This window comes from Coloeus monedula (assembly GCF_965178545.1).
Source record: "Coloeus monedula genome assembly, chromosome: 19".
Taxonomy (NCBI): domain Eukaryota; kingdom Metazoa; phylum Chordata; class Aves; order Passeriformes; family Corvidae; genus Coloeus; species Coloeus monedula.
In genome coordinates, this window is record NC_138799.1 from 2,148,516 (window position 1) to 2,398,436 (window position 249,921).

The 249,921-nt window shown below is 44.8% G+C and overlaps 6 protein-coding genes across 9 annotated transcripts; all 6 read left to right on the forward strand.

The window, feature by feature from the left end:
* Positions 1 to 3,065: 3,065 nt before the first annotated feature.
* LOC309580258 (myosin heavy chain, skeletal muscle, adult-like) lies at positions 3,066 to 18,988 on the forward strand. Of its 2 annotated transcripts, XM_082294100.1 has the most exons (38): positions 3,066 to 3,284; positions 3,369 to 3,512; positions 3,604 to 3,760; positions 4,073 to 4,100; positions 4,199 to 4,313; positions 4,406 to 4,498; positions 5,512 to 5,575; positions 5,761 to 5,859; positions 5,962 to 6,065; positions 6,141 to 6,279; positions 6,914 to 7,032; positions 7,132 to 7,281; positions 7,992 to 8,162; positions 8,866 to 9,175; positions 9,285 to 9,361; positions 9,866 to 9,953; positions 10,047 to 10,164; positions 10,322 to 10,445; positions 10,525 to 10,661; positions 10,764 to 11,019; positions 11,961 to 12,203; positions 12,390 to 12,566; positions 12,652 to 12,797; positions 12,885 to 12,975; positions 13,067 to 13,456; positions 13,699 to 13,825; positions 13,924 to 14,042; positions 14,313 to 14,509; positions 14,868 to 15,051; positions 15,138 to 15,303; positions 15,477 to 15,601; positions 15,791 to 16,099; positions 16,838 to 17,041; positions 17,393 to 17,518; positions 17,613 to 17,783; positions 17,871 to 17,975; positions 18,118 to 18,213; positions 18,813 to 18,987. In XM_082294100.1, the coding sequence occupies exons 1-38, from the start codon at positions 3,081 to 3,083 to the stop codon at positions 18,966 to 18,968; spliced, it is 5,829 nt and encodes a 1,942-aa protein (XP_082150226.1). In that variant the 5' UTR covers positions 3,066 to 3,080; the 3' UTR covers positions 18,969 to 18,987. The 2 variants fall into 2 exon arrangements, with proteins under 2 accessions (XP_082150226.1, XP_082150225.1); XM_082294099.1 differs by having other exon boundaries at positions 9,866 to 10,164; positions 18,813 to 18,988.
* A 12,970-nt stretch (positions 18,989 to 31,958) lies between these two features.
* On the forward strand, positions 31,959 to 46,847 carry LOC309580260 (myosin heavy chain, skeletal muscle, adult-like; the record flags this gene model as incomplete). Its single annotated transcript, XM_082294102.1, has 38 exons — positions 31,959 to 32,162; positions 32,251 to 32,394; positions 32,486 to 32,642; positions 33,224 to 33,251; positions 33,350 to 33,464; positions 33,550 to 33,642; positions 34,743 to 34,806; positions 34,899 to 34,997; positions 35,091 to 35,194; positions 35,275 to 35,413; positions 35,662 to 35,780; positions 35,868 to 36,017; positions 36,972 to 37,142; positions 38,078 to 38,384; positions 38,469 to 38,548; positions 39,017 to 39,104; positions 39,198 to 39,315; positions 39,527 to 39,650; positions 39,730 to 39,866; positions 39,969 to 40,224; positions 40,708 to 40,950; positions 41,057 to 41,233; positions 41,319 to 41,464; positions 41,552 to 41,642; positions 41,731 to 42,120; positions 42,237 to 42,363; positions 42,600 to 42,718; positions 42,996 to 43,192; positions 43,611 to 43,794; positions 43,881 to 44,046; positions 44,220 to 44,344; positions 44,534 to 44,842; positions 44,994 to 45,197; positions 45,447 to 45,572; positions 45,667 to 45,837; positions 45,925 to 46,029; positions 46,170 to 46,265; positions 46,672 to 46,847. 38 exons carry the CDS (start codon positions 31,959 to 31,961, stop codon positions 46,825 to 46,827), a joined length of 5,829 nt encoding a protein of 1,942 aa, XP_082150228.1. The 3' UTR covers positions 46,828 to 46,847.
* A 19,569-nt stretch (positions 46,848 to 66,416) lies between these two features.
* LOC309580259 (myosin-1B-like) lies at positions 66,417 to 81,277 on the forward strand (the record flags this gene model as incomplete). The annotated part of the gene is made up of 38 exons (XM_082294101.1): positions 66,417 to 66,620; positions 66,708 to 66,851; positions 66,943 to 67,099; positions 68,022 to 68,049; positions 68,148 to 68,262; positions 68,342 to 68,434; positions 68,533 to 68,596; positions 68,681 to 68,779; positions 68,885 to 68,988; positions 69,075 to 69,213; positions 69,563 to 69,681; positions 69,772 to 69,921; positions 70,482 to 70,652; positions 70,890 to 71,200; positions 71,386 to 71,455; positions 72,044 to 72,131; positions 72,226 to 72,343; positions 73,036 to 73,159; positions 73,239 to 73,375; positions 73,478 to 73,733; positions 74,674 to 74,916; positions 75,023 to 75,199; positions 75,285 to 75,430; positions 75,518 to 75,608; positions 75,697 to 76,086; positions 76,239 to 76,365; positions 76,602 to 76,720; positions 76,999 to 77,195; positions 77,571 to 77,754; positions 77,841 to 78,006; positions 78,180 to 78,304; positions 78,494 to 78,802; positions 78,949 to 79,152; positions 79,802 to 79,927; positions 80,022 to 80,192; positions 80,280 to 80,384; positions 80,527 to 80,622; positions 81,125 to 81,277. 38 exons carry the CDS (start codon positions 66,417 to 66,419, stop codon positions 81,275 to 81,277), a joined length of 5,820 nt encoding a protein of 1,939 aa, XP_082150227.1.
* Positions 81,278 to 89,159: 7,882 nt separating this feature from the next.
* On the forward strand, positions 89,160 to 107,146 carry LOC309580256 (myosin-1B-like; the record flags this gene model as incomplete). The annotated part of the gene is given in 39 exon segments (XM_082294097.1): positions 89,160 to 89,363; positions 89,451 to 89,594; positions 89,686 to 89,842; positions 90,764 to 90,791; positions 90,890 to 91,004; positions 91,084 to 91,176; positions 91,275 to 91,338; positions 91,423 to 91,521; positions 91,627 to 91,730; positions 91,817 to 91,955; positions 93,149 to 93,267; positions 93,366 to 93,515; positions 94,134 to 94,304; positions 94,990 to 95,299; positions 95,940 to 96,016; positions 96,314 to 96,438; positions 96,440 to 96,463; positions 96,465 to 96,605; positions 97,401 to 97,524; positions 97,604 to 97,740; positions 98,484 to 98,739; positions 99,337 to 99,579; positions 99,686 to 99,862; positions 99,948 to 100,093; positions 100,181 to 100,271; positions 100,363 to 100,752; positions 101,466 to 101,592; positions 102,145 to 102,263; positions 102,589 to 102,785; positions 103,167 to 103,350; positions 103,437 to 103,602; positions 103,773 to 103,897; positions 104,087 to 104,395; positions 104,497 to 104,700; positions 105,562 to 105,687; positions 105,782 to 105,952; positions 106,040 to 106,144; positions 106,411 to 106,506; positions 106,994 to 107,146. Coding segments are annotated over 39 exon segments (5,910 nt in total).
* Positions 107,147 to 120,865: 13,719 nt separating this feature from the next.
* Positions 120,866 to 147,550, forward strand: LOC309580257 (myosin-4-like; the record flags this gene model as incomplete). The annotated part of the gene is made up of 39 exons (XM_082294098.1): positions 120,866 to 121,069; positions 121,164 to 121,307; positions 121,399 to 121,555; positions 122,116 to 122,143; positions 122,233 to 122,344; positions 125,246 to 125,338; positions 125,435 to 125,498; positions 125,587 to 125,685; positions 125,782 to 125,885; positions 126,100 to 126,238; positions 126,653 to 126,771; positions 126,872 to 127,021; positions 127,101 to 127,271; positions 127,613 to 127,922; positions 129,196 to 129,275; positions 129,825 to 129,912; positions 130,523 to 130,640; positions 131,985 to 132,108; positions 132,943 to 133,079; positions 134,407 to 134,662; positions 135,274 to 135,516; positions 136,187 to 136,363; positions 136,976 to 137,121; positions 137,208 to 137,298; positions 138,049 to 138,438; positions 138,531 to 138,657; positions 139,065 to 139,183; positions 139,766 to 139,962; positions 140,451 to 140,634; positions 141,501 to 141,666; positions 142,449 to 142,573; positions 142,982 to 143,290; positions 143,376 to 143,579; positions 143,674 to 143,799; positions 144,929 to 145,099; positions 146,256 to 146,360; positions 146,440 to 146,535; positions 146,954 to 147,088; positions 147,460 to 147,550. The coding sequence occupies 39 exons, from the start codon at positions 120,866 to 120,868 to the stop codon at positions 147,472 to 147,474; spliced, it is 5,823 nt and encodes a 1,940-aa protein (XP_082150224.1). The 3' UTR covers positions 147,475 to 147,550.
* A 12,380-nt stretch (positions 147,551 to 159,930) lies between these two features.
* GAS7 (growth arrest specific 7) lies at positions 159,931 to 237,620 on the forward strand (the record flags this gene model as incomplete). 3 transcript variants are annotated; one of them, XM_082293968.1, is made up of 14 exons in its annotated part: positions 159,931 to 160,113; positions 192,297 to 192,420; positions 204,980 to 205,051; positions 206,591 to 206,676; positions 210,009 to 210,062; positions 217,535 to 217,624; positions 220,162 to 220,277; positions 224,988 to 225,062; positions 227,558 to 227,636; positions 230,359 to 230,487; positions 232,307 to 232,430; positions 234,151 to 234,230; positions 236,673 to 236,771; positions 237,501 to 237,620. In XM_082293968.1, 14 exons carry the CDS (start codon positions 159,931 to 159,933, stop codon positions 237,612 to 237,614), a joined length of 1,425 nt encoding a protein of 474 aa, XP_082150094.1. In that variant the 3' UTR covers positions 237,615 to 237,620. The 3 variants fall into 3 exon arrangements, with proteins under 3 accessions (XP_082150094.1, XP_082150096.1, XP_082150095.1); XM_082293970.1 differs by having other exon boundaries at positions 206,591 to 206,643; XM_082293969.1 differs by having other exon boundaries at positions 192,300 to 192,420; positions 204,980 to 205,066.
* Positions 237,621 to 249,921: the final 12,301 nt, after the last annotated feature.

Genomic DNA, 249,921 nt, shown 5'->3' on the forward strand with positions numbered 1-249,921 from the left:
TTCATGTTAGCAGAAATGGAAACAAGGATAGACTGAAGGCTGCAAGTCTCTGTACCGATGCTGTCATTTGGATGTGTGAGCTCTGTGTTGGTGAAGGGCTTTTAAATTCTGCAGGAGCAGAAATTTCTGCAGGAATTTAAGGAAACTCTGTAGACTCTGTAATGACCCATAACCATTCCTTGTTGAAAGGGGTATGAATATTCAAATGGCATCGATTTCTACAGGCCCAAATCTTTACCTCAAGGATTTCTTTTATTTATGGTACAGATTCACAGGTCAGACTTGGAAAAAAAGACATAAGAAACAACTGAGGTCCTGCCCTGAACTGCCAATATGGGTACTTTCTGATGAATTAAAAAATCATCAAGAAATGAAAGGAACATCTGTTATTAAGCTGCACTGATCTACAAAGCAGAAATCACAGCACATCTTATGACACTCCCCTTAGCACAGGTCCATACACAGGCTTATAATAACCCTTCTTGGAGAATCTCCCACTTCTTTTGCAATTTCAAGTGTAAAGATGGGTGCATCTGCACGAGTGTATGTATACTGTTCTTCATGTACCTGAACTGACCTCACATCTCTCTCTGAGACCCAGCCCAGTAGTTCAGCTACACCCCAGCCTCTTATTTCTGTGACCAAATCTTTGTCCCTTATACTATCTTGGCCTGTCTGTGACTCTCAGGCACCAGCACTATCACACCAGATTATTCCTCTGCTTTCAGAATCTTACCAGCACATCCGCCAAATGCTTTTAGTAATACTTACTTCCCTCTTAGTGGCTTGTCTAATGTATTCCTCTTAGGCATTTCTTACAAGTTTCACACCATCACAAGGGAAAGATAAAAGCTGACATTCCCATTGCACAGCTGGGATAGCTGCAGCACAGACATACCAAGCAATCCGTCCCAGGTCGTGCAGTGAGTCGGTGGGAAATCCAGCAATAGAATCCATAAGTCCTGAATCCAAGTTCTTTAAGTGCTTTGACTAGTCCAGATTCTCTCCTTAACACCCTTGTCACATTATTTATAGGAGATGTATTCATATAGCCACTAAGACATCAAAATTTTCTAATTATATCTAGTCATGTCAAATGACAATTATGCCCTTAGTTCAGTTTGCCAGACAATGCTTAGCCAAAGAGGGTTTGCCAAAATATTTTTGACCGAAGAAAGAGTAGGCATCTGTAGCATCTGCAGACGAGATCGTATAAAACGTCCCTGCAACACGTCTGCCCTGGCTCCACAGAAAGCTCCAAGGTAAGAGCATGGGGTCTGCAGGCTGGCAGGAAGGGGATGGCAGCCTAATGTGCCACAACAGTCCTGCTGCCTCTGGTGCTCCTGTCCAGGAGAGGACTCCATTATAAATCAGTTTGCAAGGCACCTGCATGTTTTCACTCTTGATTTCTGTGCAGCAGCAATTTGGGAACTGCCATTTCTGTTTTACAGTACTGACCAGCTGCCAGCCCACGAGCCACACATCTGGTGTCACGAGAGGTAAGAACCTGATTTACTGATTCTTAGGGACAGAGACAGATCCTTTTGGGTGGGGTGTCTGTAGGGCTGAGTGAATGGTCACTGTTTGACTGTATATTCTCAAGCCCACTGTAGTCACAGTATAAGGTGGTAGGGTGCTGAAGGTTGGTAAGGTTTTTAAGTGAATCACTGAATCATAGAACAGTCCAGGTTGTAAGGGATCTCATAAGGTCATCTGGTCCATTCTTTAAGGAGCTGTGTTTGAAATCTCTGACTACTCATGGCAGGCCAGAAAATCCCCATGGGGACATTCTTCACTTCTGCTTAACTCACCTAACAGGGAGTGAGGTGTACTGCCTTCCCAGCATTGCTGTTGCAGCTATATAACTGAACCAGGAACACAGTAGGAAAACTGCAAAATTCAGCATCTTGTCTCAGAATATGTGGATTAATGTGATATTTTGTCCAAAATTTGCCATGGAATCACTAAAGAGAAGGAAGAGCTGTAATTTAAGCAACAAAGCTCTGATTGTCACTTCTGTAAAAGGCAGTGCTCCCCTTTGCTCCCTGCTCTGCTTGTTCTCTACCTCACAAGAAATGGAAGATTCAGCCCTCTTCCTCTGGAAGACATATACCTGTTCCTCCAGAGACAAAAAAAAAGGAATATATGTTATATTTTCTCATGTTAGTACAAATGAACACAAGATTAAATGCTGTGTTAATAGCAGGTACCTAAATGTTGTGTAAATATCAGGTACCTAACTCTATACAGAAAGAGATATTTAAATGTTTTCCTAAGCTGCCCACTGTTTGAGGTTTTTTTCCTCAGGGCAGGGGGAAGAAAAAAATATTTCAGAGAAATTAATACAGACTTTAAAATTCTTTATTTTTAAATAGTTCATTTGAGCTTTGAATCTTTGAATCTTTGAACTTGTTTTTTTCTAAAATTCTACTAACTTTTAAAAAGCAAAAGAAAGTACTAGAAAAGGAGCTATCTCAGTGTGGTTTGAAACAGCATTAATCTTCTTTTGACAGTCATGTTGCAATTTATGCCTGGATTCAGGCACTTAATAACATTGGAGAAAAATGTATTATTAATACAATTATACAGAAGTTTTAAACACTGAAACTGAGTCATTAAGAAATTTGAGTTTTCAGTATGCAATTCAGCCAGTGGAGTATGAGCATTCTGAGCTTTGTGAATTAGTACCAATTGTGAGGAATGTGCATTATCATAATTTCAAATTAATTTTAAGAGTGCCTAAGCAGTTGAAAGGATTTTTGAGGTTCTTAATTCCACAGTACAGTGCCTGAATAGTTGAATCCTAAGTTTCTATAGATTATTTAAATGTGATTTCAGTATAAGCCAAATAATCTCCCAAAATACAATTTTCCATATATATACATTTGCCATAAATATTGAATTGCACTAATGCAAAAATTCACCATTCCTTCCAAAAGGCTACAAGTAGTATTAACATAGTTTCTTTTTTCTGCTATACCTTTTCTTCTACTAACAAGTGCTTACTTTTTGGCATTGGAGCAACATATCTGCTCTTCCATAGTGTTCTCTGCTGACAAGCTCCTCCATAAAGAGCAGCCATGTCTTCGGATTCTGAGATGGCCGTCTTTGGGGAGGCGGCTCCTTACCTCCGAAAGTCAGAGAAGGAGAGAATTGAGGCCCAGAACAAACCTTTTGATGCCAAGACATCTGTCTTTGTGGCTCATCCCAAAGAATCCTTTGTGAAAGGGACAATCACAAGCAGGGAATCGGGCAAAGTCACTGTCAAAACTGAAGCGGGAGAGGTGAGTCAAAAACAAGACTGAAGGACAACATTTGATCCCTGCTCTGGATCTTAGCTGACACGTATATCCTTCTCCCTCTGACAGACCCTGACCGTGAAGGATGATCAAATCTTCTCCATGAACCCTCCCAAGTACGATAAAATCGAGGACATGGCCATGATGACCCACCTCCACGAACCCACTGTGCTGTACAACCTCAAAGAGCGTTACGCAGCCTGGATGATCTACGTAAGTGGCAGCAGCAGCTTCCTTTGGGCAGCGGCAGGAAGTGCTGGGCCAGGCTCAGGGGAAGCCAACGTGCTGTGTCCCTTCCTTGCAGACCTACTCGGGTCTCTTCTGCGTCACCGTCAACCCCTACAAGTGGCTGCCGGTGTACAACCCGGAGGTGGTGTTGGCCTACCGAGGCAAGAAGCGCCAGGAGGCCCCTCCACACATCTTCTCCATCTCTGACAACGCCTATCAGTTCATGCTGACTGGTGAGTGGCTCAGTCTGTCTCAGAGGCATTGGACCATTACATTCTCTGAAGGGATGCTCTGTCTCAGCAATGTGATGAGACTTTTTCAAAGCTTTCTCGGTTCTGACACACACATCTATTGTGGTTTTACTACCTTCATAGCATTGTTTCTACTGTTTTAAATGAAAGACACCTCTGCACTCAGTGATGTGCTTTGGAGGTTTGTTTGGTTAAGTAAAGCTGACATCAGGCAAAACATTAAACTTACCTGACTATGCTTCATTCTTTGTTGTTCATTGAGTTTTAAGTGCTGTATTTCTGCCTCGTTCACAGATCGGGAGAACCAGTCCATCCTGATCACGTACGTACAGCCCCTGCGCGGGTCCCTGCGGGGCTGCCCGGTGCCAGGGGACCTCCTGCCTGACCACGCACCCTCTGCTTCTCTCTTGGCTCTGACAGCGGAGAATCCGGTGCCGGGAAGACTGTGAACACAAAGCGTGTCATCCAGTACTTTGCAACAATTGCAGCCAGTGGGGACAAGAAGAAGGAGGAGCAGACATCAGGCAAAATGCAGGTAAATTAGTAGACACATGTTGGGATCAATGCTTTCATCATTCCTGTCAGGATTTTTGGAAAGGATAACTAGCAGTAATTCTCTCCCTGCAGGGAACGCTTGAGGATCAAATCATCAGCGCCAACCCACTGCTGGAGGCCTTTGGAAATGCCAAGACCGTGAGGAACGACAACTCCTCACGCTTTGTGAGTTGCTTAACAAAATAATTCTTGAAACATAGTAAACAGGAGTTTATGCCAGCCATTCTTTTCCTTGTTCAGCCATCTTGTTTTCAAGAGTAAAACTGAATTTTCTTACCACTTATCCTAAAGATAAATCTCCAGATTTCAAAACACAAAAAGTTAATTCTGTTTTACATTAAAATGCAAATTAAAATAACAGATCTCATGGTCTTTCTCCTATAATATATTGCTGTGAAAAAAATTAGCTCTCTTTATGTTTACTTACATTTCTATTCATTTTCTAAGAGACAGACAGAGTGCCAGGAAGAAAGGGAATGAGGCTAGGATAGATGGGAAAGAAAGAAAGAAAGAAAGAAAGAAAGAAAGAAAGAAAGAAAGAAAGAAAGAAAGAAAGAAAGAAAGAAAGAAAGAAAGAAAGAAAGAAAGAAAGAAAGAAAGAAAGAAAGAAAGAAAGAAAGAAAGAAAGAAAGAAAGAAAGAAAGAAAGAAAGAAAGAAAGAAAGAAAGAAAGAAAGAAAGAAAGAAAGAAAGAAAGAAAGAAAGAAAGAAAGAAAGAAAGAAAGAAAGAAAGAAAGAGAAAGAGAAAGAAAGGAAGAAAGGAAGGAAGGGGTGGGAAGAGATATTTTTTAATTGCATAATATATTTGCTATATTTCAGATTTAATTAACCAGAAATTGTTTATTAGGTTGCAATGCAGATTTAAACAGGTGAACTACTTAAATTGCTATTTCTGTATCATTAGGTAACTGCTCTCTGTGTGCAGGATATAGTTAGAATAATTTGTCTAATGAATTCCACACATTCCTTTACATTTGTACGTTCAGCATACATAAAATACAGTTGTGCCACTGGTCAAAAATGAAAAAGACAACTTTATGTCAGTGGTGGAAATGCAGCTGATTTTAAGAAAATGTCTCTAGGTAGAAATCTTGTGCCCAGTGGAATAAATGGCAAAATTCTTCATTTCAAATATACTTTTTATGATGTAAATCTTAAGACACTTTTATTCCTTTAAAGGGCAAATTCATCAGAATTCATTTTGGTGCCACAGGAAAACTGGCTTCTGCGGATATTGAAACATGTAAGACACTTTCCTGAGCAGTTCACAATCTCTCCATTCCCCTGTCTATCCATACAACATATTTTCACCCCACCATCTATCCTGCCATCCCTGTTTTTCTTTCCATCTTCTCTACGTTTTGTTTTTGGTTTGGGTTTTTTTTTTTTTTCTGTTTCTTCTTGTTTCTAACTAAATTTTCCCTCCAGATTTGCTGGAGAAGTCCAGAGTCACTTTCCAGCTCAAGGCGGAAAGGAGCTACCACATCTTTTATCAGATCACATCCAACAAGAAGCCGGAGCTAATTGGTAGGAAGAATTACTAACTTGGAGGAAGATTGTTGAGTATCAGCTCACACTATTACTTGCTTGACTAAACTAAGCCTACACAACCCATCTTCTTATTTTCAGACATGCTCCTCATCACCACCAACCCATATGACTACCACTTCGTGAGTCAAGGCGAGATCACTGTCCCCAGCATTAACGACCAGGAGGAGCTGATGGCTACAGATGTGAGTAGCAATTCAGAGTATTGTAGCTATTGTGATCTCCCAGGCAAATCTTTTATTTTACTACTCCTATTTCAGAGTGCCATTGACATCCTGGGCTTCACTCCAGATGAGAAAACAGCCATCTACAAGCTGACAGGGGCTGTCATGCACTACGGGAATCTGAAGTTCAAGCAAAAGCAGCGTGAGGAGCAGGCAGAGCCTGATGGCACCGAAGGTACCAGCAAAATCTTTGACTCACCTGTTAGAAATAGAAATAGCAATAATAATTCAGTGTGTGGAAGATGGAGTAGAAATGTGTTTAGGTGAGATAGTGCATAGGTATGAAACTGCCATCCAAAATGCACTCTTGTTTCAATTACTGCCTAATCATTGTCTGCACTACCAATTGCATATACGCCCATAAATCTCTCCTGAGTTACCATTCTGAATTAGCATAGCTTGCTCAGTGTTTAGACCCACTGAGAAAGAAAAGATTTTTTTTAAAAAAAGTCTCTGCTTGATATTTAAAGAAATAAAGGCATTATATTCAGTTACAGAACTTCCACTTCATAAGTCACTTTTTAGGGCAATGAATTCCAGGATTAATTTTCAGTAAATACATTGTTTCTAGATATTTCTGTGAAAATTTGTAAAGACACAAATAGCCTTTAAATGTATGGCTCTGTGAAACATTCAACACAAAGATGATTTTGTTTGAATAACTATGTTATGGTTCCTCTGACATCCAGTTAGCAAAATTTGATAATGAGGACATTCAATATTGCCGCTGTTTTGGAAAGGCTTCATCACTCAAAGTGCTGCATGTCTTACTAGTCTTAATTTTTCTATCTCCTTTTCCTTGTAATTAGTTGCTGACAAGGCTGCCTACCTGATGGGTCTGAACTCAGCAGACCTGCTCAAGGCCCTCTGCTACCCCCGAGTCAAGGTGGGGAATGAATACGTGACCAAGGGTCAGACTGTGCAGCAGGTAACAACAACCAGTTGGTGACTGGGAGGCTCTGACTTGAATAACTTCCTATTTGCTCTGGATATTGTATTTCTTTTGCTCCACTCTTCTTTGGTTTAGGTATACAATGCAGTGGGTGCCCTGGCAAAGGCAGTCTATGAGAAGATGTTCCTGTGGATGGTTGTTCGCATCAATGAACAGCTGGATACGAAGCAGCCCAGGCAGTACTTCATTGGTGTCCTGGACATTGCTGGCTTTGAGATCTTTGATGTAAGGACTTCAGGCTTGAGGATTGCTCTTGCAGGGAAGGATTGTTATATCAGAGGACTTGCAAGTAATATTCCTCTGAAGGTTTAACACGCTAGTCATTTGTGAGTTTATGCAGAAAAAAACCCCTGTCATTTTCTTTTATAGCAGAGAGCAAAATCCTCAAAAGCTCCATCAGTACAAGCACGGAGTCATGTTGTTTGTGTAGAAGCAGCAAATAGAATTTTATATGTTGTAATATTACAACTGTTTACTCTTAATGGTAAGGATAAAATAACCCAAAATAATTACAATAAATTTATAAAAGAGCTTCTGGAGCAGAACTAGGAGATGCATTGGCAAATATATAATGAGATAAAGATGTTCAAATTGTTTAAGGAACAAAGGAATTAATAGTTATGTGTTTAATCAGAGATATCAAGTGTTTTCAATTTGGAGACAAGAGCATGCACTCATCTTTTTTGTTGAATAAAAGAATGCCAAAGTATTTTATTAATTTTAGGAGATTCACTAGGAAAATCTGCTCCAAAAAACCCCCTCATTTTCCTTATGTAGTTATTTCTTTCAGGAGCTGCATATAGGCTCTGTTATGGTGTGGTCCTGATAATACAGTTGTGTTTTAACTGGGGAGATTTATAAAGGGTGGAGGAGAATGATGAAGAACTGGGCATATTGATGAGGCTTGGTTGTTGTGGTTCTTTTCCACTGAGCAGTTCAACAGCCTGGAGCAGCTGTGCATCAACTTCACCAATGAGAAACTGCAACAGTTCTTCAACCACCACATGTTCGTGCTGGAGCAGGAGGAGTACAAGAAGGAGGGAATTGAATGGACATTCATTGACTTTGGCATGGACCTGGCTGCCTGCATTGAGCTCATTGAGAAGGTATGTTTTTAATTCAAGATGTCTTCCATTTTCAAGAATCCATTGTTTTAAATTTCCCATGGTTAGTTTCTTGTATTCTGTTTTAGTTGTAGAAATAAGTCTTGAGCTGTACTATTGCTAATTATGCATTATAGATATTACAAAGTCCACAGAAAACTATAGAAGTAATTCTCACACATTCTCTGCATGAAAGGTATCTCCATTTACTTGGTTAAAGGATATTATCTTCAAAAACATAAGGCAGTTCCCAAATTAAAATGAAAACATTTTCTTAGGGCTCTGGAATAAAGTTATCTGGAAAATACATTTTTTCTTTAAGATTCACAGCAAAGTAAGTACAGTGCCTGACCTCTGAGAGAAAGAAATTGAGATTTCTTGTAGTTCCATATAATTTAGGGTACTGATTGAAAAATCAAAACCAGAAGTAAATATGTAATGGACGCAATTGTGAAAAATACTTTTAAATATATTCTTTCTCCTCCTGAACTTTAACATGTCTTCGGCATAAAAAACATTCATGAATCACTATGCCAATGTGTGAATCAAGCAGGAGAATCTTTTAAACTCACTTTTTAGAAATAAATTTTCTACATGGCAAAGTTTGTTTTTCAGCTTCCTGTCTTTTACTACATTCCCTTTGAGACCAAGCCATAATCACGTTATTCTATAGGCATTCTCTCTTGTTTATTGAATTATCTTCCAGCCCATGGGCATCTTCTCCATCCTGGAAGAGGAGTGCATGTTCCCCAAGGCAACTGACACCTCTTTCAAGAACAAGCTCTATGACCAGCACCTGGGCAAGTCCAGCAACTTCCAGAAGCCCAAGCCTGCCAAAGGCAAGGCTGAGGCCCACTTCTCCCTGGTGCACTATGCTGGCACAGTGGACTACAACATCACTGGCTGGCTGGAGAAGAACAAGGACCCTCTGAATGAAACTGTCATTGGGCTGTACCAGAAATCATCTGTGAAGACACTGGCTTTACTTTTTGCTTCTTATGGTGGAGCAGAAGCAGGTTATTTTCCTATATTTTCTTTTTCAACGTTTGTGATATATACAGATGCAGCAAAAAAAAGGTCATATTGAAAAACTCCTTTTTTTTTTTTCTTTTTTTTTTTTTTAAGAGGCTAGTGGTGGTGGCGGCAAGAAGGGAGGCAAGAAGAAGGGTTCTTCTTTCCAGACTGTCTCAGCTCTTTTCCGGGTAAAGTATGGATTCATTGTCTGTAAAGTGACATGAACATAGTGTCAAAACTGAGCTAAATACATTCAGGTTCGTCCTTTGGCATTGGTTTCTAAAGAAGCAATAGTAAGTATAAAGGGCCTTTCATTGTGATTTTCCATTCAAATTTAGGATTCAGTGTTCATTTGGCTCTCTGAATTTCTTATAAAAGTTCACTCACTGTTTTTGTGAAAAATATTTTTCAGAATCTGTCATGTAATATAGATATTTGTCCCAAAAAGGCTTGTGTTAAAATATTTATGGAGTAGTGTTTCACTTCCTCCAAAATAAGGGGAAGAATTTTAAACATTTTTTTAATGAGAATACTTTTCAATAAAAAGTACATAGAAGGTTTGATTAAATCTAAACTTTGAATTTGAAAGTTTCTATCTCCTAAGATTTATTATATTAGTTCCTTGGCATCTAGGTACAAAGTATGCAGAAGTAAATTTCTTTCATCTAAGCTTCTATGTCACAATCCCACAGGAGAATCTCAACAAGCTGATGACCAATCTGCGGAGCACTCACCCCCATTTTGTGCGCTGTATCATCCCCAATGAGACTAAAACACCTGGTAAGATGCTCAAGCAGAAAGATCCTTGCTCTGATACATCCATTCCCCTCTGCACTGCAACCTGTGCCATTCATTTGTGCTCTGCATTGCCAGGTGCCATGGAGCACGAGCTGGTGCTGCATCAGCTGCGCTGTAACGGCGTGCTGGAAGGGATCAGGATTTGCAGGAAAGGGTTCCCCAGCAGAGTCCTCTATGCTGACTTCAAACAGAGGTGAGAGCACTGTGCTTGTCAGCATCACTAAAAACAATGTTGGTTCATTCATGGGTCCATTAAGGCTGTGCTGTAATTTTAAAAAGAGCTGGTGGAGTTTAATGGCTACTGTGTGTTGCCTGGAAAAAAGTAGCCCTATCCTCCTCTAATTCCACAGATACAAGGTGCTTAATGCCAGCGCCATCCCCGAGGGACAGTTCATCGATAGCAAGAAGGCTTCTGAGAAGCTCCTTGGCTCAATCGATGTGGACCACACCCAGTACAAATTTGGGCACACCAAGGTACAAACTTCTCCATTCACTGAGTCCCTGGGCTTTGCTCTACCTGACAGTGATGTGCTGCAACATTCCCTCTCTCAAGGTGTTCTTCAAAGCTGGGCTGCTGGGACTCTTGGAGGAGATGAGGGATGAGAAGCTGGCACAGCTCATCACCCGCACCCAGGCCAGGTGCAGGGGCTTCCTCATGAGAGTGGAGTACCAGAGAATGGTGGAGCGGAGGTACAAATTCCTCTTCTTCAGTTGAAGTCACTCTGCTCATGGGAAAGTGTTGACAACTTGTCAGATTGTGAATATTCATTGTATGTTTTAATTATGCCTCAGGGAATCCATCTTCTGCATCCAGTACAACATCCGTGCATTCATGAATGTCAAACACTGGCCATGGATGAAGCTGTTCTTCAAGATCAAGCCCTTGCTGAAGAGTGCAGAGTCTGAGAAGGAGATGGCCAACATGAAACAAGAGTTTGAGAAAACCAAGGAAGAGCTTGCAAAGTCTGAGGCAAAGCGGAAGGAGCTGGAGGAGAAAATGGCATCTCTAATGAAGGAGAAAAATGACCTGCAGCTCCAAGTGCAGGCTGTAAGTAACACTTTTCTATACTTTTATGAGGAAATAAGATCTAACTCTTCTTTCCTAATAGAGGACTCTCAAATGACATACTAAGCTTTCTAAAATATTTTAAGCTGAATACCATGTAACTAAAGGTGAAATTAAGGCCATGTTCTTTCCCCACTCATTTTCACTACTGCAAGCTGGAGTTTACATTAAGGAATGAGTTTTTAGTCTTAATACCTACATGTTTCCACATGGGCTCATGACATAAAGTGTTATTATAGTCACTGTAGTGTATCTAGTGGAGCAGATACAGTAGTTTGATTGACCTATTACTCTGCCTTAACTTAGTTTTCAAAATGAAGAGCTGATTACCATTTCTTATAGCACATCTCACATCAGCTCCTGTACCTACTGCTCCCAGAAGACACAGATGCCCATTAAAACTTAGAACACAAGCACCATCTCCGTATGTTTGTCTCCAATGCCATTTGGCCTCCCAGAACCATAAAAAAACATTCTGTCAATACCCTTGAGTTGAAATGTCTATTTCCAGGAAAGATTAATCTTATTCTATTGTCCACTGCCAGCACTGGCTGAGTATAAAGCTACTAATGGGAGTTTCAAATATTTCCTTGGTGGTAAGGTTATTCACATTTCTCAACACTTCCACATAAATTGAATAATATGCAATCACTTTCTACAGGAGAAAAGAAAACATCAATTAAATCTAAGAGACTTTCTAATATGCCCAGAATAAATAAGGTGATATGAAATGTAGCTAAACAGAGCTGTATTAATGATGCAAGGGTCAGACAAGAAGAAAACTAACTAAAAACTTATCCTAGATTTGTAGTTTATAATGTAATTGCATGGCATCTTTCTTCTCCAAAAGTAATCATGGAAGTCTTACCAATTTACATTGGTTCCTTCAGCATGAGATAATCTTTCCTGTATTTTCCCACCAGGAAGCTGATGCTTTGGCTGATGCTGAGGAAAGGTGTGACCAGCTCATCAAAACCAAAATCCAGCTGGAAGCCAAAGTCAAGGAGGTGACTGAAAGGGCTGAGGATGAAGAAGAAATAAATGCTGAGCTGACAGCCAAGAAGAGGAAACTGGAGGATGAATGTTCAGAGCTGAAGAAAGATATTGATGACCTTGAGCTAACACTGGCCAAGGTGGAGAAGGAAAAACACGCCACCGAAAACAAGGTACACACATTGGCAGTCATGTAAAGGGTCAGGACATTACAGACTGGCAGAGTAAGAGGCCATTACAATATGACATTTTGGCTTTGCAAAATCTTGAGCTGGGCTTCTCTGAGCATCCAAGGGAAAAATGAAACACAGAACCAGTGAAAATATTTTCTACCAAATTTTGAAACATCTTATTTGTAGGTGAAAAACCTGACTGAGGAAATGGCAGCCCTGGACGAGACTATTGTGAAGCTGACAAAAGAGAAGAAAGCCCTCCAAGAGGCCCATCAGCAAACCCTGGATGACCTGCAGGCAGAAGAAGACAAAGTCAATACGCTGACCAAGGCCAAGACCAAGCTGGAGCAGCAAGTGGACGATGTAAGCACACAGATGTAGAGCAGGAACAGCACAGGTATGGAGTCCGACCTGGCTGGGAGAGCACTGATGGTCTTGTTGTGTTTAGCTGGAAGGGTCCCTGGAGCAAGAGAAGAAGCTGCGCATGGACCTGGAGAGAGCTAAGAGGAAACTGGAAGGAGACCTGAAGCTGGCCCAGGACAGCATCATGGATTTGGAGAATGATAAGCAGCAGCTGGAGGAGAAACTGAAGAAGTAAGTGTGGCTGTGGGACACCTGAGTGCTGGGCTGGAGCACTTGTGTTTTTTCTTTGAGCTCTAACACGGTTCACTTTGCCCAAAGGAAAGACTTTGAAATCAGCCAGATCCAGAGCAAAACTGAGGATGAACAAGCCCTGGGCATGCAACTTCAGAAGAAGATCAAGGAGCTGCAGGCAAGTCTCTGTTCCTCCTTCCCCTCCCTTGCTCAGGCTCAGCTCAGGCAGGAGGAGGGCACGGGTGTGAAGGGTCCCTGCTGTTCTCCAGGCCCGTATTGAGGAGCTGGAGGAGGAGATTGAGGCAGAGCGAACCTCTCGCGCTAAAGCAGAGAAGCATCGGGCTGACCTGTCGAGGGAGCTGGAGGAGATCAGCGAGCGCCTGGAAGAAGCAGGAGGGGCGACAGCAGCTCAGATTGAGATGAACAAGAAGCGCGAGGCAGAATTCCAGAAGATGCGCCGTGACCTGGAAGAGGCCACGCTGCAGCACGAAGCCACGGCTGCCGCCCTGCGCAAGAAGCACGCGGACAGCACCGCTGAGCTGGGGGAGCAGATCGACAACCTGCAACGTGTGAAGCAGAAGCTGGAGAAGGAGAAGAGTGAGATGAAGATGGAGATTGATGACTTGGCCAGCAACATGGAGTCTGTCTCCAAAGCCAAGGTATGGAAAAATATACTGAAAACAACATGAAAATAAATAATGTTGAAGTATATCCTTTAGAATTATGGCCAGGTTACTATCTAACTCCTCGTCTCTGTACGGAACTTGTTTCTAACCTTCTAGCTCCAAGGAACAGTCTATAGCTTTCAAGTCTGTTCACCTTTTTCTGGTTAGAATCCTGCTGTTCAGAATAAGAAAGCATCTAGATACTAATCTTCTTTCATTCTCTGTGGTCTCCACAGGCAAATCTGGAGAAGATGTGCCGCACACTGGAAGATCAGCTGAGTGAGATTAAGACCAAGGAAGAAGAGCATCAGCGCATGATCAATGATCTCAATGCTCAAAGAGCTCGTCTGCAGACAGAAGCAGGTGAGAGAGACTCCTATATGTTTTGGCATGACTCCGAAAACAGCTTGTTTGGGTCATAAATGTCAATTAGAATGTCTTCTATTTGTGTACTTCCCCAGGTGAATATTCACGCCAGGTAGATGAGAAAGATGCCCTGATTTCTCAGCTCTCAAGAGGCAAACAGGCTTTCACCCAGCAGATTGAGGAACTCAAGAGGCACCTAGAGGAAGAAATTAAGGTTATTCCTAATTTCTTTCCACTGGCCACTCAAAACACTGGTAGCTTCACACTGCCTAGGGGGGACAGGCTCTGTTTAGCACAAGCCATCCTGGGGGGAAACTTTTGTTTCTGCAGCAAGTGTGATTAATGGATTTTGTCCTCCAGGCTTATATTGGTCCTTCATTGCAAACACTCTTCAAGCAGTCATATTTGTAGTGTTAAATTAATTCAATGGAAGAGATTTCCTGGGATATTTTAATTTCTTGACCCAATCCCACTCTCTATGTAGGCCAAGAACGCCCTGGCCCACGCCCTGCAGTCCGCTCGCCACGACTGTGACTTGCTCCGGGAACAATATGAGGAGGAGCAGGAGGCCAAGGGGGAGCTGCAGCGCGCCCTGTCCAAGGCCAACAGCGAAGTGGCCCAGTGGAGAACCAAATACGAGACGGACGCGATTCAGCGCACGGAGGAGCTCGAGGAGGCCAAGTACGTGGGAAGCAGGATGGCAAATGATGGGAGAAGATGGAGACTGGTCAACAGAAATTGGAATCTCTGAAAATGGGTTAGGACAAAAGTGGGATGAAGGCAGGGATGTACTGTCTTTGTAAAAAAGGGAGAGAGGGAGGGAGAGAAAAAGTGTCAGTTGGAAGGGAAAATATAGGCTTTAGGGCTAGAAGAGCTAAGACAGGCCTAAAAGTTGATAGGACCCAGCAAAGGATAGATCCTTTTGTATCTGTGAAACGTGCTCCGTTCAAAACCCTGGAAGTCACCAGCTGCCCTTATGACAGTATAGAACTGACGCCCTTCCAAGCCCTAATGTGGCACTGTGCTTCTCTCCTCCCAGGAAGAAGCTGGCACAGCGCCTGCAGGATGCAGAAGAACATGTTGAGGCTGTCAATGCCAAATGTGCCTCCCTGGAAAAGACAAAGCAGAGGCTGCAGAATGAAGTGGAGGACCTGATGATTGATGTGGAGAGATCCAATGCTGCCTGCGCTGCTCTGGATAAGAAGCAGAAGAACTTTGACAAGGTCTTTTGGCCTCCAGCACCAGGTCTCCTGGCCAGAGCATTCCCCCATGACTGCCATATCCCTACTCACACCCCGTTTCTCTTCAGATCCTGGCAGAATGGAAGCAGAAGTATGAGGAAACGCAGGCTGAGCTGGAGGCCTCGCAGAAGGAGTCGCGCTCTCTGAGCACGGAGCTGTTCAAGATGAAGAATGCCTATGAGGAGTCCTTGGATCACCTGGAAACAATGAAGCGTGAGAACAAGAACCTGCAGCGTAAGTCCCTGGCCCTCTGCTCCTCACTGGGCTTTCTCACAAGCTTGTCTATCTGCCACACTTAATGGGTCTGGGCCTGCAGGGATAAGAACGTGCCTGGCACCTTCATGCACCAGAGCCTTTCGCCATTCAGCTCTGTGTCTGACCATGCCGCTTTTCACCCTTCCTTGCAGAGGAGATTTCTGACCTCACAGAGCAGATTGCTGAGCAAGGAAAGGCAATTCATGAGCTGGAGAAAGTCAAGAAGCAGATAGAGCAGGAGAAATCTGAAATCCAGGCTGCTCTGGAAGAGGCTGAGGTATGTGGCCATAATCAGTGGTGTCTGCGGTAAATAAATGAGGAAATAGGCCTCAAAAGGCCCTGTGTGTTCCCCAGTGTTCAGGCTGGGGAGTGCAGACAGCTGAGATCTCTGGAAATATTTTGTCATTCCCTAGACTGCAAGGAGAGGGTTTATCAATGTTATCAATGTTTGTGTCCACTTGCCCAGGCCTCCCTGGAACATGAGGAGGGGAAGATCCTGCGCCTGCAGCTTGAGCTCAACCAAGTGAAGTCTGAGATTGACAGGAAGATAGCAGAGAAAGATGAGGAGATTGACCAGATGAAGAGAAACCACCTCCGAATTGTGGAGTCCATGCAGAGCACGCTGGATGCTGAGATCAGGAGCAGGAATGAAGCCCTGAGGCTGAAGAAGAAGATGGAGGGAGACCTGAATGAAATGGAGATCCAGCTGAGCCATGCCAACCGTGTGGCTGCAGAGGCACAGAAGAACCTGAGAAACACCCAGGCAGTGCTCAAGGTATGTTAAGATAAGGATGTGCACTTAGGGATTTAGTTTGTCCAATACTGGCTTTGCTGCCGTCCTCTAGATGCTTTCCAGTCCCTTAGTAACCATCCTTAATTGACAAGCCCAGAACTGCACGCAATAGTCAATGTGAGGCCATGTAAAAACTTAATAAAACAGGAATTCAGCTCCAACTCTGCCTTGGCTTTCATAATCCGATCCCCACACATCCAGGCAGCATGTCTCTATTCTTCCCAGGATATCTGGCCCTTGTTCTAACACCTATGCATTTCCTTCTTACACATCTGTTTGACCTGAAGGTCCTTTCTCAGCCATGCTGATCTCCTGCCTCTCTTGCCTGATTGCTTACACATGTGAATTGAGCGCTCTTGCACTCTAAAAAAAATTGTTCTTAACTCTTTTTTTGCTTCTTTATTCTTGAGGACAGTTTCCTAAGGGGGTTCCACTCGGTAATTCCTTGAACAGCTGAAAGTCCACTCTCCTAAAATTCATGGACTTGACCTTACTCTTCAGCTGTCCCAGATCCCCATGAATAAATCTCCTGCTGACTTTCTGAGACCCAGTGCATAGACTGGCAATAAGTCTACATACAAATATGAAGCTATAATTACACATATTATATTGCCATAATAATTACTGGACTGGTGGCAATTGCCATTGTGCAACAGTGCTGTGTCGTCTTATAATTTCTCTTTATTCTTCGCCTTATAATTTCTCTTTATTCTCTTAAAGGACACCCAGATACACTTGGATGATGCTCTCAGGACACAGGAGGACCTGAAGGAGCAGGTGGCCATGGTGGAGCGCAGGGCAAACCTGCTGCAGGCTGAAATTGAGGAGCTGCGGGCAGCCCTGGAGCAGACGGAGCGGTCGAGGAAATTGGCTGAGCAGGAGCTTCTGGATGCCACTGAACGTGTGCAGCTCCTTCACACTCAGGTTAGATTCATGAGATTTAAAATCTCATGGGCCTTTTTCTTCCTTTACAGATTTTCTTCTGTGTAAATTCTTAAGTTAACTCTTGTAATAAGATACTTTATCTGAACCAGAATTATTACACTTGTACAAAGAAACGGATTACAGCAAAATGAGTAAGATTGCATAAGCAGTGAGAAGAGCTTCTTCAAATTTCAATAATTCTCTGCTATCTGACTGTGTTTGACCTGACAAGATAAGTCAGGAAGATGCTGATATTAGATATTTAGAGGATAACTTTACATTGAAGTAGTAAATTTCTTAAATAATTTTTCCCTTTTGGAAATAACGGCACAAAATTTTATTGTTCAACAGAACACCAGCTTGATCAACACCAAGAAGAAGCTGGAAACAGACATTGCCCAGATCCAGAGTGAAATGGAGGATACCATCCAGGAAGCCCGCAATGCTGAGGAGAAGGCCAAGAAGGCCATCACAGATGTGAGTTGGACATTCCTGGCATTGCTGATGGTGAATGTCCTGTCCCCCAAAAATCTGCAGCCCCAAAATGGCTTTGCCCCTTTGCTCTGAACAGGCGGCCATGATGGCAGAAGAGCTGAAGAAGGAGCAGGACACCAGTGCCCACCTGGAGAGGATGAAGAAGAACCTGGACCAGACGGTGAAGGACCTGCAGCACCGTCTGGATGAGGCCGAGCAGCTGGCACTGAAAGGAGGGAAGAAGCAGATCCAGAAGCTGGAGGCCAGGGTGTGTAGGGCTGGGCTTGTGGGTGAGTGAGGCTGTCCTTGGAGAGACATTGCCAGGGAAGCTGCAGGGATGGGCTTGTCCTTGCAGGTGCGGGAGCTGGAAGGGGAGGTTGATGCTGAGCAGAAGCGCAGCGCTGAAGCCGTGAAGGGTGTGCGCAAGTACGAGCGGAGGGTGAAGGAACTGACCTACCAGGTAAGGCAGGAGGTCTCCTGCTCTGACAGCGTTTGCTCACAGCAAGCCACATTTTGCACACACCATCGCCAAGGGCAATTGTTAATCCTGTGTGATGTAGCACCACGAATTGACTCTCTTTCCTGTTTGCCAACCACTTTAGTCTGAGGAAGACAGGAAGAATATTCTCAGGCTGCAGGATCTGGTGGACAAGCTGCAAATGAAAGTGAAATCCTACAAGAGACAAGCTGAGGAGGCTGTAAGTATTGCTTGGAGAATGGGCAAAGGCCAAATTCCATTGGGGCAGGACACACATTGAATGAGGCTGAATACCAGGAGAGGGTATGAAAGAAACTCCCAAGACACAACACCCTTGGCCACAGTGTTTTGGTATCGTGTCATGAGGCCTTGGTGAGCTCTGGGCACCCTTCATTCAGGGCCATTCATTAAGGGAAGTTCTGCAGCCTGTTTCACACAGGAGGCCAGAGTAAACAAAGGTGGGGCCACACCCACTGACTGGCAAGTTCCTGAATCTGTGCTAATAATCAGCAGCAGAAGGCTTCAGGGTCTTCCCAACCCTGTAACTCACACTGGCAATTGTGCAGGAAGTAGTGGGAGAATAAGTAAAGAAATGACAAATCCAAGGGGTGAGAAATTGCTCCTCATGTGTGACACAGTCCTGGTGAAGCTTGTCCCAGTAGGGTCCTGAAAAGGGGAGGATGAGGAGCTCTGTGTGAGGCTGATGTGTGAGCAGTGGTGGGAGGGGGATGGAGATTTGCAGCCCCATAAGGCTGAGGTGCAGCAGGAGCAAAACCTCTGCCCTGGGCTCCTCACCCCTGACTCCCTCTCCCCACACAGGAGGAGCTGTCCAATGTCAACCTGTCCAAGTTCCGCAAGATCCAGCACGAGCTGGAGGAAGCCGAGGAGCGGGCTGACATTGCAGAGTCACAGGTCAACAAGCTCCGAGCAAAGAGCCGGGAGTTCCACAGCAAGAAGATAGGAGAGGAAGAGTGAGGATGTCATTAGGCAGCAAAGTGACCTGAGGGCAGCACAAAATGTGAACCCTCTGTCACTTCCTTCTGCAAAAGTGTTTATAACCGTGTCAATATGTAGAGAATAAAGAAAATAGATTTCTTCGCTTACACAGCAGAATCAGTGATTTTGGTTGTTGGAATTCAATTCTGCAGTTATACAAATTTGGGGCACTTTCAAATGAAATATTTAGTTTCATTTTAACCCTTGGGTAGCAGTAGACCTTTACTTATCCCACCTCCAGTGTTTCTCCACTGTGTCTTACTCCATTACCAAGGAGAGAATAAGTCTAATTTAATTTCCAGACTGAGAGAGGATCAGGACAAAGGCAGGACAAGTACCTTTTCTGTCCTGGCACAGCAAAAATGTTTTTGCCTTTGTGAGTCCTCTTTCTACATCAGTACAGTACTCAGAGGTTCTCTTTGATGGTCCCATTATCACTTGGGAAGTGGTATTTAGAGGCAAGTTGCCCCAAAGAAAAACATCTGTAGCCTCAAAAGAATCTGGATGTCTCTGAGTCCTTATGGAGGAACTTACGCAAGGATTGATGTGCTGCCTTTGAACAAGGCAAGTGAAGGCCAGAAACTCTAGAGTGTTGCTTGTTACTGAGCAAATTTAAAGATCATACAGCCTTGTTAATAACTTCATGAATAAGGTGTTAACAATCAGTTCTAAAGAAAAACAAATAATATATCATTTGGATAAGAGGATATTGCAGTGACTTACTTCCTCTGTGAGACAGAATAGCCAATATTAATACAATATACTCTGGCTGTTAATGAAATTGAACTTAATGAACAGCTTAGTAGAAGTCAAACAAGAGGACAAGCCCCAAGCAGTGTAACATGTAGAGCCACCAGAACAAGCTGGGAAGAGCTGCAGTACTGTATAGTGCTTTCCAGTACTGGAATATATGAGCTTTTGTGCTAAGGAATAATTAAGGGTTATGTACAAATACAAAAAGCTAAAGGAGCTGGTTTTCATCATGCAAGATAAGTCTTCAAGTGGGAATAATACTGAGAACATTACAACTTGAAAGAAACCATAAAATCCAACACTTTACAGAGCTAAAAATCCATAGGTAATAATAACAAACTCTGTCCTACCTCTCTGACTCTTGCAGCACTGGAGAAGTGGAATGTAGATACCAATTGTATTTGGGCTGGACAGAGAAGAAACATCTACACAAGGTGTACAAGTCTGAATTCTTAAACAGATGGCAGGCTGTTTCTTGCAAGGCAAGAAGTAGTTTTTAACATAGGGAGCCACCTTCGTGGCAGTACTGGACCCAGGCACATTGCATAGCTGCCAAGGGCAGATTCCACATGCAGACAGCGTTTTTCATTTTACCATTGTAAAGGAGACTTGGCTCTATCATGCTACAGGAACATTTGTGGGTCCCTCAAGGTTCCAGGCTAGGTCTACACACCTTTATTTATGGGGAGTGCTTTAAGGAGATGTGAAACTGCTGGGGAAGGGAACTGGAGTTTTTGGAAAGGAGATAGTAAGAAGAGAGCAGGAAGGAAGCCTTTTGCACTGACCACAGCAGGCAGTGTGTTTGCAGCAACAGCATTCAGGATTGGGAGGTCCTCCTCTTCCCAAACACACTGAGGTTTACCTCCATGGAATCCTCCCATGTTATAACTAAATATGGAAGTAGTTTGCTGGGCAGCAGCTAAATGCATTTAAAGAAAAGATGACGCCCCATATTGACTCCTATTTCATTGTAAGTGATGCTCCTCAGAGACATCATCTCTATGTGAGGATCTGTGAAAATTTCATCAGTGCCAGTGATATCAGGGTAAGAAAGAAGGGAAATGACTCCTCTCCTTTTCCCTTCCCACAATATGCTCCCAAGAGATAGGTGGGGTTCTTTCTTTCTAGACAAATTCTTACCTGACACACCTTGAAAGGTAGCAAGAGAATTTTGTTTGTTCTAAACCACATATTTCTTTAAACAAACAAATCAACAAACAATCCCAAAAACTTAATTCATAAGTTAGTGTATTGCAGCTGTGGCTTAGTAGAAACACAGAGAAGTATTTCCAGCTCCAACTGTACCTTTTTAAACCTGATGATGGACTAGTAATTATCACAACTTTGGGGACCATATTTCAATGCCAAAAATCCTTCTTCCCTTTGGACAATATTGCAATCACTCTCCAAAATGAACAAGCTTGTCTGACTGGGGAAGAATTGTGATGCACTTGAAGCACATGAAGCTGTTGGGGCTCCTCTCCCACCTGTAAGAAATCATGGCCTGAGCATTTGTTCCTAAACCCATGCTCAACTGATGAAAGGTAACATTGCAGGTTCCTTAAAAGACATCACCTTGGGCCAGAATTCAAACTGCACAGGTGGGAAAGGGAGAGCAATCACAGCCATTGCACTGTGCTGACCTGGCCTTGCCACCAGCCATCCTGGAAAGCATGGCTGGAGGCTTTTTGGAATCAGAGCAGAATATGAAAGGGACAAGTAAGGAAAACCAATTTCTCCTGACTTTTGATTTGCTGCCTTAGCTGGAGGACAGGAGTCATTTTGCATTGGCACACTATTTCTGGAGTCAGACTGCTTGTGATCTGAAATGTGCTGATGCAAATGCCCATAACTGGCCTAAGGGAACATCTCTAAGAGAAGGTTTAAAATAGATGCAGCTGATGAGCTCCACTAGAGCTGCTGCCCCATGTGGACTATGGAGTTCTCTGACCTTCAACAGCTTGGGCATGGAAGACTGTGTCTCCTAAGCACAAAAGCATCAGCACTTTGAGAGGCACTAAGACATGGAGAAAGTACTTCTGACCTGAAGACACAAGTTCCTCACAGAGGCTTCTTGCCAACAATTCAGCTTTCCAGTTCTCCAAGTACTCATTGTCTCTGCCCTCAGCCCACAGCTACGTTGCCTCGACCAGAAGGCACTTCCTTCCCCAGTGGCAGAGCAGAAGGGGGCAAGGGAGTGAAAGAGAGAAAGGAAGAGAGAGGCAAAGGAGGTAGAGGCAGGTGGAGCAGGAGAGGCAGAGGGAGAGGGAGAGAGAGAGGAACAGCAGAGGACATGTGGGTTGAGTAGATACTAAGAGAAAGAAATGGAGAAAGACAGTGAAACACAGAAAACACCAGAGAGAGGAAGGGAAAAAAAGAGACTGAGAAAGATTAGAAAGAAAGAAAAATGGAGAAAGAAATACTGAGATGGGGAGCAAGAATATTCATGAAGAGGAGGGGAGAAAGAGACAGAAGCCAGAGGCGGAAGGAAGGAATTCGGAAGGAAGGAATTCGGAAGGAAGGAAGGAATTCGGAAGGAAGGAATTCGGAAGGAAGGAAGGAAGGAAGGAAGGAAGGAAGGAAGGAAGGAAGGAAGGAAGGAAGGAAGGAAGGAAGGAAGGAAGGAAGGAAGGAAGGAAGGAAGGAAGGAAGGAAGGAAGAAAAAGAGAAGGGAAGAGAGCAAACAGTTTAACATCATTTGGCTGTTGGTACATGATCCTGGTCTTAACTCTGCTGCTTTTGATCATCTGAGAGAGTGTTTGGAAGTTACATCAGCCCTCTCCAAGTACCAAGGTCATGGTGCGAGTAGTTGCTGTTCCCAGTGGCAGAATAGCGGCTGCATTGGGCAGAGGTGTGGTAAGAACGAAAGGATGCAGGAAACTCACTTGGGAGGGACTGTGGCATCTGTACCTCCTCTCTGGAGGATAATCTCTGCTAGGTAATCTCACTTAGACTCCCTTTCCCATGAAAGTCTGAGCTAGATGATCTATTGAGGTCCCTTCCAACCTGGGTTGTTCTGCAATTCTATGATTTTTTGAGATTTTTTATTTAAGGTTGTAGCAAAAGTGATGCAATGTCTGTCTAATTTCCCTTCATAGCCTCAAAAGATTCTGGCTTGAAAATGAAGCTGACATACTTCCATACCAAGGTGTTTGAGTTTCTATTATATGTGAGCCATACCTCATCATCCTTACTTTTCTGCTCTCAGGACAAGCTGTTCTTTTTTTCCTTCTAATACTGAACTTTGAACACCAATTTCTGTCATTTCTACTTCACTTTCCAACATCTCAGACATTTCCAGACACTAACCTTCTTCCCATTGGCTTCTCAGTTTTTCCACCCTACTCTTCTATATAACTGAAGCTCCAGAAGATGGTGAAAAAAGTATCCTCTTTATCACCCTCATATTATTTAGAACACTGCTCAGATGTCATCCTCTCATGTTGGCTGTACTGGTAGAAGGAGAATGATTAGGAGAACTCTGATGCACTTTCAAGAACTGTTTATCCTGACATTCCAGGTCACAGTTTTTACCTTCCTCTGCTCAGTGAAATGACACCTTCCCCTTAACTGCAGATAATCTGTCACTGCAGCTTTTCAGGAAGCCACTTGGAATCCACACTGAAAAAGGATGACATCACCTTTACAGAAACGTAACTCACAACAGTCCATATCGGGAAAAGAAACTACTTTGATTTCCATTAACTGAAGCAAGATCACAAGCATAGCAACCACTAAGAATAGAGGGACAGAACTTGAAGAGAGAAAAGCCACCAATTCATACGAATTAACAAATAAAAAAACCCAGCCTCTGCCCTGAAAAAAACCCACCCAAATAACTGTCCCCCCAAATCTCACCAGCAGCATTATCCTGGAGCTTATGCTCTACTTCCATGGATTTTAGCTCTCATCTTTCTGCCTGTGCAGTGTACATCCTGAACTGCTTTTCATCCCAGAGGATGCATTCAAGGCTGTCATTACTTATGAAAATTAGCAACTTTCTTCGAGGTCAGTTCATGCTTCTCACTATTTTTTTTTTTTGTTCCCTGCACCAGCATGGATTAGGGATACCTAATAGATCTCCAAACCATGTTTCTTTGCTGGGCCATCATGTCAGCCACAGTATGGCACACAAACAGCCTACAAGAAATACACTTTACTTTTGTCTGATCTGATTCTTACTGGTTTTTATATACAAAGTATGTCCTTACCATTGCAATGGTCCAGTACTCAGCTACGTCTTAGCAGAAGGGTAGGGATGAGAAGTTTTGCTCTTGCAGATCAGAGCATCAGAATTTCTTTTCAGCATGTGCTAACATTCCTGGGAGCTCTCGTTTTACACAGAGGCAGCAGAAATGCTGCTGCAGCAGAGTGTGAATATTCCCTGCCAGACAGTTAATCAGGGTCCACAGGGTGCACTGATGCCTCCAGCATGCCCTGTTCATATGACAGCATGGCTGACAACAGCACCAGCAAGCTGCAGGTCCCATGGGGAAGGTTTTTGAATAAATTATCTGGTGTATCAGGTAATTTGAGATAGTATAAAACTGAAATGAAAGCAGTGGTAGGTTTGTCTGTGTTATCTGTGAGCTTTTGGAAAGCTCAGGAAAAAAAGGAGAAACCATCTCCGCAGTGAATTCCTGGAAGAAAAGTCCACCAAGTGCCATGAGGCTCCTGCAGCTCCTCCTCACAAAGCAGGGACTGTGGGGAAAATGGGGGGGGAACTTTCTTCATCTTCCTTCAGGACACCTTCACACTAAACACCATAATCCCTCCACCACACAAGACATCAGCCTCTAACTTATACACACATGCATGGTCCTCCCTCTGGCACAACAAAGCATCTGCTTACCATCAAAACAGAGCATTACTGTTCACTGATCCCTGACAACTTTTAAGATTAATCACATTCTCCTTTGTGGAGTTTTCTTGGGACTGGGAATTATATTTAGGAAGTCAAAGGCTCAGGCACATGTAGTGAAAGCCCTCTATCAAAAATGTAAGTAAATTTCCATGGTAACCAAGGCAGGTCCTTTCATCTGCCTGCCTGTATTCAAATTTCTCTGCCTGCCTGCAGTCAAAAAAGCTGAAGTTTACCTATATCCCCTGTTCTATCTGAACACTATTCTGGTTGAAATTAATAACAGACTGACTAAATGATCCAAAATGGCAAGGAATTCTCAGTGAGTCTAGAGAAGATTCTCCCCCCAGTCATGCCAGCCCTGAATGCCTCTGTGAATCCTGGGATTCTAGTGTTCCACCCACTGAAAGCTCGTTCTGGAGTGCCTGCCATGCAGTGCTCATGTGGCCATTACAGAGACCAGACCAGAGTTCAACATTCGGTGGGAGCAGATGACAAGCTGGGGAGAACTTCTGTTCTACTGGGACCATACCTGCTCAGTTCCCCTTCAGGAGGGATTTCCAGACCTGGAAATACACCATGCACACACCATGTGTGGACTAGAGTAAGGACTGGGAATGACAAAGTCTGGGGAAGGAATGACTGTCCAGAGGGCTGTGACCTTCAGCAAGACCTGCAACAGAGTCCACACTACAAGGAAAAGTGGATGAAAGGCAGTTTGTCAAAGGCAAGCCAAGACAGACTAACCTGTCACCTTCTTCAGATAGGACTGTCCAGGCAAAGGAGCTGTGGCATTCCTGATGTAGCTGGATCAGAACAGCCAGGATCTGGAACAAACCCAGCAGAAAAACTGCTGTTAAGGTGGAAAACAGTCAGGCACTGAGCACTGGGAGATAGGGAAAGGAGTGCTTCCCACCAGACAGCCTGTCTGCCAGCTGATGCCCTTCAGCTAGCAGGGCTGCAGGGACCTTTGCTGCTCAAAATATTCTGGCAGTGTCTGAGACAAGTGATGACAAACATATTTAGCAAGTTCCGCTGGCTGACCTGGCTGGGAAGGCACCAACCTCCCTATTTCTTTTCTGTATTAGCCACACGTGTTATTTGGTCAGTGCTGACAGGGAGGAAGCTTGAGGGAAAGCAAATAGATCAAAATAAAAGGGAAAGGAACCACCAGAATGGTGGCTTGTGATCAAAGTGTCCAGCCCAGTATGACACTGGATATAACCCTATGTCTACATCTCAGTCAAATCTCTCTGTTCTTTACCATGCTGAAAGTGTAGAACTGTGCTTTTCATTTTTTCTTATTCTTTGTTTAACCAGGTCACAAAACTATGGAATACATTAGGTTTTGCACCAAAGTGATGTGCATGTCCCTCTGGTGTACACCTATGTGATGCTAGGAAATGGACAAATTCATAGTATAAAAATTAGGTTTAGAAGTAAAATACGAAGACATTGCCACTGACTCAGAAAATCTCTAAGCAACGCATTAGAGAGGCTGTGGGAGCATTCTCAGCAAGATCACTCCATGCATGTTGTGTTTACATATTCTAACTGGGAACCCCCTCTTGGCAAGTGTCAGAGACAAGATCCTGAACTAGGAAGATCTTGAGACAGATAGTCTTATGTTCATTTATTAAAGCATTTATTAAAGAAACTCCCATGTCCAACCATCCAGGAGCCACTCTAACAGTTACTGTCCCACCACCTGAGCTGGGACCAAGGCCCCTTCACAGCTGCACCCGCACCCTCTCACAGTCACACCAGGTTTTCTCACCAGCACCACCCCGGGTTTCCCAACACTGAGTCTCAGATGTCCAGATCCTTAAAATAATGTAATCATGGTGCAGTAACTAGGCTTGAGCTAGTGCCTCCGAGGAGGGACCCCAAACAAAGGAGACCTTTTATCCCCTCACAGTCTAAGGGTGGAAAAATCTGGAGTCATCACCTCCTGCCATGTCTCTGAGTGTCCCTCATCTGGCTGGGCCACAGGTCCTCCAGCCCTTGGTTGTGCAAAGGGTCTGCAGTTCACAGCCTCTTGCCTTGGGCTCGAGCTCCTGCTCCTCCAGAGCTCAACCCGCAGCTCCACTCTAGCTGCACCCCAAGAAACACACACCAAGTGTATCCCCAACACATCCCTATAATATGGACAACCATGAGGACTCAAAAGTGCCAGGGGGAGTTTCACAAGATCAGAGACAAGCATTCTTGAGACATTTCCACAATTCAGTAGGACATCTCACTTTTCTCCAACACCTCCCTTCCAGGACTCAATAAAAATGAAGAGCAGCGGGAAGAACAGGAACAAGATCTCCTTTTTCCACTCAGTATACTGTCACAGTTATTTTGGAAATACCTAAGTTTATCCAATGGAGAGTGTGCTGGTTTTGGTTAAGGTTGAGTTAATTTTCTTCAGAGTGGCTGGTATGAGGCTATGTTTTGGGTTTGTGCTGAACCCAGGGTTGACAATATAGAGTTGCTGTGCAGGGCTCACACAGGGCCAAGGCCTCTTCTGCTTTTTGTCCAAGGCTTTCCCAAAGTCAAGGTTACCAATGTCCACTCTCATCTACCAAGCCAGTCACTTCATCATAGAAGGTGATGAGGCTGATCAAGCATGACTTTCCCTTGGTGAAGCCATGATGAATACCCATGATGATTTCTTGTCCTCCAGGTGCTGGGAAATGTTTTCTAGGATCAGTTGCTCCAACACCTTCCCAATGATTGAGGTGAGGCTGACTCGTGTGTGGTTCTCTGAACCCTCTTTCTTGCCCTCCTTGAAGGCAGGAGAGTGTCATTTGCTTTCCTGCAGCCTTCAGGCACTTCTGCTAATCACCATGATAGGCTAAAAATTATCAAGAGTGACCTCATAGTGACACCAGCCAAACCCCTCAGAACTTGTGAGTGTATCCCTTCAAGGCCTATGGACTTTTGTGTGTCCAGTTTGCTGAAGTACTCCTTGACCTGTTCCTCTACCATCAAGGCTATGTCTGCCTTGTTCCAGACTTTCTTCCTGCTCTCAGTGCCCTACGTTTCCTGAAGGTCTTACTACCACTATTAAGTATCTCAGACCTTTCCATGTCATGTGCTGCCAGGGCTCCAACCCAATTCAGCATTGCCCCCACATTTTCCTTCTCCTTGAGCATGGAGAAAGCCCGAGGGAGACCTCATTGCAGACTTCTAGTACTTAAAGGGAGCTTATAGAAAAGAGGGAGAGTGACTTTTTTACACAGCCAGATAATGATTGGGCAAGGGAGAACAGTTTTTAACTAAAATACAGTTTTAGATTAGATATTAGGAAGAAATTCTTTACTCAGAGTGTGGTGAGGCACTGACACAAGTTGCCCACAGAAGTTGAACGCTCCATACATGAAAGTGTTCAAGCCCAGGTTAGACAGGGCCCTGAGCAATCTCATCTAATGGGGTGGAATCCCTTCCCATGGCAGGGGGGTTGGAACAAGACGACCTTTAAGGTTCCTTCCAACCCAAATCATTCTATGACTCCAAGATTCAATCCCATTTAGGCTTTTACTTCTCTAACCTCATCCCTGGTTGCTAAGACAGTGTCTCCTAGGTTCCTCCCCAATTACTTGTCCTTGCTTCCACTCTCTGTATGCTGCCTTTTTGTGTCTTGAGTTTTGCTAGAACCTCCTTTATCATCCCTTCAGTCCTCCTAAAATATTTACCTGAATTATTACTTCATCCTGACCATGTGCCTTAATAAAGGCAAACAGTAAAAGTACCTGCCATTTCGTATAGGGTTTCACATGTCTGAGTCTTACATGTTAGAGCTCTGTCAGCTAAGGACTAAATACTTCTGGCCTTGAAAAAAGCATGTCTAGGTATCTCAAGAATGTCCTTGATGACAAAAAAATTATTCTTGGTGAGGAAAAGTAAACTGAGAATAGCTGTGAGAGAAATTTGTGATAGTTACACTGGAAAAATAATATTGATGAGTACAAAGTAATATATGAAGGAAAAGCAACACTGCCTATCAAATACAGTGATGGGCACTGTTCTGCACTCCGTACTGCACTCTGTTGGTGCAGTATTAACACTTCATGGCATCAGATCTTGGGAGAAGGAAGCTTGCACTAGAAATTATGGAGGATGATGTCAAAGCTGATTAGAACTAAATAATGATTTCATACATGAGTTAAGATGGGTTACTGCTACCTGCCATGTTATTTGGAAATGTATTGTTGATTTTTTTCTATTTTGGGAAGAAATAAGGATTGACAAGGAACTAAATATCACCAAAGTAGAGAATTTTTCAATTAATTCATTTGAGCTATAATTATAATTGTCAGAGAACTCTTTGGATGCCTAAAACTAAAACTGGTCTTTAGTTGATTACATCAAAGAACAACAATCTAGACTCTTGAACCCACTCATGGATCCTTCTATAAATCTCTAAACTCAGGACTTCCAGAATATTGGAAGATATACAAATGTATGTTATTTTATATTTATATCCAGAGACAGAATACAACTGAAAGAGCGCTTAGAAAAGTTCAAGGTGGCTGTTCTCCCTGAGATAGTGTGCTATATTTTGTTACAACTGTAAAAAGTGAAACAGAGTAATATATAATCATCTGAGTAAGGTAAGCAATGCAGACAACAGTGAAATCCACGTATCACATCCAAGATCTGTAAGTAGAGAGCTCTGTGAAAGGACAACTGTCATCAGACGTATGATGTCCTCAGAAAAAGTTGAACTATGCATCCAAATGTCACTGTGCTTGCCCAGTGAATGGTTGTCCCTTCCTCCCTTAGCTCAGATTCATGGAGCATCCATGGCCTTACAGTTGTTGGTGGTTACCCTCATTCCTCTGGTCATCATTAGCTGTATTTCCCTCCTTAGGAATCTTCTCATATTATTTATAGGCGATTTATTCACATAGCTAGGAAGAGACCAAAATTTTCTAATTATATCTAGTAACATCACTTTCCAGCTTTCAGTACATTCAGTTTGCCAGACAATGCTTTGCCAAAAACAAGGTTTGCCAAAAATGCTTTGCCCAAAGACAGAGGAGGCATCTGCAGCATGCACTGACCAGAACCTATAAAAGAGACCTTGAATCTGGGCTGTTCTGTCTGCAGAGGAAACTTCATGGTAAGTGCATGTCTGTGTTGGCAGAAAGGGACTGTGTCCCTGCAGTCCCACTTCAGCCCTGCTGTACTGATGTACATACATGTACCTGCAAGGATTTGAAATCTGTACGATAAAGCATGATGGTATTTTCACTTTGCAACCTGCCTGTGGAATTCTATGCAGCAATAACAAGAGATCTGCCATTTCTGCTTTACAGCACCGATCACCTTCCAGCCTGCAAGGCATCTTCTCATAGCATAAGAGGTAAGAGCCTCATTTACTCACATTTAAGGGACAGAAAAAGGTGGGAGATTTCTGTAGAACAGATTTCTTCATGGTGACAAATTACTGTAAAATTCTGTAGGCAATTGCTGTATGCCCATATGTTCCTGGCCGCTGCTCTGCTATGACAAATAAAGCATGCTGATGGCTGGGCAGGCTGCTCACAGCTAGCTAGATTTCCTAAGTGGCTGTGCTCGAAGACACTAGCCACTATGTAATGCCAGGAAATGTTTCTTGGGGATTCCTTATGTTTAATTATGGAACAGTGAGGTAAATGATCTGTTCTGGCATGAAGTCCAGACAGACAGAGCTAGCCGACAGAACAGACTGTTGCAAAATCTCACAGACTTGTAATAAATTATAAGTATTACTGCATATGAAACTGGCCAATAAATGTATATGAAAATACTTTCCAAACGATACCCCAAGGTTATAATTTGCACGTAGGCCTCCTACTAGTAAACTTGGTAAAAATGCAAAAATAGCAATCCAACTAACCAAACAACAAAAAGGGGGAGGTACTGCTTCTATTCCTATGAAAGAGAATTGAGTAAAATGGAGGATCTGCACGCTACTAGGAGTAGCTGCAAATGTTTGTTAACATTTTTGTTATTTAGCTAACTAAAAGTTATGACATGGCATCTTATCAAGCTGCCTGTTTGTCAAACTTCCTAGGAATTCAGATACTTTCTATTATGTGGTATTTCTTTGGAAATCCAGTACTGCATTTAGATATCTGGCTTTGATTTATAAATTCTTGAACTAAGGTTTCTAGCATTGCCTATAGTTATTTCCACAAACAATTAACATAAGAAGAAATAGCTGGTTGTGCAGTATTTTAACCTGATGAATTATGTGTCCTTTATGCCAGTTGCTTACATACTACTTAAATCATTTGGGATGAGAAGCAAACAACTCTAGTGAATGATTCAGAGCATCAGCAAAAGATATTATGCCCTAGAGAGGCTTCAGAACACCTTCTGGACCATTAGCAACCCAAATGATGCATGGAATGCATCCTCAGGAACTGTAGGTGACAATAAACAGACTTACAATTATGCTACAGAGCAAAGTTACCCTGGAGAAGATCCTCAAAAGTCTTCATCCTGAAACTGACAAGAAACTCATAAATTTTAGTAAAGGCAATTTAAAATCCTGCATGTAAGAAAGAACGGCCCCATGCAACAGGATATGTTGTATTTCATTTTGTCTGGAAAACAACTTTGCAGAAAAGGGTCATGCATTCTTGTGCAAGTGTCACAGTGTGCCTTTGGGAGAAGAAAGGTCAACAGCACGTTGTCAGAAACTCGTAACGGCATAGCCAGCAGGTGAAGACAAGTGATTCTTTCCCTGCAGTCAGCTGCCATAACTGGAGCACTATGTTCAGTTTGGTGCTTTCTGGTGACAAGACAGTGGCATTTGGGAATGAATCCAGTGGAGATCTTTCAAGATAAGTAGGAGAAAATTATGTATGAGAAGAGGCTGCAATGGTGAGGTTTATCTACACTGGGGATGAAATTAAAAAATGGTTATCTTATTGTTATCTTCAACAAAAAGGAGGTGAGTATATCATAGAAAGAGTCAAACTCTTCTCAGATGGGCAGAGTGAAAGGCTGAGGGATAAAAACCACAGGTTTCAGCCACAGGAATTTTGGTTAGGTAATAAACAGGGGGAAAACTCACCATCAGGGTCATCAGACATTAAACTGGGATGCAAAGGGACTGAGAAACATCCATTCTTGACCATAATAAAAACTTCACTGGAAGAATCTGTGGGAACCTGCATCCAACATTTGCCCTGGTTGCACAGGAAGGTGAACCAAAGAATTACTCAAGATTCTTCCCAAATCACACATTCTATTACACAGTTAAGGTCTATCAATAAACTGTGTGACAACAGAAAATATTGACTTATTTGGGTAACATATCTGCTCTTCAACAGTATTCTCTGCTCTGGCAAGCATCACCATAGAGCGTAGCCATGTCGTCAGACGCCGAGATGGCCATCTTTGGGGAGGCGGCTCCTTACCTCCGAAAGTCAGAGAAGGAGAGAATTGAAGCCCAGAACAAACCTTTTGATGCCAAGTCATCTGTCTTTGTGGTACATGCAAAGGAATCCTTTGTGAAAGGGACAGTCACAAGCAGGGAATCGGGCAAAGTCACTGTCAAAACTGAAGCAGGCGAGGTGAGTCAAAAACAAGACTGAAGGACAACATTTGATCTCCACTCTGAGTTTTTCAATGACATATGTGGATCTTTTGTTTTCTTGGCAGACCCTGACCGTGAAGGAAGATCAAATCTTCTCCATGAACCCTCCCAAGTACGATAAAATCGAGGACATGGCCATGATGACCCACCTCCACGAACCCGCTGTGCTGTACAACCTCAAAGAGCGTTACGCAGCCTGGATGATCTACGTAAGTGGCAGCAGCAGCTTCCTTTGGGCAGCGGCAGGAAGTGCTGGGCCAGGCTCAGGGGAAGCCAACGTGCTGTGTCCCTTCCTTGCAGACCTACTCGGGTCTCTTCTGCGTCACCGTCAACCCCTACAAGTGGCTGCCGGTGTACAACCCGGAGGTGGTGTTGGCCTACCGAGGCAAGAAGCGCCAGGAGGCCCCTCCACACATCTTCTCCATCTCTGACAATGCCTATCAGTTCATGCTGACTGGTGAGTGGCTCAGTCTGTCTCAGAGGCATTGGACCATTACATTCTCTGAAGGGATGCTCTGTCTCAGCAATGTGATGAGACTTTTTCAAAGCTTTCTCGGTTCTGACACACACATCTATTGTGGTTTTACTACCTTCATAGCATTGTTTCTACTGTTTTAAATGAAAGACATCTCTGCACTCAGTGATTTATTTTGACATTTGTTTGTTTCTTTCTTTTAAATGCATGCTATTTAAGTAATGTTGTCAGGGTGATCCCTTCAGAAAGACATTTTAAAAGTGTTCACAGAGTTTTCCTGATAAATATGGTGATATTTTCTTAGCACATCGTTAGGGTTTTATTTCAGCCATAGCATTAATTACTGCTAACTTAAACAGGATTTTTTCACGTTAATAGTTCTAAAAAGGAAGTATAGTTACCACAGAGAGTTAGTGTGTCAGGAAGAATGATAAGCCAAATGGACTGGCTGTAACAAGGTATATAAATATATCTGTAATGTTATAACGTACATTTACTGAATTCATTTTCAGTCTTCTTGCATTTTTATTTACAATGTCTATTTGTTTCTGCCTCGTTCACAGATCGGGAGAACCAGTCCATCCTGATCACGTACGTACAGCCCCTGCACGGGTCCCTGCGGGGCTGCCCGGTGCCAGGGGACCTCCTGCCTGACCACGCACCCTCTGCTTCTCTCTTGGCTCTGACAGCGGAGAATCCGGTGCCGGGAAGACTGTGAACACAAAGCGTGTCATCCAGTACTTTGCAACAATTGCAGCCAGTGGAGAGAAGAAGAAGGAAGAGAAGACATCAGGCAAAATGCAGGTGAGTTGGGAAGAACGGACTGAACATGTGGCCTGTCATTGCCCTGTCAACTAAACACAGTCACTGAATAATTCTCTCCCTGCAGGGAACGCTTGAGGATCAAATCATCAGCGCCAACCCACTGCTGGAGGCCTTTGGAAACGCCAAGACCGTGAGGAATGACAACTCCTCACGCTTTGTAAGTTTTTGCTTAGAGAAGTTGTCATTTATATGGGAACAAGGATGTCAGAACATGCTGTCACTTCTGAAGTGTCAAAGTCAGATGACTGTATTCATTAAACTAATATTTTCCCCATATTTTTGCCAATTAAAATTTAACTAGACTATCTAATTAAAAGTACATCTTTAGAAGTACAGTACAGCATACAAAGGGGGATAATTAAAATATGTTTTAATATCTATATAATTACATATCTGTAAGTATATATACACATATTCTTAGTGTCTGTCATACAGACTGAAGACACAATTTTGTGGAAATTGATGTGATATAGAAGAAAGGAAAGATGGGGCATAGAGGATAGAAATTGCGGGATGGAAATTTGGCTGGCACTCATCAGACCAGCAAAAATATGATTCTCTGGGTTTTAGGCACAAAACTGTGCAGGTCTATTAATCTGACTGTTCAGACATTGATACAAGTTGTTTAGAAAGGGGTAGGGACATGGGTGCCTTCAGTACATCCTACCAGAAAACAAACTACTCTATGGCATGTTCTTTTGATCATTTTAATGCAAAAAGCCATTCATAAGATCTGTTAGATTAACTGTGCCTGGCTTTGAAAAATCAGAATACCAATCCACAGTCTCAGGCTAAAGCTCCTTGTTTTGGGTGCGTTGCCTCTATCTCTACAACTCAGACAGTAACAGCTGACTTCTGTTTTACACAAGACCAAAAATCCTCATTTCACTTTTACACCACCAAAATCTGCCTTCACAGCATGCTTTCTGATTAGAAAACAGCTTTCACTATATCCATGTGTTTGAATTGCAACATAAGTGACCCAATAAAATGCTTTATTAGTGGTCTTCTCATTCATGTGCATTCATGGTTATCCATTAAATAGTAGTGGATAATACAGCTCAGATTTATCCACTAGTATTGGCAGTATAGAGAACTTCCAGAATTTGTTTTTTGACCTTTTGTGCTTTGTTAAAGAAAAAATAAAAGTGAAAAAACTTCTAAGTTTGAAGACTGTCCTCTGTGGAGCATGTAAGGTCACATGCTTACAGTCATGGTAAAATTTCAAAATGCCTTTTTTTCTTTCCCCTCTAAAAGGGCAAATTCATCAGAATCCACTTTGGGGCCACAGGCAAACTGGCTTCTGCTGACATTGAAACATGTAAGAGACCACCTGACCTGATCCCATTCCTTCCTCCCTTTCCACCTCAGTGTTCTTTCTCAGGCTTGACTCTATCCTACCATCCTTGCCAGATTTGCTGGAGAAGTCCAGAGTCACTTTCCAGCTCAAGGCGGAAAGAAGCTACCACATCTTTTATCAGATCACATCCAACAAGAAGCCAGAGCTAATTGGTACGAAGTATTATGAATTGTTTGATAAAATCTGAATGTATTTAACATTTATCTTCATTCTCACACCCAGATATGCCCTATTCCTCTTTACAGACATGCTTCTCATCACCACCAACCCATATGACTACCAATTTGTGAGCCAAGGAGAGATCACAGTTCCCAGCATTAACGACCAGGAGGAGCTGTTGGCTACAGATGTAAGGGTGACAGAGCATATTGGTGTGGTGAAACTTCCTGGTAATGGTCCAGAGGTTTATTTGGCTGGTTCTGTTGCCAGAGTGCCATTGACATCCTGGGCTTCACTCCAGATGAGAAAACAGCCATCTACAAGCTGACAGGGGCTGTCATGCACTACGGGAACCTAAAATTCAAGCAAAAGCAGCGTGAAGAGCAGGCAGAGCCTGACGGCACCGAAGGTATTAAAACTGTATAGAACTCCTAATAACAGAAACAGGTATATAGCTGGCAGCTGGCAATCATGTATTTGCTTCTATTTACTTTCACAAAAACATAAATCTCAGCCTCCAGACTATTCATGCTTCTGAATTTCCCTTCAAGATGTCAAAAAATTTCAGTGCTGAGACCAACAGCCACATTTTAGAGGATTTCCACTTTCAATTATCACTTCTCCTCTGTCACTTTCTCCCTCTCTCTTTGTGTTCAGTTGCCGACAAGGCTGCCTACCTGATGGGTCTGAACTCAGCAGACCTGCTCAAGGCCCTCTGCTACCCCCGAGTCAAGGTGGGGAATGAATACGTGACCAAGGGCCAGACTGTGCAGCAGGTAACAACTTGACTGGGAAGCTCTGTCTTGATTTATGCTCTTCCTCTGCGTACTACTTTCCTTCTGCTCCACTCTTCTTTGGTTTAGGTATACAATGCAGTGGGTGCCCTGGCAAAGGCAGTCTATGAGAAGATGTTCCTGTGGATGGTTGTTCGCATCAATGAACAGCTGGATACGAAGCAGCCCAGGCAGTACTTCATTGGTGTCCTGGACATTGCTGGCTTTGAGATCTTTGATGTAAGGAGCACAGAAATCATAGTCAAATCTTGTCAAGGCAATGAGGTGTCAAGAGAAAATGGAGATTTATGGTGTTTTTTTGTTGTTTTTTTTTAACATGACACGCACTTGTAATTTCAAATTAGTAATGTATTTTTTGAAAAATATTTATTTATTATTTTCTGGAAATATTTTCCTTCCTTGTATATGTCAGTGCTTTTTCGTCAGGCCAATCCATGAGCTTCAATGGATCTTTATATAATATCTTTATATGATGCACAAGGAAGAAGCATCTGCCTTTTACATAATTAGCACAAATGTTGTGTTTTTTCAATAATTTGAACTTAATATTAAAAAAAATCCACAGCCAAATAGCACGTAAATACCCAAGGTACAATATTACCCAGTGTAGGAAGAGAAAGGTAGACTTAAGTCTACACAAAAGTTAATCAAGGCTTTGGAAAAGGAGACCAATATATATATATATAATTTTCTTCTTAAGAGACAAAGGGTGATTCCAACAGGAAGAGTACATTGGCTGATCTAATTCAGACTGGGAAGTTCTATAGATATTTACAGAGGGTATCTGAGTCCAATCCAGGGCTAACAAACACTGAGAATGTTTAATGTTTTTATAAGAGCAGTAGAAAAATTTACATAAATTAAGAGAAAGAAGTGATCTAATGAGCCTTGATAAGACTAACAAAAAAATAGGAAATTTGATTTAAAAATAAATCATATATTTAAACATCATTAAAGTAGCAAAAGGTAAAAAAAAGCCAAAAAAAATCCCCCATAATCAAATAAAAACCCTCTAAAAATAGTTAATTGAATGTTTTAACATTAAAAACATAGTTGTCTTAATTGGGCATCCCTGCGTAGGATTCTGAGATGGGATTCTGAGTGTGAAGGAGAAAGCTATACAGGCAGTTCTTCATCTTGAAAATGAGTAAATCTTGTCTTTGCACTGAGCAGTTCAACAGCCTGGAGCAGCTGTGCATCAACTTCACCAATGAGAAACTGCAACAGTTCTTCAACCACCACATGTTCGTGCTGGAGCAGGAGGAGTACAAGAAGGAGGGAATTGAATGGACATTCATTGACTTTGGCATGGACCTGGCTGCCTGCATTGAGCTCATTGAAAAGGTATGTTGATTATATTTAAGATTTTATTATCAGTTTCATGACAGAATTTAAGAATTTTTCTTTAGGCTTACTTTTTCTTGCACTAATGTTTCACAAACCTACCTGTTATTATCTGTTTATGTTCCTGGCTATTCAAAAATTACCATCTCAGTATTGTATGTATTATGAAAGTAAGTTCTGAGAACCTTTGTGATTAGGCTACAAATGAAGTGCTTTTAGGTTATCCATTAACTACACTGGTATGCATTTTTTAAAAATAAACTGCAATTTTTCTTTTGGCAATAAAAGCACTGATGTAATCACACCTAATTGCGTGAAAAGGATTCTCTGGAGGTGAGTTTTTTAGTCCACCAAGATGAAAGATCTCTTTTCAGAAATCCAGACACAATTTCAATATTAGTATTTCAATATTAATGCTGGGATTTCTGAAACATAATTTCTAATAAAAATAATAGGTGCATAAAGACAAAAAGTACTGGATGAACTGCGATCAACAAGAACACTATGGGAAGACACTATTTTGTGTATAGGAATGGAAAGACAGAGATATATCTTCAAAAAATAAGATTTCAGGAAGTAGCTGAAAGACCTGTTGATCTGTTGCACTAAGGTCAATTTTAGTAAGACGTCTTCAACTGTACAAATTACTTTGTGAAAACAATAATGTAAAAAACAGATCACCTTTCAACTCCTCAGTTTCAAAATCATTTAGAAAATTTTGTGTGATTAATGTGACAATATTAGTCATTAAATGCATTAGTGTCAGAGACAAATTTGTATTTTGTCTAGAAGTGCAAATGCAAAAGTTAACAATGATTTAATCCATTTTTGCTCCAAAAATTCAACCAATTTTTCAGTTTCCTGTACCTTACTGCAGTCCCCTTCTGATAGCAGATCTGTATTTTATCACTGCTATTTTTTGCTGCTTCTCCCAGCCCATGGGCATCTTCTCCATCCTGGAAGAGGAGTGCATGTTCCCCAAGGCAACTGACACCTCTTTCAAGAACAAGCTCTATGACCAGCACCTGGGCAAGTCCAACAACTTCCAGAAGCCCAAGCCTGGAAAAGGCAAGGCTGAGGCCCACTTCTCCCTGGTGCACTATGCTGGCACAGTGGACTACAACATCACTGGCTGGCTGGAGAAGAACAAGGACCCTCTGAATGAAACTGTCATTGGGCTGTACCAGAAATCATCTGTGAAGACCCTGGCTTTACTCTTTGCCTCTGCTGGAGGAGAGGCAGGTCAGTTCTCTGAAATGTCATCTCTTTGATGCACAGTGATTGGTCCCCAAAGTAACACATGTTTCATTATCTTTACTTCATCAGAGGCTGGTGGTGGTGGTGGTGGCAAGAAGGGAGGCAAGAAGAAGGGTTCTTCTTTCCAGACCGTCTCAGCTCTTTTCCGGGTATGTAAACACCTAATCTTTTCATATATGCAGAGAATTATTCTGCATTTTTAGCTGGCTCAGACACAGAAAAAAAGCAAAAAAACGCCAACCAACCAACCAACCAACCAATCAAAAAATATTCTAAATACAAATAACTTCTATTTAGACCACCATTGAAAACAAAAATCTTATGGAATGAAAAATAGCACTGCAAGAACCTAAACTTACAATTAATATAAACATAACTTTTCTCATTAAAAGTGCCCACTTTGTATCCTTCATTGGGTTGATGGTAAGTTTTTTCTTATCCTACAAGGTGATGTTTAATGTTTAGAATCCCAGGGGATTGAGCAATTGATAGAGGTATTCTCAGATGACAATTTTCAGCTATCTCCATTGATGGGTCTTTCATGTTAAATTGAAAGAATGCAAAGGGTTATTTTTTCCAAGTTTCTTATAAACACGCACTATGTCATGATCCCACAGGAGAATCTCAACAAGCTGATGACCAATCTGCGGAGCACTCACCCCCATTTTGTGCGCTGTATCATCCCCAATGAGACTAAAACACCTGGTAAGATGCTCAAGCAGAAAGATCCTTGCTCTGATACATCCATTCCCCTCTGCACTGCAACCTGTGCCATTCATTTGTGCTCTGCATTGCCAGGTGCCATGGAGCACGAGCTGGTGCTGCATCAGCTGCGCTGTAACGGCGTGCTGGAAGGGATCAGGATTTGCAGGAAAGGGTTCCCCAGCAGAGTCCTCTATGCAGACTTCAAACAGAGGTGAGAGCTATCAAATGAAGACGTAAGTCAGGTGTCCTCACCAACTGCTGTCCATCACACAACTGAGCTTTGCCAGGGTCTTTGAGTACGGAGGAATGAAATACCAACTTCCTCTGCCTGATTCTGCTGCAAACGTTGCTCTTGGTTTCAGTAAACAGAATAATCTCATGACTTGACATTGTCTTCATTCCTATTTCCTTTAATTCCACAGATACAAGGTGCTTAATGCCAGCGCCATCCCCGAGGGACAGTTCATCGATAGCAAGAAGGCTTCTGAGAAGCTCCTTGGCTCAATCGATGTGGACCACACCCAGTACAAATTTGGGCACACCAAGGTACAAACTTCTCCATTCACTGAGTCCCTGGGCTTTGCTCTACCTGACAATGATGTGCTGCAACATTCCCTCTCTCAAGGTGTTCTTCAAAGCTGGGCTAATAGGGCTCCTGGAGGAGATGAGGGATGAGAAGCTGGCACAGCTCATCACCCGCACCCAGGCCATGTGCAGGGGCTTCCTGATGAGGGTGGAGTACCGGAGAATGGTGGAGCGGAGGTACAAATTCCTCTTCTTCAGTTGAAGTCACTCTGCTCATGGGAAAGTGTTGACAACTTGTCAGATTGTGAATATTCATTGTATGTTTTAATTATGCCTCAGGGAATCCATCTTCTGCATCCAGTACAACATCCGTGCATTCATGAATGTCAAACACTGGCCATGGATGAAGCTGTTCTTCAAGATCAAGCCCTTGCTGAAGAGTGCAGAGTCTGAGAAGGAAATGGCCAACATGAAGGAGGAGTTTGAGAAAACCAAGGAAGAGCTTGCAAAGTCTGAGGCAAAGCGGAAGGAGCTGGAGGAGAAAATGGCATCTCTAATGAAGGAGAAAAATGACCTGCAGCTCCAAGTGCAGGCTGTGAGTATCACCATTTATTTCCCACTCAGAAAAAGCACATATACATACAGGCAGAAGGTCAGACAGACCTTCTATGAACAGATGTCCATTATATTGGACATGAGCCTGAGAAAGTAGTGTCTTACAGTAGCATGACGAGCTCTCTGACAGCTAATAAAAGAAGCAAGGAACTTCAAGTGGGTGTCAGGGCTCCTGTGTTCTAAGACGGCATCTATAGATAGCCAGGACAGGATTGTACCTGAGCAGCCTACTTCATTTAATATTCTCACAACTACAAATTCTGACAGATATTTTTGAAAGAGTAAAAAACAAAAGAAAGCAAACAAAAAATTTGAGACCTATTCAAAACTGAGAACTTGCAGATTTATTTCCCAGGCAGAAAACCTGACAGCATTGTAAAGTTATTTGAGTGGATAGACCAATAGATAAAGAAGACAAACTTTAAAACAGTATTAAGAAACAGAATCTTTGTCTCCCCACCAGGAAGCAGATGCCTTGGCTGATGCTGAGGAAAGGTGTGACCAGCTCATCAAAACCAAAATCCAGCTGGAAGCCAAAGTCAAGGAGGTGACTGAAAGGGCTGAGGATGAAGAGGAAATTAATGCTGAGCTGACAGCCAAGAAGAGGAAACTGGAGGATGAATGTTCAGAGCTGAAGAAAGATATTGATGACCTTGAGCTAACACTGGCCAAGGTGGAGAAGGAAAAACACGCCACCGAAAACAAGGTATGAGGCAGAACCTGTCACTCGCACTCCAGAAAAGAGCCCAGTGCTATTACAGGACTTCTATATCTACTTCCTTTATTTACACTTCCTTCCTTTCTTCTCAAAGGTGAAAAACCTGACTGAGGAGATGGCAGCCCTGGACGAGACCATCGCCAAGCTGACAAAAGAGAAGAAAGCCCTCCAAGAGGCCCATCAGCAAACACTGGATGACCTGCAGGCAGAAGAAGACAAAGTCAATACACTGACCAAGGCCAAGACCAAGCTGGAGCAGCAAGTGGACGATGTAAGCACACAGATGTAGAGCAGGAACAGCACAGGTATGGAGTCTGACCTGGCTGGGAGAGCACTGATGGTCTTGTTGTGTTTAGCTGGAAGGGTCCCTGGAGCAAGAGAAGAAGCTGCGCATGGACCTGGAGAGAGCTAAGAGGAAACTGGAAGGAGACCTGAAGCTGGCCCAGGACAGCATCATGGATTTGGAGAATGATAAGCAGCAGCTGGAGGAGAAACTGAAGAAGTAAGTGTGGCTGTGGGACACCTGAGTGCTGGGCTGGAGCACTTGTGTTTTTTCTTTGAGCTCTAACACGGTTCACTTTGCCCAAAGGAAAGACTTTGAAATCAGCCAGATCCAGAGCAAAACTGAGGATGAACAAGCCCTGGGCATGCAATTTCAGAAGAAGATCAAGGAGCTGCAGGCAAGTCTCTGTTCCTTCCCCTCCCTTGCTCAGGCTCAGCTCAGGCAGGAGGAGGGCACGGGTGTGAAGGGTCCCTGCTGTTCTCCAGGCCCGTATTGAGGAGCTGGAGGAGGAGATTGAGGCAGAGCGAACCTCTCGCGCTAAAGCAGAGAAGCATCGGGCTGACCTGTCGAGGGAGCTGGAGGAGATCAGCGAGCGCCTGGAAGAAGCAGGAGGGGCGACAGCAGCTCAGATCGATATGAACAAGAAGCGCGAGGCAGAATTCCAGAAGATGCGCCGTGACCTGGAAGAGGCCACGCTGCAGCACGAAGCCACGGCTGCCGCCCTGCGCAAGAAGCACGCGGACAGCACCGCTGAGCTGGGGGAGCAGATCGACAACCTGCAACGCGTGAAGCAGAAGCTGGAGAAGGAGAAGAGTGAGCTGAAGATGGAGATTGATGACTTGGCCAGCAACATGGAGTCTGTCTCCAAAGCCAAGGTACACAAATTTCTTATAGGCTCATTGACCCAGAGGAATACAACACAACTTCTTGCACCTGGCCTCCTCTAGAGAGTGAACGGTTCACTCATCACTTTCCATATGCTGAAACACAGGCAAATCTGGAGAAGATGTGCCGCACACTGGAAGATCAGCTGAGTGAGATTAAGACCAAGGAAGAAGAGCATCAGCGCATGATCAATGACCTTAATGCTCAAAGAGCTCGTCTGCAGACAGAGTCAGGTGAGACACACACATCTACCTGTGCAGATCAAAAATGTCTCAGAGTTAATGCAAAAATCATTCTTCTGGGTACATGGTCTGTCCAACACACTTTGTGTCACATCTACTGTGAAGTCCTTGAAATGGGTTCATAAATTTCAGCATGGACTGTGAACTATCTGGTTTTACATCTCCAAATGTTTGCAGTATCACCATCAATGGCATTAAAACTGTTGTGTATCTGCAAATTTTCTCAGGTGAATATTCACGCCAGGTGGAGGAGAAGGATGCTTTGATTTCTCAGCTGTCAAGGGGCAAACAGGCTTTCACCCAACAGATTGAGGAACTCAAGAGGCATCTGGAGGAAGAGATAAAGGTGATTCCTCCTATCAGAGGTGCTTCAGACACTTATGTGACTACTGAACCACCATGATGAGACAGGGAAAAAAAATCACTCCTGAAATTCCGTGCAAGTCTTACCATGCTAACTTTGACCTAGAGTTTATCCACCATTCCTTTTGCCAGTCCCACTTTTTCCTCATTGAATGTATGGTTGTCTATTTGCATAGAAGCATAATCCAGTGTCCAATTAATATTCCGTCAGATTTCCTGCAATATCTCTTTTCCATGACCCAATACTCTTGTTGCTGCAGGCCAAGAACGCCCTGGCCCACGCCCTGCAGTCCGCTCGCCACGACTGTGACTTGCTCCGGGAACAATATGAGGAGGAGCAGGAGGCCAAGGGGGAGCTGCAGCGCGCCCTGTCCAAGGCCAACAGCGAAGTGGCCCAGTGGAGAACCAAATACGAGACGGACGCGATTCAGCGCACGGAGGAGCTCGAGGAGGCCAAGTACGTGGGGGAAGTGGAGAAGGCTGGCAGACATTATGACCAGAAATTCTTGGAGACCACTGTAACATTGTCAGGAGGAAGTCAGTGTTCTGGTTGGGGGTGGGGTGAAATGAGAATAGCAAATAAATTCTGTAATGCATGTGGTGTGGGAAAAAAATCACAGGCAAGCATGTAGAAGACAGGGAATGGCAGAGAAAAAAAATATAGTATGTAGAAAAAAGGAAGAGGAATGCAAGAGGATCACAGACTCTGAAATGGCTTACCATGCTCTTGAGAAAAACACCACAGAATTGAATTGCTTTCTGACTGTGAGCTGCACTTACAACTGAACTTGTAAAACATCCTGTTGTGAAAAGCCCATCAACCACATGCCACAACTTCCCCTTTTCTTTTAAAACATGAGATATGTTTAACACAGGAAGAAGCTGGCACAGCGCCTGCAGGATGCAGAGGAACATGTTGAGGCTGTCAATGCCAAATGTGCCTCCCTGGAAAAGACAAAGCAGAGGCTGCAGAATGAAGTGGAGGACCTGATGATTGATGTGGAGAGATCCAATGCTGCCTGTGCTGCTCTGGATAAGAAGCAGAGGAACTTTGACAAGGTCTTTTGGCCTCCAGCACCAGGACTCCTGGCCAGAGCATTCCCCCATGACTGCCACATCCCTACTCACACCCCGTTTCTCTTCAGATCCTGGCAGAATGGAAGCAGAAGTATGAGGAAACGCAGGCTGAGCTGGAGGCCTCGCAGAAGGAGTCGCGCTCTCTGAGCACGGAGCTGTTCAAGATGAAGAATGCCTATGAGGAGTCCTTGGACCACCTGGAAACAATGAAGCGTGAGAACAAGAACCTGCAGCGTAAGTCCCTGGCCCTCTGCTCCTCACTGGGCTTTCTCACAAGCTTGTCTATCTGCCACACTTAACGGGTCTGGGCCTGCAGGGATAAGAACGTGCCTGGCACCTTCATGCACCAGAGCCTTTTGCCATTCAGCTCTGTGTCTGACCATGCCGCTTTTCACCCTTCCTTGCAGAGGAGATTTCCGACCTCACGGAGCAGATTGCTGAGCAAGGAAAGGCAATTCATGAGCTGGAGAAAGTCAAGAAGCAGATTGAGCAGGAGAAATCTGAAATCCAGGCTGCTCTGGAAGAGGCTGAGGTATGTGGCCATAATCAGTGGTGTCTGCAGTAAATAAATGAGGAAATAGGCCTCAAAAGGCCCTGTGTGTTCCCCAGTGTTCAGGCTGGGGAGTGCAGACAGCTGAGATCTCTGGAAATATTTTGTCATTCCCTAGACTGCAAGGAGAGGGTTTATCAATGTTATCAATGTTTGTGTCCACTTGCCCAGGCCTCCCTGGAACATGAGGAGGGGAAGATCCTGCGCCTGCAGCTTGAGCTCAACCAAGTGAAGTCTGAGATCGACAGGAAGATAGCAGAGAAAGATGAGGAGATTGACCAGATGAAGAGAAACCACCTCCGAATTGTGGACTCCATGCAGAGCACGCTGGATGCTGAGATCAGGAGCAGGAATGAAGCCCTGAGGCTGAAGAAGAAGATGGAGGGAGACCTGAATGAAATGGAGATCCAGCTCAGCCATGCCAACCGCATGGCTGCAGAGGCACAGAAGAACCTGAGAAACACCCAGGCAGTGCTCAAGGTATGGCAATACATACCAGGTGCTCACTGGTTTCTGACACAGCTACAAATATTCCTCTTCAACAGTTCTATCTTTTCTATATTAATATGAAAATGGAAAATAAGAAAATAGGAAAAATATGCCTCCCAATTTGTCTTATCTCTCTTTCCAGGACACTCAGATCCATCTGGATGATGCTCTCAGGACACAGGAGGACCTGAAGGAGCAGGTGGCCATGGTGGAGCGCAGGGCAAACCTGCTGCAGGCTGAAGTTGAGGAGCTGCGGGCAGCCCTGGAGCAGACGGAGCGGTCGAGGAAATTGGCTGAGCAGGAGCTTCTGGATGCCACTGAACGTGTGCAGCTCCTCCACACTCAGGTAGGTTCTAGAACTGAAGACATATAACACCTACAGTATTTAGAGAATTGAAATTACCAGTAGGTCTCTTTTCCATTTTTAATTGTAACATAACAATTAGTCTTCAGCAGTCTACCATTGCCATTTATCAGTTATTTGTATTCTTCATATAAAACTGTAACAAAACCATAAATAAAAATAGGTAATTTGATTTTTCTAAATGTGGTATGAAGCAACTGGAGAAAAAAATACGCTTTTTTCCTTCAACAGAACACCAGCTTGATCAACACCAAGAAGAAGCTGGAAACAGACATTGCCCAAATCCAGGGTGAAATGGAGGATACCATCCAGGAAGCCCGCAATGCTGAGGAGAAGGCCAAGAAGGCCATCACAGATGTGAGTTGGACATTCCTGGCATTGCTGATGGTGAATGTCCTGTCCCCCAAATATCTGCAGCCCCAAAATGGCTTTGCCCCTTTGCTCTGATCAGGCGGCCATGATGGCAGAAGAGCTGAAGAAGGAGCAGGACACCAGTGCCCACCTGGAGAGGATGAAGAAGAACCTGGACCAGACGGTGAAGGACCTGCAGCACCGTCTGGATGAGGCCGAGCAGCTGGCACTGAAGGGAGGGAAGAAGCAGATCCAGAAGCTGGAGGCCAGGGTGTGTAGGGCTGGGCTTGTGGGTGAGTGAGGCTGTCCTTGGAGAGACATTGCCAGGGAAGCTGCAGGGATGGGCTTGTCCTTGCAGGTGCGGGAGCTGGAAGGGGAGGTTGATGCTGAGCAGAAGCGCAGCGCTGAAGCCGTGAAGGGTGTGCGCAAGTACGAGCGGAGGGTGAAGGAACTGACCTACCAGGTAAGGCAGGAGGTGTCCTTTGGCTAATACACCCTCACTCCAACAAACAAAAGACGTTCTCATGGACTCCAAGGACAAATGCTATATTGTGGTGTGCAGAAAGCAATATTTCACTCTTTTTTGTTTGCCAACCACTTTAGTCTGAGGAAGACAGGAAGAATATTCTCAGGCTGCAGGATCTGGTGGACAAGTTGCAAATGAAAGTGAAATCCTACAAGAGGCAAGCTGAGGAAGCTGTAAGTATTTCTCTGGGAAATAAAAGCATCTCTTTCTGTGGGTGTCACACAGGTGTCCAGGAGAGGAGTATCAGAAATTTGGAAATGTCAAAAATCACCAGTTGAGGAGGGGGACTTTGTCATCCAGATATACTCCCTCGGTACTTGAGCAGCAAACAAGTGGGAGAATAAGTACAGAAATGACAAATCCAAGGGGTGAGAAATTGCTCCTCATGTGTGACACAGTCCTGGTGAAGCTTGTCCCAGTAGGGTCCTGAAAAGGGGAGGATGAGGAGCTCTGTGTGAGACTGATGTGTGAGCAGTGGTGGGAGGGGGATGGAGATTTGCAGCCCCATAAGGCTGAGGTGCAGCAGGAGCAAAACCTCTGCCCTGGGCTCCTCACCCCTGACTCCCTCTCCCCACACAGGAGGACCTGTCCAATGTCAACCTGTCCAAGTTCCGCAAGATCCAGCACGAGCTGGAGGAAGCCGAGGAGCGGGCTGACATTGCAGAGTCACAGGTCAACAAGCTCCGAGTGAAGAGCCGGGAGTTCCACAGCAAGAAGATAGGAGAGGAAGAGTGAGGATGTCATTAGGCAGCAAAGTGACCTGAGGGCAGCACAAAATGTGAACCCTCTGTCACTTCCTTCTGCAAAAGTCTTTATAAATTTGTCAACACTAAAGACCGTAGATGCCTTTGCATACAAAGCAGTAGTTACATTTTAGTTCTGCAGTTATTGAAGTGTTGATTGTGTTCAAACAATTAATATTCAGGAGTAAACTTCTGAATTTTCTGGAGTAAGATTCAGAAACTCCAGTACTCCAACTACAGTAAGAGTAATAGATATGAGGGTAAACAAAATTTTTTATGCTGCACTACAGTGTTTCCCACCAATGGAGTTGTGTTTTAAAGTTAGAATAAATAAATATTAAATAAATAATGTTCTATGAGAAGAGAAATTGTAAACCTATGTTTTACAAGCTTATAAGCATATATATCAAAAGGAACCATTTTTATTTTCTAACACTGGAATTGAGAGCAACTCTGTTAACATGGCACCATAAAGAAATCTCCTAGTCTGACACCGTGAGAATATAGAGAAGCACCAAACGTGGTGTTTCCACACTGCCAAACAGTGCTGCCTGTCTTCCTTTTGCAGCAATGCATGAGCTCTTTTCTATAAGGGAACTGATCACTGGGTGGAAAAAAGGAGCTGACAGGCCCTGGCTTTTTTTTCATCCCAAGTGGGGTAACACTGCAGAATATAATGCATGAGCAGGACAAAAATGAGGAAAAGCTGACCATGAGGAAAGGCAAGGCAGCAAGGATGTTTCCCAACCCCAGCCATTCTTGACCGTGCCCCAGTGGGGACCGTGCAGCCTGAGCAGGTGATGAGTCTGGAGAACGCAGGTACCTCCACCCTGAAGCAAAGAGATCGTGCCCACTGGGAGATCACAGTGACACTCACATTAGAGCTTCCTTTGTCTGGAATGGGTGTCTGGAGGCAACCTCCACAGGAAGCAGCAGTGCAGCTTAACATACAGAGCAGCCATTCACTAGACCCTGGTACGTCAGGTAGCTGCTGAGGGAAGATTCTACAGGCAGGTGTCGGGAATGGTAAATGACACTTGGCTTTGACTACAGGGACTCTTACAGGTCCCTCAAGGTTCCTGGCTATCTCTACACCTCTGCATTTACAGCAAGTACTTCAAAAAGCTGTGAAACTGCTGGGAAAGCGAGCTGGAGATATTGCACAGCCTTTTGCACTGACCACAGCAGGCAGTGTGTTTGCAGCAACAGCATTCAGGATTGGGAGGTCCTCCTCTTCCCAAACACACTGAGGTTTACATCCATGGAATCCTCCCATGTTATAACTAAATATGGAAGTAGTTTGCTGGGCAGCAGCTAAATATATTTAAGGAAAAGATGACGCCCCATATTGACTCCTGTTTCATTGTAAGTGATGCTCCTCAGAGACATCATCTCTATGTGTGAAGCTGTGAAAATTTCATCAGTGCCAGTGATATCAGGGCAACAAGGAAAAGAAACCTTGGGTACCTTTTTAAACCTGCTGACAGACTAGTAATTATCACAACAACATTGAGGACCATATTTCAATGCCAAAAATCATTCTTCCCTTTGGACAATATTGCAATCACTCTCCAAAATGAACAAGCTTGTCTGACTGGGGAAGAATTGTGATGCACTTGAAGCACATGAAGCTGTTGGGGCTCCTCTCCCACCTGTAAGAAATCATGGCCTGAGCATTTGTTCCTAAACCCATGCTCAACTGGTGAAAGGTAACATTGCAGGTTCCTTAAAAGACATCACCTTGGGCCAGAATTCAAACTGCACAGGTGGGAAAGGGAGAGCAATCACAGCCATTGCACTGTGCTGACCTGGCCTTGCCACCAGCCATCCTGGAAAGCATGGCTGGAGGCTTTTTGGAATCAGAGCAGAATATGAAAGGGACAAGTAAGGAAAACCAATTTCTCCTGACTTTTGATTTGCTGCCTTAGCTGGAGGACAGGAGTCATTTTGCATTGGCACACTATTTCTGGAGTCAGACTGCTTGTGATCTGAAATGTGCTGATGCAAATGCCCATAACTGGCCTAAGGGAACATCTTTAAGAGAAGGTTTAAAATAGATGCAGCTGATGAGCTCCACTAGAGCTGCTGCCCCATGTGGACTATGGAGTTCTCTGACCTTCAACAGCTTGGGCATGGAAGACTGTGTCTCCTAAGCACAAAAGCATCAGCACTTTGAGAGGCACTAAGACATGGAGAAAGTACTTCTGACCTGAAGACACCGGTTCCTCACAGAGGCTTCTTGCCAACAATTCAGCTTTCCAGTTCTCCAAGTACTCATTGTCTCTGCCCTCAGCCCACAGCTACGTTGCCTCGACCAGAAGGCAGTTCCTTCCCCAGTGGCAGAGCAGAAGGGGGCAAGGGAGTGAAAAAGAGAAAGGAAGAGAGAGGCAAAGGAGGTAGAGGCAGGTGGAGCAGGAGAGGCAGAGGGAGAGGGACAGACAGCAGAGGACATGTGGGTTGAGTAGATACTGAAATAAAGAAACGGAGAAAGACAGTGAAATGCAGAAAACATCAGAGAAAAGAGAGGAAGGGAAGAGACTGAGAAAGATTAGAAAGAAAGAAAAAACGAGAAAGAAATACTGAGATGGGGAGCAAGAATATTCATGAAGAGGCGGGGAGAAAGAGACAGAAGCTAGAGGTGGAAAGAAGGATGATAAAGAGAAAGGAAGAGTGCAAACAGTGTAACATCATTTGGCTGTTGGTACCTGATCCTAGATTTAATTCTGCTGCTTTTGATAACTGCTCTTGTGCACCCATTGTCCACCCACCCATATCAAGCCCAATACCCTACAATGGGTGCCTTGCTAAGAAGAGTAAGAGAGTGCCTTGAGAAACAGATCTGTTCTCTGAATCTCTGCTTTGTCCTGGCCCTGTAAGAGGGGCAGGCAGGTTGTGTCTGGTGCCTCCTCACATCCCAAGCCTTGTGAGCAGTGATGTTAAAAGAAAAGGCTGAAAACACTGAAGGGGGGCAGCTTGGGAAAGCAGAAGTGCTTGCGGGAACTGGGAAGGATGAGTAGAATGTGGGACACTTGTTGGAGAGTGGAGAGGATGGGTTCACACTTCGGGCTTTGCATGACATGTGACTACTTTGCAAGCTGGTAATACTTCTAGACACAGAATCTAGATGTCATGGTCTTCATGGCAGACACACAAGTCAGTGCACAGGGTATTAGAATTTAAGCTAGGCAGGAAGTTTTCCCATCCCTAAATGCTCTTGGAAATTTTCATAATTTCTTCCTCTTTTGGTATTCCAAAACACTTTTTAATGTTTGTCCCATCCTGAAGGACACCTGCCTGGGGTAACCAAAAATGTGGCTTTAATGAAGAATGGACTATGCCTATGCCTCCACATTGCAATACAGACTATTGAAATCAAACAAGGAGATGCTTAGAATTAACACAGAGAAAAATCTGTTTTTCCTAGGAGTGATTTGAGATTGTGAATGAGCCCTTGTGGAATTGAGGGGGAAACGGGCATGAAAAATGTAATACAACATAACACACTATAGCTCTGTATGTAACTGCCTGAATCTTACTCTGTTGCAGGAGGTGTTAAAACTGGTTTTTAGATCATAAGTAACACGTGACAATTCTTCAGACGAGTACAGCCACATCTCAGACAAGGATGATATGTGTGTTTCTTCAAATCTTGGCATTCAAAAGCAAGGTTATCAAAAACAAGCGCCCTTATGATACCTGTTATCTGTCAGTGATTTCAACTGCTCAACAAGTTCTCAGACATGTTTTCTAGGAGGAGCAGTCACTTTTTCAAAATTGCACTGTTTTAGTAACCCTGATTTCCTTTTGATCCAAATCCTTCTCCACCTTCAATTCCTTCTACCACCTGTTGTCTTTCCTCTTGACTGTTCTACCCAGACACCACCCAGCCCTCTCACCCCACACACCTGTTCTGTAACAGGAGCTCCTCAGCTGCTTTGGTGAGTGATGGAAAGAGCATCCTGAAGGTCATGTCCTCATCCAGGACCCACTCTCCAGATCTCTTCCACGGATGCTTCCTGAAAACACAGGAGGAGCCTAAGTAACTGTGCAACTTTGATATTCACTCAGCACCTGCCCAGGTATTATATTTTTACCTTCTGCTCCACTTCACAGTCAAGTGATGCTGGGATATCTTTGGAGTTGCAGTTTCTCTCTTCCTTCTTTCTCTTCTGAAATACAGAAGTGTGAAGCATTGTACATACTTTTGTGGCATATTATGCTATACCATTAAGCTATACCATAAATGCATTGAAAAAATTAACCTTGAAGCAGTCTCAAGAGAGTACAATTAGGAGACAGAAGGATCTTCAAAGCCCCTCCATGCTTTGGTGCATGGGACAGGGCAGTCTTCACAAGTTGGTTCTAGCCCCAGAAATACTAGCTTACCTTTGCCATGGCCGAAATTTCCCTGTACCTATTCTGTATCTCTCCCCCTGAATATTTTTAAGATTCTGGTAGTTCTGTTCGTCAACCTGTTTTACTCAAAAACCAGTTAACCCTTCCACACTTGCCTCATATGGAATTTTTGAACTACATAGCACTACGACACCACTTTGGACTAGACACTTCCTGCAGGGAAGCATGCATTTCACCAAATCCATGCACTTCATTAGTCAACAGGAGAAAGGGATGTTAGGTTAAGGAAAGTGTGTCCTACCATCTCCAGAGTCCAGTGCCCAGCTGCATCTTAATACTGGGAAGTGTTGGGATGAGAAGCCTTGCTCTGTATGATCAGTGTTTCAGCAATTCTGTTTCTTTGGTGCTAACATTCCTGGCAGCTCTCGTTTTACACAGAGGGCAGCAGAAATGCTGCTGCAGCAGGAGCTGAGCATTCCCTGTCAGAGAGCTCATCAGGGGTCCATAGAGTACATTGATGCCTCCAGCATGCCCTGTCATACTGAGAGCATGGCTGACAACAGCACAGGCAAGCTGCAAATCTCACAGAGAATGTTTCTTGAATAAAGTGTTAGACTGAATAATCCATAGATTTGTGAGATATGACCCCCTTTTCTTCATTTTTTTTCTTTTTTTCTTTTTTTTTTTCTGGAGATCTTGATACTTTTCATTACTTCTGAATCACAGTTTAGTCTTTTATCTGACAAGATTCACATCTGGTACAGCTGAGTATAAAGAAGAAAAAATACTGTTCATAGCAGAGGAATAAAATTGCTTCCGTGATAAGATTAGCAATGGCAGTCTGAAGGCATATTGGTTCTATTGTTGATCATTCAGAGACATGCTGTAACAGCAACAGTGCTGCACCAAGAATAATTTTCATCAATGTGATTAAGAGAAAAACTATTTTTAAATTAAAGCTGTTTGAGGAGCTAGCTCTAGATTACCAAAAATCCCATGGGAGTTACTTGTGAGTTTTTTGGTTGCAATGAAGATTTCAAGAGCATCCAAAAAGCCAACAGATGATCAGACTATAAAAAGAGCACAGACCTGTGCAGAAAAGCTGATTTTTCACTAGAGAGCAATTAGGAATATTCCCACTTTTTTTTTTAACATTAGGTTTTGGAATAAATAGAAGAATAGCAATGCACCAAGAATAGAGGGTACTCATCCAATTCTGCTAAAGGAATTAAAATCTGATGAAGCCGTATTACTTTCTGGTGCATATAAACAGTGCTCAAATCAATGCCAGGGAAATGAAAATTGCAAATAAAATATCAGGCTTTAAGAGGGAGTGAATCTGAGAATATATCGCAGCACTTGTGATTTATGTATCAATAAACACTGCTAAATAAGGAAGAAAACATGCTGCAAATACTAACACAGCTTTTGTAGACTAAAACCAAAGTGTGCACAAAAAGGCATCATCATCAATGCTGGGTACTTCAGTGCTCAGGCTGGAGCAGAGAAATTCAGTAGCAGCAACATTAGCTTACTGCCAGCTCTCTGGTTGAGGCCAGAACCACTCCAGTGCAGAGCTGTGCTCAATTAAATCTGAGAAGATATATAAATGTTATCAAGGAAAACAGGATTTTCTGTCAATGGTAGCTCATTTCTCTATTTAGATGAGAAAGGTCTGTCCACAACATTTACTTTCATCCCAGGCCTGAGATCTTTCCTAGGACAGTAGGATTCAATGTAGGCAGATCATTTGTGAAGAAAATCCAAAGAGGAAGAGACATGAGAGACTATTAGACGCCCTCTTTTTGGCATAGTTACTTTTAACTTTGTCTGTTCCTTTATTCAGTTCAGGTACAGTATCAGAAATATCTGTCTTTCTCTACACAGGAGGGAAGAAGTTTGAGATAAGAATTTGCTTAACCAATATTGTTATTAAACCCCCTTGAAGACATTATCAGAAATAATCAAAATGTTGGGTGTGGACCAGCTTCAAATATCTTCAAATCAATGGTGCTAATATTATCAGGGATTCTATCCTGATTAGCCCATGGGAATGATTGGCAGGAATGGGTTCCCAGCAGAAAAACCTCAGAAAAGATGTAGGTGTAAGTAGCCCAGAAAGAAAGAAATTAAAAACCAAAAAGACAGAGACCCAAACTGTGGAGTACAGTAAGAAAGAATTTCAGAAAGAAAACGTATAAATAAAACAAGAATAGTGAGTAAGACTCTCTATGAAATGAAATGTAACAGAAAATAATGGTAGTAGTACAGTCTCTGGGTTGCAGAGCAGCATAGACATGCAGTGCCTTTCTGACTTTCTGACACCAAGACTGGGCACAATGCAGCCACAGCACAGATTTGCTATACAATTTCTGCAACCAGACAACATCACAAAAGATTTGGGAGAGAAAATCCATTGCGATTCCCATACGTGGCTCTAATTTCTATCTCACAGATGTGGGAACGGAACAGGGTCAAAGTGGCCCAATTGCTTTTCTGAACTGGGGAAATGAGCAATGTCATAGTATTTTTGGGATCAGGCACAAGTCAGATGTCCATACACAGCAAGAACGAACCCTGTCTCCAAAAGGCAGGAAGGGGTCCTCCATCAGGAATCTGTGCACTGAAGTCAAGTTCAATGCAAGGGAAGTAATATGTAACCCCAGTTCATTCTCTCCTTTTCATTATCCAGCCATTTAGCCCTTGCTGAACAATGCCAGTGGAAGAGTTTTACCCATATGAGTGACAGCAACAGATCCATCATGCAGTACAGTTAAGCAGCAGCACACTTGTCTTCTGCTCTAGAAAGGCAAGACCAGAACAATGGCAAATCTGGTGACAACTGCAAAAGACTTACTGTCATCAGAGAACTGGAGCTGTTGGAGCCCAGACATACAAACAGTTCTGGAAAAATCACGGGCTGCAGGTTTCTGCATGTTTCAACAAGACATAATTCAGGAGCTTGGGAAGCCAGGATTTTGCAGCACGAAAAAACAATGTGTTTTTGTTAACAGAACATTAAAAGAAAACATTGAACCACACCCTAAAAATTATATAAATTATATCCATAAACAATGCAGGCAAACCTTGCTTTGTACAATGGCAGTAGGTAATCAAACACAGGTTATTTGAAGAAGTGGGAAAGTCCCCTGCTTCCTTCAGATATCTAACACCTCTCAGAGCTGCCTTTGTACAAGTCATGAGAAACACACCATGTGGCCTGAGGAGACTGCGATCCAGGGACAGGTCTTGGGCACACAGAGTGTGCCCAGGTACCAGAAGGTTCCCTTTGTAGCTAGGAGCATCTACACTGACTCTGCTGGAACCTCATCCTGAACTCCCTGAGGGGAACGAGGTGAGGTCTCTTGTGCCCTTGGTATTTGTGCGAGTGCTCAGTGTGCTCACCTGTGCGGGTATGTGGCCAGCTGTGTATATATGTACATATGTGTTGCATATGTGTTCTCCATGTGCCTCTGCCTTCTAGGAATTCTTGCTCAGCCTCACTGCTTGGTTGGACCTGGACTTGGGTCTGTGGTAGTTTTGTCTCTGTCACAGTGCCAGACTCAGCCTTGTTATCTGACAAGAAAACCTCAGGAACAAATCCTGCATGGAAACCGGTGTTAAGGTGGAAAACAGTCAGGCATTGAGCACTGGGAGATAGGGAAAGGAGTGCTTCCCACCAGACAGCCTGTCTGCCAGCTGATGCCCTTCAGCTAGCAGGGCTGCAGGGGCCTTTGCTGCTCAAAATATTCTGGCAGTGTCTGATACAACAAGTGAATGACAAACATATTTAGCAAGTTCCTCTGGCTGACCTGGCTGGGAAGGCATCAACCTCCCTATTTCTTTTCTGTATTAGCCACACGTGTTATTTGCTCAGTGCTGACAGGGAGGAAGCTTGATGGAAAGCAAATAGATCAAAATAAAAGGAGAGGAACCACCAGAATGGTGGCTTGTGATCAAAGTGTCCAGCCCAATATGCCCTCAGAGGACTATCAGTAAAAGCCTTTTGCCACAGGCAAATCAGGCTTGTCTATTTGGGACATTTCCTGCCAGAAGACATGGCAGAGCATTTGGTTCAAGGCAATAGAAAATGCAGGTCTCTGTGAGAACCCCTGTTCATTTCCACAGAGACACAAACTCTCACACAAACACACACTCTCCTGCACAGTTATATAGCTTAAAAATGGTTCTCTCATCATCTGCAATTTGACCATCACAGTTCAAGAAACACATTTCCATCATTTTCTTCTTTCAGTCTTAATGGCCAAACCATTAATTTCCCTTTTCCTTTCTGAGAGGACAAAGCTGTGCTAGTGTCAGCACCCAGCCTGTGCTGTGCCCTTGCTCTGAACTCCTTGCATACCTCCCTGCTAACACACTGCCTGTGCTGGAAGCATCCTGAATGCTTTGCATGATGTGGAAGCCAAACTTCCTTGTTATGCAGATTAATAGATGCCATGCCACAACCTGTTCCCAAACAATCCAAGCAGCCATTGCATAAGTGGATTGGCTCCTGGGCATGTTAACTGCCCTTTGCCACTGCATGGACATCTCAGGTGAGGACAGGAGGGAGCTGCTGCTCTGTTCAGAGCCAACTCTGTGAAGCCCAGAACCTCCCCTGGAGCTAAATGCAAGTCATTGACAACCACAGCCCAGTGTTGTCCAGTCTCTGTGGGACATTGTCAAGTTCCCAATAACACGACTCCCTTTTCTGCAATACTTCTGTGACCAGGGAGCACGAGCTGTTTTCTCTGGCACTGATGTATCATTCCTGGCTGAACAGAAGGAGGATAGAACTCATTTGAGCATGAAATAGGTTGCTAAGTGAAATCTTCCATGACATTCAGATATGCAGTCTACAACTTTCCTCCAATTTTTTTCTGACTTAGTGCCTGTGGAGACTCCTGATATTGAAGACTCAGAGAACAGAGATGATGCTGCAAACACTTCTCATGAGCCAAACACATGATGATCCTGGTTCCCTGTGGAAAAGTGATGCCACGGAGGATACCTCCCTCCTGTTGTGTTACACAGGTAGGGGTTAGTCCAACAGGATACAAGGACCCATCTTCTGCAGTTCCACAGCCACGTTTCTACTACCAAAGGAGGAAATAACTTCACCTCCCAATGCGAAAGCAGAAATGAAGAAATCACTCTCTCTGGAGCAATTTTATCACCGAAGAAGAGGAAAATATTTACTCTGTGACACACAGGAACCACTTTTCTTCTCAGAGAGAGCTATGAATGCTGTTTCAAATACTTATGTGAGAATTGTGAAGACGAAACAGAAAAAAAGGGAGTGAATCTGGCCACAGTTAACAGTGTCTATAGTTCTCTGAGGAAAAACTAGTCCACTTACACATTCACACAGAGATTCACTCCCTGGAGGGCTTCAGACTCTGCACAGCAACAGCAAGGCAAATACAGATCAGAAACATTAGAATACCATAAATGGTGTGGGACAGACATATGTGGGCATGGTTGTGAGGAGAACTATCACTTTAAATGAAATTCTAACGTCTAAACAAATGTATAAATCCCTGAGTTCTTATATTTGGCCCAGATCATATTCCCTTTGCAGCTGGTGGAGTCAAATGCTTCAGAGACCTCTAACCTCCCCCTCAAATTTTACAATGTCAGCGAAAAATTAGATTCTTTCTTCTGAAACTTGACTCCTGAGAGCACTGATATCAATAGTCTTAAAAATAGGCCCATCAGCTGGGGTCATCAGAGATGTGTTTGCATTGGAATTGCTAAGCCAAGAGATTTTCATACCAAATCAGGCTCCAGTGCATACCTCCAGCATAGGTGAGTTCATTTTTGAGAACCTCATGGACTTTATGTACACTGGAGAGACAGACAACTCTTTTCAACTCTTCAACACAAACATGAATCAGAATGATGGATATTTTCAAGCACCCTGTACCATCCCTCCCACTGAAAACAGCATTGAGTGTCATCTGACACAGGCATCTGAAATGTCAGCTCTTGAAAATGCTCTGTCAGCCTTGGGCTCTTCAAGCTGGAGAGGAGGCAGCCAGCAGACGTAAGATAAGGTCTGTAAAATCTAGATAGGACAATGAGTTGGAGTGGATGGATGGCTGAACTTCCCTGTACCAGAAGTAGGGGTATCAGGTGAAGTTAGCTGGTGGCCAAACACAGAGGGACAGGATCCTTCAAACCAGCCATTGTTATCTACTCAGATCATCATCACCAATGAGTGGCTACTGAAGATTTCCATTCATTCAAAAATCTGCCAGACAAATGCACAGGGGCAGAACCAGGCAGAGACTCCTGATCCTGCATACAACAAAGACATCAAGATCAGGATGAGCCTGAGCCAGGGGCACCTGAGGAATGGGGTAGTGTCCAGGGAAAGCCTCAGCCCATCTGCCTGTCTCATCATTCCTGCGCTTTTCAGCCTCAGACCCCGTCGAGGCTGAGCCACTGCCAGGACAGTGCTCTGGGCTGGCCACTGGGTCCTGACATGTCTGTCACAACAAGCCAACAGGCAGCAGACAGGCAGGGATGTCCTCCTCGCCAAGAGGCCATGGAGAGCCTGGAGCCCAGGTGCTGCTGCTCTGGAGCCAGGACAGCCCTCTGTTTGCACAGGCAGCAGAAACTATCACTGGGTAGGGCTGCCCACACAAGTATCTCCAGCACAGGGGAGGACTTACAGAGTATATGTTTGTCCTTTAATGTCAGAAACAAAGCAAAACTAACCTTGTTGGTCTCTGGGTCAAAGAAGACCTCATTTTTAGTTTAATAAATATAGACAAAGCCTGGGCTTGTATCAAGGATCTACACTCTTATGGAGCCTTATATCACCTATTCTAATAGGATGCTTCCAAAGAAGGAAGTCTGCTGCTCCTGTAGGTTCCCAAACAGTGCATTTCCGTAAGATCCTTATGTGTCTGCAATAGACCTGCAGGAAATGTACTGCTGTGAGTAGGGAATAATGAAAAATCTGAGTTACAGCTCATAATACATCATCTAACTAACCCCACTTCCAGAAAGCTTGGGAGGAAAGATCAGAGCTGAGTAGACTGCTCACTGTTTACCACTATCAGAGACTGGTTCAAATCCAATTACATATTATTGGACTTGGAGTTGTTCTAACTCCAAAGCTGCTTCCTCATGGAAGAGCCAGAAAGCTTTAGGAAAATACCCACATGTGCAAACCTAAAGCCTGGCAAAGTCTGACAGTAAAGCTGTGTGAGTGAGGGATGCTGAGGAGTGCCTGAAGCAGAACAGTGTTCCAGGAAACGGCAGAGGAAACAGAGAATCTCACAGAATCCCCACCTTGGCCACATTCACCAGCCCATGAGTGCAGCTGCCCAGCCAGGCTCTTAACCTATTGGTGTCATGCCCTCATGGCCACTATAGAGTGGGAAGACAACTCTGTCAGCATCATGGGAAGATCATTCCTTCCTGGTGCCTGGGCCCCCTCAGTGATGGTGAGTGTGTGGAGCTGGGTAACAGGAATCACGTGTGATTTGTGATCCTGCTCGATACTGCGATCGCTCTGTCGTGTTTGCATTGTGACTCCAGCACACTGCTGTATCACCATGCTGAATCAAAGTCACATGCAACATCAAACATCTTCAAATAAGTAAATTTAATAATAAACATTAAAAACCTTTCACATATGGAATATCCAAAAGGACCAAACCTGGTCCCTGTCATAATTTCCTAGGAGGTGCTCACCTATGAAGTTGTTGTGGGATGTAGGTGAGAGTGTGCTGCTTCTCACAGCAGATAGAAAGGAATTAGGCTCTGGTATGACTTACTCTTACAGAAGAGCTAATGACATTGCTGAATCTGTATGGGAGGCCAATCCCTCTGGAAACTTAAGTCAGCAGAGAAGAGTGAAAAAGAACTAATAAGAACTTGATGAAAGCCAAGAATTCCAAAGTGCTGTACTCCAAAGGATGCCATGACAAATGCTGGTCACATCGTTCATTTTATTTGAGTTTATCTTCAAGAGACCTTAAAGCAGCTGAGAAAGGTCACAGCCCCGTTTTAAACTACACTTGGATTGGCAAATCTTAATAATTTCATCCTGCTCCCACTTCCTAATATACTACCTTGCTTGTACAAGAGGTAGGGAAGGCAGTTAAGTAAACTGTCCAATTGTCCTAGCACACCTAGTTAGATAGTTATTTTTGTCTTTGAAAAAGAACATGCTCTTTCCAATTAGCCTGCAAAGAAGGATTTTCACAGTAACTCAAGATGAAATCATGGCCTCAAGTGAGAAGGTGTGAACAAGTTGCAGATTTGCAGGAGGATGGGGGCGGGCAGGGAGGGCGAGATAGACAATGCAGGTTTTTTTTTTTTGCGGATCTCAATGAGAAAGGTCCAGCAAAACCTGGCTTAAACACAGATCCAACTGGTGGAGAGGTTTCCTCTTTTCAAGTCATTCGTGCTACTACAATTATCTTTAAAAACATGATTCTATTCATAAAGGATGTGCACATCAGAGCTTCTTTTTGCTTCTTTTTTTATCTAAAAAGATAAAGGCAAGACTATGCAGGTGATGCATAACTATTACAGAGAGGGAGATGCCTGCAGGGATGATGTGGCTGAGTGTGCCCTGCAGCTCAGAGATTTGTGATGCACAGCACAGCCCTAAGGTGATGCTGGATGGGCAGCACAGCTCAGCGTGGGCCTGGGCAGATTCAGGTTAACTGTGATGCAGATCACTGACTTCTCCACATACAGTGGTCTCCTGGTCAGGATTGAGACATTCTACCCCTTGATACAGACAGAATTTACCTTTCTCATAGATATTTTAAGGTAGAACTTGTGTTAATAACATAAGGAATTCTTAAGTCCACAGTGGAAGGACCAACCGAGTAGGTACCTCCAACTCCTTGAATACATTTGTCTTACACAAGGCTCCAAAGACAAATAGTGTCTAATAAGAGTCATATTTCAACCCATGACCCCAAATGAAATCTCTGGCACAGATCTAAGGTGAAAGTCTCACTGAAAATTAATTGTAACTGACGGCTATGAAAATCAACAAATTCACACATCTTTGCAGCAGTTTGGCATAAATCAGTTTTGTAATGTGATAAAACCAACACTATTATAGAGCTATTATACCCCTAAACCTAATATTAATGTGAAGTGTGTAAGAACACAAAAAAATCCAGAAACAGCAAATCCAGCGCTGGGAAGCAGCCAGTGAGCCAGGAGATCCAAAAAAAGGCATGGGAAAGATATATCCCAAGTGTCCCTAGTAAAATACATCAGTACATGGGATGTATGGTCATGTCTCCACAAGCTACAGAAGGCCCCATCCAGCCTACAACATCCATTATCCCAGTTTCTAATCCCATTTCTAATTCCAGATCTAGTTCTTAGATCTCTCCAGAAGAGTAAAATGCCCACCAACATTTCCCACCTCTTGCTGTACCCTCATTATTTGGTTTTGTGGTATATTACTCAAATTTCTGAATTTACTTGCCAGACTATTATTCAGTGGATGCAAAATCTTAATGGAAACTTATTTCATATACACTGAACGACAAGAAGGTCACTGGGAGTCCTCAGCAGAAGAAACAATACCTGATGAAGCTTTATGTGATGAAATTATCATTTTAGTGACTAGGACAAGAGCAGTGTCTGTTGTTGAGTTTGACCTTAGTGAATCTCTTGGTTCTTTTGATCCTGTGTTCCATCTTGTCAAATAAGAAGGAGCGGGAGAAGGTGCTCCAGGCACTGGGACAGAGACTTCCTTGCAGCCTGTGGAGAGGACCACTGTAGAGAAGACACCCACATGCAGCTCAAGCATGCAACACTGGAGGAGGTAGAAATTTCCTGGAGGAATTACAGCCCGTGAAGAGCCCATGTTGGAGTAAGGGAAAAGTAAGAAGAGGAAGAAGCAACAGGGAGAAACTGTTATGGAATCACTTCTACTTCCCATTCCCTGCCTGACTGGACTGCTCGGAGATGGAGACAGAGGAGTCAGGAATGAAGAAGTGAAGTTGAGTCTGGGAAGTCTTGGGGAAAAGGTGTTGTTTTAATTTTTGTTTTACAAACTGTGTTTATTTTAATTAGCAAAAATTAAATAAATTTTCCTCGAATGGAGTCTGTTTTGCACATGACAGGAACTGGTAGGCAGCCTCCCTGTCTTCATCTTGAGCCATGAGCATTTTCATCCTACTGTCTCCCTATCCCCTGTCAAGGAGGGGACCCCAAGGTCAACACCCCATCATAATGACCTTTCTCTGTGGTATGCTGTGACGAGGGGCAAGAGGCACAAACTGAAACATTGGAAATCTCATTTAAATATTAGAAAAAATAATTTAGCAGTGAGGGTATTCAAGCACTGGAACAGATTGCTGAGATAGCAAAACCTGGTACAAAGTCCATATTCCTACTTACTTCACCATAACCTGTAGTTGCAACTGTGAGAAAATTTAAGTTAGGAACTTCTTGCCCAATAATTGCCATAAATTCAGTTATGGCTTGCCTGTTTAATGATTTTATTATTACAAGAGGAAAAGCACTTAAATAAGATTTTAATAAAACAGAACATGATAAACCAAAAAGCTAACCATAAAATATGATAAACCATGTAATTTTTCCAATCTGTGAGTTTCACTCCTCTAGATCCAAGGTGAATTAAACATTAGAAACAATGCAAAGTGCTGACTAGATTAAAAGTATTTTATTAATAACTTATATATCCTTTGCACTTTGAAATTGAATGAATTTTCATTTGTTGTTTTATTTTCTCCTCCACCATGGGGTTATTTTCTTTAATTATTGCAACATAAGGAGAAAAAATAGAGAAGACAATTTTTTATTTTTTTAATTAATTTCTTTTTTCTCTCTGTAGCTTTTAAAAAAAATTAGGAAACACTCGGAATTTATAGAACACCTAGTGAAGTGAAGGAAAATTTCTGCTGGAAGAGATTGCTTCTATGATTAAATAGATAAGGGGATGAGGGGGAAAAAGGAGTGAAGTGCAGTAAGGATTTTGATGTTGCATACTCCAGAAATCTTTTTGAGAAGAATTTATTGGATAGATGGACTATTAGGTTTGTTAAAGACTGAGTTCAAGGGATAGTGATGAATGTCTTGGCATTCAGTTAGCTGTCAGTACCCAGTGCAGCAGTTCAACACTCTGCCCCACATTGTTCAAACATTTTCATCAGCACCTTGGATAATGATGATTCCTTGATTCAAAGAGTGTCTTCTTGGTAAATCAGAAAGACAGAAGTGAGCACAAGCCAGCAGCGCAGTCTTATCATGAAGGAAACAAAGCATATATTAGGCTGCACAAGGAAGAGTGTGACCATCAGTTTGAAGGAAGTTACTATTTTCCCTTTATTCAAAGGGAAAGTAGTGTGGCAGTGGTAGGCTACCAAATTGGTCAGCACACATGGCCTACAAAGATTTTAGTGGGGCAAAGAGCCTGGGGAGTGGTTCAAGCCTGTAACTTCCTGACAGGCCATCAAGAAAGTGAGGAAGACAAACTCTTGGTAGTGTTACATGATAAAGCACAAGGAGCAGCTTGGAAGCTTTGAGCTTCATGTTGTTATTCAGTAAGTTGAGAGTGTACCATGAAAACAAATATTTGAGGGATGTGAAATGATTTCATTACTTGAAAACATGACTAGGGACCCGTAGCGATCCCATATCACCAACTCTTCTATGGTCTTATGAGGTTATTGTTCTTTTTCTACTGTAGACAGATAAATAAAACCTGCAAAGGAGAAAGATGAGTTGAAGACTGAGGTCAATAACTTGTCCAGTAGTGTGAAGTCCACCTCTACAGTCACAGGAGAAGTAGAACCCTCACTTCTCTGTATTTATGAATCTTTTTTGCATCCATGAATGAAAAACTTTTATGCAATCCTTTCCAAAATTTGAGAACGACAGAAAGTAGCTTAGGCACAAGTTGTCACTATCCCATCCCAGTTAAAAACATTCTCTATAAAGTCTGAAGTTTAATGGGATCATAAGATGTCACAAAGATGGAAAAATATTCAGGAAATTCACAGAACATGAAGAGGCAAGGCAATGTATGAGAACTCAGAGCCCTAGAATGGATTTTGGACCTGATGTTGCACTCACTGCAGGAAAATATATATATATATATATATATATATATATATATATATGAGGTGCTATTTCCTGAGCAAGGCAGGTAAAAACCAGGCACTGTAGAAAGTGGTCCTCTATTGTCAGGCTTCTAGGTTGGGAAGAAACAGAAAAACAAGTCATCTGTCATTCCTTCTTGAATCCGTTGCCTTCCCAGATGATTCTTGTTGCTCTAGAAGGTGAAACAAAATGCAAGATATCAAACTGACAGAGAGGATGATATACTACAAGTGTGGTCTTTGAACCAGAGTACTGGAATCCGTGTCATCTTCTTTAATTGACATGCTCAGAGAACCCAGGAGGGAAACTGAATTATAAAGAATCATTTTGCAGCTGCAACTAGGCACTTAAACACAGTAACAACCGTAAAAAAGGATATTGTATGGGAGGTTTCTTGTGGCTATATCACTTCTAGCAGGAAAGCTTTACGTTTCCACACAACTCAGAAGTCATTATGTCAACAGTAAGAGACAAGTTTACCAAAAAACTGCAGATTCATCTTGGAGTTAATTTCATGTGACACATAAAGAACAGTCAAATCTATTCTTTGTTAAGGTATTACATAATGCCTTAGAAGAGGAGGGGAAAACTCTCTCCTTTCTTTCTCTCCCTTTACCCTGTTTTGTATGCCAGAGGATGATGTTTTCTTCAGTGACAGTTCTACAAATACACAATATTATTTTTCAAACAGAAATTATAAGATCTCTACATTTATTTTTCAGAAAGACATTGGCACTCTCTTAAAAGAATAATTGATATCAGATGTTTCAGTCAAACATGCAGTGTTATAAGCATACAAATGTTCTTTATAGCAATGAGTTGAGAAGACTGGTCATCCTCTCTGACCGTTCTTACAGTGCTCCAACTTCCTGAAGTTTGAGGGAAAATATGAGTCTTCAGAATATGGCAGAGAATCACACCTCGTCCCAGCTCCATAGAAGGACTCTGAATAGCAGATCCTACCTAATTCTTTGCAAAGGAAATGAAAAGCCTCCCAGGAGTTCTCTATAATTCTGTGGCATTTATGTTTGTGCTTGGGAAGGCTGGAGGAGGAGAGCTTAGGATCTAAATCCCATCCTTGTATTTGATAACTGCAGCCACTGTCCAAGGTTTCTAAAATAGCAGGAGGTTGGCAGGTTAAAACTGCCAATAAACCTAAAAGATGAAGAATGCAAAATGCATCCTTAGGAATTCCTGTTTGCGTGACCTCACTGAAATTTCTGCTGGACATACATCTGAGCAAATCAGCACAATCAAACATGGAGAATGGCAAAATAATACCTTTCAAATTGAATTTTAAATCACAGCCAATCAGCAATACTTCAGAAGGGGGTAAAATATGTAATTTAACATGAATCAAGGGGGATAATGTGTCTTGTCTGATCTTTTGAAAGTACCCAGCAAAAAGCTAAGGAGTTGTAAATAGGTGCAGTAACACAAGCATGATATGGTCATCCAGTCGTGGAATTAGACTATACTAGATTGTTCCTATTCTTTATTCCCAGAATATTTCAGAAGAGGTTCCCTCCAAAGCTCTCATAATAGTAATCCTCACTACTGCTGAGTTCTGAGACACACAAATCTTATATGTCAAAGAGCAATTAACAGGAGAAGATAAGCCAACGATTCCAAGATCCAGTGTCGTGCTCTATTTGCTGAACAGCACTTCCTCCTTCCTAGATTCCTAGTCATAATATTTATAGGAGATTTATTCACATAGCTAGGAAGACCTCAAATATTTCTAAATATATCCTCAAGCACAAATGGCAATCATGCACTCAGTCAAGTTTGCCAAACAATGCTTTGCCAAAAATTTTTTGACCTAAGAAAGAGGAGGAGGGAATTGAATGTGCAAACCAGAACCTATAAAAGTGCTGGTAGGACAAGCCTGTTCTGTCTCTTTGGAAGGATTAAAGGTAAGAATAGGGACAGCTGGGTGCTGGCAGAATCCCACAGCATTCCTGCTGCCTGTGGAACTGCTGTCCTCAAAGAACTGTCTGCCTCAATAGACATGTTCCTTCTCTGTTTAAGTCACTAGCATGTTTTTGCTCTGTGACTTGTTCTTGGGAGTCTGTGCAATGATAAGAAAGAAGTTGTCACTTCTATTTTTCAGTAGTGACCAGCTTCCAGGCTGAGAGTCAACTGGTGACACAAGAGGTAAGACTGATTTACTTACTCCATAGGAACAGACTCCAGGTTTGCTTTTTTTATGCATTTCTAAGGCCAATTCCCATACCCCTTTTCATCTGTGCACAGTAAAGCAGTGCAATTCTACCTGAGCTGTGCTGTCTAAAAGAGCAAATTTCCTTTCATAACCATGTTGGACGCATTTGTTTGGTACCTGCTGGGAAATAATTGACCTCTTACACACAGACTCTTAAAAGAAGATTGTCTGTAAACAGAAGACCAGGAAAGAAAAAGTGAATAAACTGCACATGTATAGTTAAGATTGTGTCAAATCCCTCCAAATGTTTTTTTATTGAGAAGTTTTCCTCTTTCAATACAAGTTCATATTAAAGGGTGAGCTTGAACTGGAAAAGGCAGAACAATTCCAGAGGACAAAACTGATTTCTCTACAGAGGAAAAAGGTTTGCATAGAAAACTCAGACCTCTGCTTCTGCTAACTCCACATCTTTTTCCTCATGATACTTCACCTCTATAGTTGGCACAAATTTCATGGGCTAAAATGGGCAAGAGAGAAAGAATATAAGAGGGCTTTTATAGTTTTGATAAGATGACTTCTCTTGCTATCTCTTCTGCTCCTTCTTGGTATTTCTGCTACATCTTTGGTTAGCACTGAATCTGCCAATCAATCCAATTTTCTGTATAGCCTACTAAAACACTATGAGATCTAACGAACTGAACATGTAAACTGGAATAAGGGAAAAAAACTTAACCTCAGTTAAAGACACCTACCTTCTCTAAGATTAAAGTAAATTAAAAGACATCTAGGGTAAAAAGCAGGTAAAGCAGAAAGGAAGACCACAATAATAGGCAGAGAAGAACACTACAAAGCCTAAGGTCATTGCTAAAAACAAATTTCTCCCTTCACTCAGCACTTCTCTCCACTTCAGCGACGTGGCTTGCTGCACGCAGTAAACCACAGCCATGTCTTCGGATTCTGAGATGGCCATCTTTGGGGAGGCAGCTCCTTACCTCCGAAAGTCAGAGAAGGAGAGAATTGCCGCCCAGAACAAACCTTTTGATGCCAAGACATCTGTCTTTGTGGTACATGCAAAGGAGTCCTATGTGAAGAGCACAGTCACAGGCAGGGAATCAGGCAAAGTCACTGTCAAGACTGAAGCGGGAGAGGTGGGTAAAATGCAAGATTTACAAACAGCAGTTCATTCCCACTCTGGCTCTTAGCTGACATGCATGTACCTTCGTGCCTTCTGACAGACTCTGACCGTGAAGGAAGATCAAATCTTCGCCATGAACCCTCCCAAGTACGATAAAATCGAGGACATGGCCATGATGACCCACCTCCACGAACCCGCTGTGCTGTACAACCTCAAAGAGCGTTACGCAGCCTGGATGATCTACGTAAGTGGCAGCAGCAGCTTCCTTTGGGCAGCGGCAGGAAGTGCTGGGCCAGGCTCAGGGGAAGCCAACGTGCTGTGTCCCTTCCTTGCAGACCTACTCGGGTCTCTTCTGCGTCACCGTCAACCCCTACAAGTGGCTGCCGGTGTACAACCCGGAGGTGGTGTTGGCCTACCGAGGCAAGAAGCGCCAGGAGGCCCCTCCACACATCTTCTCCATCTCTGACAATGCCTATCAGTTCATGCTGACTGGTGAGTGGCTCTCATCGTAAGCATCATATCAAAACGCTTCTGGTTTGTCTTGATAAAACTCTGTCATCAAAAATGAAATAGGATTATATGTTGCTGCTAGTTTTGATTCCACCTTTTCCATTCCTTTCTTTCTCTGTGCTATTGAGGTCCAAAGTGTTACCCATGATCAGGATTCCTTTGTCATGGGTCTTTACTCTCCCTTTCTCTAAAAGAATGCTCTAAAAGCGGTCTGTGTAGCAGAAAATTAAAACAATTTACTGTACGCAGGAGAAGGAAAAGACCATAGAGTGGAACAGAGAAGCAGCACATGGCTCTTCAGGGGTTTTCAATGGCAAAGCATTATAGAATCACAGAATGTTTTGTGCTGGAAGGGATCTTTGAAAATGTCATGGGCCTTCCCTATGACATTTGGAGGGACATTTTCCAGTAGATTGGGTTGCTCAAAGCTCTGTCCAAGCTGACCTTGAACACTTTTAGTCGTGGCATATTGGCTACATCTTTGGGCAACCTGTGGCTATGGCTCACTGCCATCATCATAAAATCTACGTTTTTGAGCCCAAAACTGTTGCCCCTGACTTGGTAAAAAGTCCTTCTCTGTCTTTCCACCACTCATTAACCATTTGGACATGGAGCCTTTGACTGTAACTCCTCCTTGCATGCTGCCTTCCAGCTAATTCCTTATCCATCTAGCAGTCCCCCCATCAAATCCATACCTCTCTAAGTTTGGGTCATAAGTGGTGTGAATATGTTTCAAGGTAAGAGTGCAAGTGCAAATTGCTTTGCAAGGAATTGAAGTGGAAAAAAAGACTTAGGAGTAAACAAAGAAGAAAATGCAGGTTTTTTCTTACCATAACTTACATTCATTTTCAGTACTTTTGTGTTCTTCATTTACAATGTCTATTTGTTTCTGCCTCGTTCACAGATCGGGAGAACCAGTCCATCCTGATCACGTACGTACAGCCCCTGCGCGGGTCCCTGCGGGGCTGCCCGGTGCCAGGGGACCTCCTGCCTGACCACGCACCCTCTGCTTCTCTCTTGGCTCTGACAGCGGAGAATCCGGTGCCGGGAAGACTGTGAACACAAAGCGTGTCATCCAGTACTTTGCAACAATTGCAGCCAGTGGGGACAAGAAGAAGGAGGAGCAGACATCAGGCAAAATGCAGGTGAGGTCCCAGGGTTAGAAACCTGCAACTATCCAGGTTCCTGATGAGCTAGGTCATGACAAGAAGACTTCTGTTTTAGGGGACACTAGAGGATCAAATCATCAGTGCCAACCCACTGCTGGAGGCCTTTGGAAACGCCAAGACCGTGAGGAACGACAACTCCTCACGCTTTGTAAGTCATTACTTGGGACAACTGTCAACACCAATTTGAATATCCCTGCTGTCTGGATTGGTAAAAGAGGTCTTGATTTACTTTCCTGCTGCTTTCAGGGCAAATTCATCAGAATCCACTTTGGTGCCACAGGCAAGCTGGCTTCTGCTGACATTGAAACTTGTAAGACACCCTTCTGGCCTGATCCCCCTTCCCTCCAGCCTTCCCCACTTCTTGTGCTTGACTCTGTCCTACCATCCTTGCCAGATCTGCTGGAGAAGTCCAGAGTCACTTTCCAGCTCAAGGCGGAAAGAAGCTACCACATCTTTTATCAGATCATGTCCAACAAGAAGCCGGAGCTAATTGGTAGGAAGGAGCACTAACTCCTCCAGGCAAAGGTCATGGGACAACACTGAATTCCTTCCTGTGCCAATTGCATTTGACCTGTCTCGGTTTTGTCCTTCTTCTCAGAGATGTTACTGATCACCACCAACCCCTATGACTATCAGTACGTGAGTCAAGGTGAGATCACAGTTCCCAGCATTAACGACCAGGAAGAGCTGATGGCCACGGACGTAAGTAGCAGAACTTTTCTTAGGTGAAGTTTCATTTCTCTGACCTTTAACAGCTGGGGTACTTACCTTAATGACTCATTTGTTAGAGCGCCATTGACATCCTGGGCTTCACTCCAGACGAGAAAACAGCCATCTACAAGCTGACAGGGGCTGTCATGCACTATGGGAACCTGAAGTTCAAGCAAAAGCAGCGTGAGGAGCAGGCAGAGCCGGATGGCACCGAAGGTACCAGCACAACCCATCCCAGAGCACAGAGGATACCAAACACTCACTAAGTTAAAAGCAGCGTGTCAGGGTCAGAATCATTGACAGCCTGTGCATTTCCCCAGTGCCAGTAATGCAGAATAGCAGTGGGTCCTAGCCAGAGGACTTCTCTGGAGGAACACAACTCAGAATATTTTGAATAATTCAAATTGTAAGGTCCAGTGTTTCCCAAAGAATGCTGCTGTTAACATGTGTCCCTTTTTTATCTTTATTAATGCTTTAATTTTTACTGGAATTGCCCTTTAATATATTTTTTAAAGGAACAGCATTGTCTACTGGTACCTTAACCACTGATTGTTTTCGTGTTTAGTTGCTGACAAGGCTGCCTACCTGATGGGTCTGAACTCAGCAGACCTGCTCAAAGCCCTCTGCTACCCCCGAGTCAAGGTGGGGAATGAATATGTGACCAAGGGCCAGACTGTGCAGCAGGTAACAAAACCCCCTGTTTTGTGGATAGGTTCTCTGCACTTTCTCTTTTGTCCGGCATGATAACTACACACTTTCTGTTTTACATTTCAGGTATATAATGCAGTGGGTGCCCTGGCAAAGGCTGTCTTTGAGAAGATGTTCCTGTGGATGGTTATTCGCATCAACCAGCAGCTGGATACGAAGCAGCCCAGGCAGTACTTCATTGGTGTCCTGGACATTGCTGGCTTTGAGATCTTTGATGTAAGGAACCGGCGTTTATTAGCATGCTTGTTAAAGTCACACTGTTATGTGAAAAAATACTTCAGAAGGAATGCTGCTGGGTGTTTTTTTCTTTCTTTTTTGTTTTTTTTTTTTATAAATGGTTTGATCCTTTATAGTGTATCTAATTCTGGTTCCCAGGGTTTAAACCGGAAATACGTTTTTGTTTTGCACACATGCCAATGGAAATCCCTAAGTGCAGATTTTTTGCTGAAGGCTTGGCACATGCTTTGAAATCAACATTTGTTAATGTTGGATATAGTTTCGTGCTGTGGAGTCTCCTGTAACTGAAATAGCGCAGTCTAGTAGATATCAAAGCTGACAAATTTGAGTTATTAAAATTATCTAAGCTAGAGTCATAAATATGGAAAAGTTCAGGTTGGCAAAAGAGACACAATGACAGAAGTTCCAAACTCCTGGTTGAATAAAGAAGGAGTTGTTACAGATCCTCCTGTGTTTGGTACAAATAGCCAGCACTGGTCTTTATCCCTAACTTACTTAATTTACATTAATAATAATAATCTTGATTTGTAATTGTGCAGTTCAACAGCTTTGAGCAGCTGTGCATCAACTTCACCAATGAGAAACTGCAACAGTTCTTCAACCACCACATGTTCGTGCTGGAGCAGGAGGAGTACAAGAAGGAGGGAATTGAATGGGAGTTCATTGACTTTGGCATGGACCTGGCTGCCTGCATTGAGCTCATTGAGAAGGTATTTCTATAATTCACAATGTCAGGTATTTTCAGAAATGCATTAATTTTGTATATATTTATAAATGCAACTTGAAATGGTAAATATGATACTGCAAATACATTGGTTTGTATTATTTTACAATTTGCTGAGCAGAACAATCCCTGAGAGCAGTAATATTGTCTCAGGAAGTTATTTCATCTCTGAGTCTTTCTGCCTTTTCACCTTGTCCTTCCTCCTTCCTTGTGCTTCTCCCAGCCCATGGGCATCTTCTCCATCCTGGAAGAGGAGTGCATGTTCCCCAAGGCAACTGACACCTCTTTCAAGAACAAGCTCTATGACCAGCACCTGGGCAAGTCCAACAACTTCCAGAAGCCCAAGCCTGGAAAAGGCAAGGCTGAGGCCCACTTCTCCCTGGTGCACTATGCTGGCACAGTGGACTACAACATCTCTGGCTGGCTTGACAAGAACAAGGACCCTCTGAATGAAACTGTTGTGGGGCTGTATCAGAAGTCATCCTTGAAGACCCTGGCTTTACTCTTTGCCTCTGCTGGAGGAGAGGCAGGTCAGTTCTCTGAAACTCATATTTCCATGTTTACTTAAAGACTCTACTAGAGCCATGAATATCAGCTATTGTTCTTTTCTATGTTGCATTCTTATAATGACTGGTATATATGAAAAAACTTCATCTTTACAAGCTGTAAAATCATCTTTTTTTTTCTTTTTTTTTTTTTTGGTGTTCTTCAGAGGCTAGTGGTGGTGGTGGCAAGAAGGGAGGCAAGAAGAAGGGTTCTTCTTTCCAGACTGTCTCAGCTCTTTTCAGGGTGAGTACAGAAGTCATTCTCTCTACTTCTTTCCTGGGTTGTTGAGGTTTTTTTGTTTGTTTTGAGTTCAAGATTGTAAAATCTCACTCTAGCTGCAACAAAGCCATTTAACTGCAGCTGTTAACGTTTTTCTGTATCAAGAATAATTCCTTGGTTATTCATAAAAGAGCTGACAACAAGTCAGCTGAGGCCAGCTGAGGAAGATATATCTTGATGTCACCTTTCTTCAAATGCTGGAAAAAGCACTTAGGTCAGGCTACACCCCAAGGTAAAAACTGTAAGAATATGGTTATTACAAAGAAACATATTTTACTCAAAATTATGCTTTTTTTGACATGAACAACTGGTCACCATACTCCGTAGGTGTTCCGGCTGAGTGGATATATCCCCCAGTCTCGTAAAAACACTCAAAGTTTTCGTGATTTTCTCTCCTGCTCAAGAGCGAAAGACAGAAGAAAACTCACATTGAGATGGCTATAGTTGGGAATCACAAATCTATTAATGTTTTCCAAGATTTTTCTCAAATCTGGAAGTGTAACTGAGGAGGTACTATTTGTTTATTAAAAATCTTTACTTATGAACCCATAGGAGAATCTGAACAAGCTGATGACCAACCTGCGGAGCACTCACCCCCATTTTGTGCGCTGTATCATCCCCAATGAGACTAAAACACCTGGTAAGAATGGCAAGGAGAGATAAAAAGTAGTGTGATGCAGCCGTTATTCTCTCTGTTTTATCATGAATTATCAAATAATTGTCTTATTGCTTAGGTGCCATGGAGCATGAACTGGTGCTACACCAGCTGCGCTGTAACGGTGTGCTGGAAGGGATCAGGATTTGCAGGAAGGGATTCCCCAGCAGAATCCTCTATGCTGATTTCAAACAGAGGTCAGTTTCCCTTCTGATTTCCATTCTGTCTTTCATGCAGACATTTTACATCTTAACTATTTTAACACTTGGGGACTTTTTTAACGCCAGCTCTTTCTGATTATAACTGGAAGAAAAGGGAATGTTGGGGTGCATAACAAAAGACAACATATACGGCAAGCAAAAGAAAAACTGTTGAGAAATGAAGAGTGTCAGGTGTCCTCACTGACTGCTGGAGCATCTGAGTATGGAGGCACAGTAGACCTGCAGAAGCCAGTGATTACAATACTAATAAATGCAGTTTGGGATTGGTGCAGCAGGTTCTCAGGTAAAAATTACAAGCTAAGAGTTCCTTGGCCATTGCATGAGCTTCAAGTTTCAGGGGAAGAGGCTTTTCTCCGATACAGAGTCTATAGGAGAGTGGAGATGTTCCTCTCAAGCAATTTTTTACAGCATAGTTTAAGTAAAAGGATTTGGGTTGAACTGACTGGACATCAGGGTCCTCTTCATCGTGACTGGTCCCCTAGAGACCGGAAGAGTTTCCTTAAATTTGTTAGCAGGTTAAGACTTCATCAGAAGGCTATCTCTAAGCAGGGGATGAAATTCCAACTTCCTCCACCTGATTCTGCTGCAAACGTTGCTCTTGGTTTCAGTAAACAGAATAATCTCATGACTTGACATTGTCTTCATTCCTATTTCCTTTAATTCCACAGATACAAGGTGCTTAATGCCAGCGCCATCCCCGAGGGACAGTTCATCGATAGCAAGAAGGCTTCTGAGAAGCTCCTTGGCTCAATCGATGTGGACCACACCCAGTACAAATTTGGGCACACCAAGGTACAAACTTCTCCATTCACTGAGTCCCTGGGCTTTGCTCTACCTGACAATGATGTGCTGCAACATTCCCTCTCCCAAGGTGTTCTTCAAAGCTGGGCTGCTGGGACTCTTGGAGGAGATGAGGGATGAGAAGCTGGCACAGCTCATCACCCGCACCCAGGCCAGGTGCAGGGGCTTCCTCATGAGAGTGGAGTACCGGAGAATGGTGGAGAGGAGGTACAAATTCCTCTTCTTCAGTTGAAGTCACTCTGTTCATGGGAAAGTGTTGACAACTTGTCAGATTGTGAATATTCATTGTATGTTTTAATTATGCCTCAGGGAATCCATCTTCTGCATCCAGTACAACGTTCGTGCATTCATGAATGTCAAACACTGGCCATGGATGAAGCTGTTCTTCAAGATCAAGCCCTTGCTGAAGAGTGCAGAGTCTGAGAAGGAAATGGCCAACATGAAGGGGGAGTTTGAGAAAACCAAGGAAGAGCTTGCAAAGTCTGAGGCAAAGCGGAAGGAGCTGGAGGAGAAAATGGCATCTCTAATGCAGGAAAAAAATGACCTGCAGCTCCAAGTGCAGGCTGTAAGTATCATTAGTGTATTTCTTCCAGGTGCTCTTACAGCACGTAACTCTCATGTTACACAATAAATTGTCTGAGAAAATATTTTAATATGAATAATGGAAGGTATAATTCAGACCACTCAGTGTCAACATCATGAGGTTCGAGCTTGGGAATGAGTTTTGAAGCATGTATGCCCATAGCTCTGTTTCTCCATGCTCACAATATAACATCCAGTGTAGTCACTGGAGATTTAATATTTACAGTTAACTGAGTCTGTAGAACAATTCATTCAACAACTTACTCTGGTTTCAATCAGTTGCCCAAATAAAAATCGTCTATGCCATTTTATATGACACGTGTTATGTCACCTGTCTTTCTGTAACCACTATTCTGGGAAAACACAAACCCTCTGCATTCTGTCACAGCCCTATATGTGCCTCCTAAATACATTGGGAGATCAAAGGACTGGTTAATATTTTAACATTACCTTGTATATTTAGATATTTGCTTCAGAAATTCAGAATAAAGTCCGGTTCAAATTGAAACCTCTAATGGCACCTAGATTATATACAATTTATCTGGCCCAAAGAAATTTAATTCAAAGTCAGTCTTGCCAAGAAAATCTTATACAAACATAAAGAAAAAAAAATATCTACCCAATTATATACAGAACTTAACTTTCAGAGAAAGTAATCAAAACTCTTGAGAATAAAAGTACTACTGGATATTATCATCTTATCTATAAGAAAAACAAGAGGGAATACTTGATGAGAGTAAAAAATATTACATAGAATAAAAACCTACTCTGATTTAAAAGAGACTGTGAAAAAAAAATCACTTCCTAAAAGAAAACAAAATAGAATAATTGCATGTTTCTTTTCCTCAGTGGGAAATAAAATTTCTCTATTCAGCTTTTGCGAGCAGTTGTGATTAGCAAACAAAACTACGTTTCTCTAATAGGAAGCCGATGCCTTGGCTGATGCTGAGGAAAGGTGTGACCAGCTCATCAAAACCAAAATCCAGCTGGAAGCCAAAGTCAAGGAGGTGACTGAAAGGGCTGAGGATGAAGAGGAAATTAATGCTGAGCTGACAGCCAAGAAGAGGAAACTGGAGGATGAATGTTCAGAGCTGAAGAAAGATATTGATGACCTTGAGCTAACTCTGGCCAAGGTGGAGAAGGAAAAACACGCCACCGAAAACAAGGTATGAGGCAGAACCTGTCACTCGCACTCCAGAAAAGAGCCCAGTGCTATTACAGGACTTCTATATCTACTTCCTTTATTTACACTTCCTCCCTTTCTTCTCAAAGGTGAAAAACCTGACTGAGGAGATGGCAGCCCTGGACGAGACCATTGCCAAGCTGACAAAAGAGAAGAAAGCCCTCCAAGAGGCCCATCAGCAAACCCTGGATGACCTGCAGGCAGAAGAAGACAAAGTCAATACACTGACCAAGGCCAAGACCAAGCTGGAGCAGCAAGTGGACGATGTAAGCACACAGATGTAGAGCAGGAACAGCACAGGTATGGAGTCTGACCTGGCTGGGAGAGCACTGATGGTCTTGTTGTGTTTAGCTGGAAGGGTCCCTGGAGCAAGAGAAGAAGCTGCGCATGGACCTGGAGAGAGCTAAGAGGAAACTGGAAGGAGACCTGAAGCTGGCCCAGGACAGCATCATGGATTTGGAGAATGATAAGCAGCAGCTGGAGGAGAAACTGAAGAAGTAAGTGTGGCTGTGGGACACCTGAGTGCTGGGCTGGAGCACTTGTGTTTTTTCTTTGAGCTCTAACACGGTTCACTTTGCCCAAAGGAAAGACTTTGAAATCAGCCAGATCCAGAGCAAAACTGAGGATGAACAAGCCCTGGGCATGCAATTTCAGAAGAAGATCAAGGAGCTGCAGGCAAGTCTCTGTTCCTTCCCCTCCCTTGCTCAGGCTCAGCTCAGGCAGGAGGAGGGCACGGGTGTGAAGGGTCCCTGCTGTTCTCCAGGCCCGTATTGAGGAGCTGGAGGAGGAGATTGAGGCAGAGCGAACCTCTCGCGCTAAAGCAGAGAAGCATCGGGCTGACCTGTCAAGGGAGCTGGAGGAGATCAGCGAGCGCCTGGAAGAAGCAGGAGGGGCGACAGCAGCTCAGATCGATATGAACAAGAAGCGCGAGGCAGAATTCCAGAAGATGCGCCGTGACCTGGAAGAGGCCACGCTGCAGCACGAAGCCACGGCTGCCGCCCTGCGCAAGAAGCACGCGGACAGCACCGCTGAGCTGGGGGAGCAGATCGACAACCTGCAACGCGTGAAGCAGAAGCTGGAGAAGGAGAAGAGTGAGCTGAAGATGGAGATTGATGACTTGGCCAGCAACATGGAGTCTGTCTCCAAGGCCAAGGTATGCCGTTGCAGGAGAACATGCTCACAGGGCCAAGGTGTGGCACAAAAGCTGCCTCTTCCAGACACATTCCCACAAACAAAATCCCCACTGTGACAATCAGGCAGAGTGCACTCCATCATCTCTTCCCCCTTCCTGTGTCTGTTCTCTAGGCCAACCTGGAGAAGATGTGCCGCACTCTGGAAGATCAGCTGAGTGAGATTAAAACAAAGGAGGAGCAGAATCAGCGCATGATCAACGACCTCAATACGCAAAGAGCTCGTCTGCAGACAGAGTCAGGTGAGACACACACATCTACCTGTGCAGATCAAAAATGTCTCAGAGTTAATGCAAAAATCATTCTTCTGGGTACATGGTCTGTCCAACACACTTTGTGTCACATCTACTGTGAAGTCCTTGAAATGGGTTCATAAATTTCAGCGTGGACTGTGAACTATCTGGTTTTACATCTCCAAATGTTTGCAGTATCACCATCAATGGCATTAAAACTGTTGTGTATCTGCAAATTTTCTCAGGTGAATATTCACGCCAGGTGGAGGAGAAGGATGCTTTGATTTCTCAGCTGTCAAGGGGCAAACAGGCTTTCACCCAACAGATTGAGGAACTCAAGAGGCATCTGGAGGAAGAGATAAAGGTGATTCCTCCTATCAGAGGTGCTTCAGACACTTTTGTGACTACTGAACCACCATGATGAGACAGGGAAAAAAAATCACTCCTGAAATTCCGTGCAAGTCTTACCATGCTAACTTTGACCTAGAGTTTATCCACCATTCCTTTTGTCAGTCCCAGCTTTTTCCTCATTAAATGTATGGTTGTCTATTTGCATAGAAGCATAATCCAGTGTCCAATTAATATTCCGTCAGATTTCCTGCAATATCTCTTTTCCATGACCCAATACTCTTGTTGCTGCAGGCCAAGAACGCCCTGGCCCACGCCCTGCAGTCCGCTCGCCACGACTGTGACTTGCTCCGGGAACAATATGAGGAGGAGCAGGAGGCCAAGGGGGAGCTGCAGCGCGCCCTGTCCAAGGCCAACAGCGAAGTGGCCCAGTGGAGAACCAAATACGAGACGGACGCGATTCAGCGCACGGAGGAGCTCGAGGAGGCCAAGTATGTAGAGAACAACAGGAAGGGTGGCAGAGACTAAGAATGGAAATTTGAGGAGAACCCTGTGACATTGTCAGGAAGAAGTCAGTGTCGTCCTTTGGGTGGGGTCATAAAGAGACAAAATATGACAGAAAGCAGGTACGCATTGGGGAAAAGCGGAAAGGTCCAGAAGAGCAGAGAGATGCGAGCAGAGAGGGAACTGCAGCTGGAATGCTCTGGAATTCAGACATGGAAATAGACTGGCTTTCTGGGAGAAGTCTTGCACTTCTCTGTGAATGGGGGTGACACACTACCAAAAGGCTAAGTTTGCTCTTCTGAAAAACATGCTGCTTCACACCACAGGCTCCCATTTGCTTACTTGTGCTTACCACTTTACAGGAAGAAGCTGGCACAGCGCCTGCAGGATGCAGAAGAACATGTTGAGGCTGTCAATGCCAAATGTGCCTCCCTGGAAAAGACAAAGCAGAGGCTGCAGAATGAAGTGGAGGACCTGATGATTGATGTGGAGAGATCCAATGCTGCCTGCGCTGCTCTGGATAAGAAGCAGAAGAACTTTGACAAGGTCTTTTGACCTCCAGCACCAGGTCTCCTGGCCAGAGCATTCCCCCACGACTGCCATATCCCTACTCACACCCCGTTTCTCTTCAGATCCTGGCAGAATGGAAGCAGAAGTATGAGGAAACGCAGGCTGAGCTGGAGGCCTCGCAGAAGGAGTCGCGCTCTCTGAGCACGGAGCTGTTCAAGATGAAGAATGCCTATGAGGAGTCCTTGGACCACCTGGAAACAATGAAGCGCGAGAACAAGAACCTGCAGCGTAAGTCCCTGGCCCTCTGCTCCTCACTGGGCTTTCTCACAAGCTTGTCTATCTGCCACACTTAACGGGTCTGGGCCTGCAGGGATAAGAACGTGCCTGGCACCTTCATGCACCAGAGCCTTTCGCCATTCAGCTCTGTGTCTGACCATGCCGCTTTTCACCCTTCCTTGCAGAGGAGATTTCCGACCTCACGGAGCAAATTGCTGAGGGAGGAAAGGCAATTCATGAGCTGGAGAAAGTCAAGAAGCAGATTGAGCAGGAGAAATCTGAAATCCAGGCTGCTCTGGAGGAGGCTGAGGTATGTGGCCATAATCAGGGATGTCTGCAGTAAATAAATGAGGAAATAGGCCTCAAAAGGCCCTGTGTGTTCCCCAGTGTTCAGGCTGGGGAGTGCAGACAGCTGAGATCTCTGGAAATATTTTGTCATTCCCTAGACTGCAAGGAGAGGGTTTATCAATGTTATCAATGTTTGTGTCCACTTGCCCAGGCCTCCCTGGAACATGAGGAGGGGAAGATCCTGCGCCTGCAGCTTGAGCTCAACCAAGTGAAGTCTGAGATTGACAGGAAGATAGCAGAGAAAGATGAGGAGATTGACCAGATGAAGAGAAACCACCTCCGAATTGTGGACTCCATGCAGAGCACGCTGGATGCTGAGATCAGGAGCAGGAATGAAGCCCTGAGACTGAAGAAGAAGATGGAGGGAGACCTGAATGAAATGGAGATCCAGCTCAGCCATGCCAACCGCATGGCTGCAGAGGCCCAAAGGAACCTGAGAAATACACAGGGAGTGCTCAAGGTATGGCACAATAAAGATGTGCTGATTTCTGATGCAGCTAAAATTTTTCCTGTATTTTAATTCTTTCAGTTCTATATTGATTGGGAAATAGGAAGTAGAAAAATAGAAAATGCACTCCTCCCAGTCTGTCTTATCTCTCTTTCCAGGACACTCAGATCCATCTGGATGATGCTCTCAGGACACAGGAGGACCTGAAGGAGCAGGTGGCCATGGTGGAGCGCAGGGCAAACCTGCTGCAGGCTGAAGTTGAGGAGCTGCGGGCAGCCCTGGAGCAGACGGAGCGGTCGAGGAAATTGGCTGAGCAGGAGCTTCTGGATGCCACTGAACGTGCACAGCTCCTGCATACCCAGGTAAGTCTATAATCATAGTTAGTATTTATACTATTGCGCCATTCATGTAAATGAACTGAAGACTGGCTGAACTGTAACAGTATTCTGTTAAATGTAGTGGCTTTCACAGTAAATAAGAAGTAATAGGTGACAGATAATATTAAGACTGTCTTTTCAGATGTAGATAAAATATGAATTTCACTAGACTACAGATACCTCAATATTAATAAATTCCAAGAAGTGCGTGAGGTTCTTAATCTTCTACTTGAGTTCAACACCTTTCACATTTCCATTTGAGACTTAAAGGCAAATGTAGGCTGACCATTGACAAAACAAGACCACACTAACTGTCACGAATGTAATTTAACAACGTGATTATAAGTATTCTACAGAACCATCTCAATGTTTTATGCTCACAAGATGGTAAGGAAAGTATTTTTTTTCATTTTTCAGTCTAAATTCCTTCTTTGTTTGCTGAAAAACTGAGAAAAGACTTCATGGATTATGCTTGTGAAATACCAAAACACATCATACCTGAGAAATTAACAGCTACCATACTAGTTCTCTTAAAATCTGATGGCACAATCGATATTAAAAAAAACACTTATGCTGTACTTGATATGATACTGCAAGCTAACAAAAACACAATCATGTTTATGCATTTAATCAGAACACCAGCTTGATCAACACCAAGAAGAAGCTGGAAACAGACATTTCCCAGATCCAGAGTGAAATGGAGGATACCATCCAGGAAGCCCGCAATGCTGAGGAGAAGGCCAAGAAGGCCATCACAGATGTGAGTTGGACATTCCTGGCATTGCTGATGGTGAATGTCCTGTGCCCCAAATATCTGCAGCCCCAAAATGGCTTTGCCCCTTTGCTCTGATCAGGCGGCCATGATGGCAGAAGAGCTGAAGAAGGAGCAGGACACCAGTGCCCACCTGGAGAGGATGAAGAAGAACCTGGACCAGACGGTGAAGGACCTGCAGCACCGTCTGGAAGAGGCCGAGCAGCTGGCACTGAAGGGAGGGAAGAAGCAGATCCAGAAGCTGGAGGCCAGGGTGTGTAGGGCTGGGCTTGTGGGTGAGTGAGGCTGTCCTTGGAGAGACATTGCCAGGGAAGCTGCAGGGATGGGCTTGTCCTTGCAGGTGCGGGAGCTGGAAGGGGAGGTTGATGCTGAGCAGAAGCGCAGCGCTGAAGCCGTGAAGGGTGTGCGCAAGTACGAGCGGAGGGTGAAGGAACTGACCTACCAGGTAAGGCAGGAGGTCTCCTGCTCTGACAGCGTTTGCTCACAGCAAGCCACATTTTGCACACACCATCGCCAAGGGCAATTGTTAATCCTGTGTGATGTAGCACCACGAATTGACTCTCTTTCCTGTTTGCCAACCACTTTAGTCTGAGGAAGACAGGAAGAATGTCCTCAGGCTGCAGGATCTGGTGGACAAGCTGCAAATGAAAGTGAAATCCTACAAGAGACAAGCTGAGGAGGCTGTAAGTACCAGTTTGTTCAAACCAGACTTTCTTCTGGTGGAGGTAGAATTCTGTATTGATGTTTTCCTTTGTACAGCTTTTTGAAACCTTAACTGTTTTGATGCAACATGATGATATTTTGATACAGTGGGGAATGTGAGAGTAAGACTTGCTGGGCTCTGGAGGAACTATACTTCCTGAACCCTATTTGTTTTGCTGTAGCTCATTTCTCACTCTATCTCTTCCTTTATACCTTGCCCTGGATGTCAGAAGCCACTGTCAGTCTGTGTATTCAGGACTATGACATGAACTCTGCCTATACCATGCTGTGTATAATGTCTTTTTGACATTCCAATATTCTTTTCTCTTCTGACACACATAACATCCCGAACACCTTCTCATCTTGGTTTTGAATCTGTTTTGCTAGCCTAGTTGTGGCATTTGAATTTTTGTTTGCCCAGTTTTCAGGCAATAAATGCCCGCACACTGCCTGTTGTGTTCACAACTCCCTCTCCCCACATAGGAGGAGCTGTCCAACGTTAACCTGTCCAAGTTCCGCAAGATCCAGCACGAGCTGGAGGAAGCCGAGGAGCGGGCTGACATTGCAGAGTCACAGGTCAACAAGCTCCGAGTGAAGAGCCGGGAGATTCATAAGAAGATAGGAGAGGAAGAATGAAGTTCCCAAGGCTAAAAAGTGACATGAGGCATGCATAAAATGTAAACCTCTGTGTTGCTTTCTTCAGTAATTATCATTTATGTCTAGCTAATAAAGAGAGTAGAGATCTTCGCATATGAACAGTGACTAGCATGCTTTATTTATATATTTATTTATTCTAGCATTCATTACTTCTGAAGTACATGTACAGAGTTCATCTTCACATTTAAAAGTATATCAAACAGCAAAGCAGTTTTACATTTGCATTTTAAAAAATCCATGAAGAACGGTAACAATTATATGGATTTATTGTTCCTCTTGCAATGAGAAGTATGCATTCCTTTGATGGCCTAAGACTTAATTCTTTCAATTTTTTTTGGTCAGTTCTTAGGAAAAAAAAAGGAATAAAATAATAGGAATAAAGATTCCTGAAGCATTTAGTGTATACACACACACACACACATACACATATATAATTTTTATTAATTGAAAAATGTTGCTTATTTGGTTAAGATTAAAAGTATGGGAAACTCAAATTTCATTTCAAGCATTGACAAGCAGTCAAACCAACATGGTGAGGAAGTGGCATGAAGAGATATCCTCACTCCCTTTCTCTGAGGTAATTTTGTTTCATGCACAGCCCAAAATTATATCCATTCACATGTAGGATGAGTGAGAAGAATCCACACTTAAAAGACTATGGAAGAAAGAATAGCTAAGACTGAGGTCTCTATCATTTCAGTCAAACCTTCCACTGCCTTTCTAGGTTCAACCCTTCTGCTCTGTGCACAACCTGACCCTCCTGTCTGTTTATTGTCATTCTCAACATACTGGGCCTGTTCATTTTCCTAAGAACAGATTATTAGCCCACAATATTGTATTTTGCATTAAGCTGAACTAGACATTCAACATTTACATGTTGATTGGAAATGTGATGGTAAAGTACAACACTAGCTGGATACGGTCATCTAATTACACATCACACTTTACAGATGGGTGAGCAAATTAGATGGTTTGGGAATACATTCAATGTGTCTAAGGGCCTGGTAAATTAGCAGCAAAGATGGATAGGTTCTCTTGTTACTGATAAACTTGTTTTTGCCAAGACACAGAGTGGAATACTGACTTGATTGGTATTTTGTGTAAAGCTTTAGCAGCTCTCTCGAACATTTAAAGCAAGTCCTAAACATCTTTGGCCATCCCACTAGAACTGTCAGTCCCTAGCTGACCTTCCTATGTCCCTTTTGAATATCTTTTCTAATCCTTCAGCCAGTCTACAAGTGCTGTAAAACCACCGCTTTAAAATAATAGACATTCTTAATAAAATATAAAAATAGCATTGGAGCAGCAGAAGACAGCTGGATCTGGGAAGGGACACTACTCCATCCATTTTAGAAACAATAGCTCAGGATCCATCATAGCTGAGCATCTCTGGAATTTTGGTGCTCCCTTGAACTCTGTATGAGCAGGACCTCTCTTCCCTGTGGCTGGTGATGTTAAACACAGCCCAGCTGCATGGCCCATCACAGAGTGCTTCTAAATGCCCTGCTTTTCTAAGGGCTCATCAGAGACCTCCATTAACACATCGCTGGTTTTGTACCAGAATCATTTCAGAAAGGGTGGCAGGGTGAAAGAGGGAACTGCACTTGAGCTGAGCACGAAAAAGCTCTTTTCTGCTCTTCTAGCACATTGCATTTCTCCTCCATCCATAGGTTTTTTGCTGTGCCAGAACCCTTGTGTGGACAGATCCTGGCTGGAGATGGGGCACCATGACACTCCTGCCCACCACAAAGGCCACAATACAGGTGGAAATGCTCCTGGAGCCATCTTCAGGAGCTGCAGTAACCGAAGGGCCCCTCTGCCAACGAGGCAGAAGAAGGAGAACTTTGTTCTGCTAATGCTAACACATTTTTATTTCCCCATTTAGTTGCTTACCTACATCCAGCTCATCTACTGCAAAAGCAGGGCGTGGGAGGGGAGCTGTGGGAGGAGAAAGCTGGTCAGTCACAGCAGGAGAGATGGGAGGCCTCCGCCAGGGCCTTGAACCACCCTCTCCCGTGCCATTGGGCCCTGCCAGAGGCAGTACAGGAAGACACGCCTGTAAATGCCAGCCATGAGCTGGTTTATCCATCTTTCTGGGAATTTCAACAGCTCCCTTTCTCTTCTCACTACTTTTTCAGCCTCAGTCACCCCATGCTTTGCCCTGACGTCTCCCAGCCAGCACCTTGCTGAGCTCTGGCTGGGCGTCCTCGCCCGTGGCACATCTGCCACAGGCCCAGGCAGGCTGAGGGCCCCGCCAGCGTCAGGGCTGCAGGGGCAGCAGGGCTGCTGGCCACACTGCTGGACACCCACACACTGTCCACACTGCAGCCCCTCCTCTAGGGTATTCTGCTTGGATGTGGTGCCCATCCAGAGTGGCTGCAACCTCTTTGTCCGGGCCCAAGGATGAGGGAGGGGAGAAGGGGGAGAGCCTGTCAGGCAATGAAGAAAAATATTGTGGCACGATGCTTATTTAGTCCTTTCCTCTACTGGTGAAGCACGGATGATGGCAGATCGTAAAGTATCAGGGAATCAATAGAGACCCAGACAATTTCTAGAATATAGCTAAGATGGGAAATAATTTCTTTTGTTCTCTGTATGCTTTTTTTTTCCAGGAATGTATCCTAAGTTAGTCTTTGTGCCCTTTCAGGTTGCAGTATTTGTTTAGTGAACATCCACAATCAGTTGCAATTGCTTTCCAGCTGGTATTTATCAGGGGTTACAGTTAATCATTGTTGGCTTCTTGGAAAGCTGCCTTGTTAGCCCAAACTGAACACACTGTAAAGGTAAAATATGAAGAGGTTATAAGAAAAAGGAGAAATTTTTATTGGCATAGTTTTTGCCATTATGTTCAAAAAGCAAAATTTGCCCTTAAATATTTTCCTTTTGAAGAAGCCACTGCCTTTTAACAGGCCTGAGAGCTGGCTGAAGAGGCTGCTCAAGGTTCCCTCTTCACTGCAGCCTTGCTGGAAGGATTTATAGATTCCTCTGCTCAGACAACTGCTGTCTCCCCTTTCTCAAGCAGCAATACAGCAATTTTAACTTCAGTAACTGTTGCCAGTGTGAGCACGCTCAGAACGAATGAAGAGGCAAAATCAGCAGGAACTGGACACAAGGAAAGACAAATTTCAGTGAAGGATAGAGGCTCAGTACTGGGTTTGGGTTTGTTACATGTGTGTGGGAGTTTCAGTTCCAAACTCAAATATCTGCTTTTAGTCATCTTCATGCCCAAATGAATCTGTAGTGAGTGAGCTGAATGTCTGAGCTGCCATTGTAGACAACACTACTAGAGCCAAGCATATGTTTCAGCTCAGTCTAAGGCAGACAACTACATTGGGACAACTGAGTCATTTTCTAGCTCCTATGAGCTCAAGCTCCCACACTGGTAGGATATCGACTGGGAATACAAAGGTAAATAAAGGAAAGGAAAAATAGAAGTGAAATCAGATCAAGCAGTATGTTACAGGTTGTGGAAGTTTTCAATTTCATGTAATTTTGAAAAATCCCTTGAAAAACTACTTCCTTTTGAGTCTTCAAACCTTTTTGGATTATTCTTTATCTATTTGAAAAAATCTTGCAAATCAAGGCTTTTAGGTGGCTATGAGCTTTATGCCAGTATTATGTATGACTTTGGGAAAACCATGAGTTTTTCTTTCCTTTTTTTCTTGGCAGCCAGTTTTAATCCAGGTCAAAAACTGCATGCACCAGCAAAATAAGACCACATATAGAGTCCTTGAAATACCTGAAACTAACCCTGAGTTCTCATACAATATAATTGCATTAAAGACATGAAAGAAATGCTGCTTTATATTCTGATGAGGGTTTAGCTGTTACGGCTTAAGCATAGGCCTCAGTTTTATCTTCAGTGGGAATTTACTCCAAACATGAAATTGATGTCTGTCAATCTCCTTCCCACACCCAGGATTACAGTGCCATCACAGAGACGCAGTCAGCTGAGAGAAGAGGAGGAAGGAATTACCTCACTTTCTTATCCAGACCTCTGAGTAGGAGATGCTAAGAGAGAGAGGAGCACAACTGGTGCTGTAATTTGGAAAGCAGTACACTGTGGGACCAGGTGAAGCTGCTGAGATGTGACACTTCAGATTTCCTTGTTTGTGTTAGGAACTGTAGTTTGGAAAGTGAAGACCAATGCATGAAAAAAACCCAAAAAAACAAAAAACCCAAAAGCACAAACAAAAAATACCCCAACAAACCAACCAACCAAAAACACCACACTGAAAAAAACACCAACCCAAAACCAACCAACCAAAACCCTCAACAAATCCAGGTCTGTTGCATGGGGAGAAAATTGCTTCTCAGTAAAGCAAATGGTTCCACTGCTCTCTTTACCGCTCTGATCCTTGTGAATACAGAACATGTGTCCCCTTCTTAATCTGGGTGGGGAATATCCCAGAGATCAGAACAGTAGATTGGCTTTTTACACAAACTATCATGAGGTTCAGATCCCTCTAAAAATAGTTGCCTATCTTCCAGAGCAGCATAGGGTATGACTGATTCTATTTCAGAGGATGTAAATTTATTAAATCTTTCCTTACACACTTATCCTGCAAAAGTAATGCTGAATGACTACTGTATGTTGGGATGGCACCTATCTCTCCTGACTCCAAAGGGATATATGTCTTAAGTTCAGTACAACTCTTCCACAGCCTTGTTCATATGATCTTTGAAACCGTTCAGTTCCAAAACCAAGAATTTAATTCCTGTGCTTTTCGTCTGGGACTTAATTCAATGACCTCAGGTTCTGAAGCTTTTATCTTCAGGCTAAACTTGTTCTGCTCTTTTATTGCTCCTTGTGTGCATGGTGACTTGCTGTTATCCCGCTGGAATCACATCCCTATTTACTTCACAGAATCACAGAATCAACTAGCTTGGAAAAGACCTTTGAGATCATCGAGTCCACCCTGATCTAACACTGCCTTGTCAACCAGACCATGGCACTGAGTGCCACATCCAGTCTTTTCTTAAACACCTCCAGGGACTCCTCTTCTTTATTCACATATCCTTCCTTATCACTACATTCAGACTCGTTCTTTCCTCCCTTCAGTTGCTTTGGCTTTGGTCCGTTCTAGAACTTGATCATTCTTATCATCCCCTGATTCTCACTTCTGCAACTTCTGTTCATTTTCAGATGCTTCCTCCTGCATTGGGATTTTCTTCCTCTAGCAATAACCCTGCTTCTCAGTAGGACCCCTCCTGCTTTTCCACACTGAGGACTCTGAGTGCTTGCAGCAGGCAGGAGCATTTGCCTTCTCTCCATCCCTACATGTTTCCTATGAGACACACTGGCTGTTACTCTTCACTTTTTCTGTGCGAGTCAGCATCTGATGGATTATAGAACCAGTGTAGCCCCTTTCATCTCCTTTAGCACACCCTCCCACTTCCCCCCCTTCTCATGCTTTCTTGTCAAATTATTTATAGGACATTGATTCACAGACCTGTTATGTCTAATTATATCTATTCACTTCTAATATGAATCGCAATTCTGCTAGGAGTTAAGATTGCCAAAAATGTTTTGACCTAAGAAAGAGGAGGTGGTGGCTACATATGCAGATCAGATCCTATAAAAGTACCCTGGGATCTGTGTGTCTTGTCCTTTCTCAGAAATCTCTAAGGTAAGAGTTTCAGGGCTTGGGACTAGGGAGGTGGGGAATGAAGGGAAACTGGCCCTGCATTCCACAAGTTCCAGTGCATTCCTATGGATGCTCATATTCATTCAATGGGGGTCTGCCAGTGTCAGCTGGGATTTTCAGTCTGCTTTCAAACCAACCATATGTTTTCAGTGTATAAATGTTGTCTGGGGTGCAGCAGTAAGAAGTAAGTTACTAATTCTGTTTCTTTTAATACTGTCTGTCTTCCAATCTGCAACTCTTTGTCTCACAGAAGGTAAGATCTTGATTTATTCACTTTTTAGGGAAAGGTAGAGCTGCTCTAAGGCAGGACTTCTATGCAGGTATGCTGGAAATCCTGGTATTCATTATGTTTATCTCCATTGTATAAATACAGTACTAGAATTGGGCTGGATTGCCAATATTTTTGTCACAAGATTCTTTAAGAATGTGATCTTAAAAGTACTGATCACTGCAGCATTGCCCAGGAATCTCCAGCAGAGACCAGTTCCTGGAGAAACAAGGAAAAAAAGCCAAAATGTCAGAAAGTACTTTCCAATGATTTGGGGTGGTTTTTTGCATTTATCTCAAACATCCAGGGTCACTGGCACTGACTGTGAAGCAACAGGAAAAGAAATATATATTTAAATAATGTTAATATGTTATTTTTTTCACATGGAAGCTTGAGGAATGTGGTTAGAATTTTGTGTATCAAAATATCAAACTGCTAAAAGCAAGCAATCTGAGTTTTCTTACAGGCTTGTTTCTGCCTCTGAAAATATTGCATAATTGTGAGAAAATTATATAAGCAAATACTTGTAATCTGAATAAAGATTTTTGGTGCTTTTGGGAACTGAATAAAGGATGATACCTACTTGGATAACTGGAAAAAGAGAGATGGAACTGCAACTAAATTCAGTTTTAAATATTTACACCCAGGAAAGTAAACTCTTCACATTTACTTTCTACATTAATTTATATTAATTTTGTCAGATATTATCACTAGGATATATCCCTCAAAATTATAAAATGTCAACAAGCAATCATGTAAGGAATGTAACCAGCATGCTTTGAATCAGTGAAGGAGAGTTAGCATAGCATTGATTTCAGGAAACGTCAAACCAAACAATCAAAAGAAAATAGTTTAGTACTTTAAAAAGTTAATCTACTGACACATTACATACATATATTAATGTCTACTAACCTACTATATATATTATACTTTTTAATAGCATCATAAAGATATATTGTGATAACAGCATCCAGTGTCTATAAAATAGCACAATATACAATATAGGTGTAATGTACATAACATAAGCTAATATATTATAATACATAATAACATAATATATGCTGGCATAGTATATACTAAGAGATATAATATGGCAATGTTATTCCTCCTAGGAATAGTTAGTATTATTCCTGTTAGGAATCTTGTAAGAAACTGTGAGATAATATAAGCAATGTTAATATTGTGTGAAAAACTGGGACCATTTTTCAACTTCATGTGTTTATTTTGTGGAATTGTTCTTATTTGAGTTATAACATATTAATCAAGTGGAAAACCATGTCATTAGAGACAAAACCAGTCAGGAAATTGCACCCATTCATTTGAATTGATAGCACCAATTTAAGTCGTGAAGTCTGTCTTTGCCTAAGAAGGCAAAGAAATTTTTTTGTAGTAAAAAATATTCTTCCTAATATCTAATCTAAACTATTTCAATCGTGAGCCATTCCCCTTTGTTCTGTTGCTCCAGGCCCTTGTCTAAAGTTCCCCTTCGCGTCTCTTGGAACTCCTTTAGGTAATGAAAGGTTGCTAGAAGGTCTCGTTGGAGTCTTCTCTTCTCCAGGCTGAACTACCCCAGCTCTCCCAGCCTATTTCCAGAGCAGAGGGGCTCCATCCCCTGGAGCATCTCCATGGCCTCCTCTGGACTCACACCAACAGCTCCATGTCCTTCCTGTGCTGGAGCCCCAAATACAAAAAGACAGAAAGCATTCTTCTGTGAATGCCATCATCCAGTAGGACTAAAGATCTGACCACCAAAAAAACCCAAAAAAAAACTGAAAAAAAAAGCAGAACAGAACTCTGAATTAGAAGGGGACAAAAGGCAATTCAGTTGATACGTAAGCAAGAGCTATCTAATGTGCTATAGGAGTGTTTCTTCCATTATGCAGTATTTTAATATCTTCTCCACCCTCACAGGTACTTGCTACATTACGTGTAGTAAGCAGCAGCCATGTCTACAGACGCTGAGATGGCCGTCTTTGGGGAGGCAGCTCCTTACCTCCGAAAGTCAGAGAAGGAGAGAATTGAGGCCCAGAACAAACCTTTTGATGCCAAGACCTCTGTCTTTGTGGTACATGCAAAGGAGTCCTATGTGAAGAGCACAATCCAGAGCAGGGAATCGGGCAAAGTCACTGTCAAGACTGAAGCGGGAGAGGTGGGTAAAATGCAAGATTTGCAAACAGCAGTTCATTCCCACTCTGGCTCTTAGCTGACATGCATGTACCTTCGTGCCTTCTGACAGACTCTGACTGTGAAGGAAGATCAAATCTTCTCCATGAACCCTCCCAAGTACGATAAAATCGAGGACATGGCCATGATGACCCACCTCCACGAACCCGCTGTGCTGTACAACCTCAAAGAGCGTTACGCAGCCTGGATGATCTACGTAAGTGGCAGCAGCAGCTTCCTTTGGGCAGCGGCAGGAAGTGCTGGGCCAGGCTCAGGGGAAGCCAACGTGCTGTGTCCCTTCCTTGCAGACCTACTCGGGTCTCTTCTGCGTCACCGTCAACCCCTACAAGTGGCTGCCGGTGTACAACCCGGAGGTGGTGTTGGCCTACCGAGGCAAGAAGCGCCAGGAGGCCCCTCCACACATCTTCTCCATCTCTGACAATGCCTATCAGTTCATGCTGACTGGTGAGTGGCTCTCATCGTAAGCATCATATCAAAACGCTTCTGGTTTGTCTTGATAAAACTCTGTCATCAAAAATGAAATAGGATTATATGTTGCTGCTAGTTTTGATTCCACCTTTTCCATTCCTTTCTTTCTCTGTGCTATTGAGGTCCAAAGTGTTACCCATGATCAGGATTCCTTTGTCATGGGTCTTTACTCTCCCTTTCTCTAAAAGAATGCTCTAAAAGCGGTCTGTGTAGCAGAAAATTAAAACAATTTACTGTACGCAGGAGAAGGAAAAGACCATAGAGTGGAACAGAGAAGCGGCACATGGCTCTTCAGGGGTTTTCAATGGCAAAGCATTATAGAATCACAGAATGTTTTGTGCTGGAAGGGATCTTTGAAAATGTCATGGGCCTTCCCTATGACATTTGGAGGGACATTTTCCAGTAGATTGGGTTGCTCAAAGCTCTGTCCAAGCTGACCTTGAACACTTTTAGTCGTGGCATATTGGCTACATCTTTGGGCAACCTGTGGCTATGGCTCACTGCCATCATCATAAAATCTACGTTTTTGAGCCCAAAACTGTTGCCCCTGACTTGGTAAAAAGTCCTTCTCTGTCTTTCCACCACTCATTAACCATTTGGACATGGAGCCTTTGACTGTAACTCCCCCTTGCATGCAACCTTCCAGCTAATTCCTTATCCATCTAGCAGTCCCCCCATCAAATCCATACCTCTCTAAGTTTGGGTCATAAGTGGTGTGAATATGTTTTGAGGTAAGAGTGCAAGTGCAAATTGCTTTGCAAGGAATTGAAGTGGAAAAAAAGACTTAGGAGTAAACAAAGCGGAAATGCAGGTTTTTTCTTACCATAACTTACATTCATTTTCAGTACTTTTGTGTTCTTCATTTACAATGTCTATTTGTTTCTGCCTCGTTCACAGATCGGGAGAACCAGTCCATCCTGATCACGTACGTACAGCCCCTGCGCGGGTCCCTGCGGGGCTGCCCGGTGCCAGGGGACCTCCTGCCTGACCACGCACCCTCTGCTTCTCTCTTGGCTCTGACAGCGGAGAATCCGGTGCCGGGAAGACTGTGAACACAAAGCGTGTCATCCAGTACTTTGCAACAATTGCAGCCAGTGGGGACAAGAAGAAGGAGGAGCAGACATCAGGCAAAATGCAGGTGAGGTCCCAGGGTTAGAAACCTGCAACTATCCAGGTTCCTGATGAGCTAGGTCATGACAAGAAGACTTCTGTTTTAGGGGACACTAGAGGATCAAATCATCAGTGCCAACCCACTGCTGGAGGCCTTTGGAAACGCCAAGACCGTGAGGAACGACAACTCCTCACGCTTTGTAAGTCATTACTTGGGACAACTGTCAACACCAATTTGAATATCCCTGCTGTCTGGATTGGTAAAAGAGGTCTTGATTTACTTTCCTGCTGCTTTCAGGGCAAATTCATCAGAATCCACTTTGGTGCCACAGGCAAGCTGGCTTCTGCTGACATTGAAACTTGTAAGACACCCTTCTGGCCTGATCCCCCTTCCCTCCAGCCTTCCCCACTTCTTGTGCTTGACTCTGTCCTACCATCCTTGCCAGATCTGCTGGAGAAGTCCAGAGTCACTTTCCAGCTCAAGGCGGAAAGAAGCTACCACATCTTTTATCAGATCATGTCCAACAAGAAGCCGGAGCTAATTGGTAGGAAGGAGCACTAACTCCTCCAGGCAAAGGTCATGGGACAACACTGAATTCCTTCCTGTGCCAATTGCATTTGACCTGTCTCGGTTTTGTCCTTCTTCTCAGAGATGTTACTGATCACCACCAACCCCTATGACTATCAGTACGTGAGTCAAGGTGAGATCACAGTTCCCAGCATTAACGACCAGGAAGAGCTGATGGCCACGGACGTAAGTAGCAGAACTTTTCTTAGGTGAAGTTTCATTTCTCTGACCTTTAACAGCTGGGGTACTTACCTTAATGACTCATTTGTTAGAGCGCCATTGACATCCTGGGCTTCACTCCAGACGAGAAAACAGCCATCTACAAGCTGACAGGGGCTGTCATGCACTATGGGAACCTGAAGTTCAAGCAAAAGCAGCGTGAGGAGCAGGCAGAGCCGGATGGCACCGAAGGTACCAGCACAACCCATCCCAGAGCACAGAGGATACCAAACACTCACTAAGTTAAAGGCAGCGTGTCAGGGTCAGAATCATTGACTCAGCCTGTGCATTTCCCCAGTGCCAGTAATGCAGAATAGCAGTGGGTGTTAGCCAGAGGATTTCTCTGGAGGAACACAACTCAGTGGAACCTGCGGATTATTTTGAACAATGCAAAAAATTAGGTCCAGTGTCTCCTATAGCATGCTTCTGTTGACTGTCAGAGTAGGAGGCAGGCAGAAGTAAAGCAAGCTTTGCTGCTGTCTTGAATGGAAGCATCTTAGACCTGACACAGAACCAGGAGCAACTCTCAAGTACTAATGAATAATGATATAGTTATAGTGGAGTGGCCTCATACAACCACAGTGTGTGTGTATATATATATATATATATATATATGTATATACATATCTACAAAACTGAAATTTTCTTCTTGTTTTATCTTTCTAGTTATAAATGTGCCTTAAATGCCTAGTTGGAAATAACACATCAAATAAAAGCAGTTCAAAATTAGCATCTCTGTATATATCTTATATAATGAGGTTTGGCCGCCTCACATTGAAGAACTCTGTAAATAGTACTGGTGCTTGCTATCAGCTTCATTATGAGACGGGACAGGCAGCAAATTGGAAGGTGATGACAGAGTACATGCAGTGCTGTGGTGCTTGTGTTTGTTAACCCAGCTGCAGATAAAATGAGAGCTGGGAAAGACTTAATGTGTTTGATATTTATCCTTAGGGACAATATATGAAAGTTGTACAAGATATCCTATTCATACTTTTGGCATTTTACCTCACTAATCTACCCCTCTCTCTCTCCAATTACAGTAGAGTTTCACTGACTACAATTTTCAGTACAGTGTATTTCACCAACCACTTTCCTATTCTGTTTATTCAGAAATTGTGACTCTTTGATCGGCCATTTTCATGGCCCTTGCTCCTTTTGTCTGTCTAGTCTCTTGCATGTTCACTGTAAAGGTATTGCAGTAATATTTACCTTTATTAATCATATAGATTAAATCAGAAAAAATTAGCACATCAAGAAAAACTACAATATTTTAAAGAATGTGGTATGATATATGTGGCTTCTGCAGAAATAATTCTGAATTACTGCAGGATCGTTTCACTGGAGAGCTAATATCTGATCCTTCTCTATGCTTGTTTCCTTAGTTGCTGACAAGGCTGCCTACCTGATGGGTCTGAACTCAGCAGACCTGCTCAAGGCCCTCTGCTACCCCCGAGTCAAGGTGGGGAATGAATACGTGACCAAGGGTCAGACTGTGCAGCAGGTAAGAGACAAGTGATAATAGAAAAAAATGACTTGAATTAAAACTTTTGAACTTCCTCTTTTGCTGCAGATGGTAGATTTCCTTTAACCTTTTCTTAGGTATACAATTCAGTGGGTGCCCTGGCTAAGTCTGTGTTTGAGAAGATGTTCCTGTGGATGGTTGTTCGCATCAACCAACAGCTGGATACGAAGCAGCCCAGGCAGTACTTCATTGGTGTCCTGGACATTGCTGGCTTTGAGATCTTTGATGTAAGAGGAGGAACTCCATAAATGTTTCCTGGAAGAGGCATTAAGAAATTGGAAAAATTTGGGGGTTGGGGTTTGCTCTATTTCAATTATGGGTTATTTTCATTTATTGCATAATCCTGCCTTTTACTCTAAGAATGGTACCCTTCTGGTTCTCATAGCATGTAGTATGCCACAGGGCTGCAGATATTTGTAGATGGTTGTTGTTGCATGCAGAAGTGAAAATTGCATTGAAAACTGATAAATAATATCAGAGAGAGACTTTGAGGAAGTAAAATGTGCCTTTTTAAAGTAAGATTTTGTTAATGCTGAAGCCAGATTTCCTCTGAATGCTTGGGAATAGACATGCAGTGTACACAGATTCAAACAAATAAAAAGCTGGACTTGGACTAAGCTCTGCAAATCTTTTCAGAGCTCAGAAATATGTTGAGACACTGCCAGGGCCTAAAAGGGTAGATATATTAGAGAGTGGAATATGCCAGTCACCTGTCCAGTTCCAGCACTAGAAGTTCAAGATTCCGATCATGCAGACCCTAATGGGATAAGGATGAAGCCTATTGGAAGATGGAAAGTGTTCCTGGAACTGAAATTCACAAGTAAGTAAATCTTTGCTTTCTGCAGTTCAACAGCCTGGAGCAGCTGTGCATCAACTTCACCAATGAGAAACTGCAACAGTTCTTCAACCACCACATGTTCGTGCTGGAGCAGGAGGAGTACAAGAAGGAGGGAATTGAATGGGAGTTCATTGACTTTGGCATGGACCTGGCTGCCTGCATTGAGCTCATTGAGAAGGTTATTGGCCCCCACATACTTAATAGTTTTTCAGATGTAAAATGTAAAAAGAATCTTCTATGCTCTAACTAGACCATGCTAACCAGAGGCACTCACATTTAATGCAGCACAAACCAGGATTTGTTCTGGATTCCAAGCATTTCATATACATTTGTGTTTGTCTCTTATTTCACTGCCTGAGAGATTTTTTGCCTTATAGATATGATTTATGGAGCCAAAATTTCAGTCTTAGTCACTACACTGAAGTTCATACTCAAAGGTGTGTATTTTTTTAATGCATGCTGTGTAAGTAAATACATGGAGCAACCTCCATTTTAACATTTCTTAAGAAATTTTCTGTCTCATATTAAAGAAAGAGCATATAGGAAGTTTAAACTCTTTCTTATAGTTGAATGCTGCTCCTTTCACTTATTTTGCTTTCCACTTTCATCTAACTTGTACAAAATTAATTTCTACATGTTAGATCTTTATTACATCACAACCCTGAATCTTATGGGGGAGCTTGTTTCTGTATAACTGGTGACATATCCACTAACAAAATGTCCTTTCTGGAGAAACATAAGATTACACATACTGAGGACAATTTTTTGGGATTATTTTTATCTTCCATTCCTCTTTCTTACCTACATTGCCTCTGTTTTTTCCTTCCTTCCACACTTCCTTCACATGTTGCTGTTTCTCCCAGCCCATGGGCATCTTCTCCATCCTGGAAGAGGAGTGCATGTTCCCCAAGGCAACTGACACCTCTTTCAAGAACAAGCTCTATGACCAGCACCTGGGCAAGTCCAACAACTTCCAGAAGCCCAAGCCTGCCAAAGGCAAGGCTGAGGCCCACTTCTCCCTGGTGCACTATGCTGGCACAGTGGACTACAACATCACTGGCTGGCTGGAGAAGAACAAGGACCCTCTGAATGAAACTGTTGTGGGGCTGTACCAGAAATCATCCTTGAAGACCCTGGCTTTACTCTTTGCCTCTGCTGGTGGAGCAGAAGCAGGTGATTTCTTTGAAATCAGTTCTACTAAAATTTACAGAAAAAGAAATTAGAATCTTGTAATAATAATTTGCAATAATATTTACATTTCTAAAATTGAAAACGCAAAACTTCATATCTTTTTGGATCTCAGTCTAATAAAGGATATTACAACTCCCTAGAGACCTTAGTAGATCTGTAGGTTTTAGAATGAGACAGCTGTTCTAAAGCACTAAACCAGCGTTCTCTAGCTGAGAAAGCAGATTTCTGAAATCTGGGCCATTCCCAAATACTTCAGGGAATACAATCAAATGTATCAACATGCTACTAAATTTATGCTTACTCTTAGATGTAAGGACACATAAACACTGCATTTGGTGTATTCACTAGCTTTTAATTTAGTTCCTCAAATACCTTTCTATGCAAAATGTTACATTTTATTTCCTGACAGCACTTTCTAAATTTCAGCTTGACGTCACTAGATTTCCTACTACTGTCGTCTGAAAAATTCAGGTCTCTTTTTGTAACTTTAATCACTGTATGCATTTGCAAATTTTGATAATATTTTTATTTTTGCTAGATTTTTAAAGATGAACACACAAGGTTTTTCAGATTCTGTGTGCTTTTGTTGTTCACTTCTTTACAAAAATGTATTACTTTTTAGAGAGCAGTGGTGGCAGTGGCAAGAAGGGCGCCAAGAAGAAGGGTTCTTCTTTCCAGACTGTTTCAGCTCTCTTCCGGGTACTGTAGAATAATCATTCTAAACTTACCACATTATGAAAAGAAAAACAGAAATTCAGTTCCGAAAAGCTTTAGATTGATCTAATATATCTTTGTGTTCAGAAAGGATAAAATAATTTGCTTCTAGTAAAGAGGAATTCTTACTGAATCTTGGGAAGTATTCTTTCAGAACTGCCCAAAAGTTCTGTAAAAAAAAATTTACTGACTATGGTTTTATTCTAGTGTTTTTATCTCCACCTAGTATTGAGATTGTATAAGTGACACTTTTAAACCCAAGGCTTTGTTCTTGCTCCTAAGGAAAATTTAAACAAGCTGATGGCTAACTTGAGAAGCACTCACCCCCATTTTGTGCGGTGCCTTATTCCTAATGAAACAAAAACACCTGGTAAGTTGTTAAAGTTCAGATGTGTGATATATCTGATCTTCTCTGTGCAGTAAAATGAAATACTATTTCATTCTGTGATTTATTAGGTGCCATGGAGCACGAGCTGGTGCTGCATCAGCTGCGCTGTAACGGCGTGCTGGAAGGGATCAGGATTTGCAGGAAAGGGTTCCCCAGCAGAATCCTCTATGCAGACTTTAAACAGAGGTCAGATCACGTCATCACCCTCCACCATATCCACAAATGCTGAATAATTTGCATTTCCTAGTTGTTTTAAATACTGTGGGAGTTAGGGGAGAGGTTCACTGTACATACCTTTAGGTATACAAAGTCAATTGTCCAAGTTAGTTATCTGGTTTCTTTCTACAGCTATTGAGAAAAAAGAGACATTTTAAAAGAGCTATTATTTATTCCTGTTCTTTATTCATATTCTGGTATGAGGTAAAGTATTTTTTAACCATACAGAAATTGACTACCTTAGGCACCTGGAGAACAAAGCAAGATGACTTTCACCTGTCAGCACAGACATGAATAAAGATACTAAAGGACATTCTAGACTAACTTGTTGGAAAACCAAATACAATGAAAGTATCTTGCTTCTTGTTCTGTATCAGCTGGAAAATACTCAGATAGTATGTACTGCCACTTTTTAGGACTGGGATTTGCTTCCCCTTGCCACATATTTTGTTCTTGTACATAAAGTTCTCATTTAGAAATAAGGCATTTAGATAACATGGCATGTGAAATATGTCAGCAGTTACCCAAGGAAATCAGTACCTATTCCGTGTCAAAAATCTTTGGACTAAGAGAAATGCACAGTTTTCCCTAAAAACATATTTACCTGTGAAAGCATGATTTCTATTGAAGGAAGAGTTCAGATTTATTCACCTGTCTTCCACACTTGATCCCCCTCCAGAAAATCTTAACAATGGCATTGGCTAATACAGGTTTGATTGAGCTTCCAGGAATTTGACCTTCTCCATATTCTATTTCCTGCCACAGATACAAGGTGCTTAATGCCAGCGCCATCCCCGAGGGACAGTTCATCGATAGCAAGAAGGCTTCTGAGAAGCTCCTTGGCTCAATCGATGTGGACCACACCCAGTACAAATTTGGGCACACCAAGGTACAAACTTCTCCATTCACTGAGTCCCTGGGCTTTGCTCTACCTGACAATGATGTGCTGCAACATTCCCTCTCTCAAGGTGTTCTTCAAAGCTGGGCTGCTGGGACTCCTGGAGGAGATGAGGGATGAGAAGCTGGCACAGCTCATCACCCGCACCCAGGCCATGTGCCGGGGTTACCTGATGAGGGTGGAGTTCAAGAAAATGATGGAGAGGAGGTAGATATTTACTTGGCCTGCTGGGCCAATCCTTGTCAAATACTAATGGGGTGAACAAAACTGAAAAGAAGCTGCTTTACAAAAAATCTCATTTATTTCTCATTAATTCAGTTTGCCAGTACGGATATATCCTGAAAATAGATGGAGCAGTGTAAAATCCCAGTTTAGGGAAACAAATACATTTTTTTAACACTTTGTACTAATTTTTGCTGAATTCATTAAATGGTTACATTTTATATATGTATCCAGAAACTTGATATCTAGTTTACACTAATTAATTTAGGTGACTGCTAAAATAAAAAGAAACACATATTTCTATCACAAGAGAAGTGTCCTCTTCCCCTTGATAACTTTCATAAAAGAAATCAAGTCAACTTATGGAAGTTCTCCTTTTCATTGGCCATAAAAGTGAGCCAAACACCTGGACTCCAAAACTATCCATACAGGTTGATACTCTATGTAGCACTGGAAGGTTTTCTGCAGAAATACATATATTATATATAAAATGTGATCTAAATATTATTAAAAATATGTATTTAATAATATATGATAAATGTTTTCTACATAGAGATATACAGAACTATATATATCCATTTATACTATATATAGATACCTTATATATATATACACAACTAAAAAGTATTATTGTAGAATTTCATGTTATACATATTAATATATACTGTTGAATAGGTTTTATAGACTTTAAAATACGTACCAAAATATGTTTTGTTATTACTTTTCAGGGAGTCCATCTTCTGCATCCAGTACAATGTCCGTGCATTCATGAATGTCAAACACTGGCCATGGATGAAGCTGTTCTTCAAGATCAAGCCCTTGCTGAAGAGTGCAGAGTCTGAGAAGGAGATGGCCAACATGAAGGAGGAGTTTGAGAAAACCAAGGAAGAGCTTGCAAAGTCTGAGGCAAAGCGGAAGGAGCTGGAGGAGAAAATGGTGAAGCTTGTGCAGGAGAAAAATGACCTGCAGCTCCAAGTGCAGGCTGTGAGTACTGCTAAAGTTTTTGACTTGTAATATCCTATATAAAATCATCCAAAACATCTCAGTAAAGACATATTATCCCAAAGTAGTGCTAGAAACATGCTTGTGGAACAGTGACCTTATCACAAAATTTTGCCAAAGCTAAACATCTAATTCATGCTCAGAAAATCTCTAGTGAAGAGTTGAACAGGAATTTCTCAGAAGAATGTTTGAGGGTTTAACATTCAGGTTTTAAAACACTATATCCTAAAAAATGTGCCTACATGGCTCTCTGTAGTAGACCTCTATGCCAACGATCTATTACTATTTCCAGTCCACAAAAATGCAATAGAAGTATAGTTATCAAAAGATACAATGAACAATGACACTCTTGTCAAATTAACATTAAAGTTGAATGAAAATTAAAGACTTTAAGAATGTGCGGTGATATTTTCCTTCATTTTAGGGGATGGAGGCAGTCTAAAACAGATACTCTTATATTATTAGGTTTTACCAACAAAGTAGATTGCAAAGCATCTTTGACAATATTATGTTGTTCCTTGAAAATCAGTAAGAAAAATTAAATAATTGAAAACTGTTTTGTTTAAATGAATCATGTAGGAAGCTGATGGTTTGGCTGATGCTGAGGAAAGGTGTGACCAGCTCATCAAAACCAAAATCCAGCTGGAAGCCAAAATTAAGGAGCTGACAGAGAGAGCAGAAGAAGAAGAAGAGATGAATGCTGAGTTGACAGCAAAGAAGAGGAAACTGGAGGATGAATGTTCAGAGCTGAAGAAAGATATTGATGACCTTGAGCTAACACTGGCCAAGGTGGAGAAGGAAAAACACGCCACCGAAAACAAGGTATGAGGCAGAACCTGTCACTCGCACTCCAGAAAAGAGCCCAGTGCTATTACAGGACTTCTATATCTACTTCATTTATTTACACTTCCTTCCTTTCTTCTCAAAGGTGAAAAACCTGACTGAGGAGATGGCAGCCCTGGACGAGACCATTGCCAAGCTGACAAAAGAGAAGAAAGCCCTCCAAGAGGCCCATCAGCAAACGCTGGATGACCTGCAGGCAGAAGAAGACAAAGTCAATACACTGACCAAGGCCAAGACCAAGCTGGAGCAGCAAGTGGACGATGTAAGCACACAGATGTAGAGCAGGAACAGCACAGGTATGGAGTCTGACCTGGCTGGGAGAGCGCTGATGGTCTTGTTGTGTTTAGCTGGAAGGGTCCCTGGAGCAAGAGAAGAAGCTGCGCATGGACCTGGAGAGAGCTAAGAGGAAACTGGAAGGAGACCTGAAGCTGGCCCAGGACAGCATCATGGATTTGGAGAATGATAAGCAGCAGCTGGAGGAGAAACTGAAGAAGTAAGTGTGGCTGTGGGACACCTGAGTGCTGGGCTGGAGCACTTGTGTTTTTTCTTTGAGCTCTAACACGGTTCACTTTGCCCAAAGGAAAGACTTTGAAATCAGCCAGATCCAGAGCAAAACTGAGGATGAACAAGCCCTGGGCATGCAACTTCAGAAGAAGATCAAGGAGCTGCAGGCAAGTCTCTGTTCCTCCTTCCCCTCCCTTGCTCAGGCTCAGCTCAGGCAGGAGGAGGGCACGGGTGTGAAGGGTCCCTGCTGTTCTCCAGGCCCGTATTGAGGAGCTGGAGGAGGAGATTGAGGCAGAGCGAACCTCTCGCGCTAAAGCAGAGAAGCATCGGGCTGACCTGTCGAGGGAGCTGGAGGAGATCAGCGAGCGCCTGGAAGAAGCAGGAGGGGCGACAGCAGCTCAGATTGAGATGAACAAGAAGCGCGAGGCAGAATTCCAGAAGATGCGCCGTGACCTGGAAGAGGCCACGCTGCAGCACGAAGCCACGGCTGCCGCCCTGCGCAAGAAGCACGCGGACAGCACCGCTGAGCTGGGGGAGCAGATCGACAACCTGCAACGCGTGAAGCAGAAGCTGGAGAAGGAGAAGAGTGAGCTGAAGATGGAGATTGATGACTTGGCCAGCAACATGGAGTCTGTCTCCAAGGCCAAGGTACACAAATATTTCTGCTCATTAATTCAAACATAACCAAGTAGTTATATTTGAACGCAGAAATTTTAGTTAGTCATATTTTAGAATAAATGATTGCACTTTGCAACTTGTATGTTGGTTTAAAAAGTTCAGTATTATTTTAATAATTTTTCTATCCTTTGCATGAGAGCTAAAAAATTTGAGCTGTAACACCTAACCTAAGTAACTCTGGGGAACTTACTGCTTCGTTCAGAATATTACAAAATGAGAGGAACTCACCCTATTGCTTTTTAATTTTTTCTAAAATAGAAATTACTCCTACAAGAGAAATTGACCTTTCCTTTTTATTCCTATTTTTCTTTTCCTTCCTTTAATACTTCAGTGATACAATCTCTAAGAGACAAACAGAATTTAAAATTATTTCTTCATTTTACAGTGTCCCATCATTCTTGTTATCTATTGAAAATATATTAGTGTACATTAATAAATTATAGAATCATAGAATGGTTTGAGTTTGAAGGAACCTTAGAGATCATCTCGTTTCATCCCTCCTGCAATGGGCAGGGAATATACAAATGCTGGAACTGGGGGCACAAACTTCCTAGTAATATATATCAGTTAACTGAGAAATTTTGGTTTCTGAATCATTCTTTTTTCCTTCATAAGATTTCATATTCTCACAAATTATGTGTTGAGCCACCAATCATTTTTCCTTCTGTTCTTCATGCGAACAGGCAAATCTGGAGAAGATGTGTCGCTCCCTAGAAGATCAGCTCAGTGAGATTAAGACAAAGGAGGAGGAACAGCAGCGCATAATTAATGACCTTAGTACTCAGAGAGCTCGGCTACAAACAGAATCTGGTAAGACATTTGTGTTTTTAAGAGAACACTGTATATTATCTGGGTCCTTTAAAAAAATGGTAAAAAATCACCCGGGGTCTTGGAGGATTGAACATGAACTAAGTTGAACCTGAGCCAAAAATGTGGTTTTGAGATGAAGACGGCAAACAGGACCCTGAGAGAATCATGAATTGCATTAGGAGAAGCACTGCCAATGGGTTAGCAGAGAGTGATCATTCCCCCTACTCAGCACTCATGAGGCCACGCCTGGATTGCTTGGCCTTGTTAAACCTCCTGAGATTCCCATGGGCTATAATCCCTCTGGATGGCACTGTAGTTCTCATTCTGTAAACTCAAGGCTTAATGCAAACACAGAGTAAAGCTGTTTGGATTTTACATGACAGGTCATTTCTAGCCTCGGAGATAAATGTGGGTAGGTAGCAGTGATTAGAATCCATGAAAGAAGTAAAATTTTGTTTAACGCAAAATATATTTATGTGGGCATTTATTATCAAGATTAACACTTCTACGTAAGTCATAACAAGGTTTCTTTACTCATCTGAATTCTCCCAGGTGAATATTCACGCCAGGTAGATGAGAAAGATGCTCTAATTTCTCAGCTGTCAAGAGGCAAACAGGCTTTTACCCAACAGATTGAGGAACTCAAAAGGCACCTAGAGGAAGAGATAAAGGTAAGAAGGCTCTACAAATTCTGAGTTGTCCATTGCATTGGATTCCTTCTGTTTAGGAGGAGCTTCAGATACATATGAAATTACAGAATCAACAAGATGAAAGGGAGGAAAAAAACACTTAGGTAATACAGTGCAAGCCTTCCCATACCAATTTTGTTGCCCCTTCCCTGCAGTCTATATATTAATTGTTTTGCAGATTCCCAGACCTTCCATTTTCATTCGGTAGTTTGCCATTACTCAGAGCAAAATCAGTGCCCATCAGCACTTCAGTCAGGACATTTCCAAGGATATTTCCATTCATGGTCACATTGCTATTGTTCTCAAGGCCAAGAACGCCCTGGCCCACGCCCTGCAGTCCGCTCGCCACGACTGTGACTTGCTCCGGGAACAATATGAGGAGGAGCAGGAGGCCAAGGGGGAGCTGCAGCGCGCCCTGTCCAAGGCCAACAGCGAAGTGGCCCAGTGGAGAACCAAATACGAGACGGACGCGATTCAGCGCACGGAGGAGCTCGAGGAGGCCAAGTACGTGGGAAGCAGGATGGCAAATGATGGGAGAAACTGGTCAAGGGAAATTGGAATCTCTGAGAGTGGGTTAACACAAGAATGGGATGAAGGCAAGGATATACTGTCTTTGTAAATAAAGGGGAGAGAGGGAGGGAGAGAAAGAATGTAGATTGGAAGAGAAAACATAGGCTTTAGGGCTAGAAATGCTAAGACAGGCCTAATACTCTGTAAGTGGTAAGACACAGAAGTGATAGATTTTGCTGTCTGCATGCAGTCGTGGACAATAAACACCACTGTGGAAAGCATTTGGATCAAAACCTCCAAATTAACCAACTCATGCCAGTACAAAACTCATGCCCTTCCAAGCCCTAACGTGGCACTGTGCTTCTCTCCTCCCAGGAAGAAGCTGGCACAGCGCCTGCAGGATGCAGAGGAACATGTTGAGGCTGTCAATGCCAAATGTGCCTCCCTGGAAAAGACAAAGCAGAGGCTGCAGAATGAAGTGGAGGACCTGATGATTGACGTGGAGAGATCCAATGCTGCCTGCGCTGCTCTGGATAAGAAGCAGAAGAACTTTGACAAGGTCTTTTGGCCTCCAGCACCAGGTCTCCTGGCCAGAGCATTCCCCCATGACTGCCATATCCCTACTCACACCCCATTTCTCTTCAGATCCTGGCAGAATGGAAGCAGAAGTATGAGGAAACGCAGGCTGAGCTGGAGGCCTCGCAGAAGGAGTCGCGCTCTCTGAGCACGGAGCTGTTCAAGATGAAGAATGCCTATGAGGAGTCCTTGGACCACCTGGAAACAATGAAGCGCGAGAACAAGAACCTGCAGCGTAAGTCCCTGGCCCTCTGCTCCTCACTGGGCTTTCTCACTATCAGCCATTACCACCATTGTTCATGGGTCTGTGCCTGCAGGTCTGCAAAGATGCCTGTCACCTTGGTGGGACAGGGCCCTTGCCATTCTGTCTGTGCCTGACCATGCCAATGATCCTTGTTTCCACAGAGGAGATTTCCGACCTCACGGAGCAGATTGCTGAGGGAGGAAAGGCAATTCATGAGCTGGAGAAAGTCAAGAAGCAGATTGAGCAGGAGAAATCTGAAATCCAGGCAGCTCTGGAAGAAGCTGAGGTACACAGCATTGTTTATTGCTCTCTTAAGTGTCTAGGATCGCTATCTTGTTTACCTCATTCCCAGACAAAAGAGGAGAAGAGGTCTTTGAAAAGTAGAGATATTATCTAAACATAGCACTCTTTTTTACGCAGAGCTTCAGGTTCAACATTTGTCATATGAAAAGTATTCTTATTTTTTCTTGTCCAGGCCTCCCTGGAACATGAGGAGGGGAAGATCCTGCGCCTGCAGCTTGAGCTCAACCAAGTGAAGTCTGAGATTGACAGGAAGATAGCAGAGAAAGATGAGGAGATTGAACAACTGAAGAGAAACCACCTCCGAGTTGTGGACTCCATGCAGAGCACGCTGGATGCTGAGATCAGGAGCAGGAATGAAGCCCTGAGGCTGAAGAAGAAGATGGAGGGAGACCTGAATGAAATAGAAATCCAGCTGAGCCATGCCAACCGCCAGGCTGCAGAGGCACAGAAGAACCTGAGAAACACCCAGGGAGTGCTCAAGGTCTGTTGAACAGAAATTGCCAACAGAGAAATATCTTAGTTGATACTTTCAGTCCACAACAGCTCTAAATATGCTTATAATTTCTTTCAATGGCTCTCCAGGACACTCAGATCCATCTGGATGATGCTCTCAGGACACAGGAGGACCTGAAGGAGCAGGTGGCCATGGTGGAGCGCAGGGCAAACCTGCTGCAGGCTGAAGTTGAGGAGCTGCGGGCAGCCCTGGAGCAGACGGAGCGGTCGAGGAAAGTGGCTGAGCAGGAATTAATGGACGCCAGTGAGCGTGTGCAGCTCCTCCATACCCAGGTGAGGTCATTTGGTGAGAAATTGCACTCTCAGTAACTGGGAGAACACTTCTATGCTTTATTCCAGTCACCACTGGAGGCTCAACTAGGAGGAAGGCAGTCCTTTTTTCTGAAGTGTTCATCATGGTACTAAAAGAGATCTTTGCTGAAAAAATGTGGGCACTGGTTGTTTTCCCATCTTGCATACAATGACACCCATGCTTCTGCCTTACTTGTGTCCTCAGACACTTTATTCACATGGGCATGCCAGGTTCTCTGAGCAGTCAGGGAATGGAACTCTGAGACCACAGCAACATTCATTCCTTGTCAGCTGAAATACAGCACTGAGGAATCCTCATGTACTTTTTTACTAGCAAGAAAGTGGGGATGAACTCCTGGCTCTGATTTAGCATTTATCAAGCAGAGTTTGACACGAGCTATGTGTCATAAGAGCCATTGAGCAGTCAGGTGCTGAAATCTGTGGAAAGTGTGCAGTTTCAAGTGATGAAACTATTCTGGAAGGGATTCATCCCACCTACATTCAAAATTTTTCCTCTTTTCAGTTGTTGAGAGTGGATTACACTTCCCTAATGCTGAAGAGGAAGTCATTTCATTGACTTCCCTAACTCTATTTTTGTTGCTTTCCATGGATGAGATGTGGTACACATTATATTTCTGAGCACTTTTTCATATTAATAAAATTAATTGTTGGGGGAAAAAAAACAAAACAAAATGTTTTTTCCCCAGTGATAAGAAATTTTACTAGAAAAATCTCTGGTATTGATTTTTCACATAATTATGTCTTAAATTATTGAAAATCCTGTAATGTTCTTGATTTCAAATAATGAACTTACAAAAACAAACTTCTGACACTGCTCAACAGAACACCAGCTTGATCAACACCAAGAAGAAGCTGGAAACAGACATTGCCCAAATCCAGGGTGAAATGGAGGATACCATCCAGGAAGCCCGCAATGCTGAGGAGAAGGCCAAGAAGGCCATCACAGATGTGAGTTGGACATTCCTGGCATTGCTGATGGTGAATGTCCTGTCCCCCAAATATCTGCAGCCCCAAAATGGCTTTGCCCCTTTGCTCTGATCAGGCGGCCATGATGGCAGAAGAGCTGAAGAAGGAGCAGGACACCAGTGCCCACCTGGAGAGGATGAAGAAGAACCTGGACCAGACGGTGAAGGACCTGCAGCACCGTCTGGATGAGGCCGAGCAGCTGGCACTGAAGGGAGGGAAGAAGCAGATCCAGAAGCTGGAGGCCAGGGTGTGTAGGGCTGGGCTTGTGGGTGAGTGAGGCTGTCCTTGGAGAGACATTGCCAGGGAAGCTGCAGGGATGGGCTTGTCCTTGCAGGTGCGGGAGCTGGAAGGGGAGGTTGATGCTGAGCAGAAGCGCAGCGCTGAAGCCGTGAAGGGTGTGCGCAAGTACGAGCGGAGGGTGAAGGAACTGACCTACCAGGTAGGCAGGAAGCTCCTTTGTGTTGATACATTCTTATTCCCAGAACCCAAAATAAGGCCCTGAGGGATTTCTCTCTGTCCTGAGTCCCACATAGAAAAAGGAGAATAATGAAAGCACCAGAAGATGACTTTGTTTCTGGTCATGTTAGGAAGATCCAGCTTATCACTTCTGTCTGACTGGTCAGCAATGTCAATTAGAAATGTTACTCTCTATTTCATGAAGAGAAGGGTAAAAGAGATGCTTCTCTATCTGGTCATTCTCTTTAGTCTGAGGAAGACAGGAAAAATGTTCTCAGGCTGCAGGATCTGGTGGACAAACTGCAAACTAAAGTGAAAGCTTACAAGAGACAAGCTGAGGAGGCTGTGAGTATCACTGTGTTCAGACAGTCTTTATCAAGGTGGAAGTGGAATTCTGTGTCGATGTTTTACCCTGTGTAGCTCTGTTTGAATGCAGGTTAGCATTGTGGTAGTAGGTCTCTGCTTCCTTTCACTTGCTTTATTTAATATTTTCACCTAGCAGAAAAAAAAAATTGTAATATATAATTATAAAGCAGTAAATAACTGAAAGATGATTTAATGGCAATAACTGTAATTATCTATAATTATTCAAAAATTCCAAAGTGCACTAGCACTTCATATCCAGAGCTGGACTTTTGGTATGTCTTACTGACCATTTAAATGTTTAGCTTGGATTCCCCTTAGAAATATTAGAGATAATTACATACTAATTCATAATCTTAGGGGTTAATCTTTTTTTTAATTATTCAAAGTGAAAATGCCGCAGCACGTACAGGGCAGTGTTACAGTAGAATTGTTTTAAAACCTATTTTATGTTTCTTCCTATCCCCAGGAGGAGCTGTCCAATGTCAACCTGTCCAAGTTCCGCAAGATCCAGCACGAGCTGGAGGAAGCCGAGGAGCGGGCTGACATTGCAGAGTCACAGGTCAACAAGCTCCGAGCAAAGAGCCGGGAAATGGGCAAGAAGGCAGAAAGTGAAGAGTAAATGCCTCCCGTGCTGTAAAGTGAGAGAATTGCACAAAATGTGACATTCTATCACTTCTATTTTGTAATCACTGCTTTGTCCGTAATTAATCGATAGATGAGTAATGCCTACATAATAAAAATTGTAGAGCTTATGCCATGTAAATAATGAGAAGTTCAGTGTTGCATTTTAATCATTACCCTGAATTCTTCTAGGGTTTACATTTTTCCTTGCTTACTTAAACTTATTTATTCAATTAAAAATCTTGCTTCAGGTATTTTCAAAGTGTTTCAGCCACTTTTAAAGTGGTCTAATCAGACATCCTCCTTTGTTCTCAACAGGAAATTTCATCTAATATTTCCTTAGCTGAGAAAATCATTATTTCTCTGAAAAATAATGTAATTATCCCTTATAACTGTTGCTTTAGGAAGACAATAGATATTATCTCAAATGTTCTGCCCAAAGAATAAGAACTTACTACACCTTCCTTCCTAATCCCGCTTAATCTTTGATTATTATTTTAATTCTTGTGTCTTCTTTGCAAGAAGATCTTAGTTCAAGTTAAACTTCTTCAATCGTTCAAGCCACTTTGGAACATAATTTAGAGGACATTTAAACCTAAAATGAGATCCACTTTCAACTGTTGTTCATGAAAGTAATGTGCAAACCAACATTCCCAGGGCAGCATAGCCAGCAACATCATATAGTCAGTCAGCCATTGTCTATATTCTGTTTGCAAAACTATCCTGAATCTTCTAAACTGCTTGGGCAGACACTTACCTCCTGTGATGTCTCCAGCATAATCTGGATAACTTTGCCCAACATGGCCTCACTGGAAATGTGGGGTTTCATTCTTTGTGGATATCAGCAAACATCAGAGAAATCCGTGATCTCCTCTTAAAAACCACATTGATCGTTCAGTGTCGTTTCAAGCAAATGCACCCCAAGCGATCTATTAACAAGAACCTGGGTTACTCTCATCTCCTGGGATGGGCTGTAACATCAGAGACACCTTCTACTAGACCAGGCTGCTCCAAGCCCCATCCAACCTGGCCTCAAACACTTCCAGGGATGGGACAGCCACAGCTTCTCTGGGCAACCTGTGCCAGGGCCTCCCCACCCTCACAGGGAAGAACTTCTTCCTAATATCTGATCTAAACCTACTCTCTTTCAGTGTGAAGCCATTCCCCCTTGCCCTATCACTCCAGGCCCTTGTAAAAAAGTACCTCTCCAGCTCTTCTGGAGCCTCTTTAGGCACTGGAAGGGGCTCTGAGGTCTCTCTGGAGCCTTCTCTTCTTGAAGTGAACACCCCCAGCTCTCCCAGCCTGGCTCCAGAGCAGAGGAGGCTCCAGCCCTTGGAGAATCTCCATGCCTCTTCTGGACTGGCTGCAGTATCTCCACATCCTTCCTGTGCTGGGCCCCAGGGCTGGGGCAGCTCTACAGGTGGGGTGTCACCTGAACGGGGCAGAATTCCCCCCTCCCCTCCCCTGCTGCCCACGCTGGGGGATCAGCCCAGCACACAGGGGGTCTCTGGGTTCCAGCACATACTGCCAGGGAATGTTGGGTTTCTTGTCAACCAACACCCCCAAGTCCTTCTCCTCAGGGCTGCTGTTGATTCATTCCTCACCCAGCCTGTAGATGTGCCTGGGAAGGCAGTTTATGCATACATACAGATCTGAGTGTCTGTATATACACACACATACATAGATACATATTTATATATGCATACATACACTCACTCATATAATTTCCAAAGCTATGTTTTTGAGCAGCGATCCAGTTATGTGAAAATTTGCGTTATTCTTTCATCATTGATATATAATCAAGGTCAAAAGTAGTCACTCTTTTTAGCATTAAATTTCAAGGCTTTGATAAATACTTTGCAGCTTTACAGGACAGCTTGCCCTGATTGGATTCCTAGTTGAGTGTCATGACATCTCCAAGAATGTTCCCAGAGTCACATGTCAGACACCTGGAGAAAAGATGTCTGTGGGATTGATTGACACCTGTGAAAAAGATTGCTACTGAGTTCCTTCTGGAGAAAGAAAAACTTGACAAATCAACATGCAACTTTCGTACCACACAGATAATCCTGTTTTAATGAATGCCTCCTTGCTCAGAGGAGTGAATTCATTCACTCCTTGCTCAGAGGAGTGAATTTTAATGAATTCACCTTGCTCACCCTCTTAACTGCCAAGCAATGTTCAGGTTTTGGGGTCCCACTTCCTACTTTTTTTATGATGGTTTTTTTCCTGACTCTGAGTCAAGAAGATAATATTTTTCTTTCAGGGAGTGTGTGAACTTCTAACCAGAGCACAGCTGTGCAATTCCCCCACAGGGTGTACACACATGTTCTGTGTAAATGTCTAGCTGGGAACACACCTGCAGTCTTGGCGCTGGTTGGACCTGAGGGCGTGGAGCTGCAGCAATCATGTCACTCTCAGGTTAACTGATCCAGCACGTTATATTGTCCCCCAAAATCCTGAGCTTGCTGAACTGCTGTTACAAAAGTAACCAGGAGTTCCTTCAAAATTATTTATTTGGAAAGACAGGGAAGGTAGCTAAAAAGAATTGGTGCAGGGTCTTGCCTGTTAAATGTGGAAGAAAAGGACAGTATGGAGTTTCTGCTTGTTTGAAAACTAGAGAAGTACAGCACATTTCACAAACATCTCTCTTTCCCATACCCATCCTCCCGGATATTTTCATAGCAAGGAAAGAAGCTGTCCTTGCAGCACCCGGCTGCAGCTTGGCTCCACAGAGATGCCTCAGAGAGCAGCTCTGGACTGGATGACTGTTCAGGCAGTGGTGAGCGGCCATGGAAAGAGCAGAGCCCTGATATGAGCCCAGTGACCCAGCTCTGCCCCTGGCTGCTGGCAAGACTGCAGGTGAAATGTGAGGCTGCCGTGGGCAGTCAGAAGGCAAAAGGGAGAAGCAACCTCGCTGTGACAGAAGTTCACTTCTCCACACTGCATTTACTGCCTGCTTTAAAACAGCTCAAGCAAAGTACAGTGTTGATGTCCTAGATATAGAATATATTTTACAAAAAGCAGAGGAGTCCTTAGCACCAGGCAAGGTCTCTGATGCCCTGGTAATCCCTCCTCAGTACACAACGAGGGCTGTTTCATAACCTGCTAGCAGGCTCTGCGCAGGAGGACAGCAAGGGTAGAGGGGACATTACTGAGTAGGGCTGTGAGGTTCATCAGGGGCAAAGAGGATCCATGGCCTTTGAGGGCAGTACAGGAGCGCTGTGATGGGCCCCAATGTGATATATACATAAATAGAGCTGCTGGACTGAGCTTCTCTCCAAGCTGCTCCTGGGATTTGCTTCAGATCAAGCCACTTTGGACACTCAGACACCATCCCCAGGGACACTTATACTCCTGCAGCAGGATTATCGGCCTGTCCTTGTCCAGGATCACTTCTCAAAACTAGCTTATGTAACATCACAGACATAGACTTAGCTTCTTTAAGAAAGGTGATAAACCTTCTCACATGGCTTATAGATATTGAGACACTACCAGCTGGCTCTCCCAACTATCCACATACCTTTGATTCTCCACTAAGTTTGTGGAATAGCACTTCCCTTTACAAATGCTGTTTTTCTCAATATGGTTAATTATCACTGTGTTCTCAAATTCTAATCCTTATTAACTTCTACTTTTTCTTAGTATTGGCACTAAATTTACTGGGCAACCATTCCCTGAAACACTTTTCAAAAATTAGCATTCTACTAGACAACTTCCAGATCTCCAAAAGCAAGGCAGCTTTAGTAAGAGCTCACACACTACAGCCACTGGTCTAGATGTTACACCTCCATGCTCCTATGGAAACCTTGGGTAAGTACCCTCTGGTCTTGGCCACTTGGAACTGACTACTTGTGTTGTCTATTTGGCAACAGGCAGAATGTACAATCCTCATCATTTAATTAGCTGAAAATTTCTGGCAGGGAAGTCAAGCCATTTTTATCTCAACATGGGTTTTTTCTGCTGCTAGATAACATCCCAAATTTGCCGTATGATTTGCTCTTGTGCAAAGAGACAGTACAGGTATGAGATCAGCTGTAAATGGGAGCAAACAATATATATTATTTCAATTGCTTCTGCCTCCACTTCTGTTTTTGCTATCAGAATGGCTTGGATTAAAAAAAAAAAAAAAAAAAGTTTTGCTGCCTTCACAATGGCAAGGTACAAATAATGGCCTGGTAATTAATTGTTTTCAGTTTGGTTGCCTCCAAAAGAGCATAAGGAAGAAGAAGATCTGTCTCTTAAGGTGAAATAACCCCACAGTCCACAGGGTAATAAATAGTTCTTGTCAGTAACTTGCACAGAATATGGATTGCTGCCAACTTTGCAACTGCTGAAATAACCTGCAGATATGATCATGCCACTGGTTTATGATGGGGGAAGAAAAAAATATAAATTTAGGATATACATCCCCTTTCCCCTAAAATATACAGTATATATCATTGACTATTTTGCAGTGTTCAGTAGCTAGCTGAAAGTTATCTTCAGTGCCCATGTTGCAGTATTACAGCAGAAACTTTTCTAGGCTGGGGCTAAGTGACAGCTGTGAAAAAAAGGCTTGCAAATATATTTTTAGAAAGGAATCCCTCAAAGATTTTCATTAATTCTATCTGGCCCTGGTGAAGTGTCAAACTCATGTTCAGTGATGCAGAAAATCAGCATGAAATATCGAACACTTTTGACAAGTTTAGGCTATCTTTCTGTTCTCTTTGCATAAATTATCTTTGTGCTTTCATTAGAAAAGAGTATTGTTTAAAGACAGGCTCAAAAGATCAAAGTACACGTTTTCAAATCTCAACTCATTTGTTCCTATTAAATGCAGGAGCATTTGCTGAGATCAAAAATGTGTTTGAAGGTACATCTCTCTATGTATATGCAGTTTTTCTGGCAACACTGATCATTTGAGCCTAAAAGTCATGCTGTCTAACGTGAGAAGAACTATGTAGGAATTCTTGCTTTGTCCGTGGAACAGGAGACTGAACAGCAAAAAGCTTTCAATGAAACAGGACACCACCAAATGAAACTGTGGGGTTACCATGGCAGTGACAGCTTTGCACCTTGGGAATGGTGTCTCCTTTCCTCCTTTTCTCCAAAACCAGTCCCCTACAACTTTGCAAACACATAATTTAAAGCACAGGGAACAGGCTTTATCCCATGAATGAACACAAATGATGTGTATGATAGAGTATCTTTGTGGCTTTCAGAGAGCTGCATGAACAGTGAAGGATACAGTCTTTACAGAATTGCTAATGCAGATAAATGATCTTAAATCATCTTTGCATCAGATGTAATGGAAGGATCCTACATGGAGGCTAAATCCACAAAAAATTACATTTTTAGAAGCTTTTTGAGTTGATGTGGGACAACAAGAAGGTAGTTGCCCCTCTTCCCTTTTCAGTGTGCTGTAGTAAGACCAACACAGTAACACAGTTAAGATGGAGTGATAAAAGGTCTGAAAGGTGATGATACCAGGAAAAAATATGTATCTGCCTGAAGGCCCAGGGAAAGGGAGTTGGGTATGAAACATGAGAACAGCCATACTCGTTTAGACAAAAATGTCCATCTGTCCCCAAAGTGTCAGATAGTTGCAGATACAGCAGCTTATCTGTCAGTGGTTTGAGGACCTAGTATGGAAACCTTGCTTCTCTGACCACTTGTACTGGGAAAATTATCTCTTCATGAGCCTCCACTGGAAAAGCTACTGGGTAACAGTCACAGGATCAAAGCTATTTAGTGCTACAGGAACAGGTGTGGTGTGTACCCTGAGTCTTGCCAGAAGCACAGAATAGAGAAAATAATCACTCTGCCATCCACAAAGAGCAAAGAATTAATTAGATAACCAAATGAACAAATTTGTCGGGTTGGGCTTAGCATGCTTATCTAACCTTTCAGCTCCCAAGACAGGCTGACATTTATGTATCATGTAGTTTGACAAAGCCAGAATTGTGACAAATCCTGAAGATGTTTGTGATTGACCAACATTTGCAAATAGGAGAATTTATAGAATTCCAGGAATAACAATTTACAGAAAGCATGAAGATTAATCTGCTAGTACAACATGTCTCCACTATTCTAAATGGATGGAAGGAATGACGTCTTATTATCTGTATTCCAGAAGCATAATAAATAGTGTCCAGAGGTATAGGACTGATTTACAGACATCTGGGGTTTTCTGAGAGAGACATTGTCAGACATTATTACCTGAGAAGAAAGATTCTTTGTATCTGCTGGCAGCAATCATGAATCTGTGACTGCCGTCACCTGTAAGAGTAATTTATAGATCATAGAATATTCTGAATTGAAAGGGACCCTCGAGGATCATCAAGTCCAACTCTTAAGTGAATGGCCCATACAGGGATTGAATCCACACCTTGGTGTTACCACCACCATGCTCTGACCAGCTGAGATCATCTCAGGGCCTGGCTGGGGCAGACATGCACAGTCTGTAGGTGCTTTGCTGGTATCCCTGAAACTCATCATCTGCACCACCTCCAGTCTATTGTTTCTTATGAGCCCAGGTTTCTCCTAATAACTTGTGAATTCCCAGACATGCTCAAAAAATTATCCTTATTGCTTCTCCTTCATTCTAGAGGACCTCCTTTGGGGAAACCATTCTCACTGACCCTTGGGGTCAGATGCCCTGCATAGGTGCTCCATCCTACCTTCTGGCAGTGAATTACATCTTCTTTCACTTGCTTTGAACCATCATCCTGGTACTTGTGTTTGCCATTCTTACATAAAAGAGACATTGAATAAGTGTATGGCACTCTGGATTTTTCAGATAATAGAGTTATTTTATTTTCTCCACTGAATCTTCTTCAAACTGGAGAATCAAAGTCCACTCAGTCATTCCTCAGGAGGATGTTATTCCATGCCAGTCATCTCCTTCTGCATGCCTTCTCTTAAGTAACTTATTCTAACAATCTGGCAATCAGACACTATATTTCAAAAGTATCCCCGATAATAATTTTCAATAATTCTTGAAATATTGGGGAACACCCAGAGGGCAGCTAGTAATTTAAAATTCTATAAATAATATACGTATTTGCAACACTTACAACAGTGTTGCAAATAATAGACTTATCATATAGATATTGATTTGGTGCAAACACTGGAATACTTGATATGCCAAACTAAATCCAGTAATTTGCACTACCTTTAAGGCAGCTTAAACTGTGTTGATATTTATGAGTTTATATCCTTCCTTACTAAAAGCAATAATACTAATAGCACACAGATCTGCTACTGATTTCACTTGTCTGTGTTTTGGTGAGCTAGAACACCACAAGACCAGAGCAGTACATACCACAGATTAAAATTTTCTGAATTGACAGATGTCAAAATACTTCTTAATATGTAGGGTCACTAGTGGGTGGGTGTGCCATTGTAAAGGGTTAGTTCTTCCCTACGTACTCTTTTACTGGTTTTTACCCAGGAGAAAATGTAAAATCACTTTAACTACAAAAGAATTAGATGAGTCAAATATAGAAAAACAGATAGCCTCTGACAAAGAGTAGTCATGGTTCCAGTATACTTATGCTTAAGCTAAAGATGCACGTAATTAAAATGCAAATATAAATGCTCATAGCAAATAGTGAAGAACACAGTCTGTAATACAGATGTAGGGGACCCAAACCAGGTCTTGAGATTGTTAAAATGTAAAAAGTGCCTGCAATTCTGCTGCTGCAACCAGCTCAGCTAATTTAAATGTTTGATAGACAGCAATTGACCAAAGAAAAATACAATAATAATATTATCTCCACATCTGAGTGGTGTCACTGTCTTTTCAGAGAGTGTCTGTGCTCACACTTAGGTCAGACTGGAAAAGACTGTCAATGACTCCCATTTAAAAAAAAAGTAATAGAAGCACTGAAAAACATTCTAGAAAGGACTCAAAAAAGGAGAGGAAAGGCCTAAATAGGGTGCCTCTTAATGCTACAGGAATCCATTTTCTACAGGATAATCCAATTCAGATGCCTTTGCTTCCTAGTGTAACTAAATCACAGGCACCCCGAACAGAATCCAAAACAAACAGCCATGAGAGCTGTGTAAATGCACCAAGGATGTTACCCAACATGAAGCAATGACAACAATGCATCTGACAATCCATCTCTTCCCACAGAGGAAACTGGGTCATTCCACAAAAAGGTGGTTAGATTTCAGGGCCTCTAAAGTTTAAATAATTTCCTGACAAATGTTTCTTCTGCCTTAAAATAAAGAAAAATTACGTAATGATGACAGATCTACTTTGCCACCTCATCTCCTGTACAAAATTACCTTGTGGTAAGAGTATTTTCCCAAGCTGTGAGAGACCTGCAATCAATTCTTACTGTTACTTGGGGAATGCAGATCCCAGGCTGCCTTTCCTGTAATTATATGGCTCTCAGCAAGCTCACAGCATAGACCCACATGGGAACAGATGAACATTCTCAACATTCCTGCTGAAATTCTAACCTCTGAGGGGGGGAAAAAATAAAAAAGGAAAAAAAGGTAGTCTCTGGGATGACTTTGCAACCTACTGTTCAGGAAATCTATCTGTTCAGCTGTGTATGTTAAACCTTATTCAAAGACCTCCTTGTATATTTTATAGCAAGCAGCTACTGATTGAATAGTGTAAGTGGACATCTCTGTGGTGGTGGTTCTACAGAGCTGTGGTCATCTCTGGCTTTCTCATATTTGTTCTAACTCAGAACATTTTGAATTTTTTTTCCCTCGTATCAGAGGAGCTTCAAGAAAACGGAAGGAAAGATTAACTCTTTGCTTTCCTCATTGTAACTATCTTTTAATTAAAGGTGCAGACTAAACTAATAATAAAAACATGAAATAATGCCCATGAGGAAAAATTAATCCCAGGCAGATTTTTACACACAGAAATGGTATCTAAGTTGGCCATCACTATTCAGAAGCAATCATGCAGATAAAATAGCTAGTCCCCTGAAAACACTAAGCCAAGCAGTGCTTGTCTGGGGAGATTCCTCCGTTCCTGACAGTGGGATTTCCTCCTCTACACTCATGACTTCTTGGGAAGCACATCCCGAGTCAAAAGCCATCACTGTGTCAAACTAGTGCCTCTCTTTGAATTTCTCCACCTGCACACTCCTAACCCAGGGAGCTGGTGTACAGCTGGATTCCAGTAAATGCTTGTCAAAAACCTCAGCTTCCCAAAACTGTTGCACCTCTGTGATGTGACACTGGAACACATAGCCACCTCTTCCAGCCACTCCAGCCCAGTAAAGCTGCCACTGGTGCCTGGGGAGCCAATGACTCTGCCCACGCTGAGGGGCACAGATGTCACTTTGGGGTGTTCAACCAGTAGCAAAGTTGGGCACACGTCCCAGAGACACACAGAGACACACAGGACACTGACACAAGTGGTCACAGAGCTGCTACAGCAGCCACACAGGTTCCATCAAGAGCACCTGCATCACACAAGCACAGACAGATCCCCTCCTCCTCAGGGACAGGCAGAAACAGGAGTCACCAGCAGAGTCACACAGACCTGCTCACCAGGCTCCCAAACACATGTGCAGCTCCCTTGTGTCCAGCACAGCTCCTCTGTCCCCCTCAGACCCAGCCCTCCGACTCACGTCACAGTTTCCTCTTTGCCTACTTGTCCAGCTTGATGCTCACACACACACAGCTCTCCCACTCATCCCACAGGGGCTCCTGGGCACACCATCACAGCCCCCTTGCCTGCCCAACATGCCAGAGGTTTGTTTCTTCTTGTCATCTCTGTATTTGTTTTGCCAGACCTGTGTCTCTCTGTATATATTGTTTAGTGTTTCCCCTTTTACCTTAGTTTCCCAACACACAAGGTTCCTGATTTGATAAGCTTACTAGAATATATGTTTTTACACTTTCACATGCCTTCACCAAGCAGTGTGACTGACCAGGTTTGGTTCACACCACCTCCTCCCTTACCATTTGTCAGACAGGTTTGTTTGTGTTCCAGCACATTCTCAGTTCGGGCTTCCTCCCTTTCTTACTGTCCCTTGCATTGTCAAAAGCAGCCCTTAAACAGCTAATCTGAAAGGAGCAGACACTCTCCTTCCACATGCCTTTACAGAGCAACTTAGAGTTATTCTGATTTGACACCCAGCCTGCCCCATGACAACCTCTGCAGGACCGTGGAGTGGCACAAAAGTCAGGCACCTTTCTGCAGGCTGAGACCTTGAGCATGCCTTGCAAACCTACAGCTCAGGAATGCAAGTTCCTCCTGTGGTCCATAAGCTGGCAGTTGTCTCACTCTGTTCCAAGACTGAGGCTGGCTTCAGGCTTGCCAGTGCCTCACACAATGGTATAAAATTTTTTGCCTCAATAAATCTTTCTTCTTATCTGGCAGCATGTGTAGATAAACTGGGAGGATAGGAGGGCATCCATTAATATTACCTCCTTTAAGAGATAATTGTGCACAATTAGAAAAATCCCATCCTGCTGACTAAGGCAAACCCTTGCAGTGCAGAGCCAAGTGTTGCCTTATTTGGCTTTATCAGAGCTGTCTTTGGGTTCCTCCATCCTCCATCCTGGCACAGATCAATGTGAAAAGGACAGGTCAGTGCAGCTGACTCCATACAACCTTAAACCAATCCTGTCTCTGAGTAATTAGCAGAGAGATCAGAGCTACAACACGTTTACAACTAAAGAGTAAATTATTATTGACCAAAAATAGAGCACTCGAGTGCTGTGTGGGCAGGAGGTAACGTATAAAGAGCCGCAGCCGAAGGCAACTTTATTATTTGTTACCTCAGCATCTCACGGTAAGTGCCATCCTCTTGCTTCCTACTCTGACCATGACATCTCCACAGCTCCCCAGAAAGGTGGAGTACAAAGGGGCGTTTTCTTCTCATTTCCCACCTCTAACATTCCAGCTCATGCTTTACGTGCAAAGTCGAGGTTATACAACCCAAACCACTCCAGTGTGGTGCACAAGCAGAAGCAGAGGAGTCATAGCATGCCAGTCCTTGGAAGGGCCTTCTACCAACTTTGCTCGCTCCAAGTCCTATGAAAGGCACCAGAAGACTCTGAAGGCAGTTGAATTTGACTAGGAGTATATGTGTAAAGTAGCTAATTTTTTCCTTGACATTAGATTTGTTTCAAGCAGCTCACAGGAATGTGGGGAGGAGCACAAGACACTGTGGAATTTTGCTCTAGGTCAGGAGCTGTGAGGCACTGTGTGCAGTTCAGCTGTCTGGAGAGACTGCACAGGGTGTAGGAATGTTTGATATGGCATATGCTGAAGACAATGGACTGGTTTTGATGTAACTCTCTCTGTCCTTTCTTTAACTATTTCACACAGGTTCTGAAAACAGATATCCTCGTGGGCTCTCTGAAGGTAGGGGTGTAACAAATAACACATACCTTTGCTAATTGATCCTGAGCAATAAGTAAAGCTCACCCAGACAATGGCAAGGGCAGGTGCAAAAGACAATGATGTAGAACCAGCATCACTGGAAAGGATATATTGTATTTTCATCAACATGAGCAATAGTCACAGTTCTTGGAGGAATACTCCATGTATCAGGAAAGAAAATTACAGATGCTCAAACTTAGTCAAGATGGCATGATAGACAGAGACAGTAATGGCTCTTTTTGTGGTGTAACCTCAAATTCTGGGATTTGTAGATTATTAAAATTCATCCCCTGCCATCTGCACAGCTGCTGGAAGCCTGAGGTTGTGTTTGGAGAGGAGGCTCAAAGTAATAGTCAAGTGTCAGTTTCCTCTGGGGGAAAGTCTAGAAAATTATTTACTGGCTGTGGTTTATCATACAGGCACTGAAACCCAAACAAAGTTCAGAATGATCTTGTCTCCTGCCTGATAGGCAGATCTGTTTATGTCCAAAGAGTAACCTTGTGTGCATCACTCCCTTCTAGATTTTCTGGGGAAGGTTAGTGACTTAGTGACTGGGAGCATGCAGCAGAGCACAGAAGGAACCTTCCACACATGTGTCTTCTATCCTAAAACCAAAAGCTTCTCACTGAAACTGGAGCTGAAAGGGATGGAAGTGCAGGGTATGCTCCTAGAGAATGGCACCTTCTCTGCTCAGGAATGTGTAGCGATCTGAATTTTACACAATTTCCTATCAAAGACTTTAAGTAGTTTAACAGACTGTGCCCTTTGAGGAATTTTCTGATATCCCTTTTCTGATGGCATTTTCTGGTGTTCTGCTTCACTTTTTCATGGATGCTCTGAAATAGCTTCTCTCTTTCTTTTCTGTTGCTTCCCTCAAGCCCTTCAGATGCAAGATCACAGAGGCAAAAACCTCAGGCTCTGAATACGCAGAATAGTTTCTAAGTAATCTAAAGGTTCTGGATTTTGTGCTTTGAAATTCCTGGCTGTTAAAAGCTCTTGTGTGAGGCCATCCCTCAAAGTCCTGCAGGGTGCAGGTCCCATAGCAGATAGCTCTTGCTGAGAGAGATCAGCACTTCTACTACAAAATGGCCAGGAGAAGCCTTACAAATGCCTTCATACTCCTTTCATCATTTTCTTGCACATAAAACCATTCTGTTTTGACTGTTTCAGTACTTTGATACTGTGGATGTACACATCTTGCTTTTTCAATTCTGTCCCTTTCTCTTCTTTACTCTTCACAGTGCATCAGACAGCACACAAAGTAGCAGGAATTTAGAAGTTTTTTTTTTTTTTTTTTTCTAGCCTATATATTAGCCTGCCTGGGGAAGAACATTCTGTTTATGCTAGCTCCTGCCTACATTATTTCTACTTGTGCTGTTTCCAGATGCTCTTGAATTATCCATGACAATTCTTTTTGACCATAGCAAGCAGTAGCATTTATTTGTGTTGAAGAATTTTTACTAGATATTTAAAAAAATGCAAATTTAAACAGACCATAAATCAGTTTTCTCAAATATCTCTACTAGATAAACCCCTAACAATATCTGGTACATATGATTTGTCTTTTAATGATCCATAGCTAATATTACTCTATAAAGGTTCAAGCTATAATATGTTCAAGCTATAATTGAAATTCTTTGAAATGTTATATCACATACTTATTTACCAAGATACTATGTTATTTAGCTAATATTACGGTCTTAATTATTATCTGTAATATACATTATATTCCTTTATTGGCTAATTTTGCAACATAAAAGATGTTTTGTATTTGGCTCATACAATAAACAGGTTTGGCTTTAGATGGTTGATGACTGACATTCACAGTTTGTTCCATTGCTTGGTACAGCCAGAAACTAGTTGAACCTCCCCTGTTTGGTGTTAATACATCAAAAACCGAGGGTGTTAAACATACCTCCACCTGGAAATCACACGTGGGAGCCAATCTACATGACTCACAGAGCTTACTTTTGTCTAAATCTTTAGATGTCCAATGAAACGATCTCAGTGGATTTGTGTATGTGGCTTTGAGAAGGATGTGGCTGTGCAGGTCAGTGAACAGCAGGTGAAGACAGAGCAGGACCAGCTTTTGAAGACTTGTAACTTGATATTCTCTTTGCTCTCATTTGGGCACATAGGCCTATTTAAGGGGGATGTCTCCAAAGACCATACATCTCTGTCTACAAAAGGAACTTTCTTTATTAGCACTTCTTCAGTGGATAATTAAAATTGAGGCAGAAGTTAAGTGCCTGATTAGTCCTCCTCTTCCTATTAGTCATTGAGCATGACCACTGTCTGGATAAACGTAAATTACAAATGCACAGACTTTCCGCAACTTTTCTGTATTCCTCCAGAGCAACTGCAGGCATGAGTTCAGATGCAGAGATGGCAATCTTTGGAGAAGCTGCTCCCTATTTAAGGAAGCCAGAGAAGGAGAGAATTGAAGCCCAGAATCGCCCATTTGATGCTAAGTCAGCCTGTTTTGTAGTAGATGATAAGCAAATGTACGTGAAAGGTACCATACAGAGCAAAGAAGGTGGCAAAGTCACCGTTAAAAAACATGATGACACAGTAAGTGATACCAACTGTTACTCCTATGTGATCCTCCAGTTCAGGCAGTTCCCTGTTTTAGATTTCTCCTGTTGTTCCCTTCCTTTTTTGCTAGACTGTGACTGTAAAGGACGATGAAGTCTTTCCCATGAACCCTCCCAAGTACGATAAAATCGAGGACATGGCCATGATGACCCACCTCCACGAACCCGCTGTGCTGTACAACCTCAAAGAGCGTTACGCAGCCTGGATGATCTACGTAAGTGGCAGCAGCAGCTTCCTTTGGGCAGCGGCAGGAAGTGCTGGGCCAGGCTCAGGGGAAGCCAACGTGCTGTGTCCCTTCCTTGCAGACCTACTCGGGTCTCTTCTGCGTCACCGTCAACCCCTACAAGTGGCTGCCGGTGTACAACCCGGAGGTGGTGACTGGCTACCGAGGCAAGAAGCGCCAGGAGGCCCCTCCACACATCTTTTCCATCTCTGACAACGCCTATCAGTTCATGCTGACTGGTGAGTCGTTTGGCAAAAGTGGAAAGCCCTGATATATGTAAGGCTGGCTGTTTGGTCAAGGAACACTTGCTAGTACAGGCATTTCAGGTTCTACTCAGTGGTCCCATGGTCCTAGAGCACAGCGCAAGATCAGACCATGAAAATCTTGATGGTGTCTGGGCTATCAGATAATGAAGTAGCTGGCTGTATGGTTCTGTGCCCCCTCTCCTTGTGAGGAATTTAAAGAAATGGTAAAGAAACACAGCAAATAATCAGATTACAGTTAAACAATATTTAAGCCAAGGTCTCTACATAAAAGAAAACACATAGTAAGTGGGAAGCCTTGTAAAGAATCAATGCTTGAAGTTAAATTTTGTGCTATTTCATCCCTGTCTGTACAAAAAAAGAAAAAGTCCAGATTCACAATAATGTATGTTAATACATCATTTATCTTATCTTGTAAGAAAGTGATAAATATTGATATAATATAGTTCTTTCCCTTGAAGTCATTTAGTTGTGTCTGAGGAACTGATGCCCTCCACATCTCACTTGAACAGCTCTTTCTCTGATTTTCTTTTCAGATCGACACAACCAGTCAATCCTTATCACGTGAGTATGTTTTGGTACGAGTGACAAAGCTGACAGCAAGTGATGATGTTTCCTGTTTCCTGTAATAATTAACATTTTTATTTCAACAGCGGAGAATCCGGTGCCGGGAAGACTGTGAACACAAAGCGTGTCATCCAGTACTTTGCAACAATTGCAGTCACTGGTGAAAAGAAGAAAGATCCACAGCCTGGCAAAATGCAGGTATGACGTCAGCTCCCCCTTCTAGTATTTGCCCACACTGTGCTAGCTGAAGAGAAAGTACCAATGTGTATTTTGGGGTTGCAGGACTATCTAAAGGCAGAAAGTGTTGTGCAGGTGAGAAGACAGTCAGGATACACAACCCAAGCACACCTGTGCTCATTTACCCCTGCTGCCCAGCCTCCAAGACCATTTTGTCAATATAGGAAAGGCCCAAACCTCCATTTACACAGGGGAGTCTTTACCAGAGAGGGGAACATAATGTCAGACAGCAGCTTTCTCTGTGCTGACTGTCCATCTATGTACCTGTTCATCAGCATCCTCTGAGATCAGCCACATCCACAGCACCTGAGTGGCTGCACATGAAAAGAGAGCAGTCAGTTCCCACTGGCACATGGATGTGCCATTCCTGGTCCCTGGTTCTTTCCTATTGACAGTGGAAGTGCAGGAACTCTGGACTCCAGAATGGCTGTGCTGAAGTTAAGCATCATTTCAGTTGCAGCAGGCAGTAGTTTCCACTGGCTGGTTTGTCTGTCTGTGGTCAACAGAACAGTCCTGAGGGACAGCATGAGAGAAAGGATGGATTTGGGACAGCTGGAACCACTTGCCTGGCAGTCAGAAAGTAACCTCAGAAAGGATCCTTGCAGAAAAGAAAGTGCATGCCTCGATGTCCCTTTGCTGAGCAGCACAGCTGCTGCAATCTGAGCCCACTGGTGCATTTGCAAGGCACAGGCTTCATTCCCCAGCACAGAGCAAGCAACAAACACCCTTGTGGCACAAGTGTGTGCCACCACAGCCTGTGAGATGCTCATCAAAGCGTGTGACGTGTCAGCATGTTATTTGAGTATCCGAGGGCATAGTGGAGCTTAAGGAGATTCCAAGGCTGAATATTCTTTCACTCAGAGGCAGGTGTCTGTGATTGATGGGTTGTTATGGCCAAGGCAAGTTCATCACAAGCACTCTTTCCATCAGCACCATGTTAGAATCTCCTGGGCTCAGCTTTCATCAGCTGCTCACTATGCCAGGACTGATCTCAGAAAAGCTTCAAGACAGCTGAGACATGTACAGACCATGTGTGATAGAGGGAAAATCACCTGGCTCTCAGACTGACAGTAATCTGTTCTGCCCTCTTCTGAGTATTCACAGAATACCCTATTTTTTTAGCATTTCAGTCTCTGTGACAACAGTATATTCCTCCTTATAAGGGCATTAAATGAAACACTCAGGTTGTTCAGCCCAGCATTCAATGGCAGATACAAGCTGAAATCAGATGCCAGGCAATGGTATAGGAATAAGGGAAACATGTAACAGCATTTCCCCAAAATATGGTCTCAGCCTCCAGCACTTTGTCACCCAGCCTGTAGACAGGACTCCAGAATGAACTTGTGTAAAGAATTGCCATGTCTTCTTCCACACTGTTATCCATGTACAGTGGTACTGTTTGAGTTCCCTGGTTACAGCTGTGCACTCAAAAGAGGCTTGGTGTTGGTGTAGTCAGCTGCACTGACACACATTCCTCTCCTCTCCTCTCCTCTCCTCTCCTCTCCTCTCCTCTCCTCTCCTCTCCTCTCCTCTCCTCTCCTCTCCTCTCCTCTCCTCTCCTCTCCTCTCCTCTCCTCTCCTCTCCTCTCCTCTCCTCTCCTCTCCTCTCCTCTCCTCTCCTCTCCTCTCCTCTCCTCTCCTCTCCTCTCCTCTCCTCTCCTCTCCTCTCCTCTCCTCTCCTCTCCTCTCCTCTCCTCTCCTCTCCTCTCCATCACTTAGAAAGCTGAAAGATACGTGAGAGGGCACTGTTCTATGGATTTAGGATTTTTTATTAAAAAAACGATATAGAGCTCCATACAGTACTGTGTTGCCTTAATTTTAGAGGTCCCTCTCCACGGTGGACTAACAAAAACTAATTTAAACCTGCTGTGCCATCTGCAGACAGTGCTGGGAATGGCAGCCCCTCTCCCCTGCAACATGCTCAAGGCTGCACTGAGCACTACACACACAAAGACACAGCAACTGAAACAGTGCCGCTCATCTTTCATGTGATATAAACCAATTTATCTTTTTTTTTTCCCTTATTCTTTGATTTCCATCTGTCTTGGAAATTATCCCTAGCAACACATTCATGCTCTGATTATGCAGGATCAGTCATCACTTTGCTAGAGTCACACTAGTGACTGTGCTTCCTGGACTGTATTGCACCAAAAAGGAGAGACATCATGTCACAGAAGCTTTTCTCCTTCCATATTTTTGTGCCTACCAAGAGAGATACAAGACAGTGTCAAAACTTTACATGTTGATCATTCCTTCTGCAACAATGCAGCGAAAAAAGAAAAAAAAGAATCGAAGAGTCTGTGTCCTCTGCTTATCTAAGCTTGGTATTTGAGCATCAGGCTTTGTCCATGTCCCATTCTTCAAAGCATGCTGAGAGCTGCATTCCTGCATCCTGAAAGGCTGCTGCTGTTTGAATGCAACTGCAACATTTTACATTCTCCCTTGGGAGGTGTTTCCTACCAAAGTCTGTACTTCTTTCTGTGTGTTGTGGGCTCAAGAAACCTTCAAAAAAATGTCCAGAATTCTCACATTTTCCTTAGCTGCCAAGGCCTTTGTGAACAGGAATATGGAAACACCTCTCATACAGCCCTGAACTCCACTGCAGTGACTTTGTATGTGATATCCAATATGTGGTATCAGATACAAGAAGCAAGCAAAAGACAGATCTGTCTTTCAGCACACTTCCCTTTGAAACCATTGGTCATATCCGTGAGTGCTGGCTGATGAGTGCTTAAGAACTCTGTTAATTTTTAGGTGTAAATCACATGTGATATGTAAAAATTATCTGTAATATTCCTTTTGCAATATTTGTTATTTGCTAAGTAGTAAAGTTTGGTAAGAAGCATTTTCTTCTGCAACCAGGGAACCCTGGAGGACCAGATCATCCAGGCCAACCCACTGCTGGAGGCTTTTGGCAATGCCAAGACTGTGAGGAATGACAACTCCTCACGCTTTGTGAGTTCATTTCAGATTTGTTGGAATGAAGATATTTAATGCAAGTCTCATTCATTGATTGTCATAACCAATGGTTTGATCTGCACTCCTTGATAGGGAAAATTCATCCGGATTCACTTTGGACCTACCGGCAAGCTGGCCTCTGCAGATATTGAAACCTGTGAGTTGGAGCAAGTCAGTGCAAGCAGAATGTATGCTTTTGCAAGCTCAATTTATCAGGAGATTAACAGCACCTCTCTTTTGGTTAGATCTCCTGGAGAAATCCAGAGTCACCTTTCAGCTGTCTAGTGAAAGGAGCTATCATATTTTTTACCAGATAATGTCCAACAAGAAGCCAGAGCTCATTGGTGAGTGCCAACAGTGCTGGGCTTGGCTCAGTGAATGCTTTCTCTTCCCACTGTGACCTGCCCCAGTGCCACTAAAGGGGACCCATATACCTGCAGATCTCCTCCTTATCTCCACCAACCCCTATGACTTCCTCTATGTGAGCCAAGGAGAAGTCACGGTTGCCAGCATTGATGACAGCGAGGAGCTGCTGGCAACAGATGTGAGTAGAGCAGAGCAGCCCTGCAGCCAGCCCAGCTGCATCCAGGGAGGTCTGGCCAGCCAGGCCCAGCACCGGGCTCTGCTGCCCAGTGCCACGGGACTGGGATGGTGCTGACACACTCAGCACAGGCAGGGACAGAAACCCCACCTGCCCCCTGTGCTTCAGCTTGCCTGAAGAACTTTGTGCTTTCCCAACTTGCCTGTTGCCTCTGCAGAATGCTGTGGACATCCTGGGCTTCAGCCCTGATGAGAAGGTGGGGATATACAAGCTGACAGGGGCTGTCATGCACTATGGGAACATGAAATTCAAGCAGAAGCAGCGGGAGGAGCAGGCGGAGCCCGACGGCACAGAAGGTAGGGCTGATTGCAGAGTTTGCTTGTGAGCTGCACCAGCAGAGAGCAGCAACCCCGCCCCAGAAACTGCCCAGCACTTTGAAAATTATTTTCCTTTCCAGAAACTAGCTTTTTTAATGATCGTTTCGAGTTTCACAAAGTCAGTGATTTAATTTATGCTCTACAAGGAAACAGAAAGACATAAACCTTAAGCGTTGCTGGAGCCCTCCAGGCACAGGCACAGGATTGTGTTGCAGCTGAGACATTGCCTTTGGAGCAGGGGGAATATTCTCCATGAGACTGGAGAGGAGCTTCTCTTGACAATAGATGCATCTGAGTTGCACTAAAAATAGGGTCCTTGTAACAGAAACATCCCAGAGGACCAGGACACCTTTCTTTGTCTCTACTGAACTCATTTGCTGTCTCTGATCCTAGTGGCTGACAAAGCTGGCTACTTGATGGGTCTGAATTCTGCTGATTTGCTCAAGGCTTTATGCTATCCCAGGGTGAAAGTTGGGAATGAATATGTAACCAAAGGACAAAATGTCCAACAGGTACATAAACAGCTCATCAGCTTTTCAATTTCTTCAGAGTGTTCTTTCAACTTTAAAGCTAACTCAGCATTGGTTACTGCCATGTCTGTGCTTCTCACAGGTGTACAATTCAGTGGGTGCATTGGCTAAATCAGTCTATGAGAAGATGTTCCTGTGGATGGTTCTTCGCATCAACCAGCAGCTGGATACGAAGCAGCCCAGACAGCACTTCATTGGTGTCCTGGACATTGCTGGCTTTGAGATCTTTGATGTGAGTTCCCATAGGAACACTTACCCACTGAGGACTGCTTGAAACTAACCAGCATTTTTATTGTATTTTGAATTTGTAGTTCAACAGCCTGGAGCAGCTGTGCATCAACTTCACCAATGAGAAACTGCAACAGTTCTTCAACCACCACATGTTCGTGCTGGAGCAGGAGGAGTACAAGAAGGAGGGAATTGAATGGGAGTTCATTGACTTTGGCATGGACCTGGCTGCCTGCATTGAGCTCATTGAGAAGGTAGAAGAAATCTTTTCATTGTAGGAGAGCACATTTCTTTTATGATCATTTATTGTAGTTCACTCATTCTCGATAAAATGACACATTACTGTTGAATTACCTTCTCATATCAAAATAAGCAGCTTATAAAACCAAAGCTTTTGGAACAATGGGCTGTCTCTGCACAAACAATGGTTTCCTGAACAACATGGCTGGGGTGGAAGGGAGAATGCCTACACAATATTAATCTGATGACTTTAACAACTGCCTGTAACAGTGAGATGAACCTCAAGTCTTATTCCGTGCAGTAATGGCTCCCCTCCCCACCTCTTACTTTCTTTATGTATCCATATTTCTCCCAGCCCATGGGCATCTTCTCCATCCTGGAAGAGGAGTGCATGTTCCCCAAGGCAACTGACACCTCTTTCAAGAACAAGCTCTATGACCAGCACCTGGGCAAGTCCAGCAGCTTTCAGAAGCCCAAGCCTGGAAAAGGCAAGGCTGAGGCCCACTTCTCCCTGGTGCACTATGCTGGCACAGTGGACTACAACATCTCTGGCTGGCTTGACAAGAACAAGGACCCTCTGAATGAAACTGTTGTGGGGTTGTACCAGAAATCATCCTTGAAGCTGTTGTCCTTCCTTTTTTCTAACTACGCTAGTGCAGAAACAGGTAAGTGCTTTTTTGGTGATAACCAATAAGGGAAAATTCAACTAACACCTACTTCTGCTTCTCCTCTCTGTGGTTCAAGGCTACCAACCCCTAAGGTGACCTTGTGTGCAACCAGATATGCCAACAATAAGACACTAACATGCAGAACTGCTGGAAACACCACATTTATGTGCTGCACAGAAGTAAAGCACAGCAAGTCCAAACCCAAGTGACAGGAGGTGTGTGTTTCCTGACTGATTGTGTTGTGAATCACCTGCATGTTTACTCAGCCACTAGACAGGGCCAAATAAATGTGCAAAGTGCAAGCATTTTAGTCTTTGTAGACAGAGTTTTGTTTCTGGAGGGGTACTGGAAGAGCTAAAAGGATACCATGGATCTATTTCATATCCAGCTGAGCAGTCCTGGTGTTACGACAGAAAAACAGAGAGTCAGAGAAAAAATTTAGAAGTCCTCTATGGGCATCAGAGTGCAATCCCATCTCTTGCCCTTTTTTGTGTGTGAAGACCATCAAGTTAGACAGTCAGTAGGTCTGCCTTACTAAAAATGGCCGCCCAGATTTCTACCAAAAAACCCCAATATTCTGGTAGCCTGGATGCTGGGCGAAAAAGCAGAGGCAGTGTACAGCAGTAGTCAAGTCAATGACAGACAAGGTGTTAAGTCCATCAGACTTACAGTTCACAGGGTCTGAGGCTCAAGAGACTCGATTTAATTGGGTTCACAGGTGTAGCAAATATGGAAAGACACTGAGCTGCTTGGACTTGTATTCCCGAGACTAAAATTTGCATCCTGCCGTAACTCAGAATAGAGCTGTATTATTCACCTGAAATATTGGATTAGGAGATTTTTTTTTTTTTATAGAAGACTTCCCTGCACTGATAAATGGATGTCTGAGTCACATTCTTGTGGTCTTCCACCGAATTAAATTTTGTTTTTTTAAAATTTTGGTTTTTTACATGGGGCTTTGTATAATAGTGAAAGCAATATGTGACCAGTAGCACAGAGTACACCATCAGGAAACTTACACCAGGCCAAAATGTCCTTCCATACCAGCAAAGCCACATACACCGTAATGCAACGTGAGTCTTGCATTTGGACCAAGCACACTGCCCTCTGATCAACAACTACCCAGCAGCACTTCACTAAACTCTCAGGGAGCTGCATGCCAGTATCTAAAATTAAGTATTTTATTGGTCCATGGCCCAAGCAAGGAAGGTGAGGCCTACAAAATGTACTGCTTATTCTAACTCTTCACCTCCCATCTACTTCTTCCAAGGTGATAGTGGTGGTGGTGGTGGCAAGAAGGGTGCTAAGAAGAAGGGGGGCTCTTTCCAGACAGTGTCTGCTGTGTTCAGGGTATGTGAATTTCTTTTTACATGAGCCATGCTTCCACAAAATGATCTGAGGGCTGGAACACCTGTCCTATAAAAAAAAGCTGAGAGAGTTGGGGTTGCTCAGCCTGGGGAAGAGAAGATTCCAGGGAAACCTTATTCTGGTTTTTCAATATATAAAAGGGGGATATCAGAAAGACAGAAAAAGACTTTTTACCAGGGCCTGTAGTGACAGGACAAAAGGCAATTATTTTAAACTGGAAGAGGGTAGATCTTAATTGGATATAAGAAAAAAAAATTTTCACTCTGAGGGTGGTGAGGCCCTGGCACAAGTTGCCCAGAGAAGATGCGGTTGCCCCATCCCTGGAAGTGTTTATGGGCAGGTTGGATGGGGCTTGGAGCAACCTGGGACAGTGGAAGGTGCCCCTGCCTAGGACAGTGATGCTGCACTCGATGACCTTCGAAGGCCTCTTCCAAGCCAAACCATTCTGTGATTCTATAACTCCCTGAAATTAAATAGGAATGCAAAAGCTTTGTAGCTTGAAGTTGAAACCCTTGTTTCGTTCTATTACAGGAAAACCTGAACAAATTGATGACTAACCTGAGAAGCACCCATCCTCACTTTGTGCGCTGCCTGATCCCCAACGAGACCAAGACACCTGGTAAGTCCATCATTATATTCTGAAGATGTGGGACTGACAGGAACTGGCCTGTTAAGCTTCCACACCGATTTCCCAAATAGCTCCCTCTGCATGTGAAGTCCTTTTGGGGGCTGGCCTGCAAGACAGTAACAAGGGGAACTTTTTTGTGTTGTCTACTGTGACTGAAAAATTTTGGGCATTACATGGTCCACAAGTTACCCATCCTTGCTTAATGTGTGTTCAGAACTGAAGGTGATAAAAATATGCTTGATTACAGCAGATATAATTGTCTGTTGTGGGTAAGAGCATTAGAAAATCCCTTGTCTGGATGGCACTACACTATGCCACCTTTGCCTACATCCAGTGAGGAGGCTGATGCTGTTGGAGATTTTCCAGTTGGTCTCCTAAAGCACCATCCTGTCATTTTTTTGAGAAATGTGGCCTGATGCCTTTTCACAAGCACTGCTAGCCCTTGCATTCGTAGCAAAGCTCACTGATGCAACTCTCCACAACTTGCTTGAATTAAAAAAAAAAAAAAGAAAAAAAAAAGAAGAGATCATTCTGGAATGCTAATACATATGAAGATTCCTTGGAATAAAAACAGAATCATGATGGATGTATTTTGTTTAAGGTGTAATGGACCATTACTTGGTGATGCATCAGCTGCGGTGCAATGGGGTTCTGGAAGGCATCCGAATCTGCAGGAAGGGGTTTCCAAGCAGAATCCTTTATGCAGACTTTAAGCAACGGTAGGTCCTCAGTCACTACTTACTGTCTGTTGAGAAAAGGCCTCAGTAAACACACAGCTCAGGTGACATGTCTGGTGACACCATGGAGAGACACTTTCCCAGTCAGACGAGATTAGTGGCATTGGAGGGAACCAAGTCATTAATACTGTTTTGAGGTCACTCCAGTGTTTCCCTCCCTGACCAGACCAGAGATTTCTTGATACATCAGAACCAGTGTAATTTCTAAACAGAAGCCAATGCCTGATGATTCAAAGAGATGCAAAACACTTGCAGTGTAATGAATAAGGTGCCATTGTAGACTAGTCTTTGAAGCCTTCCAGAGTACAGATACAAAGTCAATCCACACGAGCCTCCTCACAGTGCTCTGTCTCTGGCCTTGATTTCTTCATCTTTAAAATGGAGACAACTAAACTGGTTCATGTGGGCTCAGTTGCCACAGAGTGCTAAACCAGAACCATCTGCTGTTCTAGTTACATGTAGCACCTCTCATGCTGCACTGGTGTGAAAAGGACCCAAGATCTCTCTGAAGATGTCCTGCAACCTGGTGTTCAGTGAGGGATTAGCTAGTCTCGATTGTCAAATTTTAATTTGAAGTGACAGATGAAAGAATCCGTCCATAATGGCCACGGTCCAGAACCACAGAGTGCTTTAGGAATGATAATGGAAGCCAAAAATAGAGACAATTATCACTGTCATGATTTTACATACTCTTTTTCAAGGTAGACTTGAGAATAAGAAGTACTCCAGTGTACAGTCACACATCCACATTGCTGTATCAGAAGAAACCCCTTTAGAAGGATTAGATGGTCCTGTCCACAACACAGGATTACCTTAATCATTTAGCAAAATGATAAGATTTCTGTTAGCACTTACACATTAATACCATGTCATTTTCCATCCACTCAAGTATTCAGTGGTACAACTTGTAGAGACTGAGCTGTGCAAGATCTGCATTTGGAATATAGCTGATCTTCGTCAGTAGTTTTAATTAACCTTCAACTCTAATTTGAGTAGCATTCCTCTGATCAATGAAACAAGTTGAGAAGAGGTTGACATGTTCTATGCTCTTCCTAATTTCTGGACCTGCAGACACTCTTTAAGTATGTGCCTTAGATTTGTACGTAGCAGCACACTGTGTTGTTACACAACCAACAGATTGCTCTTAAGAGTAGATGTGCCCCCTTTTCATCATGTTTTGTTCAACCAGGCACCACTGTCTAGATTTTAGATGACATATTCAGCTGCTTTTAGGCAGCTCAGTTTTCATGTACTTTTATGACATACAATGGATCCTATTTTCCTCATCCTCTTTGCAACCAGTTCTTGCAACCTGTCTTACCACAGATACAAGATCCTTAACGCCTCAGCCATTCCAGAAGGCCAATTCATTGACAGCAAAAAGGCTTCGGAAAAGCTTCTTTCCTCCATTGATGTGGACCACAACCAATATAAATTTGGCCACACCAAGGTAAAGTCCTTGTGGAACAGTAGGTATAATTAAGCAAAATATTTTGTTTGTTGAAAGTGTTTCTTGCATACTAAATCAGCCTTCATGATGATTATGAACAAAGTACACCACTAGCAAGATGGACTACAGAGAACTTGTGTGGTTCTTGTGTGAGGGGCAGCACTGCCAGCCCTGGGAACACCATGTTATCAGAATGACCCAGTGTGGCTGCAACTAGATTTTTCTGCTGCTTCTTTCTCAAGCCAGTGGAACATATTTATATCAGTGGAGGTTAGACGGGCTCAGACAAGTCCCCCTACTACTCAGGGGATTCAAGAACACCAAGTGTGTATTCCATACCCAAAGCAGTGTTAGGTGAGACACTGTTCTTTGGTCAGCACAACCCAGTCCGTGCTATCTCTGGATAAAAATCCAATTGCCTACATTACTGAACGGACATAGAATCACAGGATGGTTTGGGTTGGAAGGGACCTTAAAGATAAACTGGTTCCAACCACTCTGCCATGGGCAGGGACACCTTCCACAATGCCAGGTTGCTCCAAGCCCTGTCCAACCTGACCTTGGACACTTCCAGGGATGAAATAAATTTTCCATAAACTACACTGGAGCAGACATCAAATAACACCACAATAATATGGTTAGGTCATACACAGAGTGATTTTCATGAATCACAGGAACACTGAGGATTTAAATACTGACAGAAAATTTCTCTAGCTCTTAAACCCTTCCCCTGCAGGCATTTTTCCTAAACTACCTTGTACTACCCTGCATCAGCTGTCAATGGCCATGTATCTACCTAAGCCTCAAACTGTTTGACCCTTTTTTATGTTCTAGGTGTTCTTCAAGGCAGGTCTCCTGGGACTCCTAGAAGAGATGAGAGATGAGAAGCTTGTGAGCCTCATCACTCATACACAAGCTATATGCAGAGGGTACCTCATGAGAACTGAATTTAAAAAGATGAATGAAAGAAGGTAATATAAGCAAACACGAGCAATTTTACTGTGTCAGACCAAAGCTCCATCGGTGTAATACATTGTCTCAGGCAAAAAGCTGTCCTTGGGATAGAACCTTAGAAATCATTGGGGAACAGAGCAAGTACAAACAATCAAACAGAGCAAGTACAAACAATCAGCTTCCTCCTGAGAGTCTCACAAATTCTGGCAGTGTCTGTTTAGCAATGGGACCCTGCAGCTGGACCACAGTACTGAGTTGTAACAAGGAACCTTTCCTCCAGGAATGCACTTACTGTTTTCAACCTTTAAAGAATCCTGTGGCAGAGACAGCCAACTGAAGAAGGGCTAAGGTTTTTCTGTTTTCAACATGTTGTCTCATCATTTAATTGGATCACATTGATTTTGTAAGGAATGACGTGTAATCACTCTCTGCTCTCCCTTTCTTTAATTTCCTTCCCTGGCTCCACCATCTAAGATGAACAATCCTAGCTTAGACAGAGAAGTACTCCTTACTTTCAACTATTCCACATCCCCTTCAGCTTTTCATTCATCCCCTTTGAGATGGGATGAATCATGCAAAATTTAGAGTTCAGGAGTGACAGCACTGGACAAAACAAGCAAACTTTCTTGAATGTTGTTGGCAAGTGAAAGCTTTAGGGGGAGCAAGGCTTGCATAAATGTACAGGACACTCTGCCAAATAATTGCTTTTATTTGTAATACTCTGCAGCATATATTTAGCTCAGGTGTTTCCTGAGCCAGCCATAGTTTCTAAGAATTCAATAACTCTTACTGGATTTCTCTGCAAGGAATTGTCTAATGTCCCTTTGCACTAATGGGCATTAACAATATCCTTTGTATTCAACACCATAAAAGTGTTTCCTTTTTTTTTTCAGTTTCTGTCTTAATAATTTCTAATATGGTATTTTGAGTGGCCCAAAAAGCACCAAGCTGCTGTTCCCACAATTGGCAGTAACTTCCAGCTTTGTAATCTTAGCAGCAGTACTTGAAGGATGTCTGTTTTCACTCTGGTATTTACCTGAGCACTTGCATTTTCCTTGAGACTGAGGAAAGTCTCAGAGATTCCCAGTCAATATGCCAGAGAAGTCTGTCTGTTTTGTAGTATTTCTTCCTTATCTATTCAGACAATAGATACTAGTCAAGCTACTGAACCAGACATTCTGCAATAAGGGCCTAAAATGACTCTAATAACAGCAAGGGAGGTGAGGAAAAAAATTCTTGTGCAAGTGTTCTTGAGGTAAATGCTGATGCCGTGTGGCAAATAATCAGAGTATGTTTCCAGCTCAAGTCTCACCACCCTCACAAACTGGTTTCATGTGTTTTCAGAGAATCTATTTATATTATCCAATACAACATCCGTGCATTCATGAATGTCAAACACTGGCCATGGATGAAATTGTACTTCAAGATCAAGCCCTTGCTGAAGAGTGCAGAGTCTGAGAAGGAGATGGCCAACATGAAGGAGGAGTTTGAGAAAACCAAGGAAGAGCTTGCAAAGTCTGAGGCAAAGCGGAAGGAGCTGGAGGAGAAAATGGTGAAGCTTGTGCAGGAGAAAAATGACCTGCAGCTCCAAGTGCAGGCTGTGAGTAACCTCCATCTTCAGATTCACTCCACTTCCTCTGCTGCTCTTTTTCTCCTCTTTTCCATTGTCCTCTATAAACAGGCATGCAATAGGGACAAAGCCTCCCCTGCTTTGTCTCTGGTCGTGTCACTTACACCTAAGCAAGGTGCAAAGCATACCCCAAATATCAGTAGGAATACAGGAAGCTCCAACACCCTCACCAGTGGAAGAATCAGACATTCTACAGTATATATAATGTGCTCCTCATAGTGGTGTCTGATTTGGGATGAAATATAGGCCGTTTCCACATCTGCTGCCATTATAATGCAGAGCCAGGGCAGGAGTGCTTTTCTGTCAGAGGCAGGACTGAAAACTGTGGGATCTGCTTTTCTCTGGAATACTGCTGAAAAGAGATTGAAATTGCACCTGTAAGGTTCTGAAAGGTAATAAAATATTACATGGCCAAGAGCAGTCTGGTGCAAGTGGACATGTCACTTGCTGTCTGAAAGCATCCAACTTTCAAAGCAGCTGAGTTTCAAAAAAGCCCCTGTATTGTTTCACTCACCAAGGGTCTTAACTGTCCTTTGTCATTTTTCTGATAAATATAATGCACCTTCAATGTGTTCTGACAGGAGAGTGAAAACCTAGCTGATGCTGAAGAGAGATGTGAAGGACTCATTAAAAGTAAAATCCAGCTAGAAGCTAAAATTAAAGAACTAAATGAAAGATTGGAGGATGAAGAAGAGACAAATGCTGAACTGACAGCAAAGAAGAGGAAACTTGAAGATGAGTGCTCGGAGCTGAAGAAAGATATTGATGACCTTGAGATGACTCTGGCCAAAGTGGAAAAGGAGAAGCATGCAACAGAGAATAAGGTGACAAAGGAATCAGGGAATTATTCTTCCCCACACAGCACTCCTATACAGCTTGTCAGTTTTGTGGAAAATTGTAGTCACCTCTAAGTGCTCTGAATAGAAGTGAGATGTGTCCAATGCATAGGAGAGAGGTATTTTCACTTAATCAATCAGCTGACAGAATTGTTTCTGTTAAGGTTCTTTGTGATGTTATCGTAGTTTGTTTCACTTTTATGGAAAACCTAACATATTTTTGGCTATGCTTAGCACTTGATCATCTCTTTTTAAAGAATCTGAATTGCTGAGAATTTACAGCTGTTTTCATAGCAAATATATCCTATGCAGGAAAGATATTCCTTGAGCAAGAGGAACTCAGAGGGCTTTTGTAAATCCCAATGGGAAAAACTTGCAGAGGAAAGTGAAAATCGAGCATGTTTCACTATAAAATTTAGTAGGATAGGGCTGGGGATCAAAAACAACTAAAGCAGGAATTTCTACCACTGCAGGATCAGAGAGATGAGACTCTCAGCCATGATAAATGCTGCTGCCCTCATTACAATCAATATCAATATTCTGCGGGGAGCATTTGGACTATATGCATGCAAGGTTTTGCAAGGATGCACTCACTGTGTTCTCAGTGTGCCATTTCTCAAGGCATCCCCTCACGGGATGGATGCTGGCTGTCTAACAGGTAAAGAATCTCACCGAAGAGATGGCAGCTCTGGATGAAAATATTTCTAAACTCACTAAGGAGAAAAAGGCCCTCCAGGAAGCCCACCAGCAGACACTGGATGACTTGCAAGTTGAGGAAGACAAAGTCAGCACCCTCGCCAAAGCCAAGACCAAACTGGAGCAGCAAGTAGATGATGTAAGTAAAACTTTTTGGGCTGTGTATATGTACACTGTGACAGATTACAGCAGACTAAAAATCTGTAGTTGGGAGTATAAGCAACACCTAAAGCAGACAAGCCAGCTCTAATAATTTCAGCTAATAAATCGTTGCTAATTGACAGGGAATTGTGGAATCCAGCACATCTATGATGTTCATCACCAGGTATTTCAGCAGTGTAGACTTTTGTGATCTGATTTAACCCATTAGCTGGAGCAGGAGACCTGTGACAGTTTGAAGGTTGCTGCAGAGTTGTTTGTGTGTGCAGATACTCCAGGAAGTTATGAATACTGGGAATTTGTCCATATTTAGCAGTCTATATGCTAGAAACTGCAGCTACTGGAAAAATTAAATTTCTGTTTTTTCAAAAACTGGTATTTCAACTGTGCATAGCCAAGCTGTGGACAGTTCAATGTCTGAAACTAAATCACCACGGCAGCTCTGGTCTCACGGTGAGAGTGCCACACAGGAGGAGATGCCCCGATTATTTTCTCTATTCATCAATTTCCAACTTAGTTAGATTTTTAAATTTAGTATAGTTACTTTTGAAGTATAATTCATGTTTTTCAAAGTATGTTTTATGTGTTTTAGCTTGAAGCATCTCTGGAACAAGAGAAGAAGCTGCGAATGGACCTTGAGAGAGCAAAGAGAAAGCTGGAGGGTGATCTGAAAATGTCTCAGGATTCCATCATGGATCTGGAGAATGATAAGCAACAAATGGATGACAGGCTAAAGAAGTATTACACTGACTTGTTATACTTTGAATTCTGAAATTAATGTTTTATCTTAACCATATTGAATTTACCTTCTTGTTCTTTAACAGAAAGGATTTTGAAATTAGCCAGTTGCAAAGTAAAATTGAAGATGAGCAGGCTCAAAGTTCTCAGCTGCAAAAGAAAATCAAGGAGATTCAGGTAAAGTCTAGGAGTTATTAATAATTTTAGTAGCAAGCACAAATTTCTTAGAATTAACTGGTATTTATTCTTAGATCATTCTACAAAAACATTTTCCCTCACATTAATAAAACCATTAATATGGGACTCTGGGTGCTGTTCCCATCTAAGGGCACTTTTACAGAAACTCTGGCCTCTAATCACACATGACTATGTAGGAAATTTCTTAGTGAAATGTCACAGATGTGCAGCCACAGAGAATCGCTTTTCTAAAAAAACAACAGAATGTGACATAATGTGTCATGATCAGGACAAAGATAACCTTCTAAATGCAGAACCAGGAAGAGAGCTCTCTTCAGTGCTATTACCCCATGATTGCTCATCTTGAAGTTCCTTCCACCCTGTTTGCTGATGGAGAAAGGACACTGCTTTGTTTTGGCCTGACTTCTGGGAAATTTCTAAGAAATTCACATTCCTTTATATTTTCCAGTGACACTCCCTCTATTTCTTCAGGAAAGTGCAACTCTAAAGCCTTCAAAAAATAATAAACCCATTCTGAGCTATAACATAAAATAAACTATCATATTTTACATTCACTATTGTTCCAAAACTGAATACTATCTCTCCTAGGACACAATACAGTGAAATTTCTAGTGGTACTTCTCTTTCTATGCCTGTATTAATGGATGTGAATGCTTGCTCTTTATTCCTTAGTGATAATTTTAAACCTGTCCATTTAAAAGTCCCCTTTTAACCAATTAACTCTCACAGGCCCGTATTGAGGAGCTGGAGGAGGAGATTGAGGCAGAGCGAACCTCTCGCGCTAAAGCAGAGAAGCATCGGGCTGACCTGTCGAGGGAGCTGGAGGAGATCAGCGAGCGCCTGGAAGAAGCAGGAGGGGCGACAGCAGCTCAGATTGAGATGAACAAGAAGCGCGAGGCAGAATTCCAGAAGATGCGCCGTGACCTGGAAGAGGCCACGCTGCAGCACGAAGCCACGGCTGCCGCCCTGCGCAAGAAGCACGCGGACAGCACCGCTGAGCTGGGGGAGCAGATCGACAACCTGCAACGCGTGAAGCAGAAGCTGGAGAAGGAGAAGAGTGAGATGAAGATGGAGATTGATGACTTGGCCAGCAACATGGAGTCTGTCTCTAAAGCCAAGGTCGCTGCACAGGGAGAAATATTTCTCATTGTTAGCATTGCTCTTCTGAACAACTAGATGAGCTGAGGGATGTGTTTTCTATCTCTTCACAGAGCAATCTGGAGAAGATGTGCCGAGCTCTTGAAGACCAGTTCAGTGAAGTCAGAGCCAAAGATGATGAACATGTGCGGCTAATTAACGATCTGAACACACAGAAAACACGTCTGCAGACTGAGAACGGTACGTCCCTTGATGAAATGTAATACTCCAGTGTCAAGTAATTAAATATGCTGCCTGAATGTCTGTGTGTTTTGTAACATATTCCTCACTTGGTGAGCTGAACAAAACTCAGAATGTAGAATCTCCTCCTGGTGGCAGTCATAGAAACTCTACCCAAGGACACATACAGCCAAACCAGCAGTGCTGTCAGTCAAAATGAACATGTGAGTTTGTGCTCAGTTCATCTTTTCTTTAATGCCAGCACAGCATTTCTCTTCAACAGCTTTTCCTATGGGAATGCAATTGCTACTCTCTCTTCAGTTTACCACATTATATCTTGTAATCCCTTTCTACATGGCCAGCTACTGTCATTGATTTGTTTTATGTCTCGTATCTCTGTATTTAAAAAATCAATGTTTTCATGTTAGGTGAACTCACTCGGCAACTGGAGGAGAAGGAGTCCTTGATTTCTCAGTTAACTCGAGGCAAACATACTTTCACTCAGCAGACTGAAGAGCTGAAGAGACAACTAGAGGAAGAAAATAAGGTGACTTGCTTTCAATTGGAACAACAAATTTTAAAATAAATCGACGTACTAAAAAAATTAATTTGATTTCTCCTCAGAGAAGAGACATCAGAACAGTGAAAATTTTGAACTTTGACTTGGAATACAGCACAGAGAGGAGACACTAAAAATTAAATAGGCAAGACAGTTTAAGCCCTTCTCATCATGAATTCTGAACTTCAAAAACATGAGAGAAGTGAGTGAAAGCAGCTCTGTGCCCATACCTAGTACTGCTACTGGAAATCCCTGAAGCAAAGCAAGGGAAAAAAAAGGAAATAGAGCAGGAGTGCTTTCACTTTGTCTGTTGGATTTATTTTGCCTCTGCCTGAAACACTTGGTGCAGATGCGTTTGAGAAGTGTTATCCCAGACAAGATGGGCAAGCACCTGACCTTGTTTAACAACATCAAGTCTGAAACACAGAGTCCCTAATGTTACGCATTTTGCTCCTTCTGTTTACCTAGCAACTGTAGCACATGGATAGGGAGATAAGAATATTTTACTGGAAAAATATCCAGTCACTAATTATTAGCGTTCTGACAATTTGTATAATTTTAACTACCAAGGCCAAGAACGCCCTGGCCCACGCCCTGCAGTCCGCTCGCCACGACTGTGACTTGCTCCGGGAACAATATGAGGAGGAGCAGGAGGCCAAGGGGGAGCTGCAGCGCGCCCTGTCCAAGGCCAACAGCGAAGTGGCCCAGTGGAGAACCAAATACGAGACGGACGCGATTCAGCGCACGGAGGAGCTCGAGGAGGCCAAGTACGTGGGGAGATGGCTTGGAGGAAGTAGAAGGATATTTAAGCATAATGAGTGAAGAACTGAAGGAAACCAGAATATGTTTGTAGTGGGAATATGCAGAGCAGTGTGCTTTGTAATTTATTAGAAGTGAAAAGGGGAGTGAGTAGATATTTAAAGGAGGAGTAGGGGCAGAGGCTTAGGGGTGTCTACATAAAGGAGAATTCCAGTGCATTGAGTTAATCACAGTAGTTGAAAAGGCACATTCTTTACACTGTTGGTACCGAAAGCATATTTCTGGTCCCTCTCCACATTGGTACAGTACATATCTGGGTACGTATTCTCCCATTCCATGCACCACTTCAGAGTGCTGTGCCACCCCAGGCTCTTGGCACCACAGCATCATCTATTTCTCTCTCTGCCCATCTTTCTCATTCCAAACTCCTTTCATGTCCATTTCTTGAGAAGGTCAGAATTTTCCTTTTCTCAGTGCTGAACGTCCTGTCCTGCAGGAAGAAGCTGGCCCAGCGCCTGCAGGAGTCAGAGGAGCAGATTGAGGCTGTCAATGCAAAGTGTGCTTCACTGGAGAAGACAAAGCAGAAGCTGCAGGGGGAAGTGGATGACCTCATGATTGATGTGGAGAGGTCAAATGCAGTCTGTGCAGCATTTGATAAAAAGCAGAGGAATTTTGACAAGGTTTGTTCAAAAGACCATGCCAGATCTAAACATCATTAGATGTTTGATAGGACAAGACAAATTCTGAAGTTATCAAAGTTCTGCACTCACAGTAAAATAAACTGCATCTTACCCAAAGCAAAGTTATGGTAAGGACCCCATAATGGGACATATGGTAAAGAAAAAGTCACTGTGTAAGTAACCCCAGGTGACCACAGCAAATAATAAAGTACCTTCTGATAGTTTTAAAAAGCATGAAGTCTTCACAAGGGAGACTGGTCAAACAGACTGAGTGAATACTCACATGCAAGCTAACAAGCCCTGCTGCTAGTCTGCTAGCCTAACCTTGGGGTTAGGCAGAGCCTCAGACTCATGTAAAGTTCCAGCCTTCACGGCCCTTACTAACACTTAAAAGAATCTGCACTGTTGGACCAAATGATGTTGCACAGCCCTGTGTCTTGGCCTACCCCTGTGGGAGTGAAAAGACTGCTAAAAATGGATCTCACAGGTCTGTGGTGTCAAACTCAGGAGAGAATTGGTAGAATATGACCTTTCTTGGTGGGCTTAGTCCAGGACAACTGGCTCCTGCAACACAATGAAGTCTCACACATCCTTTTTCAGATGAACCACATGATGTCTGGGCTGGTGTCAAACCAAACTTCTTCCTGATAGCTTGGGGCATGCACTAGTGTTGACTGAAGAGGCAAATTTAAGTAGCTCCCACCAAAACAGCCAGAGTATGGATCACAGGGAGTTGATTGTCACAGGCAGAGGACAGTCCAAAGCAAAAGACTGTTAAGATAGGCCAGGCCTCTTGGGTTCTTGTCATATAAAGGTGCAGAGAGGGGAGTGCTTCAGAATGGGCCATTCTTCTCCTGTCACTCCAGATCCTGGCTGAATGGAAGCAGAAGTACCAGGAGAGCCAGACTGAGCTGGAGGCTGCCCAGAAGGAGTCTCGCTCTCTCAGCACCGAGATCTTCCGGATGAAGAACGCCTACGAAGAAATGCTTGACCAGGCTGAGACTGTCAGACGGGAGAACAAGAACCTCCAGCGTAAGTTCATGTGTCTGTCAGCTTAGATTCACCATGAGCCCTTAGCTGCTTCCACATTTCTGGACTACCAGAGCTCTCCCTCTTCCCAGGGTTTTGCTCTTTATGATTTTCCCGTGAGGGTGGTGACTTTCCTTCCTGTGCAGCTGATCATAAAGTCACCTTCAAGCACACGCTTACGGCTCATTACAGCATGCTGCTTCCTCAGGATGTTCCCCCTCCTCCACACTATTGTAATTCTATGCATGGATAGGGACCAAGTTAACAGAATAGACAGAAATTATGATGATACTCAGTTTTTTCAGATTTCTTCAGTCACTGCCACTAGAAAAAATCCGGAGGGCTGTTGTGTGTCTCCTGATTATTGGAGGATCATGTAGCTGTGGCACAATGTATTGGCATTTAATAAGCAAACTAATTATATAAAGGAAGTACAACTCAGATCCTTTTTGTGAACTGAGTGATCACTGGGGGTTATCTAAGCATAAAGAGATCAATCAAACACGACTGTCTCTGGAGATGTAATTTCACTACCTGGAGGAAGTTGACATTATTTTCTGAGCTCACTTCAGTTGGTCCCTCTCATTTTCAAATTTCACACTGAACTGGGATGTGCAGGTTATCAGAAATAAAGACTGCACACAAGACAAGACGTATTATTTCTTCTCACTGTTACATCCCATTACATCAGAGCCTCTTCTGTCACTCCTGCTGCCAAAGAGCAATTGCAGGTGCCACTGATCACACTATCTGAGAGGAGCTGAGTATGTGTTTTCTGGTTGCAGAGGAAGTTTCTGATCTGACTGAACAGATTGCTGAGTCTGGAAAAGCAAATCATGGGCTGGAGAAAGCAAAGAAGCAAATTGAGCAAGAAAAGTGTGACCTACAAGCAGCATTAGAAGAAGCAGAGGCAAGTGTCCTCAATAAGGGGCTTTCTTTTAGAGAAACCAAGAATGGAGAAAATTTGGGTGTATGTTTTATATTCCTGTTTATCCTGAAACTGTCCCAAAGGTGCAGTAAGACAGCACAGACAGACCAAAAAGCACAGGGACTGCTCCTCTGCCATACCAATGTGGCATTCCTTGCTATGCTGTCATGCACAAAAAAACCCCCAGTCCCGGTCTAAAATTGAGCTCATTTTGCACCATCTGTTTGAATTTGCTCCCATGGAAAGCTTTTTCAGTGCTTGGTCTTCTCTAAAGGTCCACGGTAAGGTAAATACACCTGCCCTCCCAGCTGCTGAGGGTCACATTTCTGCATGGCCATTTCCCAGCAATGGACACCACAGAGACAAATGACAATATTCCAACCCTGACAGGGCTCTTTAGAGCACGAAGAGGGGAAAATCCTACGTGTTCAGCTGGAGCTGAACCAGGTGAAGTCAGACGTTGATAGAAGGACTGCAGAGAAAGATGAGGAAATTCAACAGCTGAAGAGGAATCACCAGAGGGTATTGGAGTCTATGCAGACCATGCTGGATGCTGAGGTCAGAAGCAGAAATGATGCTTTGAGGCTGAAAAAGAAGATGGAAGGAGATCTGAATGACATGGAAATACAGCTGAGCCATGCCAACTGCCAGGCAGCAGAGACACAGAAGCACCTTAAAGCTGTGCAAGGGCAACTCAAGGTAGGGACCCCAAGGCTACTGGGCCATGGGTCTTTGCCATTCACTCTGCTTGCTTCTGGGTCTCACGGTGCTTTCACCTTTTAAGGATTCCCAGCTCCATTTAGATGATGCCTTGAGGGAGAATGATGACCTGAAAGAGCAGCTTGCTATTGTAGAGCGTAGGAACAATCTGATGACGACAGAAATGGAGGAGATGAGAGCTGCCATGGAGCAGACCGAGCGAGCCCGGAAGGTTTCTGAGCAGGAGCTGATGGATGCCAGTGAGAGAGTTCAGCTGCTCCACTCACAGGTATTTGGCATCTCCTGGTACAGGAGATTACTGCAGGCGTGTGGGAGTGGCACAAATGGGGTGGGAATGACCTGTCTGCTGACTGTGCCAACAGAACACAAGCCTCCTCAACACCAAGAAGAGGCTGGAAGTGGACATAGCTCATTTACAGACTGAAGTTGAAGACAGCATTCAGGAAGCCAGAAATGCAGAGGAAAAAGCAAAGAAAGCAATCACAGATGTGAGTCCTCTTGCTTGCCTCCCTTGCATTTTGTACTGCCACAGTCACTTCTACACTTTAAAAAGGCAGCAGTCAGATGAAAGAGAAACAATTCTTCAACAGAAAATACCTGTGACACACAATCCCTCCCACATGGGCCTCATGCAGCCATTTCCCTACTACTTGTCACAGAAGACCCCTTCAGAAAGGGTCTTCATGTCCTGCTAGCTGTCTGTATTGAAGAGGCATTCTCTCTCCCCTTCTCCATAACCATTCACTTTTGCTTCCAGAGTAAATGTAACAGGCAGGATAGGACAGATGGTGGCAAAATTGTAATAGAAAAAGAGTAGATTGAAACAAAGGCCTGTGTAGACACAGCACAGAAAATCAGAAATTAGGACTAAAATCATACACAATTCTATACAAATGCTAGACATGTAAGAAATAAAAAGAGAGAATATAAATGTTTCATTTAAATAAGGCTGCAGGTTCCACCCTATCAGAAGTAACAATACAATGGGAGCATCTAGGAAAGGTATAGGAATATTAAACAGAAAATGGTGACACTCTTGCATCAAGTCCTGGTGCACCAGTGTGTAGTCCTGATTGCCCACCAGCAGCAGTGCTGCAGGATCCCTGACCTCTCTGCTCTGCCACGTTGGTGATAGCCATTTATCTCAGATTCTGAGGATCTCAGCAGGCATAAGCTTTTCAGTGCAGTTTGAGGTACTCAGGGTCATCTCATTGGCAAAAACTGCTTAGAAGTCTGACTTTGGCAAATTTAGGCACCAAATAGCCAGATACACAAAATCACTAGGAAACCCAGAGATGCAGAGTGCTAGCTGGTGATACTTCAAGATACTTCAATTTTGACTAACTTAAAAAATAGAACTTCGGTACCAAGCCACTCACATGCATTGATTATTCTTTTCTTTATATCAACCCTGTCTGTTCTCTAAGGTGGAGCAGTTTTAGAAATACAGACCTTGAGAAAGAGTGATCCTGTTTGTATGACAGAGCCATAGCAAGGCCGGGGGCACTGACTGAGAATGTGCAGAGTCACTGACCAATGTGAAGCTGGGCATTGCTCCCAGGCACACAGAACTGCTGGGATGGGGATATTTGTGACATAACTGTGCACCACAACCAGGCAGCCATGATGGCAGAAGAGCTGAAGAAGGAGCAGGACACCAGTGCCCACCTGGAGAGGATGAAGAAGAACCTGGACCAGACGGTGAAGGACCTGCAGCTTCGTCTGGATGAGGCCGAGCAGCTGGCACTGAAGGGAGGGAAGAAGCAGATCCAGAAGCTGGAGGCCAGGGTATGGTGAATACTTGGGTAGACTAAGATGAAGTTTCTGACTGGGCCCTTGGTTGCTGGAACCTCTTGGGAGGGTGAAAACAGGGAGAACCCCAGGTATTCCCAGCAGGTTTGATGAGAGCTATGCTGAGTAGCCAAACTTTGCACTGTGGGTGATGAACTTGAGAATGACCTCAAAAAAACTGAGTGGGCAAAAATGGGGGCAGATGGACATCAGGAAGGCATAGATGGTAATTTTGTCTAGGGAAAAATAATTTAAAACATATTTACTTGGGGGTGGACTTGGAACTGGCAATGGACACTTCAGAAGCTTTTAAATGTGCAATAGAAGCAAAAGCCTAAAACAGAAAAAAAAATTGGCCTCATTAGGAAAGGCACTGAGAACAAGACAGAGTTGCATGGCAACAATTCTTGCCACTATAATAAATGCACCGTGTGCAGTTCTGGTCTCTGCAACTTGAGAAGGATCTGAAAGACAAAGATTTATGAGTATTGACAAAGAAGACTGGGACTCTGCCATTTGGAGACACCAGCACATCTTCAACTTTAAAACAAATAAAAATAAATACTTTACTGAGTGGGCAGTGAAATTCTGCTGCCATGGAAGGCTGTAGAGGCAGCTGGTAAAAGGTTCGAAAAGTGAGTAGAAATCAGCAGTTTTACAGAGGGGCACAGGCACACATAAGCCACCTTACACCTCTGATTTAATGCCTGTGGAAGTTGGACAAGAAGAAAGGGAACAGACAGCAGCCAGGTTTCCATGCTGTCCCTGAATAGTATATGCCACTGACACTCTCAGAGATAACAAATGAAAGATGAAAATGAAACAGATTTTCCCCATTTACCTGCTGAACATTCATAGAGCCCTCCCTTCCTTGTTTCAATTTCCTTTCCTGACAGATTTAAGCCTAATTTTGACCATAAATGCTCTAGGTATGCACAGCTAAGTTCCTTTTATAAACAACTGTGGATTCACACGCTATGTCACCACTAACTTAACATAGTGAGCATATTTTAGCTAGTCTAGACCCAAGAAGCAGCTGCAGAAGCTGCCCTGCTCTGCCACTTTCTCTGCAGCCTTGGTCCACAGAACCTTGCAGCAGGATCAGGAGCCATTCTGGGCAGCTTGCCATCTTCACTGTGATTCTGTGTTTCAGATTAATGAGTTAGAAAATGAGCTTCATTCCGAGCAGAAACGAGGAATAGAATCCCTGAAAGGAGCTCGCAAGTACGAACGGAGGCTGAAGGAGCTCACTTACCAGGTACTGCAAATCCTCTGCCCTCCTATATGGATCACCTCTGTTCATCTTCCAAGGCTGACTTGATTTTCACTTCCTACAGTCTGAAGAAGATAAGAAAAATATTCTTCGGCTCCAGGACCTGGTGGACAAGCTGCAGTTAAAAGTGAAAGCGTACAAGAAGCAGGCTGAGGAAGCTGTGAGTGGAGGACTCTTTTCAGTGGGGCCTGGGTAGAGATTTCTGAAAGGTGGGGTTCCTAGATCTTTAAAATAATTGAATACTGAGTTTGAAAGGACAGCTATGGCCACTGACTTTGAATATTCTTTACCTTATAAAGACTTATGGCTCACAACAGAGTGGGCATAGCTGTAGCTCTCCCGGAACTGTTGCACTTTTGGAGCCACAAAAGCCAATTTTCCCATTTGGAACTGAGTGGGGTAATTGTTCTGTGCCCCGAGTGGTCGTGTTGTGGATGGTACTGGATATAAACACACAGAGCACTGGCAGTGCAGGGATGTACCTGTGAGACCAACACGGGTGATGTTACCGTGGCACAGCCACAGGTGTCAGTGGCAACAGGGCAATCTCATTTCTGGCAATGCTGTCTGACTTCCAGGAGGAACAGGCAAACATCAATCTCTCGCGGTGCCGCAAGGTCCAGCACGAGCTGGAAGAGGCGAAAGAACGAGCTGATATTGCCGAAGGTCAGGTTAACAAGCTGCGAGCCAAAAGCCGAGATATTGAAAGCCAGGTGAGTTGGAGGGCTGCAGAGAGGGACCAGTCCCGTGCAGGCAGTGTCACAGAGATCACTGCCCTAACACCCAGAATACAGCCACAGCTGCATTCCTCACACTCTTTCACCGGAGTGTCCTCATAAAGAAAGGCCAGAAATTGTCACTTACTCAAAACCAGCGCGTTTTGAAAGTCCTTTCGGTGCCTCATAGGAGTCAGACCAAATATGAGCAACTCTAAGAATCCAGGTCTTTTCAGCACAATTGGGAGATAGGACTTCTTCATCATAAAATGGCAGAACATTTGCAATAGCCACACACCTGAAACAAGACCACAAATAATTCAGTTGCTCCAATACCCTCTGCATTATCTTCCTTTGTCTACATTTAGAAATCAGAGAAATGAGGTTCCTGACCAGAGCTGCAGCACGCTCCCTCCTGATAGAGACTTCTGTGTATCCAGCAGATATCCATTACTCTGTTCAAGTAACCCAGTGTGTGTGTGTTATATTTAGCCAACCTTAAGGTGAAGCTGTGGGAAATTTTATTTATATATACATAAATATATATATATATATGTTTATATATATATAAAATAAACCTGGGTGATGCTTTAGCGGCTATATGGACTGTTGATTCGCTATGAGATTGACAAGTGTCTGTCAGTGTTTGTGTATGCGTGTGTGTCTGTTGGTCCGTGTGTCTGTCCGTCCATGTCTGTCTGTCCGTGTCCGTCTGTCCATGTCCGTGTGTCCGTCTCTCAGTCTGTATGTCCGTGTCTGTCTGCGTGTCCGTGTCAGTCTGTCCGTGTTCGTATGTCCGTCTGTCTGTGCGTCCGTATGTCCGTGTGTCCGTATGTCCGTGTGTCCGTGTCCGTGTGCCCCTATGTCCGTGTGTCCGTGTCCGTCCAAGCTTGTCTGTCCGTGTCCGTCTGCCCGTGTCTCTCTCAGTCTCTCTGTCTGTCCGTGTCCGTCTGTCCGTGTCCCGCCGTGCTCTGCCAGGCGCAGCTGCTCCAGTGCGGCACAAGGGGACGCTGTGGCACCGCCGGCCCGAGCGGCTCCGGAGGATGCGGGGTTTGGGGGGTGCGGGAAGGGTGTGCGGAGTGCGGGGGTGCGGAGTGCGGGGAGTGCGGGAGGGGTGTGCGGAGTGCGGGGGGGTGTGGAAGGTGCAGGGGAATCGGGCAGTGCGAAGTGTGAATCGCGGGGTGCGACAGGTGCGGGGTGCGGGGTGTTCGGGGCGTGGGGAGTGCGAGGTGTGCAGAGGGTACAGGGTGTGCGGGGTGCTGGAGATCGGGGTGTGCGGACTGCGCGGTTCGGTGTGCGGGGGTGTGCTGGGGGAGCGGAGTGCGGTGTGCAAGAGCTGTGGTGTGCGGGGTGTGCGGGGTGCAGGGTGTGGGGTGTGCGGGGTGCGGTGTGCAAGAGGTGCGGTGTGCGGGGTGCAGGGTGTGGGGTGTGCGGTGTGCAGAGTGCGGGGTGTGCGGTGTGCAGGGTGTGCGGTGTGCAGAGTGCGCGGTGTGCGGTGTGCGGGGTGTGCGGTGTGCAGAGTGCGGGATGTGCGGTGTGCAGGGTGTGCGGTGTGCGCGGTGTGCGGTGTGCGGGGTGTGCGGTGTGCAGGGTGCGGGGTGTGCAGAGTGCGGGGTGTGGGCTGTGCAGAGTGCAGGGGGTGCGGGATGCTGTGTGCCCCACATACACCTTTGCTGAGCTGCTCCTCATTGTGCGGGAGAGGACGCGGTGTTCAGAGCACGCTATCAGCTCCAGGGGCTCACTGTGGTGTCCCTGGAAACGCTCCTGCACTGACAGGTGACCCCACACTGGATCCTCCCTGCTGCTGGCCAGTGTGCCAAGGCACAGCTCGTGCTGGCTCCTGGGCCGTGCTCCTGCTGGGCTGTGCTGGGTGGCTGTGCTCAGCCGGGTGGCCCAAGTGACAGCCAGTGGCTCTGGCTGCTCTCCTCAGCCCCACTTTTGTCTCCAGGCACCAGTGCCATCACCCCACACCTGCTGGTCACCCCAGCCAAGGCTCCTGCCTCCTCCCATGCACATGCAGCACTCGGTGTCCCTTCCTCCCATGTCATTCCTTTCTCCTCTACTGTGTATTCATCTGCTTAAATTGCTCCCGTATGTTGTTTTCCATTTGGGTTTCTGTCATCCTCGTCCTCTGTTTTGTCACATCATCACAGCTGGCTGTTACCCATGCCTCCTGACTGGCCACCCACCCTCCTGTTCGTATTTGGGGTCCTTTGTGCCAGTCGAAACTCTCTGGCATGTTGCTTGCTGACGCCCCGCTGGACAGTGGTCTGCCATCAAGCAATGGTCTGTCTGTCAAAGCTGACAAAAATCACCTCATTGTTTCATTCCCCAGCTCCATGGCTACCTGCCATCGCTGGCTCTGGCTGGCCTGCCCTCCAGCATGGCACGGTCTGCTGTCAGAGATGGATGGGGACAGCCTGATCACAAACACAGCAGTCTGTGACTTGAACAGTTGCTGTGTCCAGCCCCGCCAAGCAGCAGGTCCTGCCCACACTCTCACATGACACGATGCAGTTTTCAGTGCACAGCTGTGCACATTAGGACTGCGTCTGCCCCAGCCAACGAACAGTGCTGTGATAAGCACAGGGCTAGCTGACAAATCAGTAGATTAGCAGGGTTTATCCTTTTGTTAAATACAAACCTATTTGTACATAAAGGAAGTAAAAAACTGAAAGAATGAGAAATAGCTCTCGCATGGGAGTTCAGTTCTGCAGGGGTGTTCTCAGGGGTATTTTTTGCTCTGTTATGATGATGGCTGAAAACATTTTTAAAGCTGAAAGAAAAGCCTTTGTCTCAACATTGCTTTGCATTCCCAGAAGCTTCCTGATGTGCTTTTGTAGTTGTCATGGAATCTACAGAGCCCTCTGAGTCCTTTGCTTGTCCCTCAAAAAAAGTGTGGAAAGCTGGAAGGACGTTGAAATGAGATAAGGGCTAGGTTTTCAAAATGAACTTTATTTATTTAAGAACAAGAAAAGTACTATTTTTCATTTAGTCAAACCAGAGGTAACATGAAATACAGTTATCTCCTGTACTAGGAAATAAAAAAGGTCAAGACTGTTTATTTTAGAAGAGTAACAAAGTAGCTGATTAAGAGCAATGGAGCCGTGTCCTACCTCAGTGTATAGAAAGGATAATTCTCGCTAGTTTGCCTATCTGCAAAGTCAAAAAGAGGATTAAAATGCTGATTTAAAACCACACCATGCACACACGGAGCTCATCCCCTCCAGGCATGGTGCCTGCTCCTCCTCTGAGGTCCTGGGGAAACGGATACAAGCGGGATTCATTCCAGTGGCCTACAAGATTCTCTTTCAAGCCTGTAGGAGAAGGGTAATTTGTGCTGAGAGTTAAGAGCCCCTTTCCTTAAGTCTGTGACTGACATCAGAACTTTCTGCAGAAAACTGAGATTTCTCAGGTTGAAATGGTGCTCCCCTGTGCCACTGCTGATCTCTGCTTGTACTAGCATCACCCTCAGCACAAGAGGACTCAGGGCTTGACCGTTTTCAATCACATGATAAATTTGCTCTAATTCACCTCATATATTTGTTCTAATTCTGCGAAAAATACCCGGGACAAAACAACTCCACGTATTAGTGCAGACTGGGGATTTACTGTAGAGTGCAGCCCTGCAGTAAAGGCCTTGGAATTCTCGTGGAAAACAAGTTGGACCTGTGTCAGCAGTGCTCCCCTGCAGCAACAACACCCACCAGTCACGGGATTGCATTAGCAAGTGGTCAGCAAGTGCAGGGATGTGGTTATTCCCTTCTGCCTGGCTCTGGTGAGGCTGCATCTGCTATACTCTGTGCAGCTTTTAAACACACACACCCCGTCATATGGGAGGTGCTGACATTCTGCAGAGGCTCCAACACAGCCCAGGATCAGTCAGGAGGAGCATGTGCCCTATGAGGAGATGCAGTGGGAATTAGGTTGGTTTGGCTGGCAGAAGGGAAAGCTGGAGGATCTCACTGCAGAGTCACTGCTGCAAAGGGCAGGGATAAGAATTCCAATGCAAGAATTCCAAGCTTTTCCTGCAAGTGCTCAGGAACAGGACAACAGGCAGTGGTCTCATGTTGCCAACCAGGGAAATCCTTTTTCAACAAAGGCAGCACCTTATTTACCACGAGAGTGCTGCAGCTTCGGGACAGGCTGCCCAAAGAGGCTGTAGAATCTCCATCCTTGGGATTTCCAGGATGCATGTGGACAAGGCCTTGCAGTGACTTTATCCAGCTTGGAAGTTAGCCCTGCTTGGAGGAGGAGATGGGATTTCAACGCACATTTTTCACAGATTCAGCTTCACTCACTAATCTAGCAGGAAGCAAGTTGCATTCTGCAGTTTGAGGACTGATCAATTCACTGGGAAGGTTGAGAAGCATAGACCTGGTACCTAGAGAAATTTCAAAATCTAAGAATAAAATTTCTAATTAAATTCTAGTCCAATTGAAAAACTGTTTATTCTGTGTATTTTTTGTATGTATGGTTTACATATCTGGAATTTTCTTATGATTACATTATGAGGATATGTCACCATTTGTTTTAAACTTTCTTGATCATCCTAATCTGCATTCCTCAGACAGTTTCCTTTTTGGGTCACTGGAATATAAGAACCCTGCAATCTTCTCTTTCTACAGTGTTGGACAAGGTGCCACAAATTAGAACCTTCCCCACTAGTCAGAGGAGCTCACTTGATCTTCAGAAACTCTCCCTTCTGCACCCATTCTGGCCACAGGAGACTGTCTGACAAAATCCTCTGGATATTTCCTTGCTTTCAGCTCTTTTCCTGAGCACCCAAACCTGGCTAGATATTTGAAGTGAAGACTGTTGTGATTTTTTGATACCAGTACAGATCCCTGCCCCAGATACTCCCTACAGCCTTCAGACTTTTGGGCAGCTCCAGGTCCAGGTGAAGCTTGCAGGGGGGTCAGGAATAGTGACCCTACTTTTTCCCACTCACCAACTGCTGTTGGCAGAGAAATAGAGTAGCCTGGAAATACAAGAAAAGGGACTGGAGAGAACAACCTGTGGGAACTCAGAAGAATATGGGAGATGGAAGAGCCACTAGCAGAATCCTCGCTGGAAAATGGAGTGAGAGAAAGTTGGTCACAGTGAGCAGGGCTTCAGAGGCGAGTGGTGGATATGTGATGCCCACTTGAGAGACAGTTTGCTGCCAACCTGCTGTTTGGAAATGTGTGTCAGCAACAGCAGATTTTAAAGATTAAAGCTGTCAAGGCAAAACTAACGCTGAGTTTCCAAGAGTTTATGGGATTGGATCCTCATCTTCAATACTCCTCAGGATGAACATAGTTCTTGCCTAATTCTTCGAGACTTTCCTGTATGAGTCATTGTTCATGACAGAATAGCAGCTTTATACACAGATGGTTGTAGAACAGAGGCACCATTGAGAGGCAAACACTGAGACATCTATGTCCTGCAGATACCGGCACACACACACACACAGATCAACAACTTCATCCACAGAAAGCAGTCAGTCCTGCTCAGTGTGTTCAGGCAGAATCTCTACTCTTTCATGACAGAAGAAATCCCTGATGGAATTCAAGTAATGAGCAATTCATGCTGAAGAGGAAAGCTCAGTGTCAGGGAAATATCAATGTCCAAACTAGCACACCCAGAGGGAGTTTGGCCGGAGGGCTGCCTAGCTGGATTGTTCTCCTTAGCTGGCCAGAAGCCTGGTTCTCCATGAGCTCAAAAGAGAAGATCAGACGCTCTGGGATCCAGCAAGCTGTTGTAGATTATCTGGCAAGCCCAAATCATACCACTAAGATTGATACTAAGCCAAAGAGAAGGACATTTGAAAGAAAGTTTGGGTGCTTTCCTCGGAGTCCTCTTGGGATGTTTTCCTGCTTTTCCAGTGCCTCTCCATGTAATCTTGGAAAAGTCTCTTATGACCCTTCAAGTTGGTTCATGCCCACATCTCCATATGCAGGTAAATTTCAGTTTAATGGTTTGGGTTTGGACTCCAGTGCAGCTCTTAGGGGATAAAGGTCACTGAGGGTGGGTTGAGCCTATGACTGTGGGCCAGCACAAGCCTCAAACGAAACAGGCAAGGAACAGGTTCCAAAATACCATGCCTGCACTGGAAACCCTTGCTACAGAATGTTATGGACACCGAAAGTTTGCATGGACTCAAAAAAGTAACTACCCTAAATAATGGAATGATGTGATACCACCTCTAACTGGGGAAGGCACGAGCTGTCACTTGTTGGAAATGAAAAGGGTGTTTTCAGAAGTGTCTTCCTCTACCTGTCCTTTTCCCTAAACTTCTGCTGTAAGATACTGCTGGAGACAAGTCAGATCCAGAACTATTTGTGTTATGTTGTTGTCTAACACTTAGAAGCTGAGATCCAAGTAGTCACACCTTGCTTGTTATTAATACTGTAATTATATGATTTATAGACAATGCCTTTCTTCCTTTCAATGGCCTTCCCATTTAGCATGAAATAGTTAAACCCAATAACTGGGTTTATTATTTGGGTCAATAAACCCCAAAACATTAAACATTTAATGACCTAGTGTTTATAGAGCTGGAAGAAGAGAGGATAAAGCTACAGTGTCTGCTTCAACAAATATAAATGCTTAGGAACCATTGAGGTGGTCGAAAATGAGGGCCATCCTCTCTTTGTGAGCATACTGGCCACCATGCAGCGCCCTGGATGCCCCGAATGTTTAGTTTGCAGCAAGAGAAACAGCAGCAAGACAGAGGGAAACTCACATTTGAAATTCTGCAGCCATCTAATAGGAGCACACAGCTGTGAGTGAGGCTTTTCAGAGCCCCAAGAAGTCAGAGATGAACACTGAACTGCTGGAGACAAGGCTTGGCACCACTCTTTCAAACAGAGGTTTGTGACAACTGGCTGCTGCAGACACCTAACTCTGAGGCAAAGTGTCAGGGTTATGAGTCACATTTCTATGACCAATTACGTGCCTGTCATGTAACAGGGTGGGGCCTGCCCTGCCTCTCAGTAGGAAATATGTTGACTGGAAATAGGCTGATGTTATCGGAACAGTTTGTTATTCTCAGCCTGCTTCCAAGAAAGGAAGTGAATGGAAGCAGTCATCTCTCCAGGTGAATTATCCTGGCAGAAGAATCCAGTTTATTCTCATGTGAATCACCACAAGCTGTTTGTTCATGTAATATCACTGTCCATTTATAGACAGAGAATACGTTTATGTCTGACTCTAAAATAGTAGATACAGCTCTGGGCACTGCTAAGACAAGGATGACTAAACCTGCCCTGGAACATCATGAAGTTTTACTATGACCACAGCCAGGCAGGGCACTGCACATCTGATTTCATTTTCAGAGTTGATCTTGCACAAGGGGAGTTCCAAGGTCAGCAGAGACATCTGAAAAACTCCTAAAAGCAGAAATCAAAGGTAAAGCCATGCTTTTGTCCTTCAGTGCTTCTTTTAATTCATGTTTGAATCACATATTTGATCAGATGAACATGACTCACAAATCCAAGTCCTCTGCTTGGAACCTCTGAAGTCCTGGACGCCTAAATTTCCAGTTGTGATGCTCAAGAATAATCTGGTCTAGGAAATTCATTCTCTGTGAGTTGCTGACCAAAAGGAGAATTTTTTTTTGTGAGCTCCTGTATCTGTTCTGGTATTTTGGCTGTTTAAAGCACTGACAATTGCCCCTTCCACCAAAAAACAGTGCTTTTAAGCATTTTAACAACTGAAAGGATCTTCTGTGTACACACTCAGAACATTTCCTTTCCAAAAACTGAATTAATTCCTGCCAGTCATTTAGACATCACAGGTCATTTAAAGATCCAGTGCTACCTGTGGTTTCTTTTCAGTCTTCTTCTTTCCTGGTTCCTGGCCTCAGGAGACCTGGTGGTGCTGTCTCTTGAGAACAGGTATGGCCAATCAATTATTCACGTGCATCTCCAATCCACCATGGTTATAAAGCTCTCCCACACACCTATGCTAACCCATTCTCATTGTGAACTCTGCAGAATCTCTTCAGTGAAGACAGCTAGAGTAATTTAGATCTTTTTCACAGGTTAGACAGATTGTCAAATACTGCCTTAAACAAACAAAAAAAAATATTGACCATGCTTCTCCTGCAGCTGTCAGGTGTGAACTTCTTCTGGTACTCCCAAGGTGTTCTTAAGTCCCTCTTCAGGGAATCTGCCCATCTGTGCAGGACTTGTTTTAGTGGTGTCATTTTAAGGCCCAAGCACAAGCTGTGAAATCGTGGAATGAGCTCTCTCACTGACTGGATGACCATAGTGGAGGCTTTCTGCAGCATTATATGAAGTTGGTTCCTTCTCATTCACAGATAGCATTTCTTGACACTAAGACTTGTTAAAAAGTTGGCCAGGACTTAGGTCTTCACCCTAGGCTCTTTGGTGGCAGCCAGGAAGAAAAAGGTGTCCTTTCAAGATCTCACACTAACACAGAACATGTGCATGTGATACTAATTCGGAATTGGTTTCTCATTGCTAAGTGGCATACCCTGCTAGAAGAACAGATGGCAGAGTGAGTATGACAGTTGTGATGGCTCAGGAAATACAGGCAGATCTTACAGCCAGAGGGATGGTTTTGAACATTCAGTCAGACCTGCTGTGTACTGCCCAGGAAACACCTGCATGCAGCTGAGATGCTTTAGCTGAGCTGGAACAGATGGTAGGAAAAAAGGCTGAGACTGAAAGCTGACCAGTTCATCCCAGTGCCTGGCACCCCTGAAGTGGCAAATCTGCATGTTTCTGGGATGGCTTCTGTATCTCATCGTTACTTTGGCTCTGATATCTTATGCTACATAAAAAGGATGCCTATGCTCAGAAATCATTTTCCTCACACAGCAAACTCGTCCCCTTTTAATGTCCTTCACAATACAGACATTACATGATGCAGAAGCAAGCACAAGTCCAACCAAGCCTTTGGCAAGAGCTGCTCTCTGTTCAGGAAGTAAATCCACCCTGCAAGGTGAGAAGAAGGACTAGACACAACTCAAGAGAAACCAACCTGCTAATTATCTGCACAGAGAAACGAGCATTATTTATGGAACTGTTCAAGGGATATTTACCTCTAGTTACTAAAAGGCATCCTCTGACTGGAACAGAGCCCTTCTGTTTACAGACTGGACATTTGTACACATGCCAACGTCCAGTCGTAGCAACAGGCTTAGACAGAAATTTTAAAATAAAAATTAGGCAAGTGTTTGCATTTGGGCTTGCCTGCTAAGAAGCTGAAGTTTGCAATTGCTTCAGGAAGGAGACAACCCTAGGACTGAAACCTGGCTAGAGGCTTTTCCACCAAGACAGTTCATGCAAAGAAGAACAGGAGCATGCAAAAATATCAGAAAGGGAGATAGTGAGAAAAAACAAGTTGGAAGTAGAGGAAAAAAATATCAGAGAATGCGCCAAAGAAAATATGGAAGCATTCTGTCAACAAACATCAGAAAAGCAAAATTTTAACCAAAATTAATTATTTTACATGAAAGCTCAGAACTATTTGGATCTGAGTTGCAACATGGAAAAGCTGGGTTTGAATACGCTGAAGAAAAAGACAGGATTTTGTTTTGATTTCAGTTCTTGCCATCTACAAATGGCATTATTAGAGAATACTGCTGATAGATGTACCTGGATGTGTGCCATGGTATCAGGTCTGTGGGGGTTTGCCAAGCAAGGCACAGCTGGTGTGATAATACCACATAATGGATCATAGATCAGTAGTTACCAGCTTAAATACTTATCAAATTGCTTATTTTAAGCAATTTACCACAATTCAGAGAATCAAAAATAGAACTGTGAAAAGTAGGCTGCAAATTGTTGAAAGAATCCTAAGAAAAAACCCTGAAGAGCTCAGCTCCGATGAGTGCTGCCTAAATGAAGGACAGGTCCATTGAAAGTCACCTTCTGAAAGGTCTAGGAGAAAGGCTACAGACAGGCTACCTGAGTGCTCACTCAAAAAACAGGTGGTGTAAATTTCTAAAATTTCAGGAAGAGAGAGAGAAAACTTCATTAAAATGTCACATTAATTTCCCTGTACAGGCCAGGGAAACACACAGTGTCTCCTGTGATGATAGTACGTTATGGGCACAAGGGTGGTAGTTGTTCTGAACTTGCACCTCACTAGTGATTGCAAAGCAAGAACAAATCAGAAGGAAAAATGGGAGACTCTTGCTCCATGAAAAAAGATGGAAGAGAAAGAAATCTGAACCTTAGAAACAGGACAGGCCATATAGGAGGTAGTACCCATATGGGGTCTGTGAAAAGGACTGAGCTCCCAAGCAAATTGTGGAGAACTCATGGAGTGGCTCACAGAGGCAGTCAACAGAGTGAGCCTCAGAGGAGACATGGACATGTCTGCTAGGCATGTTTGGCTCCCCTCAGTCAGCAGGGTGAGAGACCCACTCATCTCAGTGTTGTCTGACCCCAGCAGCAGGTTTGTGCCCTTCCTTCCCCTCTCCATTAACTGCCTACAAATGGATGATGGGTGGCAGGCAGATCCAGCGCCTTCAGCCTCATCCCGGTCACACACATGCTGCTGTGACTCTTGCACACAGAGAAGTGAGCCTCTCTCTCTTCTCTGCATGCCACACACACCACTGATGGGTCCCACATGTGCAGGTCACCGTGCAGAGGTTGCACAAACACGGGTAAGACCCTGATGCACGCCTGTGACGCAGTGAGTCACACCAGTCACTAATTCTTACAGGTGCTCTGGGCTGAGTGTCTCACGCACAGGTGTACACGTGGCAGCTGTTGTCCCACAAGCACGCATCCAGGTCAGTCTCCTGTATGAGCAAGGCCTGCCCATTCAGGGCAGGTTACACACACACACGGCACAGGTGTGACTCTCAGCTCAGCCTCAAGGTGTGTGCTCACATCAGTCACACTCACAGGTGAGTCCCTAACACACACACAGGTGTCTCCTCCCAATACACTTTCATACAAGGTTGAGTGTCTCACACACACAGTTTTGGGAGAGTCTCATACACAAACACACAGGTACTTATCCCATAAGCACACCAGATGTAGCACAGTCACTCAGCTGTGCATGCCCTGCCTTTCAGGTGAATGCACATGTGAAGACCTCAAGTACTCTGTGGGCAAATCTCATGCTCCCTTGCAAGTGGAGGGGGTCAGGCAGCTGACCCTGAAGTGAGTCACATGTATTTGTACCTGGGTTTCACATACACACAGCCACACCTGTGCTTGTACACATACAGGCAGGTGTATGTTACATATGTGCAGCAAGTCAGGCGTGCATACCTGGACAGAGACACACACACACGTTCATACACACCAAAATACAGGGCTGGCAAAGAGAAAAGTCAGGACTTCCATACACAGACAGAGGTGACTTATCCAGACAAACACACAAGCCACACACTCGCTGCAGAGTGAGGCAGACAGGCACACCAAGAGCAGGCTGTGCACAAAGTGGGTACTCATAAACAAAACACAGGCTGGTGATTCACACACACACACATATGTACAAGCGTCACCCAGATGAGAGTGTTGCACAAACAGACAGGGCATCTCTCACATACACAAGAGGTGTTGAACAGACCAAAGTGCCACACAAAGGTGCCTCACACGTGCAATTCACACACGTGCTACAGTCAGACACACACATGAAGCAAGGTGTGCACTCAGACAAGTGTTGCAGAGATACATGCACTTGAGGATGTGCCACACATGCTTCATCTGTGCTTAAGCGTGTCACATAATGTCTTTCAGGCAAAATGGATCTCACACCCTTGGTTGCGTGTAACAAATGCACACCCAGTGCCCCAGACACACAGAGATGTCTCACACTCACGCAGACACGAGTCTCTCCAAATGCAGGCACGGTGTCTCGGACACAGAGGGTCACACATGTAGGTGTTAGACATGCACGGTGCTTCACCCACCATCTCACAGACACACAGGTGTTGCACACACACACAGGTGACAAACACAGTGTCTCGCACACTCAGTGTCTCACCTGGTGCCTTTCACGGACACACACGGGTGTCCCGTTGTCACAAACAGGGTGACTCTCATATACAGGGCTGCCTCTCACCGACCTACACGTGGGCATCACTAATGCACCCACGGGGTGACACAGCGTCTGTCCCCCCACACGCGGTGTCCCTCACACACAGACACACACACAGAGGGGCATCAAGGACACAGAGCATCCCTCGGAACAGCGTCTGTCACACACACACAGAGGGGTGTAGAGCACACAGAGCATCCCTCGGAACAGTGTCACACACAGAGGGGTGTAGAGCACACAGGCATCACACAGAACGTCCCTCGGAACAGTGTCTGTCACACGCACACAGAGAGGTGTAGAGCACACAGGCATCATCACACCGAGCGTCCCTCGGAACAGTGTCTGTCACACACACACAGAGGGGTGTCGAGCACACCGAGCGTCCCTCGGAACAGTGTCTGTCACACACAGACACGCAGCCGGTGTTCCCCGTGCACTCGCACACGCGGTGTCCCCCCGCCTTGCCTCTCAGGGTCACTCACACACGGTCCCTCTCGCCGTCCGGCCGACACGAGCGCCACACGCGCAGCCCACCCCGCGCACCCGCACGGCCTCTCCTCCCGCCGCTTCCTCCCCCTCTCCCGCTCTCCCCCTCCTCTCACCACTCCTCCTCCCGCTCTCCCCCTCCTCCCCTCGCCCTCCCCGTCCCGCCTCTCCCGCCCCACCCCGAGCCGGCGGTGCCCGTGGGCGCCCGGCGCCGGGGCTGCTCGGCTCCCGCTGCCCGCGCTGCCCGCGCCTGGCGCCCGCCGCGGCCCCGGCCCGGAGCGGGGCCCCCTCAGCGCAGCGGGGCGGGCGGGGAGCGGCGGCGGCTGCGGCCAGGAGGGATGTCGGGGACCCGCTGCCAAGCGTTGTACCCCTTCTCCGGGGAGCGGCACCGGCAGGGGCTGCGCTTCGCGGCGGGAGAGCTGATCACGGTGCTGCAGGTGCCAGACGGCGGCTGGTGGGAAGGGCAGAAGGAGGACGGGCTGCGAGGCTGGTTCCCGGCCAGCTACGTCCAGCTGCTGGAGGTAGGACCGGGGCCGGGGCCGGGGCCGGGGCCGCGCCGAGCGGGGGGCGGGAGGGGCCGGCCCGGGGATGTTCCGCGGGGGCACCGGCGGTCCCGGGGGGGACACGGGGCCGTCGCGGCGCTGCTGGTGGGGACCCCCCTCGGCATCGCTGTGCCCCTGCCCCGGGCAATGCCCCGGCACCCCGGGCTGAGGCTGCCGGGTGCTGTAGGAATCCGCTTGCCCTGCCTCGCCCCGGCGGCCAGAGCCTTTGGTGCTTGTAGTTGTAACCATGGAGCGGCAGAGCTCAGGTGCGTGACGAGCTGCGGAGTGCTCCGGACGCTTGGGTTTTCACAGTCGCTGAACAGCAGCAGAAGTCAGTGTCTGCGGTGATGCAGCCCTTGTCAGTCACTCACGAGGGCCAGATGCTGGACAAGTTCCGCTCCATCCTCTCTCCCTCACCCCCTCCCACTCCCTGTCATTTCCTTTCCCTGAACGTGTCATGGCTTTATGTTGTGGACGAGGTAATTCAGGTACAGAATCATGGAATCACAGAATAGTTTGGGTTGGAAGGGACCTTAAAGATCATCCCATTACACCCATTCTGCCATGAGCAGGGACATCTTCCACTAGACCAGGTTACTCCAAGTCCCATTCAACCTGATCTTGGACACTTCCAGGGATGGAGAAGCCACAAGTTTTCTGGGCATCCTGTGCCAGGACCTCACCACCCTCACAAAGGAGAGTTTTTTCCTAATACCTAATGTAAATCTGCCCTTCTTCAGCTTGAAGCCATTCCCCCATGCCCCTGTCCAAAGTCCCTCTCCAGTACTTGTGGGTACTGGATGATTCTCTTGAGTTCTCCCTGGAGCCTTCTCCTTCTTGCAGCAGCTCCCCAGCTAGCTGCAGACACCTCACTGCCATACCTGTGCCATGGCTCAGGGAGCCCCAGCAGGGTTAAGGCTGGTTGTGCAGACCCAAAGGCCATGGACCTTCTGTCAGGATGCTGAGAAGTTCTGTCAGCTTCAATCATTTTCAGGGCCCTGACAGCTGGGGTGACAGTTGGATTCCCACCTGGGGACTGCTTGTGCCTGAATGTGTTTATTGCTTCCAGTCCGTGCAAACAAGACACAATGTGAGGGTAAAAAATATGTCCTTGAAGAGAGCCTTCACAATCTCTGCATGTGAATTCTGAAATATCTTGTGCACTAAAGCAAGAACTTGCCATGACCCCATCAGTCTTCTCCTCACTGGCCATGCCCTGTTCTCATTTGGAGCTTACACTGAGGCTGTGGGCATGGCAATGGTCCCTGAGAGCATCTCCCTGCCGTGACTGGGCTGCAGCCATTCGCAGCCTGTTGCTCAGGTCAGCCTCTGTTTTTCCTCCACCCTAAGGGGAATCAGCCAGCCTGCTTTGCTTATGTGCAAGGCAGGCAATGCCCATCCCAGGTTTTCCATGCACACCCTCCAGGGAACCCAGAGAGGCAGGAAGCAGAGTCCTGAGCAAAACTTGTGCTGCATGTAGGGCAGTGTTCTGTGAGGCAAAGATTCTGTGCAAAAGGACATTTTGCCCACAGATCTGGTGCTGCCTTTTCATTTCTCTTGTCCAAATAAATTTTAAAAATCTATGATGTTTCCATTGACCTCCTGTTTCTTATTTTTACCTGGAAAGACAGGAAAGTCAAAGCAAGAGTTGCCCACGTAGTGCTACAAGAGTGAGGCCGCGGACTTTCCTGTGAAACTGACACACTTGGGATTTCTTCTGTTAGTTTTAAAATGTTGGAGTCCTATTGTTTGTCAGTTTTGTCACCTACAAGATCTTTTATTGAGATGTGTGAATGTTTGTGGTTTCACAAATTGCTAAATGTTTACATATCTAGGAATTTAGGAATCGTTTGAGGAAAAATGTGTCATGAGATGTGAAAGATTCTGCTCAGCAAAGGCAGTGGGGAATTGCTTCAAAATACCGTAACTTCGCTTTCCTCTCATCTCCTTCTCAGAAACTCTCCTTTAAGTCTGAGGAAGTTCCACTGTGTTTGGATCAGTGCCCACAGCCCCACAGATGTGCCTTTCTGACCCTTGGCTCGTGTACCACTGACAGCTTTGATGGAGACTGCTTGTCCACACCGCCTGGCCCCCTTTGCCCTCTCTTGGGCAAACCTTCAGAAAGAAGGCAAGAAAAATGGCAAGGGCTGCGTGTGTTCGCTCTGGCATGTTTTTTCCTTTTCTCTAGAGATGGTACCTAATAAGGACTATGAGCCAGAGTTAAAAAATATGTCAAATGAGAGCTAATTAACCAAATCCATGGGATCACAAGTCCTTGGCACACATCACGGTAGATGTGTGAGAAGGAAGCTCTGTGTGTGTCTGTCTCTCATGGCTCTGTTCAGGGAGCCTTTCCCTTCTCTCTAGGTAGCTTATCCCTTGTGTGCAGGTAAGCAGCTTGCTCAGGGACCTGATCTAACTGAAAGACATCACAACAGAAATACTCTCCTTCCCTGTTCTCTGATCCAAGTCCCTGCCCAGCTACACTGACATCTGAGCTGATATCAGGGAGGTGGTCACAGTGCGTGTCCAGGTGGGGCCATGGACATGAGTCTCCTTTCTGTACCAGCCAGGCCTTCCGTGGGCTTTGGGTGGCCCTGGTCCTGCAGCTCTCAGTAAGGTTCAGTGCTCTGTCCTCAGCTGAACTTGACCACACACTGTTGTTTAACGAGGAAGATGTTACCCTCTCCTGCTGTCCTGCCCTTGTTTCCCTGTGCCCAGTTGACCCCAGCAACTACTTGTGCTCTCTCTGGAGCCTGAAGGAGATCTGGCTGCATTTTCTGCCACAGCAGTGACTGAAGATGGCTCATGGCATCGCCCGAGGCATGCCAGGCCTGGCAGCATTTGCCCTCCACAGCACACACCATTTCTTCTCTCAGCAAAGTCTGTCGGGTGGCTTGGAGCTGCCAGAAGGAGGTGGCCTTCTTCTGAAGCCTTTGTGGCTTGAAGCCTGCACCATGTTTAGACAGGAAGGCTGGATTTTCTCATTCTCTTCACATTTACCAACACTGGGATCTCCTCTGACAGCACTGGTTCGAAAGTCTGTGCTGAGTTTTGGTCCTGAGCTCAAAGAGGGAAGTGAGAAAGGTGTGAAGAACAGCAGAGAGGGGAAGCTCTCCCACCCTTGAGCGGTGGTTGAGCAACCAGTCTGTGGTGTGCTGGTTCCTGACAGTTGAAGCAAAAATGTGTTTTCAATTCATTCATCACAGAAAGTCAAGGAAAGGACCAAAACTGTGGTAAATGTGGGGCAAGAGAGACACAAGAGGTAAAGAGATAAAGACATTTGGCATGCTTTCTTTTTTCCTGCTGCAAGCACACAGTGGAGGGTTAGAGGTAAGCAGTGATGGCTGGAGGTTCCTGCTCAAGGCAGTGATGGAAGCAATGAGAACTGGAGGAGGACTGGAGGAGCTCATGGTGGGGACAAGCCAGAAACGACACGTCTCTGTGAGCTCTGGAGAGGATACTGCTGTCATAGAGCAAAAAACACTATGAAGAGCAGAGAGCAAAGGGAGAAAGGGAGGGTATCGGCTTCGTGGTGGGGTTCCAGATGGATTCCCTGAGGCTGGGCTGGTTGGGAGCAGCTGAGGAGGCTGCTGTGGTCTTATTCACGGAACCACTGGGTTGGAAGGGACCTTTGGAGATCAGCTAGTCTGGTTTGCCTGGCTATGTCTGTCAGGTTTTGAATGTGTGCAAGGGTGGACACCATAACTGCTCTGGACAATGTATTCCAGTGTTTAACTGCCCTCACAGTTTTTTGTTGTGTCCATTAAGGAATTTGTGTCCCTCTGAAGGGGTTTTCCGTGTTTTAGTTTGGGCCCATTGTATCTCATCCTTGCACTATCACTGAAAAAAATCAATCTATGCTTTTTTTACTGTCCCACCCCCCCAGATTTTTATTCACATTGATAACATCCCTCTCAAGCCTTCTTGTCTTGATGCTAAACAGTCCCAGTTCTTTCAGCCTTTCTTTGTATGACAGATGCTCCAGTCCCTTAATCATCCTCGTGGCCCGTTGCTGGACTCTTTCCAGCGTGTCCTTGTCTTCCTTATGTTGGAAAACCAAGTACAATTTCTTACACTGTTGTAGATAGTAGGTTAATGGAGAAATGGTTCTTAAGCAGTATTTCCTGAGCATGGGAATCCATGGACACCAGAGGAATCCTGAAGACTGCTGTCAGATTCATGTGGTTTTGCTTTGGCTGAGCTTGGTCTATGAGCAAGCAGCACCCTTCTGCAAGCCGAAGGGCTTGGGGAAGGAGGATGTTGTTGCTTGGTATCCATATCCTATTGAGTAGATACCATCAGCTTCAGCCCTCACCCCTCCTTTGGTGATTAATAGCTATGGCAGGCATGAGACCTGAAAGTCAGGGATTTTCTGATGCTTCCCTCCCTCCTGTGTGCTTTATATTTTTGCCTGACCTTTTGGCCATTGAGCAGAGCCCTCCAGGGCCCCTCAGTACCAGACTGTCGCAGCCCCAGGTTAAGCAATTGGCCTTCCCAGCCTGGAGCAAGAGGGAATCTGTGCAGATGCAGGTGAGGAGGTGGTGTACACAGCTATAGAGCCAATGGAATGTGGTGTGTGATACACCGAGGGATTTCTCAACAGCTCATGTTTCTTATCCCGAGGCTGGCTGCCTCCTCCCCCCCAACTGCATCAGGGATGCTTGGGATGATGATGTCTGTAGAAAGATCTGTACAGCTCCAGATGTAAGAGCAACCTGGCACAAGGCTCAGGTGCTCCAGTTTGTGACAACCTTTATGGCACACAGATGTTGAGAAAGTGGGATGGTGTTAGACCTCAGGGGTGTGTATTCCAGGAGGTGCTTTGCATGGGACCCTCTGGAGAAATCTCTGTTGCGTCTGGTTTTTCTAGACAAGTGATTTTGGGAGGGCTGGAGAGATGTGTCATTCAGTCACATTTGCAAGTGGTTTCTTTTGAAATCTATTTTGGGCCTTGATTTTTGTATTTGTAGTTAACTAGAAATCACTTATATAAGCAGCAGCAGCAGCAACATATGCAAATTTGCTGGAAATTGTCAGCACTTTTTATAGCTTCAGTCATCCCACAGATGTAAGTCTCTGTATGAAGCACAGCGTGTGCTTCCAGAATGGATGGAGGTGGCTCTGGAATCTGACTGAGCGGGCTGGACTGAGTAGGACTTCGAGCTGCCCCTGATCTTATCTGCACTCTCCACAGCTTGATTTACCAGAACTGTGAGGCACTTAGGAAGGAAGGAATGGTGTGCTTCTCCCTGGTGCAGGCTTCACCTGCAAGTGTGGGACAGATGGTTCATTGCTTCCACTGTTGTGAAATACTCAGTGGGTAACTCACCTCACCTAACCCAACCTGGGGCAGCTGCCACGTGGACATGGAGATGTGCAAACAGCTGAGCCTGGAGGTTGTTGCACATCCAGCTGCAGGAGGCATGGCATGGCATGGCATGGCATGGCATGGCATGGCATGGCATGGCATGGCACAGCACAGACTGCTTCCTTTGTGGTGCCTGGGGAGTCGTAAAGAAAAAGGATGGAAGGAGTATACAGAAATTAAAATGCCTTTTATTTATTTTGTAACAACACAGAATGTGTAGAGGATTTCTGTGCCAAACTGCTCTCTGCCGTCATGGGAGCTGTGTGATGTGTATGATATGTCGAAATGATATCCTAGGAGAGAGGATGTGTTGGTACAGAGCTTTTCCTGATGCACCAAGGAGAGTAAGGTTGTGTATGCACCTGGGTGGCTGTGTGTGTGCCTGAGCCCTGAGCTGTTTGAACGTGGTGTTTGTATCTCCTGCACACAGCAGTGGTGCTTTGCTTTCTCAGAAGGTTCTTCTACATCCTTGGAGTTTGTTATCTCACTCTCTCTCGTTCCTCCATCTCCCCACACAGAAATCAGCTTAACATAAAATTCATGAAGAGCCACAAGAACTGAGGGGATGTGTGAGGATGTCGGGTATAGATGTGACTGCTGCCACTGCTTTTTTTCTAAGGATATTCTGTGGAGCAAGTAATGCTCCAGTCTGTAGTCTTGGGTGATGAGGAAGAACCTGGGCTTTAATTTGGTGTGATAAGGCTGTGGGTGCTGAACCCAGAGAGTGGATGGCATCACTGCCAGGCTGGGACTAGTATTCTTATCTCCTGCCCAGGGGTGCTTGTGACACCATCCTGAGTGTTCTGGCCATTCTGCTGCCCCTGGGAGGTGTTGCTGGGGCAGCAACCAGAGCTGAAGTGGGTATGGCATTTCCTCAGGTGTAGAAGGTTGGTTTTCGTTCTTTTGGTGCAGAGAAAATGTCTGTGCATGGTCTCAGGGAAAAGGTGAAGTTTTCAAAGTTCAGTGCTCACAGGCGCTGAGGCTGGTCTGCTCTGCAGGATTCAACAGCAAACTGTTGTCCAAAGTGAGGTATTCATGAGAGGAGTGACAATGAGAATCCTGCAGTATTGCCTTGAGGTTTAAGTTTCACAGTGTCTTTTTTCTATCTCTGACTTTCTGTAACTGTATTTTTTAGAGTTGAAACTTGTGATCATCTGACCACTGATATTTCTGGCAAATGGTGAATGAAATCAGATATAAAAGGGTGAGGAAATTATGTTTTGCTGCCAGAAAATCACTCTTTAATGAAGGTTCTGAGGGAATTTAAAGCCCCAGGAGAATGTGAAGAGGATGTGATACTGCAGTTCACAATCCCTCTCCTGTGAGAGTGATATCTGTTATCCATCTGGTGATTGTCTCGCACTGTTGAAGTTACAGATGAAATGTGAAAACTGAATAGTGCCGTAAATAAGCAAAATGTTGAAGGGAAGGGTCTTACTGTGGCATTTTTTGTGAGCTCTTCCATCCCCTGCACAAGTTGGGGTGTTACAGAAGCTGGGCTCATAGGTGCTGCTTCTGTAGCAGGTGAGAACAGTCGCACTGTTGGCCTTACAAAAATTGCATAGGACGGATGTGTTTCCTTTATGCTTAACTAAAAGATTAAAAAGTGCCATGGAAGGCTTAAAGTGGAGTATCTCTAATGGCCTGTGGATTACAGAGAGAGTCTCAAAACAGTCTCTGCAGACATCTGCCTCCTAGATGTGAAAGATTAAATGAGTTGCTGTGCACCTGCACGGTAAGGGTGGATATAGAGTAACCATGAAAAATGTGGATCATTTAAAGACTCACTTGAAGATTGCTTAGTTCCCTAAAGAATTTCCAGCTCATTCTGTGCTCTGAATGGGGCACGTGTCCTGTAGAAAAATACAAGACTGATTTCTGCAGCAGTAAACATGGGGAACTCAAGTCTCACTTTCCAGCTTGGGTGCAAAATGCACCTTCAGTGCCTTGAGTGTTGTGCCACGTACACCGGTGCTTAATGCACGACACAGCACTTTATACTGAGTGTAGTTTAAAAAGACACAGCAGGAATAATGAGAAGATGCCAGATACTTATTTTCTAAAAACAAAGAAGCTTTACTTTGGTGTGCAAAATGGAAAATTTGGCTCCGTAATCAAGACCAGAAAATTCTGGCAACTTCAATGGGATTTGGTTTTTTCTACTTCTTGCACTTTTACTTGTGGGATAATAAATGACCAGGTAGAATTAACCAGTCATTTAACTAACCAGATTAAATCTGTGCACACATGGCAGGTTTGCTGGAAGCCTCCCAGAAGCTGGGGCTGGAGTGCAGTGGCTGCTCCCTGTGTGCTCATTTCCAGTAACCTCCACAGCTCTGCGCTTGCAGACAGGGACAGAGGACCTGGGGAAACCTGAAAGCAGCACAATGGAATTGGTGGTCCCCACGCTGTGCTTTGCACACTGTCATCAGTTCATGTCACTTCAAAGTGTCATTTGCCATATTTAATTACATGTCACATTCCCTTCTATTGGTATGAGCCCTTGAGTATGCAGAACAGCGTGAAACCAGGGCCAACAGTTTGCTCAGCCACTGTTTTTCAAGAGCAGTGTGCTTCAACTGGTGTTTGTCTTGAAAAATATAAATATGCTTTAGCGTACTTGGAATTTTTTATGTCACGCCGCTGTGTAAAACATTACCTGTTGAGAGGACCTGCTGCACAGGGTTGGTATGTGGCAGGGCTGTTGACGGGTTTGCACTGTACCTGCAGAGCAGGTGAGCAGGCTGAGTCCCTGCAACACGGGGTTAGGCGTGGGAGAGCCCCTTGCATACCTGCCCTACCTGCCACAAGTGCACTTGTGCTTGAGAGGGAGAGCAGGCTGTACATTTCCTGGGATACAGACTCCCTAACAGCACCCTCCCTGCCCTGGTACCTTCTCTGTACCTGCAGTGGTGACTGCCCTGGGAAGCAATCCTTTTACAGGCATATGGAACAGCAGAGAAAGCTTTTTGCTTGTACTAGTAATCCAGTTTTCCACATCACGCTATCAAAATAGCTTTTGTACTAGCCTAGTACATCTGTGGTTTGCTTGTTTGCTGGCACATTCCAGAAAGGGGTGCCATGGGTTACTCAGGAGCTGCCACTCTGCATTTTGTAGAGTATATCTGGCAGCGGAACAGGCCAGCATCTTTTAACACACACTTTTGTCAGCATTTGTGAGCAGTCCCCTCAGTACTCAGTCATCAGCATGAGGCACTTTGGAGTTAATTTAGGCTGACCGACAGATGACTTTGGTCACTAATCTTTGAGCTCCTCAACAGGTGCAGATGCAAAGGTTGAAAATCTTCCTTTGTCATCGTTTGAGACCTGTCTGGCGTTTTTCCTACATTCATGCTTGGTAAGAGTAGACCGTGCAGGCTGTTCTTGAGCCGCAGATATTCCCACTGTGATGCTGGCAGCAAAAGCACTGTGGTCTTCCAGTGTTTGTTTGAGCACTGAGTTTGTTTACTGCACAGATCTCTCAGGGCTTTCCCAGCTCTGTGGCACTTGGAATGGCCTCTGCTGCTGCAGTCTCCAGGAACAAAATCATTGCAACTTTAACTCCTTTGCTGGCTATCCCTTCATACACCCGTATCCATCAGTTCTGTGCCTCTCTTTGCACAATGGAAAAAGCCCTCAATAACAGGTAGTTAGAAGTAATAAGTCTTGGGAACACCTGGGGATTTGTATCATAAAATGGATCAGATAAGGAAGGTGTGTGATATTTTACAGAGTGCTCCAATGAGATATTCCATGATTTTCAGCAAAGAAGGGACGCAGCTGACATGAAAGCTGCAGAGGATCTGCCCTGCCCAGCGTTGTCAAGGCAGGGGCAAGCTGCAAGGCTCTAGCCCATCACTAGAGAGAGAGAAAGCAGGAGCTCATCTGGGCTGGAAATGAAGTCTGGAATAATCAGGCTGTCCCATAAGTACTGAATTTTCATCTTTGAAATGCTCTTTCACTCTCAGCAAGTCCAGCAGTGGGTAAAAGGGAGAAAGGTGTGAAAGTGGGGAGGGATCAGAGGCACAAAAGTAGAAGTCTCAAGCCGTTCATTTGGTCTTCCCAAACTTGCCCCTATGTTTTACTTGGAATCTCATTAAAAGCTTCCTTGACATCTGTCAGCTGAGGGTCAAATGTCATTTTTTTACTGCACCTGCAGTGTCCTTCCTGGCAGTTCAGCACTGTTTGTGGCTCCTGTTCACCCTCTCACAGCCCTTCAGCCAGGGACAGGCCAAGCAGCTCTGAGAAAAATGCAGCAGTGGAATGGGGAGCATGGAAGGGGTTAACATGAAGCAGCTCCCTGGGCTGCTAAAAGACCAGCTTTTATGAAAGACTGAGGGAAGGAACAAGGATCTTTGTGCTTGACATTGTTTGGGACATGAGAAGTACAATAGGATTCCAATTATTACCTCCATATGTAATACTTTGCATTTATTCCTAGTGTATTTTGTTTCCTGTGTTGTTGCCTGTTCTTTGGAGACTTACCAGAGCTCATGTAAACAACTGTGTATAACTTGACCATATTTACAACACATTTCTCACTTTTCCTGAGCTGTCTGAGGAGCGACTGGCATCATCACTCCTCAGACACATAACCAGACCTTTGTGGCTCACCTTTGATTTGAGAAAGACTCACCCTTTTTGCTTCTGCTCTTTGCCTTCTGGTTTATCTATTTCTTATTTTGTATAGTAGTTTTTTCACTCCTTGGCTGCTTCTTTTCTCCTGAAAGTCTTCATAGAAAGGAGTTTATGCTTTCACAAGCGTACCTGGGATAGTTGGTCTAACAGCAGATATCAGCACTCCCGAGAGTGCCACGCACGGATGCTTGTGCCACGATGGCTACAACATTGCTGTTGAGTTTATTCTGTCATTCTGCTCAGTTTTACTGTGGTCATCTATAAGCACTTTCAGAATGTTCTTTTAAATTGGCTGGCTGGATCTGCTTTGTCTTCCTGATCCTTTCTAATTCACTTATTTAGCCCTTTGTTCATGTTTCCAGAATGAAACCCTGCAGTTGCCGTGCGCTGAAATGCTCCTCCTTGAGCCATTGCCACAAAACCACAAAGCCAGACCTACAGTGACAAGCTAGTGCAGGACAGGAGCAGTTCCAGTTGCTACAGAAGTGAAATTGGGTTGTAAAAGAGGCAGAGCTGGCAAGCTTTTGGTAGTGGGGTAGAAGGAATAATTGGTACAGAGGAGTTTGGAGGAGAAAAATGGAGATGAGGAGTGACAGAGTTTGCAAGGGGTGACAGAGAATGAAGAATTAACAGAGTTTGGATTTGATACAGATATGGCAAAGTGCCATGTGGAAATTGCACAGAAGAGGAATTGTATTTCCAAGGGGTGAGCAAATGCTTAACCCAGAAAGGAACAGACAGAAACTGGTTTGATAGATGTAGTTTGTTTTGTAGTCCTGAAGAACTGTGTGCAGAATTCAGTTCAAAAATGCTGCTGAGGGCTGTGTGTGCAGCACACAGCTGAGCAGTTCCAGCCCTGCCCATGTAATGAGCTGCCTGAGCAGCAGATTAGCTTCTACCGTGCCAGCTGCTGTATAATAGGACTAATTCATTACCCAAGGCCAAGTAATCACTCTCAGTAGCAAGATTTAGAGGAGAGCCTATGACTTGTCTCTTTGCACTGCAGACTGCTGCTGATCACAGTGGTAACTGGGACCAAATGAAGACTGGAAATAACCTCAGTCTCTTACGGGATGAAGAATAGAACTTCAGGTATTTCCAAAAAGAAATCATGTTTAAATCATCTGTGGATTCCTTCTGGAAAATAATTTTGCAACGAACCTGAGTCAGCGAACCCCTGTGCACAGTTCCTCTGAGCTGCATTGCCCCAGGGTTTGGGGACTCCCTCACTCCAGCTCCCTCCTCTGCTCTTGGCCAGCACCATTTACTAAGGCTGAATAGGAATCTTTGGTGAGGGACAAAGCTTCCTCTCAGTGCTTGCCAGAAACATAATCATGGGCCAGAAACATAATTCATCTCTGGGATGGGACCGTGGCAAATTCTGCTGTGCAACTTGAAGTGTTGAGGGGGAGATTTTGCTGGTGCAAATCACTGTTCCCAGCACGTTGTGATCGCTGTGGCCAGTGCCCTGTGCTGCCTGCTGGGCACCAAGCAGGGTGCTGCCTGCCCATCACTGCAGGAGGCAGGATGGAGCAGGGCATCTTCCAGCATGTCTCTGATACCCTCCTCGGGAACCTTGTCAGTTTGGAGGTGGGATCTGCCACATCTCAGAGGTGGGACCCTGCTGGAGTAGGACAGGAGGTCTTCTGGCCACCTTGGAGCCCCACAGACAGGGAACCCACAGATAGAGACCACCAACTGCAAGTAGCACGTGGAAGGGGAAGGGAGCTGAGAACTACTGAATGCTTCAACTCTGGCTGCATTTTTTACTCAGTTAGGTCAGAGAACTGGATCACAGGGCTCCACCCGGTGATACTCAGCAAGGCCTTTATATCACAGTCTTACAAGCTTGCACACAGTGATTTTGGTGACACGTGGAAGGAAGCTGGCTGCACTGAGCAAAGCAGCTTTTTTCCTGGGCAAGATGTGAATCTCTGGAAATGCCTCTTTTGTGATTCTAGAATCAGAAATACACGAGCAGGGATGGCTGTGGTCCCTGTGTTAGCACTGATTAGTGCTCTGTGTATGTGTTCCTGATGTATGCAATGGTGTTAGAGCTGCAGGGCTGAACCCCCTCCTCCCTTCTGTGCCTTCTGCAGCAGGAGCTCCAGTGTCCTCGCTGGGGTCAGGGTGTGTGCCCTGGCAGCCTGTGAAGAGCCACTCAGAAGCTGCAGCCTGTTTCCAACGCAGAGTCGGGCCCTGGAACGAAAAATTCCCAACATTCACTTCTGTGGTAGGGAATTTGCTTTTGCTTTCAGTGCTGGAGGGTCCAGTGTTTGCCTGTGGTTAGAGGAAAGCGAGGCTGAAAACCCTTTACTCCTTCCTCCCCATGGCAGGGAGGTGTTCTGGGGAGGTTAATGTGACTTGCTGTGCTCAGGCCTTCCCCTGCCTGTGCTGGGATGGGATGTTTGCTCCTCACCACCAAGAGAGAGCCTCACACAGCCTTCTGCTCTTTTCTTAGCTCTGAGGATTCACACTTTAACCGCCGTGCACCTGCATCCTCTCACATCCCACCTTTGAAGAGTCAAAATCAATCTGAGCCATTGGTCCTTTACTTGAAAATAGCGGTGATGGTGGCTACTGAGCTTTGCCTTGCTCTGTGTGAGGGAGGTCTTGGGGCTGCTCCTTTCAGCATCTCTGGTTGGTACCTGCTTGGGGTGCACACCTGTAGCTCCCCAGAGGAGCACCAGCACCAGCAGACAGCTGCCCTGAGGGGTTCTGCCTGCCAGGGATGGCAGCAGTCTGGTTTTAGGTCTTGGTTTGTCACTGTCTCTCTGTTGGGTGACATGCTCAAAGGGCAGGTGCCGTCCAACTTCTTCTGGTTTTAATGCAGTGTAGCTAAAATCCTTAAAAATACTTTCCCCTTGTTTTTACTTATTTTAACAAATAAGGTTACAGCTTGGCTTTTGATAGCCTTTACACCTAAGATGTCTCATTCTGCTCTGTGGACAGTAACAATTGTCCCTTTCTATCTCATAATGTGTAACTACCTCAGTTGCCTTATCAGAATATTTCCGAGGAGTACAATTGAATTACTGTTCACCACAATGTAGGACACAATTTTTTCCTCTCTCCTAAGATTTTTCTTTTATTTGTGATGCTGCCTTCCTTGACAACTTCCATGTTTTCTTCTCAAGGTGAGAAATTAGCTCCATCTAAATAAAATACATGCATTTATAAATGTATAAATTCTTCATGGTTGTTCATTTTCCCCTCTCTCTGCTAGGCTGCAGCTCCAGCAGTAGTGAGGCAATATCTTCAGCTGAAGGAGTTAAGTGTATCACCCCAGAAAAGAGCAAGCCAGATCTGAAAGCTATTCCTGTAACACTAATTTTGATCTCGGCCCTGTTTCCTGTCTAAAGACTTTTCTCTTTCAGTGGAGATCATGAAATGTTACATTTACTACTTTTGCTCAGAGCATGCTGAGGAAGTATCTTTCAGCTCCAAAGGTTCCCTCTCACAGGAGCACAGCCTGAGGAGCAACCACCACAAGTTACAGCGTAGTTTCAGTTCTCTATATTGTTAAATAACATTATTCTGAAGAAAATAATATACTGTAGTGTGCTGCCATTGTTTAGCAGAGTGTGATTAATTAGGCAATAGATTCAATATGTTTAAGCATGCAAGACAACTACTAGTGTCAGGCCAAAACTAAGATAACCTCTCAGATTTCCCTCAAATAAAACAGGTTTTATTTTTCTTCACATGGTGAGATCCTGCAGCTGTGCAAAATTCACCAAAAAAATTCCTTCTGTAATCCTACCAACTTTTTTCCCTTAACTCAGTCAATTACAGAAACTTGGAGTGAACAGCACAGAGCTGCTGCAGCAGGAGAAGCCCTGCACTGCTGACCCCTGTGAAGTGCCAGTGGGTGCCAGGGCACAGACACTGGTGCATGGGGGCTGCACAGGAGGGCAGCGTGTGCACAGATGCCCAGGCACAGCCATCCTGCAGATCCCAGGCTGCTGGGATGCTGTTCCAATTCAGCAGCATGCACAGAAACATTTAGAGTCGTGTGAAGGATGTTTGGGCTGTGACAGGTGAAGAGCTATGGCAGTGCTGGAGACCTGAGCTGCTCTGTCCTCCCCTTAAACCCTCTTCTGCCTCTGTAACTCCATCTGCACTCAGCAGCAGCCCCTGAGGGCCCTCTTGAACCTCCCTCCATGCACTGGTCCAGCTCTGAGCACTGATGTTTTCCTGGGGCAGCTTCTGTGTGGTGTGAGCTCACGAGGCCATCGAGCACCAGAACCTGTTCAGAGTGGATGCTGAGAGTGGGCAGAGGGGCCAGACCCTGCTTTCAGCCACCTCAGTGCCTCCCCTGGGGTTCTCCCCTGTGGCTGCAGCAGCCTGATCTCCAGGAATGCTGAGTGTGTCCCATGCTTCTCTGGATGGGGGCTGGAGCAGTTTGAGCACGCAGATGGGAAGGTGTTACAGATGGCAGCAGAGCCAGAGCTCGGCCTGGTCACTGACATGTAGGTGTGCTACTCAGGCAGGTTATCTCCACCTCATGAGAGAGGTGTCCAACCCTTCTGTACAAGTGATACAAGAGATGCTGGTTTCTCCAAAGGGGATGAGTGTTGGTTTATGCCTGGCAGGAGCTGCCCAGAGCTCACCAGTGGAAAACTCCTGGGATGGTGTGAGCGAGGGCTCCTCCTGGCAGCCTCTGTGCCTGGTGGGGGCTGTGTGTGTTTGGTGTCTGCTGGCTCATTTATGGTCTCCAGGAGAGGAGGATTAACGTCTCACAACCTCCTGCAGCAGGTGAGCAGCTCAAGGGAAGAAACTGATAGACATGGCTTCAGTTTCTTCTTCTCTGCGTTGAGTCAAGCACCACATGCTTCCTCAGGGAACTGCTCTGCTGTGCTGTGACCGTCCTGCTGCCCCAGGGAGCCATCAGAAGTGCCAGCACACGGTGTCCAGGGAGATGGCAGGTTTCTCAAAAGCTTCAAGGATTGTTTTTGCTGTGATGTTCCAGCGTGGACAGGTGAGAAGCCTTGGGGCAGGAACTTCTCAGTCCTGCAGACAATGAAGAACAAGTTCATCCTTATTTCAAAAAGACAAAACACTCAGATTCCTTATAGCCAACTGAGGAAGAGAAACTCCTGAGGTCAGACTCTCCCAGTGCTTTTTCAGATGTCCAGGCTGAAGGAGCTGGGTCTTCTTTTCCTCCCTGGTGATCAGAGAGCACTGCCTTGGCTGTGTGCACCTGCTCAGCTGAGGTCTTGCAGTCCTGAGTGGAGGCAACAGCACTGAGCAGCTCTGCCTGTGGATGTGCTCAAACAGGCTGTATGGCAATCCAACAAGGAACTGCACTGAGATGTAGTTGTCATGTCTTGCCAAGCTGTTCTTCTCTTGCTAAGTCAGAGCAGGAGCCTGAGGGTGTTGTTATCAATCTGTAGTTTGAATTCAGCATCTGTTCTGCATCGTCCTGCTTCTTTCCTGGGCATGAGGCCAAGTTTTGGTGTCCAGGAGGTGGGACCTGCCTGCAAATGCAGGGCTGTGCTCAGGCTCCCCGTTCCTTCCTCCACAACCAAGGCTGCTGCAGCAGAGCAGGAGGGTGCAGAAACGATTTTTACAGCCAGAAAGTGGCTCTTGGGTTTGAATTAAATTTTCCCAGAATTAAATACTTTTTTTTCCCCCACCTTGCATCTCTCTGAGCCCAGCAAGTGTTCAGGCAGCTAGGTGCAGCACCACAGGTGTCACAGAGAGGTTGGGACTTCACTGGAAGTCTCAGAAGGGAAGTAGCACAGGTAGTGAGGTGCCCTGAGCAAGACAAGCTCCTAACAGGGGACCCTGTAGGAGCTTGGTGCTTTGGGTAATACCAAGAGTGTTTCCATGACTCCTGGACTAGCTGTACCAAAAGCTGTGCTGCAATGCTTGTTTTTTCCTGCTCTCCACAGGGTAGCAGCTTGTTATCTGGAAATTTATGACCATTTATTTTTATATTAAGTCTAGATTAAAAATGGAATTCTACCCTTTTCACCAAAGCATATGAGTTAAAAACCCCATGGCCTTAAAAATCCCATCTAAAGTAGTAGAATATGATCAGCAGACTCAACAGAACTTTCTTGTTTCGCCTAGGTTTAATTTTGTTTTTGCAGTCCCAGGCTTCAAAATACCTCAGCAGCAAATACTACCGTGCTTCACATGCAAAAGCTTGCAGAGGTTCATGTGGAGAGGGTTTATAGGCTAGGAATGATTTCTTCATGCCTCTTTGAGGTGATGATGTCCACATAGCGCAGGGTGGCCAGACAGCACCTTCGCTGTGATAATATTATTAAAGGTTTCATTGTGAATGCCCTCAGAAAGATTGTATCATCCCCACCCCAATTCTTAACTTTCAGCTCCAAGTGTTGATCTTTGCTAAGTAGCATGTCCTTATTAGATTATTAGATTATTTCGGTTAGGTTTTATTTTCTTTCTAATACATGATGTCATACTTTAAATAATATTTCTATTTTCGTATCAAATGTGTCCATTCCAAGCCACCTCACAGTGGAATGTCAGCATAGTGTAATCTTTGGACACAGCTGGCGAGGATACATATGTGTACCTCATACTCCAGTCACAGGCATACTCCTTTGCTTCAGAAAGGCTGAATAATACCTACATCATTTCTTATAAATAGTTATTTGGTATTTTCCTCAAGAAGTTCAGCCTTTACTGTGGCTTCAATACCACCTCCATCCTGAACCTTCCCTTCTGCAAGTTAAATTCATTTTTCTCCTGTGAGGGATGGGAAAATAAACCACCCTTTTTCTTTTCAGTAGACTGATGGCATAGCTGAGACACTCCCCTTTCATTCATTCCTGCCCTGTATTAAACCACTTCTTTCTCTTTCTGTTCAGGTCATTTTTTCTAGATCTCTGCTTTTTACTCTCTTTTGCATTAGATTTTCCATGAATTCTCCGAGAAGGTTAGCAAATGCTCTGAGATTTTTGAGCCAGTTCTTCAAAAGTCTATCAATCTCAGGGTTCTCCATCTTATTCTTTCCCTACTGCAGGCTGAAATCTTTGTTGTTCGTATTAACTGTGACAGCCACTTGATGATGGATGACTTCTTTATTAACAAATGACATTTTGTTGAATATCCTGAACATGGTCATTCAAGGATGGCTCTCCTCTGCTGTGCTGCAACTGATTCTTTTACTTGGTCTTCCTCTTAATATACATTTATAAAGTATTTCCTGTTAGTACTTTTCTGCTGATTTTATCTACTTTTGCGCCTACACTTATGTACTTGTCATGGGAATAGCTGGCAGCTTTTTTTAATTTAAAAGCAGTCTAAAAGGTTCATTCCCTTACATGCCTAGTATGAAGTACAAAGGCTTCCCAGTCCCAATGACTTCTGATGTTTCCATATTACAATTATTCAAATTCACTGATGCTGTAATGGGTAATTATGTGCTGTAATGGACATAAGAGGAAGTCAGATACTGAAATGCCCAGTTCCATAAACAAGATTAACTTGCTAGGTGTAGAGCAATCAAACCAATCTACTTTTTAATCTGATTTGAGAGTGTGGTTTGATGAATCTGGAGCATGCAGCAGGTCGTAGTGTCTGGACCATGTTGGAAATGCATCCTCGTGGCAGGATAGTCCCAGGGACTGAGGTGCCAGGCAGTTTTAAAATTGCCAGTTTATTCATCATCATCTTTAAACCAGTGGGACAGGAGACTGACTGGGAAAAGAGAGAGGGTGGAGCGGACCCAGTGACATTCATTGTGTTCTTCTGAGGATGCTCAGTTACTGCACTGGGCAAATTAAAATTCATCAGTAACTGTTTCCAGGGATTTCCTCCCTGCTGGCTGTTTTTTTGGGCTGTTTTCTCCTACTTTCATTTTTTCTGAGCTGAATGTTGAATTGATATTTCCTGTGTGTTTCTGCCTGCTCCATTTTTCTGCACACGTCTGACCAATCTGCAGTTGGTCATCTCCCACCAGCAGGTCTCCTGCTCAGCTGCCACTGCTGTCTCCCAGCACTTTCCTTGAGGTCTGCCTTTGCCATCCCTCATCTCTCCAGTCCTCCCCACCATTGGCAGTGTGCTGCCTTAAATGTTATTCTTGCATATGGACTGGGACTGAATGACTTTCACTACACAAATGCGGTGACCTGGATATTCTTCTCAGATGAAAAGTTTGTATGGTGCAGTTTCATTAAAAAGAGCTAAACCAGGCAAATGAGATCTGATGTCCCCTCAGTGTGTAGAAGGCCAGGAGCAGCAGCTATGAGGACAAGAAACAGGTTTTTTACCTCAGACATAGGCCACTAATTAGAAGGTGAACATGAGCAAACCCTTTAATTTCAGCCACAGATAAGAGGCATTCACTTCCCCAAGGACTGCTCTAGTGAAATGGCTGCTCACATTACAGTCCTGGGAAGCTTGCATGTGGGAGAAACACACAGGTGTCCTCTGCTTGTGTCCTCCAAATCAGAAAGGCCAGAAGAAGGAGCAGAGCCACTGTGCAGGAATGCTGAAGAGGGGACAGTAGCTGCAGGGAGGTGCTGGTGCTGATGAATCGATGAGAACCAGCTCGGTCCTTTCCAGGAGCACGGGGAAGAGGAGACCAGTCAGCTCTTGCAGAGCGCTGGAGACTCTCTGCTGCTCTGCTCACCGAGGGCTTCTTCAGGATCCTGCATTACCTGGATGTCACACACTGGCTGGCCTTGATCTTAGGCATGCTTTGGTGCCAGCAAACAGCTCTGATGTGGCTGCCCAGACCTTCCTGTGGGAGAGGATTGAGGCAGCCAGGCAGAGATACCTGTGGTCATGCTCAGCATGCCCCGCCTGAGCAACCTCCAGAGTAGCTGAGCCTGGTGGAGAAGGAGGATTTTCCTGAGAAACATCCCAGTCTTCTGTCAGGGTACAAAGGCAGCCCCACACTTGGCACACTTAGAGAAGGGGCCCCTGGAAAAACGCTGCAGATGCAGTAATTGGTGTCACTGGGGCTCTCCCTGCCTGCTGAGCCTGGCAGGAGTCTGTGTCCCAGCTGCGAGGGGCACCAAGCATTCTGCACTGCACCTAAAGTTCCTTGTCCTGCCTGCACCCCCCTGACCTGCCAGCAGACGTGGGCATATGGCCCTGCTCTCAGAGCAGCCTGTTCATCTGCCTGTTTGTCTGCCTGGCTGCTTGTCTGTCCGTCTGTCTGGCCACGGCAGCAGGCAGGGTGAGCTCTGGCTCCGTGCGGGGGCTCCTGCAGCCTCGTTCAGGCTTGCCAAGTTGTGAGAATGGCCTTCTTCCCATGCCTTATTCTGTTGTTTGTTTGTTTGCTCAGTTATTAAGATCTGTAGCAGCAGCAAAAATAAAAAAAAATAGAGGTGGTGCGTCTGTGTGAGTGCATTGTGCTCTGGAGTTACAGGCACAACAGTCACATTCCCCACGCCTGAGAGAGATTACGAGGGAGGGCGCAGGAATGTGCATCTGGCAGCACTTTGTATCTTGGCCATTTCAGTGCTTTCTCTGCATCTGAGGTTCCCAAAGTTTTGGTCACGGAGGGCCATTTAATCCAGGGAACAGATTTCCTCTGCAGGGAAACACCGTTCAAGAAAAATTGAGGGTGTTTGTAAACAATAGATTTCCATCCCGGCTGCTTGCAAAAGTAGTAAGGTGTGTTATGTGGGGATCTGCCCAACCACAGCAACAGGGGGAAGCAAATTTCATTTTAAAGTAGAGGGAAGTGTAGTTATAATATGCCAAAAGATTGCATAAGGCCTTGGGCCAGGAACATAATCTGAGCTAACTATTCCGATTTTGTTTAATTTAGTGGGTTTTGAGATAGTACTTATAATAAAATTATCAGAAATGCAGCTCATTAAACATAAGGTTCTCAGGCACCTTGTCCAACATTCTTCCTAAAAGAGAGAAGATTAGTTAAAGTCTTTTCAAAAGTAGTTAAAGATGAATAAATAAATGCCCCATCCCTGGCAGTGTCCAAGGCCAGGTTGCACAGGGCTCGGAGCAGCCTGGTCTGGTGGAAGGTGTCCCTGCCCATGGCAGTGAGTTGGAATGGGATGAACTTCAATGTCCCTTCCAACCTGAAGTATTCAGCGATTCTGTGATAAATACAGGCAACTGACTGAGATTATTCTTTGGACACTCTCAGAATGTCCTTTGATTAACTTCTCATGAGAAGGAGAATATGCTAGCTCTGGAGATCAGACCAGATCTCCAGAAACTCACCTACAATGCTTTTACTTGCTTTTCTAACTTATAGATACATTACTTGCTCCAAAATGTTTCTGTAAATAGATGTTTTTGGCAGATGACTGCAGCAAGTTTTAAGCTTGCTGTGCCTTAGCTCTGCTTGTGTGTGCATATGGGAGGGTCTCTATATTTTAAGGGAGAATCCCTTCCTTCCTGGAAGGACACTGATTATTAGTTGTTATCAAGTGATTTTATTGTGTCTGGGAAACTGCAGAACACAGCTGTAGAATGAGGCTTGTTAAAACCCTGGTGATGTATGAGAAATGAAGCATGTAAGGCATGCCCTGGCACAGACAGGAGAGAGGATGCTGGAATTGCATTGTTTGGAGTTGCATCCAGCTGCTGGAATTGCAGAGGATGCTGCAGGAAGACAGCAACGCAGGTAGAGAGAGCGCTCAGCCAGGCTGAGCTTCCTGCACTGCACAGGCTGGAGGCCCCACATTAAAACATTTGGCATTATTCCCAGATGTTCCATTTCTCCAAACCCAGCTGCACTCACAGGCACAGGAATTCCGGAAGGCAGCCACGCTGCCCAGCTCTTTGTTTGCCCTCAAGCCTGCTGAGGATGACTTTTCTACCCCCCTTTTTCATGCCCCAGCCCAGGGAGAGGGGTCAGACAGTGAATTTAAGTCTGTGGGAAGTTTCTTTTTTTAACTGCTTCCAGTCACCCTTCCAGGGCAGAGCACCTGGAGCAGGCAGCGTGCCCTCAGCTCCCTGGCTGCCTCTCGGGTCTCTGACCATCTAGCTGGTGTGCCACGCTCTGCAGTCACTCAGAGAGGGACTTGTCCCCACAGCAGGTCATTTCAAACTGGAGACAAGCAGTAATGCTGCAGCTGGCTTGATCTGGACTTGTGACTCTCTGTGCTTCTGAGGGTGACTCTGACAGTACAAGGTTTGCTCAACAATGGCCCTGTTGTCCCTGGATGCCCAGAACAACACAGCCCTTCAGAGTACTTGGCCCTGGTGCTCTGCCTCGTACCAGATGCTGGTGTCAGAGACGGAGTGGCACATCCCTCCTGAGACGGGTGAGGCTTGTGAAAAAACTTCTCTACCTCAGGTTTCCCACAACAGAGGATCAGACATCAAATTTTGGGGAAAAAAATAACTTAATAATTGAGTGGTACAGCAACAGAAACAGCCCTGGGGAGAGACCTTGAACAAAGGAGTCCCACAGGGGTCTCCAAGGTCACGTGTTGATGCCAAGATCTGCCTCTTTCCTCTTCTGTTTCTTACACAAGACAGACTGCAGTCATCAGCCAGGGCATGGACAGACAAATGTGATCACCAGCTGCCTGTTTGACTGGTTCCTTGAATCCTCTTACCCTTCACTGGTTTCATCCCTTCCCCACCTTTGTTTTTTCCTCTAACCATCCACCCCTAATCATCCTTTGTCTCCTATAGTACCTCTTTCCCTGCATCCCTCCATCAGTCTGTTCCATGGTCTAGAGAACCTTTCCTGTGACTCACTGTGATGGTTTTCACCCCAAACCAAGGACCTCATGGCTCTCACCACAAGGGTGACTACACAGAGTGCTGTGTTTGTGGGATTAGGTTATCTCAGCTCCCATCATTGTCCCTTTGTGTTCTGTTACCGTTCCTCTGTGCTCTGTTGGGTGTGGAGTTGGGCCCTCCATAGAATCACCGGTTCCCTAAGGATGGAAAAGCCCTCTGAGATCATCGAGTCCAGCCTTTAACCCGGAGCTGCTAAGTCCAGCACTAACCCATGTCCCTTAGCACCACATCTGCACATTTTCTGAGCACTTCCAGGGACAGCAACTTGCCTTGACAGCCTCTTCTAAAGCCTGACCACCCTTTTGGTGAAGAAATTTTTCCTAATACCACAGCAGTCTGTCTACATGTCCCCTCATTGACCTTCCAAGGCCGTGCTGTAGAAGCTCCACCCAGCAGTGCCAACGCCTTGCTGCTGCTCAATGTGGCCACCCACAGCTTTTTTCCTGTCCATTGTCAGTCTGGCCATCACCTGTCCATGCATGGCTCAGCTGGATACAGGAGAGGGGCTGCTCAAAGGGAATTGCACACATTTGTCCATTAAGTTATTTGTTGTCTAGTAGCACGGAAAGGAAGAACAACCATGTGTTTTCCTGGGGGTGATTCCTGAGCTCCCTGCAGGTGCATTTTCCTTGCAGGGAGGCCATGTGCATGCAGCTGTTGGTCACTGTGTTCTAGATGGGCTTTCTCAGAACAGACACTATTCCCATCTGGCTTTCCATGGTCCTTGGCACCTGGTGAGAGGGTGGTACTTCATTTCCCCTTTCTTGGTTGCTCTTTCAGTGCCGTATCTCTGCACCCTTGTCAGAAAGTGCTGCATGCTGTCACCCCCTGAGAGCACACAGAAAAATGAGCACAGGAAAGGGAGCACAGCTCAGGCAGAGGAAGAAGCGAGAAGGCTGACAGCTGGGCTGTCCTCTGCAGACTGCTGTCACCCTCCTGCACACTTGCCACTCCCCAAATCCCTGCTGTCAAAGGCTTTTCATTGTCTTTCTTGCTAACCACTCTCCTCAAATCAAGGCCCCACTCCCATGCTCTTTTCCCACACTGAACCTCAACCCTGACATCTTTCTTATGCTTCCTACTTCTCACACCTGCCTACCTTCCCTCCTCAGCCAAAACCCACTGACAGCTATTGCCAAGCACTCCCTGAGCTGCTGCTTTGCCAGGGAGTGAGCATCGTCTGTGGTGGGATCTGGACCAGCCCTGGTGCCAGGAGTCCCACATGACCCACAACAGGGGCCAGGCTCAGCTGCAGCTCAGGGCTGTGAGTTCTCCCAGTCTGGCACATGGCTCTGTGCACCAGGCACATGTTGGGAAGGAAGGGAGAGGGCTGAGCTGCGCTGGAGTTACTCAGGTTTTTCACTTCTGGTTTGACAGCCCCTATTTTGAAGGGGTCAGGATGGGATTCACAGGTCAGAGCATTTCTCTTCCCACACATTTTGGTCTCTCATGCAGCACCAAGGCAGAAAACATCACCCAGTCTGTCTCCGTGGGTCATGCATCCTTCAGAAACAGTTTGGTTTTCCCTTATTTATGGTACTGATAGAGAAAAGTGTACTATTCCCAGAAGGCTCATCCTCTGCTAGCACAGTGCTTTTCATGTATATTACATTAAAGCAAAGTCCTGGGCACATGCCTGTGCCACAGCCAGGGACCTGGGCGGGTGAGAAGGGAGGCTTTTGGCAGCTGTGGATCTGGCAGATCTGGTGGGAAGCATGCACACTGTATTCCAGAGCCCAACGAGAAAGAGAGGAGTGCAGAGATATGGGAGAGCTGGCCACCACCTGGTCACAGCCACCGCTGGCTGGTGGGAAGGTGGCAGAGATGGCATCCAAGGAAACAGCAGCTGCATGGAGATGCAGAAATCATTTAGAACGAAGAAGGAGTGAAGCAGAGTGGAATGGCACAGAGGAAACTTATTAGCACAAGGAGATTTTTAAAACTGGGAAAAATGAGAGCTGCCCAGCTAAACTGGAATGTGGGTATGTGCTGGGCATAGTTCAGCCCTTAGCTTCAACCTGCCAGCACTCTGAGATGCTCTAACTCTCAGCACAGGCACGGGGTTTGTCCTCTGTGGGGGCGAGGGCTGGTGGCACAGGAGGCTGGAGCCAAGGCCAGTGCCCAGAGCAGAGGACTGGCACTGCAGGGCAGTGGCACGGGCAGGGCCACCCAGGGAGGGTGACTTGTCCCCAGCAGAATGTGCCATCCTATTCAGCCCAAGGGGAGCTGTGCTGGTTGCCGTGACAACCAAGACCGATCATATGACCCGTTCCACTTTCTATATATAAATCTGTTTCACACAGTGTATGTGACTCCATGGAAACCAAATGTTGAGCAAGAAAGATTGCATAAAAATGAACAAAATACAGAATGACTCAAAGTACGAGGCACAGAGAGGCTGTGGGTAGTGCCGAGGGGTTTGTGGGTGCCCCAAGTCTTCTCCTGAGCCAGGGCACAGGTTGGTACAGGCATCAAACACAGACCCCTGTTCTTTAACTACACCACACGGCACCTTCCTGTACCCAAAGGGGCTCCAGGACAGCTAGAGAGGGACTTTGGACAAGGGCCTGGAGTGATAGAAAGCAGGTTTTGATTAGCTTTTAGGAAGAAATTCTTCCCTCTAAGGGTGGGGAAGCCCTGGCACAGGTTGCCCATAGAAGCTGTGGCTGCCCCATGCCTGAAAGTGTCCAGGGCCAGGTTGGATGGGGCTTGGAACAACCTGGGGTAGTGGAAGGTGTCCCTACCCATGGCAGGGGGTTGGAATGAAATGAGCTTTGAGGTCCTTTCCAGCCCAAACCATTCTATGATTCTGTGGCTCTGCCTTTTCTGCACCATACCCTGGGACTGACACACAGCTTTTCCAAGTTCAGTGGTCATACAAACTGCAGTTAGACAGAAACATAAGCTCAGTATTGTCAGTGCAGAACAAGCCATTCCCCACAGGACAGAGGCTGTTGTGGGGCAGATTCATGCTGTGTCCTTGCGTTGCTCCTTGCAGGGAGTTTCCCCTGTGTAGTTTGCATCTTTCTGTTACCAGTGATCTTCCAGCACTGGGAAGGGCACTGCAGGGCAGCTTCTTGTTTGGGCACTGTGGCCTTCCCTTGTGCTGCTGGGTCTGCAAGTGTGACTGGACAGGTGGCAGCAGCAGGTGAGTGTGCTGATGATGCCCTCCAGCCCGTTCCCACAGCCAGAGGCTCCTCTTCTCCAAGGCTGCATGCTCTGCTGAAACAGGATCATAGAATCACAGAAGAATTTCAGTTGGAAGGGACTTTTGAAGGTCTCTGGTCCAACCCCTTGTTCAGAGTTAGATCAGGTTGCTCAAGGCATGAACTTGTGGGTTTGGGATTGTTTTGCTTTCCTTTCCCTGGGGTTGTGTGTTGGGAATTGCTCCTGCTCTGAGCTCTGCTGGAGCACGGTGCAAGCCAACACATCTTCAGGGAGCTCAGGCTTGTCAACGCACAGATGTTTCCTCCCCAGGATCCCTCTTTGAAGGAGAATGGGGATTTCCTGCAGTTTGAAAATGGGAAGTCATTTTCCTCTATTGAGCAAGGCAGAACTTGCCTCGGGGTCAAGCCATCATGAATTGAACTGATGTGTGTTACTCCCTGTTGCCTCACTTTGCTGCATAAAACCCTTTTTGGTTTTTTTTCCACTACTGGGAGGGAATCACAATACCAAGTGCTCTTCCAAAGGAACAGAATGAGCTGGGCTGCTGCTAACTTGATCAAGAAGACCAAGAAAGAAAAGAAAAAGAAAACAGTCAGAAAGTCAGAAAAGGTGGAGTGGGAGAGGCACGTACCACCTCCCTGCTGGCCATGCTGCCCTGTTGTGAGCTGGCCCAGCCAGACAGAAAGTGCCAGGTCTCCGATGGACAGGCCCTGGCTGCTGCTCTTCTTCTCATGAAGCATCCAGGCTGTCTGACCCAGCTGTCCTTCTCTTCAGACATGCTTCTAGACCATCTGTGTATAGCAGTACCCAGATGAAACAGTATTTCCTGTTCAGGGTTGTGATGCTGTGGGGGTGGCTCTCTGGCCCACACAGGTTGTCCTCTTCTTGGCATTCCTGGCCCAGTGCCCATGGAGGCAGGGAAAGAAGCACAGATGATGGTCAGGTTTGTGTGCTTTGACCTAAACAGGAAATCCCTCTGCCTCTTGTCAGTGCTTCTGTCCTGGATTAGGTGGGTTAACCCCATAGATCTGTTCTTATTCCACGTGCTTGCCTTTGCCACCTCTCTATCATGTCGTTTGGTGCTGAAGAGCTCCAGTGCCCTTTCTGCTTTGAGATGTCTTCTGCATTTGCTGCTCATTTCTGTTTCCTCTCTGCTGTGCATTTATCAGGAGAATTCCATCTCTGTGTTTCTGCAGACAGCAAACAAAAACCATCGCTTGTCATGTAGAGCAAGACCTGTTGGGTGGCTGGCTCATGTGCATGCCCCTGCTACACGGAATTCTGATCCTAGGAAATCTTGTGCGAGAGAAGTGCTTGTGCTGTTGGGTTTTAATGTTTTGAGAAACGCTTTGATCCCTTTTCCAGGCATCAAATACAGATGGAGGAGGATTTCACTGGGGTCACACATTCTTTGCTCACATTGTTCAGGTTTCCTGTTTCCTTGACAATGTGTTGCAGACATCCTTTCTGGGTCCAGATTTGCCTGTCCACCACCATGGTGACAGCAGCTGGTGGCACTTCCAGAAGTGACAGTGAGGGGAGTGGCCTGAACATTTCTGAGCTCAAAGGCACCGTGGGACTTGGAAGGTTCAGAAAGCAGAAGGGACCGCATGCCCAACCAGCCTGAGCTGGGGCAGGGGTGTCAGGGTCCCGGGTTTTTCTCTTATTGGAATAGAGCAGAACTTCTAGAAAGAGGCACTTAATCTTGATGGAAGAGCCACGAGAAGTGCACAGCTCCCTGGTAAGCCTTGATACTTATCCTCATGACTGGCAAATTTTCTTCAGGCTGGGCTTGTCTTCAACTTCCAGTCCCTGCCTGCTGCTCTCTCTTTGCTGGTTTGCAATGCTCTCTGCTGACAGGGAACCTCTTCTCCATGCAGACATCCTCTGTTGTGATTTACCGTTCTCAGAAATTGTCCTGGCAATAATTCTCCTAAAATAGGAGCAAGAAATCAAAGTAATAGTCCAGTTTTGCTGATCTGTCTGAGGAAGGGGTGCATCTGCACATGGGTACCTCTAAGCACTTTCCTTGTTCCGTGTGGCTGGGCACAGGGTGTGCCCTGGTTGGAGCTGGCTTTGGGAGAGCTCTGAAGCCTGTCTGTGGGTGCTGTGCCAGATGTGGAGCTGTGCCAGATGTGGAGCTGGCCCCTTGGAACACTATCTGCCAGTCACCTCTGCTCCCTGTGCAGTCCCGTGGCCCTGTCCTTGCTGTGTCCCAGCAGCAGGATTGCCTGTTGTCACATGCCACAGTAACCAAAACTTCTCCCATATAGGTGTGCAAACATGGTCCCTGTTTAACCATGCTGGTGCAAGAAGAAGGGACTGCAGATGGCCTGGCTGGGACAGGGTTGTGTCTGCCAAGGAAAATAGAGCAAGAAAATCTCTCCTTTTCTTTAGATCTCCTTTTTTGGCAGAAAAGGGACGATGTGCTACCCACTATGGCCTCTCTGGCACTCTCATTTCTGAAAGGATGGGTTGCTGAGTGTGCCAAAACAATGAGGTACTTAATCCGTGGTGCATTATAATGCCCAGGCAGGCCCATGTGCATCTATACCAGATCCCATCATCCCACACTATCTGTGCCAGAGCATCCTGGGCTCCCACATGATGAGTATAGGGCTTGTAGTGATATGGCAAAGGGGAATGGCTTTAAACTGAGAGAGAGCAGGTTTAGATTGGACATTAAGAAGTTCTTTACTGTGCTGAGGTCCTGGCACAGGGTGCTCAGAGAAGCTGTGGCTGCCCCTGGATCCCTGGAAGTGTCCAAGGCCAGGTTGGACAGGGCTTGGAGCAACCTGGGATAGTGGAAGGTGTCCCTGCCCATGGTGGGGGGGATGAATGAGATGAGCTTTGATGTCCCTTCCAACCCAAACCAGTCAGTGATTCTGTGATTCTGTGAGGGCAAGGTGGTGAGGAAACCTGTATGAAGTCAAGTTTTGTTTCATCTCCAGCTCCTCCTCTATGCCATTTTCAGCTCCTTTTTCCCCTGTAAAGCTGCTATAGGAGTCGGAGTCCAAGTGTTGTGGGGAAGGGATTGCACTGGGACCAGTTAGGGGCTCTTAACACAGCAGTGGTCTCAGGATTCAGTGGATATTCCTCTGCAGTCTCTGCTGAAGGATAAGTCCTGCCTAATAGTGAGCTGAATCACATTCTTTCCTAAAACAAAGCAAAGAGATCCACACATACTCCATGCTCTCTTGGTTTCAGCTGAGATAGTTTTCTTCCCAGTAGCTGGTAGAGTGCCGAGTTTGGATTCAGTGTGAGGATAATGTTGATAACACCCTGATGTTTTAGTCAGTCCTCAGTAGTACTCACTCTAAATGGAGGACTTTTCAATGTCCTGTGCTGGGCCAGCAAGGAGCTGCAGAAGGAGCCAGGAGGGAGCAAGGCCAGGACAACTGACCCAAACTGTCTGAAAGGATATTGCACACCACAGAACATCATTCCCAGTGTATAAACTTGGGGAGCTGGCTAGGAGAGGCTGAATGCTGCTCAAGGAAGGGCTGGGCATGCAGCAGCAAATGGTGTTCAATTGTACTGTGCATCACTTGTCTTTCTTGGGTTTCATTCCTCTCTCTTTTTGTTATATCCCGTTTCTTTGTTATTATCATCATTATCACTATTATTATCATTATCTTTTACTTTATTTCAATGATTAAATTGTTCTTCTCTCATGAATTTTACTTTTTTTTTCTAATTCTCCTCCCCATCCCAGGGGTGGGAGGCAGTGAGTGGGTGGCTGTGTGGTGCTGAGTTGCTGGCTGGAGTTAAACCACAATACACGCACATAAACTGTTTCCCCATTATTTACAAGAACTTCAGATTTGGCAGTGCTGAGATTTCCTCTTGACTATCATTAATAGAGACCACTCTGCTCACAGCACTTCTTGATTGCAAAATCAGAAGCAAAGGTAGAAATATTAGTAACCAAAAAATAGAATGATTAACTGCAAAACATAGTGCTTGTATGCTTTCTGAAGTGATACACATTTTGGCAGGGACTACAGCTGAAGCCCTGGGTTAACTTTGCTTTTTATACTGTTTCCATCCACCATTTGCTGGTGTTCACTGTATACCATCCACATCCATCTCTTGGCGTGCCTTTGTTTAAGAATGCAGCCATGGCACTCACCTGTGAAAGACCCCTGTTTTTCCTGCAGTCCATCAGGGAGATGTGAAACAACACTGAAAATGTGACTGAAAGGATGTTGGGGCAATTTAGAGCTTCCCTTAAGCAAGCTGGTAATGTCTGTCTTTGCAGGGCACTGGTGCTGACTGTGCAAAGTGGAGGAGCACCATGGGCCCCTAAAGTGATCTGAGTTTAACTGTGACTTGCTTGGCACATGGAATCACTGCAGGATCACGTTAAGAAGTAGGGGTAGTGGGAATGAAGGGACTTCAGTTCCTGAAGGAAAAGAAGGTGTTAAGGACAGAAACGGCGAGCGTGCAGCAAAAATGTGTGAAATCTGGATCTTCTGAAACAGAACCCAGGGCTGGATTACCCCAGATTCCTCTTTACGAGGTTTTCAGGCACAGCACAGATAGTCTGGTGTATCTTTGTTATTTTCAAGGCCAGATATCCTTGAAGGGAATACAAGGGACCTGACCTGCTGCTGTATTCTTCCGGAGCTGCTGCACTCCCACACTGCAGAGTTTGCTTTTGCTCAGTGTGCTTTTGCAAACAATAACAGGGGACCATTCATCCCGTGCTGGAGGAGCTGTCCCAGGATTTGTTCCAGTACTCTGTGCTATCTGACGGAGCATACTGGGAGAGAGTCTGGTTTTGTGGTTCAAAAAATAGCTTGGAGCTATCCTGTGTTCCCTTCTGATCTGACTTCCTCTGCGTATGTTAGCAGCCTGGAGAGGAGATGGATGTAATTCCAGCCTTCCAGTACCTGAAGGGAACTACAAGAAAGATGGAGAGAGACTTTACAAGAGCGTGGAGTGACAGGACAATGGTGAAAGGCTTTAAACTGAAAGAGCACAGGTTTAGATTGGATATTAGGAAGCAATTCTTTACTGTGAGGGTGGTGAGGCACAGGGTGCCCAGAGAAGCTGGGGCTGCCCCTGGATCCCTGGCAGTGCCCAAGGCCAGGCTGGACAGGGTTGGAGCACCCTGGGATAGTGGAAGGTGTCCCTGCCCATGGCAGGGGGTGGAATGAGATGGTCTGTACAAACCCTTCTAACCCAAACCATTCCATGATTCTGAACCCCTGAATGCCTTTTAGCCCTGGCCTTCTCACCATTCTCCTGCCTGTGCACCAGGACCGTGTTGGGTAAGATGTGAGGACAGAGATAAGAAAAAAATCAATCAGTAACATAAATTGTGAAAGCTACTGCTTTCTCACACATACAGCAGGGTGGGGAGAGCTGTAAATTGATTTGATTAAACCTAGAGAGCAGAAACATGGGGGATAGGGATAGATGGCAGAGATCCTACTGATTAACCCTGCATGCCACCCTGCCATCAGCATGCAGGCCATGAGATTGGAGTCTTACACCTGGGAGAGTCCCTTCAGATCTCCTGAGGGAGCTGGTTCTGTTGATGCTGGGCCAGCTGAGTTTCCCAGTATCCCAGTGTATTTCTCCTCAAGGAGAGGAGCTAAAATCTGACCCAGCACAGGCTCCATCTGTGGTGCTGTGGTGAGACAGATTCACCTCCCGTTGGCCTTGTGTCCATCTGGCTGCCTTGCACCTGTGACCTGTTTGTGCCAAGTACTCTTGATGAGGCACGAATCCAACATCATTCTCCAATGCCTCAAGAGCCATTGTAATAAGAATTTTCTGAAACTGAAAAGAAACATAAAGTAGGCTGTTGGCTCCTAAATCATTAAATGTACCTTTTATTCTGGGTTGGGACAAAGTTGGAATTTCACTCGGAGGCTGGGTGTGCAGAAGGACACATCACAAATTTCTGACTAATCATGCTGTTCTTATGGCTCTCAGTGTCTGAACAGTATGTGCAGCAGATGCTGAAAGTCCCCTGGATGTGGCTGCTTGTGAATCCAGTGCATATTTCAGACCTGCTCCCCACCATGTCAGAAGGCATTTCCTGGATAAGGATTAGCTCCCGTGGGATAAATAGTTCCCATTTCACACATTTTTCCTTGTTCTTCTGCATTTCTTCCTTTGAAGACAATTCAAACAGAGACAAAAGTGAGTGCCTCGAATGCCTTAGGGAATGTGGAAAGGCAAACTGGAGCTCTCTGGGTGTGAGCCAGGAGCAGGCTGCTGGCTCCGTAGCTGCAGCCCTGGCGACTTGTGACTGGCGATCTTTGGCCATGCATCTTATCTCCCTACGTCCAGCGTTCCTGGGTGAAGGGACCAGAGGGTGTTCATGCCTCCTTTGAGGTGAATCCCTCTTTGCCCATCTCACATCAAGCTGTAAATCCCAAGCTACCAAGAAAGCAGCAAAACTGGTAATAGCAAAACTGTTTGTAAGAGGGAATAGTCCAGGGGATGCAAGGTAGTACAGACAATTACATGCACTTCAGTTTCACCTCTTTCTTTTTCCACACCCCGAAGCTTCACTGAGGCTTGCAGTTGAGTTGGTGAAGAGATGTATAGCTGAGATGTGGCACCTGAACCCTGACAGCAGTCCTCTGTGTGTGCCTGGAGAGCAGGTGACAGCCTGGTGCTCATCTCCTGCTGTTCCTAATTATCTGGATCACTCTTATTAATCTGGATCCTAATGATCTTGTATCTGGACAATATGGATCCAGATTGTGTGTAAATCAGTAATGTCTGCATTTCTAATTACATGCATTATCTGTATAATCAGCATCCTAATAAATTTACTTCAGCACGTGACTCCTGTAGGCAACATGGCTCTGCAGTCTTGGAACTGTCTGAAGGTGGTGGTGCCCCTGTAAAATTGTGACAGCACCTCTGTGATCAGTGCTTTGACCCACTGGTATATCCACAGGAAGGTCCATGAGGGCCAGATGCCTGCCTCTTTCTCAGACTCTTGATCATTTTATGCTTTGCATTTTATTGCTTAACAGGAGTCATTTTCTTGGACAGGTCCAGGTGCCTTGGGACATTAAATACAGAGGGGTTCATTTCTGTCCCACAGGGTGATTTCTTCAAGGCAGCGTTGCTTCATGTTCTGGATGAATCTAGGACAGATGAAGGGAGAAATGGACTGAAAGTCTTTCGGTGTATTGGAATCTCTAGAATGCCAAACCACTTAATTTCTTTCCAGATGTGTCTGGTTAGACTTTACATTATCTAGATATTGATTTAATACTTCTGGTTTTTTTTCTTTTCTCAGCAAAAACCCCGGAAGGCAACTCCTCAGCCAGGAGAAGATACCTTGAACGGCCACCTTCCCCCCGGCTGGCAGAGCTACATGTCTCCCCAGGGTCGCAGGTACTATGTGAACACCTTCACAAATGGTAAGTGGGGGTGGCTTTCCAGTAAATATTTCACCATACCAGCACAGATCTGTTTCAGGAAATCATCTTGCTAGTTGATTTTAATAACAAATAAGCTGCAGAGCCAAGGTAGTTAATATGATCCTGACACCATATGAAAGAAAATACAGGAAGACTTAGTCCTATGATCCTCTGTCATCTGAATTCTGACCATCAGAAGAGTTCTGAAACGTTTACAAAAGACAGAGAATGTAAAATAGAAATGCCCCTGTCGTAAATGTTTTAGAATATGAAATACTGTTAAAGATAAAATTTTTACCACATTCCCTATTTCCTTTACTTGGAGGTATTTATGTCTATACAGATACATACATGTAAAGTAGTTTGATAGAACATCAGATATCACTAAAGCACCACTGAGGAAAACAGAAACAGTGAACTCAGCTTGCCCATGGAGACAAGGAAAGAAAAACAGATGTAATGGGACAGCACAGACAAAGCTTTCAGTCTATATGTGTGTGTTCTATTCACTGTCATGTTGGTAGAGGAGCAGACTTAACTCACGATCTTATCACTTGCTCCAGACCTGTCCAACTTGTACCACCTCTGGGTTACCTAAGGCTCTGTGTCTGCCTGCTCTTCTCATCATGAGCTCACAGCAGCATTGCAAAACAGGGTCTTGTGACCAGCAAATCCACATTTCTTTAGCAAAAAGAATGCCAGAGTGACATGAAGGAGAGGCCAGCAGGAGCTAACCTTGTTCACATCGAAGTTGCAGCCATCAGGAATGACCCCTGGCATTTCTTTATCTCACTCACAAGGAGAGCCACGGGCTGTCCCAATGCACCTCATGGTCTGTTCAGGGACTGATGTGTTTTATTTCAGAAGGCTTTGGCCTAGGACTTTGCCAAGCCATTATTTACTGGGGTTTGATGCACTCACATCTTAGAGGACACTCCCTCAGAAGGTACCTCTGCAGAAGGTACATTTCCATCTAGCCTTGCCTCCATTTTCAAGCACGGTTTGCTCTGGCTGATGGGCAGCATCCCCTGCACAGCTGGGGAGATCAGCAGGAGTTTGATACCCCATCCCCACTGCAAGTCAGATGTGTGTGAGGAGGTGATTATACTCAGTGCTGAGCCATCCCTGTGATGGACCCATACTCGCTGGGTTGAGGCCAGATAAAACCAGTAAGAGGCAGAGGCTGTTCCTTTTGTGATGAGCTCTTGTCACAGGGACCCTGCCTCAGAAAGGTGGGTGGCTGGGACTAAGTTTCTCCATAATGTCAGGCAGTTTTGTACTTCCCTCACAAAAGTTACAGGTAGTAAAACAAGGGCCAGTAGCCATATCCTGCTTGGGAGCTCAGGCCAAAAATCAGGAGACTTCTGATTCTTCTAGGAAGGGAGGATAACTTTGGTACAGGATGGCCAGGCAGGTGGGGGAATCTCTGTCCTTGGAAAATCTCAGAAAGTGGCTAGACAGAGCTGTGGCTGATCTGTTGGTAGCAGTGATCCTGCTCAGAGTAGCTGGGTTGAAAACTTCCAGAGGTCACTTCCAACCAGTCTTTCTCAGGAGAATGCCCAAACCACTTATGGTTGTGCTCTCAGCTGTTACAGCACTGTGTGGTTCTCAGATTATCAGCATGTAAGAGAGGGTAGAAGTGGGGTTTCTGTGTCCTGAGCCTTGCTTTAGGGATCACTTATTCAAGTTCTGTTCAGATGAGAATCTCCTCACCAGACTAATCCTAAGCCCAGTCGACTTTGTAGTTAGGCTTGCTCTTCTTTCCTATGCTGGACTCAAGAATCCTGCATTTCTGAGCCTCCCATAGTTCTGTGAGGGCTGTAACATTTTGTAGGACAACAGGAATCTCCTGCAGCATGTACAGGGGCACTCTGACCCCTCAACTACCTCCAGCTGAGTTGGTGTTCCTGGCAAGCTCAGCTTGTCTCAGCCTGCTCAGTTAGAATATGCTGCTGCCTCAAAGTCTTCCAGCTGCATAGGGACTGCATGGTAGTTTGTCAGCTGGGTGATCCTGCTGGAGAGTATTTTTGCTCTGGCTGGGCTGTATTGCATGGTCAGACTCAGATCTCAAATGCCTGTGCTTCCTCAAAGTGCTCATGTGCCAAAAAAGTGTCACCTGTGGTGTCATCTAGGCTTCAGACAATGCAGAATGCAACCTCCAGGCCTTTTGGCTGAAGTGTGTGGTGAAGCCTTGTCCAGGCCTGGCATGAGCACCTGTCTGGACACTGTTTTGATTTAATCTGACTAATTTGACCTTTGATCCCACAAAACTTGTAGTTCAGAACTATCCATAGGCTCATGTCGGCCTAGTTTCATGTTGATACACTTTCTTCCTTGGCTGTGCTGCAGAGCTGGACCTGCTGGGCCAAGCAGCCACCATAAAGTCACATTTGGCATGTGGGACTTGCTCCTACCAGTGGAACTGCACTTGGAGTAGGATGTATTCTCCGGGTTTGAGCCATAGGATAAGTCAAAGACAATATGCTATAAGCCTTAAACCTGCAGTCTCCTTCTTTCCTGTGGTAGAGCTGCGTTGGCATGGGTAGTATTTATTGCCAGTCTCACAGATTGGACAGCTCACTGCTGACTTGTCTGAACTGCTTATTTGTCCTGTCACTGCTGCAGCTGCTGCTGGGAGTACTAAGATGAACACTGGCAATGTTTGTCATGAGGACATGGTGCTGGCACACATCTCTGTCACAGGGCTCCATGGGCCTCTGTCCTGCTTGGCCTCCTTAGCACCATTGTTGCAGCAGCAGGAGCCAGGTCTCTTCTTCATCAAGGTGCAGATGTACTTCTAGGCTGCTCTCAGTTTACCATTTCCCAGATGATGAAACTATGCTGAAGCATTTGACAGAGGTGTCACTGTTTAATGCACACACGTGGGAACTCAGAGGTCAGTGGAAGACAGCTGGCTGGCCTTCAGTGGCCTTCATAGATCACTCCAGCCTTCAGTGAACTATGTAATTAAAGGTCTCCTACTCATCATTACCCACCAACAGCAGTTGCTGCAAAACTCTTGGTGTGTAAGGTCACGGCCACTTCTCTGATCTCCCAGGGACCAGGAATCTCTTTATGGAGAGGGTTGAGAAGGAAGGAAGCAAGAAAGGAAGGAAGGGCTCCTCTCCATGGCACAGAGCATCCAGCAGTATCCCCAGCTCTCCTCAGCTGGAGCCCTCCCAGCAGTTCCTTGGAGCTCTGCGTTGCCCATGTGCTGTGTGCCCCCAAGGGATCCTGTCCAGCTGCTTCCATCCAAGGGTTCTCCATCCAGGGATGCTGCTGCTGAGCCCCTGACAACAGCACCCAACTGCAGGCCACCTCTGATCCCACTTCTCCAGGGCTCAGAGGGATGCAGTCTTGGCCTGCCACTAAAGGCAGTTAATTGCTGGAGTGCTCCACTCTGGCTTTTCCTTCAGGGCTGGTGTTAGACAGCAAATGTAGCACTGCATTTTAGGCTGAACAGCGCTCTGTGAGGTCTCTTGGAGCCTGGGGCACACAGATCCATACTCTTGCTTTCTTCTGGCACGTGTCCCTGAGGCACTGCTATCCCGCAGCCTCCCTTTGGTTGCCCCTTCCATCACAGGTCTCTCATGCTTGAGGTGGAAGAGAGTCACCCAGCAGTGTGGTGAGCATACTGTGGAAGCTCCAGGCATTGGGTTCACTGTCTATTCATATAAATGTTGTATTTGGACATCCTCAGAGTGGCATGTCCTTCACTTGCAGCACTCCAACTGTCTTGGGTGTCCAACCACTTGCCTTGCCAGTCAGTGGGGGACAGATTGCAGGGCAGAGAGGGGATTCATTCAGCTCAGGGGTGTGGCTGAGCCCCAGCTCAGGTACAGAGCATCCTTCTGCCCCACTCTGGGGCCTTGCTGGCACCCACTGCCTTTCTAAGGGGGAATGCTATCAAGAGCAGGTCTTTCTTGGCAGTTTTAGCATTTCCATCATTGAAAAGCACTGGTGAGAGGAGGTATGGGCCCTCTCGTGGGGTAGGACCGTGGCTAAACATTTATCCAGCATCCAGGCAGGGGCTGTGGGTAGGGGACCTGTGTGAAAGAAAGGCAATTCATTGATGGGAAAACAGGTCTGAAAAGCAGCAAAGGCAGTCTGAAAGCTGATTGAAGGGAAAACAAAGGGGGGACCATAGTTAAATTACAGTAAGCTGCTGCAAAACTGTTTGGCAGCTCGTCCTCAGAGCATGGCCATCAATGGTCCCTTGTCAAAGGGGAGTTTGTACTGAAGGGAATCCTGCAGTGATCTGCCCGAGAATTCATTCTAGGCAGTATTTCCAGTGAGGACTGGCATGTTGACACTGAGAGCACTTATTCAAACAATAACTTTTAACTGGAGCTGGGAGAGAACACGGTGTTCTCTCCTGTGCAGAACAGGCTCAGAATTCACAATCACCCTGGAATAGGAGGATGCTGTTCAGGAAAGATGCATTTAAGATCAGAGATTTCATCAGAAATAATTAAGTGGCAAAGACAGGCAATGGAACAGCTTACAGATGAAGACATTGGGGCTCTGGAGGATCTAAAGCTGAGTGAGAGCCAGCAGTGTTGTGCTAGTACAAACCAGCCAGCATTTTCCATTGTATAAATAGGAGTGTTGTCTGTGAGGCATGAAGTAAGCTTCCAACTTTACAAGGAAATTATAAAGCCTCAGCTGGAATATTTTATCTTGTTTGGACTCTACACTTCAGGAAATAATGTGAGTCAGTTGGATAAAGCCCAGAAAAGAGTAGCAAAAGTGATGGAAGATGTGGAAAACATAGCCTGTGGGTAAATGCTGAGAGATTCGGGGTGTCTGCCCTTAGAAAGCAAAGATGTGGACAGGGTCATGAAAGTAGGCTTAAATTGCATAAATGCCATTAGGGAGAAGACTTCCCAATGCCTGTCATCACTAGAAAATACAGTAACACATTTCAATTGCCACCAGGAAAACTAACCCTTCCAAGCTCTCTTGTAAGTGAAGTGTGGGAGTACAGGGTTGCCTGGGAGTCTGTAGCACTGGAGCAGGTTATGCAAAACCATGCAGATCCACACTGGCCTTGCTCTGGGGTAGAGCAGGGACAGTGGGACTTCCTGAAAGCCCTGTCAGGCCTGTTTTTTCAGTCTGTAAAGCCTAAACTACAGGAAAAATATTTATCACTGTAGAAAACAACAAATGCCTGGGACTCAATGGAAGTCATTCTTTATTTGGTGGCAATGCAAGTATCCACTCCCATTCCTGGGAGGGGAAATGGGATTTTAGGGGTGAGTAACATCTTGATTCTTCTGAGCCTTCAAAATACAAAAGATGCCTCCCTTCTTGTGAGGCATTACTATTATTGTCACCATTGTTTCCAGTGGTTAGTGTCCTTCCAGACTGGGATTATCTACCTTTGTTGTACATCTTGACCCTGAGATGAGCTCAGTTGGTCAGAGCAGGGTGCTAATAATGCCAGGGTTGTGGGTTTGATCCCCATATGGGCCATTCACTTAAGGGTTTGACTCTGTGATCCTTCTGGGTCCCTTCCAACTCAGACTATTTTATGATTTCATGATCTTATCTGACCGTAACAGTATTTCCACCATGTGTTGTTGTGTGGTCTAATTTTCATTGTCTTTACAGGAAAAACACAAGGAGTTGGTTCTTAACTAGAAAGAAATAGAATATATGAGACAGTGTTCTTATGTGGAAGGAAGATGTTAGGAAAATGAGTAATGAAGGAATTAGGGTGACCCTGAAACAAACACATGCAGAGGTAAATGAGCCAGATGACAAACAGCACATTCCTGTCTGTCTCCACTTGATGGTCCCATCAGAAAAACACTCCCCATTTATCATCCTTTGAAACAGGTTCAGTCCTGAAAAATTGTAAAGGCCTAAAATCCTGAAAATTGTAAAGGCCTCTGAGCTGTATATGATCTACACAATGAAGCCCAAGACAATTTCAGTGTACCTAAGGTTTTCTCAGCATGGCCTTGCCACAGGAAGGCTGAGTCTGCACCAGTGACATTAGAGGTAGATGCCTGGAATCTGCCTTGTGCAACCTCACTTGTCATGTCAAAACACCAGAAAGAGTGCCCAGAATGAACAGCCACTATGTGGTTAACGAGTTGCTCAGTGTCTGTGGGAGGGGTTTACAATTGTGTGTGGGTGGTAGATTCAGCAGGAAAATATTTCATTGTGCTGAAGAAACTCTCTGATGGGCTGCAGCTGCAATACCTCTTGCATTAGTCAAACAATTGCACTCCAGCTACCTTGCCCATCACATTAAATATTACTTATGTACTTATGACTCCAGTGTTTGTGTGGCTTACTGCCACCTTGCTTTCACAGCTGAGGTCAACCTTACATGGTGTGTTCTTATTTCCAGCCTTTTCTTGTCTTTGATGTAAGGTCCTTCCCATTTACTAAACAGCATTTTATCTCCTGGAAAGCAGGAATTCTGCTTTCGTGTAATCTTGATTCTAATTAAGGTCCATATATTCTTATCATCACAAACATCATTAGTAAAATGCCACCTGCACCAGTAAGTTCTGGGGCAGTCCTGAAATGTGTGGTTGAAAGTGGTCATTTCCTTGAAAGGTCTCTGAGTTGAGGGGTTTTTTTTTCATGCCTCAGCAGCTACAGTCAACTCCTACTCCAGCTAAACTTACAAACTGCAGCTCAAAGAGTAAGTCATCTATGGAGACACCAAAGAGATGTCAAGCATTTTTATTACACATTTTTTCTCATACAGTTAAAACGTTTCAGTGACAATTTCCCTCTGCGACAGGATGCCCTAGCTAAAGGGTAGTATCGGAACTTGCCTTGGTAAAGTGGCCTAAAACCTAGAAAAACAAAGTCTCAGAAAGTGCTGGAAATAGCATTATTATCACTGCTAAGCCTGCAGTGAAGGGCTTGCTTTTGTCACATGGTGTTTGCAAAGGGAGGGGCATGGTAGATATCCCAGGAATCATTTTGAAAGATCAAGTGAGAGCTCTTGTCAGCAGCTTTTCCCATGCTGTGGAGGTGGCAACGAGCACCTCTCCATCCAACACATGGACAGAACAATTCAGGAACTCCTGGATGGTGCCTGTCTCCGTGGTGTGTCTTTCAAGATTGAGGTCAAAAGCTGTTTGGCAGCCTCAGTCTCTCTTTTATTGAACTGTCTGGGATGGAAGTGGATTTTAGTTCTGACACCGCAACTCCTGCTGAACTAGTTCATGTGCTACCCAGTATTCTGCTTTCAGCACTTGTGTGCTTGACTCTCATGTTTGATGCAGGTGCAGAGAGATCACTTCTGCCTGCTTTTTTTGTCTCTTTTTATTAGGTATGAGGAGGGAGGTAAAAGCCACAGTCCTGGGAGGCCCATGGAGGAGTGTGAGGTCACTGCAGACAACGGTGTTGCAGTTCAGAGGCTCTTGCCTGAACTGGTAGTTTGGGCCTTTTGAACTGATACTGATCCAGGTGACCCATACAGGATTCAGTACTGCAGGGCTCAATGGACCACAGTGTGGGAGCACAAAGATGAAGAAGCTGCTATGTTGAATCAGGAGAGTCCACAGCCTTTGGTCTGCAGGAGGTCAGGGCTGTGAACTGATGCAGAGGTGACACCTCCTCGTTCCAATGAAACAAAATCTCCTTGTGCTACACATCCTCTGTAGAAAAGAAGGGAAGATATGTTCATTGCACTCTAATTCACACACTCCTTCTACTTCAAAAGTTTTGAATGGTTCACACCAGTCTCAGGGCATTGTGAGCGATGTTCCCGCCTTACGTGCCCAAACCCCCACACTACCTTGGCCATTCCTTTGGGCTTTTTTTCTACCACACACGATATCAAGAAATGAAGTGCCATGAAACCTTTGCCAGTTCATCACAAACGTGGGGAAGCTCTTAGCCAGAAAGGGGACATGAGGGGTGAGACCCATGACAGTTCTCTGCTCCTGGCTGGTGAGGTGAGGTTCAGAGCGTGCTGGCTCCAGGCAGATGTGAGGTTTGGGCTGGGAGTGCAGTACTGTGCTGTTCAAGGAAACCTGTTTCCAAAGCAGGGCTGTTTGCCCACCCTCTGAGTCACAGGGCCAACCAGTCTTTACCCTTTGGGGAGCCATGGACAGGCCGCAAACCTTGCTGAGAGCCTATGGAGATGCAGTGGACGAGCAGAGAAAAGTTATAGAGGCTTTGCAAACTGTCTGCAAGGTGTTTCCTGCCTGCCACTGGCAAGAGTAAAGTGAATCCAAAAGGGAGGAGTTTAGACTGGGTGGGCCTGTTTTACCCTTCTGCGAATGTGACTTCTAGTTCTGCTTGTTTTCAGGACCAGTTTGGGAGAAGTTTGCAGGGTTTCCTCTTGTGGCATTGAGGGGGGACATGTTCTGCTGCTGTTCTTCATCCATGTCTGCGTACCTTCATCCTTGGCCTGTGCAGCCTGCACAGCTTCAGGTTATCCAGGGCAGAAACTGGGTTTGGAGCTGCTCAGCATCACAGATTTATTGCTGTTAAAGCCAAAATAAACTCCAAATCTATTTATAAAGATGTGAGTTAGCACCATTAGCTGGGTGACACATGGCAGGTGCTACAGATCCGTAACACCAGGAAAGGTTTCTGCACAGTAAGCAGACCCAGAGGTCTGCCAGCTTGATCTGCCCCATTCTTGTAGTTTAGACAATGAAACTATGGAGCATTTAGCTCCTAAAATAGAACTACACATGACACCGTGCTGAGGTACTAAATCCATTCCTGAAAGGAATATAAGCACACTCGTGAGGGATTGTGCTGGTACATAAAACCCTGATGTTTGGCTGATGTTGTAAGTTCAAACTGGAAAGCAGCTCCTTCAGGCTCAGAGTGCTGCTGAATTCATGGAAGCGGGACCAACAATTCATTCTTCAGCTGCTACAGTGTGATCACAGGAATCCTCTGCTTCAGGATGTCCTCAGAAGCTGTGTTTCTTGACTAGCACAACATCCCAGAGTGTGTGGCTCTCTGAAGGCCTGACACATCATGTAATTTCTCATTCTGCCAAACAGAAGTGACCTTTCTTCCCCCAAACACCACAGGTTTCCACTTTCCTTTGGTAGGAAATGTTTCACCACTTCTGTGAAAACCCTCTCTGGTTCCGTTGGCTGGTGTAGCTTGGATCTTGTAACTATTTTTCCTTTTACTACGTCATTTCAGTTTTAACAAGTGGTTTTCTCCTGCCTCACTGTTCAGTAACCAAATTGCACAGAACCACGGAATGGTTTGGATTGGAAGGGACCTTGTGCCAGCTCCCTGCAGGGGACATGTTCCACTAGACCAAATGGCTCCTAGCCCTGACCTTGGGTATCTCCCAGGGCTGCAGTACTTATTTTTGTTCACAATCCTCCTTCACAGTCGAGAATTGTCTGTAAGTTCACTGGTTTTCTTCACAGAGAGAGCCCCTGTAATGCATCTGCCTTTGCTGAGCCCTGGGCTGGCACCTGGGATTTCAGGGACACGGTGAGGTGTGCTGGGCAGGAGCTCCAGGAACATGCCAGTCTAGCCAAATTACTGGGTCATCTCTCTCAAAGAAGCCACTGGTTTTTCCTTCCCCACACTGCCTAAATGGTCTAATTAACATGTGGCTGATAAGAGAGGACTTACCAACTTGTTGGTGTTGGTCTGCCGGTGCTAAACTGCACTCAGAGTACCAGGCTTTAGCTTGACTGGAACATCCTCTGGGGAAAATTGTGTGGGATATAAAATCTAGGCCAGTATGGAATCTATTCCTAATAGCCATGATCACTGTTTTACCCCAGGGTTACGAGTACTCTTTGGATTTTCCAAGCACCAGGATCAAAGGCTCCATGTGGTACTCCCAGACAAGACTCTGCTGTATCAGACAGTGCATTATCTCCCAGCAAGCCTTCTCTGTGTCTCTGTAAAAAAAGTCATCCCCCCACTCACTTCTAATCCCCACTCTCACTTCTTATCATGACTAAGCTGCAGAGAAATTGGTAATGTTACAGTTTTACCTTGGTAAATGTAGTTGCTTCCAGTAGATGGCATTCCAGCAGTGCAGTCCTGATCCAGATTAGTTCCTATCCCTACTTGAGCTGCCAGAATAATCCCTGCACAGAAGTGAACTTTTTTTTCTCCTAATGCTCAAAATAAATGGAGTTAAAACACTCTTGTTCATTTCCTACCCAATTAAAGATGTTTTTTCTGTTTTATGCATTTTATAGCATTGGGGATTTTTTATTTTTCAATGTGCTTAACTCCAAAGTCATTTTATTTTGGAAAATTTGTTGAGACGCTGAATGGTTTGGATTGGATTCACAAATCTGCTAACCACTGGGCACTGCTCTTTCATGTGTGAATTTTCTGCCCTCAAGTTATGTGTCTGGGTCCTCTGTGTGGCAGAGAATGAGGCACTGCACAGCAGCTCCACAGCAGCCAGCAGGCAAAGCAGAGACCAGTTACAAGAAGCAGCTGGTAATTTTCACAGCATCACAGAATATTCTGAGCTGGAAGGGGCCCATAAGGAACATCAAGTCCAAGTCTTGAGTGAATGGCCCACACGGGGATCAAACCCACAACCTTTATGTTAGCACCATGCTCTGGCCAACTGAGCTATGTCTCTTTAACCAATTAATGACATTTCATATCTGTTTGGTAGGTTTTTAGGTATATTCCTCTGTCGGGTCTCACAAATGCAAAAATCCTGGAGACAGATATGCTTGTGTAAAACCCCCAAAAAGCCCCCAAAATGAAGGTAACTCGCTTTACTGCTAATGCCAGTCAGTGCTGAGAAAAACCCATTACTTCATTGACTGCACTGGGGTGCAGCATCAGAGGGCATCACATCCCCTCCTCACAGATCTCAGCTCACACTGTTAATTTATCAACTATTTATAATAAAAAAAAAAATCTACATGACACGTGGGTACTGTATTGTTTACCTTTGCCTTACAGTAAATGTAAATTAGAATTTGTCTTTATTTAACCATTTAACTTGTGGATTGTAAGCCAAGACAAGCTGACTCACAAAAGACAACTCTTTGCATTTCATTTTGCTTCTGTTTAGTTAAAATACTTCTCAATGCTTCTTTATTGACCTAGCGTGGAATTTATTTACTTACTACCCAGTTCACAAAAACAGACTAAAATTTAAATATTCCCCCATGATACAGCAAAGCTTCTAGTTCATCTGGTTTTGCACTTGTAAGGGAAGAAAAAGCTCAAAGTATTTTTCTTTGCAAGCAAAAGCAAGCTGTGACTTGGGGAGGGGGTGAGGGGGGAAGGATAGGGAAAGGCAGGGCATGTATCTCAGGGACATTACAGGTGTGGGGGATGGCACCTGCTTCCATCTGGGATCTGTAATCCTGAGTTCTTTCCTGAAATAAGGGACCTAACGCACCCCTCGAGGACATCCCTGTGCATATACACACACACACACAGACACACACATCTGTATGCATGTGTACATGAATGTGTGTATAAAGATAGGCTTTTTATGGTTCTTGAAGCTGCTTGATGCCCAAATAAGCACTGACCCAGGACAGGAGGCCTTATGTGCCCTGAGGGAGGTGCTCACTGCCAACCCTAAACTGTTAATCCTTAAAGGCTCTCCTCCATCACCACTTGACCATGGTCATCCACAATACTGACACAGATGCAGGATTTCAGGCATTGGAAGAATTAGATGGTTGTTGATTGGGATTTTGGAAACAGCAGTTTCAAATAAAGCAGCCGAAACAGTCCTTGGAACTGATTACAGTGATTTGCTTATTTTCTTGTTTGATACATCTGGCAGTGAGTATTGTTTAGTTGATTTGGAACTGACGTGCATTCAAAAGGAATGGTGCCTTGGGCTTTCTAGCTGGACTTCTGTGGAGTTGCTGCTCTCACTCCACTGTCTTCTGTTCACAACTTTTAAAAGAAGTTTTGCACTTAAATCTTCTGTCTTCAGCATGTGGTCAAAAAGAATTTTCCATTTAGTGAGAAAATGAGCAGAATGGTTAAACTTCAGAGGCAGCTGAGGGGGGGAAAGCAGCAGTAGTCTTTGGAGTGTCACAACTTGTGGGACAGACATTTGCATATTCCAGCTGCTAAGTGACCTGGGTGGAAAAAAGGAGATTTTCCAGGGAAATAGTTTTTTCGGGGGGAAAGGGTGCTACGCTTGTGCATATGTCACTGAAAGCACATCTGTGAGTCACTCACAGCTGCCTTTCACGGAGGGAGCAGGGGCAGGGGCACTGCCAGTGCTTGGTGCCTGTCCCCAGGCTGAGCAGCACGGCTGGCACGTGGCGATGCCTGCAGTGGGCTGCACTTCACTCCACCCGGAAAGGCGGTCAGTGCAGGTGAGGTGAGTGTTCCCAGGCAGTGATCTGGAAGAACCAGTGATGCAGCTTCCAGTCTGCTCTGTCTCCACCCATCCCAGCTGGCAGCTATAGCAGGAAGAGATGAAGGAAGAGAGGGAGTGCAGGGAGGTGCAGGCATCTTCCTCACAGGGTAAGAACCTGGTTCAGAGGACAGTGAGGGTCAGACCCACTGGTTTATGTGTAGAAGTCGTAACTGGTATGTGTGCAAAAGCCTCCATCACCCTCACACTGATGCTTCCCTTCAACAGAAACGACGTGGGAGCGGCCGAGCAGTGTCCCTGGGACTCCAAAGAGCCCTGTGTCACAGAAGAGTTCTGCAGGTACTGTTTGGTGCTGTGCCTGGCCACTGCACGGGCTCAATCTGCTGCTCTACCATTCAGCAAAGCAAAGCAAAGTGCTGTGATGCAGTGGGATACAGACTTGCTGTGCTATAGAATCACAGAGTGGTTCAGGCTGGGAGGGGCCTTAAAGATCACCTTGTTCCACCCCCCTTCCAGTGTCCCAGGTTGCTCCAAGCCCTGTCCAGCCTGGCCTTGGACACTTCCAGGGCTGGGACAGCCACAGCTTCTCTGGGCAATCTGTGCCAGGGGCTCCCCAACTCTCACAGATTTTCTCCTAATCTCTGATCTCAGTCTACCCTCCCGCAGCTTAAAGCAGTTGCCCCTTGTCCTGTCACTCCAGACTCTTGCTTAATGTCCCTTGCTATCTCTCCTGCAGCCCCTTTAGACACTGGAAGGGGCTCTGAGGTCTCCCCAGACCCTTTTCTTCTCCAGGCTACACAGTCATGAGAGTGTAGCAGAGCAAACGTGGTGGGGCTTTCCCTTCTGACCCATCTTCTGGGCTTTGGTTTCCCTGCCAGTCCAACTTCTGTCTGGGTGCCTGAAGTGTCCACTCAAGAGCTGGGGCAGCTCCTTCTAGGAGCACAGAGGCCAAAAAGTGGCCCAACAAGCACTTTCTCAGTTCTGCTGTCTGACAGGGCAGGGAAATCAAAGAGCTGCAGATGCACATGGGCTGGCTGATGCTCTTCCACACAGAACATATGCACAGTGAAGCGTTTTAGCATGTGATGGCTACAGGGGTGACCATATGTATCATCTCTGTCTTGACTTGAGGTTGCAGGGAAGCAAGTAACAGAGTCAGATGCATAACTGCACTGAAAAGCACTGGGTACTGCAGAATGACAAAGCAAAGCAAAAATTACTCTAGAATAAAAAGTGTTAAATGTAAAGGCCATTGCTGCCAGCTGACTGTAAATAATGCAGGCTGGAGGATGTTTTCTGTAGAAATTTTCGGATGGATGTCCCTCTTTATTGCTGCAGCTGAGTTGGTAGTCTGCGTGAAGATTGTGCATTTTGTTGTGACCAAGGATTTAAAATGTAGTTGAGTATCTTGTTTTAACACTACTTGGAGCATTATTCCTTGCTCAGTATATTAAAAAAAAAAGGCAATTTATAGTTCCGTGCATGAACCATAAACATCTTACAAGGCTTGCCTTCTTGACATGAAAACTCAACTCCCTTAGACCAGTATTTTTTGGATGCCAGGTGCCCAGCAAGCCACTCCATCACTCTCCTCCTCAGGTGAATGGGGGAGAAAACTCCCAACAAAAGGCTCGTGGGTTGGGGTAAGGGCATGGAGAGATCACTCACTGATTATGGTCAGTGCAAAACAGACTCCACTCAGGAAAATGTTGAATCTGTTACCAAGCAGATCAGACTAGGGAAATGAGAAATAAAACTAAGTCTTAAAACACTGTGATCTATAGCTGCATATTCAGTTACGGGATTAGTGTTTAAATTTGTGCAGTTTTTCATTTGCTATTGGCAGCAGGCCCGCTAACTCTCCATCTGTTCTTACAGTGAATGGCTACTACATCTCTGGGTCCCCAGTACACCAGCTCGACTCAGGGCATATGAGCCTCCGAAAAACCAGCGGGGACCCCCAGGTAAGTTTTTGGGAAAAAGCCAAACAGCAGGATCTAAGAATAAATGGGTTTTTATTTAAGTAGTTTAGGAATCCACCCAGAGCAGGAAGTCAAGAAGTCATTTTCTTTTAGAAACTCTCAGATCAGACAGATTTGTTGCATGCAGAATAGTTAGTCTTTGTGTCCAGCTGGTAAAACAGTAAAAAAAAGTCAAGATCCTTTGGATTTTTTTTGTCCTATCACTCCTTTCTGGCCACTTCAGTCACTATTAACAACCCTATGAACTTTCCTGCCACTCCAGCCTGAAGCCTGGGCCTGTGTCCAGCACAGTCCTCTCTTTACACTTGCACATCCGCCCATGTCTGTATCTCATTGTGTTTTCCTGCAGCTCCAGCTTTCCCTCCCAAAGAGTGTATTCACAAAGAATTCGTCCAAAGCTTTTTTCTCAATGACTTCATCCACTCCAGCCTGTCCTTTCACAGCCCCTCCTCAGTGCCCCACCCAGCACATCACCCCGAGTTAACCTACAGGATGTTGACCTGTGGACAGTTGGCTTCCCCTGTCTTTGTCCAAATGTCCAGTAAATATCTCTGCACTTTTTCTTGCAACACATCCATACATATCCCTGGGAAAGTCTTCCCCACAGGTCTGCAGATGCAGCACAGGGCCCTCTTCCAGCTCCTCCCATGAAACTCTTTGCTCCCTGCCAAAACATCACCATATGACCACATGACTGCCACAGCTGGTGGATCACACTCCATTTGGGATGTGCTTCCCCACCCTCTGGCGTTTCCCCCCACTGGTCCCAGACCTGAGTTTTCTGTTTCATTTCTGTGTGAAAGGGCTGAGTCCTTTTGCAGTGCAACTCCTTAAATACCGCTGGGGAAATGCGTGTTTCATTGGTGTGCTGCTGCCATGTGAACCTGGCTTGTCTGGTGCTCTCAGTGTCTCCCTGACATTCTCTGTTTCTTGGTTTAAATTTTGTGTTCTCTCACAACTTGTCCTGCTTTGCCTCAACCCTCTTTCTCACGTGCTGCCTAAGTAGTTCCCTTCAGCCTTTCCCTCAGGTGGTCTGTTTCACCTAGGTCAGTATTTTTGGTTTAGATTCATGGCATTTCTCATGATACAGTGCAGCACTTTGCATTCCCTATTTCTTCTACATCAAACATCTTGTACTAACTCCCTGTGCTGCTGTTTCTCTGAGAAATTTGCCCAGGCTGGAGACAGTGAGCACCTAAACTCGGTCGAAAGCATTTTAGAATCTTATGTAGTGCATTACCAGACACCCCTGTCCACACATCTGCTGTGAATTCCTCAGAGAACCCAAACAAACTTGTAGGCTGTGACTTCCTTCAAAAAAACCCAGGTGAATCCTTGTGCCAAAAAAAAATTAATTTCTCAAGGTATCTGACTCCCATGTTTTTGTAGTTGCCTCTTGGAACACGTCAGATTAACTGACTTCTGCAGAGCTTCCTTTGTAGCAACATTTGCTACCTTCTGTTTTCACGGTGCTGAGTCTTACTCAAATTCATAGACACCTTTTCAGTCAAATTCACATCTGAGATACCTGAGGAGTTACAGAGTCACAGAATGGTTTCAGCTGGAAGAGACTACAGACCATCCTGTCCCCTTGCCATGGGCAGAGACACCTTCCACTGTCCCAGGTTGCTCTGAGCCCCATCCAACCTAGCCTTGGACACTTCCAGGGCTGGGACAGCCACAGTCTCTCTGGGCAACCTGTGCCAGAGCCTCCCCACCCTCACAGGGAACGATTTCTTCCTACTACCCCTACTCTAACCCTGCCCTCTGTCAGTGTGAAGCCATTCCCCCCCTTTTTCTATCACAGGCCCTTGTCCACAATCTCTCTCCAGCCTTTTTTAGGCCGACTTCAGGTCCTGAAAGTTTGCACTAAGGTCTTTCTGGAGCCTTCTCTTCTCCAGGCTCTCTCAGCCTTTTGGTGCCATGCACTGCTTTGCTCGGTTGACTCAACCATGAGCCTGTCGGAAATCCCTGTCATGACTTTTCTCATTCCCTTCATCGCCTCCATGATACTTTCTTTCCATTGCTCCTTTATTACAGGTTTTTCCAAATTGAAGTCCTGGCTTCACCCCTGCTTTGAACTAGTTCTGAATCTCTATCTGGCTGCTGGTGGCGTTAATTCTCAGAACAGCTTGTGTCTGCACCCGTTTGGGAAGCTGCTTTTCCTGGGAGCTGTGGCAGCTTTTGCAGAAGAGTCCTTAGTAAGGAAAGCATCTGACCATAAACTCGTGGTTGCAATAAGCTGTTCTGCACACCCTCAAAGTCTTTTTGGCCTGTCTCTCTATTTCCTTGTGTGTCTTGGGCCATCCTGAGCTGCTTTACTCTGACTGCCTCCTTGTCTGTTCCTGGCACAGGCTGTCTCCCACTGTGGAGCAGCTCCGTGGCATTGGCCAGGATGCTTTCTTAGACCTGGGCAGCAGCCACCCTGCAAACAAATGCTGGCAAGATCTCTCCAGCAAGCTCAGCCACATTTCTTGGAAACAGGTCAGGGGGTGGGGGGAAAAGCCACAACTGGGAACAACACAGAGCTATGCTGTGCTGGGCACAGGGCCAGACCTTGTTTATGGCTTCCTAGAGAGCAGCTAAATGCTGCCCGTTCAGGTTGTCACAACTGCCACCAAGGGGACAGCAGAACAGCCGTGGAACTGCACGTGTGTGGTGCTAGGCACGATGCTGCTGCTGCTGCTGGGTGTTGAGTCCCAGGATGAGCACTGGGTGCCCGGGCAGTGGGATTTGGGGTGGGAGTCCTGGCACAGCCCAGCGATGATGCCAAGAGCGATTCACACGCTGCGGATCAGCTGTCACAGCATCTGAGCCCCACCAGTGACCCTGCGACAGGTACAGGGGGCCACTGCCAGCCTGGGGGGACTGTGGCACGCATTTGTGTCCCTGACCCCAGGGGGACACGATGCCACCCTTCCACACACAGACAGGCAGGAACGGTCCGATGGCAGGACACCGCCACCATCGCTGTCCCCAGCAGCGGATGTCACCGTCCCCGTCCCTCTTCTCGTACCCAGCAGGGCAAAGTGCCACCCCGTGGGACACCAAGACTCCTGTCGCTGTCCTCGGGGGGGAGTGACGCCCTCGTCCCACCCCCGCCGTCCCACGGCGCCGCACGCCCCGTCCCCGGCTCGGTGCGGCGGAGGCGAGAGAGGCGGAGCAGCGCAGTCCCGCAGCTCCCCCTCCCTCCATCCCTGCCTCCCGAGCCGAGCCGAGCCGAGCCGTGCCATGGGACCCGCCTCTCCCCGCCCCGCGCAGCCATGCTGGGCTCCGAGAGCGGCCGCGATGATGCGCTCCGCTTCCCTCCGCAGAGCCCGGGCTCCCCGGCGGCGCCGCGGCGACAGAGCAAGGAGAGCAGCCTGACGGTGAGTGCGGGCGGAGCGGGGCGGCGATCCGCGGGCGTTCCGCGCTGAGCACCCCGCGCCCGAGCATCCTCCGAGCGCCGCGTTTCGGTGTTCAAACGCCGCGTAAAGCTAGCCAGGCGCTGGGGGCTCTGCCCTGCGCGGTTTTCCGCGGAATAATGGTGGTTCCGGGATGAGCAGGAGGGAGGGAACGCGGTGCCTTAAGAGGTAGCTCGGACTGTGAACCAGGTGTCCTGAAAAAACTTCCTCATCTGATCGTCTTCCCCCCCACAACAGCGTCTGTACCGGGAGAAGTACTGAAGAGTTAGAGAAAGACAGACAGCAGACCTGGATCGTTGCTCTGCCGGGGCAGGATCTCTTTTTTCCTCCATCTGTATTTGAGGTGTCAAGAAGGTTTCTTGTGCCAGAGTGTCCAAGTGAAGATTTCTGATGGAAAGTGTAGGCAAAGGTTTTATATTTCAGTGTGAAGTTAATCTTACATTTACTTTTAGTCTTTATGATTTAACTGACTCTTTATAATTTAACTGACTCAGTGAAGAGACTTTTTACAAGAACATGTAGTAACAGTGCAAGGGACAGTGGTTTTAAATTGAAAGAAAGGAGATTTAGATTAGATATTAGGAAGAAATTCTTGCCTGTGAGGGGGGGAGGCCCTGGCACAGGTTACCCGGAGAAGCTGTGGCTGCCCCATCTCTGGAAGTGTCCAAGGCCAGGTTGGATGGGGCTTGGAGCAGCCTGGGATAGTGGAAGGTGTCCCTGCCCATGGCAGCGGAGTGGAAATTGATGATCTTTAAGGTCCCTTCCAACCCAAACCAGTCTGTGATTCTGTGTTATGAATGAAAATGTTCTCAGTTGTATGATGTATCTCACTTTACAGACATTAGTATCTTTTATGTGCTTGGTGACCTCGGCTGGAACACAATTAGCACTTACAGGCTCTTCAGTGCAGGACACAGGATTAAAAACAGAAAGGAAATCAAAATAGATGAATGAAAGTGGCTAGTAATAGAAAGCTTTATTTAAATGGAAATCAGAAGAAACGAGCAGATAAATTAATTACAGCGATAAAGGAGAGGCAATAACCATGCTTGCAGCTGCAAGTATTGGCAGGGTATCAAATCCCTGAGAACAAAAGGAATAGTTTAATATTATACATCCTTAATGTTACTACGAGGAGGAGATTGTTGTCTGCATAGTCACATAGTCGTTACTGGGCTGGGTTGCTGGTGACAGAGAGCAGGGTTGGAAAGGAGCACACACAGGTGTCTCTGACTGAGATGTGGGTCAGCCACTGCCATGCAGGTACAGTGTTCTGGGGCGGGAGGGGGAAATCTTCAACAGTTTTTGAAAAAAAAAACACTTCAGTCAGTGATTTTAGTTCTTAAAATCGGTTGTGACCAATGTTAGTACTGTTAAATGGTATATTGAGAGTGTGCTGTGCTTTGAAGTAAGTGTAAATCTGTATATTCGGACATTTTTGCAGAGGTCTGGAAGAATCAGCTGTTGCAGGGCTGTGCTGGCTGGGGCAGGAGACGTGTCCCAGCCCCTGAATGCAGCCCCTACCTGCTCAGGCTGGGGGGTTGAAGTAAACCATGGGCTGAACATCATGCCCAGAGGGACTAGACATGGCCACAGGGTGGGTTGCACTGGGCTGCATGGCACAGCACAAGAGCAGGAGTGCTTGTTTTTCTGCAATCCCTGCTGCTTATAGGGCTGAGGACTCAGGCTGTTCTCTGAGGGTGGTTTTCCATATTTGCTGGCCCCTGTGCCATCAGGTAACATCTGCAAAGCAAGAAACTGTTTGTTATGTCAGGGTCACTGGGTGTGCATTTCTCCAGCAGAAGCCCAAAGCTTTTAAAGTAGGATGAATCAGATAGCCAAAAATAAGCTAATTTTAACAGCTGTTTGCTCCGAGCCATTGCCTCCATCAAGGCAGCATTGTGAAAAATAAATCTCATATGGAGTGTAAACTGTAAAGCAGTGTAAGTGTTTTTGCTGTCTCCTAGGAGGTTCTCTTTGCTCAGTGCCACTCAAGCTGACGTGGGGATGTTCTAGTTAGCAGAGCTGCAGGGCATGTCCTTAGCTTGCTGTCAGATGCTTTTCCTTGGTCTGTAGCTGTGCTCAGGCAGAACCTCTTCTTGCAGAGGGGAATTCTGTGATTTACTTTGCAGTTCTTGGTCCGGGAAACCTCCCTTCAAACCGAAATCCTGTGGCACACAAGCTGCAGACATCAGGTGATGTCCAGCCAAGCTGTTGCTGCGTCATCTCCTTCAGCAGAGGAGTGGGAGCATCTTCCTCAGGATGCATCTGCCTCCTCTGCATCCAAGAAGCATTCTGGAAACCCTGAAGGCAGGTGGAGCTGGAGTATTTCCCATCTGTGTGCACCCAACAAGAATAATCTGGTGGTTTCTCTTTTGGTCAGTGAATGTTATTCCATTTTTTCTTCCATTTTCTTTGGAAGAGAAACTCCAGCTGGGTGTATCATAGGCTGTTATGAAACTGCAGATGTGTGGTCTGTGCTGGTTTTACAATGAGTTTCAAGGTGCACTCACCTATTTAAGGCTGGATGGTTTGCTGGCTGATTCCTGAAGTCTCTGGCCATGAGTTGACTGTGGAAGTTGGAGATCATTTACAATAGGTAAGGGAGAGTTAAATGGAGAATGTACAGGGGGATGTCACCTGAGGAACAGAGCTGTGTCATTCTTGGAAGAGCAAGAAAGCTGCCTGATTATAAGGTATTTCTGAGTGTGGGTTTCTTTCTTAAAAATTTTCTAATGCCTTGTCAGGACAGTGCAGGACTTGGAAAACCAGTGCAGGATGGTGTTTGGATTGCAGTGTTGGACACATTGATGAACACGTGCTGCAGATGGGAAGATGGGCAGCCTGTGCACAGGAACTTGGGATTTCCTGCTGCTGTGCTCTGTGTCTGACACAGTGTGATAAACACAGGGTTGTGAGGAGCACAGGATGAGGCTGCATGTTCAGCACAGTTTCCCCCTCTGCCCTGGGGCTGACTGCATGGTAGATGCTGTCAGAAAAGCCCTGGTTTGGCAGGGGCCTGAACAATCTCTGAACCTTTCTACAGATAGACCGAGTAAAGAGGGCTCCTGCACACTTTTGGCAGAATCTTCCCTTTGAAATAGGAAGGAATCAGTGGATTTGTTAACAGTGAGGACTTGAGTTGTCTGTTCTTACCAGCTTCTTACCCTGCCAGCACTAAAACCCCAGGCAAACTCATGGTGGTGAATAGCCTGGGCATTTCTGGGCTTCCCTGTCTGGGGAGAGTTCAAGCTGCCCAAGCCTGAGGCTGTGCCCAAGCTCTTCTGAGATGTTCCCCAGCCTTTGCATTTGGCTGTTTTACCCAGATGGTTCCATTTGCCACATGAACTCACTTAATGGAGTTGGATGTTGTACTTTTTGGGTCTCAGCTGAAACTGTAAAGAAGATACTGAAGTGAGGCAAACTGGCACATCTGTTCTATGTTTAAGGTGCTGTGAATGTGTAGAAATCAGAAAAAAAAAGTGCATTTTTAAGTTGAAGAAATAAGCAAAACTGTTGCCCTGCTTACTTGCTTTAGCATGGCACAGTAAGTTCGCCCTCTCTCTGCTCATTTATTCATGTTGTGTCTAATGTAGTAAACATGCAGTTGATTATCTACACTTTGATCAAATTATTCTTGTTTTATTCATGTTGCTTGGCAATGTCTCATTTACTGGTGAGTGGTGGCAGTGACTTCAAAGCCTGTAGAGACTCTGAAATCCAGGAGATTAATGTGCATGTCCAACCCAACAAAGTTTGTTACTCTTGTGCAAATCCAGTGCATTCACCTGGCTCCCTGGATCTTTTCCTCTTCTGTCACCCTTTTGTGTCTCAGACACAATGAAGAGTCACCTACAACACAAACAGCTCATTTTACCATGTCTGCCAATGTACTCATGGAAAATAGGAGCTGGAATATTCAGCTGTTGAGAGTATAATTGCATTTGCTCATGATCAGTACACAGGCAAAAGTATTTTAATCCACTGAGTTTGGCACACAGCTGTCAAGAGAAACGCATCAATTTGTGCTGCTTCTCTGATCCCCTGTGTGTGTCCTCCACCAAGCTTTGTTGTCACCATGTATTTTTCCTTCTCTGACTGTACCTCCTGTCCTCTGTGATCCAGTGGCTCTCAGACAGGTTTTCTGGTGCCACTCCTGGCCAGTGGCAGCCGGAAAGACAAGCTGCTGTCCTCTGGCAGGTTTGCTCAGCTCTTCCTTGGGGTTTTGCCTTGCTAGTGTCTTTGTTAATAATTTTGCTTTGTTGCAAGCTGACAACAGCCATTATGTTGACAAAGAGGCTGTGTAAGAACTTAATATCATGGTGAGGCTGATTATCACCTCAGCTGTCCCAGTGGAGCTTGTGAGAACTGTAATGCAGGTCATCACACCTTGTTTTCTCTTCATGTTCTGTGATTCCATCATTATCTGAGAGACGTGTTATAATTTGTTTTGTTTCTGACTGGCAATTACAGCTGTAATAGTCACCTTCTGCAAGCTTTTGTTAGGCCCTGCTGGCAGGTCAGCAAAGTGAAGATATTCACACTGCCACAAGTTTGGATTTGGAGCTTGCGTGGAACCTAGCCAGCTCTCAGGGATGTGAGCCAAGTGTGCTCTCTCAAAATTAGTGAGGGCAGTGGTCCTTTGCATGGAGGGAGTGTCACTGTCCATGGGGACTGATGGAGCTGTTTAATGCTGTCAGACATCAGGACATCATCACGAGATGCTTTGGCTGACTTTAGCATCAGTCAGCTCATCAGTGGGACTAAGCTGGTGAAGCAGAATGCTTTTTTTTTCGGCTCTCTTTGCTTTTAGAAGCAAGAAAAGGAGCATTTCAGAGGGAGGATTGGGAGGGGGGAATACCACGCTGTTATGCCACTACTGCTCAGTGCCAGACTGGCGTTCCCCTCCTGCTGGGAGATCCTGAGAGGTTTTAGAAGTAGTAGGAAATAAGGAAATACCAGTCCAGGAGTTCTTTTTTAAGTATAAGAAATCTGTGGTAATGAAGGAAAGATCACAGGATTACCTATGTAGTCATATGTAATTTTTAGTAATATTTCTAGAGTTTTGAAAATTTTCATGCCCCCTGCTGGGACTTGGTGTAAAAAGCTGTGAGTTCTGTTAAGTCCTGTTTACCATGATTTTTTTTTTCTTTTAAGATTGCAAAAGCTTATGCATTTTAGCTTTTTAATTCTGGCACCAGTTCCCTTTTAAAAGTGACCAAATGGCCTAGACCCAAATGGCCTCATGACTCTTTCCAGACAATGTCAGCATCATTTCCAGACAATTCAGTCTTCTGGGAAGTGAGGAATACTTGATTTATTCCTAAAACTTTGAGCCTGATGATACTCTTTGAGAAACACGTGTATTAACCCTACTCTCATCACCTGCTGATGTGCATACCCACTGTTCCTCTTCCTGCTGCACTCCTGGAGTTCTATCCACTGCAGTGGGACACTGTCACCAGTCCAGCCTAGGACCAGTTCCAGTGGTTGTTGCTTCAGGACATTGAGACTCACTGTCACATCTCTAGTCAGCAGCTTCCAACTGACACAGATTTAGTTTTTGTGAAACAGGCACTGCCTTTAGCAGGGAATAGCAATTCCCCATGCTGTTCTCTTAGCAGATTTTTAAGCTGAAGGGTACAACTCCTGTGCCCCCCACTGCAGATCCCCTCCCTGTCCTGGTGCGCAGTGCCACGGTGCAATGATCAACTCGAGATATTCTGTGTTTCTCTGATTCTGTGATGCCCAGTCTTCTGTTAAAGGCTGCAGGATACCCTTAGGAGGTGCAGTGGTTAGAGCATGGCCATCCTGCTCTGAACTGAGCTGAGTTCTGTGACTCCTGAGGCATGGCTCTTCTGACGGGGAGCACAAGGCAGCCGGGAAGGTGTTTGCAGTGCTGTCTGTGGTTGGGACCCTGTGGCTGGTGGAGGCTGGCACTCTCTGGAGATACTGGCTCTGTTTGGAGCTGCTGACTCTGACTGGACATTCTGGCTCTGACTGGAGGTGATGCTGGCTCCCGGGGTCACCAGTACGTGGCCACTGCCTGCAAAGCCCAGATCTCTGACCTGCAGATCAGTTTGGAGCCTGATGGGAGCTGGAAAGGACAACGTGTGGTTTAGGATCTAGCTGAGGTGACAGCTGAAAGCACCATTGATACAGGGTCCTCAGCCTGCTTTGGGATGGACTTGGCAAACTCTGGGCAGAGTGATTCAAGTGGAGCAAGCCCTTGCACTATTACAGGACAGCTGCAGAACCTCCAGCCTGGGTTCCAGCAGAACCAGTGTGGGTTTGTAGGAGCAGCCTTGTATCAGCTAAAGGTTTTGTCTGCTTTGCTCTGGCATGGTGAGTTTGCACTGTGTCAGCACCCACATCCTCTCTGATCCTCTCTGAGTAGCCCAAAGGCAGATTCACTGCGTGTAAGCACTGCCTTTGGGTCTGCCCGTGCAGCTGTGCTAACCCGACCCACAGATTTGTGTATGGATTTCCTGTGAGCATTAACTGATCCAAACAAACCCCCACCCCCACACAGTTACATCTGTGGGTCTCCCATCCCCAATATCTCTTGATCCCCTGATTAATACCCAAATGCTCTCAGTGTTCTCATGACCCTGTGGGTGCACTGAGACGGGCTGATTTAGGGTACCTGCCCAGCAGGGATTTGGGGTGAGAATACAAACTGGCACTGAGCTCTGACTCTTGCTCATGCTTCCTCTGGAAGGCTTGGCTGTGTCCAGGGTTGTTCTGCAGTAGCTGTCATGCTCATTGCCTTCACTGTGCTGTTTTCAGTCTGAATATTCCACCGTGATAACTTCAGGAGCACTTGGGCTGCTTTATGCTGTTGTTTAATGACCGTGTGATGAGTCCTGTCTGGCAGATCGCTGTGGTTTCTGCACGCTGAAGGTTCACTGACTTCAGAGAGCCCCTGCTCCTTTCTACAGAGAGCATCACTTCCATCTGAAAAGGTCTTTGAGATAGATGGAAGGGCTGTGTGCTGAAAAAATAATTCTTTTTTTTGTCATCCTCTAGGAGACTGGCATAGCCAAGGGTGTTTTGCAGCAATAGTGCCTGCAGTGCTCTCTGATGGTCACTGTGTTTCTGTGCTCAGGGTGTTTCACATCAGGTTTTTTACCACAGTTTTTAGGGATCTGGGAGAACTCCCTGCATGGTGCTTTCCAAATCCAGTAGGTTTTCCTCACATTAAATGGGTAGTTTATTTCCCTCCGAGCTGACACTCCTGCTTGCAGAGAGTAGCTTCTGGGAATACTTAACTGCTGTTTCCATGCAACAACCAATTTTTCTTCACTGCCATGCATTCACTGCGGATTTTCTGATGGGAAGCATGTGGATATAACTTTTTATTTACATATTTCTCATTAACAGCTAAATTTCTTTGCCGTCTAACTCTCCTTTTTTTTTGCATTTTTTTTCAACAGATCAACTGTGTGACTTTCCCCCACCCTGACGTAATGCCAGAGCAGCAGTTGCTGAAACCTTCAGAGTGGAGCTACTGTGATTATTTCTGGGTAAGTAGGCAGCCAGCCACATGCCACATGCAGCTCCAGAGCTTCCAAGAAAGTGGAATAAACAGCTTGATTTGTGGTACAAGGTAAAGAAGAATTTGGGCTGAGATACACTGTGTTCAGAGAGTACCAGGGAGACTGGGGATGCCAGTGAAGATCTCCTGGAAACATCTGACCACTCTGAGATGTGGCTGATTATCAGAGGAGTGTCCAGAAAGGCAAGGACAGTTCTCAGGAGATGGGTTTGGTCAGGAAATAAGGAGGATGTAGGACAAGCCACGTGTCTCAAAATACCACAGGCAAAAGGGCAGTGCAGCCAGAGGGGGATAGAATCCCAGAATCCCAGACTGGTTTGGGTTGGAAAGGATCTTAAAGCCCATCCTGTCCCACCCCCTGCCAGGGACAGGGACACCTTCCACTATCCCAGGTTGCTCCAAGCCCCATCCAGCCTGGCCTTGGGCTGCTCTGGGCACCCTGTGCCAGGGCCTCCCCACCCTCCCAGGGAAGGATTTCTTCCTCATATCCCATCTCTCCCTGCCCTGTGGCACTGGGAAGCCATTCCCTGTGTCCTGTCCCTCCATGCCTTGTCCCCAGTCCCTCTCCAGCTCTCCTGGAGTCCCTTTAGGCACTGGAAGGAGCTCTGAGCTCTCCTCAGAGCCTTCTCTTCTCCAGGCTGAACAGCCCCAACTTTCTCAGCCTGTGGCTCCAGCCTAGTGGCCTCCTCTGGACTCCAACAGATCCACAGGTCGTAGGATAGCAAGGTGGCTGACAGGGAATGTGAATTCAGTGTTTCCCAGAGCACGAGAGCCAGGGGTACACACGGAAGCAGCGGGTGCCCCTTCTAAAAGAAGCAGATAGTTGAAAACTTTTTTGTTAAATTGTACCACTCCCTCCATGGGATATTCCAGAGGCCAGGTAATAAATGCATTCTTTGTAGGGTGAGGCTTGTGAAGGACAGGCCTATTTGTAACTTAAGTTGAGTAGTTCTAATGCAGCCTGGAGCATTGGAAGTCTTCAGTGGGAGGTTCTGTGTGTGCCCTCTTGTGCTCAGGTCTGTTTTCAGGTTCCTGGATCACATTAAAATGATGCAGTAGTCCTTGGAGTGTGGAGCTGATAGAAAAAAGCCTTCCAGTGGAAAACTTTCCTTCCACTGGAGGATTTTTCTGGGTGGTGAGAGGAATACTACGATGGAATCCAGAAATAAGTACAAAAGGAGTCAGAAATGAAGGTTTTAGGAGTCTTATGTGTGTTTTCAGTAGCTATTGAAGCGTTTCCATCTTAAAAAGTGTCAGCCTTGGAGGCCCAGCAGCATGTCCCTTTGTGCTTGCTCAGTGCTGATGGCAGGGACTTGCTAAAATACACATTTGAAAACGGTCACGTTATCACCAGATTTCTTCAGTTTCTTCCAGTTTTCTGATCCCCGTGAGCCCTAAATCATTAATGGCATACAGACTGATTTTCTGCATGTGTCTTACAGAGGTTCCTGCCCTGTTTGGTTCTCCCCATTTGGGCTCAGCCACTGTTTGGTTCCATGGGTTGGTCACGTCTTGCTTTCAGTGGAACTCTACTTAAAGTTGCCTTTCTTCTTGCAGGCTTTTCTCCTCCCATAACTCTGCTCGCAGGAATTTCCTCTTTGGCCTTGTCATCCATGGTCTGCCCACAGCTCTCTCACCTTCTTCCATCATCTCCACTTCTCCCACTGTCTTGGCCTGCTGGTGCCTGGCAGGGCGTCCTGCCAGTCTCCTGCTTGGATTAATCTGGCATTTCTCTCTGGCTAGTTGTGCAGCACATGGGGGATCAGAGCAGAATCCGCAGCGCTTAGGGAAATGTTCTCAGAGAATTTGTTTGTTGGAAGAGGGTAGGAAATGAAATTGGGAAACAGGAGAGAGAAAAGAGGCAGCAGAGATAAAACTCTGTTGGTCCTTGCAGCAGCACTGAAGCCAGTGGAGCAAAGGGCTGAGTAAGAAACAGACAGTGAAGAATGGGGTGTAATCTGTGGGACAGGTTGCTGGTTTGCCTTGTTTTACAGCAGATCCGTGCAGACTGGCTCTGTTTTTCTCAGTACAAGTCAGAGTTGACCTTGGTGATCTGTTAAAGGTCTTTCAGGGCTGCTTTGACCCTGGAAGGAGCAGCACTATCCTCCCCTCTGCCCCAGGAGTTCCCTTGTGCTGGCTCCAGGATTCCTTCTCTTGGCAGGCTGTGCCCTTGGGGCTGAGAGCCCTTGGGGCTGACACTTGGCAGTGGTGTTACCAGCTGTGAAGGGTCATGGGCAGAAATGACAGCAGGGCTGCTGCTTTGGCCCCCACATCATCCTTTGCTGGCCAAAGAGAATTGTGAAGCTTCCCTTTTTAAATTAAAAAAAACCAAAAAGGGAGTAAGAGGAGCAGGAGAGTGTTGGGCTATCTCTTTGAGAGGGGCTGAGGTGCTGTAGCCATCAGCTGCTCTCAGGGGAGGGTTCCTCAGGCACCACTGCTGGGAACCAGCTCTTTGTGGGTTTGGCCTCCAAAGCTTTTTGTTGAACTTCCTTTTATTTCTTTCAGGCAGATAAGAAGGACTCACAAGGGAACAATACAGTGTCGGGATTTGAAATTCTTCTTCAAAAGCAACTTAAAGGGAAACAAATGCAGAAAGAAATGGCAGAGTTTGTTCGAGAAAGGTAACGAGCACTTTGTTATCCAAGTAAATATTTGTTGAGATTGTTTTTTCCCCAATTTAGATATTCCTTAAATACATTAATGCTTAATGCTTAAACTGCATAAAGAGTATGCTACAAATTCTTAGTGAACATTTAGTATTTCTTTAATGTTCATCCACACTCTCCAGTCTTCTCCAGCTCTCACTTGTCTCTCGTGCTCTGAGTTGTATTGCACAAAGGCTGTCTGTTTAGAGGGAGCCAAGAAGGTTTGAAGCTGCAGATTCAAGGAAGAAGCATAGACAGGAGAGAAGCAGAGTGGAGATGATATTTAGAAGGGAAGTATTTTGTCTGAAAAATACAGGAGCAATTTGTTTGCATGGAGCGTAGGCCCAGTTTCCTAGAGGAAGATGTAAAAAGACATCACTTTGGACTTAAACTTGGTTATAGAATCATGGGATGGTTTGGGATGGAAGGGACATAAAGATCATCTCATTCCAGCCCCTTGCCATCTACGTGTCTGGGGACACCTTCCACCATCCCAGGCTGTTCCAAGCCCCATCCAGCCTGGCCTTGGGCACTGCCAGGGATCCAGGGGCAGCCACAGCTGCTCTGGGCACCCTGTGCCAGGGCCTCCCCACCCTCACTTTCTGGTTTCTGTAGCCTTTGACATAAGGCAGTCCAAGAGACAGCTCCAGTGTGACCAGAGGTAGAAGAAGGGACCACCTGGCACTTTAAAAATACAATTGAAAATAGGCTTGCTAAGGGAGAGGATGGGAAGGCAAGCAGAATTGTGATAGCCAGGGAAAACAGGGGGAAGCTGCTTCAAAGGAAGTAATATATAATGAAATTTGACAGAAATAAAGGCAAGATGCATTCAAGAGGAAGGGAATGTTGGTGTGAGATTAGAGAGAGCAGGGAGAGCAGCTCTGACACTGCGGGGAGGCGTGTCTGTGTCCTCAGCAGAGGAGGCAGCAGGCATGCTAGAGAGGAAAGACAAAAGATTCACTGAGTGCTGGAAACAAAAAAAGGTTGGGAATTGAGTGTGAAGAGGGTCTAGATGGGAGTTACAGAAAGATTAGTGCATTTTTCATCTGTTTGTAAGAAAGGATCAGGATTGTTATGTGTGGAAAAGGAGGAGGATGGTGTTGAGGTGTTTCATGGAAATATTGCTCAGGCCATCAGAGGAACATCTACATTCCCAGCTAAGAGGGCTGAAATATTGATGAAGTTTTCATGATGACCATCAGGTGCCTTGGGGACCACAAGACCACATTTAACTGGAAATTTTCATGTCCAGAAAAATTCTCTTTGTACCAATCAGCCTGCTGGAGGTGAGATTCAGACAGCTAATAAAAACAATAGAAAGCCGGTAAAAGACACGATAACCAGATTTCTTCATCAAATATCCAACAAGAGGGAAGCTAACTTAGTTTATCAAGTAGATGCTTTTACAGGAGCTTCTGGTATATAGCAGTCTTAGACTGAGCAATTATTTGTTCATTCAGTTCTTGTTGACAGAGGTAGGGTTATAAAAGTCAAATAGTCTCAGAACTTTGACTTCAGTAAGACAGACCTCAAGAAAGGGAGGAAAGTGATGAATAAATAAACCGAACTGAAAAATCCAGGGTGTTGGTGTGAAAGAAGGAGTTACTTTAAATCAGAAGTAAAAATCAGGTCCAGCATTTGCATTCAGGGAAGGACTCCAAAACAGCCAAAAACATCTGCAGACTGCCCTGAGAAGCACCAGGTATAAGAAGTAGTGTTTCCATTAGCAAAGGAGCACTGTCTTAGTCACTTTTTAATTAAGCTGTGGTATGTTTAAAAAACATAGTAAGTTAAATAGCAGATTATTTAGCTTCCACCATGTTCAGCAGATACATGTATGCACCTTTCACTGTTTGTCTGCCACAATTTGTGGAAGACTTCTGCAGTTTCTTCGCTACAGGAAAAGCAATTATGCTTCTGTTGTCTGATAATTTCATGGTTCCCTCCTAATCTGGAGAAACAGTGTAAAAAGACTCCCAGTCAGTCTTCCCACAGTGACAGTTGTGTAGCTGTCTGCCAGATACCCTCCACCACCTTTCCTCCCTGTTCCCCCTGTTGTCTTAATCTATTTAGTTTCTTCTTGCATGGCAGTCACATCAGATCATCTTTGCCTCCCTTTGTAGCTCTCTAGTTTTGCTTCATCCTCTATAGTATGCCATGGCTGAAACTGTTTGAGTGTGGGCACACAAAGTACTTCTTTCCAAAAAAAAAAAAAAAAAGAAGTAAAAAGGGAACAGGAAATAAACATCCAGACATCAACTAGAACTAATAAAGTCAGAACAGTATGGGTCAAAATGCACTTAAGGTCTGTAATGCTTCTGACTATACAGGGAGTGAAATCCTGAAAGTTTTCAAACAAGTTAGTGGAAACAAGGCTTGGAAGCTTTTTTTTTGTTAGGAAGGTGGAATTACTTCCAAACAGCTACGTGGATTTCTGGAAATGGGACTCAGGACTTCTGGCATGTTTGTGTTTCACGGTCACCACAATCCAGAGTTTGCAGTGTGTTTGTATCAGGCAGGGTCAAGAGGCAGATTTTTGCCCCTTTTTGAGGTTTATCTTGGGTTTTAGCCCCTTTTGGCCACAGATGGTAACAGGAAGCCAGGCTGGGGTAGAAAAATTTATTTCTTATATTCGGGCTCTTCAGCTGTAGACATTTCACTTTTTTATATATATCTTTTCCTGATATTCCTCCTTGCCAGGCAGGCTGCCCTTGTCGTAGTGCCACACATTTGCAGTACAAGTAACACTTGAAATCCCTGAAAAAATCTTGGGGTCTAGGCCAAAGCTGGAACCAGTGAGGAGCACTTCCATCGAAGCCAGTGGCTTTGCTTGCCTGGTACCACCTTGAGGACAGGCACTGATGGCAGCAGACGTAGTGTGTCTGATGTGCAATTGTGAAATCATGAGAATCATGGAATCACAGAATGGTTTGGGTTGGAAAGGACCTTAAAGGTCATCCAGTTTCACCCCTCCCAGTGCCAAATTCCAGCAGGAATGTAGCTCACAAGGAAGGCTGTAGACTAGAGCTTTGGCTGGTAACTGAGCCCAAAGCAGTGAGCCTTGGCTCTGTGGAGAGACATTTGCACCTGCAGTATTGCTGACCTGTTCTCTCTTTCCAGTCCACAGGAATTGTCACTTCTGAGACAAGATTAGTCTCATCCTGAAGTAGGTCTTTAAAGTATGTTCAGTGAGATGTGCCTGGATAAAGCCCTTTTCATAGTGAGCTCCTAACCCAGTGTAGCCTTAGATGCGGGACAGCTGCGTTTGTTGGTCTCGTTAGAGCAGGTGTGGGGAGCTGGCTGGTTTTGTCCTCCTGGGAGGGGGAAGAAGAGGACTCCCAGCTCCTGGGTAAGGTCTGTAGAACTGTGTCACACCAAGCTGGGTATCATCCTGGGCCTCAGCCAGCTGCATCCCAAGCAATTGCTGGAAGTGACATCCCAACCAATGGCTTTGCTGTGAAGCTGTCAGCTGTGGGACCCAGACCTGCTCCCTCCCCTGAACTCCTGCGAGAGTAACGACAGAGTGGCACTTCCCCTCCCACACATCCACCAGGATATTTTCAGCAGCCCAGAGCGTCAGATCTCTCTCAGCTGTCTCAGGGGACCCCTTTTAGCTGAGGTGTGCCCCACAAAAGTGCGCTTGCTCAACTGGTTACTGCAAATGGGCATGCCAGAAATACCCCACCTTCTGATGTCTTTGTGGACAGACACTTCAAAGCAGGTTTTGTCCCTGCTTGTGCATAGTTGGCACAGAATCAGGAGTTGTTCTACCTGGGGGCCACACAGCTCTCTCAGAAATGCTCTGTTGAGCAAGCTGTGTTGAAAGCCAGCAAACAGATCACTGTTTGCTCTGCCTGGGAACATGGGCACCTTGAAATTGTTTCATTGGGAGCAGAACTCAGGGAAGACAGAGATGGGTTTCAGGCATGATGCCCATCACCTCTGCACCAGCAGCTGCTCATTCCTCCCTGCTGGGCAGTCAGCACCTTGTCCCTTTACCCCACAGCTGCACTCCTTCTGCTCCCTGCAGTCAATCCCTTTCCTCTTCTGCGCCCTCACCACTGGCAAGCTCATCTCCTGTTCCTGGTGTGCTGAAGACAAGGACAGAGCAGTGAGTGGGGTGAATGAGAGGAAGGGGTTGCACCGGCCACATGCTGGTAACAGAAGCCCCTGTCACATCTCTGCCATGTCACCTTTGCTTTGTCACCTGTAGCAGAGAGCAGGAAGCAGTTGGTGTCCCTAAGAAAGGTGCAGCCCAGCACCCCAAATCTCATTTGCATTTTTCCTGGATCGCCGCATTCCTTCATCTTTGCCTCAAGGATGTGCAGCCTCACATTTCACAGCAGACTGAACCACGTGCTTCTGGCTTTGCAGACAGCCCGTGTTGCACAGCAGAAACACTCTGTCCTTGTTATTTGCTCTCCAGAACTGTAGCTTCTTCATCTAATTTTGTCTCACATGCCATCCTGCATATAGCCCTGCTCTTGCCACTGCATTTTTAGCATATGGGGGGAGAAGACGGCTCATCAAACCAGTGCTGCCAAGCCCTGGAGACTGAAAGGAAAATTCCTGTGGCAAAATCTGTTAAAATGCAGAGAATTTCTTCAAATTATGTGTGTGGGTTTCTGCCTTAAAGCTTACTTACTGCTGTCTTTTTATTTTCTCTCTGTGTGTATGTGAGTGTAGGATAAAGATTGAGGAGGAATATGCTAAGAACCTGTCCAAACTGTCTCAGAATTCCTTGGCTGCTCAGGAAGAAGGGTAAGTGTGTCTCTGTGACTTTCACAGAAGACAAATTTTAACATAAAAGGCATTTCTCCCACGCAGGTACATGTAATTTTCCCCAGCTCTCCCATTAATTAGAGGTTTATTTAGATTAGTACCCTGGGTGTGTTGGGGAAGATGGAATTGCTTCGGAGTTGTTTGTTTGTTTGTTTGTTTTTTAAGTTGTTAATGAGAAATTCTTTAGGAATATGTGTATAAAATGTCACCTCTCCAATCAAGTTTGTATGCTGTCCTTGTTGTAGCCAGGATTAGCATGTATATGTACTAAACTACTTTGAAAATGGAAGAATGTGTAGAATATATATACTACTGAGAGTAGATGTGTAAGGTCAATGCCAGTACAATCAGTGCAGTGCAGACAAGAGGGAGGATGAAGAACCAGAACCCTTCTCATCAGGGTTCTGGCCCTTCAAGAAGAGCAGCAGACTGCCCCTTATTTACAACATTTTTACTCTTTGGAAGTTTTAAGAAGACATTAGGCAATGCAATTCAGACTAAATTGCAGTTCTTCAGTGATAATGAAAAGGCACCATTCCTGAGGGATCAGAACTTGGTAGCTCTGTTTCAACACAAACCCTCTAAGCACTGAAAGCAGAGTTGGAAATGACTGTCCTCACTGACAGAGTGGTTTTCTGCCAGCACTGAAGCTCCATGAGGTGTTTTGCTCAGCTTCCAGGAGGCAAGGACAGAAGTTGCAGGAGGCTAACTGGGCTGTTCCTGCTCTAAGCACCTACAATGACAATGGTTTCTGTCCTCCTTTCTCCTCAGGGGTGGATGCTCAGCTGATCCTAGCAAAGCTAAAACCACTTTCCTCTACATCTTCCTTCCACTTTCTGTTATCCCCAACAGGAGAATGAGAGAATGAGTGATAAAATGAAGGGGGAGGAAACTAGGGGAGAGTAGGTGAAAAGAAAGGGAATGAGTACCCAAGCCTAAGTGTCAGTAAGAACTGGGCAGTGGGAGAGGATCTCAGGGTGGGTCTAGGGAAGGAGAAATGCTGGGAGCACTTCCCTGGGTGTATCTAAGTTGTTTAGCTGATGAGCACCGTATTTGAGGACTCCAGTCCTTGGAGCAGTGTCAGAGGTGACAGATCATTAGTGTGAAATTGCAGATGACAGGCGATTTTTCAGGCTATCAGGAAGAGTCAAATCTCATTATTGTTGAAAAGGGGATGGGGAGGAGATAGAAGGAGCTGGGAACTCTAGATCACTCAGCTTTATTTAGCCTTTGCAAAGGGGTAGAATAAACCATCAAACTTGCACTTAGTGGAAAACTAAGGTGATGAGCAATTGTTGTAGATGCATAAAGAAAAATGCCAAGCCAACCTAAACTCCTTCACCGATGGAGTAAGAGAGTAGGTCAAGCATCACAGCTCTTAATTTAGTATTGCTTTTTGCAATGGGAGATTCTCGTAGGCAGACAGGAGAAATGGTGGCCTAAATAAAGCCTAATGTGCAAAAAACTAGGTAAGGAAAACCCACTACTTACAGAAACTAAACTGCAGAAAGCAGCTATGGATGGGTTTTTCCTAAGTCCAGGGGGTTTTAAAATGTTTCTGGAATGAACGACCTATGATAGAAGAAAGAATGGATTTCCTGTAATCAGAGATGTGCCAGAGCTGGGAGGGTTGGTATGTACAATTTGAAGAACAGGTTGCAATTCAGAATTCTTCTGTTTAAAATGGAGAAATTAACTGAAAGAAAATAAGATGCATTTTAATGAGGACAAAGCTCTGCGTTTTATACTTTCACAGGATGTGAAAGATACAGTTACATAACAGTTTGTGGGAGAAGGATCTGGCTATAGTGAATCACAAGCTTATTCATCAACAACTTCATGCTGTTGTCTAAAAAGGCAATCATATTGAAATATGCAGAAGAGAGAGTGTCTGATACAAAATAATCTGTTACCAGTTTAGCAACTGGAGTTGTACTGTACTGTACTGGGGATGTAGAGATTTGGTTATGATGCTTTCAGAGGAGTCTAGGCTGTCGTGGAGGGTCTGGAGGAGTGTGCCTCAGCTGCCATTGTCTTGGAAATGTTCTGTCCAAAAGAAAAAGATAATGGAGAAATTTTCAAGTGCAGAGAAGCTTCTCTGGGGCTTTTCACCTAAAGTGAAAATCTGTTCTCTAAAGCAGGGTGGGAAGTAGAAGAGGCAATGGAAAAACTGCATTGGTGGGAACTTTGTTATGGTAAGGGTAAGATACTGAGGGATCTTGCTGATGGAGGCTCTGGCGTCTCTGTACGTGGAGATCATCATGAACTTTGTTTTCAAAGATCTGCTGCATACAGTGACAGTAGAATTCTGCCTTGGTCACAAAGGTTTTCTCTGTTTTCTCTGACTTCTGTCACCCTTTTCCATGATTTTGCTGATCAAGATACGGTACAAAGTGTCAGGTTTGTGTGACAGATCCCACGAGGGAGGATGGGCAAGAGATGGGGCACTGATCATTGTCCTTCTCTTCTTCCAGCACACTGGGAGAAGCTTGGGCTCAGCTCAAGAAGAGTCTAGCTGATGAAGCAGAGGTTCATCTCAAATTTTCTTCGAAGGTAAATAGTTCTTCCTTTTCCAAAGATTTTTGCCCTGAATTGGTGGGCCTCTCCCTTCAGTGCATGTTAGTGGGGGAAATATGCATATAATATGCATGAAATATGCATGCCTATGGTGCAAATCTAGAAGAATTAATAAACTGGTGACCAAACGTACTGAAACTGTCCAATCTTCCTCCCCAAATCAGTTTATTTAGTCTACCTGATGTGTAAATTAAAGCATGTCTAATTTTTCATAAAAAAGAAGTGAAACTGATTCTCGAGGTTGTTCGCCTGGGCCCTACGTTCCAGCCAGTAAATTTAACTAGTGCTTGTATGCTTTACTTCTGCAAAGGAAGAGATGAAAAGTAATATTTGGCTTCTCAACAAGAATCTACTCTACCTGTCTGGAAGGAAGAGAACCAGGACTCTGGCTTTTTTGTATCATTAGCCTTTCTGAAAAGTGTACTGGGAACATCATGTTATTTTTGGGCTTTCTCTCAAGTGATGCCCAAGGAGGTTTCTTCTACAAATTATGGTATTTATCTAGGTTTTTTCCACCTCATGTGACATGCTCTTGAATCCTGTTACATTATGTTAACCTCTGTGGGTGTTCAAGTTCAATACAGTGGCAGGTATCTCAGCACAACAGCCATGTTCTGGAGGAAAATTATAGCTCTGCACCATTTGTAAGTAATTCAGCAGAGGTTACTCAGGCAACCAGCTGCTGCCTTGGTAACCTGCTGCTCTGCCTCAAACTTCAACATCAGGGCTGTAATTAGTGAAATACTTTTTGCTCCCCATTGTCCTCCTGTATTGTTTTCCAAGAGGAAAAAATGCACCCTGGAGTGATGTGTGCATGTAGGCAGGCCAGGTAGAGGGGCTTTTCCATTCGTTTACTTCTCCTTAAACTCTGTACAGAAACTCCTGCAGCATCCTCTGAATCCTTCCCAGTGTTTGTGTGTAAAAAAACGTGTGGATGTGGCACTTCAGGACTATGGTTTAGTGGTGGACCTGGCAGGCCTGGGTTAACGATTGGACTTGATGATCTTGAAGGTTTTTTCCAACCATAATGACTTATGATTCTGTGTTCTCATACCTGCTTGGGAGTTTCTACTTTTGTCTTCCTTTTATTAACATAATATGTTTTTAAATATATTGATGATCTTTAATGAAAGCACAAACAACTCCCTGTCAGGGCAGGACTGTCACCCACAGGGGATCAAGTCAGCTACACCTCTGCCTGGCTGAGCCTTGGGTATCTCTAAAGACAGAGATTTCACAATCTGGTCAACCTTCTCCAGTGCCCAGCCACCATTCTAGTGATTCCTTTTGAGTTTGGTTTTTTGAATTATACTAAACCTGAACCTCCCAGAACTCAGTTGTTTGTTGTGACTTCGCCTGGCCCTGCAAAGATGGATTTGGTTCAGTTACCCTTGCATCTGACCTTCCCACAGTTGTAGTTAGATCACCAAGGTGCCAGTCTGCACCTGCCTATACAGACTCTGCTTCAGGCTTGTTTCACCTTTCTAGGATATGTGCTGGAGAGTCTTGGCTGATTTTGTTGCCTCCCTCCAATAAAAGACTGTACTGAGCTTAGATAAAGTTTCCTTCTCCATTAAAATAATTCTGGAGAAAGGCTGCAAATACTTGTTTTCAGGGACGATTTTCTACTGCTCCACTGTAGGCTGTGTTAACTGATTACAGACCCAGCTCACCTGCATTGATGGAGTGCAGTATCCCCACAGGAGTGACAAGAGAGAGCAGCTTCAGGGGAAGTGAAATACCTGTATCCCTCCAGAGCTCATTTTTAAGATGTCAAAACTGTGTATCAGAAGGCCAAAACAATGCAAACTCTATCAGAGTCGAGTATTAGCAGCGGTCAAGATAAGTCATGTGTCTGCTCCTGATGGATTTCTCCTCAGTTCATTCCAGAGGTTTCTTGCTACTACTTAGAAGAGCTTCAACTGAATAATCAGGCTTCTCTTTAGGCTCCCTTACACTTGACAGAAATAAATAAAATGTGGCCTTCTTGGCTTTCACTTCACCATACTAGAAATGCAGCCGTGACACCACAGCCCACAGACTCACCCCACTGCAGTTCAGGTTAGTGGCTTTAGTTGGGTACTTTGGGGGGTTTTTAAGCAAATTGCCATCAGTTAGGTCAGAATCAGAGCCCTGATAGTGCTCTGATTATTTCCTATAGTTCGGTCTTCTGTGTAAAAAGAGAGATGATCTGTCAGAGAGAGGGGAAGACGAGATTTCTGTCCTTTTGCTGCCTTCAATTAATACTCACTAAACACAACTCTCCTGAGTTTTGTAGTAGCTTAATTCAGAGCATTCTTGGACAAGAGAAGTCTGGCATTGCCTTTGGCTGCAGTGTGTGAATTGTTTTCTCTCTGTCTTGAGCTCTTCTCAGAAGAAGGAAATGGTCTCAAATTGCACCAGGGGAGGTCAAGATTAGATACTAGGAAAAAAATTTCACAGAAATGGTTTTAAAGCATTGCAACAGGCTGCCCAGGGCAATGGTGGAGTCACCATCCCTGGAAGTATTCAAAAAATGTGGATATGGCACTTGAGGACATGGTTTAGTAGTGAGCATGGTGGTGGGGTTGGGTTGGCAGTTGGACTTGATGATCTTGGAAGTCTTTTCCAGCTTAACAATTCTGTGGTTCTGTGAAGAGCCAGGAATTGCTGCCTGGCTCCTCATTATTGCCATTTCTTCCTTTGTTTTCTTCACCAGCTTCAGAGCGAGGTAGAGAAACCCCTGCTCAACTTCAGAGAGAACTTCAAGAAAGACATGAAGAAGTGTGACCACCACATCGCGGACTTGCGGAAGCACCTGGCCAGCCGCTACACAGCTGTTGAGAAGGTGGGAGCAGGGAGCAAACTGCAGGGTTTGGGAGACACTGCTGGTTTGAGTTGAAGAGCAGCTGCCCCATGAAGAGTTTCTGTTCTGCCACAAAGGACCACAGCTGTTCCTGTTGGGGGCTTTTGCTGTTAGCTGTGCTTTGCCCAGCCCCAGGCATAGTTTTGCTGTTTAGCTGAGATCTTACTGCTGAACTGGCTTTTTGTTTCATCTTCCCCTTCCCAATTTGGGGCAATAAATTTCTCATACATTTGATGCAAATGCTTCTTATTCCTGTGCATCTCTTGTCCTCCAGATTTAAAACACCTTTCCTTAGAATGGCAGCAGGGTCAGTGGCCAAAAGCAGATGGCTGAGGAGGGCAGCTCGACCCTGGTGTGGCAAGCCACAAACCCTTCACAAGAAATATCCTCACTGAAAAAATCCAAACAGCAGCAGGACCCAGTAATGGGCTGATGGGACATGAAGCAGGAGGTATCCAAGGTTGTGGTGCAGGGAGTTAGACCCACAGAATGTGATCTCCCAGCAGCAGCTGGCAGAAATGGGGATGCTTGTGCCTCAGCTGCCAAATTGTATCCTCATGAGGTTTGCTTTTGGGTGTAAATTGGAAAGGAAAATACCATACCCAGTCATCCCCGAAGTTGTTTGTGATTTCATTAAAGATCAGCAGGAGTTTGCCCAGGGACAGAATTGTTGCAGGATACACAAGGTTATTAGGCTGAGTGAATGCAAGGAAGGCATTTTTCTGCAAAACACCGAGTTCTTCGCACTCATAGCTGCAAAGAAACTCAGTAGCAATATTGGGAAGAGTGAATTATGAATGAAGAAGGAATCAGAGCAAGGAAGAGCCGTGACTGCAGTGCCTGCACAGCACTCAGCCCCTCAGGGACTGCTCTCCTGCAGCTCCCTCTTGAGACCTGCAGGACCCAGCCGGGGCCTCGGAAGTGCACATGGAAAAAATTCCAGGAGTGCTTCAAGAGTGCTGTAACAGTTAGGCTGGTGTGACTAAAAAACTCTGAGGTGCTAAGAAAATACAGTCGTGCCAATTTAGCTTGAAACACTAGTACAGTATAAAGAATAGTTGTGACATGTTTTATAACAAATCCATGCACAACAAGTTACTTCTATGTATTTATCAGCCTGCATGTAACAATGTTTATTTGTTAAGGTACTTTAATAATTTGCCTGTATAATATATGTTTGTACTGATAAATCAGGTTTTAACAGCTTGAAGAACTTTTAAGTAAGGTAATTCAAGTAATCAGTTATAACCAGACCTCAGGTTCTTGATTTCTGCTGTTGGCATGAACCTGAATAAGTTTTTCTGAAATAAGCTTCTATTGTTAAGAGTTTCTGATAGGTGTGCACTGAGTCTAGAACATACTTAAAGACAAATTCTGTAAGATACTTGAAATTACTTCAACAATTCAGATCCCAAGAAAAGTGAATGGAAGAGGTGGCTTGGTAATGATGCTGTTTAAGATGTTTGAAAGAGGCTCCAGCTCTCCTTTCTTCCAGAAATAATGAGAAAGCTGTTGAGAAACAGGAGAGCTTGATGATGCTGTTAATCCTTTTCCTTTCCAAGACCTAGGAAGAGTTCAGATGCATTTGTGATTTGTTGGTGGTGACTTCTCTGTGGTCATAGGACACCTCTGTGAACTCCACGTGATGTTGTAAGAACCTGAATCGCAGTTAGGACCCAGTTTCATGCAAAGTCGTTGACTTCTTCCTGAGAAACACTTGTGTGGAGGAGTCCTGGATGGCTGAAAGCAGCTGCCAGTTCTTTTTCTCTTTAACAACAGACTCTTCTTTAATTACTCCCAGGCTCGGAAAGCCTTGACAGAGAGACAGAAGGATCTGGAAATGAAAACACAGCAGCTAGAGGTGAAACTCAGCAACAAGACAGAAGAGGAAATCAAGAAGGCGAGGCGGAAGTCCACTCAGGCAGGTGAGTACCTGTGTCCATCAGCACATGGCAAGAACAAGGGGGAATGCACCTGCCCAGCCATCCACATGGTTCTTGGTTTTTAATACTCTAGCTACAAAGTCAAAGTGAACCACGCCACAAATTGGTGTGATGTTAAATCCTCGGAAGAAACAAGCCCAGTTTTTCTGACTCAGATGTCACAAATGATTGATAACTCAGGTGAGAACAACAAAAGTAGGGTGAGTTCCTGTTTGATGAAAGTGTCCTTAGATTACTGAATGTTTGGGGAACTTCCAAAGTCAGATTCAGAGGAGCTTAGCTGAGGGTGTTTCTTCCATAAATCATAGTTCTTTCCTTGGTTCTTTCCTAAATCACACTCACCCACAACTTTGTGGGTGCCTATTACACTTACTATTACTGTCTCTTTCCTTGAAAGTGATTTTTTTGTTTTTTCTCCACTGCTACTCAATGACTAAAATAATTTCTCTGCTAGGACTACTGAGGATATAGTAGTGTGTGCTATACTGTACTGAGGATACAGCAACGTGCTGTGACCTGTGCATATTTTACAGAGGCTCAAGCCACATCTGCAGGATCCATCAGGAACTTTTTTGAGCTCTGCAAAGCTGATTCATGCAGCTCAGTTAGTACCTTTGCTGAAAATAAGTTTTAACTAGGGCTTCCATGTTTCCTCCCTTCAACAAGGGCTCCTCCTTGGCAGAGTGGTCCTTCAGAGTTCTGAGGTTTTGAAAACTTCAGGATAGATGTCTGGGTTTTATGGAGACTGGGAAGAGTCATTGGCAGTGTGACCATGTGTACAGGCAATCATTTGAGCAGAAAGAAAAGTTGTGATTTAACACCAGGAGGCTTCATGGGACATGGTCTTTATTCACCTGAAAATTCAGAGTCTTTCTTTGTTCCTTGGATCCTTAGAAATTGTTTATAATAGGTTTTTATTGAACAAGCAAGGGAGAGCTGAAGATCAGAGAGGGAAAGAGAAGCTGAGCCTCATTTAAAGAGCGAAGAGAATTTCCTAGCTGGGGAGCAGCAGTCTCTGAGAATTGTTTTCCAAATTTGCCACCCACCTTTCCCTCTCCATCAGTGCAGAGTCCTGCAACAAAGGAAAAAAATGGAAAGAACTGCAGCTTCTTGTGTTACTGCCCTGAACACAGAAGGAGCTGGAGCTCAGCTGGAATCGGGCATCTCCAGAGATGGAGAATGCATGAGGCTGCAGATAAGCATCCCTTCATCCAACAGCTGGAGCCTGATTCATCGCTTCTCCTTGAGACAGAGACCTCTTAGGCTGCAGTCTCACCTACAGAGTGCTGCCCTGCAGTTCCATAACTCATCATTATTGATTTCCCATTTTAATTACTTCATTTTTCAAATATAACTTTCCATCTATGGCTTTTTTTTAACTAAAGTAGCTTGCCTTTTTGTAATTCTGGGCATTTTGTGAAATACTACTTAAAGCTCATATTTTTCTTTCAAAATCTTGTCTTTTCCCCTCACTCATTCTCACCCCAATCACCTGCTTTTTTTTGCCATGCATCAAGAGCATGCATTTAGTTGAAATGTTGGTATGTGTGACAAATACCATGCAACAGAACTGCTGAGAGCCCCACCAGGGTTGATCTTCAAATCCTTGGGATCTGTGTACAAAACCTGACCTGCACTTTCCTTCTAAGCTCTGGAGAAGATTCTAGAGAAGACTGATGTGTTGCTGTCTTGACTCTTTCAGGGGATGACCTGATGCGCTGTGTGGATCTTTACAATCAAGCCCAGTCCAAGTGGTTTGAGGAGATGGTGACCACCACTCTGGTATGTAGCACCTAAAACTACCCTTGCAAAGTTGTAATAGCCTACAGTATTCATCATTCACAGCCAGTTCAGTGCAAAGCAGTGGGGAAGATTGAGTGATAAATCTCATGTTGTATTTCCCATTCTCAGTCCTGAGAAAACCTCATCATCAGGGGATAAGAAGAAATAATTGTTTCTTTGCAGAAGGCCTTAAACCTGTTCAGGGCTGCTGAGGGGCCAGAACACTGGAATTGTCCTTAGGAAGGGTGAAGTACTGCACAAGAAAAATACACAATAAATCACCAAATCCATTCATACATTAATGAATTTTTCTATTCCACAATTTCACAATTTTTTTTGGAGTCTCCCCAGAGACATCTCTTCTGCAGACTTAACAGCCCCTGTTGTCTCAGCCTGACTTGCTACAAGCTGCCTTGGAGCATCTCTGTGGCCTCCTCTGGACTCAATCCAGAAGCTGCACATCCTTCATGTGCTGCCACCCCCAGACCTGGCTGCAGTGCTCCAGGTGGGATCTCACCAGGGCAGAGGGGCAGGATCTCCTCCATCTACTGAACATGTGCTCTGCGTATTTGCCCCTGGAGAAGCACAACCTGCAAGTGCACTTGGCTCAAGAGGGCAGCCAGAGCCTGCAGCTCTGGTTTGTCAGTGCTAGAACTCAGGCTGATGAACATTTGCAGGCAAGTCTTAGTACACACGAATATAAAACCAGAACTGAAAGCAGCCTGTGCCTGCTCAGCCCAGGTGCAGATTAGTTCGTACAGAATGATGCCAAGCTGAGAGGGTCGAGGTCTGAAGGTTTTTGTCTCCATGCATACCTTCCTCCCTGAAGTTCCTGGTGCAGATACAGCGGCTGTTCTGCAGGTGGCACGCTGGGTTTGGCGTTCTGGTCTTGCACATCTGTGCCCTAAGAGGGAGTGTTTATTTCTGTAAGGGCAGTACCTCAGCTGGCAGCAGCAGTAGGAGCTCAGTCTATTTCAGCCCTATCCATTCCATAAGCTCCTTTGCTCATCTTCCTCCCCAGGCTGATAATCTGCCACCTGAGATTTTTTTTGCTGGAATGAAGAATGTTTCAGAGTTGCAGATAGCACAGGGAAGGCTAGGTAGCAGTCTGCCAGCTTGGATGAGCTTTGGTTGCACTCCACCTTGATGCTCAGGGAGTGGGCACCAGAAATGCCTGCTGAGGACAGGTTTCACAAGGTTTGGCCCCGGTGATGTGTGTGTGAGCACCAAACTTTCTGTTGAACAGCAAAGGCCATTGCAGTGATGTCTGTAAAGGCAGACTTCCACAGAGTGCTGCTGCTGCTGCTGCTGCTGCTGCTGCTCAAATCATGGAATCACAGAATATCCTGAGTTGGAAGGGACTCATCAGGATCACTGAGTCCAACTCCTGGCCCTGCACAGGACACCCCAGCAATCCTACCATGGGCCTAAGTGTGTTGTCCAGATGCTTCTTGAACTCAGACAGGATTGGACCTGTGCCACTTCCCTGTTCCAGTGCCTGAGCACCCTCTGGGTGAAGAACCTTTTCCTAATACCCAACCTAAACCTCCCCCACCTCAGCTCCAGCCATTCCCTTGGGTCCTGACACTGATGGTGGGAGTGAAGAGATCAGTGCTTCCTCTCTGCTGTCCCTCATGAGGATGTTGAAGACCACAATGAGTCTCTCTTCAGTCTCCTCCAGGCTGAACAAACCAAGTGACCTCAACTGCCTCCCATAAGGCTTCCCCTCCAGACCCTTTATGATTCTTGTGGCCCTGCTTTGGACACTCTTAAATGTGTTTTTTACATTGTGGCACACAGTACTCAAGGTGAGGCCACACCAGAAGGACTAAATGCAGATTTTGGGGTATAATATCAGAATCCAGAAGAAAAGGGAGGTAGAAAATATCAGGAGGAAAGACAGAAATCACCTGCCTTTCCAACTAAAATGTTGCTGGGTTCTGCTTGCTGCCAGCTGAGCAAGGTGGAAACTTGTCCTAGGTCATCATTTGGTGAACTGTGCTCTGACAGGTATCTGGCTGGAAGGGGGGGTGGTCTGAGCCGTACACCCCAATGTGCTTTCTGCTGCCCCAGGGAATCCCTGTAATTTCTGTAGCTAGCGATAAAGCACGCGAAACGTCTTGCAGGAAACAGATTCCCTCTTGCTTGCAGCATCTCTGAAGGCAGTGGCTCCACTCTCTGCATTGGTTGTCTCAGTTTTGGAACCTTTTGGGAAGGTTTGACCTTCTTTTCAGTTGCTAGGCTCAGGCTGAGATGACTGCTGTCGCTTGCTGTTTCTTATTCTTTGCAGAGCAGAGGAATGTGCAACCACAGAGCCCAGCTCCAAAGCATGACCCTGGGGCAGTATCGCACCTACTGGCAGCTTTTTGTCTATCATCCTTTCTCTGGGCCTCCAAGCTCAGGTTCCAGTAAAAATGTGGACTTGTTTTTCTTCATGTCCAGGAGCTTGAGAGACTAGAAGTTGAAAGGGTGGAGATGATTCGGCAGCATCTGTGCCAGTACACACAGCTGCGGCATGAGACAGACATGTTCAACCAAAGTGTGAGTGTGCTTTTTGTTTGATCCCCGTGGTCCTCACTGCCCTTCAGCTGAGCAGGATGGTCCCTCCTGACCTGCTCTGACTGGCTTTTGTCAAAGGACATGGGAGAAGTGTCTTGCAGGCAGCTTGTTAGTCTGCAGCAGTGCTGTGCTGCCTCCCTGCAGTCCTGCTCCTCCAGGACTCTCTGATCCTGGTCTCATTTCATACTGCTGGGTCACAGCTCTTTGCTGGGGGGGGACACAACCAACTGAAGCCCATTTGGCCAGCGTGAGCCATTATTAGCTCTCCCAGCATGATGCACTATTCCTTGAGGTCTTCTGTTTGTGCAGGGAAGATGCTGAATTGTTTCACTGTTGGAAAAGGGAGTAAATATATTTTCCTTATTAAAAACTGGCTATTTATTTTAATATTAAAATACGGGGGATGCATGCTGACCTCAGTACAGTTTTATTTGGTGTAAGGTGCAGATTGCAGGATAGGAGTCAGAGGCTGCCTGGCTGCTGCCTGGCACAGGAAGCCTTTCTCTGCTTCGTGTTAAGTCTCCCTCTTCCCTGCTTACCACAAGGCTGCACATTCAGACCTGTCTTGTCCATCAAGGCTCGTGTACATGCAGCTCTCACTTGTCTGCTGATGCAGTGTAGGCATGCCCACAGCTGCTCTGCGTGTCAGAGCAATGACTCTCTGCTTGAAATGTGCCCTTGACATTTGGATTCTTGTTTTCTTCCTTTCAGACAGTAGAACTTGTGGATCAGTTGCTTCGGAAAGTGGATCCTGCCAAAGACAGGGAACTGTGGGTAAAAGAACACAAAACTGGAGATATCCGACCTGTGGACATGGAAATATAGACTGATCTGTAGTTGGATGTGATGAGTCCACTGAATTAAGCAGGCTGACGTTTGTTTGTAAGGGTCAAAAGAGCATAGGGAAAAGGTTGTTTCACTACCAGACACCTTGTAATTTATGCCTGTATGGGCTATCTCTGTTCCATTTAGTCATTACAATGGTCCTCGTTGTGCTAAGCCTTAAGCACCAGACATTCCAGGGTGAAAAAAACAGATGTGTGCTTCCCACCAGAGGTTCCCAATTGCACGCAGCTTCCAGGAGAAATCTGCTTTCTGGTACAGAAAGTGCTCTGTTCTTCAGTGACTTTGTGCTCCACCCCTTGCATGACTATCTCTATACAGTTTGTTAGAACAACCATGCAGTGAGCCTCTGGCCAGCAAGTAGATAACTGAAAATGATGCAGGAGGCAAGGAAGTCCTGATCATGAATCCCAGGTCTATCACTGACTGCTTTCATGGCCACAGGCAAGTCAATTAACTCTCCTGGCTCCCCCATCTATAAAATAAGCATATCTTGCAGCAATGTTGTGTGAATGCATTGATTCCATATAACACTGTCTTTCACCACGGCAGTGAAGTGATGGCCCTTCTCCCAAAATCCAGGGAGAAGATTCCTGTTCTTCCTGTTTTATACTCCCTCTCAGGGATACATAAACCCATTTTCATGATTTCTGTTGTAGGCCACTCGATAAGTTTGAAAGCGTTGCCATCACAATTTTTTATCAAGAAAGACTTGGTTGTACTATACCTACCTCATTAGCTGTCAGAGTGCCCTCGATGACAGAAGGAGGTTATATTCCAAGGAATAAATGAGATGTTAAAAATCTTTCCTGCTCATGCAAGGTGTTTTTCCACAGAATCTCCTTAAAGACAGTCCTCTAACAGTTTACTTGGGATTCAGGTTTAAATTTCCTTTGTTGGTTTCTTCAGGTGAATATCACAGACCTTAGATATTTTTAATTACTGAGTTTGTCCAGCTAAATTTTGGCTTTTATCTTTTTGGAGCCTGATTTTCAAAGGTGCCATGAATATGTCATGCTAGATTGCATTCAGTGTAGATGTAGGTGCCCAGCACTTCTGTGCCATCAGAGTCCTAACCTGAGTTGTTTTCTGTGTTGCCCTTACTGCAAACCACCAAAAAATTCAACACTGCTCTTAGCAAATAGTGTTACATAGTTTGGAGACTGGTTTTGAAAAGGTATTTATTTTCTTCTGCTGTTACTTCTGATCGATTATTCAGTGTTGCTGTTAATGTATTTTTTCAGCATTTCATACAATGCAAAGATTCTTCAGATTCTTGCTTTAGATCCAGGAGAAACCTTGATTCTCACCACTGTGGCCTTTACTCAGTGTTTACTGTGGTCTTAGCTACAATTTCCCAAACCATGGTATTTCATTTGACCCACAGTTATGCTCCATTTTGTCTCACTGTTACTGTCTTTTTCTCCCCAGCCCCAGAACTGCATCCTTCCTTTGTTCTACTGCTATTCCAGGTTTTTGTTCCCCATCCTCCCAAGTGCTGCAATTGGATCACTGGGAGTCAATATTCCTCTTTACAAATACAAACTGAGACACAGAAAAGTCTTACCTGAAGCATGTTTTTAACATTGCTGCAGTGGTTATTTTTCTGGTTTATTATTTCAGACTGAATTCTCTTGCATTTTTCTATTGCTCCCTTTTTCTTAACCATCTCTTTACCAGTTCAGGTTCGTTCCTGCCCTGCAGATGCCTTCACAACCCACTCCTCTGCTGCTTCATAACCTTTATAAACCTTTTGCATGTTGGCAGTTGTAGTGTCATGACTACTGCATGCTCAGGATCACCGTTCCTGTGTGACACCTCCTGTGCTGCACTTTCCCTGCACACTTGGGAATTTGGACTACTATTTTATTCTTGGTGTTGGAAGAGCACACTGTGATGTGAGCCTCACCTCAGTTCCTGCAGAGACCATTGCAACACCAGTTGAAGTGTTTGGTTTGTGAGTGTCCTTGAGCTTAGTTAGAGCCTCCCTGGAATCCTCTTCTCCTTCCCTTCTTCCCTCAAGCAGGGCATTGATGATCTCTCCTTTTCAGTCTCTCTACTGATTCACTTGCTGTCTTGCTAATTTTTTGGGCCTACCAGTGTATACTTTTCTTACCTTGCACTTCAGAGGACAGGCACTTTTTTATTTTTTAAGCCACAAGTGCAGGTTGAACTTTCAAAACTTCAGTGGCCAAAATAACGTGAATACGTGTAAGCTGCATTTCAGGTTGCCCCCTCTTCTAGGCTGTATTGTAAATTGAAATGAGCAGTCTTGACAATGCCTCAGAACATTCTTGTTTTGATTGCAAAACAAAGCTAGTTGTGCACTTTATACAGTATTCTCCTTAATAAATACCTGAAATAATCTGTTAGCAATTACACTTTATTTTTCCTCTTTCTTTAAAGATGTTTGTTATATTATCTATTTTGGACTGGAAATACTGTCCATTAGCACAGCTTTCTCTGGGGACTGCAATGTGTTTTGGTTCCTGTACTAAGGTGTATTTATGCTGCTCTAAATTCTTAGGGGGGGGGTGGTTTTTTTTGTTGTTTTTGTTTGTTTGGGTTTTTTTTTTTTACTTTGGGTTTTATTTCTGGACAGTTTTCCTGCTTCTAGTTCTTGGTCCATTTAAAATGTTTTAGGGATGTGATTTGCCCAGAGCAGCAATTCTCTTGGTGGAGTGTGATCTCTTTGTCACTTCAATAAGCAGAGGAGAGCACAGGTACCTGGCTGCTGATCTTTCCCAGCCCCAGGAGACCCTGGGTTCTGCTCCACGGTGGGTGAGATGCTTCATCCACAACAACACTTCCATCTGTATTCAGTGGAAGTTTTGCTGTTGCCTGTAAACAGTTTCCAGCTTACTTCTTTCAAAAGATATTCCTCCTTGATCCAACACGGCAGATCAGTGTCACCTGCCTCGTTCCCTTCTCTGACTGGTGCATCCTGCACAGTGTGATGTCTTACAGGTCAGGGCATGCTGGAGTTCCAGTGCTTCTAACAGGCAGCATCCTGAAAGAGGGTAGTGGCATGTTTAAAGGAAAGCGTGGATTCCTGCTCTCATGTTTGTTCCTAAGAAGGTAACTTTGGGAGTTTCAGCATTGCTGTTTGTCTTCCACTGAGTTTCAGAGATGCAGTGGAACTCAGTATCTCTTCATGCTCCTCCTAAACAGCTGCTTCTCCAGAGCAAGATGGAGCCTGGTGTTTTATTAAAATCCTAGCATCCATGGATGCTGCGTGATGATGCTGCAGTGTGACTGACTAATAGAATACCAAAGTAAGTCTCTTACCTCCATACGTACTGAGCTTAGGCATCATCTCATTTCATCTGGCAGCTCCCACGCTCGGTGTGAGTTTTTGCTGGTTTAGTCACTGTGGGTATCAGATTGGCAGGGCTCTCTCGCATCTTCCTATGCTCTGAGGTCACAGAGCAGGTCAGTTCTCAGTTAACACTGTTTGCTTTCACTGGCAGAGGTAGAACAAGTGGGAGTTTTCCTCTGGTCCTTAGCAGGTAGCTCTGTTTGTCCAGATCTGTTGAAGCCACCTGTGTTTTGGGAGTGCTGCCACACCTGTGGAGCTCCCTCTTGGTCTGAGCGATGCTGTCACACATGTGTCCTATGCTGGAGGGCTCTCTGGCACTCTCCATTTCAGCCAGAGCCTTTTGGCCCTTGTCTTAGCAAAAGGGCTTCCTGAATTCCTTCAGGAGTTCAGGTCTGTGGCTTCAGCTCTGTTGAGTGTCCTGACACCAGCGCCAGAGCTGGTGAGGTGCTTGTGCCCTCAGCTGCCGTACAGAATGAGAACTTCTTATTCATCATCCATGCCTCCCTGCCTGTGTCTTCAAAGCCATCTTCTGGCACAGTTGAAATTCTTTCTCTCTAAGGTATTTTTTCAGCTTGTTTCCTACCAGAACTCATTCTGGATCCAGTGCTGTTGGCTGATTCCTGCTGGAGTTTATCAGCTGAAAGCAGTGAGTCCTTCACCACATGGGCCAAAGGCACTCTTCTCCCATTAGGGGCAAGATTCCAGTTTCTTTCTTGGAGCAATAGCCAAAAAAGGCCTAATTTAGATTTCCAGCTTGCTCCAGATTCAGTCATCTCTGTAACTCACACTTGTTCATCACTCCTAGGGGTTGGACATCTTTTGAAAGACTTTGCTTGCTCCCTTATAGGGACATTAGTTCATTATTGGACACTGGAATTTTAGAAGATTGCTTTAATTTTTTTTTTTTTTTTTTTAATTTTAAAACACTGTAACAGCAGTGAAAATGATACAGAAATCCCTGTTATGTCTCTAGACTCCCTTTCCTCCTGTGCAGCCCTTTCTGAGCTGCTGGGGGGCAGCTGTGCTCCCCCTTATGTTGCACAGGTAAACACTGAAATCACACTTCCTTGAGTGCCTAACAGGCAAACTTGTGCACTGCTTCTTTTTCCCATTATGCAGCTTTTTTTTTCTTTGCTTAGGTTGGGGTTTTTTTTTTCCCTAGCAGGAATTTTCTGTGAGGCATTCACAGGAAACTTCTACATGCTCGTAGCAGTCATGATTTCTCAGGTTTTGTCAGAACCTCCTTAAAGTTTTCCCTGTTTTTAATGTCATTATTTAAGTACTCGCTGCAAGTTAGGCTTGTTACATACAAATGTGCATTCTTCACCTGTTCTTTGGAAGTCCTCAGCACTCAGAGATTTCTTGGAATACAACAGGGAGCTAAGAGGTGAGAGTCTTTGAAAATCAGGCTAACAAACAGAAATGCACAAGCCTCTTTTTTCCTTACTTGTACTCAAGTACATAGATAAAGTAAATACTGAGAAACGAGAAATACTTAATGGATGAGATGTAGTTGCTCTCTGTGCAGCTCCCAGCAGCTCCAGTAATGTTCTTGTGTCTGGCTGCAGTCAGAACACACCTCTGGAGTATGGACCACCAGGTCACCTACTGATGCAGCTGTAAAAAATCCATAATTCAGTGACAAAGTAGCTCTGCCCGTCTATTTCTTCAGTCACACACAGGGAGAGAAAGGGCACTGCTTACCCAGGAGGGTCCTTCACTACCAAGCACCTTAAGAAATCCAGACGAGCACTTTGAAGGTCCCCCTGGAACGAGTAGATGTGACTTCTTGATGTGATTATTTGATTGTTTCCTTCTGGACTGAAAACAGATTTACTATTTAACAGTATCTTGTGTGCTCTTGTCCACTAGTGCAGCCTGCTGTGTCTGAGGTGGCAGGCAGAGTCCAGTGTCCTGGGGGCAGTCCTGGTCCCCCTGACATTCCTCTCATTTGGCAAGAACTACGTCTTCAAAAGAAAGTGTCAGAAAAGCAGTTTTGAAAACAGTGAGCTTTTCAGTTCACAGTCCTTTCTGGAAGGCCTGAAGGCTTTTTGCTACCCAGTGTGTGTTGAAGTAGGAGAGAGATGTGGCAGAGGTTGCTGAAGCGTTGGCTCTGAGGGGTTTTTGCTGTGTGGACATTGCTCCCATCCTGGCACAGGGGTGGGGAATGGCCCACAGGCATCCTGTGTGCACCAGAGGAGCCTGCTGGTCCAATGTATCTTAAACCACGTGGGCAAGAGTCACAGGTAAATTCAGATTAAAAACAGACACGTAGGGCAGGAAGATCGTTTCTTCTGTGGCATCTCTGTCAGACCCTGATGGGAAACGAGCAGTGATGAGTAAGTGGCCCATCATTCTCCCCGTTCTGCTCAGCACTTGAAAATCAGTGATGAAGTGTTCCATTGTGTCTGTTGCTGATACAGAGCTCTGCAGCTCACACCTGGTTGCACCCGTGGAAGAGCAGTAGGTGCCAGTGCTGCCCTGGGGACTGGAGCAGGGGCTCTGGCATTTGGCTGCCCCACACCGGGTCAGGTGTGCTGAGCCTTCTGTGCTTCAGGAGCCCCGAGCACACAGCCCTGCTGTTGCACAGTGGGAATGAAGTCTTTCCTGGCAGCAAATCCTTGTCTTTTCCTGAGAAGTGTTGTTGTATAAATAACACCCATTACTTTGTCTTACAGTAGATTTTATTCATATGAGTGGTGCATCTTTCAGCTCTTTATTTTTCCCTCTCTGTTGTTACTGTAGCCAGCCCTTCATCAATGAAGTACAGCACTTTTCAGGACCTTTTCTTTAGTTCTGAAATTTCATAGAACATATCTGTTATTTCGACGTGCTGACCAAACGTCATGCTTTCGGGTGTTTTCTGAGAGTTTTAAGAGCTTTTTTGGAGAGGTTATTTTAGTTTTTACTTTGGATTTTTCTTATCAGCCACCAGGTTTGGAAGTGTAATAACTCCTTTTTGTGCTAGCCACAGTTTCTTTTTTCTTCCTGGACATTTTTTCTGAAGGGAACAACACATAGCACAATTCAACTTAAATTTCTAATCCCATGCATTCCTCAAGGCAGAAACCTTTTGTGCCTAATGATGCATCTGAGTCTAAGAACTGTATGTGGATAAAATATTTCATAGACCAATTTAAAAAAAAAAGTCTTAGGTTAACCACATAATCATCACAGAAAAAAAATACATATAGATTTGAGACATTCAAATTTAATTCCCTCAACTTACATTAAGTTGAACTATTTCAGGTGTGTCGTAAGAGACAAACTCAGTGGATATTCAGAACAAAAGCTTTCCAGCTGCTCTATCCAGGTTCAGTGAGTGGACAGGACTATAATTTTGAATATATGCAGTCTTTTAGGGCTACTGATTTAACAAGTAACTGAGTAATGGCTTGTATCACAACCCTATTAAAATTCTGCTAGTAGATCCCCTTGAAGTGCCTCTTTAAATAGTATCAGCTACAAAAAAAAATACGTAAAAAATACACAAATCCACCCTACAAATTGCCAAATCTCAGGAGCAGCCATTGTGCACAAAGCTGTGCAGGATTCTCAGCCCCCTTCCTTGCTCTGAACTGTGCACCCTTTTAGGACACCCACATCTCCAGGAGACCTGCCTTTGTCTCTGATAATTTACTGTCCAGCTCAGGCATCCTCAGTGCTTAAAATGGAATAGAAAAAATTAGACTTAAAAGCAACTGCATTGAAGCCAATCTTTGGACCCATCCTTCAGTGTAGGGGTCTCAGTAGAATAAGCAGGGAATTCTGCATAAAAATAGTATGCAGTGATAATTTTGCATAGAAAGAGTTGTGATACTTTACTGTGTAAAATTAATAATAATAATAATTAATAATAATAAAACCCCACAGCTTTTTTTTTTTACAGCAGTTGCTGAGAAGAAATGTTCTGGTCCTGGAACTCAAAAGCTGAATGTGATTTCAGGGATCTCACATCTGCTAACATAATAATCATAGTCATGTTAATCCCAGAATTTGGGAATGGTTGACCTGAAATCCGTTGTTCCTTTGGAGTTTTTTGATGGAATGGCTGAGGTTATCAGAACAGCCTAAGGAATTTGGATGTTCATACTCTTGCAGATCAAAAGCACTCCTTAGGGACAGCAGTCTCTATCCATTATGAAAACAGCAGGCACTAGTGATGGACAAATACTTTCTTCTCCTTAGATGATTTCCTTGTTTTCTGCAACGCAGGACAGTGCGAGAATTCCACTGGGCAGTTCTGCAGACTCTGTAGCAGCAGGGATTCACAGGCAGGCCAGATTACCAGTCATACACTAAACCAGAGTTTTCTACCAAAATAAAGTTGCTTATTTGGTCCTTTTTTTGTGTAAGTTTTCCTAAATACTTCTAAATTTCTAGGAAAGTTGTCTTTTGCCAGTACTAATGACTTGTTTTTAAAGATGCTTAACCAAAATTTTGTAACTTCCCATAAATTTTGGCTGACTAGACCCCTTAAATAGTTTATTTATCATACAGCCTCTGTCTGGGTTACTAGTAAATCTTGGATCATTGTGGAAATTACAGGATGGCTTTTGTTCCCTAAGGATAGATGAAGGAATCACTTACTGAACTTAAGTTGAATGAAGAAAAGATTTAAGGGGCAGATCTTCAGCTCGGGTAAACTGGCAGGGTTCAGTGGAAGCTCCTTGATGTTGGCTGTGGATCTTGTCCTTCAGTGTTGAAGGCATTTCCTCTATGTAATTTTTCTGTCTTACTGTAAAACGATTTCATATGGTTAAACTGTATTTTCCTATATTGTTCTGCAAGTTTATATACACCATAGTGCTCATCTCATCTCCTGTAAAATAAACTGTACAGAGACACATTGAGCATGGAACTGTCTTTACCCCGTTGCTTTTTCTTCTCCCACAGCCCCACACCCTGCGAGTGCAGTTTGATCAAAGACACCCTGTGGGGTGCCACATGGACTTTGTTGATAGGAACTTAGTGCAGCTTGAATTTGCAGCCACGTCACGGGGGTGCAATCTGTTTGTGCTTACCCTTTTCAGATCTTCACATGATTTTCAGACACATATGGTTCCTACAATTATTTTTTTCCCCCCTAGAAATCAATTCAAGTAGCACCTGTGGTTAAGTGGTTCTTAAGCAAGCAAGCTGACCATGAGCAGGCTGAGAGCAGCTGCCATGGAATGGGTGTGCTTTCATGTTTTAAGTGATCTGGAGGCCTTTCCCACACAGTCAGTCCTTTACCCTCATGTTTCACATGCAGCTTGAAGCTCAGTTAAAAACACTGCTGTAAAGTGCTCTTAATAAATTGTTCTCCTTTCAGTATTTTAGTTAACATGCATGCTGACAGGTTTCCTGACAAAGTCAAAATCAGGCCTGCCAAAATCCTGTCTAACCCAACACCTGCCTGTGGAAGGGGGCTCAGAGCACCCAGGGGTCACAGTTGTGCAGAACACAAGCCCACCTTCCAGCAGGGTGTGACTCCTGGAGGCAGCACATCCATACATCTCATAAACCTCAGTGGAGACTCCTTCTAAGAATTTTTCCAGTTTTGAACTGACGTTAGAATTGGTTCCTGCGACCCCCTGAGCTCAGTGTGCTTGTGCATGGAGGTGGGAAGGGGTGCCAGAGGTCTGCACGCTCTCCTTGGAAAAGAGAAGACACTGCAAGTGAGACACTGAAAACGTTCCCAGGTGGAAGCTTGGTTTTCACAGCAGTGTCTTTGCATCTCGTCCTAAGTTGCCTAAATCAATTTAAAAAATCTCAGAACGCTGTTTCAGACTCAGGCCTGAACTCCAGCAGTGCTCCTGGTCCCGTGGGCCAGCCCTCAGGCAGGGGAGTCCCGTGGGTGCTCTTGGGGTCTGACAGTGTTGATCCTGTTGGATCTGTCTTCATCTGTGTTGGCTGCTGTACACACAAAGAGACAACTCTGCCTTGCAGGGCTTGGGATGGACAGCCAGCCAGCCTGCAGGTCACAGGTGCTTATTTGCAGTGTTCATGGAAGGAGTCACATAAGGCCACTGAAATACTGCTGTCAGTCAGTTGAAAAAGTAAACTTATTCTACAAGGTGAATGGGCTGACGTGAGTTTTTTAAACCTTCAGAGGTCAGGGTGACCCATGTTCTGCACGAGGCCCTTAGAGATGAAGCTGTGTGTAAAGTAAAAGTAAAGCTATGTGTGCAGCAACTGGTTTAACTCAGATCTTGTAATCTTTCCTGGTTTGCTACACCACCACCATTTCTGTCGTGTGGTTTCAGTGAACACAGTGGCAATTTCTGAGCTGATGGTCCAAGGGTCCAGGGAGTGCTATTTGCACAGCTTCCTTTGAGCTAACCTCACACACAAGGGAAGTTTCAGCAGCCGTGATCTTCTGGCTTCACTCAAACTACAGAAATACTCATGTCCTATTTCTGACTTGGGGAAGTTACTGTCTTGGTCCTTATACAAATGAAAAAAAAATACAAACATGCACTAGTGAAGTATTTATTGTAGGGACAAACAGTCCAACCTCTGTGGTCTGTGCTGCAGGCTGTTTGCACTGTTTTCACAAGTCCCTGAAAGCAGAGGATGAAAACCTCCAGCTCTGATTTGATTTTGACTTCCTGTTTTACAAAGTACAAAACCAAACACTCAAGTCTCCCAGAGCTATAGCATAAGTTTCGGTCTTTTTATTTACAGAGCTACGATGTTTTTTTTCTTTTTTTTAGATTTAGCAAATGTTTTAAGACTGTGTCATTTGGTTCTTTGCTCGAAGAGACCGGGACTGGTTTTATGCATCAGCTTCTTGGATTTATTTAAGCTGAGTCCTAGAGTGCCAGTCAGCTCTGCTCACAGGCTTCAGGGGCTCTTCCCACTGCCCTTTCACTTCCTGCAAGTCTGTGTAAAAGGGAGGAAGGCTGCTGGATGGCACTGGGATGGAATGTGGAAATGAGGGGCTAAGTCCAGACACCTTTCTGGCACTGCTCACAGTTCTCAGGGATCTTTCATGTGGGCTCACATTATCATGAAAATGCCTGCAAATTGTGTGCAGCTGTGTGTTCAAGAGCACAGTTAACAGCCTGGGTGCTGTGGTGCTTACATACATTACAGGCACGTGTGCTCAATGCCTTTTGGACCTTTGTTGCTTTATGCTTTCTCTCTGTTGCTGCAACAAATTCGTTTCTTACCTCCCAAGTCTGTGGCAAGTAAAACTCTGGATTAGGCCAAAGGTCCATGTAGTCAAGTGTCCTGGCATGACAGTGACTAGTAAGCACCACTTTCACAGGGAAAGGTGGGAGAGGAAAGCTTTGTAATGAATTACATGAAATACATTGTGATTCAGCCCTAGATTGCACTTTGATCTCTGCTCAGGGACTCTCTTCCCCAGCAGTTTCAGTGTTGTAGTTAAATGGCACTCGACAGATTTTTTGCCTCCCTGGAGATAAATTGATAGACTGTTTAGTCAGTGATTGATAACTGATCTTCTGTGATACCTTTCTCAAATAATGTTTAATAAGTCCACCCCTTTCCTCCCCTGAAAGACAAAGGAGAAAGGAAAAAGCTGAAGAATTCTTCCTGGTGCGTTTTTGTTCCTTTCCTTCGTTCTGCTGGGTGGTGGTTTGCACCCTCTTTGCTGAGCCAGTGTGATGAACATGATACACAAGGAAACAGCCTTGGAGCCTTTGAGGGCTGCTTATGTGGCAGCTGAACTTCAGTTTCCTGGAGCTAATTGCAATGACGAAGTTCACAAGCAGCTGCTCCTCACTGGAGTTGAGTGTGGCTCCAGGAATGACTGCAGAGATATCTAAACACGAGATGACATTTAGCACAGCAGAGAGTTTGTGAGATTTGAAATGGCAGGTGGAAAAACATAATTAAAAATCCGGAAGTGTGGTTGCTATGGAAGCTGGAAAAGATGATGTCAGCAAAATAACATCATGAAGAATTTTACAGATCACAGAATTTTCCTTAATGGGAGCTCACACTGATGGGAAAAAGGAAGAAAATCCGAGAATCAAATGAAAAGAAGAAGCTGTATCCTGAAAGGAAGGAGCAGTATTATCGATTCCAAGGCATAACTGACAGAGCTTTCCAGAATGGAATGGTTGTGCTTTACTGTTTGAGCCTCTGAGGCACATACTCTGGCATGTAGAAGCAATATATTTAACAAAGAATGTAAGTGCACATGAGTAATTAGCATAGAGTTGACATCTCTGGCTGTAGGAGGAGCCACTGTTTCTGGAAGGGTGTGCTCTAGGTGTAGTAAAATACAAAAGATTTATAGCATGTCTCACGACAGATTACTGAGATGGAATAAACCTTATTTGTACATATCAGATCAGTTATCACACCACATCTAATGGCAAAGCTCTTCTGAACCCCACAAGCTATTCTCGGCTTGGAATGCAATTTTTTTTTTTTTTTTGTCATGCAAGTTTTGACAGAAAAAATAATCCTTGGCAAAGACAACTCCAAAGCTGTGGGAGTCAGGTTTGGCGTGGGTTGTCTCCGATGTCCTAAGCGTTCATATGCCACCTTGTCCTACTGAATGGATTGACTCAGCAGAGCCCAAACTCCCAGGACTGTGGGAGGAGGATGGGCTCTCTCCCCAAGAGGGAAGGAGCCTTTATCTCACTCCAGACTTTCTCATAAGGCAGCGGAAATCTGGGGACTAAAGGTGAGCAACCAGCTGATAAAGAGAAAATGCCTGTTACCGTGTCTACACAAGCATAAAACCCTGGGGGAATGTAAAACTTTCTGTTGCCTGATAATTAGTCGATGTGCAGATTAGATACATCATTTACATAAAATACCACTTGTAAACAAACACCAGTTTAGGTCAGTCAGTCTCCTCCACTCTTGTTTTGTCAGAACAAGACCCTATTTCTTGTCCTTCTGATGCCATGAAGATTTTTGCCTTTTCTTTTATACCCCTGTTGTACCTTTTTACAGCTTCTGTATTCCCAGTGCTTTTTGCCTACATTCTTGGACTTGTTTGTC

Coding starts and splice junctions, on each gene's coding strand:
- LOC309580258 (XM_082294099.1), top strand. CDS start 3,081: ATGTCTTCGGATTCTGAGATGGCCGTCTTTGGGGAGGCGGCTCCTTAC. Junction 10,165..10,321: donor TATGCTGACTTCAAACAGAG/GTGAGAGCACTG, acceptor CTAATTCCACAG/ATACAAGGTGCTTAATGCCA. Junction 15,052..15,137: donor AGCAGAAGAACTTTGACAAG/GTCTTTTGGCCT, acceptor GTTTCTCTTCAG/ATCCTGGCAGAATGGAAGCA.